The sequence below is a fragment of the Ornithodoros turicata genome, chromosome 3 (genome assembly GCF_037126465.1).
Source record: "Ornithodoros turicata isolate Travis chromosome 3, ASM3712646v1, whole genome shotgun sequence".
NCBI lineage: Eukaryota > Metazoa > Arthropoda > Arachnida > Ixodida > Argasidae > Ornithodoros > Ornithodoros turicata.
In genome coordinates, this window is record NC_088203.1 from 67,758,959 (window position 1) to 68,047,316 (window position 288,358).

The 288,358-nt window shown below is 44.5% G+C and overlaps 2 protein-coding genes and 4 long non-coding RNA genes across 8 annotated transcripts; 3 read left to right on the forward strand and 3 right to left on the reverse strand.

Moving 5' to 3' along the window:
- Nucleotides 1–25,915: 25,915 nt before the first annotated feature.
- On the reverse strand, nt 25,916–33,145 carry LOC135388570 (uncharacterized). 3 transcript variants are annotated; one of them, XR_010421466.1, is made up of 4 exons: nt 33,042–33,145; nt 29,367–30,184; nt 28,420–28,581; nt 27,428–27,964 (listed from the first exon to the last, which is right to left on the reverse strand). It is a non-coding gene; the product is annotated as an uncharacterized LOC135388570 (long non-coding RNA). The 3 variants fall into 3 exon arrangements; XR_010421465.1 differs by lacking the exon at nt 27,428–27,964 and adding an exon at nt 25,916–26,259 and having other exon boundaries at nt 29,367–33,145; XR_010421464.1 differs by having other exon boundaries at nt 29,367–33,145.
- A 108-nt stretch (nt 33,146–33,253) lies between these two features.
- LOC135388569 (small ribosomal subunit protein mS25-like) lies at nt 33,254–33,973 on the forward strand. Its single transcript, XM_064618191.1, has one exon. The coding sequence runs from the start codon at nt 33,402–33,404 to the stop codon at nt 33,918–33,920; it is 519 nt and encodes a 172-aa protein (XP_064474261.1). The 5' UTR covers nt 33,254–33,401; the 3' UTR covers nt 33,921–33,973.
- Nucleotides 33,974–37,468: 3,495 nt separating this feature from the next.
- LOC135388572 (uncharacterized) lies at nt 37,469–42,870 on the forward strand. Its single transcript, XR_010421467.1, has 2 exons — nt 37,469–38,416; nt 39,214–42,870. It is a non-coding gene; the product is annotated as an uncharacterized LOC135388572 (long non-coding RNA).
- Nucleotides 41,744–220,825, reverse strand: LOC135388571 (nucleolar pre-ribosomal-associated protein 1-like). The gene is made up of 35 exons (XM_064618192.1): nt 220,546–220,825; nt 218,155–218,300; nt 216,138–216,428; nt 215,575–215,671; nt 201,349–201,431; nt 193,157–193,339; nt 188,739–188,857; nt 183,540–183,735; nt 159,861–159,995; nt 158,035–158,205; nt 149,904–150,012; nt 148,160–148,398; nt 136,140–136,232; nt 131,426–131,648; nt 131,280–131,343; nt 129,817–129,878; nt 129,551–129,714; nt 125,524–125,751; nt 121,341–121,571; nt 119,861–120,278; nt 111,205–111,537; nt 109,907–110,136; nt 107,687–107,775; nt 104,686–104,864; nt 100,836–100,946; nt 87,522–87,585; nt 83,390–83,552; nt 76,303–76,387; nt 62,967–63,239; nt 60,390–60,496; nt 60,182–60,325; nt 60,010–60,116; nt 49,209–49,544; nt 44,572–45,152; nt 41,744–41,898 (listed from the first exon to the last, which is right to left on the reverse strand). The coding sequence occupies exons 1-35, from the start codon at nt 220,700–220,702 to the stop codon at nt 41,780–41,782; spliced, it is 6,330 nt and encodes a 2,109-aa protein (XP_064474262.1). The 5' UTR covers nt 220,703–220,825; the 3' UTR covers nt 41,744–41,779.
- A 2,028-nt stretch (nt 220,826–222,853) lies between these two features.
- LOC135387248 (uncharacterized) lies at nt 222,854–225,167 on the reverse strand. Its single transcript, XR_010420978.1, has 3 exons — nt 225,018–225,167; nt 224,381–224,441; nt 222,854–223,996 (listed from the first exon to the last, which is right to left on the reverse strand). It is a non-coding gene; the product is annotated as an uncharacterized LOC135387248 (long non-coding RNA).
- A 521-nt stretch (nt 225,168–225,688) lies between these two features.
- Nucleotides 225,689–231,567, forward strand: LOC135387249 (uncharacterized). The gene is made up of 3 exons (XR_010420979.1): nt 225,689–227,551; nt 230,936–230,994; nt 231,086–231,567. It is a non-coding gene; the product is annotated as an uncharacterized LOC135387249 (long non-coding RNA).
- The last annotated feature ends 56,791 nt before the right edge of the window (nt 231,568–288,358 follow it).

The following is a 288,358-nucleotide window of genomic DNA, read 5'->3' on the forward strand; positions in this document are numbered from 1 at the left end:
CCAGAGTGACACACACTTATAACATTGTGACATCAGTGCAGTGGCATAAGCTCTAATGTAGTGCCCCACGAAAATGAACAAGGGGCAGTGGTTTATCCAGAATCCCAAGCACGAGAGGGGTGTTGGAAAAAATTGTGGGGGGAGGTCATCATTATAGTTACGTCATTACAGCTTAACATATCATTAGAGACGTATCTGAAGCTGAAATCGCAAGGGCACCCCCTGTAGCGGGTGCATAGGCAAAAAAGTTAGGGGGTGTAGGGGGGTCTGGATAAAGCACTGATGAGGGGGACTCCTCCACCCCATGTCAAGCCTCATAAACCGCCTCCTGAAATATTTTCCTGGCTATGCAGCTGCATCATTATGACGTAATTGTCATTGTTGTCCATAATCCTTGAATATGTTTTGAATATATGGAAAAAAAGTCTGCTTGACAGCGTATGTCTTATGGTCATCATCAAACAAAAGCAGATGTCATTTTGTTCAGTGCCTTATGTACTTTTTTTAAATTTCAGGTGGACGTAAATTGTAGAAGGCAGCTAGTGGGGGAGAAGATCATGGTCATAGGTCATGTGGCTCCTGGAGCTCCCAGTGGGCTCCGTTGTGGAGTACTTTTCAGAACACACACGCACACAGTTTGCTCACAGAACCAACGAGTAGGATGATGCTTGAATCCTGAGAGAAAATGGCGTAACACATACAAATATCGTGTGACACATATGACAAAAACATTTTTCACGAGGGATGCATGAAACACTGTCGCAATATTGTGTGCATGAACCATTGTGTGTGACACAAGCCGTGGGGGCACACCGCCTCGGACACATTTTGGACAATATGGTGGATGCTTCTTTTTTCTTTTTGGCCGTTATGAGACATCTTCGGCCGTAATGAGACTACCTTCGGCCGTATTGGGACTTTGGCCGTAACGAGACACTTGGGGGTTAAAGGATTTTACCCCGCGATGTTACCCCCCGACGTTACCCCGCGGATATGGTCGGCGATAAGTACTGAGTCATGATCCAATTTCTGTCTCTCTCTCTATTTTTTTTCTTCTTTTTCTGTTTTCGTGGAACGAATTGACGGATTTTGACGGCTCCTGTGTTCGCTTGTTTTTGCTTTTAATAAACGTTTCATGATCGTCGTCCTTGAGCGATGCCCGCGTTCGTTTGTTTGTTTTTGCTTTCAACGTTTCATGATGGCTTGATTCATTGCCTGTTAGGCGCGGACTTCGAATGGCGCGTTTGCGGCGTCCTTGAGCGATGCACGAGTTTTGAACACGCGTTGTTAGAGTGATCTTGATAAGACGTCCGCGGAATCGTTGCACCCGTGTTTGGGTGATAGTAGGGCGTTCTTTGGCGTGTGTGTGTGTGCCTTCCCTTTTATTGAGCATGTCATGCGATTCGTGTGCGATGCGCTGTGGACCGGGACACGGCCGGTGAGAGGTATACCTCGTTTTTGTTTCTTTGTCGTTTCGCGGGACAATGCGTCATTATGGACTGTTTCCCTCTGCGTTTTTTTTTTTTTTCTGTTTCATACCCCCTTTTTGGCTTCACTGCGTCATGCGACACGTGTTGCTACGAAAGGAATTTGATGAGATGCCATGTCTGTGCCGTTTTTGTGCGTTGTTTAGATAATGCCGACAGGACACTCTGGTTCTTTTCCCCCTTTTACTGAACATGATGCCACACATGTTGTTACAGAAGGACTTTGACGAGACGCCCAGGCCGTTTTTGTGTGTATGTTTGGTAATGCTAGCTAATGACGAAAGAAGACTACTTTTTTGATGGTTTCTTTCATTAAACTTTTGGTGGCACCGCACCGCTGTCAATCGACTGGGCGCGCATCATCTTTCTACGTGAAACCAGGAGACGAATGCAACTGACCACAGCAGGCTGCGAAATTAATGCACATGACACTTATTGCAAGGAACTGCATGGACAGGCTTTTGTTGGCGATGACAACAGTACATGTGGTCGAGGGCGGTCCTCTGAAACCCGTGCCGTAATCCCTCGGTAGTGGAGTACACTGTTTTTTTTAGATATGCTGTAGCATATCATGATGCGGGTAACATATCATTACGGCCGAAGTCTCATTACGGCCGAAAGTCTCATTACGGCCGAAAATCCTTTAATCCCCAAGTGTCTCGTTACGGGCAAAGGCTCAATACGGCCAAAAAGAAGCATCCACCATATTAGCTCTGTATATACTATGCTTCCCAAAATGTGTCCGAGGCGGTGTGCCCCCAAGGCTTGTGTCACACACAATGGTTCATGCACACAATATTGGGACAGTGTTTCATGCATCCCTCGTGAAAAATGTTTTTATTGTCATATGTGTCACACGATATTTGTATGTGTTACGCCATTTTCCCTCAGTATTCAAGCAACATCCTACTCGTTGGTTCTGTGAGCAAACCGTGTGTGTGTGTGTTCCGAAAAGTACTCCACAAGGGACCCCACTGGGAGCTCCAAGAGCCACATGACCTATGACCATGATCTTCTCCCCCACTAGCTTCCTTCTACAATTTACGTCCACCTGAAATTTAAAAAAAGTACATAAGGCACTGAACAAAATGACATATGCTCTTGTTTGATGATGACCATAAGACATATGCTGTCAATCAGACTTTTTTCCATATATTCAAAACATATTCAAGAATTATGGACAACAATGACAATTACGTCATAATGATGCAGCTGCATAGCCAGGAAGATATTTCAGGAGATGTTTTATGAGGCTTGACATGGGGTGGAGGAGTCCCCCTCGTCAGTGCTTTATCCAGACCCCCCTAACTTTTTTGCCTGTGCACGCCCTACAGGGGGTGCCCTTGCGATTTCAGCTTCAGATACGTCTGTAATGATATGTTAAGCTGTAATGACGTAACTATAATGATGACCTCCTCCCACAATTTTTTCCAACACCCCTCTCGTGCTTGGTATTCTGGATAAACCACTGCCCCTTGTTCATTTTCGTGGGGCACTACATTAGAGCTTATGCCACTGCACTGATGTCACAATGTTATAAGTGTGTGTCACTCTGGGCATTCGGAATTCCTCTAAGCTACAATATGTAAATTCAGAATATCCGAAGGGTAAGCATCAGATGTTACCTGCAGGCTTCATGCTGAAACGCGTGTACGTAAAACACTTCGGCCGTGGTCGGCGACGTCGTTAGTGTAATCATACACGCAAGACAATTGCGGGCACATGGAGTAGTGGCAGCAACCTGAAAACGATACATTTTCTTGTTATATATGAGTAATCAAAAATATACATTCCCACATGTTTCGTTTTGTCGTTTGTAGGAAGCGCTAGTAAGGGAACAGCACTTGGTTGGTCACATGCAAGCCACAATGCGAGAGGTGCCGATATTTCGATTACGCGATCGAAAATTAAAAGTCTAGTACCATGCACACTTCCCCATGCAACTACTTCCCCAGCATCGTGAGACATGACACCCATGACATGACACCATGTATTCACGTATAGTGTAATGTGAAATGATATGCAGGAATGAAAAAGATGACAACATACCTGTAATCCAGTATCCCATAAGTTTGATTCGATTTTCTGGCAGCTACCATGAAGAGCAAATGCACGATTCACAAGTTTCGTTTCGCCATTTTCATTGCTCTTAATTTCGCAAGCGTCAAGCAATCCCACGTGACCTTCTTTGGATCAGTGAAAAGTGAAAATTACTCGCGTCATGAACATATATGTTCATCTCAGCGCAAATCACGTTTTGCATGCTATAGAAGGAGGGGGGATCAATACTCTTCCTTTCGTGTTTTGATATCTTATTGTTTTGCTACTCTCACTTTGGAGTTCAGATGGTGTCTAGCAACTTTGGGTACCTCGTTTCTTGTGTGAGCGAGTGGTTGCTGTTTACCATGGAGGAAGGAAACACAGGAGCGGCCCTTCCAACTTTTTGCCATCGGGACGGGCGTGCCAGCTTCGCACTGAATTCTGGGATGCTCCTGTCTACCATGTGACCGCTCACGTGACCCCCAAGAGCATGCGCAGACCAGCTGTCACAGCAGACGACGGGAGTCGTGATTGTCTTGCAGTTCAGATAACTGCATTGTGATGGACGCCGCATGTCCAGCTTTATTTGTGTGTGTTCGGAGGTTTACTCTTGGTTTACCCTTCTACTACAAGACCGGTCAGGGTCTGCAGGACAACCACGTAGGACTAGAAACATCATTCGTGGCAGCGATGTTTGCATGGCGACGTGGCTACGTTTCGTCTGTTTGATGCTGAAGTGGTAAAGCATGCCAGTAATCAAATTTGTACAACGATGGAGCAAATCAATTGAATCAGCAGCTGTAGCACAGCGGCAGCTTGCAAAGGAACGATTCAAGATGACTCTCTCACAGGCAGGGGTACAAAACAACCGGTCAGGTACGTGCTTACGGATGAAACGTATTCCCGTGCAGTGCTGTTTTCTGTTGAACCACAGCCGCAACCGCGGTAAGAACACGTTAACACTACGTTGTTTTTGCAGTGGTGTTCACATTTTAAGAGTAAATGACTTTGGAAAGGCATAAAAGCACGAAAAGCAGCGCTAGCAACAAAGCGTTTCCAAACCGAAACTTTAGAGAGAATCACGTGGTTGACAGGAAGTAATGGCGGTTTTGACAGGAGCGACCGCCAGAGGGGTCCCACGGAAATCTGGTCGAAACGGCCGCTCCTGTGTTTCCTTCCTCCATGCTGTTTACGACGTGTTCATATATCGATTTGTAGTGCTGTAATGTGCAAATTAGCGGACTTTATAGCGGCTCTTTATTTTCCGTCGTTGTCTTTCGAGCAGCGCCTGTTGTTCCGGTAAAAATCGAGTTGAATGAATCGCCACAGCCCCAACGTATATCGCGCAGTGTTGACCAAGACCAAGTGTAGCAGGAATTCTGGTGAGTAATGCTTTCGTAGATTGGTCTGGCTTAGTAGTGTGCTGTCCACACAAAGTTGGATTCTCATACGAGTAATTTAAATGAATCAAAACAGCCGAAGTGCCTCTAATAGATGTAACTCGGTATCTGTTCGTAGGTTTGCGCCGTTTCTGGTTGGTTGCGCGTTTAGGAACAACAAATTTATTCGAAGACGATAAGATACCGACAATGCATCACCGTACAGCAGCATTTACTCGTATCATTGTGAGCCATATTTCATTTGTTAAAATTTGTCGTCGTATTTCTTCAAAAATAAAACCGCAAGTCGGCGTATTTGAATTGATCTCCTTGAACTGTTTGTCGAACGTCTGCAAATATTGTACTTATGTGCCTTCGCGCACCATACTAGGCACAAAAGCATATCTGATTAGAATAAATACTTCAAGAGGAAGTCATTCAAATACATTGTTATTTATAGCTGATTTTCCATTCCAGGCATGGTATGTGGCTGCACGGAGGATTCCGAAAAAGAAAAACACCAACATGGCTAATAGGATGTTGCTGCCCAGGGAGTCCTGGCCGAAGAGGTGAGCTGTTAAGATCATCATAAGGTTCTGTTGTGAAGTGAGAAATTTTGTAGTAGTGCACGAATTAACATTCGTGCACTACTTTTATAAAAAAGAAACCAGAAGTGGAAAGTTATGCATGCATCATTTCATGAATTGTAATGTATCACTATTTGATATTCACATGTTTCCATTAAGGGAATGAACTAATGAACCTATATTCACATCATGGTCATGCTCTGTGTTTACCTGGAAGTCACATTTTTAAGGCTTGTCATTCTTTTGTCTAGATGAAGATTTATGTTAACCTTGTATGAAATAACAGACACGTACCAACACATGTGCAGCTTGTGCACATTAAAACCAGCCATGTAGAGACAAATGCTTGTTTTTTTTTTAATATTCTAACCTATTCATGGTTGCACTTCGCTTCTTGCAGGTTTACTCATTCCAGAAGCAAGAATTGTACCATTGTAAGGCGAGAAGGAAATAAACTGACATCGACTGAGATAGGTGTTCCGTCTTGGCCAGTGACTGTAGGATGGCTCCAAAAGCGTCACAACAAAGCCAATATTCATCTAGCTCTCTACAGGTAGCTAACTCCACATAGTAGCCTGCCTCACAGCAACATCAACACTACCTTGTGGGAGTACACATTACACAATATGTTGCATTGTGCTGTGGTATGATAACATACCGTTTGTCTCGCAGTATGTGTATATAAATATGATAAGGGCCCTAAGGGCACAGTGCATGGCTTACACCCTGCTGAATATATATCCATACCTGGCTGCGACATTGCATATCAATGCAGGTTACAATACACATTTTCACATTTGGCCGTTATGAGACATCTTCGGCCGTAATGAGACTGCCTTCGGCCGTATTGAGACTTTGGCCGTAATGAGACACTTGGGGATTAAAGGATTATCGGCCGTATTGAGACTTTCGGCCGTAATGAGATACAATCCATGATGCGTGCTCATGCAAAATGACATCCGACTGTCACTTTATAGGATTAATGGTTCCGGGACATTTCATCGAACGTCGTTTGATCGAACGCGGGACATTTGGTCGAAAGCCATTTGATCGAAACGGCAGCGGTCGTTTGATCGATTTTTTTTATTGGTTCGCTTGTAGGGTTGATGTAACAAAAAACAATAAGAAAAACAAAAGAAAGCGTCAGTCCTAGATTCTGTTATCCTAAGGAATATTTAACTCTGTGTAATACGCTTGCCCATAAACACATTCCTCATCCTAACACACTTCTTCGCATCCAGAAAGCGGTCTAAGGGCCTGGGTTGTTCACCCTCTCCCGTTCGACAACTTGATAGGTTTTTCCTCTCTGACAGATAGTGACTAAAAATGGCATACATGCATTTCACCCCTAGTCCCCCAACACTTTGTCAAATAATAATTGATGTCAATTGTCAAATAATAAACAACTTTGACAAATAAATAAATAAATGACGTGAACGTTTTATTCGCGTCGAACGTGGACAAATTTTAACAATGTATTATTAATGTTTGTAGTCAATAACTGACATTGTATAGGAGAAAGAAGTTTCAGTTTATTTACTTTGCGCCAATGTGCAAGTTAATCTAAATTTGGTTCTTGCAACATACATGGAACCGAAGAAGTCCCTCGAAACCCAGACAATATAAGCCGGGGAGCTGATCTTTGTACTTTGTCTACTTTTTCCTTCTTTTTCTTTTTCTTTTTTTTAATTGCGTGCATGTCCCAGACTGCAGATGCATACTCTAACCAATGTTGAACTAAGGTTTTATATGGCTGTTAATTTAATATCATTATTTTGTACCATGACGAAACTTCCTTCTTAGCATCCACAGACTTCGAGTGGCTTTCGCGCACATATGACTATCCCATTTCAGATGGTTCCCTTTAAATTTGTCGCCAGCAATGAAAAGGGTGCCGAGAAGAGGCACAGACTATCGGCTGCTCGCAACCTGAGGCCATTTGCTTCAATATGTATCCTACGGTTCGCCGGATTCTTCCGCATTGTTCTATTCAGCTGTGCTGTTCGTGAACGACAAAGGTCTGCAAATAACCAGAGGTCTCCCCTGTTTAGTTAAACAAAAAAGCAAGAAAAGAAAAGAAGCAGAGGACACTGATTGCCTGCTTCCGTATGCTCGAGTCAAAAGTTACAGAAAATAGGTGCTAAGAACACGCTGCGAGCTTTGAACTCCCTTCGAACAAATGTCTATCGATGAAACGGCTTTCGACCAAGCGGCGTTCGAACAAATGGGCGGACACCGGAGTGGTTATAGGAATGGCCCGATATGGATCACGCGTCGCATGCCGATATCCCGGAAGCCGAACCCCCAGCTGTTTTATAACCACCGGCTGAGCGCCGATATCACGATGTTGGAAATCAGTGCTTTGTCGGCGGATAAGAGAGTGACAGAGGACGAAGTATCAGAGATAAAACGTGAAATTTCATTCAGTTAACTTCCCCGCGCCCAAACAGCTTTGAGATCATGTATCAGCGTCAGCCACAGCTATATATAGGTTGGCACACTGCTAACGCATGTGCTTTGCTACATTCAGCATATGATTGCGCGATTGTTGCGAACATTTGCATTGTTGCGATTGCGAAGAACTGCAGAACACGCCGTCGCCAAGAATCTAAAGCGCCGATAAACTGATTCTAACATAACAACAACAATAATAACGTCTAAAATACCAGCAGACTAATTCTAAACTGACCTAACATGTAGTATATAGTATAATAGTATAGTAATATAGTATAATAATAATAATAATACCTTTATTAATCCACAGACCGACCGCTGTGGCGTCGCTCATGATCTCAGCTGTCTCGCGACGTAAACCCCCAATTATTATTATATTATTAACCTTTATTAATGTGCCCAAGAACAGCCGAAGGTTGGCGCACGCGGACAATGCAGTATTTACAAATATATACACACGCACATATATATATATACATACATATACAGATTAGGCGAAACATAACATATTCAGGAAGAGGAGCGTAACGGGAAGATATTAGTGATAGATGATATAGCGATAGATATATAGTGATACATACAATACAGACATGAAGATGTACAGTACATACTAAAAGGAGAAAAAACTGTACAACTTCGTGTGTTACTGAGTGAACGCAAGAGGAGAGTTTTAAAAACGTTTGAATGGGAGGTAAAGATATCAACAGAGGGGTGAATTGCGTTTGTCATTTGTTGAATACGTACGATCGGATTTGCAGGCATATGGTGGGATTAGTACAATATATTTGTGTGTCGGGTTACATTGACAGGTACGGCAATATGAAGCTGATGTAATAAAGAATGTGTATCGAGAAAACTGTGTAAGATCTTATAACAGAGCATAATATCATGAAAACGGCGTCGCGTTGAGAGTGGTTGAAGGTTAAGAAATGACATTATCTCAGTATAGACATACATTCTAACGTGAGGGCTTTTTCTTAAGAATACGCTATGTACAACGTGTAGAAATTTCTTCTGGACAGATTCAATCCGTGACGAGTCAGTGCAGGAAAGAGAGTTCCACACTGGGGACGCGTATTCCAGTCGCGGTAAAATTAAGGAACGATACAGGTGAAGAAATACAGAGTGTGTGGAAAAGATTTTGCATGTATATGTGAGCAAGCCAAGAATGTTGAGAGCTGAAGACCGTACGTAAGAGACATGATCATGAAAACGTAGCTGAGAGTCGAAAATGACCCCCAAATCCTTCAGTACATCGACACGCTTGATGGCATCGGAACACATGTATGTATTGCATATTATGTTAGTTTTTCTTTAGTAAGTCACATGTTTCGTCTTCAATGGATTAATAGTCATCCCATTTTTAGAGCACCATTCAATTACAGAAGAAACGTCAGTTTGTAGCTTATGAACGTCATTTGGGTCGTGGATAACTTTAAATATCTTCACGTCATCGGCGTACTGAAGAACATGAGAATGACGAATATGCCCAGCTAAGTCATTAATAAATACGTTGAAAAGGAGCGGCCCCAGAATTGAGCCTTGAGGAACACCTGAAGGGGGAAAGTAAGGAGAAGAAAAGGCACTGTGCACCTTTACGACACAGCATCTGTTACTCAGAAACGAAAGGAAGAAAGCAATGAGGGCGTTTCCGAGACCAGTCATATAGTAATAGTAATAATAATAGTAGTAATAATAATATAGTAAGTATATAGTAATAGGATAGTATAATAGTGCATATCCCTCTTGTATCAAGAAGCGTAGCAATGTATATATCACTCCTCATAGATTGTAAGTAGAGGCGCTGTCCATGTACTGACCGTTCCACGTCGCATTAAATTTTCCTACAACAGTAAACATCTAAAATGGTGGCAAATTGATTCTAACGGTGAGCAGTTGTCCGACGGGCAATTGTCTGGTGAACAACTGGCGTTCCATGAAACGGCATTCGATAAAAGTGCGTCGATGAGACGTCGTTCGACGAACCGGCGTTCGATGAAATGGGCGGACACCCGATATGCTTGCATTGCTTTTCTCAGTGCGCCGTGGTACGCAAGAGGCAAATAGGCGCATCCCAAACTAACGAAATCATAACAGACATCAGTCCAGCGTCCTTACGGTCCCGTACGTACATCAAGTGTACTACAGGAACTCACGGCAACAGGACGTCGGAGGGAGTTATAAAGTTTGAGATAGGACGAGCTCAAAAAGAACACAACTAGGCATGTGCTATACTTGAGCATACAATGGAACCAAGAATTCGTTCTATTCTTTCCTCTTAAGCCGTTCTGACCTCTTATCTTTGCACAACGAACTTTTTGTCACTGAACTTTGTGTTGTGAAGTCCGTCTTTGTGATTATTCTCTTACAAGGAGAAAAGAGGGGTCAAAACGCCAAAAATGGTGGGTGGTTTACGCGGAACCGGCGCTTTCTTTGTTTCAGTATCTCTTCAGCTTCTAGACCTTGGCAGCGTAGCGAATTGTAGTCCATCGTTTCAGGTCTGAACTGGTGACTTGCAATGGCGTATATGCCCGCAATGTTCTTGAACATTTCGGCCCACACAGTCGAAAGAAAGGAATGTCAGGCCATTAGGTAGCGTATTACACAGAGTTAAATATTCCTTAAGATAACAGTATCTAGGACTGACGCATTCTTTTGTTTTTCTTCTTGTTTTTTGTTACATCAACGCTACAAGCGAACCAATAAAAAATCGATCAAACGACCGCTGCCGTTTCGATCAAATGTCACGCGTTCGATCAAACGGCTTTCGACCAAGCGACGTTCGACGAAATGTCCCGGAATCATTAATCCTATAAAATGACAGTCGGATGTCATTTTGCATGAGCACGCATCATGATATGCTACAGCATATAAAAACAACAGTGTACCCACTACCGAGGGATTACGGCACGGGTTTCAGAGGACCGCCCTCGACCACATGTACTGTTGTCATCGCCAACAAAAGCCTGTCCATGCAGTTCCTTGCAATAAGTGTCATGTGCATTAGTTTTGCAGACTGCTGTGGTCAGTTGCATGCGTCTCCTGGTTTCACATAGAAAGATGATGCGCGCCCAGTCGATTGACAGCGGTACGGTGCCACCAAACGTTTAATGAAATAAACCATCAAAAAAGTAGTTTATTTCGTCATTAGTTAGCATTACCAAACATACACAAATAAACGGCCTGGGCGTACCGTCAAAGTCCTTCTGTAACAACATGTGTGGCATCAAGTTTTAATAAAAGGGGGAAAACAACCACCCAGGCAGCAAAATGTACTGAAAGTCGGGTGCAATAGGGGTGGACGGGTAGGTGGAAGGCCTTGAACAGACTCGTGAAACTAAGGAACATCGATAAGACACATACCGTCCACCCGTATTGTACTCGACTTTCAGTACATTGTGCTGCATTGGCAGATTCTTCTGTTGGCATTATCTAAACAAACGCACAAAACATAAACAAACACACGCACAAAAACGGCACGGGCATGGCATCTCATCAAATTCCTTTCGTAACAACACGTGTCACATGACGCAGTGAAGACAAAAAAAAAAAAACCGCAGAGGGAAACAGTCCATAATGACGCATTGTCCCGCGAAACGACAAATAAACAAAAACAGGGTATACGTCTCACCGGCCGTATCCCGGTTCACAGCGCATCGCACACGAATCGCATGACATGCTCAATAAAAGGGAAGGCACACACACACACGCCAAAGAACGCCCTACTATCACCCAAACACGGGTGCAACGATTCCGAGGGCGTCTTATCAAGATCACTCTAACAACACGTGTTCCATATATTTAATAAAACAAACATACGCGGGCATCGCTCAAGGACGACGATCATGAAACGTTTATTAAAAGCAAAAACAAGCGAACACAGGAGCCGTCAAAATCCGTCAATTCATTCCACGAAAACAGAAAAAGAAGAAAAAAAGAAAGAAAGACAGAAATGGGATCATGACTCAGTACTTATCGCCGACCATTTTCGTGGTCTCAAGGAATGCGCGTCCCTAGGTTCACATAGAGTCACTGTACCCGGGGGAAGAGTAGAGAGTTTTAGCAGACCGTTGTTAACGTGGCTTGCGTCGAACCGTATCAACCGGATCCAATCAGTGGATAAGATTCTGAGTCACGCGCGACTACGATTGGTTCCGATAGACACGATAACCTCAACGGTATACTAAAACTCTCTAGTATCGCATTCGCTTTCCCCGTGCCGCCGCCTTGCACATTCGCCGAGGCGCGTCACGTGGTGCGTTTTCCTCCTCTTTGCTTCCTACCTCCCGTGGGTCTACGGGGAACGCAATAGCTGGGACGCATGTGCACGTACGTTCGTGTGCCGCTCTTGCGTTTTTTTGTACGTGAAAAGGATCTCAGAGAGCTGAGGAACTACGAACAACCATGTCTGGATGTTGTGTTGCAACGGGACAGAGTCAGGCAAAGCATTTTTCTGCATTCCGACGGGAAAAAGTGACGAGACGCGTAGATTGGCACAGAATCGGCCGGAAGAACTTCGCGCCTACGAATAACACACACTTGAGCGAGGTAAATTTCGTGGCGTGTTTATTTTTCATTGCAGAACCTTTACACACAGTATTGAATAACAGTTCAACTGTGCGAAGAACAGCCGGGCGTATCAAAGTAGTGCTTGTTGGATCTTCCCATTGCGTTCCCTGTTCTGCGGTGCTAACAAAACGCCACTATCAGGACCACTTCACACGCGATGACTTCGAGGACAAGGAGATTCGAAAGAAGAAGTTGAAGTGGACGGCAGTCCGAAGCAGTTTTGCATACCGGACACCTACGAGGCTGAGGAAGGCTCCTATCCCACGTTCTTCGCACGCAGAGTTCTCCGAGGAGTCACCAAAAGACTTGCACACTGAAGTTGATGACACCCTAGTGTAAGATCAAGGGGCAGTGGAGGATGGTAATGCGTCGAAATATATGTAGATATGCACCGTATCAGGTACTCTTATGAAAACTATTCCTAAATATTCAGCTGTAATTGTGAGTGAATCAACTTTGCAGAGGAGGACAACACCGTCACAAATTTCTGTGACCAGAGCATCGAGGAATATGCACAGGACATACCTGCAGACAAGCCATGTGATGGTCCCCTCGGCGAGATCGAGAAACGAGCAAAGGCTGAGACGGAATGTAGTGACTTGAAGCTCATGGTCTACTCCTCATGGAAGATCAACTGCTTGCATTGGAGCGGGGAACTGGAAGAACAATCCACAGCACTTTACATGCGCGTGAAAAAGCGTTGGCATGCACATAGCCATTGAACGCGTGAAATAGCAATTTAATTGCGAAGAGATGAGAATAAAACCGGTGGAGGTTATTTATGTCAACCTGAAGCTGCACACACGAGCACTATAGTTTTATGTCCACAAAACTCGACGGTGCCTTTTAGAGGCGAACACGCGCCAATATAGTTCGTCTGTTAGCTACAGAATACAACAAACGATACTGTACGTAGTGACGCTTGTGCCCTCTTTCATTAAGTATTAGCCAAGTCCCACCACAGGAAGTCACAAAATTCTTGGTGCACAGCCGCGACATCAACGCGATGTAACACTGACTACAGCTATCCTAACACGCGACCCGCGGCGACTTGGAAGCAATATCAGGCTCCAACAGCTCCCCATAGAGCCCATAGTTTGAGATAATTCACACAACACTGGGCACACGACCAATGAAATTGCGACGTGGTGGATATTATGCACAACCAGTCGGCCAATCAGGAGCTTCCATGTCTGGCTGGCTTTTCGGTCGGTCCTGGCTACCATCGACTTCTACTGGATTTCAGGCCTGCCGCCGTTACTTGGTATTCAAAATAACTAAAGCGATTTTGGGGTAAAATAAAGATTTATTTGATACAAAGCACTAATTCAAAGATCTGATACATGGGTGCACTGTGCGTACAAAGCCCACTGCGTTGCTGACACACTGGGACAAAGTTCGAACATGAAGCAGAACGAACACACCGTTCAGCTCCTAATACCGAGCCAGTCTCATGAGTGCGTACCATTTCAAGATGAGCATCTTCTTTCGCTGCCTGCGGTGCATCCATCACAGCGAAGCGAAAAGCGTTTGTGTGGCACGTAATCCTGTCTTTGTTGATAGTCCTCGAAGTCCAACTGCGCTCGAACTTGTTCTTCACGCTCCAACTCATGAAGCGTTCCGGTACCGCAGTTGACAAATTGTTCGTAGGATAACAGTTGTGTCCAGAAACAGCAAACACGCGTAGGCTCACAAGGACGAATTAATAAACCCGCGAACATATTTCTGCAAACTGTTCTGTCGATTGACACCACCGAACACAGGAGGACGACATGCCGGCCATGCTATTTCGAAACTATGCTGAAACGGCCGAGACGCTGTACGCACATGCGCGCTACAAAATGCTATTTCAAAACGTTCTCGACCAATCGGAGCGCGCGCACAGTCTAGGCCAATGGGCTTGCAACATGGTGTATGGGCGCAGTGGTACATACTCTACAGCCGCGTCCGCGGGTACCTGAGGAGGACTGGCAATATGGCTGCCGGAGCAGACGACGCGGAGCGATTGCGGTACTCTTCCCCCGGTACAGTGACTCTATGAGCGGCCGTCGGCTGAGTGCCATCTGGGGGCAGAGGTTCGAACGTAGACGGGGACGTGCTTTTGGGGATGCTACATCCACTGGGTCGTTCCATCTACCACGGCCCTGAGTTGGCCCGTGAGATGGAGCTGCTCGATCTGTGAACTTAGAGTATGACCTAGAGTCGCTCGCGCGCCCTCCGGGTGGGCGGGGCGCGCGAAGGAGAAGGAAAATCTCAGGCCAGCTCTCTAGAGAATAGTCGAAACACATCTTATACACCTTAGGCTCCTTCACCCAGCAATATAATAATTATAGTTCTTTTTAGAATAGTTTTTAATCTTTTCAATTTTTAAAAGATACAGGGACTGTAAACCCTGTTTTAAACTGATGTTTTAACACTTGTCCAATGCATTTATTAAACGTATTTATTTTTAACTAGTTGCATCCAAACCGATGTTCTGATGTATTATGACCTTTGTTGTCGATGCAGCATAAAAATTGGAATAATCATCATCAATACAGGTTACTTCACAGCTGCCTCGACATACTCAAGAAATGGGTGCAGAACCTGCGTAATGCCCAGAAACTTTGATTACCACAGGGCCTCCAGAAAGTAAAATCATATGTGTCACATGGGAAGTGTATTCACAGTATATAATACCTTGTATTAACTGCTGTAGATCTATGCTGCCTCTACAGTACACTCTCAGAAATTAAAACTTGTCAGGGAACTGTGATCATTGTTTCAGTTAATAGGCATGCACATATATGCTATAAGTAGAAAATTCTTGAGAATGCACTTCTCTGGCTACTGATGTTGCTTACATCTACTGTTGATCACATTCATTTATCACATATTATATTCTTATATATTATTATTGTTATATATGTTATTATATTATCACATATTTGATCACATTAAATTTAAAAATCAGCATATATGAGAAAATATGAGGAGGGAAGTTGCTATTCATTGCTCATTCCAACCTAAAATTGAGTGCTACAAATTTAGAGAGTGTACCTGTCCATTGTCATACCTAAAATATATATTGTCATTGTAGGAAGGTCACAAAACAATAAATGTAGTCTTTTGCGACCTACCTGCACATTCATTGTATCCCGAAACGCATAAGTGCAAGAAATAAATGTTGAACTTGAAAAATGTATACTCTCTTTACTCATCATCAGTGGTCTTCTTTACAAAAGCATATCGTGTTAGACTTTTTTGTTTACGTTTCACAGACGGGGTACACGAGGGCCAAAATGACAAAATCACAAATGTTTCAAGCTCCAAATCGTCCTGTTGCAATTTGCAGACCATACGTGTGTAGTGCAACAGGGCCCTTGCACATCAAAATGTAAGATGGCAGTCACAGTTAACGCAAAGTGTTTCCTATGAGAGACTTCGATGCTGAACAAAATTATGCAAACTGCGGAAGGTGCCATAGAAGATCTTCAGAAAGCGTGTGGTCTCTCAACGGTGCTACGACGCTCCCTTTTAGATGAGGATGATACTGATTGCAGTTTCAGATGTGCAGCTGCATTTTTTCGAACATGCTCCACATAACAAGCATGACAAAGTCAGCACCCCCCTAAGCAGCTTTGCTCAATCTGCAGTTGTATTCAGCAAAAGCATGTGAGTACTCGAGAAGGACATTCAGTTTGGCACAACCGCGCCGCAAATAATCAGAAGAAATGAAGGAAGAAACAAACAAACATAGAAGGGCTGTACTTCAAAAAGAGATAAGTCCTGTGTCTCAAGGAGGTGTTACACCACTTTCTAATTAACTTAATTGATTAAGCTTGCGTCACTACCTGGCGTGATCTAATTGCGTGAAGTAATTACTTGGGCTGCTTCGGTGTGTCCATATTTGTGAGGCAAGGCACCGCTGTCGTTCACTAAAAGACTCTTTCTGCGGCGATGCTTGATATAAATCATACTAAACGCATACACGGCTAAAACAACGGCTGTGATTCTACAGAACGATCTCTTTCTGCCTGCGAGTATATCTTTCCCGGACCGTTCGTTATGGAGCAATTTTTGTCCAGAACGCAGCACGGGATATTATATACATGGTTGTTGTTAACCTCACATCGTTTCTTATTGAAATATTGGCTGGGAAACGTGCTGTAGTACAATCCCCAGCGCTGCACTGCAGTGACGGTCTAGTTTCGGAATGCAAAACATAACGTAATTAAGAATCGAACGGCAGGACACCCGTGAAACACTGTTAGGATACATCAGTATACTGGCACCTTACAAAATTGTGTGATGACAAACAACGATCAACGCCTGCAGCGCAATAAATACTCACAATCTCCGTTGCCTCCCATTGTTTTCTATGGGCACACACAGCGCTTTAGGGCCTCCCAACATGGCGGCCCGAATGCACGGCTCTCTCCCACAAGCCCCTCTCTCATGCGTGATCCAGATATGGCTGTTCACATCATGGAGGAAGGAAACACAGGAGCGGCCCTTCCAACTTTTTGCCATTGGGACGAGCGTGCCGGCCTTCGCATTGCATTCTGGGATGCTCCTGTTTACCATGTGACCGCTCACGTGACCCCAAGAGCATGCGCAGGCCAGCTGTCTAAGCAGACGACGAGAGTAGTGATTCTCTTGCAGTTGCATTGTGATGAACGCCGCACGTCCAGTTTTATTTGTGTGTGTTTACTCTTGGTTTTTCCTTCTACTACGAGACCGGTCACGGTCTGTAGGACAAGCACGCAGTACTAGAAACATCATCCGTGGCAGCGACGTTTGTGTAACGACGTCGCTACCTTTTTTGTGTCGTTGCTGAAGTGGTAAAGCGTGCACAACAATGCACAACTTGCACAACAATGGAGGAAATCAAATGAATCTGCAACTGTAGCACAGCGCCAGCTTGCAAACGAACGATGCAAGATGACTATCACAGACAGAGGTACGAAACAACCGATCAAGTACGTACTGACGAATGAAACGTTACTCCCATGACAAAGCCGCTTTCTGTTGAACGACAGCCGCAGCCGTGGTCAGAACACGTTAACGTAACGTTGTCTCCGCAATGGTGCTCACATTTTGAGAATAAATGACGTTCGAAATGCGTAAAAGCACGGAAAGCAGCCCGAGCAACAAAGCGTTGCCAAACCGAAACCTTAGAGAGAATCACGTGGTGGACAGGAAGTAATGGCGGATTTGACAGGAGCGACTGCCAAGGGGTCCCACGGAAATCTGTTCGAAACGGCCGCTCCTGTGTTTCCTTCCTCCATGGTTCACATACCCTATCACGTGAGGGCGCCGTAAACAGGGGTGGCATCCAATGTATTCCTCCGTAGACGAAAGCGTGCTGGGCGAACGCAATGCATCCTGGACAGGTCCTGGTCGCACGTCACAGCAAACGTCAAGGCGCACGTGACCTTAAAGATGGCGGCGCCCGTGATCGGCGGCCAAACCGTTTGTAAACAATGCGGTTGTTGTTTCTGGACGACGTTTTGGATGTTTTTCGGTCACGGTAATTGTTTTTATCCGATACTCTTGCAGTAAACCGCGCAGTTTTGCATACAAAGCCTCGTATTGTTGACTTCCAAAGATGTGATGACGACTTACCGAACCGATGCCATGTACTTAAACTAAGGAGAAATGGGCTACCATGTTGCGGAAGAAGCACCGCATAGTTTACGCTGGCAAAATACGGTAATCTCTTGGTGTTATGACGGCGAAAATATGTCGGTAAGTGGCAAAACGACATATAAACAAAGTCACATGACCTGAAAATGACGTTTCTATGACGTGCGACCAGGACAAGATGGCAGTTTTGCCAAAAGCACCCGCTTGAGGGTAGTTACAACAATGGCGGGTTTGTGTCACCCCTGGCCGTAAACGACAGCGCAATGGCGCAAGCAGCACGTGGTAGCCACCTGTCGGCAGGCCCATCGTCCCGACCCGACTTCATCCTTCGCTCAGCACACCATTCATTCTAGCCCGCCATAATCCAGACGTGGCATGGCACCCTGCTTCCGGTCGGCGTCCCTTACTCTCGTCACAAGGACCGGGGTCGTCCGATATCGAAATTGCAAAATTCCCATATCGGACCCCCCTCCTGGGAACAAGGCTAACCGGACGTCGCGCGTCGCTAGTAATAAATTGCCCTGTAATGTGCAAATTCTGTAGTGAGGTTAGGTTATAGCGTCCTCGATAAACTTGCTCCGGAATTGTCCCGAAACCACAGTGGTGCGTGGCGCTCTACACTGGCGGTGCCCTGGGTGGAGGCATTATCGAACATGAAACTGCACTGCACTGGTGGATCTAATGGATACTAGCATGCGCCACCTAGAGATCTGTGCTCGTTGTGGCTCGTAGGCTGCGCGACCCGTAGCGAGAGGCACCTGGCGAGCGGCACCGATCGAATGCCATGCTGACGATAGAGGTGTGCGCCGTGGGCATTTTTTTCGGCGGCGGCGTAGGGCAGGTTGAAGGCCCGGCGGCGGCGGCGTCAGCGGCGTCACGCCGATGCTGTCATATCGGCGTGCGCCCCGTGGGCTGTCAATATGTTCTCTTCTCCAACGGGGACGCACGAACACCTCAGAATGAGGGTATTTTCTCCATCATAGACACCGCGACGGTGGCAGTATTTACTGTACCTTGCACCAAACAAGTGCGTCAGCACTGAATAGTATTATGAAAGAAACCCGAACACACAAAGGAACATTAGGAGAAGTAAAGCACTTCAAGAAGGTCGTCGCCCAAGAACTTCGACTGGGCGCGTTAAGCGCTGGAGGGAACAACATAGCTAGATAATCAGAACGACGAGCCATCGCTTTAATGGCAACAACACATAACAGTTATAGCGAGTGCCGAACGTCCAAAGGACGGCGACGCGTGAAAGCTCTGTCCATTGATCCAGTGGCTTTTTTTTTTTTTTTTGATTCCGTGCCACTACATCCAACGTGCCATTACATCCAACGCGCCGGTACATCCAAAAACGAGCCGTTACGTCCAACATGTTGTCACATCCATTGTGCCGTTACATCCAACGAGACGTTACATCCATTTTTGGCCACTACATCCACGGGTCATTACATCCAACGAGCCAGTACATCCAACGAGTCATCACATCCATCGGGCCAGTACGTCCAACGAGCCATTACATCCACGGACACAGAATACTCGGTCAATGTCCTCGTCGCTGTTCTGTGCTTGTTACGCAGCGCCTTCCATCGACCATCTCAAACGCGGTTCATTCCAACATCGCTGTTCCGTACTTTTTTGTCGCACCTGCGTCAGTGGCCAGGAAGTCTTGAGGTCGTTAATTCCTTAGTTGTTTTTGAAACTTAGGAAACTTAGTTGTTTTTGTTGATGAGTGGTCCCCGTGCGAATGTCGCGGTTCTGCGCTTTATTGCCAATGATCTCCTTCACCTATATGAGATAGCGTCCTGGGTGTGAATCACGTGGTTTGAATACCAGATAGGGTTGGGTAGGTGCACACACCTGGTCACCTGAATCCGGGAAAAACCACGGGTTGTCCCAGAAACGGGCTATTGTTGCTGCCTGGACGATTCCACGGAGAAGAATTCCTCTGATAGAGAGACTCCACCCCGGACAGCGAAATGATCGTCTTGTACGGAGATAGCGACTTGGAAGCGCTTTTGTCGGCCGAGTAAGTGTTTTGGACGGAAACTTTAAGCGTAACTCACCAGAATTCACGAATCCCGTTGTACACCCTTCATGTGTCGATACGAGGAGAGTGTCACCCTGTGGTGTTTGCTATCACCAGGCGACGTGACACAGCCGCCCATGAATAAACCCTTGGTGTAATTCGTGACACACTCCTACACCGTTTTAGTCACTTGGGAACACTACAAAGCTCAGGTTACTGGCACTTCGAAGTTGCAGCTATGAATGCAGCAATGACAGTGTTCAGCGCTGTACGTGTGAATCAGCCGATAAAAATACTAAGTGCCTGCGGCTTTCATTATGCGACGGCGATAATAGCGATAGCTTTGCTTGAGAACCGTCTGCAGGACAATGAAGAAGTACGAGAGTGGTTCAGGGTGGTAAGGCACCTGCCCTTCCAGATCATTAAAGACACGTTCATGCATAATTCATTTAGTTATGTATTTTATTTTCAATGTCTGCCACATGTTGCAGCCACACGTTGTGGACGTGAGGCTGGCGCTTGAGCAGAGCTCCCATCGTGACGGGCCATCTTATGCTTGCAAAAGCTTTATTGTATGTGCGTGTTTCTTTCCTTTTTCTTTGACACTGTCTGCGGTTAGCTTGTACTTGTCTACGTTTCAAGTTCGTTCGGGAAAGAGTGGGGTGGAAATGAAAGCCACAATTTCATAAACTTTTCGCATCGAATTTGGTCCGAATTTGGAAGATGTCCGCGCGTCCATTGACAGCGAGACCGGGAGAAAAGAAACGATGGGCGGAACTAATACTATTGGCCAGGTACCGAAACGCAGTATTGATGGATATTCATGCACTATGCATTGTGGATGAATGTACATCGCCACTGACCAGCAACCAGGAGGGCAGGGATATGTTTATTGAAAAAGAAGCGAGGAAAGGTTAGTCAGGCATAGGCGGACTTGCTATCCCTTCCATCAAAAGAAAACGAAAAAGAAATAAAGCAAAGAAACACACACACAACAATCGCTTGCGGGTTGTGGTCGTCTTGAACACAGGCGGGTCACCGGTTCACTCCGGTAGCAGGCCATATCCTCCAAACTCCCATTTCCACCGACGTCCCAAATCAACCAAAAGCTCGTTTCCTCCGAAAAAATGTTCGGAGGTTCTGGGCTTTCGGTTGATATGAGCAAGCGGCTGGCAGTGCCCCACATCATCCAAATACTCTTTTCATCCGAGCGCCCAGAACCACCGAAAGCGGAACACTTGAAAGGACACGCTTCCCCAATTTCCAGGGAGACGAGGAAGGGTGAACGGTTCCAAAGTGTGCGCCCAAAGAGCCCAGGGAGCATGTGCCGAAACAGGTCACAATGACCTCATCCTTTACTTTTCTTTTATGTTTTCTGTTAATATAGTTCATTGCCATCCTTTGAGGTACGCTTTCTCGAATGCGTGGCATGAACTTGTTGGTGACCTGCACATGTCCCTTTGAATGCGTCTCGCACCGTGTGGTAATTTGGCATACAAATGATGGAGCACAAAACATATCTGTCTGAAGCCCGAAGAACCCTGTAGATCTGGGCCAGTGTTCTTGTTGACCTGTGGAAGGAGCTCACAAAGTCCTGGGAAGATTTGCAAACGGGTACACCAAGATCTTACGTGATCTTGGAGCGCCGAAGCCCGCCTCTATTAGCAATCGCTTCAATCTTGACCTGGCCATGCTGCATACATCCCGCCACTGGGTGTGTGATGGCACATTCTCGTACAAGCCAGCAGAATTCCGTCAGCTGTACTGCGTGCACAGTTTTGTGCGAGGTGAAGCTGTCCCGCTAGTGGTGGGCTTCTTCCTGACAAGACGGCCGAGACGTACAGAATTTTCTTTGCGGCCGTGAAAGACGCCCTGGAGAGGAGGTAACAGCACACTTTTCACGCAGAGAGCTGTGAATTCTTGATTCAGTTTAAATTATAATACGGACTATTCAGATTAGTCCTGCCCATTCCATTTTGTTGTCCTATAGAGCACTGCAAGTGATGATTTCTGATCGCAGGCACGGCACAGTCGGAGCGATTGCGGATGGCACGGGACACTCGATTTTGAGGAGGGCGCCATGGCGGCGTTCCGATATGTGTTCCCCACTGCCACGACAAAGGGGTGTCTGTTTCATTTGGGCCAGTGCCTTCAGCAAAAAATTGGTGAACTGGGTCTTAAGGTATCTACTTGTTCAGTCTCTCGTGCGCCACAAATGTCTTTAAAAAAATTCTTGGAGTGATAGATAATGATATATTTGGTTGTACAAGTTTTATGGAATCTATGTGCGGGCATAACTCTCCTTTCTACTTCGTCTGTTATTGCATCTAGCCACTGTACTGCGGGAGTGGACAGTTCGCTACTGAAGAGTTCGACGATGCCCGTGCATGGCTGAGGAGATGCGCAGCCCTCAGCATTCTCCCTCCGCAGCTCGTTCAGTATCACTGGGCAATTTGTCTTGCCCCATCGAGACCCATGCTTTCAAGTCTCAGAATGGAAAGCTCCTTCGCGCTCTTCGCTGAATATTTCCAGCGGTAGTGGATCACGAACGTCGATCTGTGGAGCTTCTTTGGGGACAGAGACACATCCGTACGAACAATCATGCGGAGGGTTGGCTTAATTCCCTGCGTCTGAAGTTCCACAGCCAGCCGCGCATGTCGCTTTCGAAATTCTTGGTAGAGTTTCAGTCGAACATTCACAATACAAATCAAGTACGTTTCATTCAAAATGTTTCGTATTACCGAGAACGTGAACTGTAAAATGGTGTACTTTGTTGTAAAGTTGCTGTAAATGTATGCCGTGAAGAACCAGCAGAATACATGTGTGCCCATGCAGTTGGTACGCACGTAAATATTTATTGCTTTGGTACTGTGCTTTCAGATTCGTATTCGACAACTGGTAAACGGGGTTCAGCCAAACCAACGGTATAGAACATTCGAGGCGAACAACATTGCCATCGAGGAGGTCCGTACTTCGTTCTCCTGGATGTACGACCTCTACAGCTCCGGAAGGATGGCACTGGAGCCACCGTTCGTCAGCCTCACGGACCAAATGTCGCACACCATTAACACCTATTTGCAGCATGTGTCGCGTCTACTGGGGCACAATTGAAGACAAGTTCTTTAGGACATCAAAAATGACCCTTGCTGAGACCTTTTGGACGTCCTTGCCCAAATAAACTTATTTGATTTTATCATTGCTGTGTCGTTATGGGAAGTTTCCCTATAATGAGCACGAATGAAGCGCATTCCAGGAAGCAGACGTACATTCAGAAAACACGCTATTAACCGGCTTAGAAAAGCTTGCAAGCAGTAGGACTGCATGAAACCAACATATAGTCTGAACTGTCAATCTCCTCAGGAGACGCATGAGGTTTGTCTGTTTTTTCACCGTCCCGCTATGTGTTCCAGCCACAGAACATACCATCTCCTTTCTCTGTTCCTCATGACGCGGACCTTCATGAGCTTCCGAAGATAGCGCTTGTCGCGTCAGCAACCAACATGCATACGAATAAAATTCATTTTCAAGATCACTCTGTTGGGATCACTTCTTGGACACGACCTCATTTATACGTATTTCCTTTCCAAGCTTCACTTCTGAGCTTTAACGAATACAAATGACATGACAGGTACCCACCTCACACCGAGTATCGCGTCGTTTCCACCCACCCACGCTCAGGCTTCTTTAATGTGGGTTTTGTACACCAGTTCTCATTTTTATATCCGTCATATCTGTTACATCTCCAGGGAGAATTAACAACAACAACTTTATTTTCGACCTTGGGGAGTGGGGAGTTTCATCGCCCCAGGCGATACTCTACCCCATTGCTGGATGGAATGGGGGGAATAAAATAACGAGCCCCTTCACAATAACGATCGAAGTCCGATGGTGTCCAGAAATGTCAGAAGAGCTTTGAGCGCAGAGCGTTGCTGGGCTGGATTGGGCCAGGGACCAAGGACCAGGGAGAATTATTAAACACACACACACACAAAGCTATAGAATGTCAGCAGACCGCCTACATTACGGTACAGAATGGACATTTCGGGCACCGGATGAGCAGCAGCCAGGGACCCACGTGACGACAAGGGTCACGTGACCCTCTCTGGTCAGTTGTAGCCTTGCAGGGAGTACATCGGATTGCCGCACACTTGAGAGCCGTGTACCCTTCGTCCTCTCCCTCAAAAACGGGAAAGGCGTGTCCTTTCAAGTATCCCGCTTTCGGTGGTTATGGGCGCTCGGATGAAAATAACATTTGGGGGATGTGGGTCACTGCGACCCGCGTGCTCATATCAACTGAAAACCCAAAACCTCCGAACATTTTTTCGGAGGAAATGAGCTTTTGGTTGATTTGGGACGTCGGTGAAAATGGGCATTTGGAGGATATGAGGCCTAACCGTTCACTCCTGCTATTCCTAATCCGGGCCTCTCCTTTCGTCGACCTTCTTAGCTCCCATCGCCCCCATGGCGACGCAGCTTTTTTGGCCGTTACGTCCATCGTGTCGTTACATCCATTGTGTCATTACATCCATCATGCTGTTACGTCCAACGCGTCGTTACATCCATCGTGCCATTACGTCCATCGATGGATGTAACGACACGATGGATGTAACAGCTCGTTGGATGTACTGGCCCCGTACCCTTTTTTTTTGGGGGGGGGGAAACCATATAAATATGCGAACGTTAGCAAACGATATGACATAAGGCGCACCCACAACGTCATTGAACAGTATTTTGCAGAGGCTGTAGTTATCATGAATAAATACTGTAAAATCAATTAATTTCGCAGCCCTAAATTTTCGCGAATCGAGTAGGGATATATTCGCAACAACTAAATTTCGCCCGCTCCTCGAGTTCCTCGAATTTTCTCGATTCGCAAAATTCGCGAAAATTAAGGTCTCGCGAAATTAAAGAGTTTTACAGTATAAACTTGTCCAGAACGAGTGGGTTGAGTCTGCCATGCTTCGCGCGCATTAGAAGCCCCGCAATTCCGCGATTGAAAACACCCTCTCTGACTGGGTGCTTTTCGCCGGCACACACAAAATGCACTATCTGCTACGCACTTTTCGAGCGCAGAAAGAGCGACGGTCAATCCACGTGAGAAGACCTAGTGCTTTGGAGCGATCGAGCTGATTGGTGTAGGCGCTAATCTGTTGGCCAGATAGATCGCTTTCCAATCCAGATAAGGCGAAGCTCGCGTCATTTCTGCGCTCGGAAATTGCGTACTTCTTGTTTCGGCTCATTTGCATAGCGACACTCAGCGTCGGATATTTCAACACACGTGCGCGTTTAAGAATTTTTTAAACATAGAATGGCTTTCAACGATGAATATCTTCCGGTCTGCTATCCCGTTTTTACGCGAAATCCCTTAATTAAAAAATTAATGTATTTGAGGTAATTAATGATCTTATAGTTACATACTTTCTTCGAGATAATATTCGCCTGACCAACTCAAAAGCGGCATCGATTTCGTTCCGCTATTTTTTAAACAAAAATTATGTGACGAATAAAAAACAAAACACCCTGTATATGGATAATGACCCGTGCTATGGTGTTGGTGGATGACTGACAAACAACCTGCAAGAATTGAATGACAAGTTTTCCTGGAGTTGTGCCTCCAGGGTCGGCTATGAAACAAAACTCTAAAGCATAAACAGCATATCAGGAGATGAAATTGTTACTGCTAAAAACATCACAATGAAGCCTGGAACCTAAGACAAAAGAAAAACAAACAAAATATTTGGTATGGGAAATATTCGTTTATAGAAAGTGGATCAAAATGGGCACATTACAAAGCCACGCCGATTTTTCAACATCGGCGGCGGCGGCGACGGCGCGCCGACAGTTTTGGTACGGCGGCGACGGCGAGGCCCCGACATCCGGCGGCGGCGCCTCGGCGCGGACCTGCCCCTCGTGAGACCTGCCCCCCGTGAGAGACTCCGCTCGGTCTATTGCGCATGCTCCAACCCGCCCTCCAACTCTCTCTCCTTCCGCTTGTATGGACCCATGTGGTCTGCACGCCAACCAAAAAAGAGAAGGAGAAAATCCACGTGTGCCGCTGGCGGGCAATTTGCTTTCGGTTTCTCGGTCTGAAATGGAGAAACCAGCTACGGATGAATGTCCGTACTGCGATCGGTGTTTCAGTAAGTTGTACAACTTGAAACGACATGTGTTGAGTGTCCATAAGGTAAATTACTCTCCACAACTGAAAAATAACTTCATGTGCTGTCACTGCACGGCCGGGTATCGCTTTTACGAGGACTTGGTAGCGCACCATGAAACGATCCACAGCTTCGCTGCGAAATATGAGTCGCGGAAATTTACCTCGATGGAAGGTAGGTCTCTAATCTCATCCCCTACGTATAAAGAAGGGACAATTTGCTAAGCCAGAGGCGCTGGCAGAGCAGAAGTTCCACATTGCAATTCATGCGGCCTTCTGCAGCACTTCTTTGCCGCGCTTATTTCAAGCAGACTCGCGCTACGCTGTTGTGAAAGCAAACATAGGGAACCTACGTCGAGGAGATATTATTTGTTGGTTTGTTTTTCAGAATATGTGAAACAAAATTCGAGAAAGTTTTGTTTTGGACAGGATTGTCAACCTTGCCTTATACATGTACACACTTGTACTAGGTTATGTGTTTGGATGGTCATATATTATGGTCTATACAACTTTAAAATCTCTAGGACAGGAAAAGTGGTTGGAAGAAAGGTTCTATATTTGTCTAAAAACATAATTTGGAAATGTATATGATAGTGATTAGAGTGAAAATTTTATACAAAGCACTTTGAAAGACATACCCCCACCTGAGTCTTCAGACACTGCTTATCTGAGCTCATTTCACTATCCCACATTCAAAGCATAAGTATGTAACATCACATCATTGAAATATCACCTGGCTGATAGTGTTGCACATACTAATTGTGAAAGGCACATCACATACATTTCAGCTTTCAGTACAAATGCTTGATTCGACATTCCGTACAAGAGCACAAATGTGGATGGTAATTAGTGGCACGCCTCAACAATATACTTAAATTCAGAATGATTTCAACAGAATTCAAAGCGTGGAAGGAAGAAGTGGAGAAGGCCACACACACCAAGTTCTCAGCCTCAACCGGATCAAGAACAATTGCTGGTGGTGTCAAGAAATGGTACTTGCGGTGTCACCGGTCAGGCACTTATGTTCCAAGGGGTACATATTTGCAACATATAGCTATGACTATATATATATATACATATACACACAGACACACATATATATTGAAAAGTTGTATTTTATTCCAATTCATTAATTGTCCCTTACAGGCACAGGTGCAAGACAGTTGAAGTCCCAAGGCAGTGTTAAAACTGGTGGGACATGTCTAGCACACATGACAGTCTGCAAGGATGGTACAGAAGTGAGAGTGAATTACCAGAGTTCACACCTGGGGCACAATTTTGAGTTGTGCCACACTACTTTGTCTACAACTGAAAAGGCGGGTATTGCAGGTAACAAAATGTACAATCAGTATTATAACATATACCAAGAGACAACCATATGAAAACTTATGATTTACATGCACAATATTGAGAACTACTTTTTAGTATCCATTGCTAATTAAGTTTTCACTATGAAGATGTTACCTAGTGACCCTTGCAGGCACATAACACACAAAAATAGGTGGTTTCAGCCTTTGTTGCATGTACTATAAAGTATAACCTTTTTTTCAGCAAAACTGCAAGAAGGCGTGACCATGGACGCTGTCTTGGATGGCATACGCAACAACCTCGATGGAACCCTTGACCGCATACACCTGGCGACACGACAAGATCTCCACAATATAATGAGAGATTTCAAAATCACCTACAATGAAAAGCTTCATGACAATGATTACATCAGTGTCAGACTATGGGTCGAGAGAATGAAAATGGAGTGTCAGGATCCGATTCCCTTTTTCAAACATCAAGATCAACAAGATGACCCTAGTGTCCTAAATCGAACACAGGGTGAGCTGCTTGATGAAAAAGATTTCCTGCTTGTCATTATGATGCCACCACAAGAGCAACTCCTAAAGGCCCTTGGCACTGACAGACTATGCATTGACGGCACTCATGGGACTACAGGTATTGATAAGCTGCAAGCTCTACACAAGGGCTGAAAGAAACGTTGCCCCTTTCTACAATACACCAGCCCACTGGAACACTTCTAATTCGTTCTTCGACACCCTTTATATGAGCAGCTTAACTGAAGTTGCAAAGGGATTCTCACCCTGTGTCTGTCATCCCCATAGGTTTCGACTTTGAACTTGTGACGCTCCTATGTGTTGACGAGTTTGGCAGCAGGTTTCCTTGCGCTTTCTGCATCACAAGTCGCACAGACTATGTAGCCATGAAGATCTTCTTTGGTGCCATAAAAGAAAGAACTGGAATCCTGCACGTAAATACCTTCATGAGTGATGATGCACCAGCGTTTTACAATGCCTGGAAAGACACCATGGGAAGGGCTGACCGGCAACTACTATGCACATGGCATGTGGATAAAAACTGGAGAGAAAACATCAGAAAGCATGTAAAAGGCAAAGAAGCACAGGAGTTCACATACAAGGTAAGAACAGGTTACATGATACTAGTGGCATGTAGCATCGCACAGCAGCAATAGCTTATGCTAATCACATTCAGTTAGCTTTTTGAAGACCTGATAGCTTTTGAAACACACGTTCTTCCAGAGACCGTAATCATCGTATTTTGAAGTACTATAATGTATTCATGTTGGTTTCTCTCTGGGATTACCCGCAGGCTTTGCAGACACTAATGGACGAAGCAGATGAATGCAGGTTCCAAGAGCTGTTGAAAGCCTTTCTTGAAGAGTGTGCAACTCAGCCGGCAATGGAACTCTTTTTAAAGTACTTTACGCGCCACTATGCTGGACGAACAAATGTCTGGGCAGCTTGCTACCGCATAGGGGCCGGGATAAACACAAACATGCGGCTTGAGGCACTGCATAGGGTTCTCAAGTATTGCTACCTTCAAGGGAAGCACAATAAGAGGGTAGATAGGCTCATATCAGCTCTCTTGAGACTTATGAAAAACAAGCTGTTTGATCACTTGATCAAGTTTTCTAAGAATGTGCCCGGGGCACAAGTAAAGGAAATCGCCAAACGGCATGAAGCTGGTGTTCACATTCCGCAAGAACACATATGTAATGTTGGCACATACCAATGGTCAGTGAAGTCACAGTCTTCTGAGGGTGTGTCGTACACTGTGACACAGGAGCCAAACACTGACTGTACTTCATCGACATGCAGCTTCAGGTGTCCAAAATGTGTCATATGTGTCCACAACTTCACTTGCACATGTATCGACAACACAGTGAGGCTTGGTCTTTGCAAGCATATCCACGCAGTTGCTGCCACTCTGATGAACGCTGGACACCTGAAAGAAACTGTACTGCAACTGGATGAACAGGTACGATATTGTGTGCATTATACGCTTTTACAAGGGTGTTGTGCATGCATGATTTCATTCACATGATTATATGCGACACTGGCACCTAATTGTGTATCTGACTATGTTGGTAATCAGTCATTGTGCTAAAATTTCTAAAAACATGAAAAAAGGTGACAGGTGCACACAAGCGTGATTGTGTTTGCATGAGTATAATATCTTCTTGCACTTTCAGCACTTTTAGTACAATGACTACTACAATGAGTATTTGATATCAATACCTCTTCATAAAATCTTATCTTTTTGCGTGCCTCATCATGCTTTGTGCCACAGCAGTAGTATTGGATTCACTACCTTGCAGTGATGTTTGTTTCATCTTTCCTCTTTGCAGGTATGCAACAGTGAAAGCCTCATGGAGTCACTAGTCACTGTTGATGTTATACAGGGCAATGGTAATGATAGTGACAACGATAGTGAAGACAAAAGCCATATCCTAATGGCTGGGGCCTTATTTCATCAGCTTCAATCCACAGTAGTAGATGCAGCAACAAAGGAAACAGTCAAGTCTACATTGCGTCCACTCCTTGAATCTGTAGCATCATGCAGTTCGACTACTTCAGTACCTCTGCAAAGACAAGCTCCAAACAAAAAAATAACACCCCAGCCACGGTTCACAAGCAACAGGAAGAAAACCTCCAGAGTGTCAGCAACACACATGGCAAAGCCAACACATGAAAGTAGAAATGAAGTAGCATCTTTACTGCTGAACCACGGAGAAGTGCACCACACTGGGTTTGACCACACATACTTTAAATAGACAATGCCAGGGGCCACCCAAGTTTTTAACCCGTGCATTTTGTCATGTACTGTGAGTTTATTTTTGTAGTTCCTGTTTGAAGCAGGATGTGACCTGCTAGTTCCAAAAAATTGAAGTGTGAGTACATGTATTGTTATTTCTCTCTTACTGTCTTCTTTTGGCAAATGATTTCTTCCAAAGCACTTCACTTTTGAGCATTTCATGAACAGAAAAGTGGAACACATAACAGCATCCTGTTTTCATGGATGAGCTTAGGTATACTATATGCCACCCATGAACTGGTGATGGGCACAGCTAGTTTGTGAACACTCAACATAATCAATAGGGCCCGGGACTTTATGCGCCAAGAATCTTGCATGAATATAGCATGCAGAATATAGCATGAAATGTCTAAATATGCAGATATATTATGTTGCCGGGAATGTTCCTCCAGGAGCTTTCTTGTAACTGGGAACTGTAAATACGTAAATTGTCTAAGAGTGTTATACAAATGGAAATGCATGTTCCTTATTCGCATTTGGGGAGTATACGTTTAGATGTGCCTACTCAGGTATTATTCGTTGGCCATTATCATATGCCATTATTGCCACCATACTTGGGATTTTCAACAGTGCAACACACATACATATGCATTTCTACATGGGATGAGTTAAGAATCTAGTGAAGAAAGCAATATACCACAAAAATGTGTGGTATGTAGCTGGATGTTATTCGGGCGGACTAGCTAGCTACCTACACCTTGCGCAGACAACTCTTCACTGTCCCATTCATTGGCTTCAGTAATGGCACCCTGCTTTTAGAATTTTCTTCTGGGTGCTAGTGGTGCCATCTGAACCCACAGATTACATAGCAAAATGCAGCCTAAAAGCAGTGTAGCAGCCAGACATGTGCGTAACGTGTTACTTGTAATCAATAACTTTTTTGAGTAATCAGTTACTTTAATGTCAAAGTAATTTTTTGAGTAATCAATTACTTTTCTGAGTAATCGATTACTCAGTAATTGATTACTTTTCCGGCAGCGATTACCTTATCTTTCAGATGCTCTGCCCAAAGTCATGCCCCTCTTGCTGTCAGCCCTTGTTGGGACGTTCAACTATAGCACGCAGAGGCCATTGTAATAACGTTCTGGAATTTCAGGGTCTCTCTCCCTAATCTCTTCCTACACACCTGTGTGGTGGAACCTGAAGCTTTGGAGGTTTAGTGAGTCATTGTGAAGTTCCCTGCATTGCTCTTCCAGAATAGAGTCAATGTCTTCCCTGGTGATAAATACAGCGGACGTCCAGATCTACTTGTCCTACATTTTTCTTTTTCGTATTATTTCAGCTGCTCCGCTGTTTAACCTGTTTTCTCTCTCTCTCTTTCCTTCTTCTCTGAGGCACAGAAAGGCAGGTTTAATGTGTGTGAATGCAAAGTAACGGCCGTAGTAACGCGCTACTTTTCTACTCGTTACCCAATTACATTTGGAGCCGAGTAACTGGTAACGGTAATCAATTACCTTTTTTGTAGAAGTAACGGTAATCAATTATTTTTCCGAGTAACAGGCACAAGTCTGGTAGCAGCTTAGATGTCTAACTGGAACGTGGGTTTTCGGCCGATGACCTCTCTTTTGAACTAACGTGAATAGTGGCAAAACAAAGTTGCAGTTGCAAAGATATTGTGGCACAACAAAGGAAATGTTAAAAACTGATTCAAATGGCACAGAAAGATTACATAATATTCAGCCAAATGGCACGGAAATATGACATTTGCAACCAAATGATGCCGAAATATGACACCATATGCAACAGTCATACAATACGGTGACCAGGAACTAACATGGCGAAATATGCGCCCATATGACACATGAAACATTGCAGATTTTATGTTGTGGTTGGTAATGCATGGAGAAATGCTATGATATCCTTTTGAACGCATTCTTAAAATATGCATTTTGCATGAGCTTCTGGGCCCTAATGATCAATATGTTGATGTTTGTTACATATGTAGCTCGTAGCTCATGTGGAACAATTTCTGAGTGTATTGTCATAAGCTAAAACACTGTAAACAATTATATTGCACTATAGGAACAATTATAAACAAGAAACAACTATGATTCACATATTATATCCATGATCAATTACTGAAACAAGGCTGGGCCATTGCCCCCAAACAAACAAACTATGATTCCTTTTTATTTCTGTCTACGTCCTCTGTTCCCCCCCTGGAAAACATCCTGGCCATGCACCTCTCCTATTCTGTCTTCTCGAACACGTTTTTCTACGCCGTCTTGGTTCTCATAAACATTTGAGACACGCCTGTCGTTTGTGTGTTTGGCAACAGTAAAAAACGTGTCACTTTTACGTTCACAGCATGAAATAACAAGAGAATATTACATTTCAATTGAAAGTTTTGTCATAGTCGGCTCCAATGACAACCCAGAGCGAATTACCTGGCGACAGAGGCACTTCCTTTCATACATTTGTCGTAGGAAAACAGCAATACACCACACAGCCCGCAACCGCACAGGCCACAGCTGCTCACAACGCGGCTACACCAACGACCTAACAGCATAACACAACACAAAACTAGGTGCAAAAACTGTGACACAGACATGTAGACACAAACATAAGAAGCTCTAAGACACAGACTACCTTGCACTTTCGTACCCATACGAAACATAACCACATAACAATGAAAGATGGAAGTCACAGAAAAGGACCTATGTTGTTCCAGCCTCAGAACATCAGATCTCTTAACTCACGTAACAACCATAACAGCCACCGTTCGCTATGTCGATTTTTTTTTTTTTTTTGGTATCACGTGACCATCAAGCGGAAGGAGAGAGAGTTGAAGGCGGGTTGGCGCATGCGCAATAGACCGAGCGGAGTCTCTCACGAGGGGCAGGATTTCTTTGGCTCGTGCTTTTTCGCACCGTTGCTAGAGCTTCGAGAATCGTGATCAAGAAGTTTCGTTAATTCATCGTGTAGGCGTCATATGATCCAGCAGTTAACATGCCTTTTATGCGTGGACCATCTCCGATTCGTCGGACACTTCAATACTTGGAGAAAGGTCGTCTTGTTTTCAAAGACAGAGTGAAAATCATGAGCCTCAATTATAACACAGCGGGAAGAGCGCGAGAACGACACGAAGGTATGAAGGAGTTTGTCTACTGGTACCTACCACAAGTCCAGTATAGGAACCCTGATCTCCAAGTTGTCATCTTCAAAAACATCACACCCACGCCATTCGCTAGGTTTTGGTTAGACGACGGGAAGGAAGTCATCATGGACGTAGATAGCAAAGACAAGGACCAAATCCTGCAGCAGATGCTTAAAATTCTGGGAAAATCGAAAGAACACCTGGAGAAAGAAGCACTGTTGCGCGAGAAGAAAGACACTCCGGCAAACTTTGGAGCCAATTACGCCAAGTTTTGTATCTGTGAAGTGCCAGGTCAGGTTCCCTGCTCTGGTATAGTGCCTCTTCCAAAACACATGCGTGGGAAGTACAGAAATGCCGAGTCAGTCGAGTAGCCTCAAGTCACACATCAATAAACTAGTTGTCTATATTATAATGCTCCTATCCACATATCTTTCTTATGTGATCGATGGATTGGGATTTCTTTCTTGTTTCAACAGCCGCCCTTTACATGCACTACTAGCTCGAATTAGCGCCATTTAATTCCATAACGAATATACTGAGTTACTATATGAGGCATCATGAAGCTCGAAAACCGCGCAACTTCGCCCACAAGAAATTATATTGCAAACAGAATTGGTGGTATCAAAACAGCGTCCCTGCCCAGAGTTGTTTATGAGGTGAATCGCTCATAATACTAATTTTTAAAAAAAGTGAAACAGAAATATGTTTTGGTGAAGCCTGGACCTCAAAGGAAAGTGTCAATCTGTTGAGCTAATTTGCTACCTCTTGCTGAACAAAGCTGTGTGTGCCATTGGGCATGCTCCTTTCTAGGAGCCATGTACAGTGTCGCGCAGCACTTGCCTTGAAGAGCGGAGCGCATATCATCGGGTGCTGATAGACAGCTGGAAACGAGATTGGGATGACCCACAATCCCCCTTGAAGGGAGGGTTGGTATGACTATACAGGGTGTCCCAGAAAACATGTCATTGCATTATAATAAAAAAACTACACCACCTAGAATCATGCGGTCAACGGCATTTGTTTTTACTAGGTTTTTGCCACGCTCTGATGTGAATGTCATGTAACGTAAGTTTAATTATCTAAATTTTTGCGAGTTGAAGTAAAAAATTTGCCAAGTAAAGGTCACGTTTTTACCCCACCAATGTGAAGAGCGTGTCTAATTTACTCAAATTCATGATAATTGACAGGGATATTCAGGGGCTATCCAACCAGAAAAAATAGCTGAAGATCATGCTCTACGGAGCTAGCGCACGACAAATTTTTGAGTGCAATCCTTTTCAGTCAGACGAAAAGAGGTTGGAAACCCAGCCCACACCTGCATCACAAAAAGAGATAACACAGGTATGGCTTATCGCGTCCAACTTTCGCTGGGATCGCACTTTCCCTCTCCCAATTTCAAGAACTGTCACTTTTCCAATATCACTCTGTGGGCCGGGTTTGGAACCTCCTTTCGTCGGACTGAGAGCGATTGCGCTCAAAAAGTCGTCGCGCGTTATGGTCCAGGGCTACAAAAAGCATGATGTTCAGCTATCTTTTCCAATGGGATAGCTCGTGAATTCACTGTCAATTATCATGACCTTGAGTGAATTTGGCACGCTCTTCATATTGGTGGGGTAAAAAAGTGACCTTTACTTGGCAAATTACAGAGTTCAGTTTGCAAAAATTTATTTAATTAAACTTAGGTTACATGACATGCACATCAGGAGGTGGCAAAAACCTAGTAAGAACAAATGCCATTGACCGCATGATTCTAGGTGGCATAGTTTTTTAATTATAATTCAATGACATGTTTTCTAGGACACCCTGTATATGACATGTACGATTTCCCGATGCAACTTCACCACCAGACGTCCACAATCCGGCGACCAAAGTACATGTACATCATGAAATATGTTGACAATTTCCTCCTGTTCCATTTTGAGGATGTACCAATGTGATCCTTCTGACAATTTGAAGTACCTTTCTCACTACGACGTACATAGTATGATGTGCTGCCTAATACTGTTACATGTCCTGTCTCTGTGGTTGCGAAGTGTGTTAGTGGTGAGCAAACCACTAGGCTGAACTCCTTTTTGTATGGCCAATTATTCTGTGTGACACTGGCAGCATGACAAATATAATACCACAGGGTTTCTCAGGATACTCCTGCACTGTAAAAATGCCGCTGGCACTGGAGACATCAAAAGTCTGGTCAATGTTGTGTGGAGTGTTTGAGAATCATGACTAGAATTTTAGGGCTCCAGTTCATTTATATGAATTAAGAAAAGCTAAAAACTGCTGTATTCTATAGAGCAGTGGTTTTCAACTGGGGTTCCGTGGACGTAGTACTGTAGTGTGAAACTTAAGGTCCGCCTTGGTATCTGGTTGTGGCTGACATTTCATTGTTGTCGTTGAGATTGCCATTGACGGACCAGGGTACTGCAGCAGGTGCTTATTGTATGGAGTAGAGCCAGCAGCTATCGTCACAATCGGCTGTCTCTCCACACCTCGTTGGTTTTTTATGTCTTTTCTCTTGTGTGCCACGAGCATTGCAAGCCAGAGCTACTTCGGAGAAATTTCAGAGCTAGTCTACTGCATACGTTGGACTTGGGATTTATAAGCATCAGTGTAATCCACAAATCATCTGCGGGGAGTACTGTCAAATAGACCAGTGAATCTGGCAACGCTCAAGTAACATGTTATGACAGAACAATAAATAATTTATAATTAACCATTTAAATAGGAAATTAAACAAAGTACATAATTTGCCACTTGTGCAACATCTAGTTCGCCTTATCCACTTCTGCACTCTTCATTCTTGCAGTGCTTTTGTTGAAGTCGTGCTGGCACAATTACAGGTTGAATGATGTAAGTTGAAAAATGTATGCACAAAAGTATGGTGGTGATATGTGTGACCACATTATCGTGCATTGCTTTACTGGGTTACTATTCCAGAGCAGTCAAAATCCATGACGAAAACCCGAAACTGGAAAAACAGACGACACAACACAAAGTCTCAATAATCTCAATAAGTCTCAAAATCCACTTCTGGTCAGATAAACAGTCTCAAACGCAAGCTTGGAAGCCTTCTGACACGCAATTCCTAACTCTGTTTACAAACTACAGTGCAGATTTGGAAATTATAATCTGTTGTGCAGCTTCCTGCATAGAACATTTTATATGTTGATAAGAAATGGATAAGTTATGTGCATTGGCAAACCATGAATATTTTTACGCAGTATTCTAACTGGCAATAGCACTGGTGCTTATTGCTGGCATTTCTGTGGAGAAGAGTACGAGACACAAAACTTGTGGATTGTTTCTTGTGTCTTACACATGATGCAAGGCTTCAACAAACCTGACCACTTGCTTTACATTTCACTTTTTTGTATGTGCACGTTGTACTGCATTGCAAATTATATGACTACTCACTGCTCGTGCATATGGCTGGAGTGCTTTCAGGGAAAGCAAGATCAGAAGACATCACCAGAATGCCAATTTAGGGTCATTCTAATTTAAATATTTGGGCCTTTCTAGCAAATTTGAGTGCGGATAATTTTTTCTGAACCCCCGGGATGCTCACTTTGCACCTGCTAAGTGTAAAGTAATTGTATTTGAGCTAAAAGCTTCACCAATTAACTGCTGATAACTAAAAGTGTGCTGAGCTTTAAAGCAGGGTGTCGAACCGAACCCGAACCGAAAACCGTACCCGAACCGTTATTTTTGCCGGAACCGAACCCGAACCCGAACCGAAATTTTCATGACACTGTTGAACCCGAACCGGAGCAGAACCGTAAAAAATAATAGCGGTAACCGGTTCGCAACAAAACGGTTCGGACATAAAAGAAGTCAGCATAAGAGTTCCTCTCTATCCCCGAACGAAGACACATTGGTATCATCATCACGCGCCTATATCATAAATTTCAGAAATGTTCACCTAGCAGTCAGACGACGACGTATAGTAAGTATACTTTCAGCGTCTTTTTAATATGTTGAAGCGCAGTTGTCCTTGTGAGTGCCGCGGCTAGCGCCCCACGCACGCGGTGCGGCGTCTACTCTTCAGAGACCAGGTGCCACGCGGACGAATGAAACACGAATGGAGTAGGCCAGTTATATAGCTCTACAGGACGAATATGTGATCAAATAAGCGCCCAAGATTTCCCTTTACACGTGAGCAGCACAAATTAAACAAGTCAGAAACATGAGAAGTGGAGAAGGAGCGTACGCAGAACGGTGCCTGTTTGATTGGTCGTGCTTTGAAAAGTAAATGTGGTTCTGCTTATTGGTAGCGCAGTTGTGTCGTCGTGACACATTGCCGTTGTGTTGTGGATTAACAAGTACACTGCTGTGAGCTCGGACAGAGTAAGGCTTGCAGGCTTATTTTCGACATGCTTCCCCAGGCGGAAATTTGAACTGGAATCCCAAGTGGATCCACTTGACTACCGAAGCGGTTTGAAGTGGACTGAACTGGTCCCACTTCAGAGTCAAGTGTTTCCAGTAGGGAACCACTAAGCATGCTTAGTGGTTCCCAACTGGTTCCTTTCCAGCCCCAAGTGGATACCACGTAGGAGTGAAGTGGTTCCATTTTGCCAGCAAGTAGACTTGACAATGTCCACTTTAATCCAATATGGTTACACTTTGGTGATAAAGCGAAAACTAAAGTGGGTTAGACGGGCCCACTGAAACCACTTTGACAACAACAATCTTGGAGAAAGTGGGAGCATCACTGTCTGGTGGCATCGCCATCGCTAGCGACAGAGTCAAAAGGAGACCATCCAATCCGATCCAATCCCTGTCGTTCAGTTGAACCGTTGTGTTTTGCGGGAGTGAACGGGAACGCTACATTGAATTTTATGGACTACTGGATCCGATCACAAGTAATTACAAGGTAAGGAGACTACTTTTGTTGTTGTGGCAATCAACATGCATTTTGTAGACCTGGTAAGGCCATTTCATTCGAGCTTGAGAGTGAGTAGAACGTTGTTGTGTTGTGTGGTAATGACAAGATCTAGACCGCAAAGACTACATAATCCAAGGTGCGTATTGAAACGAATATGTTGCGATATAAACCTGATGAAAAGGTGAATGAAGGATAACATGCATGCTTTACTATCGGCAGTTTAATGATGCGAGCCGCCACTTTCGATCATCGATAAGGAGTGCAGGCTTTTACTGGACCTAGTTAGCTTTGCGAGTTTTGTATTAGTCTTGGTTATGTGCTTTGAATCTGTGGTATTACAGCTGTTTTATTGTAGTGCACTTTTTTTTTTTTTCATCTGCATTGCTTCCCGTCCCTGTTTATCAACAGATTTTATCGCGTATATTTTTGTGCGTCGGTTCATCCCGAATTCCTTGTAACAAACAGAGATAAGTCATGGTTGGATAGGAGCGCAACCTTTTATGTTCACTTTTGGTGATTAAACTGTTAGCAGTCCAGCGTGCGTGTTGTCCTCGTTCATGTCTTTTCATCGCTTGTTTATATCTCTAATACCATGTACGAACTTCATATATCATTCTGTAAAATAAGCTACATTGTCCCTGATAATGTAACAATCAACCAAAGTAATGCCAGTTTTGAATTTTATAGTGGGCTGAGATGAGTGAATGGCCTTTTGCATAAATGCTAGGTTAGCGAGCATTGAGTTGTGAATAAATATTCTTTAACTGCCCTTTTTACCTCGACAGGAAGCCTAAGGTACTCTGGGCTGGCCTGAACAAGAAAATGGTTGCCAAAAGGAAGACAGATGTCTCGAGAGCAGTTAACCAGATGTGTGAGCTTCATTATTTGGTGTGCCAAGTTTGTTAAACTTTGTAATGTTTCAAGTTTTGCTGCATTCTTGTTTCCTTTGACACCATAAGTTCCTCCTCTGTTGGCAACAAATAAAAGTGTGCCCTGTGTTGGCATGCAATGCCCATTACTAAGGATAGGTGAAAATTTTGTCCAAAGCTCGTAGACTCAAAACTTACACTTCAAACTTTACTGCAATTGAAGTAAATTGAATGCGAGACTTCGCAAGGATTTGAGAAAAATTAGGTGAGCATCATACGGATACCGAGCACGAACCGCCCCTCGATACCGAATACAATGCTCGCATTCATTTTGCACGTGTAATTAGTTTCTAAATTATGACAATTGCAAACCGAAACAGAAATGCGAAGAGCAGAAAACAGAGCTCCATACTACGGCGGTTCGTCCGGAGGAGGATACCGTGACGTCACCCAGCATTGTTGTCTACTTCAAAACTTGCATTCTCCCTTGCCAGATGATGTCAGCAGCGTGTTGCTTTCAGTGCCCTCTCGCTTAACAGAGGCGAAGCACTTGCTTCATAATAAATTTGTTTGAATAAAATCTGTGTATGTCATACACATGTTCCTGACATCCCAAACGTTATGGCTATACCATAATCTTTGTGGTGATTTTGTTGTGGAATCCTACTTTCAAAATAAATGTCTATCCAACAAAATATAGATGTGCACACAGCAATTGATACACTTTTATAGGTTGCCACCATGTACTCTTTGCTTGAAAGATTTGTGGTGACATGTCGTGTTATTTTGATGGACATTTTTTATAGCTTCACGCACAAACTGTATTGCGCACTATACTCATATTCAAGTTAAGAAGAGAAAGGAAATCTAGTCCGTCAGCTCTCCAAATATGAGTGCGCCACGGATAGAAACGCTGGACACAGTGAGGTCACGCTCCCTGCTTGCGCCAGATAATATAATCCATCATACTCGCTACACTGCAGTGTTTCTCCTGGCACACTATTGCTTTTCATTATCTCCAACGGTGTATGTTGTTGACAGACTAGATTCCCTTTCCTTCTTATGTTGAACACTGCTGTAGAGTGTGGAGGGAGACAGTTCTTTTCTACTTTTTTATGTGTCATTCTTGGTGAGATTAAGCCCTTGGAATACATGTACCCGTCGGGCTCTGACATCAGAGCTCCGGTCACTGCTGTCTTTTAGCATGTGACTTCTCTCACGCTTCCTCATTGGCAGAAATGCTTACCGTGAGTCATTTGCAACTGGGACCTGTCCGAATAGCGAACATCTGTCAGGTACATGGTACCATGGCAGCTCTGCCTGTTGGCTTTTGTGTGAACTACCGCCTTTTAAATTAGAGCGTAGTAGTGAATATCAAAACTTCACAAGCTTCAATATTCTTGATGTCATTTTTCTGTGTCTATTGCTCCCTTTGCTGTGAAACTTGGAATACTGGATGACATCAGTGCAAATAAGTGAATAAGTGCATTTGACATTTTTCCGTGACAGCTTGAAATGAATTGTTGCAGTTCATTTAGTATCTGTTTCTGTCTTTGTACTCCAGTGCTGTTTTACATTGCTTCAAAACCAGCTGAGAGTGTAAAAAGGAGAAATAAAAGTGCAATGCAGTTAAATAGGCGTCTGTGGCTGACTGTAAGTGGGCTACGGAAGTGGAACCACCTGCAAGTGGTTCCCCCAAGTGGAACCACTTGCAAGTGGTTCCCCAGAGTGGGAAAGGTTTCATAAACCACTTGCAAGTGGTTTCTCAAAGTGGAACCACTTGCAAGTGGTTTTCCCTAAAGTGGATATTCCCAAAGTGGTTCTCCAAAGTGGGAAAGGTTTCATAAACCACTTGCAAGTGGTTCCACTTGCAGAAAATTTCCGCCTGGGTCAGTACGGTTTCAGATCGATTCACGCTGCGAAGGCAGTGTGCCGGCAAGTACTGTCGTCTATGTTACGCTGTCCATCTTATTAGGCTTCCTTTAAGTGTATCTTGCTGGCACTGTGCGTGTGAAAAAAGATATTTTGGGAACAGAAAGTAGCAGGACTACACCGCTTCAACAGCGTGAACTCTAGTTGCAATAAGTGTTCATCCATTTCTCATTTCTCTCACTAAAGGGCTACCTCACCGCTAGAGACGTCAATGCAGACAACAGCAGTAAGCTATTAGCCACGCATTTCCTGATAAAAACAGTTTTATGGAACATATATAACGGAAGCGTTGAACCGGTTCGCGGACCGGTTCGGGGCTGCGAACCGGTTTGCGAACCGGTTCGATTTCTGGCCTGGCCGAACCGGAACTGAACCGGAACGAAATCAAAACAACGCGAACCCGAACCCGAACCGAACCCGTATTTTTTGCGGTTCGACACCCTGCTTTAAAGCAACAAAACTGAAAATGAATGGAAAATTATACCCCAGAAAGCCAACAAAGAACAGTGCAGTATAAAGTATGTACCAATATTTTATTCTCTGCAAGTAATTATATTGCTTGTTCCACATTTACACAGGTATTTACATACATGCCAAATAAGTGTGGCTTGGCTTTCTTCAGCAGCAGCTCTTGTAACAGCACTGTGGTAGCTAAGGCCCTCTGTTTATCTAGAAAAATAAATGTGAAAGAATACTCGATCAGGTGTACACTTCAAAAGAGCATTGCAGTCCCCTTCCATCTGTTTTGCCACTCTGTGTATTGTTTACTTTTCAGACTTTACGTGTAACTCAAATTAGCACAGTCATGAGACATTATTTGGCAAAATTTTTTAATTGGTCATTTCTAATAGGTGACTTGATGAACTAAGCAGGGTTTGGGCAATCCTAAATGTCAATTCCTCTAAACTAATTCACTACTCGGCTGCTAATGTTGAATACAGTCAATGTTATAGGGGTCTTTTCATTCTCAGATTTCTTCATGATATGATGCAGCATTAGCAAATGTAGGCTCTGATGCAAGTCATAGTAGTCATTCTGCCAACGAACACTTCACTAACCTCACGGAAATTTGTAGTGAGGTGCGGCAACAAAATTCGTTCTATAATAAACACATAGGGAAGCAGATTTGGCGTTACAAACGTATGACATGCTTCCGGCCCTGAGTTCCCTCTTCGCAATAGTATGTGGTCACATTACAATATTTTGCAACACTTCACTTGCTTGTCGTTCACACGGTTTTTGAGCCTGCGAAGGAATATTGATATAGCATTCCTACGCGAAACAGCATTTTCCATGCTACAACACTTTGCAGTAAAGAGTGCAATACACCAAGTTTTTGTTGCATTCCAAGATGTGCGTAGTGGTGAGTTATTGTGGTTGAACTAGTACTTTTGCGGCAGTTATACAGTAATTATACTGGAAAACCATTCAATTTCATAACACATGCACAGGGCACATATTTGCAGCCACTAAATTTCACAAAGTATAGATTCTGAAGTTTGTGGCTTGGTTGCCTTACTTTGTGACATGCCTTAAATAGCCATTGTTATATTTAATTAAGGCATATTGCATATGTTTGCGGGGTAAAGCAGTTGAAATGCTTTCTAGCAACCAAGTGTGGAAATACAGTTTCTGATTCTATCACTCTTTTGGAAGTGTGAGTTTTTTCTCGACATTTTTGCATGCCCTTAAAATTCACAAAAGTTGGGGGTGCACAAACAATAAGAGTTCTACATGAAGTACAAAACCTTGTGTGATGACATTCTTCATTTCTCTGCGTAATTACGTTCAATGCAACTACTGGCATTTAAGAGGGTTTGTGGCATTTTGGCCCAACTGTACACTTACTGGGCTAATTATCTTGATTTCAAAATCTGATGTCAGGCAGCAGCATGTTACACAGATGAGGCTGTAATTACTTCTGAATAGCCACAGGTCACGTGTGAAACATAAATAAATTGGTGTCCTGCCTCAGCTCCGCCATGAACGCCCTTTAGCTTCTTTGCTGGAGTGTGTATGTCTCGCCTGGGGAAGTAGTGCTGCCAAAATTTTGAACTTAGGACACCCTTTTTGTTCCTGGGCTGCAGGCATTATTCAGGTCTGAACTTTTTAAAGGCAACCTTCCAGACATCAAATCAAAATTCCCCGCCGGCACTGCTAAAGTACATGTAGGAGGGGCGCTGTCCCTTACTCGGGCGAAGGACACGCAATTAACTTGGGCTAACATTCTTTTAAACTAAACACAGTACTGCCTGTGTTGGTCCCGCAGCACTTGCAATTTTGTAAAGCAGGCTTCACCTCGTGCAGGGAAGCATCAGCTGAAGCCCACTTTTGGTTTTGGTGTTGTTCACACTTTGGAATAGTCGAATGTACAGAAAATCGAACATTGGATATTCAATTCATGAATCGAATACTTCGAGCGATTGATATTGGATTCGAATATTCACACACGCCTACTTTGCTGTGCCTTCTTTTTTCCCCTATACTTGCTACTACATAACATGTTTGTTATTATGACGTTAATGCCACACTCAATCATATTAGTCTTATATGTTAAATCGTGATGAACGTGATTCCCTTGCCACAGTTTGTACGGATAATGTGAGAAACTTCACAAGGGCATTCGAGCACGCACGTGGATGTTTTAGGGTAATATCTCTTGACTTAGAACTGGCTCTGTGCACGCTACTGCTACGGGAAATATAAATATAAAAATATTAAGGCAAAGTAACTGTTACAACTCGATACTGTAAGCAATATCCAGTGACGACAGTTCAATAGGTGAACACATTTATACAGAATGGACTGTTTAGGAATATATTAGGAATTTAGAGATATTTGAAGCGATAGTATTGGTTTGAAAACAAGTTACTGTGAAGGTATACTCCCAAAATTCAAGGACCCCTAAGGGCTTATCTTTCAGGTTCAAGAGTTTTTAAGGGCTTTGAGGCCCTGTGCAAACCCTGCTTCACACACCTCTGTTAAATTTGATTGCAAAAGTTTTGAAACCTGCAATCTTCCAATGGAAAGTTGATGATCTTGCACTGGTAACAGAAGAATAGGGTACCAACAACAAAAAGTCATTGTTATGGTGTTCTGTCCACTTGTTAGTGTAGCAAATATTATTCATGTGATTCATATTTATGCACACAGTTGTTCTGAAGATCTTTCGCTTTTCAAACTCTAGCTCATGTTAGGCTATCAAGGAAGAGCCCCGCATATTAAGATTGGTATGTCTGATAGGCTCAAGAATAAAGCTCTGAAGACCAAAACTGGAATAAAATGGGAAGAATCATAAGCACAGAGGCAGACATATGAAGAGAGCAACCCTTTGCATATTACCTGTGAGTGACTTTTTCTTCAGCGATCGCATGGCTTTCTGGTACTTTGGCTTCAGTTCCTCATTCAAAGTTTCTTCGACTGCTTGATTCAACAACACGTGCAGAACAGCTATAATGCTCGCATCCTTCTCAGAAGCACAGCCACCACCACAACAGAGCACATCTCTAGCCATATCCACAATCCTGTTAAGGCGCTTGCAATCTGAGACAAGTGCATGGGCAAAATTGTCACTTTTTAGCCACAAGGACACCCACTTCAACACACCGTCGCTGGTTCCTTGTTTACTGTACTCCAGTGCCACATCCAATGTCCGTATCCACAAATCTTGAGAGCCAGCACACACAGGCAGCCAGTGCTCACACACTTGTATAATGCCTTCTACCAGAGGGTTTAGCCTCTCAGACTTGTCACATTTGGAAAAGTGTTCCCAGATCTCCAGTATGCTCAAGATTAGTTGTGTGCCTGGTCGGAAGACGTCCTCTGTTGCAGATAGACCCATGGAATTTCTGGTGTGAATGTATGTGAAGGCATCACCCATGTCTTGTATGTAGTGGGTCACTGTCGTGAGGTCTGAGCAGTTCCTGAAAATTAGAAAACAAAGTTAAGGAGCTTTCTAATAACTAAGGCCCCTGGTTTTCTACTGTGGGAAACTCAAAATTCTGCATCACCGACTTGCAAATTCCGCGATTTTGTGCGCCAAGGTGTTAACGGCTGCTTGAAACGGAACACACTTCATTTTCTTGGATAATATGGAAACAAAAAAATATTTTATAAATTTACAGATTCAAAGCACTGTTATGGCACAGCATTACATGATATCTTGTGTTCTCCTCTGACAGCTACGTCATCTCTCACCTACAATCATTTTATACCAGCTGAAAGATCTTTCAGCATCTACAGAGTTTATAGCACACTCATTCCGTTCCAAAACCCAATAACTGTATTTACTTGCACAATTTGCACACTTTTTCTCCAAAACAAGTCTGAAAAGTTGGGGGTGCTCAAATCAGGGTGTCGAACTGCAAAAAATATGGGTTTGAGTTGCTTGGATTTCGTTCCAGTTCAGTTCCAGCTTGGCAGTGCAAAACTGGTTCGCAGCCCTGAACCGGTTCACGAACCAGTTCAATGCTTCCGTTTTATATCTCCCATAAGACTGCTTTTATCAAGAAACGCATGGCTAATAGCTTATTGCTGTTGTCTGCATTGACGTTTTTCGTGGCCAGGTACTCCGTTTAGCAAGAAGGAGAAGTGGATGAACACTTGCAAAAAGCGTTCACACTGATCAAGCGGTGTAGTCCTGCTACTATCTGTTCTCTAATTAGCTTTTTTTCACACGAACAGCGCCAGCAAGATACACTTAAAGGAAGCCAAATGTGATAGACAGCATTTTACATAGACGACGATACTGAGCCGGCACACTGCATTCTCCATGTGAATCTATGTGAAACCATACTGAAGCATGTCGAAAATAAGTTTGCCAGCCTTGCTCTGTTCGAGCTCATAGCAGTGTACCAGTTAATCCACAACACAAAGGCAATGTGTCACAACACAACTGCACTACCAATAAGCAAGACTATATTTATTTTTCAAACCACCACCAATCATACAGGCATTGTTGTGTGTATGCTCCTTCTCCACTTCTCGTGTTTCTGGCTTGTTGAATATTGACTCACGTGTAAAGAGAAATGTTGGGCGTATTCGTCCTATAGAGCTACACAACTGGTCTACTCCGATGGTGATGGTGATGAAGAAAAAAATGGGGATGTGAGTTTTGACGAAGTCAAACTGGCTACCCCAGTACGTTACTCGGTGGACGATGGCAGGCCACTCCCCTTTCAGAAAATAGACCAGCTGCTACCAGAGGACGGCCACGTCGTCTGCTTGGAAACCCAGCGTTTGACAAGCATACGCATGGCACCTCATCTATGAAGAGCAGACACCGCAGCGCGTGCGTGGGGTTCTATCCGCAGTGCTCACAAGGACAACTGCCCTTCAATGTGTTAAAAGGACGCAGAAAGCATACTTACTATACGTCCTCGTTTGACTGATAGGTGAAAATTTGCTAAATCCATTTTATGGAGACCAATGTGTCCTTGTTTGGGGATTGAGACACTTGAACTCTTATGCTGACTTTTTATGTCCGAACCGTTTTGTTGCGAATCGGTTACCAATATTGTTCTTTCCAGTTCTGTTCTGGTTCGGGTTGAACAGTGTCATGAAAATTTCGGTTTGGGTTCGGGTTCTGTTCAACACCCTGTCACAAATGGACCTTTTTCACAATGCTCCTGCACATGCTCTGTGTCCCTGACAGTGCCGAAGGGGATTCCCTAGACATTCAACATATGGTGCCAATATGGCAGCTGCTGTGCTTTGGTGCGCGCCGATCATGTTTCGCTGGACACTCCCCTTTCCACCCAACGTCACTCCTCCTCCTCCTCTGTATTCGTCCGAGCATCTCACTTTCGTTTCGTTTTTCGCGCCATGATGGCTGAACAACGCACATGGAAGTCCCTGACTCTGGAGCAGAAGGTGGCACTTATCAAAGGCCTGGTAGCAAGTTCATCAAGCCATTAGCATGAACTGTTTCATTTATGCGGGTTTCTTGTCTTCCATCACCGTACCGGAGCCAGCAGACTAGTTCAGTGGCTGTGATGAATTGTGCAACGAGGTGATGCACCTCGCATGTTTTGGGGAGAGCGACTTAGAGGACTTGTACATCGAGGACTATGCGCTTTACGACGATGTTCCAGTAGCGGTGAACTGAGTGATACAGAAATCGTCGAGAGTGCCCGCGGTAGTGACGGCCCGGAGGAGCGTCTCATGCGTTGCATTGAAGTGCTTGAAGATGCTTTCTTGTTCACAGACGCGAATGCCAAGCAGATAGCTATTACAGAGTTATTCAGTCTCAGATGATGTTAAAAAATAAATGCTTCGGAATTGTTTACGAGCCCTATTGCTGTAGGAACGCTTTTTTTTTTTTTTACGTTTCATAACATAGCGCATTGTGGTAACATCGTGGCAACGTAATTTTCGCTGCTCGCTTAACTCGAAACCCCGCTTATCTCGAAATTTTTTCCAGTTTTTACGACTTCCAGTTATCGGGGGTTTACTGTACCTAAATACTGCACAGCCGCCGACAGTCGGGTGGCAAAATGTCAAGACGTTGCTGGAAGACACCGCTAATCGCACCTGACAACCGAAAGCATGCTATGTCTGTTAACTTTGTCACATTCTGCTGTAAGAGTTGTCATAGCTGGAGCTTGAAATTTTAGGGTTTACCCAATTCTTCCCCGAATTTGCACCTCGAATGGAAGGTTGACGCTTTAGGGTGAAACTCGATTTTTACCCGGCAAATTGCTCTCACTGGGATGTCTGTAGGAATGCACCAACTTACTTGTTTGGCAGCAAATGCAGTTACATCACTGTTTGCACCAAACCACTACAGTTAGTTTGAGTAACTGGGCCCGATTTCTCCCGGAATTTAGCACACTGGAAGTTTTTCACCCAAATTCGCAAGAATTTAGTGCACATGTACCCGATTTTTACCCCCCATGCAATGTACATATTGTCTAAGGCATTATTAAATGGAAATAACAACATGCTGCAGAATGAAAGATAAGGGGAGCTATTCAGTATTTCAGACAACTGGATACAGAGAATATTGTACAGTAAATCTCGGTTATAACAGCCCCACTTATAACGAATCTTCGGTTATAACGAATGCCTCACGAACGACCGTCAAAATTTGTATTGAGTCTATGGAAATTGCCCCCGCCTATTATGAACGAATTGCCGGGGAGCCTTCGGTTACTGCGACCGAAAGAGCTCCCTCAACCACTGGAGAAGGCGAGCGCGCGACGTCAGACGCCCGCGGGTTTGTCAGGCGCCGCTTGCACGTGACCTCGCTTTGCAGCCAATGCGCTGTCACCATCAGCGCGCGCTGCACGTGCACCCGTTTGGCCGATGATTAAGGCGTCATGGATGCAGGTGAAGCGGGAAACTTTGCGAAACTGCTTCAGAAAAGCTGAATTTGTTCATCAGGCACTGGCTACAGACGCCGATCGTGAGGTGGACTTTGGTGTGCGTGATACCGACACAGAACTTTGGGACAGAGCAACGGCTGCGAATCTGACTGACGGCTGTCAGTCTTTCGAGGAGTTCGCGACAGCAGATGACGATGCACAGGCCGTCGCGGACTTCAGTGATTCGGACATCATTGCCGACGTGCGCCCGCCGCCAAACGAACTTTCCAATGACGATGATGATGACACAGTGTCTTCCCCTCCTTACATTTTAACTACAGCGGAGGCACTCAAGTACGTTGCTTCGCTCCGCGATTTTGTGTACGCGAAGGCGCTCGCCGCGGCCCACCTGGACCACCTTGATGACTTAGAAAACGCCGTGATCTCCGCAACTGTGTATAAACAGGCGCCATTAACGATGTATTTTCAATGAACGGCATACATGACTCATGTTTCTTACACTGCTGGCCTTTTGGATCAAATTTTTTGTCCATTCCATTTATAGCGAACTTCGGATATAATGAACGGGTTGCGCGCGACCGTCGAGTTCGTTATAACCGAGATTTACTGTATTGTAGATTGTTCTTGTGTGTAACTTGGAGAAAGGATACCCACCTGACATACTTGCACATGTCACAGAGTGCCAGGAGAAATTCAAAGGGGAAGTGCTCATAGAACCTCCGCTTGGGAGGAACCTTCACAACATCAGCAGAAGGGTTGCTGTAAGCTGCTGGTACAGTATGTAGAAAAGATGTATCCTCTACATCATGTCCTCTAAGAACGTCAGTCTTCACTTGGTGCTCTGGAGCCAACAGAGAAATGGCTTCATGCTCCTTTTTCAGGGCAGCAACCATCTTGTCCATGTATGTGAGTATTTCAGCAGAACTTGACCACCAGACTTGATGAACAACGTCAAAGAGAAGCTTGCTCAGGACGGCATCATCCGAACTCCTAAGTTGGAAAAAGAGAAGAAATTGTAAAATAAAGTAACAAGTAGAGGTGTGCAAATATTGAAGTTTTCCAATACTACAAATCAAATACCAATAGATATTTGCAAAATCTAGGGCTGTGCAAATAGTAAAAATGTCAAACACAAATCTTATACAAATTCTGCAAATATTTGACTTGGAATATAGAATCGAATAATGACTTCAAGCAACCCTGTTTACTGCAATGTGCACATACAGCACATAGAACCACATTTTCATAATCACAGAAATACGTAGGGAAGCACCAACACTGAAAGAATGAGGACAAGGTTGCCACTCCCATAAAACGATTTACCGTATTTTCACGCGTATTAGCCGCGGCGTATGCACGTTTTTTTTTCCGTGGACGCTCTGCGGCTTATCCGATGGCTATTTTTCCCTGGTATTTTCCCCATACCCCGGGTCGAACGAAAGGGCCGACAGTGCCTCATGTTTTTCGGAGCAGGACCGCCCGGCCAGTGCACGAACAATACCGAACAGGGGTGGGTCCACATTCGAGTGGACTGACCTTCCGAATACATTCCCCACGCAGCTTTAACAAAAGAGGTGACAGTGATTAATGTCTCCTGGAACACCACTAACTCGTCCATCCACGAAAAACACGCAACAAGGGCACAATCCGATCTTAGTAGAACACTAGAACTGACTTCCTTTGTTATACATTATGCAGACACCCGAATGTGGACCACAGGGTTTATGGCCTTCCCTACGGTCTCCTTTGTCGGCAGACCCACAGGAAGGGTTCAATGCAGCTGACATCGGGATAAAACGTGGTCAGCTAAGCGTCAGTTGTCATTTGACCAGCAGCATTCGTGGACACGGGCACGGCAGTTAGAGGTGAGGCATGGCTCCAACGCGGAGGCACAGCTACGACAGCGGCTTCAAACTAAAAGTCGTCGACGTCGCGGACCAGTACGGGAATAGGGCAGCTGGCATGGAGTAGGGCGTCAACAAGCGTTCTCTATTGATTTTGTTTGTGCATCACTGGTCTAGCGCACAAAGCAGTCGCGTCGTATTACCCGCGGCTTATCTGCAAAAACATTTTCAAAATGTATCTAAAAACGAGTACTGCGGCTTATCTGCGGTGCGGCTAACACGCGTGAAAATACGGTACACTGCTACAGTTTCAGGAATACCCCACCCATTGTAAAGTTCTTCAAGGGCAGACAGTATATATTTGATGACAGAATGTGACTGACTCTAAGAGTCTCAGGGTTTTCACATCATGGGATGACTCTAAGTCTTGTACCACATGTTAGCAGCAACATCTTGAGCTCGATGGTGGATGTAAGAAGCAGGGAAGGGTATCGGTAGTGGTAACGGAAACAGAAACGGTATATTACCGAAATTGGAGATAGTAACGATAACGGAAACGGAAACGCATACCACTGTCCTCCATTACCGGAAACAAACGGAAACGAAAATTATCGTCCAGTATTGAATTCCGGTAATGGCTATTACTGTTGTGCGATGACATTTCAGTGACATTTCATTTTATTTTTGTATTTTGATGACTCCATTCCCTGTAATGCTCTACATACTACTCGGCAGCATGGAAACAAAGCCCAATATTGGATACCGAGGATGCATCACCCGCTGACCTACTCGTGACATTACCTACCCACATGACATCAAGACATAAGACTTACACAACATATACTCCACGCACTCTACTCCACCATAGCACAGGGATGACAGCATATGACTTTTTATTGTTATTTTTTACTTTCTTCATGTGGCTATGGCAGTATTGTTTACTATACTGAGAGCGTTCGCCTATGAATGTGGCATTGGATGAAAGTTACGCCTAACTTGGGTTGCTGGACTCAGAGTGACTGAAGACAGAAGACTGACTGAAGACATGTTCCTACACTTCTTTAAAAATCCTGCAAGATGTGCACATCCCAACGATGTAAAATTACTTGTGTAGCGTGTACGCGTGACATCAAAGCAGCACTTGGGCAAAAATGGGTGCTGACAGAGCAAGACTGGCTGTCCTCCCGCAGCCGTATCATTACCGGAAACGGCAACGGAAACGTAACGGAAACGAAATTAAAAGCTGGTACCAGAGACGGATAATGGAAACGAAAATATAGCAGTAACGAAAATGGAAACGGTAACGAAAATACGTCCGTTATCCTTCCCTGGTAAGAAGGTAGCAGGTCAGATAAAAAAAACTATGGCTTGGTCACGACGTCCATATCACCCGTAATGCTATCGTGTTGGTCCCGTCAGATTAACCTGCCCTCTTACGTGGCGGCAGGTAGTAGAAATGCGTCACATGTCTAAAAAATGATGTCGATGCACCGCTGCTCTCATTAGAGCCATGAACCTCCAGCTTCCATGATGCTAAAAAGACTTACATTGAGCACTATCGTTCCAGCTATCTCTCATGTCAAAGTGTTGTCAAAATCATTGTCAGTCCAACGAAAGGAGGTCGCAAACCCAGCCCACAGAGTGATAGTAAAAAGAGCGACAGTTGCTGAAATTGGGAAAAGGAAGGCATGATCCCAGCGGAAGCCGGATGTCATAAGCCATGCCTAAGGCCCTTCTTTTTCTGCTGCGGCAAATCCTGAATTCCGCAGCAGGGAACTATGAATTCTGCATTTTTCTGCGGTAAAAGGCAAATTGCCCTAATTCAGACAGAAAATGCTCTCTGTTAGCTCTTAGTGTAGTGACTTAGCATAACGAGATACATTGTACTTTCTTCTGAGAGGGAGTGACGTTTGTCACTGACTATCAAGTTGTACTTGCTAAGTGACCTCTCTGCATATACAACGTTTACTGTCACACAGAGGTACTTGACGGTTATGAAGACCAACGCAGGGGTCAGCGTTTGAATTCCACTCCAGAATCCCACAGAGTTGAGGGTTAGAGAGAGGAGTTTGAGAGTTATTCCAGCACACAGGTGGGGCCTTATCTGGTGAGTGCAAAGGCAGTTAATCTCGCCCATAAACTGAGCTAAGCATGCGGTTTCTGCAAGATTCTGTGCAAAACCTCATATTCTGCGACAGACCCACAATTCTGCGAATTTTTGCAGAATCACAGAATTGCAGAAAAGGAAGTGCCTTAGCCATGCCTGTGCTATCTCTTTCTACTATCACTCTGTGGGCTGGGTTTGCCACTTCCTTTCATCGGACTGACAAAGACTGCACTCAGGAAGTCATTAAGCGCTATGCTCTTGGTGCCCTGAAAAGCATGATGTTCGGCTATTTTTTCCTATGGGATAGCTCCCAATCCCATAGCACTGCACTAACTGTTGCATAGGAACTGCACTAACTGTTGTTACAAATGATAGCAAGACACCACAAGACGCACATTGCCTCAAGCCCAACCTGCACAGTGCAATTTTGCTCGCAACTTGCACGCGTCTGCACGACAAAGTTTTCAGGCGCACACAGGAAAGAAGCGCTGAATACGAACGTCGCGAAAAATCTTACGCACAGCCATACAGCATCGTCGAAGATCGCAGTTTTACTGAATGAGGCTGTTCCAAACTATGTGTTACCATCAAGAACAATGGGCTCACGAGTGAGAACACAGTGAAACCGTGCAGTTTCTCACCTACACGACAAATGCAGAAGGCATTGCCAGTGCAAGAAGAGAGCACTTGCTATATTCGTTTTCCTTCTGAGGTGTGCTCATCGGTAAACCATCCTATATTCTGCACAACCCACAATATCCCTGTCAATTATCATGAATTTGAGTCAATTCGGCACGCTCTTCAAATTGGTGGTGTAAAAAAGTGGTCTTTACTTGGCAAATTTCCGAGTTTGGTTCGCAAAAATTTACATAATAAAACTTACGTTACCGACATTCACATCAGGAGGTGGCAAAAACCTAGTAAGAAGAAATGCCGTTGATCGCATGATTCTAGGTGGCGTAGTTTTTTTATTATAATTCAATGACACGTTCTCTGGGACACCCTGTATATGGATTTCTCACATAAAATTTCAGCCATCTATTGCGTGTGTTTCGCTAGTGGAGGCTGATTACCAAAAGCAGATCTGGACAACGCGCATCCTGCCGGACTGGCGAGAAGCTGTCGGGAAATCATTAGTGGACACCGTCACAAGCACGAAACTCACTGCTACAGTGCGTTCCCATTAGGAATGCGTTGCATGGGTTTAGTGCGTAAGGCTCGTGAATTTGGGAAATCTTCAATAAAGACATTAGACTTATTTGACAGCCACAAATATAAAATCATCAAGTCAAATCAAATACAAATGCTGAAAATATTCTATTCGTATTCCAGATCCGTATTCGCACAGCACAAAACGTTGGCCTTCTAATAACAAATCGAATATCAGATCATAGGGTGAAGGTACTAATAGCATATTAACTTGCAACAATTAAGTCGACCGAACACCTTTCCACTCTTTCAGTTTTATTTCTCTGTGCCTGTGCACATCTTCAGCTGGAAGATGCAGGAGTGTTATATTATGGATCCTGTTTGACAGTGCTGCTGTGAACTCCGCTGCGTGCGTTCTGTATTGCCTGAGTTGCTGAAGAGAGCAAGTTGTACATCGCTGCTGTGTGCTTGACGACGCCTCCAACTCCATCACACACATTTTTGCCGTGACCCGGAGCCGAAAAAATCCATCTCTTGGCGGTGGCATTACGACTCATCTCAAAGTACTGGAACCTGTTTTTAAAATGAGCGGTTGCCCCATCGGGAGACGTATACTGTGCTCCCATACAGAGGGCCATGGTCTTCCATGTGCTGTTCGATGGTCGACAAACAAAGGAGGGCTGCCGCGCAATCATGTCGGGTGTCGTCGGATATCACGGCGTAACAGCGAGCTCCAGAGGATGCAGTCACTACGCACGTGAAGAGTGAAATTTGGTTTTTATGCCAATGGTAACTTTTGTAATGTTCCTTCTCGAAGGAATCCAATACTCCAAACTGTGACCTCTTCTTTCTTGTTCGTGACCCCACCCTCTCGTCTTCCTCGTTGGCACCTTACAACTTTGAATCTCTTTCGGCAGAATGATCGTCCAGTTTTCGGAAAAGTCAAAATGAAGCACGACATGGCCAGACCTCACAGCACATTTCTCCCGCTGAATCTTCCTCACATAATCGTGATTAGTACCATGAAAGTACCGACCCAGCGCTGCAAAACAGCGAGGAATTCGCTCACTGATACTGTCCGTCTTAGCAGTCCTCCGCGCTCCCATGTAGCAAACAGGATCTCCTCATCGTCGGGGATACTAAAACTTTCTGGTGTCAGGGCTTCCGAACCGGGACACTGGTCACAGTCTCCTGAGAGGCATGCTTCAGAGTTGATGTCGCAGACGCACATATTGATGATCTCCTGTAACGTCAGCGCTTTCTCGCTGTTGTTTATGGCCGCTGTCGTCATTAATTCAAAGTTTGCGCAATATGTACGCACGGATTCTTCCCTGCAGGGACTTACACTGACCCATATCGGTCGACTTGAGTAGAATTTGCTTAGGCTGAGCTCCACATCAGGATATTTTGTTTTAAATTTCCGATAGAACAGGTCATATAACGTTTTGCTTTAGTCGTCTTCTGTCCCCCTTCCTTTACTTGTACGACGTCTCTTGCTCTTGGGCTCTGAACGAAGCAGTTGAGCTCATCCACAGTGTAGAAGCTCATCGCTGCTAGCAAGTCCTCTTCCTTCAGGTGACCTCTTTCGTAGGGGTCAGGTGTTGCCCACATATGCTTCTCTACAACCAGTCTCTTCGACTTGCGAATCATATACCGTGTTGCTTCTGGAATGACTTGCTGTATGTCCCACTCTGACATGAAGGAAGGAAGCAGGGTGAGAATCTGGCAGCGTACTAGCTGTGACTTGCTTTCTCGTAGGCTGTTCTGATGTTCCGAAGCAGCTCCTCACTCAGCCTATTGCTGGAACTTGACGTCCCAGGAAGCGAAACGTCAAAAGCCCTCTCGATCTGTCGGCGCAGATATGCACAACGCGGCCTCTTTACTGCGGATCTTTGGTATCAGGGTACAAAAGAGCACCTGCTCCTTTCTCACGAGAGCATTGTGATGACATCCGACGCAATGGCTCTGAGTATACAGATGCACTGGGATTACCAGTCTCGTTTTTCTCACCAAGAACAAGGGAAGATTGCTCCGTGGTCCTCTTCATGGGCCTGTCCTTAGGATTGCAAACGGTAATCGCTCGTTTGTGATTATGCATAACGAGGTTTTTGCGTCACAGGCTGTCTTGGTCGTTAATGTTTTCTTGAGTATACGTCTGGAAAATATAGCTGTCGCTTTGTATGCCGTTATATCGGCTATACCGGCTATCGGCTATATATGCGGCTCTGAATCTGCGAGTTCCTATGTCTCGAGTTGTAGAGGATATTTTTGTTGTTCTTCGATAAGAATGATTTTTATAAGATTAATTTCCTGAAGATTAATGACTTTCTTCTTCAAATGAGAAACTTTTGTGTACCGAGCCACGCTTTCACTTAAGGTTAAGCCGGTTAAGTGCTTCACGTATTTCCATCTGCTTTTTCTCGAGATACGGCGTTGAAGGCTTTTTACATTTCCTCACTGGTGTCACGTCGATCCCTTGTCTTTATATGAGCTCGTTAATTTCTCCAATAGTTTCGTCGGGCGTCGCGAAAGGCACATCATCACCGTTGCTTCCAGACGACACTGACGTTGTCACTTCCTCTGATTGCATCAAAGTCTTTAGGTGAACAAAACAGTTCCTGCAGATCATGTTCGATTCGCATGCATTCGCTGTCCTCTCGGCACCAAGATCAGATTTCAGGGCTTTCATACCGATGCTAGACACATATCGGAAGTCCTTTGTACGTTGAACTTTCTTCTTGTGTCAATGGCAATAGTCTGCACAGTAAACACGTTCACTACTGCGCACCGAACTCATTCTTTTCAGAAGAAGGTACGACGAATCACGACATCATGCGATGAAAACAACTCCCATACACAAGATGAACTAAAGATGCGGAGCGTAGGTGACAAGGTTGTGCTGTTGTCCGAGCAGTGCAGGTAAGGGGGAATGAATTGGAAGTACACATACACTTTTTGTGTCAAAATTGTCATTTCGGTCATGTGAACACGTGATATAGGGCTGCAAAGGCGTGGGTTGAAGGACTGGTGCATATTCCCACAGCCTTGACGTCGACAGCTGTCGAAGTGCAAGGTCACCCAGGAAGTGTCCAAACGCTTTTTCGGAGACACAAGTGAGATTAGCAGTGGTCGTGGCGACGCATAGGAACACAGTTGACTGTGCTTGAATGCGGCGGCTTCATGAGTAGTTGCGGCTTTTGTGTAGCTACATTCTGCGCAATTCATACGTAGGCGGTTTTAGCGCGGCACCGCGTATTTACCCTGTGCATGGACCCTGTTCATATAAGCCACAATACGAAGCGCACCGTGAAATTGTTCACGTTGCCTCCTAAAATTATTTTACAGATATCAACCGCTTTCGGTCAGTACGCGCACGAATTCAGCGCTGAGGGGTTCCCGGCACACGACCCCATAGGGCGTGTACCCTGCGTTCATTTAAAAATCGCCGCGTGAAGCACGATCAAGAACAAATCACAATTTTTTGTGGGTGTGCGGGGAAAGGATTTCTGCTTAACATATAAAAAAATCGAGGCATGTTTTTGGTGGGGTCTTTGGGTCAGAAGCGTGCTAAATCTGCCATATTTATGAAACCTGTGTTCAGGGCAATATGGATGAAATGATAATGATTTTGATACCAACAGAAAGAGCTTTTAACGGGGAACACAATGGTCTGTGTTATATGGCTGTGCGACAAGTGGGCTGCGCAGCAGAAGGCTTTAAAATGAAGCCATTTTAACGCTCTCACCCAAGTTTGGCATTTTTTCAAATAGTGGCTCTTTGCGCCAAAAAAAATAAGAAGCCATCAATCCATTGTCCGCCTGCCAGAGGATAAGCAGAAAAAAAAAAAAAAAATGCTGTGCGGCCCATCGCTGCCGCTTGGGAAGCGCTCAAAGTAGGCCGAAACGACCAGGCGCCAATACACCGCATTTCTTTCTTCTCCTCTCCCTCGAGAACGGTTGTAATACGGAATTTTCTTTTATCGTCTTTTTTCATCATTTGCGATGTGGTAACACATATTTTTTTTTACAGTGAGATCGGCGATGTCGAGGTTCCACGCTTGGCTGATTTTCGGTGGAATCACCCGGGAGACATTGTCAGTGCAAGAAGAGAGCACTTGCTACATTCGTTTTCCTTCTGAGGTGTGCTCATCAATAAACCATCCTATATTCTGAACATCCCACACTGCCCTTTACTTCTATTCTGTCTGTTTCACCAGTACTTACAACACCAACACAGGTGTTAGCAGTCCACGAAAGATTTTTGAAGTGCAAGTCGTTTTTACGGTTTTCAGCTTGCCTCTTGAGAGCAGCACATTGTTTCATTGTCAAAATAATTTGACTGTACATGAGCATATAGGCAGGTATGCATTATGATAAGCCAATACAGTACAGCCTTCCTCTTCAATGATACATATTCCTTAATAGCACTTTTCTCTCCCGGGGCATTTTTCTAAGGATCAGCAAAACACAACTGTGACCATGCTAGTTTTCAGGGCTCAACTGTTACTCTTAGAAGCCTTTATCCTATGACGGCATATTCGATATTCGAAGGACAATTTTGCAGATATTCGTATTCGATTCATATTCAAAAATTTCAATATTCACGCACCTGTAGTATTAATGCATTGGCTGAACACAAGTCATACATGTTTATCTCCACATGTACAGTCAAACTATTTTTACAATGAAGCAATGTGTTGCAATGAACCAAACAAGAAACTGTAAAAGGAACTTGCACTTCGAAAATTGCTCATGCATTTCACATTTGGGACACTGAACACAAGTGCTGGTAAAATAGACAGACAGAATGGAGGTAGAGAGCAATGACACGTTCATAATGTGGGATGGTTTATCAATGAGCACATCTCAGCTGACAAATTATCAAAAAAGGAAACAAAGGTAGCAAGTGCTCCCTTCTTGCATTGGCAATGTCTTCCGCACTTGTATAGGCAAGAAACTGTCATTCGTGAAAACATTATTCCGGATGGGGATGCATAATTCGAAACTGCCTCCTTAATTGGCACTGTAAAACTGTAGTCCTCGATGGTGCAATATATCTGTGCTTATCACACGCGATCACTTCCATGACGTTCGTGTTCAGCCACTTGATTCGCTTCATCTAAAGGCATATACATCATGCTATCAGCTGCTAATAACAGTGAATGCAGTTCCAAAAGATTTTGCAGCGTTGTCGCCATTGTAATTGTTCTTTAGCCTGCGTCCGCAGCTCCAGCATAATGCCGAGACTAAAGAAACTTGGAAGAAATATTGTCACATCTCACTTCCCGGTTATCACTGTGATTTTTCTGTCGACTCAGCGTTAACGACCAGCATAGCTCCCGTGGCATAGTGGTCAGGAAGACCGCTTTCCACGCTGAGGCTGGTTCGAATCCCCGCACTGGCTGTGCTGTCTGGGGTTTTCCGTAGGTTTCCTGGCAGACTATCCAGACAAATGTCAGCACAGCTGCCCCTGAAGTGGGCCCAGGACGAACCCCCTGTTCCCCACACCTTCTTGCTGTCCTCGTCAGTACGCAGCCACAGTTGCTTCGCTGCGCTCACATGGAACTAAAAAAAACTGGCCTATGACCGACGTTCAGACATGGACAGATGGAGAGAGGACAGCAGGAAGGAGTGGGGGACAAGGGGGTTAGTATGCATCCTGGGAGCACTTGAGAGGGAGCGAGACACGGGCTAGGCACTCGGCCGGGCTGTGCATGCGGTGGACGGAGGTGTTCACTGCAGTTTTGAGACCTCATGCGCTGTTTGTTGCTCCGAGTTTGTTGACAATCAAGTGAAGCCGTGACTATGTTGGAGAACAGACAAGCCCTCACAGAAAGTGGACCTCAGCTTCGCGTTTCGCTTGCTATTGAAAGGGCAAACTTATCAAGGCTGTACACAATACTTATCAAGGCTGTACACAATTGCGTACTGGTTTCAGTTAGCAAACGCATCACTAACTTCAAAAGCTCCACCCGAGACTTTGCAGCCATTATATTATGCGTGTTCGTCGCTGCTACTGCCACATAGAAATTAAGTGCGCACCCTGAAGCAGCTTGGTAGTAAACTGGTATGATATTCAAACAAGTTTGAATATTCGAAAAATTAGAATATCAGAGTTTCAAATACAAATATGAAGAAAAATCAGAAATATTAGATTCGTATTCGAAATTTCAAATATTTGCACGCCTCTAGTAACAAGTGCCCTTAAAGAAAGTCAACATTAAGTCTCGCAGTACATGCTTGCACGAGAGGAGCACAAAACATGTATAAGCATGAAATAAGCTCAGAAGGCCTTGCAAGCATAGTTCGATGCTCACACACATTTAAAATTATTTTAAAAAGGGGGTTTCCTATACCGTGCCAATGCAGCTGACACCCATCCAAGCAGGCCTTGCTCTCTGCAAAGTGTGCGAGCAGCTTTAGGAATTTTTACAGCAGCAAGAAATATTTTCAGCACCAGCTCCTGTGGGAAATGAAAGGAAGTGGATAAAACATGGTAAGTTCTCTCAGTCATGAATGTGAAGAGACCTTTGACTGTTTGGTGCAGGTGGAAGCCATAAAATAGGCTTTGAAAATGCCCAGGACATATCGGTTGCAGCAAATGTGGAAGTCTAGACTAGATCGCAGGTTGCTGGCAACCATTTCCAGGAACCAAGAGCGACGGAAGCGATGCTGAAAATTGGTGGAAACAGCCAATTATATTTTATGACATCCTGGTTTGACTATGAAGGCTTACCTTGATACTTTGATTGAAAAACATTCTGTAGAAATCGGGAACATTGTTGATGTTGATGACAGGCTTTGCCAGGAGAAAGTTTAGAACTGGGTTGAAAGCATCGTGAGCTGGAACACGTGGTAATAAAGAAACCATTTGTACATACAGTCACGTGATCCCACAACTCACATTCACCTTAACCAAGCATTTATCTTTTCCATAAATTACTGTATTTATGTCACACGATCAACACAACCCTTTTACCTAAAAATGTAGCGGCATAGAAGGCTGCATTATTCGTGGAAGGAAAAAAATTAAAACCAAACACTCAATGCACACTCAACTACTCCCGAAATATCTGAACCACTGAGTCAGCACGCGTTTTCCTGACAGTGATCTTTCGTACCAAGTTGTCATGACAACTTTTGCTTATCTAAAGACTTTATGCAATAATACTATGAGGCATCATGCCGAAATACATCTATTCAGGAATGGTCTAGCCATGGCTTCCTTGCTTTCTAATTTTCTAAATGTCACTTTCGGCACTCAAACTGCCAATTAGGGATTACAAGGACAAGGGGTGGAGACCCAGCTGCAATGATCGCCACTTTTTCTTTCATCGTCAGCGTCTTACACTTCACCTGCAGGCTGTCTCCACAGCCCACAGGCAAGAAGTGGACTTCGAGGCAAGAAAAGAAAGCAAGCCAAAATGCGGTTCGCAAAATCCGTAACGGCAGCACAGGTCGGATGCTGGGTGGCAAGGAAGCATGAGGAGCAAGGAGGTTGCGCCACGTGATTGATGGATGGGAAAGAGAAGTAAGCAAGCGCATGGTTTTCATGGCAGGTGGTCTTTGCGTGTGTTGGAAGCCGACGGTAGATGATGAAATTAGGTGAAGTACAGCCGTTGTGCATCTCTCATTTATGTAAAATGACAGAAGCTCTCTTTTTTCGTTTTACACCAGATATCACCCGATTTTACCCTGTTTTAGGGCTCTTGAAATAGCGCCAGACTTTCAAAATTTCAAAATGATTTTCAAAAAACACGAAAACACAAGGCCCTACTCATACAAGAGCAGATGAAGTGTGCTTGCATTCATTCTTATTCCTGCAAAATGAATTGTGCCAGTTCTGCATGAGTGTCCTGTGCATAATAGAGAACCTAGAAAGCACTCTCGCTAATTGCAAGGTGATTTCTAACTACACTTGAGTTTGGATTAAGCTGTAGTTTTCATATAATGGTCTAGTGCTTGCCACAATCTTGCACAGGTTCAAAGATGGTCCATTGTCATTGATTAACAAAGTAGGATGAGGTAAGCTACTAGTTAGGATACACATGAAAACGACATTTAATTGAGTCTAATGAATAAGATGAGAAACTGTCCTGTCTGTTACCCATCTCATTCCTTAAACTCAAGGAAATGATGGATTTTTCATTATCCTTGATCATGTACCATTGCCAGTAACGTAGGCAGAGCTCCAAGGTAAGGGGGGTCTCGATACGAAGACACGCTGCTCTCTCTCACTGTCCTTCCCCCTACTGCTGATACTGAGTGTACACAAACATCCCCTGTGCATAGAGATGTAAGGTGAAAATAACCCCCTCCCCCTCGGATTTGAACGATTTGCGTGTGTCTGCCCGTGACAGGTAAGGCAGAGCTGTTCATGGATAGAGTTTGGTCATTCTTTGATCTTTTGCTGCCTTGTGGGTGGAGCCCATTTTGACGTCAGATTCATTGCTGCGCCACCCAAAAAGCCTTTATCCAGGCGTAATCTGTCCACAATCCGCTTGTCAGTCATCTGGGCGCGCCATTTTGATGCTGTTCGCCATCTGGTCGACAGGTGCTTTGTCTACAGAGATCGCCAGCTTATGACCCACATCTTCTTGTGACATGGGGGGCTTTATTGTCAAACTGAAAGAGTTCAAGGACGAAGGGCTTTCGAAGGGCAAAGTACGCACGTATCTTCCCTCCTTACATTGTAAACAAAGCTCAGCCTCAAAATGGTGTCGGCTGACGACGGGCAACAATAGAGCCGTCGGGGGAGGTCGTTCAGATGTGACGTTGCATGACGCCCTTCAAGTTGGGCTCCTCCCAATGGTTGAACTCTCTCTGAGGTAGGGGAGGCCAGTGGAGGCCCCCCCTGTGGCTATGCCACTCACCCTGGGTATTGTTACGATTGGGACTGTTTTCTCGCAATGGCACCCAGACACAGCCAGCGTAACCTGATCGGCTCGTGGTGGAATCGTACGACTTGAGTGCCCCGGGAGTGATGAAGAGGATGAGACCGGAGTTCACGGGAGAATTGCTCGAACGAGCTCAAACGGCAGGACATCAACCATGAATTGTATATTTGTGTTTTTCTTGTTCATCTGTATATAAGCGAGATGCTGTAGGACCTCGCGCCTTTTGTTCGTCCACGCTATGTAGAAAAAACGTTCTTCTACAATTGGACCGGGCCCTGCCTTCTCCTTTTTGCTTGAGAGGTGACACGCACGAGAATCACAACAGTATATGTAGCAACGGCACAAACTAAGCTTATATCTCACCATGGCACAAATACACACAAAAGAGTAATTGAAAAGAAAATTTGTAGGCTGACCTGGGCTGTGAATGGCCTGAACAGCTTTGGCCAGGTACCCTGCCAAGAGACAGGGCAGACGAGCACTGGTTACAGTTAGTGCATTGCGTAGGCTCTGCAGAACACAAAGCCAGAAGGTGCTGTTGCTGTAGCGAGATCCTTCGAGATGTTGATAAAAAAGACACAGGACATTATAGCCGAGAGCTCGCACTTGGAATACCTCGCTGCACAGCGAATGCAGCACGTAGGCCAAGAACCGCAATTCCACAAACTGACGGCACTGTAAAAGTGAACCTGAAAGCAATTGCAAAACAGACAATAAGATATCTCTAAAAAGAGTGTAAGCTTGGGCTGGTTGGTACTGCATATAAACTAAAATCAGCTAAAAATACTGAAATTAAATTATTACATATTAATTGAATGGCACTCTGCAATAACGATGTCAACTAATTTACGCTGCTTTCAAGAGAAATGTTTTAATCGGTAAATACAGACCCGCTTTACATATGTATGAACAAATTTTGGTGTGCTGCATTAGAAAATCCATGCAGAAACTCCAGTTTCAGAAAAGCTGTAGTGCCTTGTGGCATTCACAGGCAGCGCCTACGCAATGGGAGACGACAAAATAATAGCAGATAATTGTAAATTCCTTGAAGGTCCCTACGGCACTGTATTGTATTGGTACAGTGAACTCACAGAGCAACTTCTCATCAGAGTCCTTTCCTAATGATTCCGACAGTCACCAGATTCCAAAAAACTGTTCACGAACACTGCAGTGCTGCAGTAAGATGTACCCCATCGATTGTAAGGTTAGACTGGAGCAGTTGCCGACCAACCCGCAACCGAGTCCAGGAGTGCTGGTGAAAAAAGCTAACGATGGGCTTAAGCTTCTGAGATACACCGTAATGCATCATGAAACAGGGAATTTGTTTCTATATATCTGGCCACTATCAATATTTGACATGAGTCAGAAATGGTGGACAAAGTGTAGGTTAAATAAACTCTTCACGAAAATACCATCCCTACACATGCAGCATACTAAAACATGGTGGAATGTATTGTGCGTACACATATCGAATAAATGCATCACTTCTCATGAATGCATTCAAAAACTACGCCACCTAGAATCATGCGGTGAACGGCATTTCTTCTTACTAGGTTTTTGCCACCTCCTGATGTGAATGTCATGTAACGTAAGTTTAAATACGTAAATCTTTGCGAAATGAACTCGGAAATTTGCCAAGTAAATGCCACATTTTTACCCCACTAATATAAAGAGCATGCCGGATTTACTGAAATTCAGGATATTCAGGTGCTATCGCTTCGGAAAAAATAGTTGAACATTATGCTTTTCGGAGCACCAGAGCATAATGCACGACGGCTTTTTGAGCACAATCGCTGTCAGTCCGACGAAAGGAGGTTGCAAACTCAGCCCACAGAGAGATAGTAGAAAAAGTGACAGTTCCTGAAATTGGGAGAGGGAAGGCATGATCCCAGCGGAAGGCGGAAGAGATAAGCTGTGCCTGTCTTATCTCTTTCTACGATACCAGTGTGGGCTGGGTTTCTAACCTCCTTTCGTCGGACTGACACGATTGTGCAAAAAAATTTGTTGCGCACTATCCTCTGGGAGCTCCATAAGCATGATGTTTGGCTATTTTTTTCCGATGGGATAGCTCCTTAATATCCCCGTCAATTATTATTAATTTGGGCAAAATTCGTACAGTGCATGGTGCGAACATTGACGTAGTCGTGCACCTAGTATAGAGCATGTTTACCTATATAGTATAGAGTATGTTTTTCCTGACTAAACACGGTGGATTTCCTGACCATAGCCAAGGTTTCTGTGTATAGAGATATCTAGTATAGAGCCCGTCTTATACAGGGTGTCTACCAAATAATACTTTCCAAATTCCCTGACTATTACATGTTTTTCCTGACTAAACACGGTAGGTTCCCTGACCATAGCCAAGATTTCTGTGTACCTGTAACTGCAATCATGTGAATAAGACTAGCTGCATTGTCAAGCATGAACTAAAGAGTTCCAGGCAACGGCCAGGGTGACAATGTGGAAACGTAATTTCACACAACATGTGTGGGGCACGGATCTGTAGTGGACAGTTTCAACATGACGCGTCCGTCATGCAGTCCGTCATGTCAGTGAGTTGCGAACAAACTCTGAACATTTGGGTGGGGTCTACAGTTTGGTGAAATGATGTTTAAATATCGAAATTTTGTTGGCGTTGAGCTGAACACCGCTGCTCACTGTGCCGCACTGCACACACAGCCAAAACCCAACGCGTTTTTTCAGTTCCGATTTGCGGTAGTCAGCAATATGTATAATAGAATCATGGTCGTGTGCGATGACGACGATAATCAGAGAGTAGGACGTGACAATATTTCAATATAGATTCCCCAACTCCGGCGCTGTGCGACCGCATGTTAAACGAGCCAACTAGGATGACAATAACGCTGCAAAGTCATCTGAAGCTGCACTTACTGTTGTTGCATTTGACACCAAGACGCAATTTTTTAGCGATTTTGCTTGCGACTGCGACCAAGTTTTGAGGCATCCACGCAGATTTTTGCCGTCAAATGAAATAATTGTTGAACCCGAATGTTGCAGAACCAATCACGCGTGATAAGCACAGTCATACAACATCGTCGAGAATCGCTGTTTTACTGCGCTAACGAATGAGAATGTTCCACACTATGCATTACCGTCAGGTACGATGGTCTCATGCGTGACGTCACCCGTGAGAGCACAGTGAAGTGTCTCGCCTACACGACAAATGTGGAAAGCAGTGAAAGTAGAGAACACTCGTTACCTTCATTTTTTTTCTGAGATGTGCTCATCAGTAAACCATCCCACATTCTGACCATTTCATTGCCCTTTACTCCCATTCTGTCTTTTTCACCAGCACTTACAGTGCTAACACAGGTGTTCACTGTTCATGAGAGATATTTGAAGTGCAATTGTTTTTACAGTTTTCATGCCTCATGAGAACAGCACATTGTTTCATTGTAAAAATAATTTGAACGTACATGTACATACAGGTATGTATGTCTTACGCTAAGCCAATACATTAGTAATACATATTCCTTATTAGCACTTTTCAAGTGCGTGTCCTGGGACATTTTTCTAAGGATCAGCAAAACACAACTAGACCATGCTAGCCTTCGGAGCTTAATTGTTACTCTTAGAAGCCTTTATCTTATGACGTGATATTCGATTCAATATTCGAAGGACACTTTTGCAGGTATTTATATTCCATTCGTATTCGAAAATTTCAATATTCGCACACCTCTACCTATTAGCAGTGCCCTTCTTCAAGGGCGACTCTCCCAGTCACTAATGACGAAACTGTTCCATGACTGTTCCAGCTCAAGTAGAACAGGAAGGTGCTCTACAAAATGGAATTGATGCAGTGCCTTTCACCTCTGACATGTGGGCCTCATGGGGGAGCAATTGCTACATAAGCTTAACTGTCAAATTGTCGATCAAGATTTTGAAGTCAAAAGGTACAGCTTACACACATCTGCTTTCTACGGAAGACACACCCTGTGCAAATAGCACTGGTCCTTCGGGACATGGTGAGAACTAGAAAATACAGGTGGATAATTTTCTTGCCTACGTTATGACCGACAACGTTTTGTACTTCTGATCAGGGCGGTTGTCCGAGATTTCCTGTGGACGAAGAGGGCATGCTTTGGCAAAGGGCAGGGGCACATTCCTGGCAGCGCGTGAGCACCGTAGCATCGTGGCGCCACTCACTGCAAAAACACGGGTGGCGCTAAGATGCTGTGGTGCTCACGCACTGCCAGGAACGTGCCCAGGGGACCCACTGCTTTTAGATTTCGTTGAGCAACAGCAGTAGAGCAGCCCTATGCTGCTGCAGCTGCTGCGACGCTTGAGGTGTCTCATAGCCTCACTTTTGATTAGCGATAGCAGTGACGTAGAAGGCCCAAAATATGTTGGCAACAGTGGTATTTACGTTCCGAAGAGGTACGCAGCAGGTAGGCCTATAAGTATGCACATGTAGGCATATGTAGTCCCGGGCCATGGGAATGGTAAAACGAGTTTGTATGTGAGATTTATTGTGCATTTGTAGCTTAGAAGTGAGCTTGAAAGGATTACGACTATGGTCTATTACCTCACTCAAGCAGTCAAACAGTCAGTTTCGTGATGTTCAGTTTTCGTGTGACCTTCCCCACTGCTACACATAGCAGCCTTCACTAAGGGGATGTGGGGGTGTGTGTTCCGCACTGAACCAGTAGTCTCTTTTTCTCTCTTTCCCTGCGATGCCATGAGGAGCCCTCCGCGAGCATGTGATTTTTTTTTTCTGCCTGTGGTATGTATTGCATACCAGAAAGGGATCTGTTATGGGGGGAGTGACGCAAAGAGCTCCCGCACCAGGTGACGTGTACAGTGATGGAAGTGCCTCAAAGCATTCTGGCGCAGGAAAAATCGAGTTTTGGGGAAGCATGGAGCAGCTTTGCGATCCACCGTCGGAGGGCCCTGGGCATGTATGGTTACTGATTTATGATGTGGAATGAGCGCTTCCCCCGTTAATTTCAGTTTCATTGTGTCTTGGACAATTTTCCACTCAATCTAGAGGCGCGAGATCGGGGACCCACGCGCCTATCCTGCTTCCGAGGAGTCGGTGCATAGCGGGCGTGAACTGCGTGTCCACATACGCAATGTGTTTCATTGTCTAAGAACCTAGCGATCCTCAAAGGCAGCAAGTTACAGTGATCGTCAACAATAGGTATAAAGTTCTAAACAATATCTTTAGACACACGCCGATCTACCGTTAGGAATCGAAAAGCGGTCTTAGTGTGGAGATTACCTTGTGCCTCTCGGCTTGGACAGCGATGACATAGAAGCAAAACGCAAGCTAATTGGTGTATACTTGACGATGGCAACATGTCCCTGAGTTTGGGGAAAACACAAGAGATAACACAAGACAAACAGCACAGTCGTTGGAGCATCAACGTGACAATGCATGTATGCATCCCAAAACTGCTAGGCTAGGGCTAGACTAGACCTAGCTTGCATCGGCTTCGGCAGATTAGCAAGCTAATAAGTCGCTGTGACAGCCCCCTCTCACGTTTAAATTTGGTCAAACGCTGGTTCGCCTTGTTCACTTCGGGTCTCGTTTTCCCGTGACGTGCGCAACCTCAGTGGACTGCGAAGTAGTTGCCTGTTCCGCAATTTGGCGCAACTTTATTGCAAATGTAGCAAAAACACCCGCTATGACGCAGGATCGCGCAGCACTTCCATCACTGCGTGTACCCTAGTGATGCCACTCTTAGTATGCAGACTATTCGATGGGATTTTGTCATAAATATTACTTCGTTGTGTGCATTCAGCGTTTTGATTGTACTGCAACTGTCAAATGCATGCATTGATTAAACAAAGCTGTCTAAGGTAAAAATATAATAGCGAGCCTCCTCCTCCTTGTCATCACTGGTTTCTGCCTGTTTTCGCATGGCAATGAGTTCATTAGTACCTGACTTTTTATTTACAACACACAATCTCGTTAGACGTCGAGCCACAAAAGAAGAGAAAGCAAACGAAGTGTGGCTTTCATGCAGTATGGACGTGGAAGTGAATTGCTTCGAGGTTATCGAATGCTTACCTGTACATGTCAGCTACACAACTGCAATACAACATATGTATTACGCAGGTTTGGCCAAACACTTTATTTGTTGCATAGTAAACTGAACTGTGCCAAGATAGTGCACTTTATACGGTAACGATGATCGAGCACTCGCTGCAAGCACAGAGGATGTGCTTTCATATCTTGTTATGTAAACACCGCAAACCTTCAGAACTAATAGAGTATTAAAGCCGTCACTCACCCTCATGCTAATCCTAAATACTGTAGGACAAAAACAATACTCTACATTGGCTCACGAGACCAGCTGCACAACAGCAGAACAACTAAAATTGTGAATTCGAAGCAGCAGGGGATTTTGGTGCTCCGCTGCTGTTGCTCAAATTGAAGTACTGGGATCCTGGCTGGTCATGTACTCACACACTAGAGTGCCACTCCTGTCGTTTCAAACTGATTTTTGTTTCCAATGTTTTTGCTGTATTTCAAAAGATGCGTAGAGCTTACAGTGCGATTGTGTTGCCGAAGCAATGTTGCGTGTGCTACAATGACGAAATGTAGCAGTTACATTGCTGATGCGGTGTTTGGCAAGCACATTTAATGCAATGCTGCAATAGCATTGCTCACAAAACACTACATAAGCAAAATAATCTAAACGTTAACGCAATGTTGCACATGTGCAACATTGCTCTTGCAACAGAATCACAATGTTAGCTCTGTGTATCCTTTGAAATACAGCAGACACATTGGTGCAATGACAGTGCTTTAACGTTTAGATTATTTTGCTTATACAGTGTTTTGTGAGCAATGCTATTGCAACATTGCATTAAATGTGCTTGCCAAACACCGCATCAGCAATGTAACTGCGACATTTCTTCATTGTAGCACACGCAACATTGCTTCGGCAACACAATCACACTGTTAGCTCTACGCATATTTTGAAATACAGCAAAAACATTGGAAACAAAGATGGTGGTATGGTACATGGTACATTGAGGAATGTCACAGTTACAATGTATAATACAGGCAACGTCTGAAACATAGTAGCAACACTGAAACAAACATATTGCTGCAATGTTGCACTTTTTACATGCAAGATTGCCGAGGCACTTCAGTGTTTCAGTAACACAATGTTTGCACCATCTTGTTCTATCTGTGATTCCCACCAATAAATGATGAAATGAAATCTTCGGAACTTCCCGTGACGTTCACCCGTCTTTTAGCAGTTTGTTTTTGACAAACGTGCTCAACTGATGCGGGAACATTTCATGCACATATGGAATGTTACCACAATGCTTCTCGTTCAATGTTGGTGCTGCATTTCAGATGTTGCATTTGAGAAACATTACGATTACGTTGCAGAGGCAATATTTCACTTGGTGCAGGGAGAGAACGCACAGTGAGGTTGTTGATGCAATGCTATTGAAGCGATATGGTAGCAACGCTAGGGCAACAACAGACCTTCAGTAGGAACTGTAAACTACATAAAAAAAAGTAACTGCAGGCGATATACTGAAGAAACAAGAAAATATAAGATGTCTGAGAATGTTTAGTGTGACCATTATGGGCAGAACTAATATAGACCGTGAGAGACATTATATTCTGGGACAACGCTGCAGATTCACTATGGGAGACGACTATGGACGAAAGGATCGAGACGAGGACAACTCAAAGGAAATTAATCTAACCCAGAAATTGAAATTCATTACAACCAATTGTTACGCACATGCGAATGCGTACTTGGACCCTCGACATGGCGTTCTCTCATGGCGTCAGTGCGACCGGAGACCTTGAGCCCACACGTGGCATAGTGGTTAGAATGATCGCTTTTCACGCCAAGACTGGGAGGTAACACAGGTTTGAATCCTGGCTGTGCTGTCTGCGGTGTTCCCAGGGTTTCCCGGCCCTGAAGTCGGCCCAGGACGATTACTGAATATGCAAGCTACTGTGCTACATAGCACATATATCACCAAGACAACACTGCAGTGCTCCTCCAATTTTGCTTTTGTAACGTTGCTACAATGTAAAATAACTGGTCATCAGCAATATTTCATCAACATTGCAATGTCACAGTTTTGCAATGTTGTTTCCATAACACTGTTGCAGTATAACGATGGCGGTCATTAGCAACATAACATCAATGTTGTATGACAATATTGGTGCAAAGTCACTGCAACAATTTGTGTTGACTGGGTAGTGTAGTGGTTTCAGCAAGCACGTGCAGTCAATGTGCCAGTTATTGGGCCTGTTATTAGATTTTTAAGGTGTTGCTGATATAATACAATTCCTGATACAGTCGAACCTCGTTAATTCGAAATCGCTTAATTCGAAATTCCGGGTAATTCGAACTTATACATGGGTCCCGTCCAACACCTATGTATTTCAATGGCAAAAAACTCCCGACAATTCGAACTGGTGAACGGACACAACGTCTAATTCGAACCGATATTTTCCCACATGGCCGGCCCCATCTCCAACTCCAACCACCTCCTGAACGCTGACCCTGACCCGCAAGCGCGGCCCATGATGCATCAACCCTTTTTCCACGTGTTCCAGAGGCATTGACCTCCTTACGGCAGCCGAACTGAAAGGCAGGGGACGCGCAATCGGCATAACCTCCTTGGGCTCCCTCCTTCCCTCTTTCTCTGTTCGCTCCTCCTCGCCTTGCCACCACCGTCGACTCCGCAGATTGTGCCCACAGTGCACGCCAGCGGCAGTCGGTTCCTTTCGTGCATGACTTTGCGGACGTGAAAATTTTTTTGCCATCGCACCTTTTCGTCACTGTCACTGGCACCATGGTGAAAAGGGGGAACTACTCGTCGGCAAAAGACCTGGAGACCAAGGTACAAATTCTGCGAGAGGTGGAACGCGGCGTGATATCTAAGACCAAAATCGCGAAGAAGTTCAAGGTCATATGACGTGGATTTCCTGGGAGCGGTCCATATTCTGGCAAGCTCGTGGAAGACCGTGAAACCCGAAACTACCGCCAAATGCTTTCGAAAGTTTGGCGTACCCTTGGAGGACACTGCGAGCGTGGAACAAATTTCTTCCGATTACGACAACCGCCTGCTTGGTGAAGCTTGTTTCAACGTGCCGGAGGAAGTTACCTTCGAAAGTTACGTCAATGCGGACGAGGGCGAGGACACATGTAGACCGTTGACTGACGCTGAAATCATCAAGTCTGTGCGCTCCGACCGGACTGAGCCTGAAGACCCTGCTACAGACAGTGATGATGAATTGGGTGAACAAACCAGTGAGCTGGTGCCGATACTGAGTGCATCGGAAGTAGCATCGGCACTAGATGTGACACGGCGCTACTTTTCCAGCGAGGACGCCGCGGACGCCACTCTCGAACTTTTACAGAAGCTGAAAACCATGTTCACTGAATCGCGTTTCAGGAAGAGCGTGCAGACGCAGATAACAATTACTTCGTGATGTAAAGGTATGTTATCTCTTCTGTGAATAAATGCCGATTTTATGGCTTTGGGGATTTAATGTGAACTGTGCTGCATGATAGAACATCTAGGAACGTAAGCGAAGAGCACACTCGCAAGGCTTAGCCTTGCAGGCTGCAACGTGTCTGATGTGATTTGCGCTCACCCCGCACTTACTGCCTTCAGTTCAGTGGGCCTCCCGCTAGTTCGAACTCCGCTTTATTCGAACAAAAGTACGGTTCCCGTGGAGTTCGAATTAACGAGGTTCGACTGTACTATAGCAAATCTATGCTTGGTACTGACCAGTTTACTACAAAGTGGGCTCTACTGTACCGCACTTTGAGAGGGAACATTTCTAGAACAAATCGAATTGGATCCAAATTATTCCTTTCAATTTCGAATTGAATTTGAATCTCAATATGAATCATTTTAATATCTCACTTTGGAAAGTGGCTAGTTCCATCTCAAATCGAACAATCCGGTACACTTGATGTCTCGAATGAACAGCAAAAAAATATATGTTGAAGCCATCGGTGAGTTAGGAGAAATAAACGCTTTCGGAATTCTCTGCCTCTCAGAAGACGATGTCATTGCGTGCAGGTTTGAGCGTTCCGTACAAGGCTATTTATTGTTGCATTGTAGTAATTTCTTGATCTGGCTTTAGACCACCTAGGGCACAATAGGCTCCTGGATTGGCAGTGCTCTGTCAGTTTCTGTTTGTCTAGAAAAAAATATCAAAGTTGACTCAAAGCGCCATATTCACTGCAACTTTGTGGGTGATGTAAAAAACGGATAAAATCGAGCTTTATGCCGTTTAATTTGTCATTCATGGGGCTATCGAATTATATATAAATTTTTACTCTACTCTGTCAGGAACGTGAGCGACACCTCTTTAAGTAGCACCATACCACTGAAAAATGACGAATTTCGGAAGCCTTTATCTAAAAAACCCCACCAAAAACTTGCCTCGAAAATTTTATATGTTGTAGGTAGTCCATTAGACTATGCACAGCAGAAAAATAAAAATTCGGACTTGATCAGTAGGCGCACTGTGAATTTTTTGCCACCCCCATACGCGGAGCGCATTCAAGCGCTGGCTCCGTGTTCCGCGTGTTGCAAAATCAAATTTTCCAAAGGGACTTCCAACTTCTGTCTTCACATGAAAGTAATTGCTACAGTTTGAAGCCGTTCTGAGCGTTTATGTTCATAACAGTGTTGTAATCGCTGAATGTAGATTGTAAAGCAACCAGATGCGCTCGCATTTTTTGCGGGATATCACATATGGATTGCAAGTGCCGGGAGCTCGTGAAGAACAGAATGCTTTAGAATACTTTTGTGTCTTTATAAGAGGTATATTTGTTCACGGTGATCATATCGGAGCATATTTACAGTACACAGAATAAAAACAACTTGACAGCGAAGAAGACAAGGTAAGAAGGCAACGTAATATGCAGAGCATCCTGGATGGATGAGAGTGCACGTGTCATGAACTGCTTTAGGCTGTTGTGGGCCTTAACGTTACTTTTGATGGCAGATTCTTGTCAAATTTTCTTGATAGGCTCTTCTTACGTTACATGCTAACTCGCTGCAAACCTGGCAGTTACACCTGGATGTTCCTGGCAAGGCAACACCGAAAGCAGTCTCCAGTTTACGGCCTTTCTGTCCATTTCTTCACGTATTTCGAAGTGTTCGCCCTGTGCACATGCCTCCACCGACTTCCTTCTTTACTTCAGCGGTGTGGCGTTAATGGCTTCAGATGATATATACTCAAAGATTTCTTCGACCACGTCGGGCTAGTGCACAAATGGCTCACCCTGTGAGCTTCCTTCAAATGTGGGCGACATTGCTGCTTGCTGTGATTCAGCCACTTTGCTGCGAAGTAGTTGAAGCAGCATCTGCACAGCTAGGCCATTTCTGCCTTCGGTTTGATCCGCTGGAACCACATCCTTTATGGCAGCTACGCCGATCTTCGAAGCAAAGACAAAGTTCTTTACCCGAAACGCTTCTTTTGTGTGTGTGAGGCGGTAGTCAGCGCAATACACACAGTCAGCCCTGTACAACGAAGAGGCCACTGAGGTAGGCGTGATGCCAGGACGACACAGTACAGTAATGCAGATGTCTTCACATACTCTGTATAAGGGCACTCCGTGCACTTCTGTAGTCGAGGATGATGCAAAACTTTGTGCAAGGTGTCTTCCAAGAGTTAATCCCACTAGGATCGCAGCATGTCGAACTGAAGAACATATTGGACAGCGACGCCAGTCGGGCTGTTTCGGCAAGGTTCCCAAAAGGCACCATGAATTAGCCTAAACATATTCCCCCTCCCCTTGAATGTGTACGTAAGGCGCTACACAACGACACTTTCCTCTGTGCGATTTCTGCCATCCGGGGTCATGAAGCCGTAGGAAAGGAAATGTTTTAAAGAATGCTGCAAGTCACTGCGTCCTCCTGAGATAATCTGTACAGTAAATATGCTTGTTTATAATCACCCTGAACAGATATCTGTTACAAAGATGTAAAAGCATTCTGTTCTTCACGGGCTCCCAACACTTCCAATGCATGTGTGACATCCCGCAAAAAAGTGCTAGCACATCTGGTTCCTCCACAATCTACATTCAGCGATTACAACACTGTTATGAACATAAACGCTCAGAACGGCTTCAAACTGTAGCAATTACTTTCATGTGAAGAGAGAAGTTGAAAGTCCCTTTGGAAAATTCGATTTTGCAACACGCGGGACACGAGACACCGCTTGAATGCGCTCCGCGTATAGGGGTGGCAAAAAATTCACAGTGCGCCTACCGATCAGGTCAGACTTTTGATTTTTCTTCTGTGCATAGTCAAAGGGACTACCTACAACATATAAAATTTTCGAGGCAAGTTTTCGGTGGGGTTTTTTTGATAAAGGCTTCCGAAATTGGTCATTTTTCGGTGGTATGGTGCTACTTAAAGAGGTATCGCTTAGGTACCTGACAAAGTAGAGTAACAAATTATATATAATTCGATAGCCCCATGAATGACAAATTAAACGGCATAAAGCTCGATCTTATCCGTCTTTTACATCGCCCGCAAAGTTGCAGTGAATATGGCGCTTTTCGGCGCTTTGATTCAACTTTGATATTTTTTTGCAGACAAACAAAAACTGACACAGCACTGCCAACCCAAGAGCCTATTGTGCCCTAGGTGGTCTAAAGCCACATCAAAAAATTACTACGATGCAACAACAGCCTTGTAGGGAACGCTCAAACCTGCGCGCGACAATATTGTCTTCTGAGAGGCAGTTTTTTCCTCCTCTCCTATTTCCCGAACCGCGCAGTGCAGAGAATTCCGAAAGTGTTTAATTCTCCTAACTCACCGATGGCTTCAACATATATTTTTTCCCCGTTCATTCGAGACATCAAGTGTACCGGATTGTTCGATTTGAGATGGAACTAGCCAAGTGTCATAGGTTTGTTCCCATTAGGAGAACTACTGCTCCTGATGGGTGAGCCTTCAGTTTTTTAATCAGGATAAAATATCATAACTTCATAAGAAAAAGAAGCCCCTCCACTTCGGGCACTAGAACACACGTTACGTCACTGAGATGTGCATTTTCTAGTTTGTGTACATTTGAACTTCCTGTAGTTTTTACAAATCGCAAATATTTCCCGTTATGACTGTGCACAGCTCTGGAAGTTGTGCATACATTTATCAGGACCTCTAATGTACAATGTACAGTGGGGCCTACAATGTAAGCATTGAAAACCTACCAATTACTTGTGGGAATGTGTTATGCATGTATGTGCCTACAAACATATTATAAGCACAACTAGAAGTTGTCACACAGAAAAGCTAGGCTTTTTTTTTATGTAGCAGGTATACTGTCGTATTTACTTGCATACTTTTCACACTTTGCTCCCCCAAAAAGTCGGAAAAGGATGCGCAAATTGTCCAGGAACATCCGTAACGATATTCAAATGATGCAAAATTCCTAAATTTTAGTATACCGGTCATATACTCTCTCTGTAGAACCGGTACTACCGGTATGTTATCAATGCATTGCACAAGCGCAAAAAAAGTACTTGCCTACTGCACAACCGGCGACGGTCGGAAGGCAAAGTACAATCTCGTCCACAATGCAGACATAAAATTGGGCCAATGAGGGTGCTTCACTGCATTTCAGTAATATTCAAAAAATATTCTTCAACTGCGAATACTATTCAAAGAGCTTTGCTTATTCGATTTGAATTACTTTCAAATATTCGCGCAGCTCTTCTCTTTAAGCCTAAAAAAACCTTCAAACATAAGTGAATCGAATGGTCTGTATACCTGGTGAGAGGAGATTGTAGAGCAGGGGGAGCACAAATCTTGGGTCATACACAGATTTGTCGGCAGCATCTTCGTGTGGTATGGGCTAAAACAGAAACAACATGATGTCAATCTTTAGGGACCTTCACACAAATCTGACAAAGTAAAAGGCAAAAGTACTGAGATGTACCGAGAGTGACCCCTGTGCACAGCACAAAATGGCAGACATGTGAAGACACACCAAAGCACCCAGCAGATATGGCCCTCCATGACATTCCATCATCATCAATCAGAATTCCCCTACAGTGCCCTGTGTGTTGTCAGCCTAACAGAGCTTCTGGCTATAAGCACAGTTAAAAGGTGCCTGACCTGTGAAGACTTCCAAGCAATAGGAGAGTTCTTATGTATGCGAAGGCAGTTTCACTTCAAAAATTTATCTGACTGCTTGTGCTCATTTTATGTTCAATAGAAGAATTTTGCTTCCTGGCATTTATAAGTTTAAGCACAATAAGGCATCTCACTGCACAGCAAAATCCATGTACATATCACGATATACCTCGTGCAAAAATCATTTTTATTTTGACTGTCAAAATATGCTTTGCTTCTACGGGAAAAGAACCTACTTCTAAAAATGAAGCTCACCATGCGCAGTAAGCACCTTTACAGTGATGCTGCATGCACTACCACTTCTAGCCTCTTTTAAGCACTTCCTAAAGTAATGGCGGTGAAAAGCTTAAAAAGTTGCTGCATTAACAATGCTGTAGACGAAATCAAAGACGACCAGGTATGGGTTCCGAAACAGACAAAGAACTGAATTCAGACTGATGAACTGATCTTCTTTTTAGGTTTTGTGTATCTTTTTTGTACAATATATCATTACATGTTCAGTTTTCCTTAATGATGTATGCAGCGTACCAGTGGGTATTTTTGCTTTAGTTTTCTCTTCAGAAAATGAGGTTGACATATGCATGGCATTGAACTATAATCCAGTTTATATGGTGTTCCCCGAAAAGGATTCTTGCTGTTGATGCAGGCTAGTCTTACCCGGGGAACTGTTGCTGTTAGTTATGACCTGACCTCCAAAACACAACCTTCTGAGCATGATGTGTGACATGTAATTGACCTTAAAGATGGAAATAGCAGCCAAATTAGTTTAACCTTCTTATACCCCTGTCAGACGGGCACACTTACAGCCTTAACGGTTACGGTCTTAAGTGCATACGGTCATTAAATTCTTGCCAGACAGTCAGTCATATGGCCTTTGCGACAAAACTGAGATGTAAGGGCAATGGAGCTCCCGCAAGAAAGTTTAAGGCGTTCCCCCAAAACTGTCGAAGTCTCGTTACCAAACACCACGAATAAGATGGCGCAGATTTCCTTCAATTCGAAATAAAATGTTTTTATGAGATGTAATGTTCTGCAAACTTTTTTTCGTGCTCAACACCTTGAGTTTTTCTGGTGAATATTTGCACTTTGCTTCTCATTACATCTCGTCAGTTAGTACTGATACCCCTGAACCACTGCACTCCGTGTAGTCTGCACCCAAAACTGTGCGCGCACAACGAAGCATCAAAACTGCTTCAAAACAAATATCGTTTGCTGTTTTTCAAATTGGCCAAGTGCAAACCAAACGTTGTTTCCGAGTACTCACAAAGAGAACGAATGTAATTTAACTACATTTCATTCAACGTTTGCAGATTTGTTTATCGGTGTAGACATCACCAGCAAAACGCCTTCATGGATACCGTCTGGCAGCCTCCCAGGGTTTAAGGCCATATTTCAGCTACTGTGCCTTTTGTTAATGGCCGTATGTGTGCCCGTCTGACAGAGGTATTAGAGCGAACACGTGTACTACGCATTACCGGTTACTGCTGACTTTTATATTATTTTGGTTGGTCACGGTTTATTCCTAGGAGAATTCTATTTTTACAGCAAACTTAGCTTTTCTCTAGAATTATCAGTTAAAACGAAGTGACTTGGCTTTGCCTCCCGAAGAACTGATGCCATGAAAAGCTGAAGAACTGATGCCATCATAAATAGCAAACAATGTCCTTTATCCAGAACCTGTTCAGGGGATTAGTTTCTAGGTCAAGAAAGGGAAGAGTGTGAGCCCAGCATCCAAGCGACAACTCCATTGACTGTGCATTCCCACCTCTTCAGTCTCACTTTTACTCTCGGCGAGCAGTCTCCCAGTGACCCTCATCCTCAGCCTTGCTGACCTCTCCACCCGCCATCCCATTGCATTCTTCTTAACCACCATGTGCTTCCTTCATTTTGCCTTTCCATTGCGTCTCCAAACTTCCCAATGCCAAGGAAACGAAAACCGTTACCCCTGGACATGAATACGCATATTTTGTGAGAGGTAGTCAGTGGCATGAGAAACAAGGACGACACAGAGAAGCATAGAATCCTGTGGAAACCCTTTCAACAATCGTTAAAGCTTGAGAGAATACTGAAGACAGTTTCCAGGGGCAAGCAATCGCGAAATGTTGCGAACGTGCTTCTTTCCAGACTTTGAAGAGACTCTGGTCGCATGGTTTAAAAACATGCGAGCAAGGAACCTGCACATATCATGTGCACTCTTGCAAAAAAAATTGAAATCGACAGACTTTGCTTTGCTTCTTGGCTACAAGGAAGAAGATTTCAGTGGGTGTGTTAAGTTGGCGCCCAAGCGTGCAAGTCTTTCATAGCTGCTCGCTTAACCCATTCGCTTCCGAAGCCGGCGATCCAACGGCCTCCAGAAAAGCGCTTGTTTTAAAGGAACGCCAATAGATCATGACACTGTCAATGCTTCCCTCACTTGGTTAGTTTTTTAAACAACAGATGGCAACGGTAATCCAGTATTTGAGGTGGCAATTTGTGCGGGAGCATGTTTTTTTGTATGAGAACATGTGATAGCCGTGAAGCAGGGGTCTCACCAGTGATGAAACACTGCAACGGTTATTCAAGAGCGAAAATTATGAGGACTGTGATGATCCAGAATTTACAAAAGATGACGAATTCGAGTATAAGGATGAGGATAGAGCAAGTGAGGTGTCTCATACTGACATCTGAGTGATGTCTGTGACTCGGATTCTGATGCACCAAGGTAGGTTGCTTCTTCTACCTGTGCGCTTTAAGTTATATCACACGAAGAAGGTCCTTTAAGTGCCTCACATAAGCCTAAGTGTGGGGAGCAAAATAAAGAAAAATTATTCTCCTGCGTCTTTTGTAGCGGATGTTATGCTCTTCATTTTTTTGTACCTGCGCAGGAAATTCGTTAAGAATCAAGCGCAGGATGCTGCGCGCGTTGGGGTGACCGATCGGCGGAAGCAAAGGGGTTAATGAGACATATGTACCATCAGCGCACACCAGAGTGTTAGACAACAACGTTTTTCACGCTTGAGCACTTGATTTGGCGTGACGTGTTTCCTGACGAGCGCACAATCCACTGGGAGCAAGGAGCTGGTAGAAAGTACTTCAAAAGTCCAAATTAGTTCTAATGCAATGCTTGGAAGCAAAATAGAGACATACTGCTACGTTACCATATTCCCACATTATGGGACACTACTACAGTATATTTTTAAAATTGCCATCATGTTTTCTTATTAATGGGCAACTTCCATACAGATGTTGGCGGTTATTCACGGGTCATGCCTACATCATGCAGTCATTTTAAAGAGACCATGTAAGGATATTTGACAAGAATACGATCATTTTCAATTTGTTCCTCTGCACCAAAGCATTCATCCTGTGAAATATGAAGTTGAAAATTTTGAAATAGCGAAAATATTCGATACGGTCTGTAGTAACCACGGCCGTGAGCGGCTGCTGCCACGACCCGCCTACAAGGCGAACTGCCTGTGACGTCAATCACAGCGAATGCTGCCGATTTGCGAAAGGTCTTTTGCGAGCAAATACGCCTTATTCATAAGTGCCGCCATCTCGTGGCGGTGGCTGGCGACGGCGCCATGTTTAAGTATTCGGGCGGCCGCGCTATGTGCAATTTTGTGTAACGGGACCAGCTGGAAAGTTGGGAAACTTGCGATGAACTGAATCTCACGTCGAACTGCGGAATTTTGGGGACTCTGTCGCTTTTGTACATATGAATACTCAACTACATGCCCGAACTTTACAGCAGAGTGTCCTGATGCGGTGTGTTACGCAGCTAGCCCTAGTTTTGGCTCATTTGCATAGTGAAATTCGACAATTTATATCTCAAAGTATGTTCGCTTCACAGAGCATTTAATAAGGACAGTGGATTTAAATAATGACTGGCTCAAACTCTGCTATCTCGCATTTCCCAGAAAACATCTATTTAATAAGTTCATTAATGAATTTTAGCTAATTAGTCATCCAGTAGTTGCACATGCCATCGTACAGGATGTTCGCCAGGTCGCATAACCCCCCCCCCCACCCTGCTAAAACGGCATCTATTTTGCTCAGCTAGTTTTTTTAATAAATATTCTGTAAGGCCCTTCCTTCTCTGCTATTCCGCGATTCTGCAAAAATTAGCAGAATTGTGTGTCTGCCGCGGAATATGAGGTTTTGCGCAGAATTTTGCAGAAACCGCGTGCTTAACTCAGTTTATGCGTGAGATGAACGGACTTTGCTCGCACCAGGTTGGCTTGTGTTACAGCGTAGACGAGGCAACCGGAAAAAGCCGTGGTATAGCCCCATCTGTGTGCTGGAACAACCCTCTAACATATTGGGATTCTGGAGTGGAATGCAAACGCTGACCCCTGCTTTGGTGTCCATAGCTGTCAAGTACCTCTGTGTGACAGTAAACTCTGTACATGCAGAGAGGTCTCTTAGCAAGTACAACTTGATACTAGTCAGTGACAAACGTCACTCCCTCTCAGAACAAAGTACAATGTATCTTGTTATGCTAAGTCACAACAGTTTTTGGTGTTGACTGTGTTCCTCCATGCTAAGAGCTAACAGAGAGTATTTTCTGTCTGAACTAGGGCAATTTGCCTTTTACCATGGAAAAATGCAGAAATCATAGTTCCCTGCCGTGGAATTCAGGATTTGCCGCAGCAGAAAGAAGGGCCTTAATATTCTGTAACGAATAAAAAAAAACCCTGTATATATGTATATATAGGGCATGACTTTTTCGGGTCATACTTTTCAGCAAAATCGCAGGGGAAATATCAGGTTATATTTTGCTTCAATCATTTGGGTGCAATCGGTTTGAACTGAACCTGATTAAATTCTAGTGAAACCGGATTGGATCAGGCATAAGTCTTTGGTTTGCTCGACATAGTAAACACAACACACCAGCAGACACAGAGTATCAATATTTAGTTCCTGCATCTAAGAGGCAGCAGGGTCTCTGTTTTGACAGTTTGTATGAGCATATTTATGCATTTACAGTGAACTTTCAATAAGTCAGACACTGCTTAAGTAGAAATTTAGGCTTAAGTCGAACACCCCATTATGTCCCATGTACCTGCAGTATACCCGTAATGTAAAAAGTATCTACTTAAGTCGAACTTGTAAAACTTGAAATATGGGTTATCCTGAACAGTTATTTCACCCCAAGAAACATTTTTCATACTCAAAACTCGAAATTTCTGCAAAATCGTCAAAAACGCAAATGCAGCCACCATATTGACTGAAGAGGACAAGTGGATCGACTCGTTGCCAACACAATTTCATCCAAAGCTGAAGCCAAGCCAGAGAGATGAACGCGTTGAGGGACACACAAGAACGCTGGAGACGCAGCGAAGTTGGAAGTTACTTCAGATGACAATTTGGATGTGTGTGCTGAAGAATCTTTTGATGACCTATTATCTGATGAACTTTGTTACACTCAGGATGAAGAGTAGATGCATAAGCCATCGGAGTATGAAAGAAAAAAACCTCAGTTCAGGGAGTTTGTTCTGCCCTTGATGTTTTGCAAAACTATGTCGAGTTGGAGGATGAAAATAGGGAAATTTTGCAGTCCTTACAAAGGGTTCAGAGATTTGTAAGTCGAGTTATGTACACAAAGCAAACGAAAAGACCAGATTACTTCCAAAGCTGTGAAAGTACTGCCACATCCAGCACTGATTTGCATTAAATGTACATACTTTGTGATGAACTAAAGCTTAAAAATAAAGTTTACGTACTGCAAAGCAATTTATTAATCAATTGTTGTCTTACTGGGCACTGCGACATTTTTTGGGGCAATTTTCAACTAAACTTGAGGCAGGTTCGATAAGTCAAAACTCCCCTTAAGTCAAACTAAGATACAACCCGGATAGTGTGTTTGAGTTATCGAGAGTTCACTTACAACACAGTTACCAAAGTTTTGTGTTAGTTGTGATGACTTCGGACCCCCCTGGTCCAGCAGTTTTCGGGGAAGTACCAGATAAACCCTGTTTTTTTCCTTTTCTGATATGAATCGGGAGGTAAATGTCGGGCATAATTAGGGTTCTTCGTTTTCGGGTTAAACCCGATTTTTCACGATAGTTCCCCCCCCGAACAAGTTTTCAAGGATTCAGGTAAAACCCGATATCTACCCGAAATCCTTGCGGTCCTTCAACTTGTTGCTCTCGGTAAACCGTCGCAAAAGTGAATCATAATATCACCAAATGGAGCTACTTGTGACAAGCATTCGTACTCCTTTTACGATCCCCTCCTGCAGGCGTCGAGGACAAGCTTTTCTGGAGCTCGGGCAAGTGTTTGAATACTGCGGTCATTCATTGCCCCAGTTCCGAGCGCAAATATAAAGACTCTTTTTTCTCGTCCTAGTGTCACAGCAGTGATATGTTTCATATGCCCTTTGTTTACCCGAAAACTCCCCGGTGACATATCAACCATAGATCATAGCACCTGATTTCTCCCCGAATTCTCGTGTGTATATAGCACCCAATTTTTCACTCCCGAATTTGAAAAATCATAAAACCCGAAAATGAAGAACCCTAGGCATAATCAGGTATAACCCTAAAAATTCAGACCATATATATATATATATATACATCGTCTGCATTGTGGGCATCACATTCCAGCATGCGTTTTTGTATTTTTCAGTTACAATGAAAATAGGATATACCGTAATGAACAAATTCGCAACTCCCGTGCGACTTTGCGATAACGAGGTTCGAGGTTCGACGAGTACATCTCTTTGCAATATGTCACTAACCTGTAGGTCCAGATCAAGAGGAAACCTAAGCAAGGATGAAGCCATTATGCCATCATTGAATAGCCCTAGGATTTCTTCTGTCTTTGGTTGCTTCAACAAGCTTCTGGAAGATTTCTTGTAAACAGAGTAGAATGATGCTGCAGATGGCCCCCACATGTATGGCCTGCGATGAAGCACACAAGAAACTGGTTAATGAGCAGGAGACGCAAATTCAAAATACAAATGTAGAGCCTCCGTGTTTTGCTTGTCATTCTAAGCTGTATGCTGCTCCACGTTACATGACAAATGGTTAGAGATGAAAGAAGCTGTCTTTCGTTGAGCTGCATTTCGTGATCTAATGCAAACCATGCAAGTTCCAGCATTCGATTCAGTGGAGGCGCAGCCAACCATTCAATTTAAAAATGAGTCACTGGAAGTTTATGAAAATGCCGCACCCTTCCCGACGTCCATGCAATGTTTCATACAACAAGAACACTCCAGTTCTGGGAAGTTGGGTAAATATACAGCCTTGTGTGTTGGGCTTAGACCCGGTAAAACCTGTTTTACCCCACCCATCCCCGATTTCCATCATTGTCAATTGGAGTAAAGCCCAATAATCACTGAAAACAAACTTGGCAAAGTGCCAGTTCAGCCACTGTTATGGACACCAGAGAACACTAGGCACTGCACGTACAGTATGGCTGTTCCACATTTTATGTTCATCTAAAATGCGAGATGCTCTCTGTCTCTCACTTTTTTTCCCCACCAGAAAATCTGCTTTACCACCCGATATTGCCCATGTTTTACCCTGTTTAATTCTACTGTTTTATAGCTCCTGAGACATTTTACCTCACAAACATAAAAGATTTCTAAAAAACATAAAACCTGAAAACACAAGGCCATAGATTAGAGCACTGCACGGGCCTAATTTTCAGGCCCGTGCCTGGCCTAGGCCCGGCTGCTGCGGCCCGCACCCGGCCAGACGTCTTCTATAGATTTACAGCCTAAGTCCAGCCCGAGCCCGACTCTGCCGGCCCAGGCCCAGCAAAGAACCCGACTGTTTCCATGCTCAGGCCCGGTCCGAGCCCGTCTCTACTACTATATGTTCTCGAGGCACAAAGGCGTATATAGTATAGTATATATATCGTCGTCTTTTGCCTCTTGTCAGTCCCGTCAAACAATAGGAGGTAGGGCCAAATATTACTGTGTCGCGAATCTGTGCAGTGCAATATGTTCGCGTAGCATCATTTGATCTGTGGAAGGCACACAAGCATACGGCTTTCAAAGTGGTGACAGAATCTGTCGTCTGTGTTTTATCCAGTGCGCAAGTTGATACAACTGCGTGAAGGTTTGCACACAGATATTTCAGTAACTTCATCAGACTGTATAGCACTTCTGTTCAATAAAATGGACATCAAGCTTCGTGAGCTCTGTTGTTTTGCATTATGGAGACGACTACATGTCGTCTGTACCTATCTCAGTACGGTATCTCGTCGCTGTCTCTTAGCGGTTGAACGGCGGTGACACGGAACGCAAATAAGATAGACGGAAGGTTACAACTGGCACGTGAAGTTGAAAAACGAATGGATGTCATTAGGCCAATAATTTTCAATTTGACAACAAATGCAGCGAAAGACATGTATCAGTCCATTACAAAGCAACTATAGCTACATGCGAGTGGCAGATCAAGATCAAGGCAGAGCAGCCATTCTTAAATTGAGAACCCATTTGAGCGTGGTAGTTACCTGTCTCAAAATCGGAGAACGCTACACGAGAACGTGCTAAGGCGCGATCTCATCTTTGCTCTCAAATTTGCTTTATGCAACCGGCTCAGACGCTGAGTATGAGCTTGAAGTGGAACTCAGGTGTGAGATCAATCTCAAACCGCTTTATGCAAACGGTCCCAGAAGTGGGACAATTCTGCCAAAGAACAAGCATCATATCATTGGATTCGTCGCGCAGGAGTGCACAAGCTATTGCATATGTATAGCAAGTCATGTCCAATACACACTTTGTTCGTTGCCCAAAGTCGAGCAGCCGAGCACTGTGAACGAATTCATGTAGTGTACTTGTAAATCATCTGGGGTAATATTTTTTTATTGTGTGTTGCTGGTGCTGCATATTTTGTATTGCGTCATGTTTACTGCACCCACCAATCAAGTCTTGTAACTCTCATTCTACCTTGTACCTGCATAAATATTTTGTTACTTTATCCCATACTGTTGTTCTCATTTATTTCCAAATTCCAAACAAATGCCACAAAACAGCTAATACAGCAACATCTATAAAATATCCCTTTGTTGTGCCCTCATCATCCCTGCAGATATCAGACATCCCAGGTACACAAAACACAGGAGTAAAAACCGGGACTAGTGCACCCAAAAAGGGAAAAAGTGGGAGAACAATACTTAGGGTGCTTGACGTTTCAAGCGGACACTCCTCATCAGAAAAAGGGGAACAGAAAGGTTGTGTCAGAGGATGTTAAACATACTGCCCAGCATACTAGGCTAGGGCTGGGCAGTTTTTTTCGTGATTTCCTTCAAAACTTGGATGCCATGTACAAAGACTTGCCTTATCATATGAAGGTCAAATGGTTCAGCAAGGGAAAAGTATTTCAACATTTCTTTGATTTTCGAAATGAAATCAAAGAATTTCTTAACAACAAGGGGAAAGAATGCCCTGAAATGCCTTTTACTCACACTATCATGTCGTTGGTAAAGAATATAATAAATCACTTGTCAATGTTCCACATTCGGTATGCTACGCTCACGCTTTTCAAATCAATTTACAAGTTCACATGACGCTGTTGACAGCGAGATGAACTTAAGACGCAGTACGGCACCGCTAGCGCTGCCGCCCGCAATGCTGTGATGATGATGACGATCCAGAGGATTACATTTTTGGTGTTGCAATACGCCATTACTCCTATTGCACAATATATTTCACTACAGTTGAAGTTCTCAATAAGAAACGCCGATTTAATGAAATCCTCTGTTCAACGAAGAATTTCCGTCGCACGTACGCGTCCCCATAGATGCCAATGCATTTTTGCGCTCGATTTAAAGAAATACATTCGTTTGGTCTCCTCTATGTAATGAAGTTTCTGGGCAAGGAAAGCCTTCTGCTCGTGTCTTTCCCCTTCTACACGAAGATGAGGAGGAGGAGAAAGCTTCCCCCTCGGTTGCCCTCATGAGAGTTTTCGTTGGTTACTGCGGTTGTCACGTGCTGTAGGCACGAGCATGTAGACATGTGCATCGCCGTCGCTGGTAATTTTCAGTACACCGACACCGTTTCGAAACCGGCGCGAGGGCCTCTTCGCACTTGTTTTTCGGACAAGAAAACGCGCACTGCTGGCCTCTCGCGAGATCTAATTTGCTTCTGTTGGTGCCGATAACAGTAGGTTGCAGTTTTATGCCGATTTTTTTTTACTTGTTTTTGTTTGCACCGCTGATGCTAACGGTGGTAAAATGGGCATGACGCTGACGCCGTTCAAAGTTCCATCGGCGTGGATGCGCGAACGTCTACATGATGTGCACCCTTTCTCGTTCTTTTCGATATTCTACAACGGTGTACTCGCGTTCCTTCCGGATGTCATGAGTGCAAGTGAGCCAATTAAGAAACGTCGATACGTGAGCCTGCAGGAGAAAACAGTAGAGATCATCCGGAGTTACGAATGCTCAGAGCGATATTGTGCATAAATTACGTATTACCTAACGTCATGTGATGAATAAAGCGTGATATTTTGTGCCCTTCATAGCTTGATACCTGTTTTATGATAAATGGCGTTTTGCGGTACGCGCGGCACAGGTAGTGGCAGCGGCCATCTTTGTCTCACTTCGAGTGTTCCATTTAACTATTTCTCTATTTAACGAAACAAAGAGCCAGCATTTACAAATTCGTTATATAGAGGTTCAACTGTATATGCAAATTTTTGTGGCTGCCTCGGTCTCGTCCACAATGTCGCCGTGAAAGTGTGCCCACGAATGCTACACTATGTTTCAGATATATTTGAAAAATATTCACAAACTGAGAATACTGTTCAAAGAGAATTAACGATTCGATTCAAACAAAAGTTTCAAATATTTGCGCAGCTCTATTAATAACCCTAGAGCTCAAGTAACATTATTCATACTCAAGCTGCTATTAGCCTCACCTGAACATGGTCATGTCCACTCCACTTTCTTCATACAGGTAGAGAAGATATAAAACCTTTTGATCTGCAAAAAGAATGTGGCGATTACACTTCAGGACGTTTATGACGTGCAGGAATACATTTCAATTTTAGAAATAATTAGCAAAGAAGTCAAATGTTGTTTACAATCATCAATGACTTATCGTTTCTGATCTCTTACCACTGAACAACTATTCCAAAGTTAACATTTAAGAGGATAGGTGGGCATGGGCCGCTATGGACGTAGCACAGTAGTGACTACATACACTTCTTCCAAGCCTACTGATGTCCCATCACGAGCCCCTTGACTCGTACTAGCCTAGTTGTTGCAAACTTACATACCAACTTCACTCAGTTGGTGTACTTGGAAAGAGTACAAAGGATTTTAGATCTCTAGTGCATGCTACAAGTCAGCTACGGTCATTGTTGTGATCAGGGGTTTCAGGTCAAAGCCCTGAATCACCAATGAGAAAGTAACCAATTTCACCTGTGTGCAGCAAATTCTCTAGCCAGTGCTGTGCAGGCACCATGTCATAAGGAAGGATTTTTACAAATTACAAAGGTAATTTTACCATGGATGCGGAACTATCATTCGGACTAGAATGTGCACGTTACGTGATGAAGAACGAGCAGAAAGATCTTTGGTTGACTTCTTCAAGCACACAACGTCTTCAGAAAGAATGACACGACCAGAGGCATGGGCATATTAATATGCTTTAGTTTCCATGCAAGATATTACTATAAAGGAAATAGTATGGCTAGCCACTGAGTGGCCACCTTGTGGCCTCAAATCAAAGAGTAAAGTGATGATAATTTGTATAATAATGGGAGCTAATGATACAATGTGTATGTATGTAAATGGATATACGAACGAATATACTGTACAATTAGTGATATCATAATGAAAATGCAATGCAGAAAAAAAGGATTAATGCAAGCAAGCAGACATCTGAGATATGCAGGCAGAACAACATTAAGTTGTAGCAGTACAACGATCATGAGCTACACCACAGTGCTGGGTTCCGTGGAATAATTACACACATCCAAGTGTTTCCTGACGAGTACTAAAGACCCAACACACAAATGGAAAGTAATCCAGAGGACCTCACACCGAATGAGAATATGCCCATCATGAAAGAAAGAGGGTTGAAGACACTGTACCTCCGCATGAAATGCAGTGTTGCAGTGAAAACTACTATATTTGACCGCATATACTGTGACGTTTTTCACCTTGAAGATGAGACCTTAAAAATAGGGTCGTATTTTTGTGGGTTCATACGAGAGACTTTCCTTAATTATGACTTCCAATATATATATTTTTTTGCTTAATTCGAAGGTCCCATCAAATGCGCATTAGTTTCTATTGATAAAAAAGTTTGTTATTTCAAACGTGAAAGCAGTCCACACAGTATAATTCGACGGATGCGTATGCGAACCAGACACCCGCATCGCACCACACAGAGCAACAGAAAAGTTTGCCCGAAAGCTCAGGTGGCAGATGGCGACTGAACAGTACCGATAATACTAGGGCTGTGCGAATAGTGATTTTTGGGTTTGAATTGAATACGAATTGAACAGTAAAATCTTCTAATAGTAGCGAATTGAATAATGCCGAATACCACACAAAAATGTGTGCTTATTGCTGAATAGCAAGCAAAAGCTTGCATTGAAACCTGGTGCTCAGGTGTAGCTTGTGAGAGTGACTGCGAACTATATACACATATTTCATTGATGAATGCGTTTGTGCTAGAATTGTCCTGAAAATTGTAATTCCAGACATAAAGTAGCTGGCTGTGTGATTAAATCCCTCTCTCTATGGCATCATTGCAGGTCCAGCCAAAGCTCAAAATAATTAAACTAACTTAAACATCCCTGCCAACATTTGCTAAAATATTTCTCAAACGTGGCAATTTTCAGTGATCCCTCAAATCGCACTTTTAAACCATGCCTGCAACCCCGCGGCACTGGCAGAAGTGTAAACTAGGCTTCGCCTGATGCTCGGAGACATCAGGCGAAGCCAACTTGCAGGATATCGTCAAGTCCGCTGTAAAAGCTGTAAAGTAAGCTTCACCTAACACTCAGCAGCATGAGGTGAAGCCACCTTGCAAAATATATTTGAGGCGCAGAATTGTAAAGTAGGCTTCGCCAAACGCTTAGAGGCATGAGTTGAAGCCAGCTTGCGGAATTTCGGATATATTCGAGTATTCGATGAAATGTTATTCGGTTCGAATACGAATAGCGCGGTACCGTTATTCGGTACGAATATCGAATATTTCGAATATTCGCACACCCCTAGATAATACCAACTTGGTGGCGGTTCTGGCGTTTTAGACCACCAACTGAATGTTTACATTGCATCACACCAAAATGACAAATGGATACATCATAATGACAAAATATCCCATCTACCAATGAAGATAACTTCAGGATTTTTTTTCAAGTTGTCTCACTAGAAACCCTATTTATTGTCTGGAATAGCATTGTGGAACGTGCAATACAAGTGTTGAACTTAATAATCACATAATGGCGCTATTATAACCATCCCAGCACTGCTCTAGCTTCTGTTGTGCACACATCCGCAATTAATAAACATATCCCCCATACTGCTCCACATACTGCATACTGCTCCACTCGCAGTTGGTAGGCCTTCTCAATGTGATTGTGTAGCCTCCATTTCATACAGTTTCATTTTTCAAGCATTGGATATAATTTGTGTGTTTGACCACCTTGATCCGCTGATTCTCTTACTGCTACCTTGTAAGCAAAAGCTTCCGCTACTACAGAATATGTGTATGATATGTGTCCCGGTGAGGTGTATTTCTACACAAGTCGAAGCTCCCCTCGTGTTGATTAGACAAAGAAATGCGCGAAAGTATAGTTCCTGCAATATATTTGCTTTGAGAACTGGATGCGCTGGATGCAAACTGGAGTGCCAATTTGGAGGAAGGAATACAGGGACCATACAGGGGAATACGGGGCACATTTATGGACATTTTAATAATTACAAACAGTGCAAGGGTGAACCTCATTACTTTTTCACTATTGTCATGATGATGGAATCTTTCATATCACAAAGGGAAATTTTTGGACTTTAGTGCCCCTTTCCAGGAAACAGTGCAGCCTTTGAAAAGACTTTCGACACATGAAATGATGCAGTTTACATGCTGAACCTTTCAATGGCCAAGTAGGATTCTTGAACTAGATTTAGACAATCAGGACTACCTGACATTGTATACTACCTGTATATTGATTTATTCTAAATTTTCAAATTCCTGTTATGACCAAACACAAAGAGACAAGGGGAGACATTGGGCTTTATTATAGAGCTGTGCGAATAGCAAAATTTCCATTGCAAGTTTACAAATATTTCACTTACACTGCGAATCGAATCCGAATAATTTCTTCGGATGGTAAATCGAATTTAAATAATGAGAAAAGGCCAAATCCAAATAATTTCAAATAACTCATGGTGAAATATTTTTTTGGTGTTGTGCTCATTAGATGATGTTCTGCTCCAAACATGTGAGCCTTTTGAACCAGCATAACATATCATGAGAGAAGGGTCCCTCTGTGTTTTGTATGGTAGACTGCATTAGTGGGATGAACAGCATTGAGAGTTAGTCAATATGTTCCATGCAGCCTGCTTTGTGTGCATCTCCTTATTTGTATGTTCACATTGCAAATTTCGTGTACTTTTTTTAGAAACTACACGTATTTCCATCTGTTACAGAATATAACTCTCAAAGTTGGGAGTATGTTTACTAGAACCTGCAATGCCCAGGGTATAGTGTTGACCATGAGCTCACAAAATTTGTAGACCTTAGCGACAGAATTTTGTAAACCGTGTAAAGCGGGCTTCACCTAACGCTAGAAAGTAATGAGGTGAAGCTGACTTGCAGAATGAAGTCGCACACCATAAGATAAGAACAATGGTGGTAACATAAAGTGGGCTCCACCTAACTCTTGGATGTTTTGAGGCGAAGCCCACTTGCAGAATGGCGATAATGCTGCCTCGCTTCAGTACTATTAAAAAAAGATTCAAAAATTTCGAATACTGAAAACAGGTTGCGGATAGCATTCGAATAGCATCAGATATTGCATAGATATATGTACTTGAAATTTCAAATATTCACAAAGCTGTACTTTATTACTCAAAGCGATAATATGCACAACCAACGTGTTTTTACCTAATGACCTTATTCACAAAAAGCACCGATATTTCGAACAGAGACTGTTCTTCTTCTGGGCATGATTCTCATCATTGGTATGGTATTTAAAGGGTTAGGTATGACATGTTAAAGGTTCATGGGAATTGTGGGTCAACAGCCCGGGGGAAGAAAGGGTCCGTTCAGGCTTTTACAGCCGAAGTGAATGGCCACATTGTTAGAGTGTGGATGGGATTATGTGAATGAAGTAATCTTTGCTCCAGACCGGTTACAGAAATGCGAGGTTCATGAACAAGGGGAAGAAACGGGACAATAGGCAGGAACTGGCGAGCATTCCGAAAGATAAGGAGGTTAATGGTTACGTGGGGAAATTTTCAGAGCAAGCAAAGTGTTTTTTTTTTCTATTTTGTAACATATATACACTATTTGTAATACACAGTTGTGGCATGCAATAAAGTGAGTAAACAGTAGTGGCCATGCAGAACATAACAATGTTGATAGATGATAAAGGGGATAGAATAGGAGAGAAAAGGTCTGGGCATATCTTATTTGTGAAGTGTTTCCAGGATGCTTTGTGATTTGTTGATATCGAACAGGTGAAGGGTGTTGAACTTGTATATGACATAAGACTCCCTGTCACATCTGTCACGTGTGGATCTGAACCCGGTTTCTAGAATATATAGTTTAATGCTGTTAAAATTGTGACCAGGCACGTTAAGGTGTTCGGCAACTGCTTTGGGGAGTTTGTTGGAGGTGTCGGTTCTGTGGCCGGTAAGACAGTTGTTCATTTGTTGGCCGGTTTACCAATGTCTTGCATAAATCAGTCGCCGCATTCAATGCAGTACATGACATTGGAGCTTGTGCATCTGACTGAGTGGTTAACAGAGTGGATGTAATAGCTCGCAGTGCTTTCGATGGAGTTAGCCTGTTGAACGTGCTTGCATGTTTTGCAGCGTGGGAGGTTGCAGAGGCGTGTTCCATTGTACTGGGTGTTCGTTTTGCTGATTTTGGTGTTGACCAAGGAGTCTGCTAGGTTTTTTACACGTCGGTATGTTACCTTAGATGGGTGAATATACTCCTAAGTCTGTCATTGCTTTCGAGGAGGGGCTAGAGTTTCCGTAGAATGGCTTTGATGTTTGGAAGTGCATTGGAATATCTTGTGATCAAGTTTATTTGGCTCATGTCAGGATCTTTTCTGTGTTCCAGAATCTCGTTTCGACCCAGTGTGAGTGCCTTGTGACAGAATTCGGTTAGAAGGAAGCCTGGGTAGTCTCTTTGGGCAAGTGCGCTGTAGAGTTCGTCGAGTTTCTCAGCATAATCTCTGTCGGTTTAACAAACTCTGTGCAGTCATACACTTTGCCAATTAGGAATTCTGTAGCGCCCTTGGTGGCCAGGATAAAAAGAAAGGACGAAGAATAAACGAGCGCGCCCCAGTTGATTCCTGGCAGCCGCTCAGCACGGACTTTTGTTCTGTCCCGCTAGTTCTACAAATTTGGTGACCCGTCCAGCTCCTTACGACTAAGGAGCTTGGTGACCGCCGTCCGTCGCAGCTCCTGCATCGGATGAGACAGCTCCTGGGTGATAGATCAGACGACCACTCCGCGATCCTCCGCGAGGTCTTCCTCAACCGACTTCCGCAAGATGTACGACTCATCTTGGCTGGAAACGACGATGTTGCCTTAGACCGTTTGGCCGACCTTGCTGGCCGCATCACAGATTATGCTTCAGCCGGCGTGGCAACAGTGCGTTCCCCTACCACCGCGCCGCCTCCAGCGACTAGCGAACTGGAAGGTGCCATCGCCCGTTTGGCGGGAGAGATGGAAAAAATGTTGACGCAACTGGCTGATCTGCAAGCAAGTCTTCACGGCCAAACTCGCAGGCCCCGATCGAGCAGTCGCCGACGCCCCCGCGCATCGTCGCAGCAGCGTACCCAGAGCCCCCAGTATTGCTGGCATCATCGACACTTCCGACCCCGTTCCACGCGTTGCCAAGCCAGGAAAACCCTACGGGCGGTCGGTAATGGCGGTAACCGACCAAGGCCCCCGACCTGCCTGCCTTCTGTATGTCAGGGATCGAATCGGGAACCAGTTTCCTTGTGGACACTGGAGCACAAGTCAGCGTTATACCCGCAAAACCTTCCGACAAGAAAGTTCGTCCGGGTCTCACGCCAGCACTGCAAGCTGCAAACAGGTCCACCATCAACACACACGGTCTACGTTCCCTCACTCTCGATATCGGCTTACGCAGGAGGTTCAGGTGGCTCTTCGTGGTTGCAGACGTGGAGCATCTGATTCTTGGGGCGGATTTCTTACCTTTCCACAATCTCGACATCAGCATAAGGCAGCGCCGCCTGCGGGACAATATCACGAACCTCGTTACCGTCGCTTCCGTCTCTAGAGCACAGTCTGCTGGTATTTGCACATTTATACCAACTTCACGCTACGAGAAGATCTTGGCGTCATTCCCGGAACTCGTGAAGCCATGCAACCTTTCCGCACCAGTGAAACACAATGTCACTCACCGCGTCGAGACAACAGGTCCACCGGTAACGCCACGCTTCCGACGTCTTTCCGGCGAACGCCTGGCCATAGCTCGTCGTGAATTTGAGCACATGCTGGCCCTGGGAATTATACGACCGTCCGCCAGTAATTGGGCTTCGCCACTAAATATGGTTCCGAAGAAGGAGGCCAACGACTGGAGGCCATGTGGTGACTACAGAGCCCTGAATGCGAGCACAATCCCCGATCAATATCCTCTACCACACCTAAGTCCACCTTTTCCAAGGTGGACTTAGTTAAAGCCTACCATCAGATCCCGACGGAGGCTGAGCATATCCCGAAGACTGCCATCACAACTCCCTTCGGATTGTTTGAGTATGTCCGAATGCCATTTGGCCTGCGGAACTCTGCTCAAACTTTCCAGCGTTTCATCAATGAAGTAACCCGCGGACTGGACTTTGTGGTAGCCTACATTGACGACCTCCTTGTCTTCAGCTCATCCCCCGAGCAGCACAAACACCATTTACGCCAACTCTTCAGTCGACTCCAAGAAAATAGCCTTGTTGTCAATGCACAAAAGTGCACATTCGGAGTGTCGGAACTCGAATTCCTCGGCCATCACATGTCCGCCGCAGGTATCTGCCCTCTGAACCACAAGGTCAAAGCCGTCACAGACTTTCCCAGACCCACTACTGTTCGGCAACTCCGCCACTTCCTCGGCTTTATCAACTTCCACCGCCGTTTTATCGCCAATTGCGCAGACATCCTTGGGCCTCTCACGGACTTGCTCAGAGCAAAAGTAAAGCCATCGGCAGCCATTCCCTGGTCGGAGACTGCGGACGCTGCTTTTGCAACTGTCAAACAGGCGCTCGCCTACATTTCGGAGTTCACAACCGATATCCGGCATGTCCATGGTGTCGATAACAACGCCGCGGATGCTTTATCTAGAATCGATAACATCACCGTGCCTTGCCCGATAAGCCTCGAAGACATCGCCGCAGCCCAACTGGATGATTTCGAGGTCCACGAGCTCCAAGCTGCTCCTCAGACCTCGCTTACTCTTCGTCTTGTCCCCATACCGTCGACGACGATGTCTGTGCTTTGTGACACAACCACTGGCACAAACTGTCCATTTATTCCTGTCGCACTCCGCAGGAAGATCTTCGACACTGCTCATAATCTGGCCCAGCCTGGTGTCCGCGCTTCTCAAAGCTTCTCACGGCACGATACGTTTGGCCAGGCATCCATAAGGACTACAGCGATGGGTCAAAACCTGCGCCTCCTGCCAGCGCTCGAAAGTTGGGCGACACACGAAAATCCAGCTGCCTCCATCTTCCTCCCGCCGCGAGCCCGATTCGACCACGTCCATGTTGATATAGTCGGCCCCCTACCCACATCCCACGGTTACAAGTACATCCTGACTTGTGTGGACCAGTATACAAGGTGGCCTGAGGCTGTTCCCTTAGCAGATATCTCAGCCCAAACCGTCGCCGAAGCCTTCGTGACCACATGGGTAGCACGGTTCGGCTGTCCATCCACTGTCACAACGGACCGGGGTCCACAGTTCTGTTGTGCCCTCTTCTCAGCCCTCACCAGCCTCCTCGGAGCGCACCATATCCAGACAACCGCCTACCACCCAGCGGCGAATGGTTTGGTCGAGCTCCTGCACCGCCAGTTGAAAGTAGCCCTCACTGCGCAACCCTCCCGATTACGCTGGGCCCAACATCTTCCTTTTGCGCTGCTCGGTATGCAGGTCGCTGTCAAGTAGGATCTCCGGTGCGCACCAGCAGAGCTCATCTATGGTTCCCCTCTGCGCCTTCCTGGAGACTTCCTCACCACAAGCGCCGATCAACCGCATCCGTCTCACAGTGACTACGTTCGGGACCTAAAGGTGTTATTCCGACACGTCACTCCCGTCCCACCTCGCATGCCCACACGTCGCACAGTCTTCGTTAGCCAGGACCTAAGCACGGCGACGCATGTTTTCGTCAGAAACGACCGTGCGAAGCCCTCGCTCCTCCGTCAGTGAGAAGATAATACCCGCGATCCAACCGTCACGTGGTCGACCAGGGCATCAAGAGCCCCTCAACGTTTGCAAGTTGATTCGACAAAAACGACTTATACTGAGCAGCCATTCAAAAATATAAAGCACGCCTCGTTGCGGTCGGTGCTAGTCAAGTCCATGGCATCGATTACTACGGAACGTACTCGCCAGTAGTCAAGTTGACAAGCTTACGATTCCTACTTGCTCTTGCTAATGAAGAAAGCATGCACCTGCGTCAACTCGACGTCAAGACGGCATACAGTAAACCCTCGTTATATCGAAGTCGCTTTATTCAAAGTACGGTGAAATCCCTGTGCATTTACATGTATTTACAACCAGATTATTCGAAGTGTGAGGAGATCTAACTCCGTATATTACGAAGCGCACACCCGACGGTAGGCTGCTGGTCGCCACCCAAAACATTCCCGAAAGCCGCATTACCCTTTTTTTCTTTATTTTCTCCAAATACAATCACTCACGCAACCTCTTTTCCTTCTGTACAGCGAAGAGTGGGAAAGTAGGACGCACGAGGACGGTTCGCTGACATGGGTGGGAGAAAGGGGAGAGAGAGGGACCGGTCATGAGGCTTGAGATGATTCACCGTTCTCTCGTGGATGGTTGTTTTGCGAGGTTCATTTGCTATGTGTTGGTCTTTTACGCACGATAGCTCCGCGGAAGTGTTTAAAAAGGTTTTTGTCGTGCACGTGTTGTGGCTCAGTCAGTTGAAGAAGTTGAATTTCAAGACGATGAGGAATCTGAGAGCCTGTACAGAAGAGTGCACGATTTTGTAGGACAAGAAGTGGAAAATGATTTTGATACTTTCGCGCGGGCGGACGCAAACGTTCCTGTTGTCAGCCCTGTGACGAACGCCGAAATTGTGGATATTATCGTCAGTCGTCGGGACGTCGACGATGGAACTTCAGACGACGAGTCAGAAGAACCCCGTGAAATACCTACGGCGGCGGAAACACGGAATATTTTGCGTCTGATTCGCAACAAGGTAGAATGCAGCGGCGGTGATAATGAACTGATGACGTGCCTGCGGAAACTCGAAGAACATCTCCTCGCCGGCAGTGGGGCTACACGCCAAACCCAAGTGACTGCGTTTTTTGCGCGTCAATAAAATATTGTCGCGATGACATCGCATTTTCACGTTTTCTTGGGTCTGGATTTACTGTTTTTGAAGTGTCTCCGCTTTTATCGAAATACCGCTTATACCGAATTTTTTTGTGGTCCCGTCGACTTCGATATAACGAGGGTTTACGGTATCTCCATGGTGTCCTCGAAGAGGAGGTCTACATGGAACAGCCGCCCGGAAACACAATGCACCCAGACAAAGTCTGTAAACTGCACAAATCCATCTATGGCTTGAAACAATCCGGCAGAACGTGGTTCCAGACATTAGACAAGACTCTGCAAGGCCTCAGTTCCAGACAACTCTAATCAGATAGATGCGCCTACGTCCTGGAAAACGCGAATGATAAGATCCTCCTGAGAGTTTACGTCGACGCTATGCTTATGGCCGCAACTAGTCAGCATGCGTCGATCAAGGCAATCGATGACCTCGGGAAAGAGATAGACCTGAAAGACTTAGGAGAGCTGAAATATATTCTAGGCATTGAAGTTAACCACGAAAAGTGTAACCGCTGCATAAAGCTACATCAGCGGAAGTATATCGACGAAATCCTGAAGAAATTCGGAATGGCTTCATGCAAGGAAGTTGGAACGCCGATAGTAAAGGGCCTGGGAACAAAACAAGAACACGACGTGGATAAAGATGGGGTTCACGATGCAAACACGCAGCAACAGCGCAGTCCGAGAAACATTCCGTACCAAAACATTATCGGAAGTTTAATGTATCTAGCCCAAGCAACGAGACCTGACATCGCTTTTGCTACTAGTTATCTCAGCCAATTTAACAACAACTTCACCGAATCACATTGGCAAATGGCTAAACGAGTGCTGCGTTATTTCAGTGGAACGAGAAACACCGGGATCACGTATCGTGCTTCTGGTTCTCAAATCACGGATTACATGGATGCAAGCTGGAACGAGGACGAAACCGGCAAATCCAGGAGCGCCTACGTGTACATAATGTCAGAAGGCGCCATCTCCTAGAAATCAACCAGGCAACATCCAATGGCTCTCTCAACTTGCGAATCCGAATATGTTGCCCTGACAGAAGCGGTGAAGGAGGGCAAATGGTTGAAATCTTTCATGGATGAACTCGGTTTCCGACAGTATTGCACTGGGAAGGTGCAACTCTACTGCGATAATCAATCGGCAATTAAGCTAATTGATAATCCCATCCATCATCAATGGTCTAAACATATCCAACTGCGCTACCTGTGCGCGAGAAACGAAGTCGAGAACAAAGAGTTCAAGGTGTCTTACATGCCAACTGAACACATGATAGCGGACTCATTGACCAAACCTGTTTCCAAGGACAAGAACTCCTTCTGCGCAAGAGGCTTCGGCCTTGGCGTTACTTAGTGTCAACACATGCTTATCACCAGCTGGCTTGGGAGGGAGTTTGTTGCCGTTCTCGCCAGCTGATGTCCGACAACACAGGCTGTCTTCGACTTCTTCTCTAGTCTAAAAGGAAGGGCGAAGAATAAACGAGCTCCTCCCATTTGATTCGTGGCAGCCGCTCAGCACGGACCCTTGTTCTGTCCCGCTAGTTCTACAATTCCAACCTTACAGTGGCGCTGGTGGTGCCACTACGAACTAAATGTCCTTGTCTCACTATACATTCCTGCAAAATATCTTTGCTCTACGCAACGCGAAAGCTAGAGAAAAGTAATTTTTAGTTTTGAGAACCGTGACGTCATGTTAGGCTCCGATGGAGCGCCCGGCTGTCATCTGGCAACGTTGTTGACCTTGGCATCTTCTAGGGGGCTCACTTTTTGCACTCCGTAAGCGGAGCCCCACATGACATACCCTCCGACCTTCAAGAAAACACAAGGAGGGAGAAGACATCTCTCCCATTTTCGCCTCTTTTGGATCAGCGTCACGTGACTTCTCCACCACGTGACCCTCCCCGGACGCCAGCGTCGTGGCTAGGAGAAGAGTGCACTTTCCAGATCATGACATCACCGCAATTTGTGAGCTTACGATTACGTCACCCGCTCCTGGTGTCATCTAAACTCGTGGAGGATCAGTAGATCTTCAAAAATTGACAGAAATGCACAGCGATCGCAAACAGGGTTCAAATTTCGTGTATAGAATCCTTGAGGCCCCTTCTTTTCGTGGACTAAATAAAATAAACGCTGTTTTCCCGAGTCCGGAGTGGCACTTTAAAGTGAAGGTATTGTTGTTTGTCAGTTGGCTTTTTGTACAGGGTTGTGGTGAGGTTGCCGTTGTCTAGCAATATTGTGGTGTCGAGAAAGTTGATGCAAGAAAAGTTGAAAGTCAATGAAAGTTGTATGCAGTGTTGAGTAGATCTACGGCCGTAGAAGCCTGAATGGACCCTTTCTTCCCCCAGGCTGTTGGCCCACAATTCGCATGAACCTTTAACATGTCATACCTAACCCTTTAGATACCATGCCAATGACGAGAACGGTGCCCAGAAGAAGAACAGTCTCTGTTCGAAATATCGGCGGCTCTCGTCCTGAGGCAATTCCCTTCATACTTCCCTAAAGGTTCGCTGGATTTCTACCCATCATTTATGCTAGACCTACATGGATTTTGGATTTGGTTGTTTTGACAAAGTAGTGGTCCCTGTCCCTGCTTTCACGTTCTCCCTGGCAAACGAGCGCATGTCCATTAGTGTAGGCTGCTGTTTTTGTTCACTGTTAGCCTTTTCTGCACTTGACTTCAGGTTTAGGAGCCCTTGGAATGCAACATGTTCGCAGAAACGGTCGTATGGTTTTCTGTCTGGTTCCGGTGAGTTCTCAATCATGCAGTACTTGCAACAAAGCAACACAGTTCCCACCGAAGCAGATGAAGTCGAAGGAGTTGGAGGTTTCACTTTTTAGGCGAGACTACTTCAAAATCCGGATATTCTGAAGTATTCCCAGTTTTCGGCAGACATGTTTTGACATGCTTTTTCATACATCCTTTGCTATGAGCGTCCAAGTAATACCTGCTTGCCAAATTGGGTTTCCACTCCTCTACATTCACCAGCATCCAGAAAGTAATGCCTTCGAGCCGCCGTTCGCTGTGCTGCTCTCTCTGTTCGCTTTTTCTAAACAATCTTGCACAGCTGCAGCCAGCAGACTTCATCAACAGATGGTGATGAATTCCGATATAATTTTGTCCCTTCGTCCCAAAGTACCACTTCACGGGTACAGTCAAACTCCTTTATAGCGAACACCTTTTTAACGAAAATACCACTACAGCGAATTTTTTTGCGGCCCCGCTGGAGCCTTATATGTCCAATAATGGACATCCTTTTTAACGAAAATACCTTTACTGCGAATTTTTTTTGCTGTCCCCTGAGTTTCGTTGTAAAGGAGTTCGACTGTATTAACTAGCGAGCCTCAATTCGGGGTGCAGATTCAAGGAATAATCAATTTAAACCCAAAAACTTGAGGCTCTACATGTGATGGTGGAAGAAGATTATTGGAAGACAAAAACAGAAACTCACCAACAATAGATAGGGTTGCACCATAAGCACTCAGATATAATGGAACATGGTCCACGCTGCAGATACTCTTCTCACGTTTAACTAAGGTTGTCATCAGTTCGAGTAGGCTACCTGTCAAATGAAGTCAAGACAAAGGAAGCAAGAATTACCCTCCTGCGACATTTGCAAAGTAAAACATTATTGGCTTAAATATATGGTCCTGCTTGCAGTTTGCACTTAGAATTACAGTGCGTACCGTATTCCCCCGCATTAACCGGCATGCCGGGTAATTCGGAGAAATCCAGGTTCTGCCGCTCCCAAATTTGGTATTTTTTGGCATGCCGCAAAATTCGGGGAACAAAAAAAAATAATAATAAAAAAATAAAAGGAAAAACGGAGCTGTTCGTACTGGTAACGACTAATATTTATTTCATCTTTGACTGTGTTCAAGAACTTTCCCCTGGTCTTGCATGACGTTTCTGACATGGCACTCAGTCGTCATCGCTTTCCGTGCCGCTGTCTGTGTCCGTGAGGCCGAATGGGTCGTCTGCCTGAAGAGATGGCATACCTGTACATATCAATTCCCGCAAGGAGCTGTGAAGCACGTCCTGGTCTTGGCTTCCAACCAATCCACATTGGACAAAGGATTGCTTGATGAGATCGTGGGATACCGTATCCCATGCTTCCTTTACCCATTGCGTGACGGTCATGTAGGAAGTGCTTCGTCGCTTCCCAGTTTTTGTGAACTCTGCAGCCCCATTGCACAGCCAATCTTCCCAACACTTCCTCATGGCCGCCTTGAATGGCTTGTTCCACACAACGTCCGCTGGCTGGAGAAGAGGTGTCAGGCCTCCTGGAATGACTGACAGTGACGTATTGTAGTGCTGTTTGAAGCTTGTCTTCGTAGTATTCTTCAGATGTGCTGGCGCACTATCCATCATGAGGCCAGTCTTGGGCTTAAAAGAGGCTCCCGGACGTGCACCCCAAACTTTCTGTTTGTAAGTGTTCATAAGTTCTGCTGTCATGCTGCCCTTCATAGCAACAGTCACCACAACTTCATTTGGGAAATCATATTTTGGGACGTACTTGAGCCCTTTAAAAATTATCATAGGCTTTAGCTTTTCTTCCATCTGTCATTGCACTCAGGACAACTGTGTATCTCAGCTTCTCTTTTCCAGTAGTTTTACATCTCACTTGCTTGACTACCTTGAAATCGAATGTCCTGTTTATTTATTTATTTATTTATTATACCCTCAAGGCCCGTTGGGCATTACAGAGGGGAGTGGGAAATGAAAAAAGAAAATACAAAACAGTAATAAATAACAGTGAACAAAGGTCAGTAAATCAAGATGCTAAATTAAAATGTAACAAATTGATGAAGAAGTGTATAATACAAGAGCCAGTGAGTTGGGAGAGTTTATATTAAGGTGCACAGGTTGATATGACACTAAGTGGTGTTACTGTGAGTCAAAAAAAGAACATATAGCAGAGTGAAATCGGGAGTGATCGCGAATGTGTATGATGTCATTAGGAAGTGTATGATGTCACTGTTCTGTGGCAGATCGAACCAAAGAGGAGTCTCATCCATGTTCCCTATGCACGATGGTGGTAAACCACCAACAACACTGTTGTTGAAGTCAAAAAAGCTGCGGCACAACAGACTTGCGTTTTCCGGAACTTTCTGGCCTACGGTTGTGACCGTCCTGCACACAACGTCGTATATGGCCAAGAAGCGGTCCAGCCACCCGTTTGATGCTTGGAAGTCCTGTGACTGACCATCGCCGTTCTCGAGTATTTCTTGGGCACGGGATTTTATCGTGCAAGCAGAAACCGGAAAGCCGTTCTTACATTGGAGTGTTATCCATGCTGAAAGTTCCTGCTCCATATCAGGAAACTTGGCCTGTTTCTTCTTCCTCTCCTCACTTGAAGGAACGCTTCTTCGCTTTCGAATGCAGATGTCACTAAGTGAGGCGCATGAGCGAAGTTGGTCCTTGCTTTTCATCCAGACTTGGAGGCACTGACGAGGAATTCCATGGGCCCTTGCCGTAGCACTGATATTCTCGTTGAGCTCTTCCAGTGTCTTGAGGACGTTCAACTTAAAGGCAATAGAATAACTGCGGCTGCGGGAACGGCCACGGTGCCGTTCTCGTGCCGCCTCGTTGTTTCCTGGCCCTTCCATGTCCCGTTGACCAACACCAGAGGTGTGTGCTGCGTCCATCTCCGTCAAATTTGAGGAGAACACTAACGAACTGCTACACTGCGTCCCGGCGCCGTTCAGGTATAAACTGATCTCCCCATTCTTTTAGGTCACCCTGATGACCTCATGAGAAAGGAGTGTGTGCCTGTATTACTCACAGGCAGCTTCCACTCTGGCTAATCCCTCTTGTGTGTGTGCCCTTGCTTGATGGCATTATATTATTCAAAGGCTATTTTGTCCGGTTTGATCCCAAAATGGAAGTTAGTCTGAGTTTTTACATGCTCTTTGCCACGAAAAAAGATGTCACGGATTTTCCGGCATGCCGCATAATACGGGGTTTAGCGGCATGCTGGCCTCCCCCGGTCTTTCCCAGCATGCCGGTTGATGCGGGGGAATACGGTACTTCTGCAACAAAACCCTGCTGCTACTGAGGAAATGTTACGGGAAGAGCATCAGGACAAAAGTTGCTCATATTTCGAATACAGAAGTCGACTCGTTCGATACTTTGGACTCCCACGGAGAACCGTGACTTTTCCACATGAGTAATACAGTTTCAATTCCATTCTTTAGGACAAGTCAAAGTCTAAAGGCCCGATTTTCCGGACTAAAACTCTTGCGGACAAGCACCAATAGGACGAAAACTACAAGACCGCCATTTTCCTTTTTCGACTGTGCGTTTGGATTGGTAATTGAAATCCTAAGAAAAACTGCACTAAAACTTCCGAACATTACCTCTAGGTGACGCCACAGTGGTGGCGAGATCTGGGCGAGACTTCAACGGACGTTTCACCTCACATCTAGGAGACATCCTATGATGTCTCCCGGATGGGAGACGAAACGTCTGTTGAAGTAAATGGCTAGCTTGTTATGTGAAGACAGTGTAATTTCATTTCTAGTTCATTATGTTTAGTCCTGGCTTTTTGAAATATCTTTGCATCCGTGTGGAAGGTGTCTACTAATAAAAAAGCATGATAACAGTTATAATATAAGAATATTACAGTTAACTAAACTCAGAGCATTGGGTAACATAGTAAGTCCGTATCTTGCTTCTTCGAAGGTCGTCCTGCCAGTGCTCAACAGGAAGTACGTCATGGAAAATCTCAAGCACCCAGGCACTCGTCATGTGTTTCCATGCACCCATTTGAAACGGGAGCGCGAAAAGTGGCACGGAGTCTCACACTCTCAGGTGCACGAGTGGCGCTTGTATCGCGTTAAGTGAGTGGTGTCTGAAACACTCGTGCTTCGAGACGCCTACTTAACGCATTCAATATTGCCAATGTGTACACTGAACATGGGACGCTGGTACAAATCCAAGTGGATATCATCACACGCATGTCCAGAAAGGTCACCGTCAAGTCCAGAAAATCGGTCAGCTACTGTATAGAGACTTTTGTTCCCTGGATTTGGAAGAACAGTCTCTGCTCAAAATAATGACAGCTCTCATCCTGAGGCTCTTCCTTAACATAACTCTTTCCAATATGTTATTCACAATTATATCCCAGTTCTCCTCTCAAGTGAAGAGAGCAAACACCTTCAGCCAAATATGCAATTTTTGTACAGCGGCATTCATTGTGCCATTTTTACTTGACAAATTTTGCAAAGACCTTACTCAAAGAAAGCATCAATGCTCTACACCAGAAAAGTGCATACACAATGTACACTGCAAGATCTAACCTCTTGCTTCCTGTGCTTCAACATCCATGTCCAGCATTATTGAAAGAAACTTCGAATGGCCGAGGATCATCATGTAGATGTTAGCAGCACTCGGGTGAGTTGTGACACCAGTGTCCATGTAGACTGTCTCACAGGCTGCTGAAATGAGCTTGAATACCACAGCTCCCATTGAGAAGGACCTGTTGAACCAAGTAATGATCATATTGCCTTTCAAGCAGTGAGCGACTCAGTCAATCCCAACTGTCTAAGTTATAAAAAGTCATTAACAATTCACTAGGTCCAGAAGCAATTTACTTTAATTCAGAATTTTCTCCCCAAATAAGGTAGCCTCAAGCTGGGCCATTTCAGACAAAGCCGGACAGAGGTGTAGCTCAACCCTCTTAGATTTCACTGAAAAAAAAAATTGTGGGCATTCCCTTAGGGGTGCGTATGTAGGATATAAACTTTTTTTCTCAAGATTTTATGTTCTTGAACACTGGGGGAGCATCAAACTTGGCCTATATACATAGAAAAGCGTTGTCTGTTTCGCACGTCCCTCTGACACGTACAGACATCAATTCTGTGCTTTCTTTGCCAGGTGTTAGAGAAGAAGGGCGGATCTAGCTTCCTGAAAGGCAAATGGAACGAGAACAAATCTTGTGACGTGGTGAGAGTTCAAGAGTGGAGCACGTTTTGGGCCAAGTTTACTACTAATGTTCGGCAAGTTAGCATTCTCGCAGGAGTCTCAGTTTATTTATGCTCCTAAACTACTGTGTGGAGATTAGCTTCATGCAAAAATATCACGCTGATTTGTACTCATGGTTTAACTAAGCGTTCGAGAATAATGACCATTCGTAAAAAATGACACTATTCGGATACTATTTTCCCATACCTGAGGTGGTCTATGAAGTGAAAGAGCTTACAGACCAGATGTGAATGCGCAGACGATCTTTTCTCGCTGAAGAAAAAATACACATGTAGAGTTTCGAAATGTTGCGAAAGAGGGTGTCTTTCACAAAGGAACATTTTTTTACACCCTAGACAACCTCAACTACTGAATGAGCTGCAGCTGAATATGATGACGCATTTTTTTATACCTGTATTTTTTTGTGTAAGAACAAATACATTTGTAGACTGAAAATGGAAATGGAGAGGGTGCCTTTTCACAGGAGAGGGTCACAAAGGCATCACTTTTCACTTCCTAGACGACCTTAAATAGCGAATGAGCTGTAGCGGAGTATGGTTAGAAAAAAATACACCTGTAGATTTTAAATATATTATAGGAGAGGATCTGTTCCACAAATGGCACGATTTCTTTCACTTTCTACACAACCTCATGTATGTGAAAACAGTATCTAAAAAGTGTCATTTTTTACGAACGGTTGATATTCTCGAACACTTAATTAAACAATGAATACAGATCAGCTTGATACTTTTGCGTGAAGCTAATCTCCATACAGTAGTTTATGAGCATCAATAACCTGGGGCTACTGCGAGAAAGCTAACTTGTCAAAAACTAATCGTAAACTTGGCCCGAAACACGCTCCGTTCTTGAGCCCTCACCGCGTCACCAGATTTGTTCTCGTTCCATATGCCTTTCGGGAAGCTAGATCCACCCTTTCTCTGTAACAACAGGTAAAGAAAGCACAGAAATGTCATCTGTATGTGTCAGAGAGACGCACACAGAGAGACGCCGTTTGGGCCAAGTTCGGGGTGGCCCCATTGTTTAAGAAAACAAAATCTTGAGAAGAAAGTTTCTATCCTACATACACACCCCCTAAGGGAATGTACAAAATTTTTTACACCTCTCACTGGTTTTTCCTGAAATGACACAGCTAATAAAACTCTCAGTAGGTTCTTCCAAAACTCTACAGGCCTCACAGAGGGAGCGAGGGCCTCTGCGTACAAAAATATATACTAAAAATTTGCAATACTTTGGGCTACCTGAAAACACATTAAACAAATACAGTATTACTGCACATTTCTTAGCATGTAAGGACAAGACAGGATGTATGTAAAAATCTGTATTTTTCAGCATCTCAAGAAATGGGAGAACCAACAACACAGTGTTCCCCCAAATGATCTGGGAATGCCAGACTATTGTTTGGAGATAGCTGAGAAATTCCAACTACAAATCATTATCCTTGGTTAAACGACACCAACATGGAGGTATGCAGGAACAGTGACATGGTGCCCCGCCGCTCTATCGGGAATTCCCCATGAACTCTGCTTGGAACCCATTTCCAAAGTTTCTTTTCTTTCCGTTGCGTTCTGCGATTTGGCAGAATTACAATCGCTATACTACAGGCACCAAGCACTGCTTGAGGGTACACGCGAAGTTATGTCATCGCATCCAAAGAGAAGAGCTGAGAGAAATTGACGAGCTGTCAGAACTTTGTGAGAATATCAGTGCAACAATATGTTTTTCTCCATTCATCATCCATGTATCCAGAGCTGGATGAAGCAACAAGACAAGCTCAAGAGAGGCACCTGGTGTGAATCGCAGGTGTTTAAAATATGGCACCGCCCCAGTAAGACTTAGCTGAACTAGTATTTTCTACAGCATCAGCTTCTGCACAAGCTGAGGTATGTCAATTCTACCACGTTACCCAATGTAGCACACACACAAAAAAACTAAAACATTTTTAAAGCAATAACAAATAAATTCTTAAAGCAAGGCAGCATTTTTGAAGGACAAACCAACGCTTGAAGGTGCAGCTTCAGTCCTAGTTGTGGACGGTACTGAAATGTGCACATGACAGATCTACTACAAAGCCTAGAGACAGGTTGAGAGATGAGTATTTCTGAGAGCATCCTAACACACATATTTTCAAAGCATGATTTATGTATCGGCTATGTCAGAAAATAAATATAGCAAAATTACACCAAAATTTTGATTGGAGAATATAACCCACTATAGTTACCCCCAATTTTATTGAATAATATAACAAAAAAATCAAGCCCTTCTTATATGATGCACATAACCAGGCTTATGGTATAGCCCTGTTGCAAATTCACTTACTTGAAAGCAGACTTGAGCAGACTCACAATGCACTGCTGCCAGAAGTTGTCACGACAGGCAGCCCGTACAAAGCTCTTTTCATTAAATTGCTAGTAAAGAGAAGGAAAAAGATCTGTTGATCACATGCTCAGATACAGTGAGATTTCACATGCAGGAGTGACAAAAGAACTCAACTAACCACATTTCTGCCAGCAATGAAAGCTGAATTCAGACAATGCTGACTAAGGTTAAAACAAATGTTTAACAGTAATGGTATGTTTTTCTTCTTTTTTTTTTTTTTTTTTTTGTAGCTCAGGACTTTTGAAATCTGGGGCAGAATTTTTTTCTCTTTCAAGACCACTGAACTTTAACAACATTTTGGAATTATCACTTTCAATCAGAATATGTTTAGCAGGTTTAGTCAATTTATGGAGTATATATAGGGACAGTTAATCCTTATTTTGTTGTATCATCCAAAATGAGGATTTAGTTATTCATGCCTATGTTGCTGCATAGTTAGGAATAACTAGCAGTACAGCCATAGTTGCAAGCACATCTATGAGCAGGTTATCCAATAATTGTTCTTCAATACTACTGTACGATTCTTGCAGTTTTCAAGCATTAACGTGGAAAGATAGAGAGAGGTGGATGAGCCTGACACACTCTCTTGATTTATATCTTGGAAGAGGCTACTGTATCTCTCAACAAGTAGCCAATTCAGATCGCACAATTCTTTTGGGACAGTCTCAGTTCAAATAAAAGAGTTCCACATATGTCATTGGCACAAGCACTGCTTCAAAGTGTGAACCAAATGCAGTTGGTTGGTATGTCACTAGCAAAGTGAAACAAAGAGGACCATTTTTCTTTGTAGTACTGGGAACAATAATTAGTACTTGACAACAAAAAAACTGAGCAGATTCATTGCAGGAATCAAAAATGCGAATCACAGAAAAAGAGTCAGTACAGTCGAGCCCATTTATAACAATATTGATGGGAATACAAAAGTCAAATCATTAATATCAGAGCAGCATTACACATGAACTTCACGAAATCGCCAGTCGGGATCACATAAATAAAGTAGAATGGTACAGGTAGAATGCACCTAACATGCACTTTTGTTGGGAGCATGAAGGCATTTTATCTACTTCTAGATTGACGCAGCATTGTGTCAAGAGCTTTCTGAAGGACAACATAACCACCTGTATCTGTACCTGTACCATGTGAGGCTCCGCACATCTTAAGATCGACAACTTTGTCCATTGCTCATCATCCAGAGTAATCTTTGTTTACTCTACCCGAACTGCGTTGTCAAGTAGAACTTACATTTTGGACGGCATTGTACTTCTCAATGAGGTTTTACACCGGCACAAAATCTGTCAGAACGCTTCCCGGAGCCGTAGACACCATCATAGCTAGGGCCTGACTTTTTAGGGTTAAACCCGTATCCGCGCGATATTTACCCCCCGAACGAAATGTGTAAAAGTCGGGTTTAACCCGAATCTACCTGAAAACATAAGGGTCGCGTGGCACACTCATAAGCGTGCATTAAAATAAAGTTTGATAACATTGCTAAACATCAGTTCCATGTTAAGACAAATTTTTATTAAACAAAAAAAAATCACCCGAATTCCTGACGACAGAATATGCCGTAACAGGATTTAACCCGAATACACCCGAATTTTCGAATGAAAAATATCACCCGATATTTACCCACCGAATTTGGCCAAAAGTAAAACCCGAAAAAGTCAGGCCCTAATCATAGCACACAGCAACTCCGAAAAAGTTGAGGGCTACAGAAAGATGTAGAGAGGGTGCTACCTCCTCTACTTCTTGCGAGTGCCTTCAAAGTCACGCACTCTGCAATGCACACATCTAATCGCCATCACTTATGCGTGCTAAAACACACAGTGTTCTCATTTCAATACTCAATTGAGGGGCTACGGCTGTTTTCAACGAAAAAATGGAATCTTACTCAATTTTTGTGTGTTTTACTGGCCTTAGGGAGAACTCTGATCACTATACATGAGCAAACACTTTCATGATGATAGCTATATATCGAGGTCTTGTTGACATGTACTTCAATGGCTGAGCAGATGGGAAGCAGCAATTTGATCATAATACCGGGGTTTTTGTTATAAAGATGATCACAATAAACGTGCTTGACTGTATCAGAAAGCAAAGTTCATAACTGCAATGTACAGAGATAGAAACAATCTTGGACCATTTGAGATCTTTTCGTACCTTGAATACAATCACAGAACGTTCCAACTCCTCAAAACCGCATGCAGCTGGTTCTTCATCTTGTGCTGCTTTGCAAACACTGGCAAGAAGATGCTGAAGAATAGAGTCCAGTAAGGACTCTTTGAAATCAGGTGTTGCTCCCTCAGATATCCTGTTCAGAAGAACCAGCCGAAGCAGATTGTTTGTTGTGTCTCCCACCATGTCCAACAGTTTCTGAATGTCCTTTTTATCTGCAATAAAGACAAAACTACACTGAAGGGGCACTAAAGTGAAAAATGGAGGTCATGGCTGCAGTGAACATTGCGCGGCTGATCTTCAGCTTCGAGGAAGGCCAAGACGAAGCACTACAGCACGTGCGTAAACTTGAACAAAGCTTGACCGTGCTTAGTTTTAACGGTCAAAGACAAAAAACGTCACTGATTGATTTCTTCCACAAATAATTTTTTGGCTGTCCCTATCCACTCATGGCCTCGCGTGTCCGTTTCTTTGTCTCTCATTAGTTAGAACTCCGTTTCATTCAAACTTTTTTCACAGCCCCACAGGATCTGAATTAACAAGCTTTTACAATGAAAGATGAAAGTCACTGAAAAGGTTAGCCAGCTGTAGGGATCGAACCCACATCTTCTGGATTGCCTTTTACAGTATTTCCAAAAGTTCATCCCATCACATTGCTACTTCACACGGTGTCCAAGAGACACCATTACAAGCAACACACTTCCCATCTAGGTGCTGCTCTTCTTATCTTCTTTATAGCATCCACATGTAACTCAAGCACAGGCAGCATCATCTCGTGGGGAATTTTGGCCCATGGAGGACAATGAAGGTACACCATGCACACCTAGAGCTGAGCTTGCTCAGTATTTCCCTGGTTCCCAATAGGATCAGCGAAAGCAGATGAAGTGGAAATCTACCTCAACATTACACAAGTCGACATACAGACCACTCTTTGAAGTTCTGGACGGGTGCAGACAGCAGTTTCACGTTGGCCTACTTAAGGAACTGTAGGATGCACCCACGATGAAACAAGTACAGTATATAGCGGAGAGAAAGCATTTTGAGCCATTATGTTGATGAGTGTGGACAGAAACTAAGCCTCACAGCACGGCTCGTCTACAAACATGTACAGTACTGAAAGGCTCTATAAGCGGGGGAGCAAGACACAAACTGGTCACTGAGATTTTTGTGAAAAAAGGTATAGAGAGAGATTAGAGAGAAATTATAGAGAGCAAGACAAGGGGTACATGAAACAAACTCAAACAGATGAGCTCAGTGCAATGAACACACAAACTAAATCTTACCTAACAGTTTGAAATTTAGCAAAGAAGTAGCGGTGTCTGCAATCGGCTGTACCACATTGTAAGGGAGTGGCTCTTCAACAGTACTCAGACGCTTGCAAAGCTTGAGGAATTGCTTCACCACCCAGGCAGACACAGCTGGATCCACCTGTTCCAGTGTCTTGGCTATGGCAGCTAGCAGTGCACCTAACCCCTGAGGAGAAGCATTGGGATGCAAACGAATCTCCTGGCAGGAGATCATTCCATGAAACAGAAGCCTATGGGCAGGACTGTGTTCCATGATGAAACTGAGCAGCTCCAAAAAAGATATGGATGAAGCAAGTTGTTCTATGCAATCTGTAACAAAAACAATAGAACACATTGAAAGCGCTAGGAAACACACACCCTAAGCTCTAGCCCTGGTAAACAGAAGTGATAAACTGTTGATGTGAATTCTGCACACCAGCCATATTGGGCTTTCAGTAAACAAGCCCATTCAATATCCTAGAAATATCTTTGTTGGAGTTCTTTTAAGACACATGCTGTGATAGACCAATCTGATAAAACTATCGTATGTTTGTTGGTTTAGCCCTTCATATGTATATTTCAATATGGGCTGTTGTCCTGTTACTAAGATTTAAGTGAGCACTGGAACAGTGGCACTACACCACGAGTTCCCAAACCTGCACCTCAGACCATCATATTTATTACTGAATTGCAGTGATCCAAGCATTATAAGTTGGGCCTTGTATTTTAAAGCTAAAACTGCTAAAGCCTGTTTTTACCCCGCAATTTGCATCATCGTTACTTGGGGTAAAACCCGAAAACCCCTGAAAGCTAGCTTGGCAATGTGCCAGTTGAGCCACTGGAGAGCACCAAGCACTGCATATTCTGCATGACTGTTCCACATCCTGTATTCATCCAAAATGTGAGAGGCTCTCTTTTCTATTTTTGACCTGAAAATTTCTTTTTCCAACCATTTTGGCCCGCCTCCCCATTCATCACCTTAAAACAGAGTTGTTGTTGTTGTTGTTTAAATTTTTGCCTCCCCATTTTCAAAAAACACAGAAACTGAAAATACAAGGCCATAATCATAAGCAGTCTTTGGACAATTAAGTGCACAGAGCCATGAAAACATTCACTGTGTTGTCTCATGTAGTGTTTTTGAATGTGGCACACAAGCATCATCCAGAATACTGATTCAACTGAAAGAAAAAATATCTATTTTTCACAATGTATCTACTAGGTCCTAATGAGACAGGTAAAAGTGAGTGAAAAAGTGAGTGATCAGGAAAAAAAACTAATAAGTTACAATCTACTAATACATGCATTAACAATAACAATAATAACTAGTGCATGCATAAATAATAGAAGGTGTGTACCAATGACCTCTCCTTTTCTTCCTTAAGATCATCGTTTATTTAATTTGATATTCGGGATATCAGCTCAATTTCTTGTTATTTTGTACACAATGCATTGTAGTATTCTGTCATGGTTGTGTTAGTTTTAAAGGTCTATTCTTATGTCAAATAGTGTTCCATATTTTGCACTAAATAGATGGATGATCTTGTTCATTTGCTGCATGCCGTCACGACGATCATGTTAAAGGGGTAATGCCCTTGTCAAGCAGCCTCGTGCTGCTTTTTGGCTTCCCCCTGATTGTGTTTTTTCTGTGGAAGTGGCAATAAAGCATCGTTTATTGTTATCATTAAATAATTCATATTCATGTATATTTTATGTGTATATTTTTGACATCGAATAAAAATGTGCTCTGCTAGCGTTTTTAACTACCAATCCCTATGTGATATTGTAAATGCTGCAAGGTGCATTGTATGCCATTCTACAGTACAGGACGTGGGACAGCTCCTCCTGTTTACCATGATGTGCATGGCATAGGAATATAACTAACTTACAGAAAATGTCATACTGCTATAATGTGCTGTGAGTGTGTGATTAGTTGAAAGGCTTGAGAGTATTTGACAGCCCTTGACCAGACTGCATAGGACAGAAAGAAGGAGAAGGGGAATTCCAGTCCATTATGCACACATATGTGTCCCTCTCTAGTGTTGTTCTCACATCTCTACTTTGATTATACTTTTCTCTAGTGATGTTGTGTGATGAGCTTATAAACTGACTGACACTGCTGTATAGCACACTTTGGAGAACAATTAGCAAAGAGGATGCAGACTCCCAAAAAAGTGTAAGAGGCCAGGGGAAAAAGGGAGTGGCCAACAGAGATTGATCAGCCGAGACACGGTGCTGCACCACCTGCAAACACGCCAGTGTTATATTGGGGTTTTCGTTGTAACGCAAACCTAGGTTGTCAACACTGTATCTTCTGACACCATCTAACGGCGAGGCTACAAAACCAGACCCTAGAAAGGCAACAGGCAGAGATGGGCTGCAGAATGAATTCCTGAAGTCACTCCAACCTAAGGCACTAGAACAACTACGGCAGAGCCTCAACAAAATAATCTCCACTGGTCTTATCGCACAGACGTGGAAAGAGGCAACCATAAGGCTAATCTACAAGGGCGAGAACAAACCTAGAGAAGAACTCCTACAGACCCAAACATAGATGGCATCATCCTTTTCGGAGGGTCAAAGGAGGAACTCACTGAGGACCTATGACAAGTGCTAAGGAAGACCTCGGCGGCAGGTCTACAACTGGATAACAAATGCATATTTGAAGTAAACAAACTGATGTTTTTGGGTCACACGATTTCTTTGGACGGTACATCCACTGATGTCAAACGTGGATGCCATTATGCGGGCACCAGCACCAACATGTGCGACAGCACTACACTCGTTCTTGGGGCTCTGTGGTTACTATGCAAAGGTTGTTTCTAAAGGTGTGCGAATATTCAACATTTCGAATATAAATCGAACATTTGCAATATTCAATACGTATCTGTATTCAAAAATTTCATATATTCGTAAAAGTTTGAATATTAAATTTTTTAAAAATATCAGTGCATCTTTTTTCAACATTGTTGCGGGCTAAGCGTTAGAATTTGTACATTGCACTAACAGCGACGAACGTGTAGTAGAACAGCTGCAAAGCAACAAGCGGAGCCTTCCGGGTACGCTCATCTGCGAATGCGCCGGCGTCGCTTCACGCTCGGTAACCACAGCCGAAAGTAGTACGCAGTTGTGTGCAGCTGCCATTTTAAAGTTCGCCCACGCCAAACGCGACACCACGGTACGCATGCACCGTCAACACAGTCGGGCCCTTGGTGGACTGCCAATGAACTCTGAACATTTGTGTCAAGCCTAGTTCGGTGAAATTCCGGTTTTGATTCGTGGTAGTTAACTATATACAGGGTATTTCACGAAAATCCCCTGACTGAATAATTTGACAATGGTGCCACCTATTGGGAAACTTTTTTCTGTTAGCATCCTAGATGCGCCGCCCACAAACTGACTGCTCAGTTTCTCATTTGCATGTCCTCGTTAATTAAATAAACATCCTGACTTTTTTGTTTTACTTCGCTGGGTCTTGATACGTAGCAGTGGTCTCTCCGAGACAGTGCCAAACCAGTAAAAACATAGCTTTACTTTTACTTACTTCAAACATATTTTTAGTGACTTTTTCGAGTAATTAACTAGTTTTGGTTTACAAATTTCTAGCGTGCAGCAGTGCAGGAATGCGCTCTTTTGCTAAACTATCCTGCTCTTAAATTTGTGTTCATCTGCTTGCATTGGTGGCGGGGGAGCCGCAAGATAAGGAACAGCCACGAGCGAGGGTTTGATATGGCTTCTCGTTTTCTACTAAACTCGTAAACAGGATTGTGGTCGTGTCATTTGATGGGCCACACAGTGCGCCTTTATCGTCATAATGACAACCACTTGCCAAAGGCGATAAAGATATTTCGCGCAAGACAAATGTAGGTTGCTATTAACGTGGGTAGCATTGCCACTGGATGAGGCCTTTTGTAGCGAAATACGCAATCCATAATCATTGCATTAAAGTGTACTATCTCTAGATGGATGGCTAGGCAGAAATAATTTATTTTTATAAAACCACAAACAGTTTTATCGCCATTGGCAAGCGATTGTCATTATGGCGATAAAGGCACACTGTCTGGCCCATACAATGACAAAACCGCAATCCTGTTTACGAGTTTAGTAGAAAACAAGAAGCCATATCAAACTGTCGCTCGTGGCTGTTCCTTATCTTGCTGCTCCCCCGCCACCAATGCAAGCAGGTGAACACAAATTTGAGCGCAGGATAGCTTAGAAAGAGCCCATTTCTCCACTGCTGCACGCAAGAAATTTGTAAACCGAAACCAGTTAATTACTCGAAAAAACCACTAATAGTCTAAGCTATTTTTTACTGGTTTGGCACTGTCTCAGAGTGACCATTGCTACGGCACAGGTACGAAGACCTGGCAAAGTAAAACAAAAAGTCGGGTTGTTTATTCAATTAACGAGCGCATGCAAATGAGAAACTGAACAGCCAGTTTGTGGCCAGCGCATCAAGGATGCTAACCGAAAAAAAGTTTCCCAATAGGTGGCGCCGTTTCCAAATTATTCAGCCGGGGGATTTTCATGAAACACTCTGTATAATAGAAACATATCTGCGTGCGATGACAGCGATAATCGAGGGCGAGACGTGACGACATAGCTTCTCGAACTCTGGCGCTGTGCGACCCTATGTTAAAAGTGCCAACAAGGACGACAATAGCGCTGCAAAGTCATTGAAACTGCACTAACTCTTGTTACAGATGATAGCAAGACACATATAGCATAAAGCCCGAACTGCATGAAGCGATTTTGCTTGCGACTGGCGAGTTTTTTCTTAGGCCCGCGCGCAGATGTTTGCTGTGAAATGAAAGAAGGGCTGAACACAAATGCGTGCAGAAACAACCACGCATGATGAGCACAGCCATATAACATCGTCGGGGATGACAGTTTTACTGCGCTAATCAATGAGGCTGTTCCAAACTATGCATTACCGTCTGGAAACACAACTGCAATGTAACACAAGCCTGGAGTATTGTTTCTCTTCAGGTGTCAATGTGTACACTGCGGCCTCTGTGTCGGCACCGATTACTACGCTTTCTTTCCAGTTTTCTGACAGGTATATGTCAACGGGCTTCAATGCCACACCGGACTTGTCTCAGTAAGCAACTGTACACAAAAAAAAACGATGCAGGATCATTTTTTCTAGCTTTTCCATTTGGGAGGAAAGCATGTGCAGCAGAAGCTCAGTCCAGCAGAACAGAGTCGGAAATCCCACAAAAACGTTCGCACAACTGCGCAGAAGAAGCACCTTGTCCATGAACTTCTTGTCATTCGATGACTGTATCAGATGATTTTATAGCACACCAGATAGAGACCTGCTGTCAGACAGTAATACTGCTTTCAGCACTGGAAACTGCTGGATCAAGAGCTGGACCAAGTGTCAGCCAGCACGAAATCATGTGGTGAAGAAAGATGATTTAAGGTACACCAAATCCATTCTGACTAAACTTCAAACATTCACTCTGTGATGCTGAGTTCTCAAAGTAGTGATAACAATTAAGAAGAGTAGTTTCCACATGGTTAGACGCGGCAAGTCCACGACTGAAAGCATTATACGCCTTATGCAAAGAGCAAGAAGAGCAAGATTCAGTTGTTCTTGGTGTTCAAGCCGCTTCAGGGTGAAACAGGTACAGGTCTCGACAAAAGTGTACGGAACACATGAGCGGTGTTCTTTCTCCTCTGTGCGACACCCCAGAGGCAAGTGAAAGCGGGCTTGTTCACTCGTTCAGAGGGGTGGAGGAGAGCGCTGGCAGCGACACCAATTCAAATTTGAGCACATACAAGCCATACGGAAACCACCCCAGTGTGTCGCTACCAGCGCACTTGCTTACCCCTCTGAAAGAGTCAACGAGCCCTTTTAGGTTCGCTGGTAGAGTGTTGCACAGAGGAGAAAATTCACCGCTCGCGTGTTCCGTAAACTTTTGTTGAGACCTGTATAACGCCCGACTATCCTTTCCCAGATCGGTCTGGCTTCTTCCTCCTCACTCCCTCTTGCGCCAACCTCCTCGGCACGTGACCCAGCTTACAAGAGGAGGAGGAAGAGCACGGCTTTCCTAGGTGAGTCTAGAGATGCGAAGCCCCGGAAAAAAAAAATTGGGGGGAAAAACCAGTTTCTTTCGGGTTTTTTCCTTGTCTCCGGAAAAATAGCCCAAAATTTCCAGGTGACAAAATTCAAAAACGTAAATTTTTGTGCCTTTGATGCATTCCAACCCGCCAACAGTGCCTTAGGTGCCTCTAATCCGCCAGCAACCACCAAGTTAGTGCTCCGTCTGGCCGCTCCAAACAATCGCCATTGCATTTACATAATGTCAGAGTTTTGGTCGGAGTGGACAGGTTGTTCTAATTACCTATCGCTGAGTAGACAGCAGTCTCATGGGATGCTCTGCTCTGCATTTATGCCTACTACTAAAGCTTCTAGCTCATTGTATGCTGTGGTTTGGCGGCAATGCATCGACTCAGCAGTAACCACATTTGTTTCCATTTTTTCGGAAAAAGCCCCGAAAGAAACCGTTTTCTTTTCGAGCAATTCAAAATTTCCGGAAATTTTGCATCATTTGCAGTTTTGCATCGTTGCATTTTGCAAATTTTGCTAGGTGAGTTATCCTAGCAGAAGGTGACAAGGTTCCCTAGACGGGATAATGGGAGAGGTTTATGTCCCTCTGCGAAATGTAACGGCCACCCCCTTAGATAGAGCTACATGAAACTTCTGGGGTTCTGTTTTGGGGTGACTGTGCTTTGCTGTCTCGGCACGGGGTGACCTTAAAACTCTGCAGAAAGTGAGTGCCGCGTGCTGTTTCCACGTGTGGTCCTTATCCTTATTGTTGGCAATTGTTGTTCTTTAGTTTTCTCTTTGGAGTAGCTGTCAGCTGCCACAGAATGCAGGTAATTTTATTGGTTGCCTGTTGTGGGCTCTCTTTTCATTTTTGTTCTCGGACTTTTAAAGACATTCAAGATCTTTCAGAGGCGCTCGGAATTTAATGACTTGGCATTCAGATGAAGGTGAAACCATTGTCCACAAGAAAACATTTACTAAAACAAAAACAAAAAAATAAAGAGAAAGAAATTGTGAATATGAAGCTTTATTAATTTCTTTAACACGTGATCGCAAAATTTACGGTTCCCTGTAATCAGCAGCACTGAGTCGCAGGTTGATGTTGCCTATAATAAGAAGGGAGATGTATGATAGTGGTAAAAAGGGGGGGCAGAATTTTGAATTGAGACGCCCATTGGCCCGTTGACAGACTTCTGCCTTCTTTATAAGTGAAGAACTGCCTTATCCACCACCTGGGCAGAACTTCCTCTATCGGGTAAGGCTTGACTTCTTTCACAATGGACAAGCCCGGTAAACAGAAAGTGCTTTCACTGGAGGACAAGCAAAATATCTTGGACGTGATAGAGAAAGGTGAAAGGAAGAAGGACGTCGCTAACAGATATGGCATACTCCAGAGTTTGCTCTCGACGGTGAAGGGCTGCATTCATGCTGCGTTAAAAGAACAAACAAATCCATCGTGAAAGAAGTAGTTGGAAGCCCTCCAGAAGATTATGAGGAAGCCAATGGCGTGGAAGATGTGTGTGAGGTTCCGAGCGCCCGCGACATGCTGCCCTGAGGCGCTGTGCTGTGTGACACTTGTTGAAAATAAAGTACAAACGAAGCTCATGGACTACTTCAACGGAAATAAACATGGTACATATAAGTGCCTACTCGTGTCTAGAGCTAAGTTTCTGCACACTAGGTGGCCATTTTCGATGTAACAAAATTTCAGTTTAACGAAGTAAATAGCGGATTTTATTGACTTAGTTATATAAAGGTTTAACTGATTTGTGATGCACATACACTTCCCCACAGAGGTCAAGACACTTTGGTGCTTTATTTAATGAACTGTCATGGTTCGGCATGTTCTATGTAGCGAAGTCTGCACACACTAAAAGCCTGAAACTCTGTTCCAGCGCCACATGTGCTGCTCCCCAAGTGAGGGAAGAGTAGCACTGCACCCGATAAGAGGGAGGGCGGGGTAACGTCAATGTCACAATAGTCTTATTGGCTATTAATGCTGTATGTAGAAAGATGCAATCGGCAAATCGGGAATTCATCCTATTACTTTTGCTATGGAAGCCACGCGGTTTCTCTCCAGTCACTTTTGTATTTCAGTCTGTTTCCTGTGGTGTTTTGTGATCAGTGCAGTCCGAAAAGAAAAGCTTTGTCAGTTCATGAGAAACTTGCAATGTCACGTCAAAGGGAGTAAAGATGTCACTAGACGCGACTTACGGATGTTCTGTGCTTGGACAGCTGAGGCAAAACTTATGTGTGGCGATGACATTTGTACTCAATAAAACTTGTGTTACATTCAAGAATAAGAGTGCCTTTTGTATTTCCTACGCCAGTCTTACGACAAAACGACATAGCCTAGAATGTACTTGGACAGTTTTTCTCGGCATGCTCGGTTTAGTGAGTTACTCTATTTATCGCACAAAAGTGTGGTGATTTTCAGTTTCATCAAAAATATTGAACTGTATTTCAAAAGATTCAAAACATCAAATTTTTAAATATTGGGCAGCACATTGCAAATCCTTGCAAGCAATAACCAGCAACTAAGGAATGACCTAGAGCTCCATTTCCTGGTGTCTACCAAGGAAGAGAAAAGATTAGCCTTACCGGGTTCCACGGCAGCACAATAACTGGGGTGAGACATGAACAGATGCAGGACGGCGTTCCCAAATTCATCTTTGTCCATGTTGACATCTTCCTCGTCCAACATAAGCTTCATAGCAACAGCCTTATTGATAGCTGCAGCTGACAAGTATGCATGTGTCTGCTCCCGTCTAGGAGACCTTGCACTCAGTTCTGTCATCAGCATTTTTGTGGCATCTAAGGAGAGATCTCCAGGCAGTGCCAGCATATCTTCCAATAGCACAACTATGTCATGTTCACTGAACATTGTGGCAAATGCTCTCACAATGTTACTCCAAAGGTTACAAAAGGCTGCCCCTCCGGATGAAATGGAAAGCACAGTTTTGTCCTTCAACAGGCAGAGAGGATCCGTGATCGCTGCTAAGGCAGTTGAAGTGCACCTCTGAAATAAACGGCACCTCTGATTAAGACAAGCTGCAGTATGATGAATATACAAACAAATGGGTACAACAAGTGGGAGGGTCAGTGATGGAAGTGCCTCAAAGCATTATGGCGCAAACTATTGGCGCAGAAAAAAATCGAGTTTTGGCGCAGCATGGTGCAGCTTCGCAATCCTCCGTCGAAGGGCGCAGGGCGTGTATGGTTACTAATTTATGATGTGGAATGAGCGTTTTCCACGTTAATTTCAGTTTCGTTGTGTCTTGGGCAAGTTTCCATTCAACTTCAAGGCGTGATATCGGGGACTCACAAGCCTAACCTGCTTCCGAGGAGTCTGTGCATAGCGGGGGTAAACTGCATGTCCACGTACACATTGTGTTTCGTTGCCTAAGAGCCTAGCGATCCTCAAAGGTAGCAAGTTACAGTAACCATCAAAAATTGGTTTAACCGATATCTGTACAGACATGCCGAGCTACCCTTAGGGATCGAAAATCAGTCTTAGCATGGAGATCACCTCGTGCCTCTCAGTTGGATAGCGATGAACATAGAAGCAAAATGCAAGCTAATTGGTGTATACTTGACGTTGGCAACATTTCCTTGAACTTGGACTAAACACAAAAAATAACATAAAACGAACAGCACAGTCATTGGAGTGTCAACGTGACCGTGCACATGTGCGTCCTGAAACTGCTTGGCTAGGGCTAGACTAGGCCTAGCTGGAGCAGCTGCGACGGCTCCCTCTCACGTTTAAATTTGGTCAAACACTGGTTCGCCTTGTTTACTTCAGGTTTCGTTTTCTCGTGACATGCACGACCTTGCCTGCTCCACGCTTTGGCACAAAATTGGTGCAAATGCAGCAAAGCACTCTCTATGGCACAAGATGGTGCAGCACCCCATGATTGGCGCAGTTTGGCACAAATGGCGCAGCACTTTCATCACTGGAGGGTGCAAATATCACAATCCCCTGTTCATCATTCAAGGAAGAACGTTAACCCCACAAGCAACAGTTGCAGCAGGAATTACACCTCGTGTCTTTCAAAAGCTACAAATAGGTTTTCGTACGTACTCGACGAGCAAGCAGTACTGTGTCCAGAATGAGCTGTGTGTATTCCAGAGTAGAAGACTGGTATGCTGTGTCCAGGGCCCCTACATTGAGGTACCAGGTGAGTGTCGTCTCATGGCGAAGCAAGAGGTTTAGGAGATGCAAGATGTCCTGGCTGGGTATATCACTCGCGTCGAAGCTGGATTCTAGGATAGCTTTAAGCAATCCTAAATATTCTGGCATCAAGGACAATAGCTGAAAATAGTAAATTCTAAATCATCAAAAATACACATTAAAACAGTAAAACTGCATGGCTCTCTTATATTATCACTAACATCGGTCCACACAATCTTGGGAATTATCACCCAAATTGTGTGTAACAGAGCATAGTTCCCGTGTAGCATAAACTGTGACTGATGCATTTCAACATTTAATAATATCCATACCTGCCGACTTGAGGACATCCAAATTAGTGAGATTTCAAAAAGCGGGGTTGGGGGGGGGGGGGGGGTAGGAGAAAGCCGATGTTGGGTGGCTTTTATTTGCATATGTAACAGGAGCACACTTCCCCCAGCAGGCTCATCGGGCACAAGTTTTTCAGCACCAGACTTTGCCCTCTCCAAGAAACTCTCTGGGTGTCAAGCTGTGACAAGGCTCGGACACAAAACCATGTCTCTGTTCTCTTTGCAATTCTGAACTGCCCTCACATTCAACACTGCCTGTTCAGCACTGCCTTGGTAATGTGTCTGAAATTCGAAAGTCCATCTGGTCTTCCCAGGAGAGCTTAAACATAATAGTTGTTGAACAAGTTAGTTAACGAGTCATTAAAAAAGTAGCTTGCATAATACCATCACTCACAGTTGTACATCGCTGTGGTCAGTTCAGCTCGCATATATCATGAGTAGAGCCTGAAGTTTTCGGGAAATATTTTTTTCGAAATTTGGGGGGTAAAAATCGGGTAAATAAACGTGTGCACTAAATTCATGCGAATTCGGGTGGAAAAACTTCCAGTACGCTAAATTTGGGGAGAAATCGGGCTCAGCTACTCACACTAACCGTAGTGGTTTGATACAAACGGTGATGTAACTGCATTTGCTGCTAAACAATTAAGTTAGTGCCTTCTACAGATGTCCCAGTGAGGGCAGGTTGCCGGGTAAAAATCGGGTTTCACCCTAAATAGGCAACCTTCAATTCAGGGTGCAAATTCGGGGAAGAATCGGGTAAAACCCTAAAACTTCAGGCTCTAATCATGAGCTCTTGTGCGCGGTTTCCCATTTCACCAACTGCAATAGACTTAGTTCAAAGCACAATCCTCCCCCCGTGTTTCTAACTCCCGACGCTGCAAAGCGGTCCACCCTCAACGCGGAATGCTGGTGTCGCAACCGTGAACTGTGCAGAACACATGGTGCCCTTCCTGGACTCGATCACGCGTCCCAATTCATCCGTGTATTGCTTCAGAAACACGTGTTACTTGTTGCGCTTACACTGAGCCATGATGTGCAATACGAGAGGTCGAAAGCGTGCATTGGCACCTTTGTCGCCTGAAAACATGGACGAAATGCCCGGAAACTAGAAGTACTAGAACCATAACCAGAACCCTTGAACTCTGTAACACAGAGGATCCGGGAAGCGGCACCGATGCCGATGGCAATTGGGCTGGTATAGGATTGACGTTTTCGTCTGTGCGCCCAGAGAAAAAGCAGGTGTTTGAGATATAGAGGGGGAAACTGCATTTCCCGGGAGATTTGCTTCTCGGTCGTACAATCGTACAAACCGGTCTGAATCCGGGAATCTCCCGGATGAATCGGGGGAGTTGGCAGGTATGAATATTAGCACCCTCAGTGTTCATTACGTGCAAGCAATACTGTAGCTGAATTATACAATTCTTGTCACAGTCAAATGTACAACAATAGCTCAGCTGGCAGTTATACAAGTATGCACTCCTGTTCACTCATTTACGATCTCAATATCAGCCCCAAGATCAAATCTCAATATGACATGCCGATGGCATAATTTTAGTTACAGTCAATCTCTGTGAAAACTGCCCCATTCCAAAGAAACTTTGGTTAAATAAATGAGCAAGGCACGACCGTCTAAGTTTGCATTAGTACTATGGAATTCCTGAAAAATTCTGGTACAACGAATGACTAGCCACACTAACTCAGGCCATTTGTTACCATAGTTCTCCTTTTTGACAACAGAAACGTACGATACCAGAAGTGTGCACAGTCGGTGTGGTCTGTCTAGCTTTGAGTTGTGACCAATCGCATGGTAGCACACTCTCCGCTTTTCACACGTGCAACACTCAGTCATTCTTTCAACATTGTGGAAACTAATCCATGCTCGCGGCTCATCCATGGGAAAGCAAAAGTGTATACGCAAGTGGCCATCAGCAATGAGCTCTCAAAACGTATGTATGATGTATGTATGTATGTATGTATGATGTACGCATACATGTATGTCCCAGTGCAATGATTAAGGGCCCTGGTTTTCGGCTGCGGCAAATTGAAAATTCTGCAGCACTGACTTGTAAATTCCGCAAGTTTTTGCGGCAGGTAGTCGACGGCTGCTCGAAATGGGAAACACTTTATTTTTGTTGGATAATGTGGGGACAACAATATTTGATAAAATTAGATTGAAAGCACTGTTGTGGTGCAGCATTACATATGGTACAAGATATATTGTGTTCTCCTCCGACAAAGACAAAGGTCTGTTACCTGCAATCATTTTATACCTGCTGAAAGATCTTTCAGCATCTACAGAGTTTGTAGGAACTTTATAGGAAGGTTATAAAGGAGCTTACAATACATGCCCTGTGGAAGTTACAGGGCGCCCTTTTTGTTTCTGGGCTGTAGGCATTATTTAAGTCTTTAAAGGCAGACATCAAATTAAAATCCCCCACTGCTGCTGCTAAACTGCACACGGGAGGAACGCAGCCCCTTCCTCATGCGAAATATGCACAATAAACTTGGGTTGACGTTATCTTAAGCTAAACTTAAGCCTGTCTCTGCTAGTCCTGCAGCTAGGGCAGTTTCGTAAAGCAGGCTTCACCTCTTGCAGGGAAGCTACAGGTGAAAGCTACAGCTAACAGGAAAGCTACAGGAAATTTGTGTGACCAGTATACAGTCGAGCCCGTTTATAACAATATTGACGGTAACACGAAAACTGATCGTTATATCAGAGTATCGTTAAGAACGAGCTTTCGAGAACTTGCCGCTCGGGTTCGCGTACACGAAGTAGATCGCCACAAGTAGAACGCCGCTGAACATGCGCGTTTGTTGCGAGCGCAAAAGCATTTAATCTAGCTCTAAATTGACGCAGCTGTGTGTCGAAAGCTTTTGATTACATAACCGCCGATATCGCGTTAGGCGCCCCACCGTTTGAGATCGACGTCCTCGTCCATTGCTCGTCATCCGATGCCGTAGTTATCACTGTTTTCACAGTCGGGACTGCGTGGTCCATCAGAATGCGCCTCCGCCACAGATAATCCGTTGACGTGTGTTTGGGTGGCAACACGCAACTGTCTGCCTACACGTTTTCGAAGCCGTGGCACTTCACAACGCGGTTTTACACCAGTACGAAACCCGTAGAGCGCATGCAACTTCGGGTCGAGCCACGCGTCTTTCCTCGTCAAAAAGCATCTCGGAACCACGGACGCCATCGTAGCAAGCAGGCAGCAAAACAAGAAAAAAAGCTTGAAGACGAGAGAATGATGTATGTTTGCACCTGTGGCTTGGGGCTTCGGGACTGAATGAACAAATACGACAGTTTAGAACAGACTTCCAGACGCTTGCGGCGCCCCTGAATCCCTCTGTGTGCGTCACGTTTTGAAAGAGTGAGGGATGGGCCGAGTGGATAGCTTGCACTCAATTCTAATGCGCATGCAGTTTTAGGCTCAATTTTTCTTTAAAAAATGTGCTTGTTAGAATTGGTAAATATTCTAACTCTTCTAATTCTCTACTGGTTCTCTAATTCTCTGCTGGTATTTCATGGTAATTGAATTAGGTTTCTTGTGTTCTATTTCTTTCGCCTTTATGGATATGTATGCATTCAGGATGCAACTCCCCCTTTATGTAATACCCTCCTCAAGGGTCTATAAAGTAAATAAATTAAATGAATATGAAATGATACTCCAGTAGTGCTATGCACAAATAAAATGTCACTCCAGATTTATCAGACTATAGTATGTATGAAGCAGTGCACTTACCTCTTCATGATCAAAAAGGGTCTTCACATAGAACAGTATCTGACAAAACAGGCTGCTCTTTCTGGGTGCGTCCTTCACAGCAGACATTATGCCATCCATGTCAACCTCACTGCTCATAGACTTCCTCTTTCGTTTCTTGCTTGCAGCAACAATCTGCCTTATGAAATAGCTTCCCAATTTAGGCACCAAGGGGTCATAAAATGCATTGGGCTCAAGCAGAGCAGGATCCTGAAACAAACATTACTTGATGGTAACATTTCCCAGAGTCTCAGGAGATATGCACAAAGGACAGACAGGTGATGAGACAAGCCTCAAAAGGCAAGTCTTGTCTCATCTGTTTGTATAATATCCCACTATAACATATCAGAACAATCTTGTTTGAAGGGAGTCTCAAGGCTGCTTTTAGAGTTTGTCCACAAAAGCAATCATGTAGATTAAAGGGGTCACTCTCGTCTGCCATACAGAATTGTGAGGACAAAAATGCTGGTAAGCAAAACAACAGCACTTCATGATTCAGTCACAGAATGACGTCATTCAGTGATAAGAATTCTTAATAGTTGAAGAAAAGGGCAATGTATTCCACAATGAAAAGTTGATCAGATGGGTTTGTAGTGTGGCCAGTGGCATAGCAGAACTATGAAATCTGCTTCACAAGCATAGTAAACTGCTAAATTACCATGCAGAAAACTACATCCTAAAATCATGACAGTACAACCATTCAACTGCACAAAGAACACCTGCAAGAGTGCATATTGTAAGTAGAGAGGTTACTTTTCAAATTTGATCCTTTTACTTCTCACAAATAGGAAAACAAATTCAATGCCATAGCAGGTGTGGTACAGTTGTCGACCAATTTTCTCGGATGTCGTTTTTACAGACGTGCTCGATTATTCAGACATCGTCACAGGACAGCCCCAGACCTCATAGAGTTATGTACACCAGTGCCCAAAATTTCGGCGCAAAATCACTTCTTTAGGTTCATATTAATGAGTCAGCTGTAGATCCCCTATGTTTTCTAACTAGCACATCGCAAAAATGCTAGCTAAAAGTTTTCTAAAGATAACAGTCGGAACATTATTAGCTCATGCTTTGTCACTAGAAAGTGCAATACGTCCAGCATTACGATCTAAATTTGTAATATACTTGATGAGTGCTTTAAAATAATTTGCACAAGAATACTTTACTTTAAGTACATTTGTAGTATGGTACTTTGTATTGTACTAAAGTACAACAGGTGCTAGGTACTTCAAGTATAATTTTGAGGTACTTTGCCCATCACTGGCTGTTGTCTCGAGGGTACAGCTCAAGGGTCAGGGGCCCTATTCCGAGCCGCTGTAGAGCGGCAGCGACGGTGTCGATAGAGGAGTATCGGTAGAAGATGATAACGAGCAACGGGAACGACAGCTGCACCTTTTGGCATTCCCATGTAGCTTTTAATGACAGTGCGCTTGGTTTGTTGACTGTCGTTAGAGGTTAAGACGTCTGGGAACGAGATGTCGCACTCTGAGCCAATAGTGTAGCAGGAGGAGAATCACGCGGAATGTCTTATTTTGGGAGCAGACGACAACGATGCATTGACGATGGAGAAGTCTCGCACGTCTCGCTCAACGCACAAATAATATCAAATTGTGTTGCTGTTCGTGATAGAGCACGGCGGTTTAGTCACAGACTTTTTGCGGACGACCTACACGCAATTAGAATCAGTGGGCACATTAAATTCCCAGAGAAGGAGCTGTCAGGACAGTGAACAAGTGGAGAAGTGTAAGCTTTAGGCAGACCTTTATGTATTGTTTGATATGTATGATAGTGGAGAATTGTCTCTGTGGCAAAGTGGTTTCAATAAAGACGTTTCATCTGATACAAACCCGTTTCGCCTGATCTAAACACCGGCGCCAACCGTGATTGTGTTTAGCCACGCGAAGTAACTTGCAGCCGTCTTGAGAGCTCTTGCTCCGCTTAACGACAGTATCATCCACCATATCGACAGGGTGGGCGCTGTCGTTCCCGTGAGCAACGCCGTCGCTCTCTAAACGCTTTAACGCGTTGAGCGACACCGTCGCTCACGGGCAACGCGTTTAGAGCACAGAGAATACCAAATTCTCTTCGATAGCGTTACGCAGGGTGTCTACCAAACTGCAGCCTTCAAATTCCCTGACTTTTCCAGGTTTTCACTGACTATTTCAAGCGAATTCCCTGACAAAAACAAAAGGGAACTTACTTTTCTGCGTCAGAGCTTGTCATACTGGTGAACTGCTACTCGCAGTAACGTTGCTGCGGCATCGCCTCTCGACCACCGGTCGGCACTCGCAATTCGCCACGCATCATCACGGCACTTGTCTGCGATTTTCCCTGACTTCAGCTGCTTTTTTGCCAAATTCCCTGACAATTCACTGTTTTCCAGGTTGGTAGACACCCTGGTTACGTTGCGTCACATACCACGTGTTCTCGCTCCCGAACGACACGTTCGCGCTACTGACATAGATCGGAATAGGCCCACAGGAACCTTTGCGATCCTAACGGCCACATTCCCCCCCAACGTCGATTTTTTTCCAGAGGCCACAGAACACATTTGAAACCATTTCAAAGCAAGTCTAAATTACCCTGCCGTAATTATTAAGTGTTGGAACAAGCTGAAAATTCCTTTAAGTATTACTTGAAAGCATAATATACTGAAAGCTTGCATTTTCCATGGCTTGTTGCATTAACAAAGTTATGGCAAAAGTGTATGTACAACAAACGCCTTTCGTTAACTTTATTAAGAGCGGGAAAGGCAACACGCGCTTCTGCCTGGGGAATTTGCTTGTCATGCCCCACCCTCTGCCAAGTCAGCCCAGTCTTGCATAACCTCTCCTTAGGCCCATAACCAACAACAACTCGTGCACCATAAGCACCACCCTTCTTTGTCGCGCGCTTGGTCTGCGCTGGACGGCGACAGCAGCGCAACTGGGTCACATGCGGCCCGTGGGCTCCTGACCCCTGGTATAGATAAAAACTGCGTCCAGTTCCACTTTCTTGTTATGGTCACAGCCGCCCCCCTTCTATCCTTTGCTTTCAGTACAAATACTTTTGGTGTTCCCTGATGCAAGCATTGTGATCTTGGCCTGCAATAAAGAAGTGATTTCGGTCTGAAACGATTTAAAAATGTCGCCAGTTGCTTTTCTGCTGTTTCCTTGGTGATTTGCGTAACGAAGGCAACCCTGCCGAGTTCTGACATTCATTTGGCAACTGTACTTATCATTTCCATGAGCTTAGAAGTCATCAAACATAATGAACAATACTAATTATTAACTGGTGTTAAATGTCTGTTACGTTTTCTTCATGAACAAGGCACGGCATCCAGTGTGCAGAACATTTACAGCTCACAAGTGCAAACTCAACAAACACAGGCTTTCACAGTGCCTCTGTTGTATGTATATGCTGCTACACGTGCATAGATGCAGTCACATTGTGGAACACAACCCAAAACAAGTTCTCGTCTCCACTGGTGTATGGGACATGTACATTACCGTATTTACTTGCCTACTGGACACAGTCACATACTGAACGCATCCCAACTTGAGTGCCGAAATGTTGGTATTTTTTTGCTCCCCGCACATTAAACGCACCCAGACTTTAGTAGCACAGCTAAAACGTCTCGCGCAGCGCCAGCCAGCATATTGCGCTGGTACAGCTGCTAGTAACATGCAGTGAATGATATGGAGCGCCAGAGTGCTGAATGACAAATGTGATGGATATTGAGGAGTCCATGCTTGATAGCACAGAAGGCAATTTGATGTGGAAGATTGCCGCAGATATCTCCGAATAAATCGCGATGATGACACAGAATCGCGACGTTTGATTCTGGGGAGATCACTGTGAATATCTCGGAATAAAACAGGAGTTACGTTTCGGGTTCCAATTCCCCCCCGTACTGAATGTACCCTCTCAATAGCACAATGTTCTTTGGGTAAAGAAATGTGCATCTTATATGCAAGTAAATATGGTAATATGCTAAACCAAAAGAAATGTGCTACATGCATATACAAACCTTTGTAGTATGCTTCTCTCCCCCTTCAGACAATATTTCTATGTAACACCGGATGGATGAAGGTAACTGGGAAGCACTGTTCTCCAAGAACATGCACAGTGCTCCAGGCTGCTGCTGAATGTGCAAGATCTCTACAACCACTGCGTCAATGTATTGCCTGCAGACTGCATCAAAGAATAGTGAGAAAGAGATGCGACACATGTGAGCCATGTTTGTCTAGTGTAACGCCACATGCAAAGTAAATGCCTGAACAATATGACACATACCAGGCTCTGATAGAGATTGGAAGGATTCCAGTATGGCTGGAAGCAGAGGACTGAAGTATCTCCTGAAGCATAAATAATACAGTGAAAAAGTACACCAATGGCAACATAGTCATGCCATTAAAGCAGATTCACAAATTCTCACAGAAAGAAAACGTCAGATAAATTCTACATTTGCTGTACATTGTGGCCACATGTAAAGCCAATACCATTGCAATCAATGCATCCCAATATGTCATTGCACACTGTGACATGAAGGAGTGCACAAAATGCAATCATCCCAAGTTCTGCAGCTCTAACTGCACAGATGCAGCCATCTAAGAGTTAACAGAATCGCAATTTAGTAAATATAGTTTCTAGTAATACTACAGTCGGAGGTTCAATCCTTACATATCACAGCATATCACGCCAAACAAGTTTTGTGTAATTTCAAAGTTTTCAGTGTTGTGCAGGAAATGACATTACATTGGCATCATCACACTTTGAAAAAGGAGCCATCAAGAGGAATGGACTGCTGAGTACAACAGCACTGGTTATGAGGACTGCAACACAATGTAATGCATGCAAGACTGCAATGGTGAAAATGCGCTTGGATGTCGCATTGCAGGTTTGTACTTTGATGAGATATGATACACAAGCCTTATAACAATAAGATAAGAAAAATTAGTGAATCAGGTTGTGGCTGCAGTGCTTTTAGTGCATGGCTGCAAAAGCATGTTTGTTGGCTTTACAAATGACCGTCTATAAGGCTGACAGCAACCTGGGTAATTTGTTTCTGTTTAGCTTCTACTAGCTTCTGTTTCCATTCCATTCAATGTTTGTCCCACAAGGTGCCAACTGCATGAATGCATTGTTTTTGAGGGAATTAAGTTTTATTATGTTTGGAAAATTAGTAGCGAAATTTTGTCAAATATTTTAAAATCAAATATGATTCAAAAGGCTTCTCAAACAACCAAGTATTCATTTTCATTTTTCAAAATTTTAAATAATGAATAATCTAGTCAAAACCACAATAAACTACATTTACGGTAGGTTGTAAAACAATTGCAGTGCATATCCCCTAGCTGTTTTCAAGAATACTTAGTGAGTTCCAGTTTGGAATGCAACAATGGACCTTTTTCAGACTCACATATCCTAGAGGCTCTCTACCAAACCACCCTTGGTGTGCCAGCAGACCCACGTGGGCAGCATAAAGGACCAAAACTGGTCTTCAAGTGGAGCAGACTAGTTAGTTCAATACAAAGATAACCTTGTCTGGCGCTCCAAGGTCGCGCATAGATAGTTGTGAAAAAGGTCAATTGAAAATTTTAAATGCGTTCTCATTTTGTTAATCGATTTGAGAGGATCATCAAATAATGCATAACTTAAATAAATCTTCAAAATTTCAAACAACTGTTATCCAGTTTTTAATATTATGAGAACGTCCCAGTACACAGTATCACGAAACAAGCTTTGCTGAAACTCACCCACAATCAGATATGTCCAACTCCTGTGTATTAACCCTACATTCAGTGTTGCTTCGAAGAACATCTGATGATAAAGCAAAAAAAATGTGATTCACAATTAACAGTTACAGTAGTGCATAATGATTCAATCAATTAAATATGCATACCCCAAAGGTCAACACTGCTCTGTCTCTCAAGTGCATTGGACTCTGTTATGCACTGCATTACTTCATCATTGTACGTGTTGGGGTCATTCAAGAGAAGCTGCACAGCTGTAATGATAAGATTCACCAGTGCTGTATGCTGCCCAAGTTGGGCTAGACAAACTTTCTCAATCCATATGTTCATCTCTTCACCATAAGGCTCCAAGACGCTCATCTTGCATAGGATCTATGTATGAAAGGAAACACAAGTTAGTCGAAGAACAACAAAAGAAAATGCAAGGAAGCTGGTCTAGTTGTTGGTAACATTTCCCTCTGAGTCTGGGGAGATATACACAAAGGGCAGATACCATTTGTGTCTATCTCTCAGAGAAATGTTACCAACAAGATGTTAGTCAGTCCAACGTCAACTTTCTCTGCGCTGAAATGACAGTAGGATATCCTCATTCATATCAGTAAAAGTTCTTTAGCAGGAATTTTAGTTCAGTAAACTATAAATTAAGTCTGAGATCAAATGCACTATAAACTGTAACGTCATAAGCAATATTTGCAATACTCTTGGTTCTACTAATAGTGTGGTTAGTCATTCCATAGTTTGTTTACTTCAAGGCAGTCTACCAATGGGAGGTCACATGCTTTTGACGTCACATCTAGCTTCTTCGTCACGCTGGCAGTGGTCAGGACACCGCGGTTGCCTTTTTCAGGTATGGTTCTTAGTTAATATTCAGCCGTACTAGTTACTGGTCCTAGACTCAATCCAACGGTGCATTTTCAACTATCTACAAACTATTGGTACCTGAGGAAGCGTGGACCTCCACGCGAAAGCTTGTACAAATTAAACTTAAACAAAAATCTTCAGTGTCGGTTTCTGTATTTTGTTTATGTGATCTACAGGACTTGGCTCCCGTCTTCATATACGATTATCTACAAACTAACGAGAATTTGCCATCACAGACACCTGCTTGCCATGATTATGCCAGCCGCAGGTTGGTAGAATTATCCGGACTGACAGTACTTGAAACTTCAATAAGATTTTTCAGTTTGCCATGAGCCAAACCTAAATACAATTGTCAACTGACTTTTCAGATGACACAGTTGGCACTACCCCACTTCTGAAGGAACAGTATACATAGGGCATTGTGTTTTCAGGTTTCATGTTTCTTTACAATCAAGGGGTAAAAATCATGTTTTCTTTCAGGAACCGTAAAACAGGGTAATATTGGGCATTATCAGGTGATAGAGCAGTTTCCGGCTTTGGTGGCTGAATTGGCACTTTGCCAACTCAGTTTTCTGGGTTTTGGGGGAGTGACGATTATGCAAATCAGGAGGTAAAAACAGGTTTTACCAGGTTCAACATTAAAACACAAGGTCCTAATTATCAGAGATGAGGAGAGTGGAGAGTGCAGTTAAAGCTGTAGTCCGGTACATTGACAATGACATTGAAACGTGTCCAGACTAGTCTGACGGTGAGATCGTTGCCTCCATCACCAGTAGGCAGTCGTCCGCTGCAAGTGACGATGATGACGACAGCAACAACAATGACAGGGTCGAAGATGTGGAAGGTCCAACGGCTGTCGAAGCTGCACAAGCCTTGGATGTACTGCGGCAGTTTGCCAAAAAAGGGAACTTCTCGAACAACGCACCAGTAAGGTTGGTGCTTTTGAAGCCGCGATCATTGCTGCAAGGTCGCCTCAGCATCAAGCGAAAATAACAGACTTTCTTATTGAAAAGTGAATAAAATGGCGATGTCTACCCTCATTCTGTGGAACACGTTCCATTAGGCAGGGACGTGGATTTGTATATTGAGTTTTCGGTTAAGCCGTAATACTGCTTAGTTCGTCGTTTTTCTGCATCTCCGCCAGGTACACATTGACGAGGTTTCACTGTACCAAACACTTTTTACTTCTTTACCTTTCTATAATGAGTTCAGATCTTGGATCTCACAATGGGCAGTGGAAAATGTTTTATAATAGTTTTGATATACGAAAAGTATACACATTTTTGATATGGCGAAAGAAGCGTGCCTTTATGTACTTCTTTAGGGAGGCATTTGATTATGCTGATCTCGCAATAAGGTTTTTCAACGCCGTACAAAGCAGGCATTGAAAGTTTAGGTCCCACGAGTTGTCTCCTACACATTTCATAGAACTGCACCAAGATGTAATCTTAGTACACAGTGCCTTCTGTCATTATAAATAGACAGCTTGTCGCTATGATGAACATCAACTGGGTCTCCTAATGTACAGCCAAAATATAATTTTATTTATCTATACATACTGCAGCCTTGTTAAGGCTATGGCTGGAGCAGGCTCGCATAGTACAGAAAATCCTTCGTGGGAAGCGTCCTGTTAGCACCACAAATTGAATTCCAATAAACATATTGTGCGTGGGAAAAACTATATTTAAAGTGGAGGTGTGCAAATATTGAAATTTTCGGATATGAATCGAATACGAATATCTGCTAAATTATCCTTCAAATATCGAATATCACGTCATAGGATAAAGGCTTCTAAGAGTTGATTAAGTTTATTAAGTGAAAGGTTAATTAAGATAAGAGTTAATTAAGTCAATTAAGCCCCCAAAACAAGCATTGTCAAAGTTGTGTTCTGCTGATCCTTAGAAAAATGTTCCAAGTGCTAATAAAGAATATGTAATAATGTATTGGCTTTGCAGAGGGCATACAAGTCTATAGGCCGTATTCCCAAAGTTCCCGCAAGTTTGCCCTCAATGGTACCTTGGTTATGGGTGCCCTGAGGGGGAACATGCCCTTAGGGGAGCGTTCATTTCTCAAACGTAAACATGGCCCTGAATGATGGATGGTTGTGGTAGAGTGATACCATAGTAGTTATTCCCTGACTATACTCGGCGCTTGGGCAAAGTCCCTATGGCTAACTTCAGTGGCGTGTGGTCATAACCCAGCTTCTTCACGGGCTGGGACCTAGCCTGCATAACAGAAGTACTGGGTGGTCTAGGTCCGTCCGATGCTTATAGCAGCTTCCTGTGACGGGATATTCGATTCGATATTCGAAGGACAATTTTTCAGATATTTGCGTTCAATTCGTAGTAAAAAATTTCAATATTTGCACAATTCTAGTTAAGCTAAAAATTACAGAAAAAAGTACCTTAGTTACAGTAGTAAGGTACTTGTAACAAGTTACCTTCAAAACTGCTAATATACATAGGGCCTTGTGTTTTCGGGTTTTATGTATGTTTGTTTTTAAATCAGGGGGGAAATTTGGTTTTATGTCAGGAACGGTTTGACAGGGTAAAATGGGGCAACATCAGGTGGAAAAGCACATTTTCGGATGGAAATAAAAAGAAAGATGTTCTCGCATTTTAGATGAACAGAAGACGTGGGACAACTGTGCAATATGTACAGTGCTTAGCAGCCTCCAGTGCCCATATCGGCGGCTGAATTGGCACTTTGCCAACTTAGCTTTGGGGGGGTTTCTGGGGAGTGCAGATTATGCAAATCGGGAGGTAACAACAAGTTTTACCTGGTTTATGCTTAAAACACAAGGTTCTAATTATACATCATATTATATTTGCAGAATGCAGTCTGTAGGACGAAATGTGCTGAAATGGAATAATCTAGCATGCTGCATTGTAGAATTTCCAATTAGCCACATTAGACACATGTAATGAAGAATGAACAGAATGAACCAAGCAAACTGTTACATGTTCACTGCCTAATGTGATTAAGAAAGTCACAAGCAAAGTACAAGCAAGATCAAACTTTGCAACTTTTCAGTTGCCAGCATTCCACAGTGTCACCAAATGTTTCTGTGCTTGATAGTGTAACTGAGGTATAACTAATGTGACCAGATGTCTTGATTTAGGTGGGAGAATCCTGCCTTTTGCAGTCATGGCCCCACTGTCCCACAAGCCTACTTGGGGACGGTGTTCTGTCCCTGCATTTGGCTGTACAAAACAAGAGTTTTCTACTCCCACGTTGCCTTCTTCCGGCTCCCATCTTTCCACGATCAAGCCAATGGAATGTTATGATGCACTTGCTATGACAGTACTTTGTGGGGGGAAAAAGATCACCTGCGCACGCTTTGTTCATCAAGCTACTTCTGTGGGAGGAGAATTGTCTTAATATAGTGATCAGCCATCGCAACGCTGACACCAATGCGGGCACTGGAGAACGCTAAGCATTGGACACTCAGCACAGTTGTTACACATCTTCCATCAATCTAAAATGCGAGAAGCACTTCTTTTTTTTTTCTACCGAAGAATCTACTTTTGAACGCAATATCACCCGATTTCACCTTGTTTTACTACTGTTGAAATGAAACCCATTTTTTAGCCCCAGATTTTCAAAAAACATAAAACCTGAAAACACAAGGCTGCAAGTATGAGGACACAGTAAACAGAATAGACTCTGGTCAAAGTGCGCTCTCTGCAGTTTCGAAAATTGCAAACTGTATGATGGTTAACCTCCACACCGCAAATGAAATACAAAAGACAAAATACAGACTCGTGCCCGAGACTCATGCACACCTATTACATCGGCCTCGTTAATGTTCAGCTAGACACACTTCAAAAGTTACAAAGGAACATCAATTGAAATACAGGGAAACATAACAGCATTGGGAACTGGCAAAGTGAGATGTATTTGTTTTGCTGACCCCCCCCCCCCCCCCTGTCCAGCCTCGGGGTCGGAGGAATATAGTCACATTAGGTATAACTGATGTTGTTCTGTTCTGTGCCAACTTACTTGCATAACCAGTGATGATGCACGTTTTCTTTTCGTTTCATCTGTACCTTGGGCAAGCAGTGTAAGGAGGTGGTGAAAGACAGATCTTTCACTCTGGAAACAAAGAAAGAAGAATGTGTGCAACAAATAGCACGCAAGATCTGAAGCATCTACATAACATTGTTCCACTAATGTTGAATGTTGCAGCAGTATGCAACAGCAGTGTAAGCAAAGTTGCAACAGCAATGTATCAGCATCCCACTAACAATGAAAGTTTTCCCAGCTATCACGTTTGACTGCAAAGACTCCAGTGTCAGTGTTGGTTTGAAGCCACCAAAGGATGTAGTATCCTTTCCTGCAAGTTCTTTGATTACAGCTGTCTCAGATATCTGTACCTGGATGGGTAGAAATCCAGTGAACCGGTAGGGAAGTATGGAGGGAATTGCCTCAGGATGAGAGCCGCCGATATTTCGAACAGAGACTGTTCTTCTTCTGGGCCCAGAAGAAGAATACATATCTGCACTTGGGCTCTCAAGCATATGAAGCATTCAAACTGTGTGTCAGTTTAAATGGTTCACGAGCGGTGTATCTTCTGCTTATGGTTCAAGTGTAAATGGTTCATGAGCGATAGTTTCTGTCAGAGACAAAGAGCCGCATGTTGAACATAGTAATGCACCAGCACCATGGCCAAAATGGGTCACTGTGCTCCCATCAGTGTCACTCGTATTCCCACCTGATTCAGTTACAAGGTTAGATACCAAAAGCTGTTCCGTACATCAGTACATACAGTAAATCTCAGTTATAACAGCCCCACTTATAACGAATCTTCGGTTATAACGAATGCCTCACGAACGACCGTCAAAATTTGTATTGAGTCTATGGAAATTGCCCCCGCCTAGTATGAACGAATTGCCGGGGAGCCTTCGGTTACTGCGACCGAAAGAGCTCCCTCGACCACTGGAGAAGGCGAGCGCGCGACGTCAGACGCCCGCGGATTTGTCAGGCGCCGCTTGCACGTGACCTCGCTTTGCAGCCAATGCGCTGTCACCATCAGCGCGCCCTGCACGTGCACCCGTTTGACCGATGATTAAGGCGTCATAGATGCAGGTGAAGCGGGAAACTTTGCAAAACTGCTTCAGAAAAGCTGGATTTGTTCATCAGGCACTGGCTACAGACGCCGATCGTGAAGTGGACTTTGGTGTGCGTGATACCGACACAGAACTTCGGGACAGAGCAACGGCTGCGAATCTGACTGACGGCTGTCAGTCTTTCGAGGAGTTCGCGACAGCAGATGACGACGCACAGGCCGTTGCGGACTTCAGTGATTCGGACATCATTGCCGACGTGCGCCCGCCCGCAAACGAACTTTCCGATGACGGTGATGATGACACAGTGTCTTCCCCTCCTTACATTTTAACTACAGCGGAGGCACTCAAGTACGTTGCTTCGCTCCGCGATTTTGTGTACGCGAAGGCGCTCGCCGCGGCCCACCTGGACCACCTTGATGACTTAGAAAACGCCGTGATCTCCGCAACTGTGTATAAACAGGCGCCATTAACGATGTATTTTCAATGAACGGCATACATGACTCATGTTTCTTACACTGCTGGCCTTCTGGATCAAATTTTTTGTCCATTCCATTTATAGCGAACTTCGGATATAATGAACGGGTTGCGCGCAACCGTCGAGTTCGTTATAACCGAGATTTACCATATGCCACGGCCAATATATGCAGAGTCTGTGAACACATAATTTTCAATTGCAGCTTGACCTCAATAACATGAGCAAAATCTTAAATTTGTGCACGCACAAAATGGCTGATGCCTTTTTGACACTGAGATGTGTAAAAGTGCATCCTTCACAGTGTTGCTGTGCCCTATCAATATTACAATTTCTTAGGGGTGTGCGAATATTCGAATTCTCGAATTCGAATCGAATATCAAACGCTCGAATTATTCGATTCGCGAATCGAATATCCAATATTCGATTTTTCGAATATTCGACTATTCCACGAATATGAACCACACAACCCGAAAGTGGGCTTCACCTGATGCTTCCGTGCATGCGGTGAAGCCTGCTTTACAAAATTTCCCTTGCTGCAGGACGGTGTTTAGTTTAAGATAACGTTATCCAAAGTTACTTTTGTAGACATTGTGGAAGGGGTGACACCCCTCCCACATGCAGTTTAGCGGTGCCTACGAGGGACTTTGATTTGATGCCTGTGAGGTTGCCTTTAAAAAGTTAGAACTCTTGAATAATGACTACAGCCCACGAACAAGAAGGGTGTCTTAAAGCTGTCCTTTACGTCTAAAATTTTGAGTAGTGCAACTTCCTAGGGCGAGTGCAAAGAAACTAAAAGGTGTTCATGGCAAAGCTGAGGCAGGATGCCAATTTGTTTGTTTCACAAATGGCCTGTGGTTGTCTGAAAACAACTACCTCTGCTAAAAAGCCTCATCCGTATAATATGCTACTGCCTGGTATAAAATTTTGAAATGAAGGTAACCACTCCAGTACTCCAGTTAAGTGTAAGCTCACCTGAAAAGCAGGAAGCACCCTCATGTAAAATTAAAGAGTATGGGCTTTACACAGAAGAACTGCATGTCTCTCTTGTGACAGTTAATGCCAGAAAAATTACACTAAAGCCATAGGCTACAAAATGGAAACTTTTAGTGCGAAAGTCACATATTGTAAATTTTGCACGAATATTCGATATTCGATTCGGTATTCGGAATTTTTTTCCCCACTCAATTCGATATTCGATTCGACTTAAAATATTCGGATTCGCACGCCCCTACAATCTCTTGAGGTGAGCACTGGTGGATGATGTTTGCATGGTACTAAGGATGTCATTTTCCTTCTTATTCTGATTCCCAAGGTAAGTGACACCTTTGAGTGTTATTATGTGGTGGAATTAACTTTGAACCGTAGAATGCTGCATCGTATTTGAGACATGCAATGTTGGGCACGTCAAACAAACAGTCTTTCATGGTTGCAGTTTCCCAAAGCTACCGTGGGATGATTGCTGAACGCTCATCGGGTACTACGGACCCAAGCATTCCACATCACGTCTTCAGCTTCCTCAAGGCAACAAACATACCAAGAACAAGAAATGTAGTACAACCATAAAACGGTTGATGTACATGTCTCGAGACCCCTATGTTGCCTTGCTTAACTACGTGTACCCGAATCCCTGGCCCTCGGGCATCACCCAACACTAATTCTTACACGATGGCGTCTGCGAAGTAGAATTACTGCTCTGCTTAAACATAAAAAAAAAAAAAAAAGATTGACAGCACCGACACAAAAAAGGACAGATCCTCAGGGCTTAGGATCTGTGTGTCTGTCCTTTTTTGTGTCCATGCATCCAGTTCTTTCTTCTCTTTTTTTTTTTTTTGTGTCACGGAACTGTGGCGGCCCGGTGACGACGATGACGACGTGCCTCTGCTGCCACGCACTACGACGCTGGCACAGCAGTTCTACCGGCACCGTCCTAGCGTGAGGCCACGCACATCTGCCCGCTGGGACATTCCATCATCGCCGGTCAGGACTCATGTAGGGGAAGACCATCGTCCTCTACAGAACTTTACAGCTTGCCTGCACCCTACCCCTTCTCTCATTGCTACTTAAGGGAGGATCTGGGTCTTTAAATGGCAAAAAATTGCCAAGAAGTTGGTTTTTCAAATACACTTTTATTGCAAAGTTTGTTGTCTGAACTACCAACTAACGGAGTATTTTGTAGAAATCCGATCGCAAAATATTAATAGAAGCAATATATCTGTGTCTGGTTGACTCTATCACGTCCTGGATTTCCCCTAACTTCAAGCTCCTCCAGATTCCTAAAGACTAAAGAAGTCAAATACTGCACATCAGGAAGGGCAGAAGTTGAAGACAAGGCTGACTAACAGACATTGCATGAGCCAGGGGTCTGACGATTGCCCTGGACAGCTGTGATTTCAGGAACCAGCAATAAAACATTTGAGTGCAGATTTCTCAGTTTGCGTTTTTGAGTCAATCACTCCTGCTATTTTTCATCTCTCTCAGCCTGTACTTGACTGATTCTGAAAAGATTGGTACCATTATGTTCATGAATAAATTTTCTAGGGAGTGACGCTATTTTTATCCTTGAGTGTTTTGTGTGTGATTAGTTCAGCCCTCACAAAACCATCACGAATTTTTATGACAATTTTTTTTGCAGTCTCTGATAGTACAAAACGACATACCCCAAAACATTTCTTCAGAGATCTCAATGTGGCGGGTGCTTGTCACAACAGCTGTGCGGTTCCACACTAAACAATCCAATGACCCTGTTCAGCCCTCACAAACCCATCACAAATATTTACGAAATTTTTTCTGGCAGTTCCTGACAGTGCGAAACGACATACCCCGAAGCGTTTCTCCACAGATCTCAATGTGGCGGGTGCTTGTCACAACAGCTGAACGGTTCCATGCTAAACGATCCAACGGCCCTGTTCGGCCCTCACAAAACCATCACAAATTTTTATGATTTTTTTTTGCAGTTCCTGACAGTGCGGAATTACATACCCCGAAACGTTTCTCCCCAGATCTCAATGTGGCGGGTGTTTGTCACAACAGCTGAGCGGTTCCACGCTAAACGATCCAACAGCCCTCACTAAAACCATCACAAATTTCAACGAAAATTTTTTGGCAGTTCCTGATAATGCGAAACGACATATCCCGAAACGTTTCGCCCCAGATCTCAATGTGGTGGGTGCTTGTCACAACAGCAGAGCGGTTCAATGCAAAACGATCCAACGGGCCTGTTAGGCCCTCACAAACCCACAACGAATTTTCACGAAATTTTTTCTGGCAGTGCGAAACGACATACCCCGAAACGTTTCTTCCCAGATCTCGTCGATGTGGCGGGTGTGGGTGTGCACAGTGCCGACAACGGAAATTGGGGATTAGCGGTGACAGCCAGGTCTAAGTAATACTTTTTGTCACGTGAGCTAAAGCCCTGCGCGGATGAGCTTTTTGACATCCGCAACCGACCCACATACGCGCACAACACATCCGCAACGGCAAACAACTTCGACATCCGCATCCGACCTGCAAAGTTGAGCATGTCATCCGCATCTGACCCAATAAATCCAAGTCTCCCACGGCTAGCCGTGTACGTTAAGGAAAACATACGCGTGTTACCAGGATACACTAATTCAGCGACAGTGCAGTGTCCCAATACAAAAATAACAAGAACTTCGCAAATCTCTTTTGCTACTTCCAAGACTTCTGCCTTGAGGCCACGTGGAACTTTTTTGCTACTTCGCATGGAAAGGGGACGTGCGATAGCGTCAGGGGTACTGTTAAGCACCTTACATCCAAAGCAAGTCTACAGCGACCATATGAGGGACAGATACTGACCGCAAAGGATTTATTCGCTTGGGTGCATGGCAACATGCAATCTGTGCACCTGTTCTGGGTACCAAAAGTAGATATTGCCAAGCAAAAGGAGCTCGCACAGCGTTATGGCCGAGCTACTGCTGTACCCGGAACAAGGAAGTACCACAGCTTTATAATGATAATTGGGGGTTTACGCCGCGAGACAACTCAGGCAGCTTTATACCCGTGAGTGTTGGCCACTCAGATATCTTTCGGCCACGCCATGAAGCGATTTTGTGTCCTCAAGGTATAGATGGACAGCTACTGTGCGTGTTAAAAGCCATTGGATAGTTCTTTACCAGTGCTGTACATGCAGTGTACCTGCTGTAAACTGACTCTGACTATAATTTTTTTTCTTTCTTGTATATGAAAAAACACACAAAGAGATTTTTTTATATGTCGTACAGGAAAGCGCGTTCTATAAAAGTGCATTGGTTTCAGACGTCTCTTCTGACCTCTTCATTGCATGTTTTACGTTCGATTGTAGCGAATTTTGAAAAAAAGCGCAAACTTTGCCTATTTTTCCTGCAATGACTACGAAACTGACGTGCCTTGCGATTTTTCCCGTTGAAGTATTGCATGGGACATTGGAACAAAAAATATCCATTAAAGTTTAATGGCTCGATTTTCCTACGAAAAAATCGTGAAATAAGAGGAAAATTGCACAACTTCCGGCCCGTGTACACCAGCACCATTTACAGCGTAACGACCGGGATTGGCAACATTGTGTAGAGCATGGTTCCCTCTATACACAAAAGAAAATCGCACACTTCCAGGTGCTTTTTATGAGCTGCAGCTGCCATTCACTCCAGGCACGATTTTCGCCAGCGCTGCGACATTCGCGCATGTGTAGCACCCGCCACATTGAGATCTGGGAAGAAATGTTTCGTGGTATGTTGTTTTGCACTATTAGGATGTCTATCATGTGGCAGAGGCTGTCGACATACAGACTCTGTGTATCCACACGAGCGACATTCCTCAGAACAATACAGCAGAAGATGCGTAAGACGTCGTAGCTACGAGGGTTAAAAATTGGGCGGTTCGGTAGATCATGATTAAAAGCGCTAAAACCCCAGTGCCGGGGAGCTAAAATAACAAAGTGCAATGTGTCTGTGTTTGTTATTTTAGCTCCAGTGCACTGGGGTTTTAGCGCCTTTAAAGGTACTGTAAAGCAGTAGACAAGCATGATATGCCGGTCATGTGACTAGAGACTTTGTTGCTTCTAAATACCACATGCGGAACCGTACGACCGACAACGCGCTATAAATATTTTTAATTTGCCATGAAAGATGCGGCGTAGTGGAGCGGTGCGACGCCTGGTGCGAAACAACCCCCTGTACAGTCGGCAACACTGAAAATTGGTATTACACACTATTACATCGACACTTCGTTATTTTGTTAACCATATTATTAGTTTTCCTGTTTACCTATGCATTCTGAAACACCTGTTAACAGTTTAACCTGTTAGCCCCTGTTTTTGCGAAGTAACCCAGAGCTGGCCGCTGTTCGATGGAGGCTCTCCCTACTTCTCTGCTGCGCCTGCGCGCTCCTTCTGTTCGTGGCCTCTTTCGAACGAACAAACTCCCTTTGTGAACCTCTGTGAACAAACAGGTCCCGATGCTGTCTGGCTTCCAGAATGTCTCACACATTTTTTCAACGGCGGGAGCATTTCATTTCAGTTTTCAGTTCGCTTATCCGTTTATCCTCAAATGTGGATCGTTGTGTGGATTGCAGGGGCGGATTTTATGGTGGATTGTGGTGGATTGTTATGTCGGGCCCAGTGTTATACGTACGCAATGTGGTTGCCGCCGTATGTGTCAGGAGTACGGATTCATTTCGAATACCTAGTACAGTGTTGCCCGTAATCTTTAATTGTAATTTTCTAATTAATTGTACCGTCGATTGGAATGAAACTTGCGCAGTTTTTGTCCTGGTGGCTTGGACTATCGAATAGCCACAGTAAATGACATTTGATCGGTGCTGCTTTACAGTACCTTTAATCACGTCATAGCTGTCTGCTGTCATGTGAGCGCGAGCGCTCAACGTCGTGTCTTCACAAAGGGTGCTAACTTTGGGGAATATCCTGCGACACAGCCACTAGATATCCCGTAGCAGACAGAAAAAGATGCTGACAGTATTGTCTGCTAACCACGACTGGGTAGTGTTCCTACTGACTGGTTAATGTTTCCGGGTGTCGATTCAATGTGCCAAAAATAAATAAGCAGTCACTGCCTTAGGTTTGTCGCAAGCTCAATGATTAAGGCCCTTCGTTTTCCGCGATTCCGGGGATCCGCGAAATTTCGTGGAATTCGGAATTAATCGCGGAATCCTTCGTTTGGCGCAGAGTTTCACGGAATCCTTTATTTTTAAGGGTGTGTGGATATTAGAGTTCTCGAATTCGAATCGAATATGAATCACTCGAAGTATCCCATTCGCGAATTGAAATACCCAATATTCGGGTTTCCGGGTAATTTGACTATTCGCCGAATACGAACGACACCTCCCGAAAAAGGGCTTCACCTGACGCTTCCCTGCATGAGGTGAAGCCGCCCCTACAAAATTGAAGCCTGCTTTACGAAATTGTTTATGCTGCAGGACAAAACAGACAGATTGTAGTTTAGCTTAGGATAACATTAGCCCAAGTTTATTGTGTATACTTCACCTGAGGAAGCGGCAGCGTCCCTCCTTAATGCAGTTTAGCCATAGCAGTGGCAGATTTTGATTTCATATCTGGGAGGTTGCCTTCAGGTTAAGACTTTTAAATAGGGGTGTGCGAATATCCCAGTTCTCGAATTCGAATCGAATATCAAACGCTCGAACTATTCGATTCGCGAATCGAATATCCAATATTCATTTTTCGAATATTCGACTATTCCACGAATATGAACACACAACCCGAAAGTGGGCTTCACCTGATGCTTCCGTGCATGAGGTGAAGCCTCCTTTAAGAAATTGCCCTTGCTGCAGGACCAACACAGGCGGGACAGTGTTTAGTTTAAGATAAAGTTATCCAAAGTTAGTTTTGTAGACATCGTTTGTGGAAGGGGTGGCGCCCCTCCCACATGTAGTTTAGCGGTGTCGATGAGGGAGTTTGATTTGATGTCTGTGAGGTTGCCTTTAAAAATTTAGGACTCTCGAATAATGACTACAGCCCAGAAACAAAAAGGATGTCTTAAAGATGTCCTTTACGTCTAAAATTTCAGTAATGCAACTTCCTAGGGCGAATGCAAAAAACTAAAGGGTGTTCATGGCAAAGCTGAGGCAGGATGCCAATTCGTTTGTTTCACAAATGGCCTGTGGTTGTCTGAAACAACTACAGCCTCATCTGTATAACATGCTACTGCCTGACATAAAATTTTGAAATGAAGATAATCACTCCAGTACTGCAGTAAGTGTAGGCTCATCTGAAAAGCAGGAATCACTCTCATGTAAAATTAAAGAGTAGGGGCTTAAACAGAAGAATTGCATGTCTCTCTTGTGACAGTTAATGCCAGAAAAATTACACTAAAGCCCTGAGCTACAAAATGGAAACTTTTCGTGCGAAAGTCACATATTGTAAATTTTGCACGAATATTCGATATTCGATTCGGTATACGGAATTTTTCACTCCATTCGATTCGATATTCGATTCAACTTAAAATATTCGGATTCGCACACCCCTACTAAAAATGTAACTTCCCCAGGGCATGTATTGTAAACTCCTTCCCATAAAGTTCCTATGAACTCTGTAGATGCTGAAAGATCTTTCAGCAGGTATAAAATGACTTCAGGCGACAGACCCGCATCAGATGAGAACAGAAGATATCATGTATGTAATGACAGTGCTTTGAATCTGCAATTTTATAACATATTTTTTGTTCCCACATTATCCAAGAAAATAAAGTGACACCCATATCATGCAGCTATTGACTGCTCACCACGGAAAATCGCGGAATTTACAAGTCAGTGGCGTGGAATTTTGAATTTGTCGCAGCAGGAAACAGAGGGCCTTATAATGATATTTGCATTTCTGAAATCAATGACGTGGTCTTTCACCTGACAGTGTTCAGCTAAGTTCCTTTGCTCCATGTCACACTTCCTGACATTGTTTTTGTGTTGTTGTAATCTTTGTGGGACTTTCCCCCATGTAAGCGGCATCGCGTTGCGCACATGGAATCTTCTAGATGACGCCTTGGGCTTTCTCTTTGGGCGAGCAATCCTTAGGTAATGGTATGAAATGTTTGAGTGTTGATACTGGTTTGTGACTGATGGAAATCCCTTCTTGTGATAAAATATGAGAGGGGGATAGCTGGTGTTGCCATAATGTTGCCCAGGGTGGTTGCAACGATGGCCCAGCAGCTAGCTGTCTCGCAAGTGTTCGCCATTTCATTCGGTTGCTTCCGCTTTCCCCATGGTGCCATGTAAGTGTCATGTCAAGTACCATGTCATTCGTCAAGTTCACACCACCGCAGCCACAAACACAGACAAAAGGCACACACAAAACAGGACGAACTGCAACTCACGACTACTTTACTGTTCAATACACATACACTCTTAAATACCAGAGTAGGTACCCGTTCCCCTAAGCATCCGACCTATTTTTTGAAATAGCACAATTCCTCCCGTATGAGGGCGATAGAGGGAGTGCTGACACATTTTCCCCCTTTTTCCTCAATCAGAAATGCTTCATATATCTCTCGATCCTGCTGTAATCGGAAATTAATTTCTATTGAAGTTTTATCAAAGGCAGGCGAGTATCCACATCTATCACAATGGAATGCCAAGTGACCCGACGGTGGCATCCCTTTCAACAACGTCACGTGCTCACGTAACCTAGTATTGATATACCTGCCCGTCTGGCCGATGGACACTCTTCCACAGGATAACGGACTATAAACCACACACTGGCGACAATCAACCCACCTGTTTTTGTGTTTGGTGATACACACCTGTCTTTTTTGTCGCTTGTTAACCTTAGGGCAAAGACTATACAACTTGCAAGGGGCTGAGATCATTATGTCGGTTTATTACGGGAACATTATGTCTGACACCTACTTTCTTTATGTTATGTGCAAGTCCGTGAAAATAGGGAATTGAGACCGGTCTACCTTCCACCCGGTTCCTACCAAGTTTCGGTAAGCCCTCCAAGCCAAGTGGCAATAGCCCTCTTAACAATCTTGGAGTGCGCCGAATCGTACGGTAGTACCATCTTTTTTTATCTAGGGTGGAAAGCCCAACAAATATGGTCGTGTCCCACACTTATTGCTATTGGCACTTCAGGCCTGGGGGCTGCCTTGGAAAAGTCCTGTCAACATACAATTCAGGGGAGTTTCGAGTCTCAGCTAGAAAAAATGCGGGTTGGGGGTTATCCTGAGTATCTACTCATCTCTGTGGCAGAATGCCTTGTTCGCAAGTGTAAGGGCTTACCGAAACTTGGTAGGAACCGGGTGGAAGGTAGACCGGTCTCAATTCCCTATTTTCACGGACTTGCACATAACATAAAGAAAGTAGGTGTCAGACATAATGTTCCTGTTGTGATCTCAGCCCCTTGCAAGTTGTATAGTCTTTGCAATAAGGTTAACAAGCGACAAAAAAGACAGGTGTGTAACACCAAACACAAAAACAGGTGGGTTGATTGCCGCCAGTGTGTGGTTTATAGTATTCCGTTATCTTGTGGAAGAGTGTCCATCGGCCAGACGGGCAGGTGTATCAATACTAGGTTACGTGAGCACGCGACGTTGTTGAAAGGGATGCCACCGTCGGGTCACTTGGCATTCCATTGTGATAGATGTGGATACTCGCCTGCCTTTGATAAAACTTCAATAGAAATTAATCTCCGATCACAGCAGGATCGAGAGATATATGAAGCATTTCTGATTGAGGAAAAAGGGGGAAAAATGTGTCAGCGCTCCCTCTATCGCCCTCATACAGGAGGAATTGTGCTATCTCAAAAAATAGGTCTGGTATTTAAGAGTGTATGTGTATTGAACAGTAAAGTAGTCGTGAGTTGCAGTTCGTGCTGTTTTGTGTGTGCCTTTTGTCTGTGTTTGTGGCTGCGGCGGTGTGAACTTGTCATGTACCGACTTCCCCAACTTCGGACCCTCAATGTCATTCGTCCTTGCATTTCCCTATAGGTCCTGGGAGCCTTGCGGCAGTGCGAGTGAATGAATCATTACGAAATGGCACAGCCCAAGCAGTACAGAGTGGTCACACTTAAACGGAAGTTTTCTACATCAAGCATCCGTCATGACGTTTTTCGATAACAAGTGATTTTGAGTTTTCATGATTGCTCTTTTTTTTTTTTTTTTCAGTGGTCACCTTGTGTAATTGCAACTCTGTTACAAAAGTAAATTTGCTGAAATGTGTAAATTTTGCAATGTATGATCGCTACAATTAAATTTTTTGAATTTCACTTATCTTGAGACTCTGCTTATCTCAGATGTTCCTCCGGCTTTATGACTTCCAGTTAACTGAGGTTTAATGTGTCTAAAGGAGGCCTGTGCTCTCTCGTTTATCATTGCAGAATGATTCACTTGAAGGAATTGAGTTTTTTATGTTTTTTTGCAATGCATATTCAGGTACTGTTAATAAAGTAATAATAACGTCCTTTTTCCAAGTCAATGCCATACATAATACTCTTGCTCTTCACTCAAATGTTGCCTTACTTGTGCAAAGAGGGACTCTAAGGTGGGTGCAGCATTTACAACAAGTTGAATAGCCCTTAGCTGGAGATTCTCCGACACATCACGCTGCAATGCATCCGTGCTAGTCTGGAACAGCTGGCACAGCAGCTCCCAGTTTAGATATTCTTCTCCACTGTCAGTGCAGGTCTTTTGACTGAACACAACCCAGTACAGCTCCAGTACCTGTAGGATTGCCAAGCAGTACTTGCCTCTCACATATACTGGAATGGAAAAAAAATACATAGCTCTTATCAACACATAGACTTTTATAATGTGACAAAATACCAGTAACACGACTATGACAGCAAAATGCAAGAAAGCTACTGTACAGCATGCCGGTGTCCAGTGCAACCTTCAGACAGGACAGGAATAGGATTTGAAAGGGTGACCGTGGGCATCAGGGGCAGCGGAACGTTTTGAGTTCGGGGGGGAAGAGCCCCTGGTCGGTGCCTCACTCCCCCCCCCAATGACCCTGAGATATTTTGAATTAGCCCACTTGAGCCCTTTTCCACCTGGTGGTAATGACGATTTTGCGCCACCTATAGGAATATCAGGGGGGGGCAATGTACCCTTGTTCCCCCTCGTTCCGCCGCTCCTGGTGGGCATGGACGATTTCATTGCTCCCCAGGAGTTTCGCTGTGTGCAATTTATGTCAGAGCCCTGAACAGCTGATTAGCTCTGAACCAATCAGTGAGCACGGACAGTGTAGCGTCACTGCAAGATCATAGGCTGGTACTACTCTCCACCACCATTGTGCACGGCCGCTTTTTGCAGCATACTTTAAATTCAATTTCGGCAATAATTATGACTACATGGGGTGAATTACTTCTCTAGGTGCATTTTACTGACTTACTTAACAGTTTCGTAGAAAGATGATGACTAGGGTTTTTTCTGGCGCAGCGACTACAAGTTTTGTAGAAAGAAAACAGGGTGTTAAAAATGACTTCTGTGCTGTTTTAAAGGAGCACTCAAGTGGCCCCCCATTTTTTTTTTTTTTTCAGTGCAAAGTGTTCGCCAACGAATAAAATGAGCTCCTGCAAAAGAACGATGAGCGCATGTGACCTACTGAGCGAGCGCTAGGGCTCTGTTCCATGCATTTCTGAAAAATCCTTCCCTTGGAGAAGAGATAACATCATGATGTATGCTACTCCCCTCATGTGACGAGTGACATGCAGCGGCACAGCTCAAGCATGTATAAGTGGCGCGCGAGATGTGAAGAAAAAACAAAGAAACAAGGCATGTAGCCTTCAATACGCCATGCGAGAATCGTATCGGCCGTCTGCAGCTGCTTTCTCCGACTGTTTTTGTAAATATGATTGCACAGCTCTAACGCACTGCAGAGCGAAAATATTTTGCACGGTGACTCCTGGTGAACAGCTTGACAGATGAGGCAGGATTTCGGGCAACATTAAATGTCACCTCATTGCTCCTTTAAGTGGATTTCTCCTCGATCCTGCCATTTGTATGACCTTGCCCTTACACTGTATGTCACCTTCGTTTCACTACAGTCCTCGCTTGTTACTGTCAATTTTACAACTAACCCTGCAGCTTAGTTATGATTCACTTTTGCTTTCGCACAAAATATATTTCCCATTTCTGCCACTAATTTGTCGCACTGCAAACAATGAATACAATACGTTGGCAGTGACTGGGTTTGACCAATGCAAGCAACTCTGAGCACAATATATAGGGTTAAGACCACAGTTCCCAACAAGTATTCACTTACTCAGTGGATTTTCTTCTTCAGTGACAGTAGTTAAAACCTGCCTTCCTGATTCTGCCTTCGTGACAATAGCTAGGTACTTCGACACAAGGTCCGAGGCTGGTGGAACATTCTGAAATTTATTAAATTTCATTAAATTTCACATATGTAACAAACTGATTATTATGCATCAAACACACTGTCATTAATTGCACCCCACTGAGAACTTCCAAAAACAGAATCAAGTTGACCCAAAAGGATGTGGTGGTTCGGTATTGTCCCTAGCTGTTCCTGGAAATTTTTGTTCAGATCCAGACGCTGAAGCCCAGATAAATGAAAACAATTTGCATGGACTGAATTCTGTCCACATCTTTCCTATGTGGACAGCACAGTATCCATATAAGTGAGATAAATGGGCATCGACTGTATCTACCACAAAAGTTGACATTGATTACACATTAAATGATAAGTTCTGCGTAGAAGTGTACAAACCGTTTACAAAGACTACTGACAGCCAGAAAAAATTATACTACTACTTTTTCCCTTTTAATTACTAAAATTTTCCCCCAAAATACAAGGTTAGATACTGATCTGGACTACTAAGCACAGGTTGCTAAAAGGACAAATTTGATGGCCCCAATAATGAGAACAGCCCAGATAAAAAAATCAGAAAACACAAATAAGATTGCCAGTTTTGACGGCATATATCAATGCTTTTGTTGGTTCTTCTTAGGTGTTGGAACCTAAGGTAAAGCCCCTAGGATTCTGCTGAGGAAAGTCATTTTTTCTGCTAACTCTGCCAAGAAATCTGTGTGTGTCCGCAAACAAAAAACGCAAAATCTGCACTTTATTTCCGCGACCATCATTAAAGAAAGAAAGCACATGTAACTCTGTTTATTTTCATTTTTACATAATACACAAAACTATGAAATGCAGTCAACCCCCGTTTATCAGGGCTTCACTTATCCGGATCCCGCTGTCCAGACAAAAATCGTGGGGCAGCTTCCAGATCCCGACAAGGATTTCCCGGAACTGCTATATTAAAGTACCCAACAACCTGCCTCACTTATCCGGTCTTGGGTCAGAGTCAGTGTGCAATATACATTTTCACCAGCGGGGGCGACAACCTTGAGGGTACAGCAGTGCTGTGTATGCCAAAGGGAGTCTAGCCATTAGGCGGAGCCTAAAGAAGAGGCTCGATCTGTCAATGAAATTGATCGTTTTTGATTGGCTGCGGTTTCGTATGCGGGCCGCCATGACACCAAAATTTACCAGAAAATGGCGGCGTAGCTTAGAACGGTGAAGCAAGGATTTCATGACAAAACTTTTTCTACTTCAATTTTATACCGTAAGTGTACATTCTGTTGCAATTATCTTGCAAATCACCTTTAAATTACTCTCCAGTGTCGATGTTTACGTGAAAACAATATATTTCGTCGTCCTTGTTAGGCCTAGTAAAGACAGCGATCGGGAGCAAATACTAGCAAGTAAAACGCAATGGATGGCCAAAAATTTGGATTTGATGACTTCATATACACAGGTTTGCCCATTCTTGATTCAATCTTTTGTTTTATAGTTAAAATATGTATAATACCGTCAGTCCATTCCAACAATCGGTTCTGCTGGCCAATCACTTCTGCTAGCGAGCACTTCTGCTGTTCTGTGTTTTCCCGATGTGCCCTCTCCATCCAGATGGCGGCGATAAAAGTGGACGCAAATCCATTATGTTGGTAGGTCGTCAGGGAGTATACTACTCAATCTAATCTAATCCAATCCAGTTTCCCGAAAGTGTTGGCACCCAATGAATACAGGTAACATATAGCTTGGATAGCCTGTGACTAACAGCGAACTGTATTTTGGCTCGTGATTGGTCAGAAAGCTCAAAGAGTGGGTGGAGCTTCAGGCAGGTCCCATTAATGGCCAGACTCCCTTTGGCATACACGGCACTGGGGTAGAGTGAACCACTCCATACTATGCTTCAACGATTTCCCTCTTTCCCACTGTACCCATGTGGGGTGATGACCAATCCAGTCACGTGAAGCTGCAGAATAAGGAAGGACCTTCAGTTCGAAAGTAGGAAAGTAAGTTAAAAAGCTCGCCAACAGATTTTGGGTACCTAGATGTGGACGGCTGTGATGAAACGAGTGCCACCATTTCTGATGAAGATGTCGTTGATATTGTCATTTGCAATTACGACAACTGTAAATCAGATGACAACACTGAAGAAGTACGTGTGGTGACAGTCTAAGAGGCACAATATGTGCTCAGAGCTGCTCTGGTGTTTTATGAACAAATGGCAATGTTCCTGAAGTTAATGCCATAACTAAGAGCTTAGGAGAGCTTGGTGCTTTAGTAATCTTGCACAAATGAGTATGGACTGTTTCACATGCATAACGAAATAAATATGGGCCTCGTGGACAGCTCAAAATATCGTGTTTCACATGTCCGGAAGCCCTGCTAACCGGATATTTCCATTGGGAACAGTCATTTTTCACGATGATGGCAAAGTTCACAAATGACCACGATGGCGAGAACATGTAATCGTGTTGCTTCTTTTTAACTACAGTCGCCGACTGATTTTTCAGACTCCAAAAATTCAAACTTTCCAATATTTAGGACAAAAGTTGTGGCTTTATCAGACGTCCCATTGAGCCAATGCACGAGGGGTGTTCAAGTCAAACCAGGACTTTCTGTCTCCTGAGTTTCTTTTTCGTCATTTTCACCCGCGACAGGCCTCCGTGTTCACCACGTGGTGGTCCAAAGTTTATGCAAAACAGAAGACACGTGCTGGACAAGATGGCCGACAACGAGGTGAGCGCGCACATCGAACAGCGAATTGTCATGAAGTTTCTCGTGAATGAAGGCGTAAAGTCATCTGAAATTCACAGAAGACTTCAGGCTCAGTATGGCCACGATACATTTAGCCGCAGCAAAGTGTTAGAGTGGTGCAAACGTTTCCGAGACGGCCATAGATCAGTGCAGAATGATCCAGGCTGGGGCTCTTCGGGCCACTGAAGGCGTTCCTTGGGGGCCGCCACGTCAGCTGGAACAACGAGCTCAAGAATGCGGTTCGATCATGGCTGCTACGCACCAGTAAGGATTTCTACGCTGCAGGCATCCAAGCCCACGAGAAAAACGCTGGGACAAGCGCATTAGTGCAGCTGGAGATTACGTTGAAAAATAAAACTAATTTCTTGCCTGTAAGTTCATTTTAGTTTTGCGAAAAATAAAAATCACGGTTTGACTTGAACACCACTCGTATTTTGACGTCCGAAAATTTGGATTGTTTTTTGCAGGCACGGTTTGATTTTACGTACATATTCGCCTCAGTCTTTTTTTTTTCTTCTTTTCTTCTTTCCCTTTGCCTTTGCTGACGGCGCGCGCGAAGGGGGAGTTTATGCGCGCGCACCACTGATGAGGTCATGCACACACGCCACAAGCACCCGTAAACAAGCTATTGTTGGAGACAAGTGAAACCACGAAATGATGTCTGCACCTTCAAGTGATTCTGAGGGTGTCTCGATCGACTTCGTGGATACTGACGAATGCGATGAAGAGGAAAGCATGTCAGCGGCGGAGACACCCACTGAGACCGCGACTGATTCTTCAACAATGACGGCAGTACTGTTAACGTCGTCTTTGGCGTCGACGATGGCGATACGTTTAGAGTTCTTGCCTCCGAATAGAAGAAGTGCCCTGCAGCCCATGCACCAAAGAATCATAAAAAATCTCAAGGTTCTCTACCGGTCCTGCCTGCTTTCGCGTGTTGTGCTGTGCTATGAAAAAGAAAGCAACTACTATAACGTTACGTTTGTCGCCGTGCTTCATATTCTCGCCGACTCGTGGGAAGCAGTGAAAGGGAGTACTATAGCGAACAGTTTTCCTCACGCCAGATTTTGCAAGGACAGTACGCAAGTATGGAGCACAAGCATCGTTGGTATCGCCGTTGGCAACGACGGATCGGCACACGGCCGGGCATTGGTAGAGGACCTCCGAAGCTCAGGTATGACAATACCTGCAAGTGTAACATGTGGACGATTGTGCAGAATTTCGTGCCAAAATGACTGATGGGCAAATCGTTTCACAAGTCCTCGACCTGCCAGCGGAAGGCTCTGACGATGATGAGGACGACGATTATTAGGACGAGAGAGCTATTTCTACTCCTTCAACGGCAGCAATACTTGTGGCCGTCGATACGCTTGGCAATTTTGTGCATTCGAAATAGCATTGCCAATGTATTGCGATTCTTCTAAGTCATAATTGTAGCCACTATCGGGCGGATCTATGACGCATTATCATTGCTCTCGTCAACTGCAATTGAGAAGACGCGTCATTTCAGGACATTGCATTTCGCAGGGCCGCAGCCATTTCACTGATGATGGCAGTTGTCTTCGCCCATCCACACCTATAGCGCTTCGCTCAGTCACTTTTTGGGAACCTCTTCCGGAACAGCGGTCACACGTGGTCGCTTACGCTCCGCGACTGGTTGGCTCAACCAGAAAACCTGTGAAAAGGCAGTTAGCACGTATCAGGAACACTTGCAGGTATTTCTCCAGTTTGGAGACCGCTATCGGAGGAAACGAAACTACTGTACGAGACGGGACTGACAATAGCACGTCTTCTCGAGAAACACGGACACAATAAAACACGCCATCTGCCACCACCTCCAGCCATGGATGGTCGCGCCACAAAACACGTGTTCCGGTCTGACTAGCTCTTCAGGAATACGTTTGCACAGCTCTCAAAGGAAAATGAGAGAAGAAAAGCAAAAGGCCCCAATTTTCCGGGAGATTGGAGGGCGCGTCCGTACAATCAGGAGACTGAAAGAAATTCGGGAGTCTCCCAGATTATCCGGGAGAGTTGGCAGGTATGCATGTAAATCTACCCGCTGGTTACGGAGAAAAAACTCCAGATATGCGCCATACAGAATGCATGTGGGGAGAGGGAGCTGGTATGCCCTCTTAAAGGGTTAAGTGAAAATCTGCTGCACAGGGTCAACAGAGCCGCCCTTCCTTGTTTTTGAGGTTGGTAACTCGCAATGACAGGCAATCTTGACACAAAGGGAGTCGAACCTCATCAACCAATCATCAGGGCTAGTAGATAACCCACCTGAGCGCATGTACTATTGGAACAACTTTATGCCAGAGAAATCGTCACCACATGCACGCAACACACTATTTTTTTCTTACTAATTCACCTCTGCTAGTGCGTGCAACTTTTTAGGTGATAGTACCGGTTATCTGAAGGATTTGTATTTTTGTGATGGGTTTCCGATAACTGAAGTACATCATGTCAGATCCTTTTGGGGGCACTGGACTAAGGGCAGTGACCCGGTCAAATATGCAAAGGTTTATGTTACATGTGATCCTAGATACTACTTGCACGACATTTGTGTTGCTCAAAAGCTTTTAATACAGAGCAAAAAAAAATGTGGTCACTGCCCTTGAAGGGGTTGTGACACTTTGATCGATGTGGTTCATTGCAACATGCACACTAGAGAATTGAGGGGAAAAAGAATTACTTTTCTCAGTGTCATACTTGGCAAGATATAAACCCTAAACACACGTAGTCGCCAAACTCTGACATCAGATCTCCAGCTATTCCCAGTGGTAGCCTTAAGCATGTGACCTGTATCGCACTTCCTCACTGGCGGAGACACCTGCTGTGACGACGAAGCCATATCGATTTCAGAATTTGCAGTGTCGGTTTTCTACGCATCTATTCCCCTCTGCTGTAAAACTTGGAATGCAGGTTCACAATGATGCAAATACAGCAGCCGACCAATTTTCCGAACTTAGTTGTGACCTGAACAAAGGCCGAATAATACAGCAGTCTGAAAAATCTTACATCTTCTAAATGAAGCTTTATTTCACCTCAACGGCACTAAGGAAGTCTGCAATTGTGCATTGCCGCTAGTGGCACCTGCGTGTGATGATATTCGCTCGCATTTGCGCAAGGCCACGTGTTTGTCGTACCGACAGCACGTCAAAAGCTGGTGACAGCGTGCCCAAACAAACTTAACAAGCATGCATCCAGAAACCCAAAAATGCCGCTGCAGAAAGCCGCGATGCGTGCTTGCCAATGCCGTAGCATCACCTAGCACTATGGTTCTTAAGTTTTAGAACAGTCTGCCCTAGGATTCCAATTATCAATCTAATCCAGTGCACAATTCAAAACAAGTTTCAAAGTTGCCACCGTAGTGCCCAAAATACTCTCATTGGTGCTTGTCTGCTAGCGTTTTAAGTCTGGAAAATCATGCTTTCAGATTTCAACCTGACCGGAAAAATGGTAGCAAAAATGTATTAATCCTATTGTGAAGGTTATGGTTCCCGGTGAGAGTCTGATGTAATCAACGAGTCTGAATGATCGGCACCTGAAAAGTCATCGGGTACTACAGTAAACCCTCGTGAATGCGATCTCGCTTATCTCGAAATATTGGTTATCTCGAATTTATTTTGCGTCCCGATCCTTGTCCCAATGCTTCCTGTGTATATGGGCCCTTGTAAGTCTAAGCTTTTTTTTGCCGAAGTACGGATATCTCGAAATTCCATCACTGGTAGGTCACCATACCTACGGCTGATAACGTGCATTCTTCAGTCCTCCAGGCTAGGTCAAGGTCAAAGCCCTTTCAGTCCTAGTTACTCACTCTCATCCTTGCAACATGCCTCTAGCTGTGGCAGGCAGACCGCACTCCACTTTCCACTCAACGTCACTCCTCCTCCTCATCTGCATTCGCCTGAGCGTCTCAGTTTCGTTTCGTTCTTCGCGGCGTGATGGCTAAACAACACACATGCAAGTCCCTGACTTTGGAGTGGAGGGTGGCACTTATCAAAGGCCTGGCAGTAAGTTCATCAAGCCATTATCGTGAACTGTTTCGTTCATGCGGGTTTCTGGTCTTCCATCGCCGTACCGGAGCCATCAGACGAGTTCAGTGGGTGTGATGAATAGTGCAACGACGTGATGCGCCTCGCATGTTGTGGGGAGAGTGTTGTTAAAACTTGAAGTTAACGCTCAATTCTTTTTTGTAAACGTGGTGAATGTTTCAGTACCAATAACTCCCGTGTGTGAAGCACAGTTAAGCGTTACATTTAAGTTAAGGGACCGAGGATCTCGGTTCAAGTGTTAATCGGTGTTGGTAAAACCGGGCCTTAGAGAACTTGAACATTGAGGACTATGCGCTTTACGACAGCGATGTTCCAGTAAGCGGTGAACTGAGTGACACTGAAATCATCGAGAGTGCCCTCGGTAGTGACATGCCGGGAGGAGCATCTCATGCGTTGCATTGAAGTGCTTGAAGTTGCTTTCTTGCTCCCAGATGCGAACGCCAAGCAGATTGCTATTAGGGAGTTATTCCCTCTCAGATGATTTTAAAAAATAAATGGCTTCGGAATTGTTTACGAGCCCTATTACTGTAGGAACGCTTTTTTTTTTTTACGTTTCATAACATAGTACATTGTGGTAAAATCGTGGCAACGTAATTTTCGTTGTTCGCTTAACTCGGAACCCTGCTTATCTCGAAGGTTTTTCCGGTTTTTACGACTTCGAGTTATCGGGGGTTTACTGTATAAGCGCATTTTACATTTATTCGGAATAACTGGAGACGAGGTGTTCAAAATCATTTATTGCACTTTCTTTTGCCAGGAAATTCTTTTAGATTACAATATCCTTTGGTAACCATAAAAAAGATAGAAAGCAATCGAGCTGGTGGGAGATATCCATAATGAAAGCCCGAGGCTAGGTGCGTCCTTTTTATTTATTTTCCCTTAGTCTTGGGTTTTCATTATGGATATCTTTTGGATTGCGACTACACTTGCATCGCACATACTCCATGCATTGAACTGGATTCTGAACTGGTCTCAGCTTTTGTGTACCAGTCTGAGCCAATCTAACTGTCTTCCAGAGAAGAACAGGAACTGAACCTTTACTCTATGTCTGAACCTGAACCGAACCAACAAACTTTTTGGTTTGACCCTGCAGCAAAAACTGGTCCTCAAGATGAGAAGTGACAAACACAAAATATGCTTGCTGCTACTATTTTGAGGTATAAGTTTGTTAACTGATGCTTTCTTGTGAAACGGGATAACAGGAATAACAATGGTTCTTCACTGATGAAAGTCCAGATGAAACCAACAAGACATAATAATTCATTTCTTACCTTCCGGACTGCAGTGGTAAGTGCTGATTCAAACTTCTCTCTGGCCCCTGGCTTTGCCAAGGGAGCAAAGGCGTTACTCCTTACCAGACGAAGTGCTGAGCATATCTTATCCAGCGATGCTAGCAGTAGCTTCATATAACTGAGGTGCACACCCAACCCAGAGCTGCTGTCCTATTGTTGGAACACAACAAGTACCACAATAAATCCAATGTGCCACAGAAAGAAATATGATACTGTAAAGAAAATGAAGAAAAAGAAAACAATACTGTAAACAGTTTCAATACAATGCATTTCCTAAGATTCAATTCAATATTCATTTCAATAACTTGGAACACACATGGCCCCCCCATATTTCTAAATCTACGTTCCCTCCACAAGTCAAATGTCAGCTTCTTGGTGGGTGTAAGAGCATTCTTTTCTTTTTGCTTCTTTTAATTCTGAAGTAAGGTATTTCAAACTTGCAGAATGCCATGAGTAAGGCCCTTCCTTTTCTGCGATTCCGCGATTCTGCAAAAATTTGCAGAATTGTGTGTCTGCCGCGGAATATGAGGTTTTGCGCAGAATTTTGCAGAAACCGCGTGCTTAACTCAGTTTATGCGCGAGATGAACGGACTTTGCTCGCACCGGGTCGGCTTGCGTTACAGCGTAGATGTGGCAGCCGGAAAAAGCCGTGGTATAGCCCCATCTGCGTGCTGGAACACCCCTCCAACACGTTGGGATTCTGGAGTGGAATGCAAACGCTGACCCCTGCTTTGGTGTCTATAGCTGTCAAGTACCTCTGTGTGACAGTAAACTCTGTACATGCAGAGAGGTCACTTAGCAAGCACAACTTGACAGTCAGTGACAAATGTCACTCCCTTTCAGAAGAAAGTACAATGTACCTTGTTATGCTAAGTCACAACAGTTTTTGGAGTTGTAACTGCATTCCTCCACGCTAAGAGCTAACAGAGAGTATTTTCTGTCTGAACTAGGGCAATCTTCCTTTTACCACGGAAAAATGCAGAAACCATAGTTCCCTGCCGCGGAATTCAGGATTTGCCGCAGCAGAAAAAGAAGGGCCTTAGAGATATCAATATACAGGACGCCTGCTCTGGATACAAGAATGCTTAGCTCAAACCATGATGTTTTTCCATCATTCATAGAAACTCAAAGACAAAATGCTCCCTGCCCAGTGGAAACTTTGTAACATGTATAAAGAAATATGAGAATTTTAATGAAACTAAATCACAATGAACCCCAATTCTGAAGTAATGTCCAGAGTAATGAAAGGACATGTTGATGAAGAATCAACACTCACAGAAGCCACTTACTGGTTACAAACAACAACAGAAGAATATCAAATGGAGGGGAAGCTAAAGTTAGCCGGCGTTCACACGGGGCAACTTTTCCCAGCAACTCGAAGCAACTCAAACCAACGTCTTTTGAGCAATTTCGAGTCCGCGTTCACACGCAGCAACTCTGTAGCTCCGCCCACAAGCAACCTTATGGCGACCGGACAATGTGGGTTCGAATCGAACTGGTGGAATCTTTCCTTTAGCTGCTGTTTATCAAATTTCAGTCAGTTTTATTACTCCAATAGATCATTATTGACGAAGTCTCTTAATTCCAACTTCTGTATAATTCTGAAAACAACCCTTGTGCACATTCTTGTAGCAAACATACTTTTAAAAGGAGAAATATATTGAGAAGAACATAACATGTTTTTTTCTTTTTGCAAATTTTATTGCAACACTCCTGTATTGTGCTCCTGGACTGTATTTCACATCATCTGTGCTGAGCATTGATACTTTTGGTGATTAGAACAAAGGAGCTAAAATGAAACCCACCTGCATACACTGTGCCTCACTGATACAGGGTAAGAAGTCGAGGGCAGACAAAGTCATCATGGCTTCACACATTTCTGTTGGAGATTTGTCTGCCATGTTTTGCAGGCATAATGCTATGTCTTGATTGACCACAACCTGTAAAAGATCAATGTTCAACTTTCACTAACTTGTCCCCACATTAAATGTAGGAATAAGTAATGATGTCATACAATCATAATGAGAGACCAACAATACTGTTGCATTGTTGCTGCAGTATTGTTGTATAATGTCTGTGTACCACACAGTGAAAGAGTGAGAGTGAATGCAATGTGTGTGGTGCAAAAGGAGCGAGGGGACTTTCCTGTTTTGGGGTAGAAACCTTGTATGGTTCCCAATAAATTTTTCAGATATTTTATTTTTCAGACAACACCACTGGCATCATCCAATGCTCCACAAAACCAATGTGTATTTACTTCCATTATTTCTTATCATATCTTCAAAAGACAGCTCGATACTTTGTGAATGCACATATCCTAGCAACCAAAGAGCCACAACAAGCAGTGTATTTCAGCTCCCAAAATTTCAAGCAACTCCAAGGCTAGTTGTGCCAACAGTGTGCAGTATCAGCATCCGGAAGTGGCCCACACACTTAAATGTTGTCGTCCACTCCCACGAATGTCGTCGAACCTGAAACGTGCTTTCGCAACATCTTCGGGAATGGCTCTCTTGATGCCGATCGACAGTGCCTTGTATCTGCTATGTGTTGACATAGCTAGCCGGCGTTGCTGGCTCTGTTCACTAAACTGAAAGCACCGACAGATTCCGCATAAAAGCCCGATGAAACGTGAAACAAAAAACAGAGAAAGAAATGAGAAAGAAATGAGAAAGAACAAGTTTCCGCTTCACCTGGGACGATGTGGCACGCTTGCCAGTGTGCTGATGCAATACCAGCACGCACTTGGCGGTCTAAAAACTGTGTCACCGTCACCAAGTGGCTATTATCGATACTGTTCAGCCACCACCTGCCACTGGAGCTTTAGGGCAAACTTTTCTATTGGTATGTGCAGTGCAACATGGACACATTGGTCAAATTATACGATGTGGACTGCTTTCACGTTCAAAATAACACTTTTTTATCAATACAAACATATGGGACAGGACCTCGAAACTCGATCGAATTAAGTAAAAAAATGAATTATCAGAAGTTGTATTAACGGAAGTCTACTCTAGTGCACTTTTACTATCCTTCAATGTGTTATTTGTGGGATTCATACATTTCCTTCAGTATAAGTCATACCCTGTGACAATTTTTCGTGACATGGCCTTTCCCGGCACAACTTGAGCTGGAACGAGTTTAGAATGTAAATGCTTTAGGGACAGTCATCTATGCTGCATATCTTGGTGGTTACCTGGTTCAGCAAAAATTCATTTTCGCCAGGTTGCAGTCACTCAGTGGAACTTGCTCTTAATTTTGCAGGTGGAATGGGACACGAAAAAGGACCTTCAAAATTTAGCCTTCGAAAACACCAAGGGGTTGGTCTTACCTTTTTCTCCATTCTCAGCGAAAAAACTAAAAACACTGGTATGAGTTGAGTGTGGTAAGAGTAGGGCCTGAGGTTTTTGGGAAATATTTTCGTAAAATTTGGGGGGGTAAAAATTCGGCGGAAAACAGCAGCACCCAATTTCGGTGAATTCGGATGTAAAATTTCTGGAATGGTATACAGTCGCCAACTGATTTTTCGGACTTCTAGGAGCCACGACATCAGTCTGAATTTTTAGTGAATTGCATAAATCCACTTTATCTCAAAAACCTTCACCCAAAACATTCAAAGTAACTTACAAAAAGAACCTTTCCATGGCTGCTTTGCTGCACGAACACCAACAACGTATTTCAGCAAGTACATCATCAATTGGTGCGTTAAGTAGGCACCCCGGAGTACGAGTGTTTCAGACTCCACTCATTTAACATGACAGAAGCGCTACTCGCGCACCCGGGTGTGTAAGACTTCAAGCAGATTTTCGCACTCTGTCGAGTTTCATTTCGGTGCACGAAAGCACAAGACAAGCGCCCGGGTGCTTGAGATTTCCCGTGACGTACTTCCTGTTGAGCGCTGTCATGACGGCCTCCGAAGCGTGGGCTCGGAAGCAAAATATGGGCTTACTATGTTATCTGATGCATCCTTTTCAAGAAACTAATATTTTTACAACTGTCATCATGCTTTTCTATTAGTGGACTTCCTCCACACTGATATCGGCAGTTATTCGTCTGAACATGTGGTGTCCAACATGGCCAAAAACTGCTGTCATCTTGTAAAGAGGTATGTGAAAAGCATTCCCACAAAATATTTCTGCACAAAGTTGTTCCACCGTGGCGCAATTCATTCGCAAAATATCGCTGTCGCGGTGACAGGTCGGAGCACTCCAACTGCGCATCTGCGCACCACACCTCCTCTAGTGTGACGTTTGTGGTAGAGAGCCCCCTCATTCGCTGGGAGAAAAAAATGTCCGCTATGAACTTTGCGAGCTGTTTCTTGTTGACTGCTATTCATTATACGATTTATATCACGTTTTCTGAAAAACATAGCATATATGCAGCCCGACAAAATAGTATCGCAATCACAAGAGTAATACGAGGGGTGTTAAAAAAAAAAGACAGAGCTTTTGCTCTGAAGCTTTTATTTGGTGTCCTGCGTCAGCCTAAACACTGTCGCCCTCAAAGTACTCCCCTGTGCTGCGAATGCACCATTCCCAGAGTTTCTTCCACTGCTGGTACTCTTCGTGGAACGCACTTTCTGCTATGGTGCGTAGATCCCTCGTCGCATTTCCTTGAATTTCCTGTATCGTCTGAAAGCGACGTCCTTTCAATGTTGTCTTCAGTTCTGGAGCCAAGTCAGGCGAATAGGGAGGGTGAGGTACGACTGATGCGTTGTGTTTGGCCAAATAATTACGGACCAAGAGTGACAAATGTGCCAGACCGTTGTCGTGGTGCAAGAGCCATGCTTGTTCCTTCCACAGTAATGGCCTCTTCCTGCACACAAGCATCTCGCAGACGTGCTAAAACTTCTTTGTAAAGCTCCTTGGTAACCATTTGACCATGTTGTACGAATTCGTCATGAACAATGCCATTGCAGTCAAAGAAAGCAATCAACATCACCTTCAACAAGGACTTTGGGGTGTGTGCAGTCCACTGAGTGTGACTCAACAACAAATGGTCACAGGGAATTCAAATGAACAGCAGTCTGTTGCATACGAATACCGGTAGTCATGCACAGTGTGCGAGCGCCCTCTGTATTTTGGAGGCCACACCGTTTGAGAAGTTCGGTCCTTTTTTTGAACACGCCTCGTATCCGTGGCTTCTGTGCAGTCCTTCGTCACATGTCTACAACTGGGGAGCAAGGTACGTGCCAGGTCGGTGTTCAAAGCGAGAATACTTCCGTTGCTGTAGGGTGTCTCTCCGACCTATTTGCTAATTCTCAGTCACGGCAAAGTCTGTTTGATCTGTCATGTTCCCACACCAGCAAAGTGTGTGGCCGTATAGCTCACCAGCAGGGAGTTCAGGGTTGCGTGAATGAGAAAGGTAACGCTTGACTGTCACATGCACAAGGTTCCGCCGAATGTGCCAGGGAGAAGCAAGACGCTTGCTTTAATTTAACATTTGGATACCAAGCCTGACACAAACCTTCGAATGTGCGGTCTGTACTTCAGCGAGAGCACTGTGGCGGCGCGTGGACGACGATGATGACGTGCCTCTGCTGCCACGCGCTACGGCGCTGGCACAGCGGTTCTACCGGCACTGTCCTAGCGTGAGGCCACGCACATCTGCCCGCTGGGACATTCCATCATCGCCGGTCAGGACTCACGTAGAAGAAGACCATCGTCCTCTACATTTGGTGACCCGAACATCGAACACCATGTTCGGCGTAATTCGGCCATGCAACATCCTAAATTTTTCGGCAAACCAGCAGCAAACCACCCTCGAGCAAGCAAGGCGCACCGGGACCACCGGCACCGTCCTAGCGTGAGGCCACGCACATCTGCCCGCTGGGACATTCCATCATCGCCGGTCAGGACTCATGTAGAGGTACACCACCTCCTCTACAGCATTATCAATCACTGCCGAGCATTTTTGTCGTATCTCAACGATGGAACAGCAGCAGATATTCCCCCGCTCGGTCAGCATGGCGATGCAGCTGCCGCATGTACATTTAGCAAATGCATCCCCTTACAGTAGCATTCATATGTCAATGGCTAGAGCAGTTGTCACATCCCGGTGGCATCACCAAAGACATTTCCTGGGAGAACTGGGGTGTCACTGTACAACACACAGTGAGATTCGTGTTGCACTAGTCATCCTTCTCATAGTGTCAGAAGTCCCAAAACATTGAGGTCGTTGACAGCCTTCGAATCCTTCATTTCGGACATCAGGTAATCAAACAGCATCAATCGTCTCGGAAGCCGTAGCAGACACTCCGGACTAAGTGGTGTTGCTCAGCGAAGGTGGCCACCGCAGCCTTGATCATGTGACCCCAAGTGCTCGTAAGAGACGAGCCTCTCCTACACACGTCACGTTTTGACACGCGTCCAAGCGCTTGTCACGTGTCTATCCTGAAGGTGTTGAGGGTGTCTCGCACACGGGAGACTTGGTGGGCTTTTGTAGGCGTCGCAAAGTCGTTACGCTTGTACCAGTTGTGGGAAAACAGTTTTTGGGCGCTTAACATTCCATAGCGAACAAAAACAGAAATACAGTTGTGTGCCTCTAGACTGCTCCTTTAAAAGAGTACACAGGGCCATCGAAAAAAATTTTCAGATTAAGACATCTGATGGAAGTATGTGTGTCATTTTACCGAATAATGCGAAAGGTTTTGTTGCGTGCAATTTGTTCCCCAGAGAAAAACTCACATAAACATGGCTCCGTGCGTTCACCCTTAACTCGCTACTCCGGGTATAACCAGGAGGAGAAGGTATGATACCACATCTTCGATGACGTTTGAGGGGGAACTCGTTCTGGTTCACTGGTCAGTGGGGGTCAGCGCCCTGTCCCTTTGTTGCCGTAAACCAGTTTTGCCAGTTCCCCCAGAGAATTGGGGATAGAAGGAGCGGCCGAATCATGACCGAGCCAGGAGCGATGCTTTTTCAGAGCCCCAAACAGCCAAGTAGCAGACGACAGCTAAGTAGCAGACAATGTTGCTCTGAACCAATCAGCGAGCGCAGACTCTGTAGCGTCAGCGCGAGGTCGCAAGCAGATCACAGGTTGGCACTGCTGTCCACCACCGTTGCACACAGTCGCTTTTTGCGGCGTACTTTAAATTGAATTTCTGCGATAATTATGACTCTGTGGTGTGAATTACTTCTCATGGTGCATCTTACTGGCCTACTTAACAGTTTTATAGGAAGAAAACAGGGTGTACAGCAAGCAGCGTAGTGCTCCAAAGTTGCCTTTTGCTGTTTAGTGGCCACTCTGGATGTGTCATACCCCAGATTTGAGTGCGTCAAAAGAGGGGCGCCTACTTAACGGATCCACTGAAGTCACCACAGCAAGGATTGCCCCTGTGGACGGGGGTACATCAACGATATCCTCATTACTGCCACTGTTTGTAGTTGTCTGTGCCAAAGACGACGTTGATGCTAATGTTGCTGAAGTTATCTTAGTATCGATCGTTGATCAACTTGTGTCTTTGCTTCTACTGGACGCACCTATTGTAGTAACATCATTGACATCCTCACTTGAAGTTGAGGTTGACATTTCAGCATTTCTGATGCTCAAAGATACTTTAGTCAAAGACACGCATATTAAAAGATAAGTCATTGCAACACATCTGAAGTGGAGCATTCAGTTTTGATCGCGCACAAATAGGCTCCCCCCCCCCACACCCACACGGTGTACCTATACGCATGTGCCATTTCGGGAGTGGCGAATGGCCTTCGTGTCATAAAAGTAGTATGAAATTACAAAATATTGGGCTCAGGAGTACATGTTTGTGATGTATTTCTGGTCCTCGGGAGATGGTAAGTCCCAAACACCATGGAGGTTTGAAATGAGGTGAGTACGAATAAGCAACCATGTCTTCCGGGAATGGTTCGAAGTATTGGACATGGAAATACATTGGTTCTATGGGGCGTTTGATGGTGCCAACAGTTTTATCAGAAAAATTGGAAAGTGACTGTAATACAGGTAAAAATCTAGTGATTACGCTGCTATACATATCATAAATGTAAAAAGAAAACTGCTTGAAAGCTAAGCAATAGTACTGTCTGCTACAAAACGTGGAGTGTTCTAAAAGGCATGGTAACTCAAACTTGCAAACAGCACTTCAATCCACTTGTTTACAAAAAGCATTGCATTCATCTTAAGGGGGGACGTGGGGATAAACAAAAACTTTGTTTCTTAATAGATTATGATGAAAGCACAGATGTTGATAATGCTCTCAAAATGATGAAAGATGAAAGTCACTGAAAAGGTTAGCCAGCTGTAGGACTCAAACCCACATCTTCTGGATTGCCGGTCCAGGGCTCTACCAATTGAGCTAAGCAAACACGCCTTCTCAGAAGTGCTGCAGAACACTCAGAACACGCCTCAGAACATCAGTTCTCTCATGTTCACTCTCAAAATGAATTAACCAAAGAATTATAATGAATTTTTCTTTTACTATTTTTTTATCCTTGCATTTTGTCAAGTGCTTGCAGAGTTCGAAAAATGTGATAGAAGACCACTTGAACATGGAGTGTATTCCCAAATGTATGGTTGAGGTCATGCCATTCATAGTTTTTTTCAATTTCTACCACAACAATTTTTGGTTTTCATTTTTGCAACGGATGCATCTGGCATAGAAACATATGACGATAGCATAAATTATAAATTGATTTACTTGAAAAAAAAAAAAGAATGTCATAACCTCTAGGCAGGTTCAGTGACTGTAGGAAAACAAACCGTATAAAAACGGACCGAGTGGTTGTGGAGATATCAATTTCACAAGCAGAGGAGGTAGAGCAAAAAGTTGTTCTGAGAAAATGAAGTGCAAAGTTTCACACTATTCTTACATAAGAAGGCTCCAGCGCTATAGTCTTTTGCGCCTTTTGTGCACAGGTTCTCTTGCCCTTCTGGCTCTTTGTTTAATGCACTTTGGCTGCTTTTGTCTTTGACCAAAAGTCAGTCAAGGCGGTAGACCCTTGTCCAATGCTTTTAATGGCTTGGATAGCCAGCTGAGGTTCACTTCATACAAGAGAGTTGAACCAAACCCGATCCGAAAACCATTAGTATTAGCCGAACCGTAACTGAACTGAACTGAACTGAACTGAACCAAAACTGTTGCCGCTATCTTGGAGCTGAACTGTTAAAAAAAATTTTGGTAACCGGTTCAAATAATGGTTCACGCCTACACAAATTACTGACTGTAAGGGAAATGCTATGTAAAGTGTGACTCATGTTTTCCCACGACTTCACATGCCACACTTTAAGAAAAAGGAGCTCAAAGTTCACAAAAGTAGCATAACAAAGAACGATGCACAGTACACAAAAGTTCACAGTTTACAACAGCAGTATCCAAAGGAATGTCACAAAGGATGATGTTTAACAAATTTACTCTGTGAAAGTAAATTTTGTCATTTCCGGTCATTAGAAGAGCTGTGCGAATATTCGAAATTTCGAACACGAAACGAATACCTGATGCTATTCGAATGTAACTCACATCCTATTTTCAGTATTTGAAATTTTCAAATCTGGTATTTTTCGAATAGTACTGAAGCAAGGTGTCGCTATCGCCAATTTGCAAGTGGGCTTCGCCTCATTACATGCAATAGTTAGGTAGTTCTAGTTAAGTCGTTACGGAAGAAAATAATTGTACTGTATGTGTGTCTTTTTCTTTTTGTAAGGGTTCCAGGACATTTGATCGAACGTCGTTTGGTCGAAAGAAAGAAAAAAAAAAGACACACACACACACAGTACAATTATTTTCTCCCGTAACTACTTACAAAAAGACAAAAAAAAAGAAAGGAAGAAACACACAGTACAGTTATTTCAAATGATTTATTTCTGTGCGAGGATTAGAACAAGCAGCAACATTTCTTTGCTTTTTACATACTTCCGTAACTACTTATAAAACCGAAACACCACACACACAGTGCAATTATTTTATTCCGTAGCTACTTACAAAAAAGGAAACGACACGCACACAGTACAATTATTTAATGATTTATTTAAGTGCGAGGAGTAGAACAAAAGCAGCAACATTCCTTTCCTTTTTCGTGAGCTGAGGCAATGTTCACGCATAAGAGCGGAGCGAAATGTTGAACTGACCAAAAACTTGGTAATGACACGTCTATAAAGCATAATCGTCAAGACTACGTAGTATCGCCGGGTCATCGGAATTTAGGTTACTGTGACCACACGTGCCCTTACCGAGCGCCAATGTTGCGAGAGCAGAGGCTGCGGGTCAGCTTGAAGGTCGTAGCCCTACCGGAAGAAGCAGACGACAGCGGCTCACATATCCCGAGCCGAGCACTACCGGTGCGCCATCTGTTAGGTAAGAGCAGAGGCCGCAGCGCTCCGCCTTCAGAGTCCTCCTATTGGCGCGCATTTTGGAGGCGGAGCCTCCCTCGCTCTTGGTCAGCAAAGTCAAGGATAGCCGCTATTCACAACGGAAATTTTGCTATTCGCACAGCTCTAGTCATTAGTATGCACAGTGAGCACATGTGTCAGACGTGTGAATCAATTTATTTTAGCTAAACGTTGTTTTAGTTAATTTACAATACCAAATAACTCGGGGTCAGGCATGAAAATCATTAGAAATCGAAGGTAGACAGGAGACGGATGAAACTCGAGCCATCGACTTTACCCTTTTTGTGAATGGGCACGACTTTAGCTAACTTCCATTCCTTGGGCAGCACACCGTGTTCACAGGACAAGTGGAAGATCTGATATAAATAATGCGCCACCCATTCTGCGTACCTTATCAAAAAGCTATTATGAATACAATCAGGTTCACATGCTTTCTTACGGTTCAAGTTAAAGGGACGGTCTCGTACCCCCTGCCCCTTTCATAAAGTGCACCATTCGATTGCCCTTTGTTGAAAATGGAATACTGCTAATTTACCCGACAAAATACGCCGCAGTTATTAAATAACCGAATTAAATTGATAAATATTGCAGAGCACGCCGCGATCTATGTTGGCAACAATAAGAACGGCCACGTCGCCCTGCGGGTAAGTCTGCGATAGGATACAGAAATCGTCTGCTTTTGTGCGTGCTAGTGCATCGGCGTGAGCAGACGACTTCCAGAAGTTACTGACCACCGCGGCAACTCTCGTACATTTTGTTTCAGTTCTCGGATAAAAAACGCGCATTCTAAGTAGTGGCAAGCATGGTGGTTCAGAACAACTATGTTAATCCTCAGAAACAAGCTAAAAGTCGCAGAACAACCCCATCCACAATCACAAATCTGAAGTCGCTGGCCATCGGCGCGCGCGGTTGCATTACAGCTCCGACCAAAAATATATTACGCCCGCTCCATTACACTCCCCGTTGTACACTGATCATGCTTCGAAATGAAATGTCGCTGACGACGTACATGGAGAAGGAGTACGTGTTTATTTAAAAACCGCATTAAATACTCGCGGAAAGAAAACACGTGACTTAGCTTCCACGTATCCGATTGTGCGCCACATTATGGGAGACCCCACAGTCAATGCTTGGACTACATTCTCCGCTCGCGGAGGTATATGCCTGAGTGTCCCCATTTCGAGAGCAAAGGGGATTACTCAACCCAAGGTGCTTCTGCAAGTTACAATTACCATGACAACGACGACGCACCCGCAGGCCGACGTCATACGTGACGTATGCATGAGAGAAGCGCAGCTTTCGTCGTCTGCTCCTACGGCACGTTTCGACAAATTCCTCGAAAACGACTTGGTTATTCCGAATGAAACTTTGACGGTTGTATGTGTACAGTACTTGTGAAACTAGTTTTGGCTAAGTTTCGGAATCGCCCCGGCTGTACGAGACCGTCCCTTTAAGCAACAGGATAAAAATTCCCGTGTATGTTATCTGCAAATCGGATAATGGTATAAGGTCCTCGTAACTCGAGAATATCGGAAGTATACCATCGTCTGATGTAAAAACAGACTGAAAATATTCGTTGAAACGATCTAAAGCGCCATTATTCATAACGCTTTTTTGGATACTTTTACTCATGTGCAGTACATGACGCCAGAAGGTAGCTGGGGCGTCAGAAATAAAATTCTGTAGTGATGTATTGTAAAAATGGCATTTTGCTTCTCTTAGCTTCTTCCTTAACAGTGTTCGTAAGGCTGTTATTTCTGGAGCGACTAATGCTCTGGAAGATGTGTTGCACAGCCATCTTAGTTTTCACTTTATATGTATAATTTCACAGGTTACCCAGGGAGTGTGAACCTTGTGGACCTTTTTACGCTTCAGTATGTGCTTGTCAATACAGTGTCTAACAACCGTCCTAAAATAATTCCATATTTTATCAATGTCTCCGTCAAAGCATTCTGCCATGTTCAAGAATTCGTCATATTTTACTGCTAATTGGTTAATTACTGCAATATCATCTGCGCGCGAGTAATCATGATAAAAGGACACACGCCCTGGTTCTCGCGACAAAGTCTTCAATGGAACTAATTCTACAACAACAATTTTATGGTCTGAAACACCTTCTTCGACTCAACACCGTGATAGGCCTTGGTTCAACCTTCTAGTTACAAACACCAAATCCAGAACAGAGGAACGCATTTCAGATATTCTATTTGGAGTACCCATAAGCTGAACAGGGTCAACTCATAAACAACATATAAACAAACTCATAAACATGTTATTGTTGGAGACAAGAAGTGAAACCATGAAATGATGTCCGCGCCTTCACATGATACTGAGGGCGTCTCGATCGACTTCGCGGATACTGACGAATGCGATGCGAGCATGTCGGCAGCACAGGCGCCCGCTGAGACCGAGACTGATCCTTCAATGGTGACGGCAGTATCGTCAACATCGTCTTTGGTGTCGACTATGTCAGAAGGATCCACAGGAAAGCGTTCGTGGGGCAAGTAGTCGACTATGACTTAGCAGCAAATAGTGAAAGCCGTACGGATGGTTGAAAGTGGAAGAAAGTTCATGCACGAGAAGAGGAGTGTTATCATGTTCATCGATAACTGCGCAGCACACGACACAGGACAGAACCTCCACGCGATACGTTTGGAGTTCTTGCCTCCGAATACAACAAGTGTCCAGCAGACTAAGGAATCATAAAAATCTCAAGGTTATCTAACGGTCCCACTTGCTCTCGCGTGTTGTGCTGTGCTAAAAAAACGAAACTACCGCAATTTCACGCGTATAAGCCGCACCGCAGATAAGCCGCAGGACGCGTTTTTAGGGACGTTTTGAAAATTTTCTGGCAGATAAGCCGCACCCGCAGATAAGCCCCGTGGAATATGAGACGACTGATTTGTGCGACAAAGGAGACCATAGAGAAGGCCATAAACCCTGTGGTCCATACTCCGGGATCGGCACAGTGTACAACAGAGGAGGTCAGTTCTAGAGTTCTACCAAGATCGGATTATGCCCTTGTTGGGTGTTTTTCATGGACTGATGGGTCAGTGGTCTTCCAGAAGATGTGAATCACTGTCACCACTTTCCTTAAAGCTGCTTGGGGGAATGCACCAGGAAGATCAATCTACTCGAATGTGGACCCGTCCCTGTTACGCACTGTTCGTGCATCGGCAGGGCAGTGCTGTTCCAGAGACACTATCGGCCCTTTCGTTAAAATTGGCGTATGGGAAAAATAGCTGGAAAAAATAGTAATCAGATAAGCCGCCCCGGTGGATAAGCCGCAGAGCGCCCGTGAGAAAAAAAATCGCACATAAGCCGCGGCTAATAAGCGTGAAAATACGGTAACTATGACGTTAGGCTTGTCGCCGTGCTTCATATTCTTGCAGACTTGTGGGAACCAGTGAAAGGGAGTACTATAGCAAACAGTTTTCGTCACGCCAGATTTTGCAAGGACAGTACGCAAATACGGAGTACAAGCACCATTTGTATCGCCATCGGCGGACGGACGGGCAACGGAAGAGGACTTCGGAAGCTCAGGTATGAATACCTGCAAGTGTAATGTTTGAAACGTACGCCGAAGTAGATGAATGTGCAGAATTTGTGCTGGGTTGAAATGACTGATCGTTTCAAAATCGTTTCACAAGTCCTCCGCCTGCCAGCGGAAGGCTCCGACGATGACAACGATGACGGGAGTGCTGTTGGTACTCCTTCAACATTGATACCAAGACCTACTAAATAGAGAGAAGACCTAACCACTACGCGCTCCTCCCCGGCCGCCCTGGCAGTACGTAATTCCGACGCTGCCGCGAGGAGTGGTGCTGCTAAACCACTGTCCTCCATGCACGCGTGTAGCCTGCCCATCACTCGCCGTGGGCGTGTTTACTTCCGACTTTGCCATGCTGCTGTCGTTATCAGCACTTGTTAAGGAGTTGTAATTGTTAGTTTCGCGTGTGTTAGGCTGTTACGTGTCATTTGGTGAACTGTTCACATGGTCTACTGTTGCGTGCCCATCTGCAAGTCTGACGGGAACAAGGTTCGAGATGAAAAAGTTTCGTTTCACGAGTTCCCGTCGTCCGGGCTTCGTGACGCGTGGATTAAGGCTATTTCAAGGTCTGGTGAGTAGCATGCTTCTGCTTTTCTGAAATACAGCCCCTTCTCCCAAGTGATTGCGAGCGCCTTTCTAACGATAAGGAATCTTATTACACATAGGCCGCAATAACGAGCTGTGGCGACCAAACGACCGATCCCAGGTGTGCTCGCGGCACTTTATGCCCGAGGACTACAAGGAAGGGCTGAAGATAAGAAAGCTCAAGCCAACAGCCGTGCCTTCAGTTTTTCCACAGTACCCAAGCTACAAGCAGCCCTGCCCAAAGAAACCACGAAAAGCCCCAAAACAAAGGGCAGAGAATACTGGGGGACCAGCAGAACGGCAAAAGTAATGTTCGCACGCTTCTGCACCGTATTTGTTTAACGCTTAATAAACTTTTATGCAGGCGCTCCTCAGGTGCCCCCAAGAGACAGCCTCTCCAAGAAGCAGATGAAAACAGGGACCCCACTTTCAATCGGCTGCCCCTGATAGAGGTGGAGTGTGACCCAGCAGAAGGGAACTGTACTGGCGAAATCAGCAATCCAGCACTAGCGGCTACAACGAGACCACGTCGACAGATATCATCACAAACCAACCTCACAACAAAGAAGCTCAACCAGATGCTGACAAAGATAGACACCTTGGCATGAAGGTGCCGGAAGCTGAAGACAAGGCTCCGTGAAGTTCGTTTAAAACTAGCATCACTCGCCAAGAGAGACGAAGAATCTAACAGGACCTTGAAGGAGAACAACGTGGCATTGCTCCTGGTAAGAATGTCATTGCATGAGCAGCATGAGATCTGTTGCAGTGTGCAATAATTTCTTCTCACAACGTTTCTTGTACTTGCCAGGAAATGGCAAGAGATGGTGACCCCGGTGCACTTTTCCTCAAAGAGCAACTGAAACACATGAAGTCCAAGAGACCACGTTGGAAAGAGGAAACCTTGCGCCTCTGCATCCTGTGGTATGCGAAGTCCCCGTCTACATACTATTGCCTAATAAGAGGTTCAAAGCTCCTGAAGCTCCCAAGCCGTTCCAGGCTGAAAAGGTACTTGGGCTCGTGCACTGGCAGGGTTGTGACATCCAGCATGTGCAGTTATCTATTACCAGTTATGACCAATAATTGGTGCTTGCAGGCACGCTTTGGATCTCTCATCTTGGACGAGATGTCTATCCAGCAAGGGACATTTTATCAACGTCAGGCTGATGAAGTCCACGGGCTGGTATCAGTTGACGCGTCTGGCTCTGCAGGCAATGGCAAGAAAGAAGTTGCTACTCATTTGCTCTGCTTCATGTTTGTGGGACTCTCTACACATTACAGGTGTGCTGACGGAGCTATTCTCGTCATGGACACGATTTCATCTCGTAATACTTATGTTTCAGGATACCCGTTGGGTACTTTTTTACAAGAGCTCTAACAGGCGCAAAGCTGCATGAGATTGCAATGAAAGTTCTCCAGAGCGTGGAACAGGCAGGCTTCAGGGCACTACGCATTGTTGCTGACAACCATCCTACAAACACTAAACTCTTCTCTATACTGTCTGGTGGACCAGTCTGTCCTATTATTCAGTACGTCCTTTCGCAGAGTCCATTAGAAAAGTGGTTGTGTTGCAAAACTTCCGTCTTCTCTGCAGGCACCCACTCGATGAAGAACGACACTTATTTTTGTCGTTTGACTATTGTCACATCCTGAAGAATATAAGGTCCCAGTTCCTGGCAGCCAACCGATTGTTCTGCAACAATGGAGAGTTCATTGACCCAAAGTACTTGAGGGCACTTCTGGAACTCCAGGAGAAGCAGGTTGGGTTTAAGCTGGTTTAAGGCCTGACTCGGAAGCATCTCTTTCCTACGAACTTCGAGAAGATGAACGTGAAACGAGCTGTAGACGTGTTCAAGCCGGAGGTGAGATATATATTGCATTTAATACTCGGGGCAAGTATGGAACTTGTGATTTGTTTGATCCAGGTCACAGCTGTGCTGAAATACCTACGAGATCATGGATCAGAAATTGGGGTACCTGGGTTCGAGGGCAGCCTGCCAACCATAGAATTCCTGGAGATGGTCTTCAAGTGGTTTACGCTCCACAACATAAAAAGCACCACGTTCCACGTCTTCAGTCGTGATCCAACAAGGATGCCATTTTATTGTGCAAATGACGAGCGGTTCGTGTTTTCATCAATTAGGTACTTCCCTTTCCTTTCACATCAGCTAACATTCAGATGTTTTGTTTTAGGCTGTCATGGCTCGAAGAAACGTTCCTCGAGTACATTGATCACTGGAAAGAAACTGCACCAGCCAAGGCAGCCTTCTTGTCCCCTGCAACCTACAAAGCCTTGGGGGTTACAACGAAGGCAACAGTGTTGTGCACTCGCCACCTGCTTACTCGCGGCTTCAAATATGTTTTAACATTTAAGTAATCGATAGAAGAGACAGGGCGCTGACAAGCTGGTTCATGATCAAGGAGGTGAACCCGAGACAGGGATGAAGAGACGACACAAACAAATTCTCAAATTTTGTTCAAACAACAAATTTTGAGAATTTGTTTGTGTCGTCTCTTCATCCCTGTCTCGGGTTCACCTCCTTGAACATTTAAGTACTCATCAGATGAGGTAGAATCTTTGTTTCCTGCAGTGCGACAACTGAACGGGTCAAACAACCAGACAGACACATAAGCTGCCCTTTCCGCACTACAGAAAATTGTAGCAACAGGCCTCCTAAAGCCTTCTGTGAATGCCAATGTCCAAAACACTGACATTCAAATGACTGGGCTTCTCAAGAGCAGCTCAGCTGCCACCCTTCAGTGTTCTCCACCAAAGACAGAAGAACTTTTGCAGCCGTACTTTAATGATCTTCAAAAGAAGCCAAGTAAGAGGAGAGATGCAATAATTTTGTGCACGCATTCTGAATGTTGTTGCTTCTGCAGTGCCAGCACCACCCGGGCTAAAAGCATCCACAATATCGCTTATTGGCGGCTACCTGGTCAAGGCTGTGGAAAACAGAATGAAGTGCGCGGGTTGCTTGGTTCGGCTCAAGAGTGAAGCAAGCGACGGACCGACCGTTGCAATTATCAACAACCTCGATCGCGGTGGACTATCATACCCCAGTTTAGAGTTTGTGGGCTTCTTACTTAAGCTTGAAGAAGCAGCAAGTACTGTGAGAAGCACGCTGTTGCAAATGCAAAAACCGCTGAACTGGTTTGTTAACAGACTCGCTCCTGTTGTAATTGAAAATCCACTGTTCGCATGCAGCAGCGATAGCAGTGTAGCACATAAAACAGAGTTGGCAAAGCTTGTCCTAAAAAAGTTCGGAAGGCCATATCTGACTAACATAACAGTCGATATAGCAGCAGAGAATACAAAGAAAAAAGTGCAGAACAAACCTCTCTCTCGAAGTTGTAAATTGATGTGGGTTGTTGAGCATGTAGTCTCTTGTGAATAGAATTTTCATACTCTGAGCTTGTTTGGTCTGTTATTGATTTACCATGTTTCGTCTTATTATGCGGAACTAGCTCTACGGGTACGAACTGGGAAGTCACATGCGTGTCATCGGACCGCTAATTAGTTATCGCACGGAATCCACCGCCGTATTTATTTACCACAAAAAGAACTAGGTTAACCATCGCAGCATATTTACGTCTAAATATAGACAAAACATCCGATTTCGTTGCTGCGAATGCTTGTTTAACGAGCTGAATTATGCTGATGTATCGGGCATTGAGCGCGATTTCATGGACAGTCCATAAACAACTGCTTAAACGCATAATATGGTACTGGCCGCAGAGAAAACGACTTACAATCGTAAGAGAGTCACATACCGTGTTGTACCGTACAGTACAATGCAAATATTTGAAGCAAAAGAGTCTTAAACCAGCGTTATCTCGGGACCATCGTGTAGTCCACCGCCCAAAAGAACAGAGGGCTTTGCATGCCCCCTCGCGGGAGCATCGCAAACAAAAGTTTCAGTGCGTTTTTTGGGGCGGGAGCGCGGAGTGGTTAGGTCTTCTCTCTATTTAGTAGGTCTTGGTCGATACGCTCGGAAGTGTCTACCGTGACAACATGACATTAGCCGAAATACGTGGCGACGCCATTTCCCGCATATGCACAGCAGAGCAGATACGCATTGATAGCTTTTTTTATGACTCTGAGTTTTCTCTAATAAAAATCATTTTGGGAGAGATTTGTGCCATTGACTGAAAATTCGGACTGCTCGATACTTTGAACCAATTTTGTGGCTTTTAGAAGTAAAAAAAATCGGTCGGCAACTGTATATCACTTTTTCCGATATCAAATCAACTGCAATATAGCATATGCTGAAGGGTGCTCCTTAGGAGGGCATTAGCAAACTCCTAAGGCAATGTCTTAATTAACTTTCAATAATTAACTTTTTAATTATAAAAGCTAGGAAGTTGTCCCAATGAGGACATCTGGTCCCTTCGGTCACCTGATACCGGAGCCGTTTTCAGAACAAAAATCTGTTCGATAGATCGTCCGCAAAAAAATTCGTGAAGGGACACCATTTTTTCTTAACTTTATTCATTGCGCATCTCTAGAGACGCGTGTTTCCTCCACCCTCAATGTGAGAGGGGGGAAGAGCACACATCGCCTCTTGCATCCCAGAAAAAGATTAAAAGAAAACAGAAAATGCTACCCATGATAAGGACAGTTCCGATTGAGTCACCTGATACATTTGTTTTTGTTTTGTTTCCACAAGTTAAAAGCTCATCTTCGACGCATGAGGTGGCACTGTGCTCCTTCACCCTGTCATATTGGGGGCGAAGGAAAGATGCACAATGAACAAAATTGTGTTCCTTCACAAATTTTTTGTGGGCGATCTATCGAACGGATTTTTGTTCTGAAAACGGCTCCGGTATCAGGTGACCGAAAAGATCAGATGTCCTCATTGGGACAACTTCGTAGCTTGTATAATTAAAAAGTTAATTATTAAAACTTAATTAAGACATTGCATTAGGAGTCTGCTAATGTCCTCCTAAGGAGCGTCCTTCAGCGTATGCTATATTGCAATTGATTTGATCTCAGAAAAAGTTATATATATATATTTTTTAAAAATATGTTCGCATTTAGCTGGGACACCCAGTATATATCGGTGAGGGCGGCAACTGCAATCTCAAAAGCACCATCTTTGTGACTACAGTAAAACCCGCGCACAACGATCACTTGCGCAATGCTATACCCCGTAGAACGATCGTTTTTACTTTTACCGTCAAGATATACATTGTCTCTATGGAGAATGGACCGCAGATAACGATAAAGTTCGCCGTACTGAGTGCTCGTACAGCGATATTTGAAGCCCTCCCACTCATAGACCAACTTTGGCAGCGCGCTGTCCGGCATTACACCCTTCTGCGAATTGACCTTTTTCACGTACGCGTCGTATCCTAGCGGTTCTCTAACGAACCATGCTCGGCGCGCGTCAAAATAAATCTACGTGGGTAGCACAAAGGATCCAGAGAGGGGCCGACAAGCTCGCGCCATTCGTGCGGTCTCCCCACTGGTCCCCACTTCTGTCGTCCTCATACTGCGCCATCTAGTGAAGACGGAGATGATCCTCTCCAGCGCCTCAAGGTCATACGCATGCGCATAGGCCATTGTGAAAAAGGTCCATTGTAGCACGCTCCGATGCACGATGTTCCCTCGTACCTTCTTGGTACAGAAGTCCCGCAGCCAAACGGGAATTCTGCTCCCGCTTCCTGCTTTGATGCATCCTCTGTCGACGATGGCGTCCGAGCGGAAGAAACAAAAAGCGATAAACTTGAATGTTAAGTTAGCGATCATCGAGGATTATCACCGTGGAACACAGTGGTGTCCATCGTGCGAAAGTCAGCCTATGGTAAGCTACGGCCTAGCGCAGGTATGAAGTGCAACATCAACAGAGAGCGTGCGTACAAAAAAGTTGAAGACGCATCCGTAAGCGCACTTAATGCTGTCGACGTTCTCAAGAGTTTTATCCTGGAGTGCATCTGCCTGCTCATTACGTCGCGCACCTCGACAAAGTTGAACGTGACGTTGTGCATATCTACAACAGCAACCAAAAGCAATCATAGCAAACAAGCTACTTTGGCAAATATTGGCATTTCTGCCATCTCTCGTTAGTGTCGCTCGCGGGATAATGTATAGCACGTGACTTCCGTAAGATGGCGCTGACGTATGTCAGCACTCCTGTAGCAATATCCCTCCCATAACGATTAAATTAGTGATAACCCATGATATCATTATACTGTGCAGGTTTCACTGTTCTCACAAATATTCAAAGTGTCACAAAAACATGTGCACCCTAAAGTTTTCAACAGAGCGGGACTGAACAATAAGTGATCCCCTGGCTCGGAACACATGAAGAACATCTACGCTGCCTTCTACACTCTTAATTCACATGTGATGGTGTTGCTGATTTTGTGCAGATGGTGGTCTTTGGTGGTTCATAAGCAGAGAGCATCACTGTTTAGTATGCTCGGATCAAATCAATACGCAGATGAAAGTGACATGTTATAGCGGTGCTAGAGCAAATTAAAAAAATCGAAGTGATGTTCGAGATTTGCAACAAAAGCATGGCGTATGCTTTTAACTTGCAATTATAATGTATGTCAAATAATGGTATGGCCCCTGTTCCCAGCTCCTCAGATGAAATAATATTATCATCCTAGTTGCCATTCAAACCTGATCATGGTAGGAGAACGTCTGATTTAAAGTAGCACAGAAGTCATTTTTAGCACCCTGTCTTCTTCCTATAAAACTGTTAAGTAGGCCAGTAAGATGCACCATGAGAAGTAATTCACACCACAGAGTCATAATTATCGCAGAAATTGAATTTAAAGTAAGCCGCAAAAAGCAAACGTGCGCAACGGTGGTGGAGGGCAGTGCCAACCTGTGATCTGCTTGCGACCTCACGCTGACGCTACAAAGTCTGCGCTCGCTGATTGGTTCAGAGCAACGCTGTCTGCTACTTGGCTGTTTGGGGCTCTGAAAAAGCATCGCTCCTAGCTCAGTCATGATTCGGCCCGTCCTTCTATCCCCAATTCTCGGGGGGAACTGGCAAAACTAGTTTACGGCAACGAAGGGACAGGGCGCTGACACCCCGACCAGCGAACTGGAACACGTGGACCCTGTAACGTCATCTGTGACGTGGCACCATACCTTCTCCTCCTCATTATACCTGGAGTGGCGAGTTAAGGGTGAACATGCAAAGCTATGTTTATGAGAGTTTTTTTCTAGGAAACAAATTGCACACATCAAAACCTTTCATGCTATGCGGTAAATTGACACATACAGTTTCATCAGACTTTTTAATCCGAAAATTCTTTTGGATGGTCCTCTGTACTCATTTAATAACGGACGTTCCTCATCATTCGTATACTTCATGTTACACCAGCCCAAAATCCCGCCATGAGTACACCACTCTCCTGTCCTGGCCCACCATGGAAAATTGAATTCAAGAGTAAAAGACTTTTACTCTTGTGTTTTGTGTACCTGGCCATCCTTTTTATCGTTCTGAAAATTAAATTCCACCACAGAAAGCTAGGTCCACCCCAGTCCACCATAGAAAATTAAATATAACAAATATGTTGTAGTGCGATACATGTACCACAGGCAATTTCGCCATTCCGATGGAATGTTACTGAACTGTTTCGAATAAACTGGCTTGGACTGCTATAGCTGCCTTCCGGAGCTGAACCGGAACTGAACCCTTATGATCGAACCCGAACCTGAACCGATAACATTTACGGTTCGACTCTCTGCTTCATACAGTCTGCCCCCTCTTTCCGTGGTAATAACCACTAATCTGCAAATGTGCTGCAATTCTCGAAGTCCAGGATCATCTTCACTGCTTATGCCAGCCTGGTTCCCAGAACTAGGGGGATTCCCGGTTTCGAACACTTGGGACATAGCGTCTTACTGAGTATTGAGTTCAACATTGTGACTTGACAAAGCAGATACTCGTCGGGGTTCTGCTGTTCTTCAGGGTTGAGGTCATGGGCGTACTGTGCCGGAGGTAAGAGAGGCCATGCCCCCCCCGAGCTCCAAGGTCACTTGTGAAATTTGTATGCACTTCAGTCATTGGTCATCATGATTAATTCTCAGATGTCATAATATGAACCTCTGAACACCCCCCCCCCCTCCAGCCTGTAGCAGCATATCTCTCCAGTTAAAGAGGAGGAGGAGGGGGTTGCAAGTTCCCCCCCCATTCTCACACACACCTAGAAGCTACTTGCCACCCCCTCGAAAAAATCCTGGGAATGCCCATGGTTGAGATCCTGACCAGTTAGCGTCATTTTAGGCTCAGTGGCAGACACAGAAGCTAACGACGCTTGTACTGCTGTGGCGCACTCACATGTACCCTCTGGCGACACAAACGATGGCTCCAAACGAACTTGGACGGTGTGACCTGTGCTCGTGAATGGTACAGGTTCTAGAACATTCGGGAAGAAGTACTTGGTCGTGCTTCGACGACATCACCACAGCAAAACACGCCAACAAAGCACTCACTTTCAGATTCCGTCGCAAAAGTATTTTTCTGCTTATTTGTAATTGGCAGCTTCCGCTTGTGGCTACCGAAATGGTGGTTCTATAGTACTTTCATTTAAAAACTTGTTTGTCCATTTAAGAATCGTCCAAGTCCAAAAACAAGAAATGGAAACATAAAGTTGCAATCTCAATCCCATCCTGAGAAAGAGCTGACGATTTGGCGGCAGAGGAGCCAGCGGCCAATTTCAACACAGACAGAGATCACGTCGCACGGGTTTCTCGCTTCGGGACCCTATAACTTTCCCTCTCCATCAGAGTGCTGCTCACTGGAGAAGTTCGGATGCATGGAAACTTTGAAAAGAACTAAAAGTACTTTCGAATGGTGCAAAGATGGCGTCGCTCGGTGATATCAATCCTGAGATACGACTGTTTGAAAAATTACGATTTCTTCGTCATTTTCGCGATATTGCTAGCTACCATGGCTCAGAAAAAACGAATTTTTGGGGTACTTTGGGGCAGATTTAAACAAAAATACTTTAGGATCAGATAGAAGATAAATTTTTCTCACCTAAAATATTTCTAGAAAGTCTTTTTTTTTTTCATTTTTCGTCAGTTGATCCATGCGCCCCCCTTAAGAGTGTCGGAGCTCGTCCGTTACCTTTCAGACCTGCACATAGCGTTGCTTGTTGAAGGACCTTCCTACATCACAGCTACCTATATCTCTGGTAAATTTTCCTAATACTGTTCATATATAGTAGCCGACAGAGTTTTCGGATGCTGATAATTTGGACTTATTCAATACTCCGGACTCCCATAGGGAATGGTGACCTTCGCCATAGGATTGATACATTTTGACTGTTGACTGTTTTTCCTGACCGATCCAACTCCAAAGGCTAGATACTCCGGACCAAAACACTTGAAAAGAAGCCCCAACACCACTTCTTTCGGCACTGTGGAAGCAACTTCGAAAACCGCCATTTTGGATTGTGCACTTGGATTGGATTGGTAATTGGAATCCTAGGCGAGACTGCTCTGAAACTTCCGAACTATACCTCTAGGTGAAGCTACAGCGCCGCTGTCGCACTATCACTTTCGAGTCGAGAGTGTTCCTGTTCCAGAACACCCGAGTTCCTGTTTCTATTTGTGCGCGCTGTCGCTGTTCATCAGCTTTTGACGCCATGGGTACGTCTGTTTGGTAAATTGTGCAGTCGGAAAGTGAGCCAGACTTTGCAGACGATCGCCCTGACCGTCCACAACTGTCCACAACCATCGACCGCTGGCATGGTGAAAGTGTTGTCGCTATTGTCAAATAGTTAAATATGTGCGACGAACCTATGACACTCACACAAATGCATGCGGATTTCATGATACGCAGGTGCCAGATGCGGCTGGGCACAATTATAGACTTCTTTGGTGCAGCTGTAGTAAAATAATGTTGAATTTGGCGATAGTTGGGTTTTTCAGACTTATGTATTATTCTGACTTTTTTCCAGTTACCCTCAAGTCCGAAAAATCTGTTGGCTACTGTACTTCCAGCACGGATTAAGGTATTACTTTGCTTTATGTGACGCTGTTGCAAGACTTCACGTGAGAAACATCAACAAAATACACAGATTTCGCTTTCGTTTCCACTCTGAAGTAGGAGCAAAGAGCGTCAGAGTTCTGATACACTCAGTGATTCATCAACCATCATGTTTACTTTTGCTAGTGATGTTTACCTTTTTTCTTACTGAGTTGTCTTGGTACGAGCTGGGTGGCCGCCATCTTTTGTTTCATCTTCCGCTGGCTTTTGAAACGCCAGGTTTTGTAACGTAATGCTGAGGCTGTGCCTTTCCACGTTACCCAGATCAATGATCTTTCCCCCTCAAGGTTGCGGGTTGTAACCTGGCCAAGGACGCAAGTAACTTGGTGGTAAGGTACAAGTTACTTTGACGTCTTCAACGAGGGACGTTAAATATGGTGTGCCGTATGTTGAGATTTCAGCGCACGTTGTAGAACTGTGGGCTGTGTGGCTAAAATTAATCCACAAACCAAGCACTGAGCTCATGATTAAAGCCCCTAGCTTTCTGCGGTGAAAAAACCAACATTTCCGCGAAGTGCGATTTACAAATCCGTGGGATTCTGTGGGAAGGGAAAACAAGAAAAAAAAATGTAGCACCATTCTCTCAATATCGTCTACCGACTCATCCCGCACAATTTTTCAGCCTTTCGTAACTTTTCAGTGGGCAAAGAAAATTAGACTCAGCTCTGACACATTCTCTCCGGGCGTTCCTGTCATTAAATTTTCTTTCATCGCGGCAGGTTGAGCCGTGTAAGTGCCAGCAGTATCAGTCACGACCATCAGCTTTAACCCGTGAAAATGTCGCAGACTGATTGAAATCCTTACATATATCAAATATTCCACAAAAAACACACGATTCTGCAGGAAACAGCAGGTTCCACAAGACATCGTCAATTCCGCAAAATTTTGTGGAATCATGGAAAGCTGTGGGCTCTACTCATGATCACAGCTGTCTCGCGACGTAATGCAACAAATTATTTTAAATGATATGTCCTGCAAAATTTAGAAGTACTTGCCTGTTGGAGTACCGCAATCATCTTCTCTGTGGTTTGCGCATGCGCATTAGACAGAAGAGGCATCCACGTGTGGAGATAGTAAGTGATCTGTTCAGGGCATGCACACATTATCTGCACTATGAACTCTTCTCCACGTGTAGACTCATACAGCTTGGATGTACTCTGAAGCAATTTTGTGATGGTGGGGTTCACATTTCTGCAAACAAATTCAACACAACCAACTTAACAATCCTATAAGGCACACACACAAAAAGATGGCAGAGCAATGCCCAGATGTAATTCTTTTAGATGTTGTCAACCGTTTCTCTCGATAACTCAATTATGCACAAGTCCCTCGGTTTTCCGTGAAATCTTGCAGAATTCGGAATTAATCGCGGAATCCTTCGTATAGCACATAATTTCATGGAACCCCTCATTTTTAAGAATGTGCGAACATTCGAGTCCTCGAATTCGAATCAAATATTCAAATCACTCGAAGTATTCGATTCGCGATTCGAATACCCAATATTCGGGTTTCCGTATATGTATTCGACTATTCGCTGAATACAAACGACGCCTCCCGAAAGTGGGCTTCACCTGGCGCTTCCCTGTATGAGGAGAAGCCAGCTTTACAAAATTGTCCATGCTGCAGGACAGACAGACAGATTCTAGTTTAGGTTAAGATAACGTTAGCCCAAGTTTATTGTGCATACTTCACCTGAGGAAGGGGCGGCGTCCCTCCCATGTGCAGTTTAGTGGTGGCAGTGGGAGATTTTGAATTGACGTCAGAGGGGTTGCCTTCAAAAAGTTAACTCCTAAATAATGCCTACAGCCCAGGAACAAAAAAAAGGGTGTGCTAAAGATGTAACTTCCCCAGGGTATGTATTGTAAACTCCTTCCTATAAAGTTCCTATAAACTCTGCAGATGCTGAAAGATCATTCAGCAGGTATAAAGTGGTTGCAGGCGACAGATCATATCAGAGGAGAACACAAGATATCATGCATGCAACGCTGAGCCACAACAGTACTTTGAATCTGTAATATTATAAAACATTTTTGGTTCCCACGTTATCCAAGAAAATAAAGTGTTTTCTGTTTCAAGCAGCTGTTGACTGCTCACCGCGGAAAATCGCGGAATGTACAACGGTGCCGCAGAATTTTGAATTTGCCACAGCAGAAAACCGGGGAACTTATGCTTCATCAATTTAAAAAAGAGTTGCACATAAAGTGGTTCCACACACACACACATGTGTGTTGTTTTGAGAGTTTCACAGCCCTAGCTCTAGAGGAGACTAGGGGGAGGGGGGGCTAAAAATCAGGTTTTATTTAAGGAGCTATAAAACAGGGTAAAGTCGGGGGATAACAGGTGGAAAATAAAAAGGAGCACTTCTCACATTTTAGATGAACACAAGGTGTGGAATAGTTATGCAGAATGTACAGTGCTAAGCATCTTGAAATGTCCATATTGGTGGCTGGATTGGCACTTTGCCAAGTTAGTTTTCGGGGGTTTATAGGCTTGGCCCTAAATCGCGAGGCCCTATTATAAACTGGCTCAACTGTATTTCTCTTCTACAGTAAAACATTGTTCTAACGTTCCCGTTTATGTAGTTTTGGTGTAACAGTAGTTGAGCCAAGTTCTGGAGTGGGTTGCCATTAAGCCTAATGCATTTTATGTCTGCTTAAACCACAGCCGTTTTTCCCATAACTATCGGTTAATCCGTAGCTGTTCTGTTTCCGTACCCCTCAAACGCTACAAATGCCGGCCTTTCGGTGCCCTCGCTCGGCAGTTCAGCGCTCTCAAGATTAAAAATAATGCTGCGGATTAACAAGGGAGATTCCACAGGGCCAACAAGGGGGTGACTCATGACCATGGAGCGTGGGGTACAGCATGTGGTCTGCCTGGCCTCCTGCAGTCCAGTCAATGAGACCACGACCCCCCCGCCCTCCGGCACAAGAAAGGGGAAAGAAAGTGGAAACCTATCAGAGCTGTAGAACACGCTTCACCTCCGCTGTTTTCTGCGAGCCTCCTAAGAACCGCAAGCTACGCCATGCCAAGGCAACTGATAAAGCACAGAGTTTTAACTGTGATGGAACAAGGAGCAAAGAAAGCAGCGCCAGCTCGTGGGAGAGATTCTCGCTGTGAGGTTGGTCTACTGACAAGCAAGGCTTGCAGAGTTCTCTAATTCTGTAAGTTAAAGCGTTGTTGTTGTGTCTTTTCTTTCAAAAAATGCTGTTTGAGTTGTGTTCTTCTTTCTTAGAACAGAGGTAGGTGCTTATGCCGTATTTTTGGATATGTCGTAGTACCACTTAAAACTAGGGCTGTGCGAGTATCAAAATTTGGATTGCGAATAACTTCCGAATAGTTTAAATCTAGTGCGAATCGAATACGAGTAGTGAGATTAGGAATTCGAATATTTTTGAATAAATTCCGAATACTTTCGAATAGGAATGTACAGAAGTGATTTACATGCACCTATTGTTTATTTAATATTTAATGTTCATAATTAGCAAATATCAGCACATAGTTCACGAAACAGGCTGGAATTCTGCCCAGCTCGCAGCAGGATGCAATAGAGACTGTTCACAATCACAAGTTCAAGTTATCGTGAAGGAATGTGAGCTGTTGAACGTGACTAGGGAGCAAAGATGCTCTTTGTGGCGTTGCAACATTTCCTGCCACAGAGAATGCTCTCTCACTTGAGGCCGAGGTGGCAGGTATACCAAGATACTTGCGTGCTAGTTTCCTCAGAATGGGAAATTTGTGCTGGCCTACCTCATTCCACCACTTGCACGGGTCGATGCCTCTAGTTATCGCACCTTCAGTAATGTATAAATGAAATTTGCTGGATGGATCAAACTTGTTGTGTCGTGTTTCAACCACCCTGTCGAAGGCTGACCACAAAGAGCATGCTGCTGCAGTTTCCGTGCGCTCGAACTCAAGTTCCATATTTGTGGCAACATGTTGGCCCATTTCCTCCAAGACAACTGACTTGAGCCACTCCTCTCGAGCAGAGTCCTCATGGAACACCACCAAATTATATCTTGGGTCGCAAAACATGGACACACGCATCCTTGTCCATGTCGAAGTCTGGAAAGCGAGTTCTTAGGCTCTTCTCAACATTGGCAGCAAAAGCGCAGCCGTCGGCAGTCATTTTAGTTCTGCAGGTTGTTCTCAGAGATTGTATGATGCAGTATAGGGTAGGGACCTGACAAGACAGTGTTGGGTACTTCTCACCTTCTGCCTCATTTGTGGCCTGAGCAAGAAGTTTTAGAACCTGGGCGTAGTCCGCAGCTAGTCGCCACTCAGCTCCAGTAAAGCAGTCCACTATGCACTCACTGTTAGCCATGCCCACTGTCACAGGCTCCCTGAGTTCCAAATGCCTACTCAGCATGTTGTATTCACTGTTCCATCTGGTTTCAACGTCTTGGATTAGATGCAGTGGCGTGTTCCCAGTTTTCTCCTGGTAGTTATCCAGGCGCTCTTGAGCCTGCGGGCTATGTTTATAATGGCCCACGATGGCTCGCGCTTTGCGGAGGAGGGTTCCAAGCACCGGAATTTGCTCTTTCTCTGTCTGAATAGCCAGTTGAAGCGAGAGAGCGAAGCATGGTCTCTCGATCCACGGTAGCTCCCGTGCGGCTGCCCTGAAGTTTCGAGCGTTATCTGTCACGATGTACACGGGGAATTCATGGACTGGTATATTCCAGCACTGCACCAAGTTGTCGAGGACTTCTGCTATTTGTGCAGCGGTATGGCGTCCCGAGAACAGCGATGTGTCGAGGCTGTACCTCTTGACAGTGAAGTTCGCGTCGGTGAAATGACATGTGAGGCTTATACTATAACTATCGTTGGCCTGCGACGTCCACATGTCGGACGCAAACGACATCGACTCAACTCCATCTCCAAGAGCATCATCCAGTTCTGCTTGAACCTTAGTCCTTGTCTCATGGTACAGTCTTGGAATCAGTGTCCGCGAAAGCGTTGTTCGCGAAGGAGGCTCATAATGAGGCACAACCTCAGCTAACAACTCTTGGAACCAGCGATCTTGGACGATGCTGTATGGTAGGAAGTCCAAGGCGATCATGCGTGCGATTTTCACGTCCAGTGCGTCTTTCCTACACTGTGGTACCTGTTCCTCTCTCAGAAAAGAGTCAACTCTTCGCTGTTCAGTTTTCTTGGCTTCAGTCCGCTTCTGGAACTCTTTGTACAGCAAGACATGCCGCTTGAGAGGTTAACAAGACTGCTCGTAGTCCCCGTGGGTGTTTGGATGGGTGCAGAACACTTCTTACATGTAGCGGAAACGGCAGAACTTCGTTTAAAGTATTCCCACACAGCGCTTCGGTTTGCTCTCTTGCAAGTTCCTTCGTCTCCATCTGCGTCCTCACTTGGGTTCTGCATGCTTGCGTCCATTGTCTTGCTACGATCGAATCGCCAAGCGCACTTTCGATCTTGTCACCGCATCGCATCACATGCGTCACATGCTTTCAACTTCTCTTGAAGAGAAGGAAAGTTGCAGGGAAAGGGGGGCGCGCACGTAGAGCATGTGGTTGCGGGTTGCGTTCCTTGCTTGTATCTCCCGAAACAAGCAAAGCCAGGCCAAACGCAAGTGCGCTGCACACAAAGTGGACTCTTTCAAATCGTCGTGCGTTTGTCAGCAGTCACTGTTTTTATGCGTTTGTGTTGCGCGTGTGCTGTGCTCTGTTGTGTTTTGTTTCTGGCTATGGCACGCGTGTAGTGCCCGCCTCGATAGTGAAGGGTATTGGCGTCCCTAAAAGTAAGCCTTCACTGCGTTCACTCTGTACTCCACGCCATGAAATACTCGATAATTATTCGAAAATTATTCAAAAACTATTTGCAAATTATTCGAAAGTTTCGAGTAGTAAATTTCGGATGCGAATAGCAACCGAATAGCGCGAGCTATTCGATTCGTATTCGAAAATCCGAGTATTCGCACAGGCCTACTTTAAACATTAGTTTTTCCGTGGCCCCGTCAGGTACAGTTTACCAGTTTTTTTACTGTAACACAATCAGGCCACAAACAACCTCCATCATACATCTGCTCATGACTGGACAAGAAGCTACACATTTCCTGAAGATTACTACAAGAACAAGAAACAAAGGAACTAACATTGCTAAAAGCAGGTGGTTTTCTTTCAATAGCTTTACATTAACTCTGAGGTGTGAATTCCTCTTAATCTATCTCAATGCAGTAAGAGGCTTACTTTGTCAACCCCAATGATGTGTCTCGAAATGAAATTCCGATCTTGTGCGAACAGCAGACTTCCTGCAGAAACTCAAGGGCGGCAGCTTGAACAGATTCAATATCCTCTTGTGATACTTGCTGTAAGCAGAACATAATTCTGTGTCATAGTAGGACAATACAGTATTCTATACTTCCTTCATATTTTCACACTCCCCTCTGATTGTACTTAGTTCAGAATATTGTGATTAATCACAATGTTCTGAATACATTACGTGCAGTTTCAGTTCACTTCCCACCCGTTGATGAATAATCATGGTACAAGTAGAAACTGAACCGAAACTGTACTCTAGCAATGTGTGTAAAGAAGCAAGTAAGAAATTTTACTTGCTGGTGATGTACGTGACTAATAGGGCATAAGTACAACCGAGTTAAGAGAAACATTCAGGTGCAATATTTTGGGTAATTTCTTAGACAAATAATGCTATGTCCTGGACTGCATGACAATCGAAAGTACTGCATAGCAACAATGCTGTTCCATGGCTAGAGTTGCGACTTTTCCTTCCTAATTTTTCAGGAATTGAGGGTTCTGGTAGGTGCCTCCCGATTTCTGCCAAATGAAAACACTGAAAAGTCAGAACCCTATCCATGGCCAATACCACGCTAAACTAGCAAAAATTCATCTTGATGTGTTGTCCTGTGCTCGTGTGGCCAAGCAGCCACATGAGCACAGCACGAACACAGGGTCGAGAACCGATGGTCTATTCTGTACCCACAATGGTTGGTCCACTCATGTCTGTGTTCCAGTTTCTGTCCTCCTGACAGCCTTCATGAAACACTGCACAGTGATTTCTTGGAATTTTTCTAGTTTTCTTAGTTATTCATTACATTCCTGTGTTTGGAGGGGACAGGAGCAGTGTTTCTGCAAAGCCATTGGTGGTTGTGAGCCAGCTAGAACTTTAGGCTGTATACGACCACCATGAGTTCTCCGCCTGCTATGAAGGTTCGTCTGCGTCAATGCGTTTTTCAAAGTGAGTAGCAATCCAATCCGGTTGTGCCAATCCAATCCAATGTAGCGTTGTTGATAGCAATTTCTAACATCAATAATCCAGCCGCATACAGCAACACATGTTTCTTCGTATTATCTTGAGCGAGCACACACTCACTCTCTCTCTGTGCTCCTTCACTCCCTCACTTTCTCTTGCCCGCACCTTTCCCTCTACTACCACCTCCTCTCCTTGCGAAAGGTGGCAACCCAAATTGCACCTAGTGATCAGAAAAATCTGCCAGAGACTGCATATGAATGGTGGTATGCCATTTCTGGTCCAGCTCGTGTAGTCTTTGGGACACACGTGGTATCTCAGTACAACCTCCAGTACCAAAGCGAGGTATGCACTGAAATGCATGTGCAGGCAGTGTAAAAATAAATACTAGTGGTGTGCGAATATTCGAGTACTCGAATTCGAATCGAATATTCAATATTTGATTTTTCGAATATTCGACTATTCCACGAATATGAACGACACAACCCGACGGTGGGCTTCACCTGATGCGTCCCTGCATGAGGTGAAACCTGCTTTAAGGAATCACCAGGGCTGCAGGACACAAGGCACAACACAGGCGGACCATTGTTGTTTAGCGTGAGCCGTAACTTTAGCCCAACTTAATTGTGTGTACTTCGCCTGAGGAAGGGGCGATGTCCCCCCCTCCCCACGTGCACGTCAGCGGTGCCAGCGGGGAATTTTGATTGCCTGGGTCGATCTGCGAGGTTGCCTCAAAAAAGCCTGCAGCCCAGGAACAAAAGGGTGCCTTAAAGTAGCACAGAAGTCATTTTAACACCCTGTTTTCTTCCTATAAAACTGTTAAGTAGGCCAGTAAGATGCACCATGCGAAGTAATTCACACCACAGAGTCATAAGTATCGCAGAAATTGAATTTAAAATACGCCGCAAAAAGCGACCATGCGCAACAGTGGTGAAGAGCAGTACTAGCCTGTGACCTGCCTGGAACCTCGCGCTGACGCTATACGGAGAATGCTCGCTGATTGGTCTAGAGAAATGTTGTCTGCTACTCCGCTGTCGTCTGTTACTCGGCTGTCCGGGGTTCTGAAAAAGCCTTTCTCCTGGCTGGGTAATGATTCGGCCGCTCTTTCTATCCCTAATTCTCCGGGAGAATTGGCAAAAGTGGTTTACGGCGGCAAAGGGAAAAGGCGCTGACCCACACTGACTGGCGAACCAGAACGAGTTCTCCTTATAACGTCATCGGTGACGTGGCATCATACCTCCTCATCCTCGTTATACCTGGAGTGGCGAGTTAAGGGTGAACGCGTGGAGCCATGTTTATGTGAGTTTATTTCTGGCAAACAAATTGCATACAACAAAAACTTTAATGCTATTTGGTAAAATGACACAGACACTTTCATCAGACGTCTTAATCTGAAATTTTTTTGGATGGCCCTCTGTACTCCTTTAAAGACATCCCTTACGTTCAAAACTTTAGCAATGCAACATCCCCAGGTGAGGCATACACACTAAAGCAAAGAAGCTAAAGGATGTTCATGGCAAAGCTGCGGCAGGACACCAATTTGTTTGTCCCACATCTCATCTGTGTAACATGCCACTGTGTGGCATCAAGTTGTGAACCCAAGATAATTGGCCCCGGAGGTGTACACTCAGCTCAAAGGCCAGAAACATTAGCATGTAAATTAAAGAGTAGGGGTCTTGCTTGTGACAGATAATGGCAGAAAAAATACACTAAGTCCACAGGCTACAAATTGCAAACTTTTCGTGCAAATGGCATGTATTGTAAATGTATGAACATTCTATATTCGATTCAGTATTCTGCATTCCCCACTTTGATTCGACTTCAAATACTCGGATTCGCACACCACTAGTAATTAGGAAAATGTGTACAACAGAATTTTTGCTGCACAAAAGCATGCTAATACCATCCACGTGATGAGCAAATCAGTGATGCCACTACAATTGGCCCAAAAAGTTTGAAGCAATTTTTGAAGCATCGAAATATGCATTTTGGAGCACTTTGGTGTACGGAAATATGTGCTTTAGAGCACTTTCGAGCAGCCAAAGATAAATTCTTGGAGTATTTTGGTAGCAATATTACCAAGCCTTTCGTAACCTAAAACATCACCATTTCTCTTCCAGCAGGCATATGCGGTAGGTGGGCACACTTGGTGTTTCAAATAAAATCATGTGTGATTACACATGGAGATAATTCTCCGTAGCACAGAAACACACATGTATATATCATAAGCGGAAAGATTGCTACGGACAACGTTACGCGAGACAAAATTTTGCGTCAGCATGTGCCTGCGTTGGGTTACAATGCTTACCTTATCAGTGCAGAAAAATAAGCTCACATAAGAACAGACAGCAAGCTAGAAATGCATCGTGTGAATTTCCCAATTTTCTGGTAGAACGAAGCCACATACGATCAATACATGTGACCTCGTGGTTGCAAGAAAATAATGTGCACCACATTTGCAGAAGGAATGCTTCATTCTATGTACCGGAACGAGCGACTTTTACAGCGAGCCTTAGCAAGGAAGAGGACTCGAAATACTATAGCAGAAGCTTTGATCATGTCATCCCAAAATGTGTCTAGTTCCTCCAAGTTGTCTCACGCAATGTCATAAGGAATTTTAACAAATTTGTGCAGTGATTTCTGCGTTATGCTATAACAGCTTTTAATACCCTTTGTTTTCTGCACTGGCCCTTGCAACCCTACACACGAGACACGTCTTCACTGCGGCACCCCTTTGGTTTTACATAAATTTGTTTGTCGAAGTTTCCACATCCACAAAATATCAGCTGGTTCTGTGATTTGCTGGTTCTGTTTGCAGCGACATTGGATCCCCTAGCGGGTTCTGGAGTGAATTTATTTACACACTTTTTCTTTGAAATAGCCCTACACATGCAAAATAGCCTTAAATTTTGTGCTTTGAGTCCAAATTATCATAATTATTACATTTCCATATGCCAGCATGCACATATGTTTTCGTTTTCTTTTGTTTATTAAGTCCACCATGCCACCATCTTGGAAGTGAGAGCGAGAATATCAAGAGATCACAGGTATCTGTCAGACTGTGATTTCACGCTGAGACCGCCCACATTTCATGGTTTGACTGAGTGGTTTGTTAGCTTGGGATAGTCGCGCAAGAAGCGAGAACGAGGAAGTGTAATATTCTCACGATGTCGTTTATCAAAATAGCTTCTTCAACTTGTTTTTCTGGTGCTCTACGACTGCCGTCTGTAATCTGCAATTCGTGGCCACTTGTTTTGGAGCAGCTGGGCACTATTTTGAGGATTTTATCAGGATGGCGCAGGAAATCTTGCCTGGTGCAAAATGGCAAATTTGGCGTAGGAGTTGAATCACTGGCAAATGTGATGAAAGACCAATAAATGGACTGCTGACCACTTACGAGTACAGCTCTTTTCTCTTCATCATCATCATCTGATGGTTCTTTGCAAAATTTTTTCGCTCTTGGATGGATATACAGCTCCCTGGGTCCCGTCCAACTCAAAAGATAAAGCACATGTTGCAGAGTTCCTTCATTAAAAAGGTGCATCTTCGTGGTCTTTGTAAATGCCATGTTTCTCACCACCTGAAAATCACAAAAGGACTGTTGATTGTTCACCATCATTTATAGCTCTGAGAGAAAAAAAGGAAATCACAAAAAACACATAGGTGTGTGTGTGGTGACACTGGCTTGGCAAATTTCGGAGAAAATTAAATTTCTCACGATCAAAATCTGATTATAGGGCTTCTATGTAATGGCAAAAGTTCATCAAAGGTAAACACCACTGATCCTACAATTTTCAGACAAGTTGATTTTTTTAAATATATCATATAAATGTACTATATAAAAATGCGGTATATTTCAAATTGTAGTCAACATGGTGTGCCCGTCCCAAAAGGATGTTAATACTAGCTGTTCTAAATTTGAAGCTGTAGCGAGCCATACTGTATAACAAGTGTGGCATTACGCACTGCCAGATTATGTCTGTTTGAATGCGAGACCTTTTGACTTATGCCCCTTGACTTGACTTATGCGCTGAGCCATGTTTTTACGTAAAACAGAATGAATTTTGAATTTACACCGCTACAAGTACAACACAGAATCAGGTTTAAAGTAAACCTGTATCCTACCTGTCAATTTATAATTTTTTTTTCTGGCTCAAATATCAGTTAGTTGGTGTTTGAGGTAAGAGGTGGTACTGCTAAACAGCTTCTTATTTCAAATGCAAGTGCCAATAAACACGGCGATGGCCCGCAGGGGTCTGGTTTGGCACACTTTCAGTTTCACATTGCTTCTGTTTCTGTGATGGCATTACGCAGTTTTGTAAACTGTTTGACACTTGCAGTCCGGAACACGAAAAACAAAATCTAAGAGGCGCAACACACAAGTTCAAGCTTGCAATGGCAACAAGTAGAATTGGTTTATCATAATCATAAAATAAAGTTGATGTTGTTTGGAATTGGATTGAACAAGGTGTGAAGAATTTGCACAAAAGCATACTTGAAGACCACCAACTTTGTCATAAAGCAACAGCTAGAGGTGTCCAATGAGCATCAAGAGAACATTCAGACAATAATTTATATTGACAAGCTCTGCACTGTCATTTCTCTGCTTATGTGGTTCCAAGAAGAAAACACAAGGTAATCTATTTTATGGGTGCAATGTATGCAGGACCATGTTACTGCATGCTAGACTGAGTTATGCCACAGTAAATATATTCTTGTGGATTCTTGCAACCCTCAAATGTTTATTCATCTGTATGTTTGTTTTCATGTGCTTTCTTTGTTACAGTGTTACCCGTTTACTGAGCACTTAGTTTTGTTTTTCATACCAAAAAGGAAGACAGAACATCAAGTTATTTCACTAGATTTCACATGGTTTTTGGTTCTCTTAAGACAGCACTGAATTTTTCGCACCTGAATTTTGAGGAAATACGAGGGGCGTTCAAGTCAAACCGGGACTTACTTTCTCCTGAGTGTACAAATGGCTCGCGCTACTTCTTTTTCGTCATTTTCACACGCGAAAGGCCTCCGCGTTCGCCACGTGGTGGTCCAAAGTTTGTGCAAAGCAAAAGACACGTGCTGGACAAGATGGCCGACAACGAGGTGAGCACGAACATCGAACAGCGAACTGTCATGAAGTTTCTCGTGAATGAAGGCGTAAAGTCATCTGAAATTCACAGAAGACTTCAGGCTCAGTATGGCCACGATACACTTAGCCGCAGCAAAGCGTTTGAGTGGTGGAAACGGTTGCGAGACGGCCGTACATCAGTGCAGGACGATCCCGGCCGGGGCGGCTCAGAGTCCGTCTGCGTGTAAGGTCATGGCCACGGTTTTCTGGGACAAGGCTGGCGTTGTTCATGTTGATTTTCTGCCCAGTGGTACAACCATCAATAGTGCACATTACTGCCAGGTTCTCAGGGATGTGCATAAGGCGCTGAAGCAAAAGCGGCCGGGCCTCATCACCAAAGGAGTCCTCCTCCTATACACGACAATGCACGCCCGCATACCGCGCATCTTAAGCCATGCACCTTACAAGAACTTGGCTGGGAGGAGCTGCAACATCCCCCTTACAGTCCAGACCTTGCCCCCAACGATTTCCATCAGGCCTCCATAGCTCCCCGCATTTGCGGCTGTAGAAAAATAAAATCACGTCACAGTCACGTGGTATTACATCGTCAGGCATCATGACGGACGCCCATTGGCCAAAGGAGGATGCGCGCTCTGGGATTGGTTGATAAAATTTCGAAATATCTGACAGCTCACTTTTCGCGGGCAGTCTGGGCAGTCGGCCAGGCGGGCAGCTCCAAGCAAGGTCGCTGCGTCTCCGCGGCTCGCCGATGTCGGTTGACTACAACGACCAAAGAGGAAGTGTACGCGCGGGTTTGTTCGCGAGCTATAGTGACTCTGGCAATGTACTGATCTCCGATAAAGTGTCAACCTACGGGCAATCTTGCCGGGTCGGAACTGGAATGCTTGGTGAGCTGACGCCTGAGGAACACTTTCGAACGCTGTCGCATTTTCAAATACAGTGACTAAGAAGAGAGTGTTCGTAACGACAAAAGTATTTCCCGTGACTGTGTGACCTACGGTGCATCGCCAGAATGAGAAGAAGATGCTCATCTGTGAAACGCACGCACTCGTGGACTTCGCTCGCCTCCAGAAGTAGACTGTATGTGTGCTTTGCAAGTTCGAACTTGGTTTGGTTGCTGTCTATTCAAGGAACGAAACGTCCTGTACGCATGGTGAATATATGAGTCAAACATTTGAGTTTATACGTTGCATCAATAAATATGTATTTCGCCTATCAAAAATGTCTTAGTTATTTTGGAATAACGGGCGCCAGGTATGAAAACCAGTAGAAGTCAATGGCAGCCAGGGCCGGCCGAAAGCCGAGCCAAACTGAGAGGTTGCTGATTGGTTGGCTGCTAGGCATCACGACACATTTTCATTGGTCGTATGTCCAGTGTTGCCTGAATTATCTCAAACTATGGGCTCTATGGGGAGCTGTGGGCGCCTGGATTTCCATCTCTTCAGGACACTGAAGGCGTTTCTTTGGGGCCATCACTTCAGCTGCGACGACGAGGTCAAGAATGCGGTCCGATCATGGCTGCTACGCGCCGGTAAGGATTTCTACGCTGCTGGCATCCAAGCCCTCGTGAAACGCTGGGACAAGCGCATTAATGCAGCTGGAGATTACGTTGAAAAATAAGACTAATTTCTCGCCTGTAAGTTCATTTAACTTTTGCGAAAAATGAAAAGTCCCGGTTTGACTTGAACACCCCTTGTATATTGGGGAGACAGGGAGGAAGGTACAAACACGGATACAGGAACACCAGAGAGATATCGAATCTGCATTATAAAAAAAAACAATCAGAATGGTGGGAACACACACATACAACTGGTCACGATCTAAACTTAGATACACATGCAATTTTAGCCCGTAAAACCAGGTGGGGAGTACACAAGCAATTAGAGTCTTGGTGTATCAATCTTGGTGAAACGCTGCGATATGATATGATGTTGAGGTTGAATGAAGGGCTATGACATGATGTGATGGATTTGAAGTTGAAGTCAGTATGATGGGTTTTGAGGTTGAAGTCAATGCGATGGGTTTTGAAGGTGGAGTCATTGTGCATTATGAGTCAATGTGTGTCATTGTGATACTTCTTGCAAATTTTAGCCAATTTACTTTGCGAATAACTGATACAGCAAGCGACTGCGAACACATGAAGAAACACAAGAAAGGATAAAGAAAAACAAAGATCGTGAAACATAGCACGATAAGGGTTTGCCAACATTGTGTATAACATTTTCCTGTGACGTTAAGTGAGGGCAGAGATATCGACGTCACAGTCACTCTTTTGGCCATCACTTTCTGTTTCCAAAGGACAACCGAGGTGAAACACTTAGGTCTATAGAACGCGCTGAGATTACTTTAGTGTTTCATCAGTGGATGAGCAGATACCGGGTCAAACCCTGTTTTTTCAGATTTGAATCGGGAGGTAAATATTGGGCATAATCGGGTATAACTAAGGCCCCTGGTTTTCTGCTGAGGCAAATTCAAAATTCTGCAGCACCAACTTGCAAATTCCACGATTTTCCGCGGCAAGGAGTCAATGGCTGCTTGAAGCAGGAAACAATGTTTGCGTGGATAATGTGGGTACAAAACATATTTTATAAATTTCAAGAGTGATGAAATTTGGGCTTGTTGGTATGAGACCATATTGCTGTTGAGCGCTAAAAAGACGAAGACATGTCTTAGTCTTTTTAGCGCTCAGCAGCTTTTTAGCAGCATTATAAACTTCAGCATTGCATCATATCTTGTGTTCTCCTCTAACAGCAAATGCTGTTGTCGGCTACAACCATTTTATTCCTGCTGAAAGATATTGCAAAGTTTATAAGAATTGACAAATACTTGATTGGAATAGACGCTAAATTCGGAACAAGCACCCTAATTCTGTTCCAAAATTCAATTACTGTATTTACTCGCATAATTTGTGCACTTTTTCTCCCTAAAAAAAGTCGGAAAATTTAGGGGTGCGCAGACTGCGCGGAAACGTTCGCTACAACATTCAAACGACGCAAAATTTCAAAATTTTAGTATGTGGGTCATATAGGCTCTCGATAGAGCCAATATTGATGTTATCACTGCATTGCGCAAGCGTGAAAGAAGCACCCAAATACCGCGCAACCGCCAACGGCTGGGAGGCAAAACAGCGTCCCACTACCGCTCATATACCGGTGAAATATGCCGTGACGCTGCTGGAAGACACCGCTAGTCTATTCTTAACAACCGAAAGCATGCTATGTTCGCAAACTTTGTCACGTTGTGCTGTAAGATTTGTCCAGCATTTCTTTCTGCGTTTCATAGTTCGAGTTACAGTATCGTCCAACGCGTCAGTGTACCACCACTCGAAAGTGCACGCAAGTCTAACAAAAGCACCGCAATATAACTTCGGTAGCACTCACGGTGTTGCGAAAAGCAATCGTTACGGTCACCGAGACACGCATGCAGGATATCCGCACGCGAAAACGCGGGTGTGCGCAAATTACGCTACGCGCTTTTTTGTTTTCTTGTCATTTTTAGTGCCAAACTAAAAAAATATGCGATGGCGCAAAATACACGAGTAAATATGGCGAAGGGTCCGGGTACCTTGGAGCAGTTGGATGCGTGCGCTCTTATCTGACTCGACTTCGCGTGAGCGTGCAATACTTCTCCGGCAACGCTGCACGTCGTAGCGACTGTCCACATCGTGCCAATCGCGTCATTCGACCCAATCAGGTTTTAGCGGAATTCCATGCCAAACGCAGAGAAATTTCGAGCAAAGTGAGTGATCCCGCGAAATTCCGTGCCAAACGAAAGATTTCGCGGTTGATTCCAGGACTACTGGTGTCGTCTGCTATGAGTCAAAGCAACGGTGTAGGCGAGTTGGTACATACTAACACAAACAACAGCGCAGAGACAGGGCGTGAGTAGACATATAACGAAGCTATTCTTCGAAGCTCTTCAAATTCATAATAGAGGTGATAACAGTGTGAGCATGCCTTCTATTAACCTCCTTTACCATCAGATTCGGTATGTCAACCACTAACTTGTTTTCATTCCTACCCAATAAACCGCAGATGTTAGCGCTTCATTTGTCTGCTCACGTCCTGTCTCTTGTGCTGTTGTTTGTGTCTGCAATGAGCATCATGCCTTTTCCCACTCAGATGAGTCACAAGATATTCCATAGCAGACGACATGACCAATGGTGTTGTCTGCTATGCTTCTGCTCCAACTCCCAATTTCTCGGCACTGTGAGAATGCTCAACATAAGATGCAGCAGAACTTGTCAGTAACTTTTTACTTTTCCTTCCACTACATGTCTGTAGAAAACTGTACGGGGATGTCCCTTGTGTGAATATATGTGTGGTTATAGTGCTTAAAAACACCATGGATTAATTCAGATGGCACCTGGACTAAATCAGATGGCACTTGGACTAAAATGGGCGGGAAGCCTGTAGTACAGGCATTGTAATTTTGAACAAATGAGTTTCATTTAATAGAATTTATTTATTCAGTGCAATTTATTGTACAGTAGACTTCCGATTATTCGTTTGTTCACTTAATTCCATAGAGTTAGAAGGTCCCACCAAATGCCCATGTTTCTATTGATAAAAGTTTGTTTTCTGGAACATGAAAGGAGTCCACAATGTATAATTCGACCAATGCATCCTTCTACTAGGCACTTGCATCACACTGTACATAGCAACAGAAAAGATCGCCCTAAAGCTCCGGTGGCAGATGGTGACTGACGGGTACCAACAATATCCATTTGGTGGCAGTAACAGAGTTATTAGATCGCCGATTCCATGGTGGCATTGCATCAGTATAGCCAATGGCAAGCCTGCCACATTATCCCAGGCGAGGATATTTTTCCAGTGCTGCTGTTTTACGTTTTACTGGGCTTTCAGACAGAATCTTTCAGCACTTTTGGTTTTGTTGACAGGGCTTTGTTTCTGCAAGTGTGGTTTCGTCCTCTCTACCTATCCAGTTAAGCCTCCACCAGCAGCAGCCGACGGTACAAATCCTTTCGAGCTGGACCTAACCCTATCCGAAAAAGAGTCAGACGTACAACGTGCCCTTGGTGATGTTAGGTTCAATGACTTTGTGAATGTGGACGGCAGCTTTGAAGCATGTGGGCTCCTCATGGATGCTGATATTCTGAACAACGTCTCCTGCCGCACGGAAGACGGCGCAAGCGAAACTGAGGACGATTTTGCTGAGAGTACCCAGTCTGAGCAACCACGTGTGGCAAACGTTGAAACCGAGCTCAATGCCCTGGACCCCTATTCGTCTCATGAAGACAGCCCCAAAAAGGTGTTCCATCACATCAACGCTCTACATGGCATGTTCTCAGATGCACGTTTCAAGCGCAAGCGACAGCAGACGATCAGATTATTTTTGCTAACAAAAGTGACATTGACCTGGTTCATTTCTCCCCCTATTGTTTAGTTCGACCTTGGGGTAATTCAATCAAATTTTGCATTCCCTCAGAATCGAATTAAGGGAAGTTTACTATAGCCCTCACACTACTGCACCACATCATTAGACATTGACATCAAGTTTGCCAAACAAGTATTCGGCTCCGCAGGAGCGTTGCAGAGACAATTTTGGATGCCCCAGTAAAGGCTCTGACTTCTTGGTGTGTGACAAGCTGCACGGAGCAACCACAGAGAATATCCTCCACAAAATATCCCTCGAACATGCCTCTACCTGCGTTCACTGCGAGACAGTGATATTAATGACATGTACAGTAAGATGCTGAAGTTCACTGTTAGAGGAATTGTGTGCAAACCATGTTCAAGACATGTGGTTATTTCACTGTGCTACAACATCATGTGCAGGATAGTTCTGACAAAGGAAAGAGAATTCTGCCATGATACGACTAGACAAACAAGCGAAAAGGAACACATTTTCTAACTGCCTACCACATTCGAGCTGTGTGATAACCATTCAGTTCTCACTCAACAGAACATACCCAATCACCAATTCGCATGGAATGCATGTTCTTAGAAGGCAGGCATGATCGCCAAAGAGCTATGCAAAAGAGCTACATACAAACGCATAATTAAGAGCATACGCATTGAAAAACACTGCAAATTAATGTGAGGGAACTGAGAAAAAAGCTGCACAAATGCTGAAACGATGCAACCGAAGATGATGCAACAAGCAAGATGAGGGTTAATGAGACTGGGAGTCATCGCCATAACTCAGATATCATGCAGTCTTGTTACAAAGGACATTTCTACAAAATCTCCTCTTTGCATGAAAACCTATTTGGTTAGAAATATATTTACAAATATGCCATTGTACACCAATACAAAAGGTCACCTTTGTTCAGTATTTAATGCTGCTTGTTCAGTATGTGTCTTTTTAATCATACATATGTAAGCATTTAGGTAATTGGAACTACCAGATTCTGATGACTAAAGTTCCACTTTCTAGTTTACTCCCACGTAGATTACGTAGTTTTAAATTAATGAAACCACCAGTGATGAAGGAAGCAGTGTGCACGTATTCCTTTGTTATGTTGAGCACGCTTTGCTTACCTTAGCTCTAAGGGTCAGCAGGAAATTGCAGATAAATGGGGCTCTGTCAAAGGTTAACCCTAAGAAGATAGTATTGAGCAGACCTGGAAATGAAAAATTGATATCACACTCACATATCGCAGGACACAACATACTTCAATATTTTGTACACTGTGTCACCCTTTATATACGAGAGCACAAAAACAAGAGACTGGTGTACCAAAATAAAAGGAGAAAGACGAAATGGTTAACATAACATTTCGAGTGTACAGCTCTTCCTCAGATGGGAAAACACGAAGTCCCATTCAGTCTTTTTTCATCTCAGGAAAAGCTGTGTGCTCAAAATGTTATTTTTGCCTGTTTTTTTCTGTCCCCCATCCCTTTATACCCTGTATAGCACGCAGCTTACAGATCGCTCACGTCGCACGTGGCATTAGTGTTGGGTTGCAAACTCAATAATCAAAGAAGAAAAGAAGACACACCATACACACTTTTTAGTCATCTCCAGCAGTGGTCAGCAAGACTGGGAGCAATACATCAAGCACATCTCTATGTACCATGACACTATGTTCATGATCTATATCACTTTTTGTCAGCGCGCAGCTTTATGGTGTAAAATGAGACAGTCAGAATTCAAGGATTAAGGTCACTTGCATGCACTCGGGAACGCCATCACCCTGCATGTTATGCAAGGTAACTGGCAGTCCTATGCAGAAATGTATCGATGTATAGCACACACTCATAAATCCTCCAACCTCCATATAATGAACGTCGATCTAACGAAATCGTCTATTTAGCGTTTAATTTTTTCCCATTTCCCCATAGACGCCAATGCATTTCTGCGCTCGATTAAATGAAGTGTTTTTGTTCGAAACGCTCTATTTAACAAATCCCGTAGGCAGCAGGCAGCAGACACCCGAAACCCTATCTTCGTGGCGTCGCACGTGCTGGAGAGAGCCGATTGAGAATGAGTCCTGCCCCTAAGGAGACGTCATTGTCATGTGAAATGATGTAATTCGCTGATCAAGCATTCACACAGGCATTTTTGTTGTGGGAACTACGCAATCGGTACGCTGTTACATTTGTTCTTCTATTTTGTGTTTCCTCTGTTAGGTCTGGTCTGTGCAACGGCAGAAGCTGTGATATTTTTAGTTTGCAACATATTATCCAATGACCTGATTTCACCAGTACTCACCTACATAATTAACATGTGCTTTTCTTGTGCTGTTTCTCCATGTAATATGGAAAGTTTATGAAGGTTTAGAAAGAAACGAAGGTTACTGTTCTTTTTAAAAGTGGTGATCCAAATGCGCTTGGCAATTATCATCCGATTTCACTATTGACTATGTTTTGAAAAGATTCTTGAGAAGACTATGTTTTTACAATTAGAGAGCTATTTTACCAAATTTTTGGTCGTAACAAACTTGCAGTATGGTTTCCGTAGCGGTCAATCGACAGAACTTGCACTATTAAAGATGAAATAAATTATTCTCAACGATTGTGAAAATAAAATGCTAAGACTAGGAGTACTGTAAAAGGCATCGATTTCACGTGGAACATATTTTCGCATTTTGGAGGGGGCCATTGTTGACGCAGGAACTGAAAGTTCCAAAAAACGCAAGCTCATGTTTCTCGGTGACGTCAGTGTATCTACTTCGCGAGTACTTAAATTTGTGGCGCTGGTGGAAAACGCGAAAAATCATTCCGCACGAAAAAACAAACAAGCAAAAAACACTTTTACAGTATTTATAGATTTTACGTAAGCTTTTGATTCCATCAACCATGGACTACTGCTACGGAAATTGTATAATTATGGCATACGCGGTACACTCCTTTCTCTTATTAAGTCTTATCTAGGTTTCAGACTACAGTCCGTTGAGACAGAAAGGCACTTTCCTCTCCTCTTAGTATACGTTCGGGTGTGCCGCAAGGCAGCACACTTGGGGCCCCTGCTGTTCAACCTATACATAAACGATATTGTGGAAATTACATCTGATGCTCATTTTGTCATACACGTGTAGGATATAAGTCTTTTTTTCTCCGGTAAAAATGCTAATGATGCAACGCTTAGAGAAAATGCAGCACTTTCTAACCTACACGGCTGGTCCCCGAACAATTCTCTAAAAATTAATAGCAAAAAAATCAAATGCGTATTGTTTAGACCAAAGAACAAGACCATTGACTTGAGTGTTCCAACACTTACCAGTGATGCAGAAATGGAACTCACAACGAATGTTAAGGTACTAAGCGTACACTTCTCACAAGATATGACTTGAGATACTCATGTCAACGAGCTATCCATGACGCTTGCACAAGCTTCAGGAATTTTTCAAAAAATACTAATCACTTCTAAAAGCCCAACTTAATGTCAGATTGTACAATGCACTGTTTTTCTCTCACTTGTGCTATGGGCTTTTGGTGTGGGGCTGTGTGGGGAACGGCGACGATGGGAAATCTAAACAATCTCTTTTTAATGCAAAGAAGGGTCATCCGTGCTAACTGCAATCAATCATTTTTAGCACATACACAACCCCTTTTCCAGAAATTAACTATTATTCCAGTTTTGCACCTGTATGAGTACAGGCTTATTACAAAGTTAAAATTTTTAAATACTTCATTAGTTCAGGTACCTCATAGTACTTCACACTTAGGCAAAAACATTGTAAATCACCAGACACGAGCTACAGAGTTCGGATAGTTCCACGATGTTGAACCTCATACGGAACACACATGTTTCGGTATCAACTCCCAGTCACACTAAACAAATACAAATATCACTTTGAATACTTAGAAGTTAACAGGGCCAATAAAAAATATCTTCGCATGTACTGGTTTCAGCACATTTTTGGCAGTATGAGTGAAACTGACTACCTATTGCAGTAAATACTCCCACAGTTTCGTGCTCTTGTATACTTTTGTTTCTGCATTTGTTCCCAAAGTTTTCTTTTCTTCTTTTTTTGAAACTTTTGTAGTTGGCATGTTAAACTTGCTTGTTGAACTTTTTATCTTTTCATTTGATAGTGTGCATATAACTTTCGTAGTTTAGTGTTTGAGCTGAAATTGAATTGAAAACATTTCTTGAGTGCTTTGTTCTCCACAAAGTTCCCGTCATTTCTCTTTTTGTAACCATTATTAGTATCTTTTTATTTGATAGTGTGTACACAATTATCGCAGTTTTATGTTCTTCAGCACTTTGTATTGGCGTAATGTTTCCCAACGTTTCGTTTTTTTGCAACTGTCTGTCATTTGTTCGCTTCCTATCACTTGTAGTGGATATAACCACTAGTAATGGATATAACCACTGCTCCTATTTTGCGTGTCTAGTGATTGCTTGTCATTGCTGTGTACATTACGTCCCCCGGATGTTTTCAAGCTGCTGATTGGCAGCTTTTTGTCCAGGGTTACCGCCGTGGTTCTAGCTGGAAATAATGAATGGATAACAAAAATTTTTTAAATGATGTTATCCACGACTTACGAACATCCTGTGCTCGCCATGTCGGAAAGTACGAGGACAGTGCCGGTGGTGTGTCGACGTCCAAGCCGTGCAAGCTTCGAGGAGGAAGAAGGATATGAAGGTTGCCATAATCAACTAGCTCATGAGAAGAAGCAAGAATTGTGACCTGGTGAAGAAGTATGGATTGTCCAAGTCGACGATTACAACTATTGCGAAGGACAAAGAGAATATCGTTGCGGCAGCCAGCCTGAACGGGAACAAGAGCAGAAAGCGTCTCCGAGGAGCAGTCTACAAAGATGTGGAGGACACTGTGCTGAAGTGGCTACTAGATGCTCGTGCGAGGAACATATCGATAAGCGCTTCTCAAAGTGCAAGCTGAAAAATTCGCATTTCTGTTGGGGTGTCTGGAGTTCAAGCCGGGAGATGAATGGCTGCACCGCTTCAAGGCAAGTCACGGTGTGGCTTGCAAGACTATCGTAGGGGAGGCGGCGTCTGTGAACAACACCGATGCTGACTGCTGGCTTGAGGAAGACATTGACATTGTTCAGCAGTACAGTGCCTGGGACATCTACAACACGGACGAGACCGGGCTGTTCTTTCAAATGTTGCCTTCCATCACATACACGGTGAAAGGTGACAAATGCGTGGGTGAGAAGAACAGCAAACTCCGAGTCATTGAGTCACCGTGTTGATGTGTTGCAATATGGACGGAACTGACCGTCGTCTAGCATTCATGGTGAGACAATCCAAAAAGCCACACGGATTCGGTACATACGTACCTGTGCGATAACGACACAACACAAAAGCGTTGATGACACGTGAGTTGTTTTGTGAGCAGCTGGTGGAGTTTGACCGTGATGTCGAATGCCAGGGAAGAAAGATTCTGCTTCTTCTGGACAACTGCACAGCCTATCACGTGAAGCCACCACTCGAAGCAGTCACGCCGCTTCATGTCAGTTAAGTAGTAGTCCATGCTTTTTGTCACATATGGCAAACTTCGGTTACAACAGATGTGTTTCGTGTGACGATCGAGTTCGTTATAAACGAGATTCACTGCATAGAGGTTCAACTTAAAACACACTGTCTATTTTTTCGAGTATAACACTTTTTATTTTTTCATGTATAACACACGTGTTATACAGAGAAAATTATGGTACACCAGTCCCTTCCCCAACAACACCGAATATCCGATGGATGTACTATTAATGTCATAATGCCTGTGGTCGGATTGTCTGTCTGCTGGATATTCCTCCGATATTCGGCGTCGATGAAGAAGATAAAGCACGGAAATGATATCCTCAGGATATGCAGAAACGGACATATGCGATGATCTATGCCCTTGTATTGTGTGTACCAGACAGCCTATTGGAATTTCACGCATCAGTTATGTAGCATAATTAGCACGGTTATGAGCTCTACGGCTATGTAGCATGTACACTGTCTGTATCAAAACATTGTTCCCCAGCAAGAGTGTTCGTATGACAAAAAATTCTGGCAACTGAGTCGTGAGCAAATCTATACATATTGTTACGAAGTGGGAGAGGAGGACGAAACTCACGCTCATTCATTCTCGCTCATTCTGTAAATAAACCTCTGCATACCGCTTGCACAGCTGTACGTTTCCTCTTCACAATATGTCTTTCTTCTGTACGGTAAACGTTCGAGATATTCAATATTTTGGATGAAATAGCATTTTCTTTGATCATGAACCAAGTCATAAGACATGCATGCATGCATGACACATCATCACACTAGGACATGCAATTTCATGTAGTAAAATGCTGTTCACTATCTAATCTTTCAAGTAACTATAATATCTAAGTCTTGAGTAGTAACTAAGTTACTTTTAACTTGTAACTGTAACTAGTTACTTTTGGGGGTAACTAGTTACATTTCCAGAGAAGTAGCTTTTAACTGTAACTAGTTACTATTTCTGTGGATGTAACTGCAAAATGTAACTAGTTACTCGAATAAATGACGATCCTTTTCTTTTCTTTACCCTACCTTCCCCTACTTCCCCGTAACAGTGTCTTCCTTCCTTTTATCCATAATCGGTATGTGCCCCGTGCCTTGGGCTCTTGACCGAGCAGGGAATTCCAGCTTTGCAAACAGAAATTAGTTTAAGTTAGTGACCCTCAACGGTCGGAGTGAGTCCTATGTGAGTAATAGTGTCACTGCCCTAGCACGCGATCCTGCCTCCTGTGGATATGGAAAAGGGAATGATTATGCACAAAGAGAAACTTTCCGGTAAGCTCACTTGCGCTTCCACCAATGCAATGGCTAATCCTGCTCCGGTTGCTGCTATCGAAAGCTTCCGCGTGTGGCCGCTCTATCAAGCAACCTTCGAGTTTTTATCACGGAAGGAGGAGAATAATTTAATTGTAAAGTGCAAGCTATGGAATAAGACATACTCGGCAAACAGGACGTCAACTTCAAACCTGAAAAAGCATCTTGAGGCGAGTTCCTTGTTCTTGTGTATGCCTCTCTCTCTACATGCTACGAAACGCATGCATGTCACCGTGCTTTTCCACCGCGATAGGCCAGGTCGCATGCACATGTCGTATTTTTCTGTGTGGGATAACCGCGTATTAACTTATACTGCTTCTGGTTAAGTGCAAGACAACTTTCATCGCACTTCAGTAAATGTAAATAAATGTATGGTTTTAACAATTGTATCACCCTCTCATGGACATTTTTATAAAAAGTAACTATAATGTAACAAAGTTACTCTCTCTCAGTAACAGTAACTAGTTACCCGACCAAGAAAGTAACTATAACTGTAACCTAGTTACTATTTTTGGCAGATAAACCGTAACTGTAATAGATAGGGTGTCTGTGCGCGCTGAGGTGTTGTCACGGAGCAGCAGAATTTTTTTACTCACTCACCACGCTTTCATTAAAAATCTTATGGAGTCAAGAGAGCACTGGAATTTAGAGCATGCTTTATTTATTCTTGTTTGTCATACAGGCTCTGCAGTGGTTATCAGCTTTGACTGTCGACTGCTATGTTATAAGCACACCAATTTCAGTGTATCAGGGCTCACGATGGCATGTGCACCATGAGGACAGTTTATATATTATGGTGCAGAGATGGTGTCAGGGACGGGATGGCACTGGAACGCACATGTCACTATCGTGACATCTCAAACAACATTAAGACAAGCACATCACAGTTCTGTCTTCAGAAGGCACAGTGATTTCATGGAGAGCAATATGCTGAAACAAATCTTGTTTTGTGATACACAATGCTCTTCATAGTTATTATGGTAGTGTTAAAGTCGCAAGTACTTGGCTTGAGCATTATGTCATGCCATCAATGGTGTTTTAACGACCTTGTTGTGTGTTGATCTGTTTTCTTAGCCTTGGTCATAACTAGAGCGTGAAGTTTTTGGGAAATATTCTTTTCCTAAATTCAAGGGTAAAAATCCGGTATATAAGCATGTGCTCTAAATTCATGCAAATTCGGTGAAAAAACTTCCAGTAAGCTAAATTCAGGGAGAAATCGGGCTCAGTTACTCAAACTAACTGTACTGGTTTGGTACAAACGGTGATGTAACTGCATCTGCTGCCAAACAAGTTAGTACGCATTCCTAGAGACGTCTCAGAGAGTGCAATTTGCCAGGTAAAAATCGGGTTTCACCCTAATAAGGCAACCTTCAATTCGGGGTGCAAATTTGGGGAAGAATCAGGTTAAATCTTTAAAACTTCAGGCTCTAGTCATAACTGGTGAACGCTGTGAACGTGAAAGTCATAACGCTGAACTCAACCCAAGCCCTGAACTCATGGACATGCTGAATGATATGATAACTGCTGAGCAAGAAACAGCAAAGACAGAGGACACCAGGGAGTAAGAGCAGAGGATACACTAGCTGATTGGCTATTGCGTTTGGTTGTTAGCTGACTCACTAGCCGTAGGCAGGAAAGGGAAGTCTGCGAACAACGTGACTTTCAGGGGTCCACAGAGTGACTGAGTATCGTGGAGAACTTTACAAACTGGCGGTGTCTAACAGGGGAACAGTTACGAATTCCAGTCATTCTGATAATGGCACGTAAATAGACAAAATACAAAAACATTGTGAAGTCCACGAAGGAGGTAATCAGAATAAAATTCAACTGCCTCTTCTCCTGTTCTTATGTACGAGGGGCCTTCAAGTCAAACCGGGACTTTCTGCCTCCTGAGTGTACAAATGGCTCGCGCTACTTCTTTTTCGTCATTTTCACCCACGACAGGCCTCCGCGTTCACCACGTGGTGGTCCAAAGTTTGTGCAAAACAGAAGACACGTGCTGGACAAGATGGCCGACAACAAGCTGAGCGCGCACATCGAACAGCGAATTGCAATGAAGTTTCTCGTGAATGAAGGCATAAAGTCATCTGAAATTCACAGAAGACTTCAGGCACAGTATGGCCACGATACACTTAGCCGCAGCAAAGCATTTAACTGGTGCAAACAGTTCCGACACGGCCGTACATCGGTGCAGGACGATCCAGGCCGGGTCGGCTCAGAGCCCAGTGTCAGAGTTCCTGAGAACATCCAACTTGTGGAGCGCCTGATCCTCAAGGACCGACGGATAACATGTCTCGAACTGGCTCGAAAGACGGACCTTTCTGTGGGAACATTGAACACTATCATTCATGAACACCTCCAGTTTCGGAAAGTTAGTGCCCGTTGGGTCCCGAGGCAGCTCTCCGTGTTTGACAGGCAGAGAAGACTGGAAATCACCCAAGAGCTAAGGTACCGTTTCGACACTGAAGGACAGCCCTTCCTTGATCGGATCATCACGTGCGATAAAACGTAGGTGCACCATTTCACTCCTGAGTCTAAACGCGCATCAAAACAGTGGAAGCATCCGGGCTCGCCAGCTCCCAAGAAGTTCCGAAGCACCCCGTCTGCAGGTAAGGTCATGGCCACGGTTTTCTGGGACAAGGTCGGTGTTGTTCATGTTGACTTTCTGCCCAGCGATACCACCATCAATGGTGCATATTACTGCCAGGTTCTCAGGGACGTGCATAAGGCGCTGAAGCAAAAGCGGCTGGGCCTTATCACCAAAGGACTCCTCCTCCTACAGGACAATGCACGCCCGCATACCGCGCATCTCACAACACGCACCTTACAGGAACTTTGCTGGGAGTTGCTGCCACATCCCCCTTACAGTCCAGACCTCACCCCCAGAGATTTCCATCTCTTCAGGCCACTGAAGGCGTTCCTTGGGGGTCACCACTTCAGCTGCGACGACGAGGTCAAGAATGCGGTCCGATCGTGGCTGCTACGCGTCGGTAAGGATTTCTACACTGCTGGCATCCAAGCCCTCGTGAAACGCTGGGACAAGTGCATTAGTGCAGCTGGAGATTACGTTGAAAAATAAAACTAATTTCTCGCCTGTAAGCTCATTTTACTTTTGCGAAAAATGAAAAGTTCCGGTTTGACTTCAGCACCCCTCGTTGTTGTAATCTGTCTTATATTCTGTGTTTTACGATTTTGTAGGGCTGTGCGAGTATCAAAATTTGGATTGCGAATAGCTTCCGAATAGTTGAAATCTATTGCCAATCGTATACGAGTAGTGAGATTAGGAATTCGAATATTTTTGAATAAATTCTGAATACTTTCGAATAGGAATGTACAGAAGTGATTTACATGCACCTCTTGTTTATTTAATATTTAATGTTCATAACTAGCAAATATCAGCACAAACATAGTTCACAAAACAGGCTGAAATTCTGCCCAGCTCGCAGCAGGTTGCAATAGAGACTGTTCACAATCACAAGTTATTATGAAAGAATGTGAGCTGTTGAATGTGACTAGGGAGCAAAGATGCTCTTCGTGGCGTTGCAACATTTCCTGCCACAGAGAATGCTCTCTCACTTGAGGCCGAGGTGGCAGGTATACCAAGATACTTGCGTGCTAGTTTCCCTAGAATGGGAAATTTGTGTTGGCCTACCTCATTCCACCACTTGCACGGGTCGCTGCCTCTAGTTACCACACCTTCAGTACTGTATAAATGAAATTCGCTGGTTGGATCAAACTTGTTGTGTCGTGTTTCAACCACCCTGTCAAAGGCTGACCACAAAGAGCATGCTGCTGCAGTTTCCGTGCGCTCGACCTCAAGTTCCATATTTGTGGCAACATGTTGGCCCATTTCCTCCAAGACAACTGACTTGAGCCACTCCTCTCGAGCAGAGTCCTCATGGAACACCACCAATTTATATCTTGGGTTGCAAAACAAGGCCACACACGCATCCTTGTCCATGTCGTAGTCTGGAAAGCGAGTTCTTAGGCTCTTCTCAACATTGGCAGCAAAAGCGCAGCCATCGGCAGTCATTTTAGTTCTGCAGGTTGTTCTCAGATATTGTATGATGCAGTATAGGTAGGGCCTGACTTTTTAGGGTTAAACCCGTATCCGCCCGATATTTACCCCCCGAACGAAATCTGTAAAATTCGGGTTTAACCCAAATCTACCCGAAAACATCCGGGTCGCGTGGCACACTCATAAGCGTGCATTAAAGTAAAGTTTGATAACATTGCTAAACATTAGTTCCATGTTGAGACAAATTTTTATTAAACAAAAAAAAAATCACCCGAATGGACCTGAATTCCTGACGACAGAATATGCCATAACGGGATTTAACCCGAATACACCCGAATTTTCAAATGAAAAATATCACCCGATATTTACCCCCCGAATTTGGCCAAAAATAAAACCCGAAAAAGTCAGGCCCTAAGTATAGGGTAGGGACCTGACAAGACAGTGTTGGGTACTTCTCACCTTCTGCCTCATTTGTGGCCTCAGCTAACAATTCTTGGAACCCGCGATCTTGGACGATGACGTATGGTTGGAAGTCCAAGGCGATCATGCGTGCGATTTTCACGTCCAGTGTGTCTTTCCGACACCGCGGTACCTGTCCCTTTCTCAGAAAAGAGTCAACTCTTCGCTGTTCAGTTTTCTTGGCTTCAGTCCGCTTCTGGAACTCTTTGTATAGCAACACGTGCCGCTTGAGATGGTTAACAAGACTGCTCGTAGTCCCCGTGGGTGTTTGGATGGGTGCAGAACACTTCTTACATGTAGCGGAAACGGCCGAACTTCGTTTAAAGTATTCCCACACAGCGCTTCGGTTTGCTCTCTTGCGAGTTCCTTCGTCTCCATCTGCGTCCTCACATGGGTTCTGCACGCTCTTGCTGCAGTTTACTACTACTACTCAGTTTACTACTGCAGTTTACTGCAGTTACTACTACTACTACTGCAGTTTACTAGTGTACTCACCGAACGCACTTTCGATCTTGTCATCACATCACATCACATGTGTCGCGTGCTTCTTTCAACTTCTCTTGGAGAGGAGGAAAGTTGCAGGGAATGGGGCGCGCGAACGTAGAGCACGTGGTTGCTGGCTGCGTTCCTTGCTTGTGTCCCCAGCCGAAAAAAAGGAAATGGTCCAGTTGGAATTTCTAATTGGTTCGCTCTCTTCACTTCAGTTTGAAACCGAAACTTTGATGCTGTCATCGTCATCACCCCAGAATCTGTTTGAACAAGTTTCCGTTGGCGTTGGTCGCGTCGATTGTGCAGCTCCGTGAATGAAGCGTTTCGTCTGGTTTTTCAAAGAACGCGAACATAATTGTATCTGTGTTGTGAGCTGCTGTGTTATGCGTAGAATTTTCTCTTCGCACCCGTGCACCAGCCGAGTTACGAGAAAGGACAAGCGGCCCGTGTATGACAGTTGTGAACTTCCTGAACTCTCAAATCCGAACTAAAATGGGTGATAGTAACTCGATAGATATGTATGTTCATCTGAACCTCCCTTATGACGTGTCATCGCCTTGCGCCAGATAGCTAATAGCTTTTTAATAAAAACCTGTTGTATTGTTTTCGTGTGGAAATGACCATTGTAAAGTACTTTGTTCTGAGAAGTTCTAGTCAACAAGACTAGTCCGAACGTACAATAAACAACAAATTGTTACCTCCTGCTTATGTTCGTGTGTGATATTCTCTGATGAAACCGTAGCTGTAGCCCTATGTGGCAGACCTGGCAGGGCTACTTGTTTCCAATTGGAGACCCTACTGAGTCCACCTGGACCATTTGGATTGAGTTGGTTAGCTAGTATGGGATCAATTGGTAAGCCTGAGCTTGCCAGTTCTTTGTAATGGGGGGACCAATTGATTTCAACTGGTTTCAGTCCAATGGGTGACAAAAACACAACTGGAATTCCAATTGATTTGAGTGGGAAGATGTCCAACTGGACCAATTCCTTTTTTTTTACTGGGTCTCCCTCGACAACAACTGGAGCGCAGCCAAAGCCTAGCCAAGTCTAGCATCTAGCCAAGGCTGAGACGACCGAAACAAGCAAAGCCCAAAGTCAGGCCAAACACAAGTGCGCACAAAGTGGACTGTCTTTCAAATCGTCGTGCGTCTGTCAGCGTGTTTGTGCGCCTGTGTTGCACGCGTGCTGTGCTCTGTGCTGCGTTTTGTTTCTGGCTATGGCACGTGTGTAGTGCCCGCCCCGATAGGGAAGGGTAATAGCGTCCCTAAAAGTAAGCCTCCACTGTGTTCACTCTGTACTCCACGCCATGAAATACTCGATAATTATTCGAAAACTACAGTAAACCCTCATTAACTCGAACTCACTTATCTCGAAATATCGGTGATCTGGAATTTTTTTGCCGTTCCGATCCTTGTCCCAATGCTACCATGTATTTGGGCCCTTTTATGTCGAAGCTTTTTTTTGCCCCAGTACGGATATCTCGAAATTCCATCACCGGTAGGTCACCGTACCTACGGCTGATAACGTGCATTCCTCGGTCCCCCAGGCTAGGTCAAGGTCAAAGCCTTTCAGTCCTTGCACGGTCCGTGGTTCTAGGTACTCACGCGCCGCTAGCTGTGGCAAGCAGACCACACTCCCCTTTCCACTCAACGTCACTCCTCCTCCTCCTCCTCTGCATTTGTCCGAGCGTCTCAGCCTCTCAGTTTCGTTTTGTTCTTCGCGGCGTGATGGCTGAACAGCGCACATCCAAGTTCCTGACTTTGGAGTGGAAGGTGGCACTTATCAAAGGCCTGGCAGAAAGCTCATCAAGCCATTGTTGTGAACTGTTTCGTTCATGCGGGTTTCTGGTCTTCCACCGCCGTACCGGAGCCAGCAGACGAGTTCGGTGGCTGTGTTGAATTGTGCAACGACGTGATGCGCCTCGCACGTTATGGGGAGAGTGACTTAGAGGACTATGTGCTTTACGACAGCGATGTTCCAGTAAGTAGTGAAATGAGTGACACTGAAACCGTCGAGAGTGCCCACGGTAGTAACATGCCGGGAAGAGCGTCTCATGCGTTGCATTCATGTGCTTGAAGATGCTTTCTTGTTCCCAGACGCGAATGTCAAGCAGATTGCTATTACAGAGTTATTCCCTCTCAGATGATGTTAAAACAAAATGGCTCTGGAATTGTGTAAGAGCCCTATTACTGTAGGAACGCTTCTTTCTTTACGTTTCATAACATAGTGCATTGTGGTAACATCGTGGCAACGTAATATTTGCTGTTCGCTTAACTTGAAACCCCGCTTATCTCGAAATTTTTCCGTGTTTTTACGACTTCGAGTTATCGGTGGTTTACTGTATTCGAAAATTATACGAAAACTATTCGAAAGTTTCGAGTAGTAAATTTCGGATGCGAATAGCAACCGTATTCGGCAAACCGTATATAGCAAACATTCGTATTCGAAAATCTGAGTACAGTCAACCCTCGATTTATGAACACCCTTCGTTTCTAGAAAAATCGTTCATAAATCGAGGTGCAAGGTGCACGGAAGAGAAATGGACTGAAACACGACAGGAAATGCACTAGATTACGTCTATTTTTTTTAAATACTCCGTAATTGTGCTCTGCACCATACATTCGGTTGTATTTATCCTTTTCAGAAGAGACGATAGAAGTCTGGCATTTGACTTGTCCGCCTGGTCCTTGAAGTACCGTATCGCACCATGCTGAGAGACCTGTCACAGCTCCGAACAGTGCTGCTGGTTATCTTCACTATCACTATGATCACTCTCGGCACCATCATTTGCCAACTGCACTAAAGCACCATCATCCAGCGGCTCACTTCACACCTTCATTCTTTGTTCATCTTTACTGACGTGATCCCTGTACATCCCCGTTCATAAATGGAGGTCAGAACACGTGTTTTTGCGGTTCGTTCCCTGAAAATCCGTTCACAGTTCGGATATCGAGGGTTCATAAACCGAGGGAGAAATACATGGAAAAAGTTTAGTTCCTTGTGGCACCGATCATACACCGAGGGAATTCGTAAATCGAGGGTTCATAAAACGAGGTTTGACTGTATTCGCACAGCCCTACAATTTTGTTGTACATTTGTCATTCACTCTTTCCTGCTTGTTTGTACATTCCACTGCGTGGTTACGTTTTTGTTTTTTTTCACCAGATGAAGTGCAGATTCTGCACACATGTTTGTCATTAAAACTAGATGTTCCGATTTTTCATAATTTTATTCTGACCACATTCTGAAAGAACCTCAATTCTGGATTGTCTGGAGATGTTGTACACAAACAGAGCCTGCTACCAAATAGCATTTCTGTGCACGAGCTATTGAAGAAATTTTGAATTGTTTTAGACTTAGGAATGTTTTCTCCCTGCGAGGAAAATTAGAACGCATAAGCAGAACCCCAGAATCACGACGGAAATTAGTCACCTGAAGAGAACATGTAGACATTGCTACAAGCAAAGAGAGAAGACTGATAAGAGAAGGTAGCAAATTACCTAGAGTGGACATTATAGACACATATGACAGGTGAGAGTTACCTTTTGTTTCTAGGATCTGCCGCACAACAGTGTTTCTTCCAGTGGCAAAGATAGAGAGAAGCAGATATACAGCACATGTCCTGATATCCTCTGGATCCTGTTAGGACACAATGAAATTCAAATGAGCATACAAAGAAAATACACACAAGCGTTACAAGAGGTATGAGTGCTGAACTGTATGGATGACACAAATATAACCAGTGCTCAGAGCCCTGTTGAGTACACATCCTGCAGTGTGATCCAGTCAATTTCGCTTAAAAGAGTGTGTCTTTAAATGAACTTATGGATAGAAAAAGAAATTTAGCAGAAAATGTAATTAACTATGCACTGGTAAGTCAATTTTGTGTCTTCTCCACAGATATAAGGTTTTGGATTCATTGGACTCACTCCACATGATAGTGGAAGTTGTCACCACTGAAAATGATTATTATGTATTTCATACAAGAACATCCCCACTGCACTGATCTAGAATTTGAAGATCATGGAGTACAATACTCTAGAATATGACTACTTACATCTCTAATGCAGTAAAGTTTGCTTAGAGCACAAGTTTATAGCCTTACCTTGACATTGCGCCAATGTAGCAGAACACGGAAATGTGATGAGTCAAAGTGGACCACTTGGGTCACCAGACGTGCCCCTTCAGGACCTAGCACGGCAAGTGCTGTGAGCATGCGTAGGGCAGCTCTGACATGGTTAAATTTGGACCGGGACATTGTTAGAGACTGTTCCAGATGATGCTTGCTCTGCAGTAGGGGTTGCTGCAGTGAGCTCACTACACTTGTGGAAAGATGAGGACTCTCTTCTGCAACATGGTGTAGCAGCAACTCCAGACAACGGTACACACGTGCAACCTACAGAGAGTGCACACAGCAAAGGGACACTGCAGTAATAACTTTAAAATTACAGGCATCATACATAGAGGTACGAAACATACATCCACTGTCTGCCTTTCTTTTGACGCCTTTATAAAATCGAGGTTGATATACGTAGACTGAACAATGCTATAGGATTCCAAGCAAGGTAATAGACAATGGTCTTCCCTTAAACTCGCCTTGTAACACGAAAATGTGAGATGCTCCTGCTAGTGTGAGCACAACTGACATGACCCTATGCCTTTGCTGTAATATAGATGGGGTGACCACAAAATACTGAGATAGGACTATGGAGAAATAAAGTGACCTGTCCACAAGGGGGTACATACATACACATATCTCATGTCCTTCCTTATTCTTCGTCTCGGGGGTTTCGCTATCATGGATATTTATCACCAGCTCTTGCTACTTAAACATCCTTTCAAAGTGACCAACTTAACAGAGAAGGCTGTAATGCGTTCCCAAACTGTCCTGAAGAAAAGTTCCCTTTAACTAATAGTAGTTTCACATAAGGGTGATGATATAGATAATGTTTATTAACTCCAGGAAAACACACCTACAAACAAGCATAGAAATGACTGCCCAGGGATGCCTTCAGACTGTATGAAAGTTAAAATGCCAAAATGGCCTGCTCAGAGCTCATGCAATTGCAGATCTCACCCCCGGTTGCACCAACGACGCTCTAAGCAGAACAAAGTTTTCAGAGCTAGTTACCTCCGTTGCAGTTTCAGAGCATTGCATCAAACGTGCTCAACACTAGCGCCGCCTTCAAACTCGTGTCAAACCTCCACTCAGTGGAACTGTCCTCGTCGGTGGTTCATCACATGGAGCCGGAGTAACGCTGTCAGCCCAAGTCGAAGCAACCTTACTTCGTAATTTTTTATTATCACCCGTGATTTTGCATTACGTACACTTTCAGAAGTTGTGTTTTATGTGGTGTCATTCCCCTTGCCTGTGAAATAGTTTAGCTGCACACGTGCAGATCATTCCAGTAAGTCCCGCTGTGTTGTGTTGTTTCCGTGCAATAAATACTTCTTATTACCATGCATACATGCATTTATTATTTATTGAACCACAGTTGGCATCGCTGCTTTCTTTTTTGTACCGCATATCCATCTGGCTGACATTTGAAATGTTGTTATACACGACAAAATGTAACAGACGTCGTCTGCTAAGTGAGATGCGAAGTGGTCATATGACCTTAAAAAAACAAAAGCACATGACCCCCACCCAAGATGAACAAAGATCCCTAGAATTCCCTAGCCTTAACTTCGTTTTGCAAAGTGACGGCTTAAGTGAGCGTGAGGCTTGGTGCAATGCACAGTTAAGGGCTTCCCTATACTGAACGTGTTTTGAGGGAACTCAAGTGCTAAGCCAGTCTTGCAAGAGCGGCGTCTTAAGCCGAGATTGGTGCAACCGGCGATTAAGGGCTCATGTTGTCTAAAATGCAGCCAATAGTGGCATTCCATTGCACTCTTAAGATGTGTCAGAGAGAGATGCATTTGCAAAAAAGCAGTGTGGCTGCGTTCCCTTTTCTAGTTTGTAAAGATGATAACACAAGAGTTTTAGTACGCCCAGTACTGAGGGGCTGGGCTTTCGTGTATGTTGCATTTCATGAGTGCAAAATGATTTCGGAGCTCTGTTCCAACATAATCAATTCAATGATTGCCATGCTCCCAGCACAGGTTACTACAGATGAACAAACCGCATAAGTTGTTGATTTCTGTTTCCTGATGAGGTTAGCCAGTGAATGTAGGTCGCCCTCTGTACGCGCCAAAAACTGCTGGGCTACGTCATCAGTTGTGGCTCCACTTGCAAACAGCTCAGCAGCGTGCGTGAATTTCTCCAGTTCTGTAATAGAAAATATCTTACTGTCACTCATCTCTTTCGCGAGTTTGTGCGAAAAAATATTTTCTGAAAGGCTTCACAGATCTAAAAAGAGACATGAATCAATGCTATCAGAGGTTCCTGTATAGAAGTATTGATCACAGGCTGTATGTGCCATAGAAGAATAGTTTTGCTGTCATGCGCAAAAATACCGCAGGGAATGAGTGCTGCACAAGTGAACTGCTATTTCTATGGCCCGTGTAAGGGCCTAATAAAACTGCACCAAGTGTAAGCACTCCAAAGCATATTTTATTAGTCCAGAAGTCCAAAAATATTTCAAATGACAGCACAGAAAGATGAGAGCAAAGCTGCGTGATGAAGAAATAAATCTATGTCAAAATTTAGAAGGAAGGAAAATATGAACAAATTTTGTACGGATGGCTCAAGTTTGCAGACCTACAGGGTATTAATTACAGGTATTAATGCTCATTTATGACAACAATCCCGGAGAGTTCCATATAAATCCCTATGTGGGAAAAACTAATATGTGTACTGTACCTCTATCCCAAGAAAATGTGTGAAATTGTTAATTTATGATTATAGTAATGCTCTAACCCATATATCACCTGCAGAAAGTGTACAGTTTATAGAAATGCTATTGGGTCAAACAATGCAACTGCTATTCAGTTTGACATCACAATGTTTTGTCCAAACAACTTAAAATAATACTTAAAAATAGCCCAAGCACCAGGGAAGTACATTCTTTACTGGACGTCTAAAATAGTACGTCTCGTCATTCTTCCTTGAACTGGATCTCTGATACATAACATGGGGTATCATGAGAGGATAGAGAGGTAGCAAGCGACCTGGTGGTATAGATCTATAACTTAAAAACCCGAGACTAGGGGACAAAAAAAACGACAACACAGACAAGGTCTCAATAGGCGATTTCAGATATTGCCCTTGTGCTCCGCACGGGTGCCCTCCGTCGCCCAAGTCACGCGCATCGCGCAATGCATTGTGGGAAATGGTTTGCATTCGTGCTTGCCTGCCTGTTGCTCGAAGGAAGGAGGGAAAACCGAAACCATTTGCGCTCTTCTTCTCCTGTCTGACTCATGAAAACTAAATCCCAAGGTGCAGTGGGGCATTCGCAATACGGCGCTCTCTGGCGAGCCATGCACCCAATTTCTGAAATCGTCTATTGTCAAGGTCTCACCTTGTCTGTGTTGTCTTTTTTTGTCCCCTAGTCTTGGGTTTTTAAGTTATGGATGGGGTATAACGTTTCGATTTCCCGTTATTGAACCTGATTTTGGCACAAACCGTGTACATTCATGTATGGAGGACATAGGAGGTGACGATGATAATTGGAGGTTTTTGGCTCAAAAGCGACACATAGGAGGCTCCAGAAATGTATGAAAAGCATGTAACAGTCTACTTATTACGACTACACCAGAGTAATTATGCACTGAATGCCATGTATAAGGGAGACTTTTAAAGGCAGTAGAGTAAAACTATGTCCTGTTACATGTGATTACTTACAACTAAATTCCTTTTATACTCGTCATAGAAAGTGAATTGCTTACTTACTTAAGTACTTAAGTGAAAGTGATTACTATTTAAGATTTAATTTTACATTATGTTCAATAAGTTCAGTTTCACTTTGTTGTATTTCGATAAAAGACATCGGAACATACGAAAGCTTATTCCACATTTTTACTCAAAGCTGAATTTGAGGCTAAAATACGCAGAAGCGCTAAACTACCTAAGCCGGAAGGGACAACATTTATTTTTTTGTTTCCGTGTTAGCGGCGCGAAGCAACTGTGAATATGAGCGGCGTACAGGCGTGGACAGAGGACAGCAGGAAGGAATGGGGGGACAGGGGGGGGGGGGGGGGGGGTCCAAAAAGAGCGCGGAAGCGCGTCGTAACCAAAACATAACCAAACACTTATCTCAAGTTCCCGGACTTTCTAAAATCCCCCTCAAAGCTAATGTAGAAGGGTGTAAGTCAAGAGAGAATTTTTGTCTAGCTGAGTTTCCATTCAAAATGACAGCTAATATAGTTAGTAATGCGTTTCCTGGCACTGCAACGTCCCACATGTTAACAGATTTAATTACGCTGAGTAAGGTTAAAGCGCAGGCCTGCTGATGATAAACACACAAGAGTCGTTTAACGATGAGCATCCATTGTCTCAGCTTGTTAGTGATTCGATAAGCACCCCATGACATTTGATGTTCTTCAAGTCAAAAAGCAAGGAAAGCAAGAAATACCATTAATCGCATTTTCTTCAGATTCCAGGGAAGCAATAAACTTGACCATGCAAAATGGTCCGGATTCGTCAAATTTTGCAGATTTGTCCACTGGAGCACCGGTATCACTGGCTTCATCTTTACTGACAGAGTCAGACACCTTCCGTTTGCGATTCATTTCGCGCCGATGCCAGAATGGAAAGTTTCTCAAACGTTACGGAAACACAAACACACATGGATAACACACGTGCACGCAAGAACCACAACCAACGTGTTTGAAACAAGGTGGTTACAGTGTTGCCGAAGCAGCCAGCAGGAAATTCGCTAGACAAGTAGCAGTAGTTACGTCCTATCGCTTTTGTATCAGGGTGGGCTTTGGCATTTCTCCTTCACTTCTGGGACGAAAAATAAACGATAAAAACTAAAAGAGGATGAAAGAATATCAGAGATGAAAGAAGAGGTTCATTTCTCTTCTTGCTCTCACTGCTTTCACTCCTTGTTCAGGCCCACCTGGGTTCAGGTCTTCAGGTTCGCCTAAACCTTTTCACATCAGGTCGGGCTCTACAAGTGGTGCCTCAGGCGAGCAAAACAATATTAGAAGAAAATGTATACAATAGGTTCCGCGAGGAACCGATGAGAGATTATGAAATGTTCGTTTCTATGGGGTGTGGTACTCTCGCTAGGTGGCACAGTTCTTCGTTGTCCCTGGCACTATGTACAAAGCAAGGCTGGATCGCGCATGGGAGAGGGGCTCGTGGGGGAGAGGCGTGCCTTCGGGCCGCCATGTTGGTGGGCCCTAAAGTGCTGTGTGCGCCCATAGAAAACAATGGGAGGCAACAGAGATTGTGAGTATTTATTGCGCTGCAAGCATTTGTCGTTGTTTTTCATCACACAATTTTGTAAGGTGCCAGTATACTGATGTATCCTAACAGTGTTTCACAGGTGTCCTGCCGTTCGATTCTTAATTACGTTATGTTTTGCATTCCGAAACTAGACCGTCACTGCAGTGCAGCGCTGGGGATTGTACTACAGCACGTTTCCCAGCCAATATTTCAATAAGAAACGACTTGAGGTTAACAACAACCATGTATATAATATCCCGTACTGCGTTCTGGACAAAAATTGTTCCATAAAGAACGGTCCGGGAAGAGATATACTCGCATGGCAGAAAGGATCGTTCTGTAGAATCACAGCCGTTGTTTTAGCCGTGTATGCGTTTAGTATGATTTATATCAAGCATCGCCTTAGCACGAGCCTCTTAGTAAACGACAGCGGTGCTTTGCCTCGCAAATATGGACACACCGAAGCAGCCCAAATAATTACTTCACGCAATTAGATCACACTCTTTAGGACAGTTAATCAGGTATAGTGATGTAAGCTTAATCAATTAAGTTACTTAGAAAGTGGTAACACCTCCTTGAGACACAGGACTTATCTCTTTTTGAAGTACAGCCCTTCTATGTTTGTTTGCTTCTTCCTTTATTTGTTCTGATTATTTGCAGGCGCGGTTGTGCCAAACTGAATGTCCTTCTCCAGCGCTCATATGCTTTTGTTGGATACAACTGCAGCGTGAGAAAAGTTTGTCATGCTTGTTTTGTGGAGCATGTTCGAAAAAATGCAACAGGACTATTTGGAGCTTGAAACAGTTGTGATTTTGTCATCTTGGCCCTCGTGTACCCAGTCTGTGAAACGCAAACAAAAAAGTCTAACACGATATGCTTTTGTAATGAAGATCACTGATGATGAGTAAAGAGAATATACGAGTTCAAGTTTATTCAATATTTTATATCATTCATTATATTATTCAACGTCTTATGTCAAGTTTATACAACATCAAGTTTATTCAAGTTCAAGATTTATTTCTTGCACTTATGCGTTTCAGGATACAATGAACGTGCAGGGAGGTCGCAAAAGGCTACATTTATTGTTTTGTGACCTTGCTACAATGGCAATATATATTTTAGGAATGACAATGATCAGGTACGCTCTCTAAATTTGTAGCACTCAATTTTAGGTTGGAATGAGCAATGAATAGCAACTTCCATCCTGATATTTTCTCATATATGCTAAATTTTAAATTTAATGTGATTGAATATGTGATAATATAACAATAATATATAAGAATATAATATGTGATAAATGAATGTGATCAACAGTAGATGTAAACAACATGAGTAGCCAGAGAAGCAGGAGGAGCACGTTGCAAAAAATGCAGCTGCACATCTGAAACTCCAATCATTATCATCGTCATCTAAAAGGGAGTGTGGTAGCACTGCCGTGAAACCAGGTACGATTTCTGAAGATCTTCTATGACACTTTCCGCAGTTTGCACACTTTTCTGCAGCGTCAGACTCTCTCATAGGAGTTACTTTTCAGTAACGGTGACTCCCATCTTACATTTTAATGTGCGAGGGCTCTCTTGCACTACACATGTACGGTTTCCAAACTGCAACATGACGATTTGGAGCTTGAAACTCGAGCCCTGGTGTACCGTCTATGAAATGATACCAACTGAATCATGTCTGAAACGTGATATTTAATGGAAGATGGCTTTCTTGGTTGTGCGTTCTGCGTGACAAAGATGTAACACGATATGCTTTTGTAAAGAAGATAAGTGATGTTATGCTCTATGAATGAAGAGAATATACATTTTTCAAGTTCAACATTTATTCTGGCATATACGCATTTCAAGATACAATGAATGTGCAGGGAAGTGACAAAACAATACATTTATTGTTTTGTGACCTCCCTGCAATGACAATATATATCTCAGGAATGACAATGTACACGTACACTATGCAAATTTGTTGCACCCAATTTTCATACATGCTGAATTTTAAATTTTTGTTTTGCTGCCTATGTGTTCAGTGTATTACAAATTGCTTAATGCAAACAACACTTTGTTAATTTCAAGCTTTTTGCTCCCATCTAAGATATTCCTATCCTGGAGGAACTGCCACTTCGACACCATAAAATATTCAGTAGGTTTCACTCTGGCAGGCCCTGCCACTGCAAATTTCCTGAATTGAAACCCTTCAAACTGTGTCATAATCTTAAATACGTCAATATTTCTGCAAGTAGTTGACATGCTCGATGACACTCCTCCTGCAGCTAAGGCAACTAAAAAAAAGAGTTCCAAGAGGCCGAAGGTAAACCTACAGCTGCACGAGTGTGATCAACAGTAGTGCATTCTCAATAAATAATTTTCTTCTTATAGCGTACATATGCATGCCTATTAACTGGAACAATTATCACAGTTCCCTGACAAGTTTTAATTTCTGAGAGTGTACTGTAGAGGCTGCTTAGATCAACAACAGTTCATACAAGGCATTATATACTGTGAATGCCTTTAAAAATCCCATGTGACACATGTGCCTTTACTTTATGGAGGTGCTGTGGTAGTCAAAGTTTGTGGGCATTACGCAGGCTCTGCACCCATTTCTTGAGTATGTTGAGGCAGCTGTGAAGTAACCTGCATTGATGATGATTATTCCAATTTTTATGGTGCATCGACAACAAAAGAAATAATACATCAGAACATTGATTTGGGTGCAACCAGTTAAAAATGAATATGTTGTTTAATAAATGCATTGGACAAATGTTAAAACATCAGTTTAAAACATGGTTTACAATCCCTGTATCTTCTAAAAATTAAAAAGATTAAAAACTATTCTAAGAAGAAGTACAATCTCTAATTATTTTATTGCTGGGTGAAGGAGCCCAAAGTCTAAGGTGTGTTTCTGATGTGAACATGTAAGAAAATATGCAGAACTGAGAGAGGCTAACCACAGTGCGTGCACTGAGGTTGTTCCTTTCTGTAAAGTAGAAACCAGTGGATGAGGAACGTGGTACTTACCTGTACACCCAGCCGTATCACACTGCACAGATTATTCACTGGGTAGCCCTCATGACAAAACCTGTATTGAGAGACCACTTTTGCCTTAAAAACTGCTACAAATAGCACGACACGCTACCAATTATTACTATCGTAACAAGCTGACGATACAGCTCAGACACAAAGGCGTTATTCAAGTCGCGCCACACCACCGTTACGTAGGATTCTTTGTCACAAATCAAACCAAGGCACAAAACAATACCAATACATGAAAAAAGGTGACAATCGTGGTCTCATTATGACGTAATACCGAACTTGTGCGTGAAGGTAATTCAAAGAAATGAATGTGGCACTTGGCCACTTGCTTCCGCAGAGAACACCGTGTACCATGCTAGCAATGCATGCAAAAAAGCGCTCGAGTGCTCGCACATATATTGATGACAACACTACCTGTGTAGTGTAACGTGTTCTTTCAAGCATATTATGCACTCAAACTGTATTTGCCGCCGGGTATAATGCAAGTGTGCTCGATTGAACGTCGGAAGAGCGATCAAGCAACCTGCATCCAGTGCTCGTTTTGGGCAAAAAAACACTTAATAATGGTCAACTAAATATACAGAATGGACGCCTATTTATTCCTCGATAAAGAGTGACTCACCTGTATAAATTTAGGCCCTGTAACCTTGCCAGTACGGTTGGTACGACCGTAATTGCAAGAAGTTGCCATGATCGCTGCGGCGACTGTTGTGGGTACAGTAAGATGGCGGCCGGTTTCTTCACGCTCGCGCTCCCTATCCGCCATCCAGCCTTTTACAATCGAGATCAGTGGTCCCTGGTCGGCTTGACACATGCGTCTAGCCGGTCTAGCCGCATATTTCCAATGCGCAGGCGCACTATGCGTCATCGAGCAGACGATTCTCTCCTCTCCCGGTCTACACAATGGTCCACACCTATTTTCCTCCCTTCTACGTTGAAGAGGCCCATGCCTCCACGCGTGTTTCTGGTGTATTTTGCCTGACGGTGCCCTAAAGACAATTCCTGATGAGAGTTACTCATAGTCATAACGCTATCGACTGATAACCGGTGAAATGATATAGCCGAAGTGTATCGGGGTTAACCATGTGATAGAGTGTGATCTGTTGATTTTGTTTGCTGATAAGAAGCCATGAGGGTTGACAATGAGCGATAAAGGAAATCTTTTTACCCTGTAACGGCTGACAAGACCATTGGTGCAAAAGATGTGCCGATCGTGACTGTCAACCTGTGTGCCCAAAGTGAGGGAGGGTGGTTTGCAACTTCCTGTCAAAATGACGTAAGGGAAGTTGCAATGTCACGTGGATTTACTCTTCCGGTCCGAAGTTCTGCTGGAGTCTTATAGAGTAAGTGCGATTTTAAACCTAAAATAAGCTAATGTTACGGGCGTAAACGCACTAATTCTGCGGAAAATGGACATATAATGTATCGCATACCCTTGGATCCTGCGCCTTTGGAAAAATGTCAACGTAAGCGAAAATTGAACTAAGGGGTGTAGGCACTTGTCACCAAATGTCGTGCTGTGTACTTATCATGTTGAATTGTGCGTGGCTGTGATAAGATTATCAACTCATAATGTGAATAGAATATTACTAAAGCCACAGCTTCTTCCCAGACTAAAAGAAAACGATTACATGCGTACTATCGTCAGAGTGCCGAAGATTGCACCGTAAAATACTGCCTGCACATTTTGTTGCGCCATATCTGAAATGTTGTCTGTTATCTTTGTTATTTGAAGCGTCAAATTGACCGCACTGTAACAGAACATTTCCCGTAGCAAAAGATTGCGATTTTGAAGCGCACGCCGAACGAAACCGAAACATGCACGACGTGTCACGAAATATTATCTTTGTCGCAAGAAAAGCACGTGCGAAGTATTCGTTACAGTACCTTACTTCTTTGGTGTGCAGGCATTCCCAGGAAAACTCATCTTGGTTGTCTTTTAAGCCAGATGGTAGAAGTTTTGCTTTGCTCCAATTGAGCGCAATTTCGGACCGGAAGTTCGAAGACTCAGCATGCGTAGCGCCACTTCTCAACTTGAAAACCACCCATATATCTGCTCTACGTACCGCACAACCATTCTTACTTTTCGGCACACAGCCTAAATGTGAATGCCGAAGAGATAGTATAAGTATGATAGCAAGACGCTCTTCCTTTCGTTATCAGGCTGGAAAGGAAGGTAATTATAAGCCGCCAAATGCAAAAATTAGAGTATATAATTATAGTATAGTACTATAGTGGTGAATGCATGCATGGGCAGGTAATTGGTCTATGCATGCTCAGGGAAGCTGCGCTCACAGCCGTGTGAGAAACGGAATAGATTTTAATACGAAGTAGAGCACTGCACGGGCTAACTCGAAAACCCGAGGCCGGCCCAGTCTTCCTTTTTGCGGGGCTGGGCTCAGGTATGGCCATTATGGGCCCGGTTCGGGAACGGACCTGAACCTTGTCGGCCGTAGGTCAGTCTGGAGTTTCCTATGTTACCCTTATGTTAAGTACACCCAGTCAAATTTTACAGCCTGATACACTGGGCCGGGTATCCTATAAATTTCTTGGGCTTGGGCCGGGTCAGGTATGCAGCCGTCAAGCCGGGCCCGGGCAAACATCCTCGTAGACTACCTTCGTCCGCTGCAAATAAAGGGGAAACCATGCAGGACAAGACAGAGCACTAACAGAGCCGTAACGCTTTTAGTTCATGCATGCTTATGATTTTACAGTGCACGTACCTTCTTCGTCCTTGAACTTTAGTTCTTCAACGTGTGGCTGAAATCCATGGTAGGTTACATGGTGGGTCGAAAGGTCCTCACGAAACGAGAAATTGGCGCCGGAGCATTGGAGGGGGGGGGGGGGGTCATACCAAAATTTTTGCGAAACGTCTGAACGACGCCGTGCACGTTCTTCAAATGAACTTTGCACTGAACGCTTTGGAGCAGAAGGCACAAGTGCGGTCATCGGTACTCTGCCCCCGAACTCTCTCATCGTGCAGCGATGCCATTCCAATCACACACCCTTTGGGCACCGGCAGGGAAAATGCGGCAGAGACACGCGTGGACAACGCATGGACCACGGTGGACGATGGACGTCTTTGGCTCTCTAGGTCACGCTGGCGCGAACTCAAGAGAAGGAACGGAGAAGAAAGGAGATGGACAGCATACCTGGGTAAATTACTTTTAAAATGTAATTAAATTACATTACTCATTACTCTAGTTAGAATTTAATTAAAATACATTGCTCATTACTGCAACTGAAATGTAATGAAATTACATTACAATTACTTCGCCATTATTGGCATGCATGTTCCCGAGTTTTGTGGAAGGCACAAGGGACAAAAACACAAAAGTTGACGAAACTTGCCTTCCGCGAAATTCGGGGAAATGTATGCTGACAATGTAACAACAGTTAGCTTGTACTCTTCTATTTGTCTCTTCTACATGTCAGGCTAGTGTGCCACGTATGACGTATCGTTCCACAATGTAGAGGCGAAGGTGACACAAAGTATCACGACAAGAGGAAGATTGTCTGGAGGATGGGGCCCGCAAACAATGATTCTCTAAGGCTACAAACCGTTGACCTGAAGAACGTTTGTTTGTGGGTGCCCTAACTAACGCAACTGGCTCGTGGAAGGGAACACACGTTCCCCGTGCCGATTGAGTGCGTTACCGTTCATAGTGGGCGTTGGGATTCTTTTAAGTCACCGGTCCCCAACTCTCTGCCAAGTGCAAACACAGAACACACACTCGATTCTTTTGTAAAAAGTAATGAGTAATGTCATTAAAATTACTTGCCAAATGCAATTAAATTACATTACAAATTACATAATGTAAAAAGTAATGCATTACATTACAAATTACCAGAAAAAGTAATTCATTACTGTAATTTCATTACAGTAATGACATTACTACCCAGGTATGATGGAGAGTGGAAGAGGAGAGTCGTCTGCTCGAACGCGCATAGTGCGCCTGCGCATTGGCATCCAATTGGAGTGCGGAATAAATCTGCGGCTAGACGCATGTGGCTTGACTTGGCCACAGGAGGGCCACGGTGTTGCCACACGTAAAAAAAAAAATTATCTGTAGATCCGAGTCCGAAAAATCTGTAGATCGAGCTAAAAATCTGTAGCCACTCAAAACTCAGTTTCTTGAACGTTTTGCCTTCAAATCTGGAATATCTGCCTGGGTCTCTATATTAGTGGAAGAGCAAGGGCTTATTTTGTTCCACTGTTGAAGACAACAGCCGGAATTTATTGCTGCGGTGCTCTGGCATTACGCGTTGGAACTTTCGGTTTCGGTTTGCTATGTCCCGTTTTTTATGATTGTAGCAGACTTAGGTGTCCGCTACAATCACAATAAAAAAACGTGTCACTGCCCGTAGACTTTAATACTTTGACACGTGTATTCACATCAGGGTGTCGAACCGAAACGTTTTTCGTTCCTGTTTTCGTTCCGGTTCTATCATAAACGGTCCGGTACCGGTTCTGCTCCGGAGCAAAAAAATAACGGTTCGTACTGGTTTTGAACCGGTTCCGCTTCTGGTGGGCATATTCATTCCCAGAAAAAAAAATGTTGCAAAATGTAAACCCCTTTATTTCGCACACATGGTATTTAATATTAATAGGCCGCTGTGAAATTGGTGGCTCCTGGTTCCTGTAGGTGACAGTCTGTTCAAATAGGCTTTCCTCTTTCTTGAAGCCCATGATACAGACGGACTTGTTTGTCGTGATGTCATAGGTAAAGTACTTTCTTGCTGGATTGGTGCGATCGCGTCCCATCCGAATGTCTGTTGCTGCTTCCTAGCCAGCAAGCACCACCGCACGAGTACGACGCAAATCGATGAGCACCTTCACTTACAAACGCGCTCGACGGCTCCGTTTTCTTTTCTTCGTGTCCTGTCCACAAAAGAAGCGCCACTTCGTACGCGCTTGCCCTCGCGGATACGTAAATGTATTCAACTTCCAACTTCGCTGTTCTCAAACAAGGGACGCGTTGCGCGACATTACCGATAGAGCATTACGCTACGAGAACATTACGCAGCCCCCTTGGGTCGTGTTTAGTTCAGGAGGGTTTGGGCGGATGAAATTAAAACGAACGCTACGGCACATTGGTAGAGAGTCACAACCGGTCACATGTACATGTAAGTCTATATGCGCGAACGATAAAAGGTTACCAAGGGGTCATAGTATACCGTCATACATTCCACCGTAACCGTAACCCTCGTAAAGTATCCGTGACATGACTTCAGAACACACGACGTCAGTTTCATTCGCTCATTCGTAGTCCAAACCGGAGAAGCTTTTTCTTGGACCGAAAACCGTTCAATAAATTTTTCGGTTTCCCTCCTGAGCGAAAAAAACGTATACGGTTTCGATTCCGTTCCGGTTCGCACCAAAATAGCGGTTTTTTTTCGGTTTTCGGTTCGCTCCGACACCCTGATTCACATAAGCTATGCCGCTCCAATACATGAATAACGCATCGCCGTGTAGCAGAAACATTTCTCTCGCTCGTTCCACCATCACAGCGAGCGAGGATCACAATGGACCACACAAACAATAAAGCTCAATATATTATTTCCACAGACATAATGAAAGCGTACATGCATGACGTGAACAATAAATGTTGTGGTTTCACATCAAAGCCAGTCAAGTCTGCGAGGCAAACCGGTAACGCGCACACAAACACTCAAGAAAACTGATTTTGCGTTGAGGCTCGCCAATAGTTCAGTCGCTATAGACGTCCTTCTCCTCCGGCGAGCCCCGCCGGTTTTGTGATCGACGAATCAAATCCTTGTCAACGGCGAAGGCGAAGGAGCTTGACCCTGTAGCATGCGTTTCGTGTGCAGGAGGCCAGTCATGGTGGTCGTTGAGAGGCTGTTTCTTTTCTTCGTTTTCATCAAAATAACGCCGGAAAATATTCTAAAAAATAGTCGGTAACACACTCACTCTCGCGTTCTGCTGACATTTTTCATCGTGGTCGTTTTGTGAACTGATGCGAAACACTAGCTGTTGAGTGATCCATTCGTTGGAGCAAAAAATCATGAGATTTCAAGAGATCTCTGTAGATCTGTAGATTTTTCAAAAAGTAGGTAGATCTCATGATAAATCTGTAGGTGTGACAACACTGGGGCCACTGCGAGAGTTTCGCGGCCGCGCGAAGTGTGTCGCCACGGTAGTATCGATTGGGGCGCCATCACTTCGCAAGACTTCTTCATCACGAAAACAAAACCCGACTTAATAGGTGTACTTCTTCTACGACAACCGAACAAAGTGCGAGCCTACGTTTCTTTGAGTAAACTTCTTCTCTTCGATTTAGAATGTGTGTGTCACATGGTCACATTCCTTCAACCGCCAGCAAGCAATCCAAAACTATGGGCGCGAGCTTTGAACCGTTGACTGTTGAGTGGCAGCAATGGAAGGCGGAAGCTGTTGCGTTAGTGTGCGCTTTGTATCAACCTGTATTTTTCGAAGTAAGCAACCGTAGCAATATTATGAGTTATGATGAATGTGTCTGGGTGGGTGCGTGAACAGTTATGCGAGTTTGTTTTGCGCAGATGTAATAGACACCAGTTCCGGATACACAGCTAAATATACGCCAAGCAAAATCGCACTGGTAAGAATAAGAATACTCGTATCTCTGCGAAGGTGGTTAGTACGTGCGGAAACCGTAATTGCAGGATTCACATTTGATCGATTATTTTCAGGTCCTTCGAGGTGCAGAGCACCGAAACTGCGACTATTCTCTAGAGAGCGGGCTTGAGATCTTCCCCCTCCCTCGGGCGCCCCGCCCACACGGAGCGCGCCAATGGGAGGACGCGTGGGTGGTGTCGGCTGAGTGCCATCTGAGGGCAGTGGTTGGAACGTAGACTGGGACTTGCTTTTGGCGATGCTACATCCACTGGGTCATTCCATCCACCACGGCCCTGAGTTGGCCCGTGAGATGGCGCTGCGCGATCTGTGAACCCAGAGCCGCATAATAAAAGGGAGTCTGGCCATTGGGAGGAGTCACAAAAAGAGGCTCGACCTGTCAATCACAGTTTCGCTCCTCTGATTGGTTTGCTTTTTACCAAGGGGGTCGCCATGACACCATACTGCCACCCAAAATGGCGACGAAAACAAACACAGTGAAGCGGGGATTTCGTGACAAAAAATTTTCACAGACTAACCTGATTTTACGCTGCAAATGTACATCCTAATATAAATTTCTCAGAAATCGGTTTCAACTTATGCTCATCCATCAATATCTAACTGAAAATAACACGTTTTGTCGCCGGTGTTAGGCCTAGTGAACACGGCGTTCGCGGCGATCACAACGAAATCATAACAAAAACGGCGCTGTGCTGTACAATCTTATTTTTAACAGCTGGATTTCATGGATATAAACATTCTTGCCTCTTATATTCCAACTATTCATGTAGATTTGTTTAAAAATCATACCGACAACAGAATGTGTCCCAGCAGGTGGTTCTGCCGGCAGCGGTACAACGACGGAAGCAGACGACAATTCCCGAAGTGCCTTACGCTCCCTAGGTGGCGCTTATGAAATTTGCACCAACAATCCACTAGTTTTGTAGAGTGCGAGAAGTATCCATTTCAATCCCTTCCAATCCACTTGCCACCCAAAATGGCGCTGGCCATGTTGGATAGGGGGGCAAATAGTGAGGATAGGCTGATTGATAGCGCCCCATATTTCAAGACTTCATTGGTCGGAAAGCTGAAAAAGTGGGTGCAGCTTCAGGTATAGGCATGACCCATTAATGGCCAGACTCCCTTTTAATATACGGCTCTGTGTGAACCCAGTGCCGTGTATGCCAAAGGGAGTCTGGCCATTAATGGGACCTGCCTATACCTGAGGCTCCACCCACTTTTTGAAGTATCTAGCCAATCACAGGTCGAAATACAGTTGTCTATTGTTACATCCATCCAGTACTTATACCTCACCCTTATTTACTGGGGGCTACCATTTTTGAGAAAATTGATGGATTTGGATTGAAACGGATATCACTGGTGACAGACCAAAACGACGGATTTTGCGCCCACTTTTATCAACGCCATCTGCACGGAGAGAGGCATGTTGGGAAGGCTCAGAAATGCAGAAATGGTTGCTGGCAGAAGTGATTGGCCAGGATGGCGGTACAACCGCTTCTTCGTAGCAGGCGACAGCCACTATGAAGTTTTATATCACGTAATGTAAGTACATTGAATCAAAAAGGAGCAAAGATGTATGTATAAATCAAATGCAATTATATAATGCAATATCATACGTATAAGGGTCGTCCTTCTTGCTATTTTCCTGGTATCACGATCTTAACTAGGCCTAACGTTAGCGACGAAACATCCCATTTTCACGTAAATAATGATGGCGGAGCGAAAGTTGAAGCTGATTTTGCAGATGCGTACATGAAGATATATACTCACAGTATGAAATTAAAGTAGTCTGCGAAAATTTTTTGTCACGAAATCTCCGCTTCGCCGTTCCAAGCACCATCCTCCATCTTGGAGAAAATTTGGTGTCATGGCAGCCCCCATGGAAAACGGTAACCAATTACATGCGCCTAAGTTTGATTGACAGGTCGAGGCTTTTTTAGGCTCCTCCTAATGGCCAGACTCCCTTTGGCATACACGGCACTGTGTGAACCTAGAGCCGTGTATGCCAAATGGAGTCTGGCCATTAATGGAACATGCCTATACCTGGAGCTCCACCCACTTTTTGAGCTCTCTGGCCAATCACGAGCCAAAATACAGTTCGCTATTAACCCCAGGCTATCCAAGCTATATATTACCTGTATTAACTGGGTGCCGACATTTTCGGGAAACTGGATTGAATTAGATTGAATAGGATATTCCTTGACGACCTAGCAACATAATGGATTTTGCGTCCACTTTTAACGGCGCCATCTGGATGGTGAGGGGCACGCCGGGAAGACGCAGAATAGCAGAAGGCAGAAGTAGCAGAAGTGCTTGCTATCAGAACTGATTGGCCGGCAGAACCGCTAGTTGGAACAGACTGCCGGTATTATACGTATTTTAACTATGAAACATAACAAGACTGAACCAAGAACGGGCAAAGGTGTGTATATGAATAAAAGTATGTCATAAAATGAACATTTTTGGCCATTTGTAGCCTGCTGTAGCTGTCGTTACTAGGCCTAACAAGGACGACGAAACATATTAGTTTCAGGTAAACATCGACACTGGAGCGTAATTTAAAGGTGATTTGAAAGATAATTGCAACAGAATGTACACTTACGGAATAAAATTGACGTAATTTGTGAAAAAAAAAATTGTCATGAAATCCTCGCTTCGCCGTTCCAAGCTACGCCGCCATTTTCGGGAAAACTTTGGTGTCATGGCGGCCCGCATAGAAAACAGCAGCCAATGAAAAACGCTCAATTTGATTGACAGGTCGAGCCCCTTTTTTAGGCTCCTCCTAATGGCCAGACTCCCTTTGGCATACACGGCACTGTGTGAACATAGGGATGCGCGTTCCTTGGGACCGCGAAAATGGTCGGCATAAGTCAGAATTCATTCAACATGACAGGTCATTTTCTGCAAAGCCATCATTCAAAGCATCACATCACCGTCATAAACAATCACATCACGAGCCCGTAACTCAACTTTAACTTCAGAATTCATCACTTCATAACCCATCATTCAACTTCAACTTCAGAATTCATCGCATCATAACCCATCATTCAACTTCAACTTCAGAACCCATCACATCACATCACATCATTCAACTTCAGAACCCATCATCGACTTCAACTTCAGAAACCATCACCGACTTCAGAGCCCGTCATCAGAATTCAACTTCAGATCCCATCGCGGTTTTGAAGTTGTATTCCTATGATGGGTTCTGAAGTCGGTGGTGGATTTTGAAGTTGAAATTTGTGATGGGGCTTTGAAGTTGAATACCTACGAAGGCCTACGTTGGTGTGCCCGGCTGCCCGCTGCTGGAGGGTTACGACGTTGGCGTCTTCTTCGCCCCTGTTAGCGTGGAGTTCCTGGTAGTGACGGCGAAAGCGTAAGCGGAGGAGGGTATGCTGTTTGGAGGGTGCGGTAGCCTTGCTCTGGGTTGGGCTTGGAAGCAGGGTGCACCAAGAAAGGAGGAAAGGGAGGGATGCAACGTTTGACCTCCGCTGTCGCATGTGAACGGCGGCGGGAGGTATGTTGCTTACGCGGTGGGGTTGTTGCACAATGTTGCGCCCGTCGTTGACAACTAAGTGAGCGCATAGCACATTGTAGGTTGATGTGGCTTCGTACGACATCCTTGCCTGCCGGCACATTGAACGTTAATAATGACTTCGTACAACCGCCGTGTCTGCCGGTACATTGCACATTCATGTGGCTTTCGTACACCTGGCTTTTCCGCCGTGCCATTTTTCACTCGTGACGTGGGGGTATTAGCTTCGGCATCGGAATACATCGTGGCCTGCCACTGAGTATTGCATGAGTTCTTGTGACATGATGCTTACTGACACTGGAAATAGCTGTCATGAACGAATTCAGCGACCTGTGATCACCTTCGGTGGACATAAGCTTTTACTCTAATTCTCTCATGCAATACACCACTGCAGTGGTTTATCTGGAATCCTAAACGGAGGGCGTGGTCATTATTACAGCTACGGGATAACAGCTTTACACGTATAATTACCGACATGTTATTACAGCTGAAACACAAAGCCCCCTTTTTTGCAGGGGGTGTCGCCACACTTTTTTCTTTGGGGTGGGGGTGTCACAGGGATATAGGAGGGTCTGGATAAATCACTGACACCAAAAACTGAGAATCTGTCCTCGGAAAAGTGTAACCCATTGTATTCTTTTTCCTCCGAGGAGGGTATATACGGACGAACACTAAGTGAATTCTTAACGACCGAAGCATTTGGACACATGTAATACGTACAGAATGTGAGGCGCAAATTGAAGTGAAGACTGCAAGGAGCCCGGAAGACCACCAACTTACAATCCGTGAAACAGTTTCTTTTCGTCTCTCACAATCTGTGAATAAATATGTGTCGACACAGTTTAACACAATTCCCACTCTTACCTGTTGTTATTTGATGTTTGAAACAACCTCTCATCATAATCACTTGACTGTAGTGTTAGTCACTTTTTGAGGTAACTTCGCAAAAGTATCATGAGCAAAGTTAGAAATTTCTATTTCGCTTCACGTCCAAACAGGCAGAACGCACAACGCGAGCTTCTTTCTTTTTGTTTTGCTGGTGAAAAATCCGACGACAGTGACCCCGCCTCTTGCACGTGCGCGGCGCAAGCAGCCTGTCTCCTCCGCCTTGTTGCAGCGCGATGTACTGGATGTACGCTACCACAATTCCGACGTGCTTCTGACTTAGGTCGCAGCAGAGCGTTCGTTTGGAGTTCGTGGAGTGCATTTTTTAACGGGGAAGGTGATAAGGCCACTGGCAAGTTTCTATGAAATGTGCGTGGAAAATGGGAACTCGCAGAACTTGGAATTCCATTCTCACTTTGTGTACAATTGACAAGGTATATTCGGAACTCCGCTCCCAACTTAATTTCGGCATGGTAGCAAGAACTTTCATTTCTCACTTAATTTCATTTTGAGAACTTGAAGGTTGTAACTTCATTACATATTTAGCTTAATGACGTACCTCGTATAACTACCAACTTTTGGGTGGTAATTAACTTCCCCACCTCTGCTGAAATGTACTTTATTTGCGATGAATATCTAAGAAATAGCAGCTGCGTGCTCTGATGGAACACTTGTGTCCGATGGGTGCCACATGCATGCGGAACACATAATTCCCCAAAACATGACCTATGCACCTCAGATAAATAAGAGACCTATAGTGACCTCTGTGTACTACATGTAAAATAAAAGACGTCCACAAAAACAATGCCAGCCTGATCTTGTCCTATTTGGATCCCAGTCACACATAGGAAAAATAAGCAATCTAAGAAGACACAAAATAAGCCTAATAAAACACACTTCGTTAGCACGACAGCAATCTACTGTCGTCTAGTAAAACGCGCGTACGCGACGGAAGGCGGAGGCTCAAATCCAAACCCATCCAATATACATATATACGCACATTATAGCTGTAGGCGAGTAAATGAGTCAAACAGAACAACCGCAAAGTGCAGACCGCGCGACCGCAGAACGCAAAATCGCATCTCATTCTAATCTACCGCTCACATTCGCAACATAGAGTTGCCTGCGGCTACATGACATTTCCCTCCGCGCAACACTACGCGAGAGCGTAACGCGTTCCAAACACTTTTCCTCCCTGCGACCGCCGATATACAACGAGGGGGGGGGGGGGGGGGCGGAGGAAGTCCGCCAGGCATCTGCAGTGTCAGACCCATACGCCCACACCAGACACTAAACGCGAAGCGTTTATGTTCGCTCGGTGCACTCCAATACATAATTTGCCCTTCATTCCGCACGCGTTCGCACAAGTAACAGTCACGACACGTGAACATCAGAGATCGACTAAACATTGTCGGCTTCAAAACCTATCCGTCATCTTCAAAATCCATCGCGCAGACTTCATGGCCAAGGCCATCATGAATGAATTCGCCGACCTATGATGGTCGGCGATAAGTACTCAGTCATGATCCCATTTCTGTCTCCCTCTCTCTCTCTCTCTTTTCTTTCCTGTTTTCGTGAAATGAATTGACGGATTTTGACGGCTCCTGTGTTCCCTTGTTTTTGCTTTTAATAAATGTTTCATGATCGGCGTCCTTGAGCGATGCCCGCGTTTGTTTGTTTGATTTTGCGTTTAATGAACGTTTTATGATTGCTTGATTCATTACCTGTTGTTGCGCGCGGACTATGAACATATCTGTGGCAAGTTTTCGGTGTCCTTGAGCGATGACCGCGTTTGTTTGTTTGATCGTTTGTTTTTGCTTTTAATGAACGTTTTATGATGGCTTGATTCATTGCCTGTTAGGCGCGGACTTTGAATGGTGCGTTGGCGGCGTCCTTGGGCGATGCCCGCGTTTTTGTTTGTTTTATTAAATATATGGAGCACGCGTTGTTAGAGTGATCTTGATAAGACGGCCGCGGAATCGTTGCACCCGTGTTTGGGTGATAGTAGGGCGTTCTTTTGCGTGTGTGTGTGTGCCATTCCTTTTATTGAGCATGTCATGCGATTCGTGTGCGATACGCTGTGGACCGGGACACGGGCGGTGAGAGGTATACCCCGTTTATGTTTCTTTGTCGTTTCGCGGGACAATACGTCATTATGGACTGTTTCCCTCTGCGTTTTTTTCCTCTATTTCATACCCCCTTTTTGTCTTCACTGCGTCATGCGACACGTGTTGCTACGAAAGGAATTTGATGAGATGCCATGCCCGTGCCGTTTTTGTGCGTATGTTTAGATAATGCCGACAGGACACTCTGGTTCTTTTTCCCCTTTTACTGAGCATGATGCCACACATGTTGTTACAGAAGGACTTTGACGAGACGCCCAGGCCGTTTTTGTGTGTTGGTAATGCTAGCTAATGACGAAAGAAGACTACTTTTTTGATGGTTTCTTTCATTAAACTTTTGTTGGCAGATAATGCCGACAGAAGAATCTGCCAATGCAGCACAATGTACTGAAAGTCGAGTGCAATACGGGTGGACGGTATGTGTCTTATCGATATTCCTTAGTTTCACGAGTCTGTTCAAGGCCTTCCACCTACCCGTCCACCCCTATTGCACCCGACTTTCAGTACATTTTGCTGCTTGGTTCTTTTCCCCCTTTTACTGAACATGATGCCACACATGTTGTTACAGAAGGACTTTGACGGTACGCCCAGGCCGTTTATTTGTGTATGTTTGGTAATGCTAACTAATGACGAAAGAAGACTACTTTTTTTATGGTTTATTTCACTAAACGTTTGGTGGCACCGTACCGCTGTCAATCGACTGGGCGCGCATCATCTTTCTATGTGAAACCAGGAGACGCATGCAACTGACCACAGCAGGCTGCAAAACTAATGCACATGACACTTATTGCAAGGAACTGCATGGACAGGCTTTTGTTGGCGATGACAACAGTACATGTGGTCGAGGGCGGTCCTCTGAAACCCGTGCCGTAATCCCTCGGTAGTGGGTACACTGTTGTTTTTATATGCTGTAGCATATCATGATGCGTGCTCATGCAAAATGACATCCGACTGTCATTTTATAGGATTAATGATTCCGGGACATTTCGTCGAACGTCGCTTGGTCGAAAGCCGTTTGATCGAACGCGTGACATTTGATCGAAAGCCATTTGATCGAAACGGCAGCGGTCGTTTGATCGATTTTTTATTGGTTCGCTTGTAGCGTTGATGTAACAAAAAACAAGAAGAAAAACAAAAGAATGCGTCAGTCCTAGATGCTGTTATCTTAAGGAATATTTAACTCTGTGTAATACGCTACCTAATGGCCTGACATTCCTTTCTTTCGACTGTGTGGGCCGAAATGTTCAAGAATATTGCGGGCATATACGCCATTGCAAGTCACCAGTTCAGACCTGAAACGATGGACTACAATTCGCTACGCTGCCAAGGTCTAGAAGCTGAAGAGATACTGAAACAAAGAAAGCGCCGGTTCCGCGTAAACCACCCACCATTTTTGGCGTTTTGACCCCTCTTTTCTCCTTGTAAGAGAATAATCACAAATACGGACTTCACAACACAAAGTTCAGTGACAAAAAGTTCGTTGTGCAAAGATAAGAGGTCAGAACGGCTTAAAGGAGCTAGGAAAGCACTTTAATCACTAGCATTTTTTTGAACCAAGTGGTTAATAAGCACATTAAAATGCACCATGCGCAGTAATACTATCAACAGGTGCATAAATATCGCAGAATTCGATTTTGAAAATCGCGATCGTGCGCAACGGTGGCAATACCCGGAACGAGCCGTCGAGCCGCTTGCGTCATTTTGACGTCAGAAAGGTGGATCCCCTGATTGGTTTCGAAGAACGTCGTCTGCTATTTTTCACTCGGAACCCCGCTGCAACGGTGGAAGAAGTTTCTTTTGCTTTTTCTTTGTTTATCAGATACAGTAAACGAAGACTGGTCTACAGACACTGTTCAAGGTTAGACCGTGAGATTGTAGAGTCCTCCTCATTGAACTCCCCGAGCGAAGTCAACCAAAAATCGGTCAACCTCTTCCCGCTTGACCTTGCTTTCCCTAAAGCGACCTTCCGGAGTAGGTGGATTATAAAAATAAACTTCAGGTGCCAGTTGAACGCTATTCTGTCCGTGTCTGTGTTTTGTATGCTGTTCGTTATCGTGGTGACTGTTTCTTGTTGTGTTGTTGGTGGCAATACGTATAAACACAGTGCGGCACTAAGCGCTGCTTCACTTCACGCCTCGAAATGATCGCTGCATGGCTATGACCACTAATTCCGTCCGCTATGTCATTATATCAATATACGCTATATCACTGTGAAAAAATGAAAAAAATGGCTGGGAAGCAAGCGAGCTGGTGAAGATGATGCATAATGTAAAAACACCGAGACTAGGGAACACGAAGAGACAGACACAACACGAAGTCTCAGCGAAGAACGAACTCTCTTCTGCGAAGACTCTGGTTCTTTTCCCCCTTTTACTGAACATGATGCCACACATGTTGTTACAGAAGGACTTTGACGAGACGCCCAGGCCGTTTTTGTGCGTATGTTTGGTAATGCTGGCTAATGACGAAAGAGGACCACTTTTTTGGTGGTTTCTTTCATTAAACTTTTGGTGGCACCGTACCACTGTCAATCGACTGGGCACTCAAATCGGACAACAACGATACTCTTTGCTGGACGAGAACCCTTCCAAGAGTGCTGCGTACAAGTTCAGCAGCGGTTTTTGTGACAGTCTAACCCAAGATACGTCGACCTCTCGACACGAGTCCACTTGTTTTAGGTACAGGCACCCATTTTAAGACCTTCCATTGCAGGGCCAGGGCAATGGCCTCACATTCCTTTCTTTCAAGAACATTGCGGGCATATACGCCATTGCAAGTCAGCAGCTCAGACCGGAAACGATGGACTACAATTCGCTACGCTGCCAAGGTCTAGAAGCTGAAGAGATGGTGAAACAAAGAAAGCGCCGGTTCCGCGTAAACCACCCACCATTTTCGGCGTTTTGACCCCTCTTCTCTCCTTGTAGGAGAATAATCCGCATTCACTGAGCTACTCAAAGACGGATTTCACAACACAAAGTTCAGTGACAAAAAGTTCGTTGGGCAAAGATAAGAGGTCAGAACGGCTTAAAAGGAAAAAGGAGAACGAATTCTTGGTTCCATTGTATCCTCAAGTATAGCACATGCCTAGTTGTGTTCTTTCTCAGCTCGTTCTATCTCAAACTTTATAACTCCCTCCGATGTTTTCTGCAAAAAATCGAAGTCATAAGGTATAAGTGTTTGTCTTTATATCTGTTGCCGTGAGTTCCTGTAGTACACTTGATGTACGTGCTGGACCGTAAGGACGCTGGACTGATGTATGTTATGATTTCTTTAGCTTGAGATGCGCCTATTTGCCTAAGGACTCTTGCGTAAGTAGTATAGATTAATACTGTATAAGAACCGTGCTGAACAACGACATCCTTTTTCTAATCCAAGGTGGCCGATTCTAATCCAATTCTAAGCCAAAATCCAGTTCTAAGCCAACACAATCCACTTGTAGTTCAACACAAGCCAAATCCAAAGCCATCTGATTGGCTGCCATTAGCCCCGCCCAGTTCACGCTGAATGGCCCGTGCTAAGCCTACTGATCATTGATTGGTTGACTGTAGCTCCGCCCCTTTATGCTAATTACTCGGCTCTGCCCACTTCACGCTGATTGGTGCATGCGTGTCGCTGAGCACAGCTCCGCCCCTTTATGCTGATTAACTGGCTCCGCTGATTGGTCCATTCGAAGCCTACTGATCACTCTCCACATTTTCCGGACTTTCTAAGCCCTCTGATTGGCCGTCCCCAATTTAAGCCTACCGATTGGCCCGTTCTAAGCGCACTGATTGACTGACTAAGCCCGCTGAACATAGCCTTCGTTAGCGCCCGCCAGATGGCACGCTCGGCAGCGACCCCACTGCGGCTTTATCTCAGATGTTCAAGCTTACCTTGTGGTGTGCAACTTTCCGTCCACTTCATGCTGATTGGTCCATTCTAGGCCTACTGATTCAGACCTCTAAAACAAAGCCTACTGATCACCCTCCCAGCGTTCTGATTGGCCGCCCCCAATGTAAGCCTGCCGATTGGTCCGTTCTAAGCCCACTGACACCGGATGGCGCAACTCTTTACTCGCTCCGCCCACTTCACGCTGATTGGTCCATTCTAAGCCTACCGATGGCTGGGCCTGATTGGTCCACGCTAAGCCTACTGAACGGTGATTGGCTAACCTGAATTTATCACCCCTAAGCCAGGCAGCAGCTTCAGACAAGACACACGACAATTCTTGATTTCAACCTTTATTTGATGCAACAGCCTCCTGGTCCAGCTGTGGGTAGGTTCAGCTGCATCAGAGAGATCATTGGTCCATAATTCTATGTGGACATCTCTCACGCTCATTGCTTACTCAGCTCCCTCGGTAGATTCCAACTGTTATTGGTTCATCTAACTGCAACTGGTCTGCTCGTTAGTCCATCTGAGTGCAAGTGGCCGCTCACCCAGCACCTTATTGGTCCTAGTTGGTCACAGCTCCCTCATAGGCTCCAACTCCGATTGGTCCATCTAACAGCAAGTGGTCACCCACCCACTGCTATTGATCCATTGAACTGCAAGCCACTCATTGGTCACTCACACTCATCTCTAGATGAGATAAATTTAACTGTGGGAGATTGTAACTTTTACCATAAGGTAAGTTTAGCGGGGGTCATACACTGGTAGGCTCCAACTGCTATTGGCCAGTGCTAACCGCATGCCTCCACCCTGCTGCTCATTAGTTCACAACGTTTCTGCGCGCGCTCTGACGGCGCCGAAGAAGGATCCCTACACATTTAATAGAAATTATGCTATTGGTCCAGCTGCGTCATAGGGGACGGCTTTGGTTCTGCTGTGACTGGCCCTGATTGGTCCATGCTACTTACCTCGTGGCGCGTACCTCCATGCGTACTTACCTTCTGGAGTGCCGGTCCAGGGCTCTACCAATTGAGCTAAGCTAACATGCCTTCTCAGCGACTTCCAGCCTCAGAACATCAGTTCTCTCAAGTTATGATATGGCACGCGCGTCATTTGTATAAAGGGGAGCGGGATCGTTTGATCGCGCAGAACAATTTACGTTGTTGTAGAACATCGCCTGATGCGCTGGAAACACCATGCAGAACCCGCCTGGGAACCCAAAACTACTTCTTTTACTAATAGCCAGAACTTTGAGCATGATGAAACGCGCACGCACCGTGATGTGTGAAGCGGTGTTCTTCTTTCCATAATCCTCTCACTTGTTTGATTGCGCAGAACGTTTGGGATATGATATAAAATTGCTTTAAGAAAGTGTGGTAACCTCTACACAAACTATACTCGCTTAGGCGATGAATAAGCAATATCTTTTTATAACCTTCCTATTCATATTCAGCTAGAACTATGTAATCTCACTGTTCAGTTGTTCAGTGTATTACTTGTTACCTTGTATGCCACTCCTTCTATGACATTTTTAATGTCAGAAGTATTCTTAACAAATAAATACATGCTAGAGTGTTATCTATATAGCTTCTCCATCACACAACACAGAATTTCCCCTCCTAAAAACAGGAAATACATTTATTTTATTGATGCTTACATACGAGACGCGCGCACTTTCGCTGGTCACTTTTTCTTCGAGTGAGTAAAGATGATTTCGCCCGATCCATCCATGAGTCTCTTCTCTAGTTTCAGATCCGGTAATTCACGCATTTTTTGCAACTCTTCATCTGTGAATCGCTTAAAACGCGTTTATCGCTTTCCATCAGCAGTTCCACCTACACCGCCTCCGCATGTCGACCTTGCGTAAGTCCAACACGTCCAGCTTTTCGTTCTCCGGAACAATGTTCCCATCACCAGGTTTATCCGACTCTTCGAAAACAGACAACTTCTCAGTTTCTACGCACACCGAATGAACTGAAAATGAGAACAACTGTTACCCCCTCATCGTGAAGACAATATAGTGAGACGTACCTTCCTCGTCGTGCGCTTGACCCAGAGTCGACTGACAGACGGAACTCAAATGCGCCCTTGGAGGGTGGTGCGATTTTGTTTACACAATCACGCCCGCGCGCGCGCGCGAAGGACATTTGGAACTTCTTGGAAACTGCATAAAACTGCATCCCTTTGTTTTTGGTTAGAGAAAGCTTGTTTTGGCAATGAGCAGGTGGTGACGTGGGCTCATAGGGATATTTTTTTCTCCGCATAGCGTTGTGTGATCACTGCTTACTTTTGGTTAATACGCGCGGCCTCGGAAAACATGATTTACGAGGTGACCCAGTTTCTCGGAGAAGGCCTATTTACATCACCTTGACGCAACATTTTTTCCGCTAGGGTCCGCCGCAGAGTACTCAGTTTGGCCAGGACGGGTGGAAGTGCGTTTTGATATTAAACAGATGGCTCGAACACCGGCTCGTCTTCAAGGTGACCCGATTTCTCGGACTTGTAACCTTGCGGAAACGAGCGAGCATTGATATAAAACAGATGGTCCCAACCGGAGGGGTATATTACGCGCCTGTGTTTCGGCTATCTAGTTTTCCGTGCGGCTGGCACGGTAAGTGGTCGACGTGTGGGTGCCTGGAAGGTGCGCGATATTTTGGTGTGTCGGCGCATGTTGTGAGGTGTGCGAGGGCAGGCTGAAATCGTGTCAGCTGTCCACGCGCCCGTGTTTCCCTACCCTGCTGTAGCGCGTCGCGCGACAAGAATCTACGTGCGTCATATGGGTGCGATGAGGTAAGCCAATTTTGTTTTTATGAGATGGACTTGTTCATATTGCGACGATCTTAATATTTCTAATATTGGTGCTTCCAGTATAGAGAAGGAACGCCGAGGTGCGACTGCACGGGATGTTCGGGGAGAGAGCAATCTGAAATTGTGTTTCTTCATACTCAGCTTTTTTTAATAAGCATTTGTATAAGCATACGTATAGCATACAATAAGCATTTGTATAAGCAAGTATAAGCATAAGCAAACAACTTGTTTAATAAGCATTGGAGCGTCAATCACGACATAGCATCACTGTGCTTTGTGCTCGATTTAATTGCTATCTTATGTTGAAGTGCACCTCTAAAATTGCAATATGTGTAAACACGGGCTGGATAAAGTCGCGTGAGCTGTCCACGCGCTGCGTGTTTCAGATATTGCTGCATGGTGCTCGTGAATCTATGTGCCAGTCTGCGAAGGTGAGCGCATTTTTTTCCGAGATGAACTCGTTCATAGTGGGACGTTGTGTCCTGAACTTATATTTCTAAGGGTACTTCCAGTTGTGCTCTGCGTACGAGCTGTGTCGTGTGAAATATACGCTGGCTATGTTTGAACATAATATTCTGAGGGGAGCAATGTGAAATTGTGTTTCTTCATACTCAGCTTGGGTTGAGTCTTCTTTTTTTTAAGCTTGAGTACGTGCGAAGCTTCACTGCATAGCATTGTTTAATAAGCGTTGGAGCGTCAGTGCGTCTTGAGCTTCACCACATAGCGCCACTATGCTATTGTCATTCTGCTCAATTTATTTAATTTCGTGTGTTGAATGCGCGCTGTCTAAAATAAAAACAGACCCAATCTCTATAGGGTTTATTGATCATTCAAGTTGTTTTTCTCTCAAACCAGCTTCTCTGCACAGCATCAACTATCGATGTTTTCTCGATCATGTGCTTCTTCCTGCTCATTTCGAACGCGTGCTGGCTTTCTGTGATTAGCATCATGATGAGTTTTTTGCACTTTGTTTAATACACATTGATTTTTTTGTGGTTCTGTCACAAAATTCGTTCTCAAGAATCAACGCGCTCCATTGCATCATTTGCCATTCTGCTTGATTGAAACAATTTTTAGGTTGAACTGCAAAGCCACACACATCCTAAACGATCGTAAGGTTGTTCTCAGGGGTGGGCTTGACCTAACGCACGCTTGCAACCAGGTGAAGGCAACTTTACTCGTGTAGAGTGTGTTTTGAGATGTGTACCCTGAAAAAATTTTTTTTACGATTTCCAACTGTGGCTATGTGAACAGCGGGAGGCGGCGGCATGTAAGCTGTTCAGCCTTCTAACGCTGGCTCTCTAGAAGTATGAACCAGTTGGATCGAAATGAGTCACCAATGCAATGGCTCAACGCCAATGGCGTAGCCACGGGGGGGCTAGGGGGGGCTCGAGCCCCCCCTACCTTCCACGGACCGACCCACACAAATCGTGCAAATCCGAGAACATAATATATGTGGCGATGGGGGGGGGGGGGGAGAGAGAAGTGACGATCGCGAAAGTTCTTGCAGTTCATGGCGTCTATCTAAGAAGCACTCTTGAATGGTTTTCAAAGTATGAGCTTTTCAAAATACTTCCAATCTCGTGACACCACCTCATTGGTCACGACAGCCTATACATGTAATCGTACAGTGAACGTCTAAAACAACTATTTTCGTTCCTTTTTTTAATCCTCAGTTTGCAGTGTGCACAAGTATGTGTGTGTTGTCGACACAGGATTAGCGATCAGCGGGGGGGCGAGTTTTCGTATCGAGCCCCCCCCTACCTTAGAGGTCTGGCTACGCCACTGCTCAACGCAGCTGTCCATCTTTGCGAAGACAAGCGGCGCCATCTCTTGTATGTGTAGGGCCGCCGTCAGAGCATGTGAAAAAGTTTCATTGTGAGCCAGTGAGCAGCCGCGGATGGCGGCATGGGCCGATAGCAGTTGGAGCCTACCAGCCCCAGGCTAAATCTATCTTATGGTAAAAGTTTCAATATCCCACAGTTAAACTTATACTACCTCATCTAAGATTAGAGGGAGTAGCAGTTGGGTCTAGCGATGAGTGGAAGTGCAGTACGAGCCTGTTAGGAAGCTCTAGACATAAGTGACCAATGAGAGGCTTGTAGTCAGATGGGCCAATTAGCAGACCACTTGCAGTTAGATGAACCGATAGGAGTTGGTGTCTATCGAGGGAGATGAGTGACCAATGAGCGCAAGAGATGACTGGGATCTCTCTGATGCAGCTGAACCAACCCACAGCTGGACCAGGAGGCTGTTGTACCAAATAAAGGTTGAAATCAACAATTGTCGTGTGCCTTGTCTGAAGCTGCTGCATTGTGGTTTAGGAGCGATAGGCTAGACAATCACTGTTCAGTAGGCTTAGCGTGGACCAATCAGGGCCAGACATCGGTGGACTTCGGTGTGAAGGGACAATCAGTAGGCTTAGCGTGGTCTGGCATAGAAGTCAGTAGGCTTAGAATGGACCAATCAACGCGAAGTGGGTGGAGCCAGTAAAGAGTTGCGCCACGAGGTAAGTAGCGTGGACCAATCAGGGCCAGCCACAGCAGAACCAAGCCGTGCCCTATGACGCAGCTGGACCAATAGCATAATTTCTATTAAATGTGTAGGGAACCTTCTTCGGCGCCATCAGAGCACGCGCAGAAACGTTGTGAACCAATGAGCATCAGGGTGGAGGCATGCGGTTAGCACGGGCCAATAGCAGTTAGAGCCTACCAGTGTATGACCCCCGCTAAAGTTATCTTATGGTAAAAGTTACAATCTCCCACAGTTAAATTTATCTTGTCTAGAGATGAGTGTGAATGACCAATGAGTGGCTTGCAGTTCAATGGATCAATAGCAGTGGGTGAGTGACCACTTGCTGTTAGATGGACCAATCGGAGCTGGAGCCTATGAGGGAGCTGTGACCAACTAGAACCAATAAGGAGCTGGGTGAGCGGCCACTTGCAGTCAGATGGACTAACGAGCAGACCAGTTGCAGTTAGATGAACCAATAACAGTTGGAATCTACCGAGGGAGCTGAGTAAGCAATGAGCGTGAGAGATGTCCACATAGAATTATGGACCCATGATCTCTCTGATGCAGCTGAACCTACCCATAGCTGGACCAGGAGGCTGTTGTACCAAATTAAGGTTGAAATCAAGAATTGTCGTGTGTTTTGTCTGAAGCTGCTGCCTGGCTTAGGAGCGACAAATTCAGGTAAGCCAATCACCGTTCAGTAGGCTTTGCGTGGACCAATCAGGGCCAGCCATTGGTTGGCTTAGAATGGGCCAATCAGCGTGAAGTGGGCGGAGCCAGTAAAGGGTTGCACCATCCGGTGTCAGTGGGCTTAGAACGGGCCAATCGGTAGGCTTAAATTGGGGACGGCCAATCAGAGGGCTTAGAAAATCTGGAAAACGTGGAGAGTGATCAGTAGGCTTCGAATGGACCAATCAGCGGAGCCAGTTAATCAGCATAAAGGGGCGGAGCTGTGCTCAGCGATACGCACGCACCAATCAGTGTGAAGTGGGCAGAGCCGAGTAATTAGCATAAAGGGGCAGTCAACCAATCAATGATCAGTAGACTTGGCGTGGACCAATCAACGTGAAGTGGGCGGGGCTAATGGCAGCCAATCAGATGGCTTTGGATTTGGCTTGTGTTGGATTACAAGTTGATTGTGTTGGCTTAGAACTGGATTTTGGCTTAGAATTGGATTAGAATCGGCCATATTGGATTAGAAAAAGGATGTCGTTGTTCAGCACGGTTCTTATACAGTATTAATCTGTACTACTTGCGTACCACGGCGCACTGAGAAAAGCAATGCAAGCATATCGGGTGTCCGCCCATTTAATCGAACACCGGTTCGTCGAACGACGTTTCATCGACGACATTTTATCGACTGCCGTTTCATGGAACGCTACCGGACAGTTGCTCACCAGACGATTGCCCGTCGCACAACTGCTCACCGTTAGAATTAGTTTGCCACCATTTTAGATGTTAGGTCAGATTAGAATTAGTCTGCTGGCATTTTAGACGTTAGGCAGTGGCGTATCTAGAGCTACCTGCGCCCATGGCAACATGGTTAACATGATGTCATTGGGGATGCGTTTTCGTGTGGTCCGCATTAGGTTTCACGCTACAACCTCTCAAATGGCGGGTGCTTTAGATCATTTATGAATGTGCCAGGTTGAGTGCCCGACGTGGCACATTCACACCCGACCACATAATGGCGCCCCTGTTCACCTGGCGCCCATGGCACCTGTCCACACCTGCCACACCCTAGATACGCCACTGACGTTAGGTCATGTTAGAATTATAGTGTGGGTATTATAGACGTTAGAATTGGCATATCAGCATTTTAGACGTTATTATTGTTACGTTAGAATCAGTTTATCGGCACTTTAGGTTCTTGGCGAAGGCGTGTTTTGCAGTTCTTCGGAATCGCAACAATGCAAATACTCGCAACAATCGCGCAATCATAGCATGAATGTAGCAAAGCACATGCGTTAGCTGTGTGCCAACCTATATATACCTGTGGTTGACGCTGATACATGATCCCAAAGCTGACTGCGCGCGGGCAAGTTAACTCAATTAAATTTCACGGTTTATATCTGATGCTTCGTCCTCTGTCACTCACTTATCCGCCGACAAAGAACTGATTTCCAACATCGTGATATCGGCGTTAAGCCGGTGGTTATAAAACGGTTGGGGGGTTCGGCTTACGGGATATCGGCATGCGACGTGTGATCCATATCAGGCCATTCCGTATATTCACTCCGGTGTCCGCCCATTTGTTCGAACGCCGTTTGATTGAAAGCCGGTTGGTCGACGCCGTTTGTTCGAAAGACATTTGTTCGAAAGGAGTTCAAAGCTCGCAGCGTGTCCTTAGCACCACTTTTCTGTAACTTCTGACTCGAGCATACGGAAGCAGGCAATCAGTGTCCTCTGCTTCCTGATTTTTTAAAACTAAACAGGGGAGACCTCTGGTTTATTTGCAGACCTTTGTCATTCAAGAACAGCACAGCTGAATAGAACAATGCGGAAGAATCCGGCGAACCGTAGGACACATATTGAAGCAAATGGCCTCAGGTTGCGAGCAGCCGATAGTCTGTGCCTCTTCTGGGCACCCTTTTCATTGCTGGCGACAAATTTAAAGGGAACCATCTGAAATGGGATAGTCATATGTGCGTGAAAGCCACTCGAAGTCTGTGGATGATAAGAAGGGAGTTTCGTCATGGTACAAAATAATGACATTAAGTTAACAGCCATATAAAACGTTAGTTCAACCTTGGTTAGAGTATGCATCTGCAGTCTGGGATCCCTACACATGCACGCAATAAAAAAAAAGAAGAAGAAGGAAAAAGTAGACAAAGTACAAAAATCAGCTCCCCGGCTTATATTGTCTGGGTTTCGAGGAACTTCTTCGGTTCCATGTAGGTATGTTGCAAGCACCATATTTAGATTCACTTCCACATAGGTGCAAAGTAAATAAACTAAAACTGTTCTTTCTCCTATACAATGTCAGTTATTGACTACAAACATTAATAATACATTGTTAAATTTTGTCCACGTTCGACGCGAATAAACCATTCAAGAATGTCATTTATTTATTTATTTGTCAAAGTTGTTTATTATTTGACAATTGACGTCAATTATTAGTTGACAAAGTGTTGGGGGACTAGGGGTGAAAGGCATGTATGCCATGTTTAGTCACTATCTGTCAGAGAGGAAAAACCTATCAAGTTGTCGAACGGGAAAGGGTGAACAACCCAGGCCCTTGGACCGCTTTCTGGATGCGAAGAAGTGGGTTAGGGTGAGGAATGTGTTTATGGGCAAGCGTATTACACAGAGTTAAATATTCCTTAGGATAACAGCATCCAGGACTGACGCTTTCTTTTGTTTTTCTTCTTGCTTTTTGTTACATCAACGCTACAAGCGAACCAATAAAAAAAATCGATCAAACGACCGCTGCCGTTTCGATCAAACGGAGTTCGATCCATTGGCATTCGACCAAATGTCCATGCATATAAAAACAACAGTGTACTCCACTACCGAGGCATTACGGCACGGGTTTCAGAGGACCGCCCTCGACCACATGTACTGTTGCCGGAAGCCTATCAGAAGACCGAAAATCATAAGGCCGAACTATCAGAAGGCCGAAAAATCATAACGTTGAACTATCACAAGGCCGAAAGCCAAAAGGCCGGAACGTCATCACGCCGAACTGTCAGAAGGCCGAAAGTCAAAAGACCGAAAATCAGAAGGCCAAAGAGACAGAAGACCCAGAATGGGGCTGTTCTTGTCATAAGATTATAAAAAGTTTCCTGACTCTTGTATCAGAAATCGAATAATTGGAATGCGTAGCATTTGATGCTCAGAAATAGACTGGCTAGAGAGAAAAAAAAAATCTACAGCATGTTTACTACCAAAAGAAAGTGCCTCGTGGGTGAATACCCACGAGGCACTTGTACCACCCACTGAAGTGCAACCACTGAAGTGTACCACCCACTTGTAGTGAATAACTTGTACCACCCACTAAATGAATTGTAGAGGAGATGGTGTTTCTTTACATTTGGTGACCCGAACGTGATTTGAACAAGCAACCGTCTGAATCGTTTGCTATACAGAAATAACTTAAACCCAGTTAATGACCAATGAATTTATCCCTACATAGGATATCTATGACAAGATCTGCAGGATTTTTTTTTAATTTTTGCTTCGCCTGCAACTTTCTGTACCGTTCTATTTCAAGAACTGTATAATGACCACACTTGTCCCCTGACACAGGAGCACAGTATATGATTTCTTCCAGAATAGTCATCAGTTGTCCCAGGTCATTCACTCGGCTACTCACCCTACTTATGGAAAGGCCGAACAATTAGGCGCGCTTTTGAGTCAGAACTGATGATAGGGAAGTGGTTTTAGGAATGACCGAGGTTGAAGCCATTGTTGAAAATGGGATGAGAATGGGAAATGTAATCCCGCAGAGCTCCTAATTTTTCATTTTAATTTATTGCCATTGTGTAAAATAAACACATACAATAAGACAGTTGTTCATCTGTATAGTTTTCCTTTTTGCTTTCCCCTAAGTGATCGAAAGTACGTTATTAACGCGAAGTTCGGTGAAATAATTTATTTGCTGTATTAATTCACAACACGCCTATCCTACTTAATTTGCAGAGCTAATTTTTTTATCGCAGTTGGAATAAAAGTTTTCGTATCCTGGGTTCCTGATATTTCGGCCTTTCGATAATTTGGTTTTATGAATTTTCGGCCTTCTGATTTTTCGGCCTTTTGATTTTCGGCCTTCTGATAATTCCGCCTTATGAGTTTCGGCCTTGTGATTGCCACCCACTGTGGTCATCGCCAACAAAAGCCTGTTCATGCAGTTCCTTGCAACAAATGTCATCTGCATTAATTTCGCAGCCTGCTGTGGTCAGTTGATTGCGTCTCCTGGTTTCACATAGAAAGATGATGCGCGCCCAGTCGATTGACAGCGGTACGGTGCCACCAAAAGTTTAATGAAAGAAACCACCAAAAAAGTAGTCTTCTTTCGTCATTAGCCAGCATTGCCAAACATACGCACAAAAACGGCCTAGGCGTCTCGTCAAAGTCCTTCTGTAACAACATGTGCGGCATCATGTTCAGTAAAAGGGGAAGAAGAAAGAGTCTTCTGTCGGCATTATCTAAACACACGCACAAAAACGGCACGGGCATGGCATCTCATCGAATTCCTTTCCTAACAACACGTGTCAAATGACGCAGTGAAGACAAAAAGGGAGTATGAAACAGACAACAAAAAAAATAAAAAAAAAACGCAGAGGGAAACAGTCCATAATGACGCATTGTCCCGCGAAACGACAAAGAAACATAAACGGGGTATACCTCTCACCGCCCGTGTCCCGGTCCACAGCGCATCGAACATGAATCGCATGACATGCTCAATAAAAGGGAAGGCACACATACACACACGCCAAAGAACGCCCTACTATCACCCAAACACGGGCGCAACGATTCCGCGGCCGTCTTATCAAGGTCACTCTAACAACGCCTGACTAGGCAGCTGAGTAGACCCATTTGCTTGTCACTATTGGAACAGGCTTGCCTAGACGAGGCGCCACCCAAGAAATGCGTACGGCGCAAGCGCAGCAGGTATTAGCGTTTCCCGCTGTCAGCCATCCCGGCTGTCAGATGGTCAGCGTATAACTTAACTGCATCGACGCGCATTAGGCGGTAACCGACTGGATTGGCGAGATTTGGAACGAGACTTAACATAGCGGCACTTCCGGTTAGACTGCTAGGCAGTCGACTAACCAGGGTACTGGAACGCCCCCTTATAGAGCGTACAGGAAACCCGTCCGGTAGATATCGAACTCGTCTGCTCGTCGAACACGTAGATGTACACGAAGATTTTGTTTTTTCTCTCCCACAGGGTAATGTCTTCGTAAGTGACTGGGAAGCAGGGTGGCCAGTACGTTACGCGCGTCTCCGGGTTCCGCGGATTCATATATTTGTGATACTGACATAATGGTTTGCATTCCTCTTCAACGGATGCAAGAGTGCCAGCACGCTATACTTGAAACACTCGTTTTCATGATTCGGCGGTAGCTTGACGTTTGTGAGAGTCTTTCGTTTTCTTTTTAGCAGCTCGGGAAGCTCGATCGTGCACCCAATCCGCTTCGGTCTCAAACGCGTTAGTTTTAAGTCGACACATTGAACGTCGTTCGAGGTGAAACCAGATCCGTCTCTCGTAATAGTTTTCTACGCGTTGCGAGGATTCTGCGATGGCAGCATTTATCGCGCCTTCGATTTCCTGGTGATTATGCATCACTCTCATGTGAAGGTTCACGTGAAGGACATGAGAAGTCAACCCGTCAGCTCCGTCCTTCACCATGACCGCCTTCGAGGACAGACAAAATTTGAAAGGTATAGGATAAGCTTCCAGGACGCGCGCGATTACTGGAGCTATGCTCGGTGTCGTGTGAAGACGATTATGTTGACTTGACGCAGATTAGTCTGCGCGTGTGGTGTGATGTTTTGGGGCAATAAAAGACTTAACGTGTTCTCTCTCGGAGACGGTCGCTTTCTTCTGCGCTCCCGTCCTGGCGGTCACACCTCGACCACAACATGGTGGCAGCGGTGGGATAGCTGGTCAAGGCGACGCGTGTCCTTCTTCGCCGCTGTACGATCGAGCGACGCTGCAATGACGTCCTAAGGACTCACAGAAGCTGCCTGCGCATCGACAACCGGCCCGCTGGCACCGCCTTCGGTCTTCAACCCGTTTGTGGTGGAACCTCCTGGGAAGTTTGACTTTAGGCGGCCAGAAGGGTGGAAGCGATGGGTCACACGATGGGAACGCTACCGAGTGATATCCGGACTCCAGAAGCAGGACGCTTCAACTCAGATCAACACGTTTCTCTACGCGATGGGCAGCGGAGCAGAGGACGTGCTCATTTCGTTGCGTCTGATCGAGGAAGCGGCCTACGTGATACTGAAGGCGGCCCTCGACAAGTACTTCGTCCCGAGCAAGAACGTCATATACGAGCGCGCGCGCTTCAACCTTCGATCCCGGATGGAACACGAAACGGTCGAAGAGTTCGTGAAGGAGCTTCACAGTCTGGCCAGAGTTCTGCGATTTCGGTCCATTGAAGGACGAATTGATCCGAGACAGAATTGTTGTCGGCCTGCGAGACCGGGCGTTGAGCGAACGTCTGCAACTCGACGCGAGTCTCACCTTGGAGAAAGCCGTGAGCATGGCCCGGAACTCCGAAACCGCCAAGGGACAACAGAGTCTCATTCGCGGAACTGGCACAACCTCGGAAACCGTCGTGGAGACTTTGACTGCAGTGAAATCTGGAGCGACAAAGGGGAGCCGTCTCCGCACTGAGCCACGTACTGGGTACCCGGAAGTACAATCTGCACCTTGCAAGTGGTGCGGTTCACGACATTTTCATCAAAGGACTGACTGTCCGGCTCAAGGGAAAACTTGTAATCTCTGCAAGAAATTAGGGCACTTCGCCTCGGTATGCAAGTCAGCATCTCCGTCAGGTCCGGAACTCGTCGGCGATAGCAAGGCAAAGCACGACGAGCTGTTGAAGAGGTTTTCCTTGGTGACATCCGAAACCCATCGTCGTCTGATGCATGGTACATCATAGCCAAAGTTGATGGTAAACCTGTGAAGTTCAAGGTCGACACTGGCGCGGACGTTACGGCTGTGCCGCCCACTGCGCTTTCTAGGCAAGCCCGCAACGCCATTACTCAGCCTCTTAAATCGCTCTACGGTCCTGGAAGGGCGGAGATAAATACCCTTGGGCAAGTAGAAGCTCAAGTCGACTGGAACGGGAAGACTACGACCCAGGAGATCTTTCTCGTTCAGGGTCTCCAGCATGCTTTGTTGGGCCGTATCCTGCCATAAAAGCATTGGATGTGCTTCCGCAGCTACTCTCGCTTAACCACGATGTCGGACTGAACGCAGTCCCATCGGAGTTTCAGTGCCTATTCGGGTCTCTGGGGCGAATGAAGGCTACGTACATCATCCGACTAAAGCCAGAAGCAAGACCACACGCCGTCACACATCCACGGCGTGTCGCACTGCCACTGTTACCGGGCGTTCAAGCCGAGTTGCACCGGATGGAAGAGCTTGGTGTCATCAAGAAGGTTGAACACGCTACGGAATGGTGCGCGCCAATGGTTGTCGTCAGAAAGAAGAACGGAAGCCTGCGCCTCTGCGTAGATTACGGCGAACTAAACGCACAGGTTGTCCGCGAGCGCATCTTTATGGCGACGGTTGAAGAGAACCTCAACAACGTCACACAGACAAAAGTTTTCAGCAAGCTCCACTGCAACGCTGGCTACTGGCAAGCACCCCTCTCCCCAGAAAGCTGCGAACTGGCGACGTTTATAATGCCACTGGGAAGATACCAGTTTTTGCGTCTTCCATTTGGCATTGCAACTGCTCCTGAGTGTTTTCAACGCGAGATGCTCCGGATCCTGCAAGGACTCGAAGGCACAGTGTGCCACATGGACGACGTTCTAATATTCGGGCAGAACGAAGACGTGCACGACAAGCGACTGCGCGCTGTGCTACGTACGGTAAAGGATGCCGGCGTGACTCTCAACGAGGAAAAGTGTCAATTCAAAAGATCCAGAACCCACTTCCTTGGGCACATACTTGACGCTAACGGTATCTCGGATGACCCGGACAAGACCGAAGCGATTCGGAAGATGCCAGCACCGCAGTCGGTTAGCGAGCTGCGCTCATTTTTCGGCATGCTCAACCACCTTGCAAAGTTTCTTCCTCACATGGCCGAAAAGACGAAAGCCCTCCGCGATCTTCTGGCGTCAGATGCTGCGTGGTACTGGGGCCCTCAGCAACAGGAAGCCTTCGAGAAGATGAAAGAAGAGCTCGCCAGCACCCCTGTTCTCACGCACTACTCCCCATTGCGGCCACATACGCTGTCAGTAGACGCGTCGTCGTATGGTCTCGGAGCGATACTTCTACAGGAAGAGTCGGATGGCGAACGTCATCCATTTGCGTACGCTTCCAGAGCACTGACTACGACCGAGCAGCGTTACGCGCAAGTGGAAAAGGAGGCCTTGGCGGTAACGTGGGCTTGTGAGAAATTTCGTATGTACGTGCTGGGCCTCCCTTTTCAAGTACAAACGGACCACAAGCCTCTGGTACCGATCCTGACTTCTAAAGAGGCTAGATGACCTCACTCCTCGTCTGCAAAGACTGCGAATGCGCACCTTGGAGTACGACTTCTGCTCCGTCACATATGTATCCGGCAAGGAGTTGTACACTGCCGACGTGCTGTTCAGAAATCCGGTTCCCGACGTCAACGGCAATAATGACATGTTGGAGTCGGCTGTCTAGGACTTCGAGGTCCTCTACCGTAAACCTGGTGCCAGCTTCCACGCAACATGCTTTCGCGCATCAGAAACGCTTTGCGGGTAGATCAAACATTTTGCCGAGTAATGGAGTACTGCGAAACACAATGGCCTCCTGCCAACACCCTCCCAGCCGATCTGCGTAAGTACGCCAGCCTCTCCGGGGAGCTCTCCGTCGCCAGAGGTCTGCTCCTACGCGGATCTCGTCTGGTCGTGCCCCAGTTCTTCGTAATGAAATCCTGGAAAGGTTGCACACAGGACATCAGGGAATTACGAGGTGCCGGGCGAGGGCTCGGGAGTCAGCATGGTGGCCAGGAATCAGCCCTGAACTACAGGACTACATACGCCGATGCCCGACTTGCCAGGAGCATCGAATCCCGGGGATGGAACCACTAATGCAGTCGACGCTACCGCAACGACCGTGGGAGACGATAGGCATGGACTTATTCTACGCCAATGGACGAAGCTACTTGGTAGTCGTCGACTATTTTTCAAAGTTTTTTTAGCTGAGCAGACTCAAGATCACAACGAGCGCAAACGTAATTGCGAAGATTCGGCCTATGTTCGCACGGTCTGGCGTGCCTGACGTTGTTCGGTCGGATAACGGCCCTCAATTCGTGTCAGGAGAATGTCAGCGGTTTCTGTCGACGCAAGGAATCAAGCACGTCACGTCGAGCCCGCATTTTCCGCAAAGCAATGGACAGGCCGAACGCACGGTCCAGACGGCGAAGGCCCTGTTGAAAAAGGAACCGGACGTTAACAGCGCCCTCCTAGCACACCGGACGACACCCGGAAGCTGTGGGTACACGCCAGCCGAACTCCTGATGGGAAGACGACTCCAATCGAACGTCCCTGTGAACCCGAAATCCCTCATCCCTTCGTGGCCATATCTCCACACATACCGAAGACGGTATCGGAAACAACAGGTCGCAAGGGCAACTGTGTATAACTCGCGACACCGGGTGGCGGAGCGTCCAGAGCTGCGGAGCGGTACAAGGGTACGCATCCTGGCGGGCGCCGGAGCACATGGGATGACTCTTCGACAAGCAGGAACCCAGAGGTCGTATGTTGTGGGAACGGAGGGTGGCCCCACAAGGCGAACTAGAGGCACCTACAGGAGTCGTTTTCAACCGCAGCCGGACAGAAACAGCCGACAACAGTCGGCAAACCTCCAACAGCGCCAACACAACAGGACCAAGGCGTGGTCAAGAAACGGTCTGGCCGAGTGGTTAAGAAGCCAGACAGATACGGCTATTGTACATAGTGAACGAATCAGACTTTCAGACTGAAAGGGGAAGGTGTCGTGTGAAGAGGACGACGTTCAGTCTGCGCGTGTGGTGTGATGTTTTGGGGCAATAAAGGGCTTAACGTGTTCTCTCTCGGAGACGGTCGCTTTCTTCTGCGCTCCCGTCCTGGTGGACACACCTCGACCACGACACTCGGTAGATAGAGTCGCAAATCGTCGACGTTGTCGTCGTGCGGGGAGCAGACAAGCGTGTACCTAGTAGCCGTCCCGTCGAATGCCTCGTCTGTGACAAAGAAAGGAAGGAATCGTATCTCCGTGATGGAAGGATGATTCTGTACGACGTGTTCTCTCAATTCTGCGATTCTACGACCCTCGACGGGGTCCTCTTCCCTTCGAAATTCTGGGCTTGCATCTGGTGATTCATCTCTAGCCCTACTAGACAGAGGCATGAAAGCCGCATACGACTGATCTCCTTCCCACATGAGCAGCTCGTCTGCATTGTCGCGCCCATCTAGGGGTTCGTCGTCGTCGTCCGTTTCACTCATTACGAAAGCTGGACTGCTAACTCTGTTGTCGTCGTCTGAAAGGACGACTGGGCTGTTACCGAGATTCTCTATTCTAGCTTCGTGCTCTCTTTCTACGGCCACGAGCATGGCATCGATGGGGTAGAACTGACATACGAGACAGCGTGGCACTGCGGTCAAACAAAATCAGTACGAGATTCCCCCTCACGAAACAATGTTCACTTTTCCCTCCAGTTGAGCAACGCTTGAGATTGATGATGAGAGAGGATGGGATGAGTCCCTGTGTGTTCAGTGTCATGCGGTGACAACGGCTATTAAATCCTGAAAAACAATGTCATACATAGAATACACTCTCACAGCAGAGACGGTCAACTTACATTTTGCTCCACGAAACGCCTCGCGTCGTGGATGGAGGCCCCTCATGGGCTTTCGATCAATCGACGTAGAACCAGCGCACCTTTTAATTCTCATTCACACATGCGTTTCAAAAAGCGGCGCCGCCGAGAGGGGCCTGTCACACATAGCCGAGCCAAGGGGATGAAACTCGCGGGTTCCTTTGCGGACTAAAGTGAGGCGCTGCGAGCCTTTCGCGTCATCAAACGTCATGAAACGTCAAAATTTTTACGTGGAAGCGCGAGTTCTCTACCGAGAGCATCCCATTGGCTCCTGCGGCCGCTCCCCTGGTATGCGAGCGCTCATTGGTCGGTTTGAAATTATAACCTTTCCGTGGCGCGGGAAAGCGGGCACCGCCGTGTCTGGGGTGCCGGAGCAGTTCGCGCCGTAAAGTTTCGAAATATGGTGCAGCAGGGACGCACGCAAAGCATCTTTGCCGGTACCGCTTTGGATGGCTTTTAGTGCCCGTCGATACCGACTCTGCAAAACTCGAATCCTCTTGGATACTTCTGCAAGTAAATTCAGTGATAGATAAGTGGAAGGCGCAGGTCTGCTTCGCTTGCTTGGCGCGACAACGATTCAAGGAGGATCAATACTGTGTTTTTCCACTCGATGGCAGGTAAGTCAGTTCCTATTCCATTCTGCGGCTTAGCGTAGCATAGCATAGCACCGCACCTGTGGCATATACTCAGCATTTCGGCCGGTAGAATTTTTAGTTTTCACGTTTTCTGATCCCTGTTCTGGTCTTTCTTGCTCAGGTATCAACTAGGTACTGCTCAACTCATATCTGCTTCAGAAAAGCATCGGCATGGACGCAATAGAATGGATATGCCACTCTGAGTGGTTGGAACATCATCTTTTGGCTTAGCAGCTGCACAGGTTCCTTTGTGACGGGTCAGCCTTGACATGTGACACTATACAAGCAGCAAAGGGATATGGACATGTTTCCTGTTATGCTGGATTTGTGAATGTGTGTGCCTGTGCAGTGAATTCACTGATCTACTGTGAAGTCTTTCACTTGAGACATCAGCTAACAGTGAATGTGAAGTTGCTTCGACATATTACTCGAACTTCAGAAACAATGTTCATGTCAAGTTCGTGTTTGGCGCAGATACAGAAGACTGCATATGTGTGATTTGGAAATACCAATCCCGAAAAATAAAGCACCTTGTGCAACAGAACGAGCCAACGCTTCCGCGTTTTATTTATTTCACTGGATGCGAACGAAAATCCAGAACCGCCAAAGCGGGGAGAGAACAGAGGGGAAAGGGAAAGAGAACCCCTCGGCAGCGTCGCTTTACGTCACGCGTCACCCATGGAGACAAAATAAAACAAAGCAAAAAACTACTCTACCGAGGCCCAACGATTGGCCCGACGTCTGAGGTCACGTGAGTTTTTCCCGACAATAGAAATATACTACACGTTCATTCCCCTGGCCGAGCCGCCATCCTGAAAACGCGCTTCGTTGTTGTTGCTACGTCAAGATCGTACCGACACTTCCAGCTCTCTTCCTCAAAATTTACATTGTGAAGCATGTAATCCATTTTAGAACTCTCGTGAAGCATTTCTGCTGGAATCATCAATCGTTGGAACGACAAACGCGACACAATAGCAGAGAAAGAAAGGCAGAAGGAGCGAGGCACATGTTTACATACCGACGACCAACACACGGTTACACACAAGCCGTATTTATTTTCGTCGATTCCGTGGGTTGCGCAAATTCCCAGCTCATCGTTGACAGCTCAGACACCAAACAACTATTGGTGACAAGGAATTTACTCACGCGGAAGCACCAAACACATACACACGCACAAATGACAAGATCCCAGCGCGGTATCGGGAGGCCCGTCATTGCCCGCCGGCGCCAAAAGGAAGCCCCCTCCGCCCCTCCGATTGGCTGGATGAAAAGCGTTCGCGTTTCTGCCCTCCGAAGCTGCCGTGCATACCATACTATGCGGGAAACTCATCTTCCCCACGCCAGGCCTGGCATACTGACGGACGTCCTCTTCCCTGAAGAGTCTTGTGCGGAACGACTTTCAAAAACTCGCGGCCTCGTGCGCTTTCTTCAAGAAACGGGCCTAGCGGAGAGACCACTCTAGTGCACCTCTCACCTACAGTGTGCTTCCGTCCCATCAGTATCAGTCATCCTGCCTCTACATCACTTTGAAGTCCTCAACTCCCCTCTCCCACTTTCTTTTTTTTTGGCTATAGTCGTGACGATGCCCACTTGAGTGCGGCCAACAACGGCAAGCTACCTCGACCCCCCCCCCCCCTCCTCCTCCGAAGCTGCAGCTCGGAGCGGTTCTCGAAAAGCGGCTGGAAACGCTCCGCGGCTCGCGTTTCGCGGCGCCGCGAACGCGAAACGCGTTCAAAAAACGCATGTGTGAATCAAGCTTTATAGTCGCTACACCGCTCTCCTCCTCCTCGCATTGCGACGGTGTCGTCTGTACTTTGACCACCCCACCTTCCGTCTTTCGCGCCTTTTTTCTTTGCGATGTCGCATATGACAATGATACCATCCACGTTGAAGAAAACATTACACTAGTGTATAACTAACACTCTGGGTCGACTTGTATATGACGACGAGAATACACAGTGTGGGATTCGAACCCAGCAACCTCCTACACTGGACGCGATACACTAACCACTAATCTAATTCGTGCTGCGTGACGCTCTTCTTATCGCGCGGCTCGTGTCTGAACATGTTCAAACACGTCCAAACAAGTTTAAACACGTTCAATGACGTCATAGAGAGGGAGAGAGGAACTAGTGTGTCCAGGGGCGACTTCGACGGTTCGCTGCCGGTGCCTGAACATGTCCAAACACGTTCAATGACGTCATAGAGAGTGAGAGGAAAAGCTTTACTATAAATATCGAAGCGAACGTTTGATCGTCATTCTCGTGCCATCATGCTCAGCTTGGTAGATCCTCGTAAGTAATACCCATGACGTCATCATTGTCATCAAAATGTTTGAAGAGTTTCGTTTCCAGTTTACAACATTTTGCTGCGCGTGAAGTTGGTTTTTTCCCGCCTCACATATTTCGGGAGATTGGTAGCGCCTGCTTCTTCTGGTGGATTGTGGTCCAAAGGTACGCTTCCTCGTTAATTTTAATACGTTCTATAATCGATCACATTTTTTTCTGAGCAAAAGCATTGGACGAACCGATTGATACGCCCGTTTCTCGGCTGTCGAACGGTACCGTTCGACGTACGTTGCGAAGGACGTCGACTATTGAAGGAAGATGGAGAAGATGGACCATCAGTGTGACTCTGTGACTGAAGAAGATTGTACGTGTACGTGTGTGTGAGTTTGAGATAAAAAAACACGTGTTTCTCACGTTCCTTTCGTGCAGATTACGAAAGGCTACTGACGGGAGATCTACCCCTGGTCCTAGCCTTCAAGCCTCCTCCGAAGACCTTCTTTTTGCGGATCGGCGATCAATTGACCAACTGTCGTTGCGGTGGACTCTGGTCGAGAAACCCCAGCCATTGGTTAGACTCGAGCCTTCGCCCGTATTTGGGCTGTCTTCCCGGCTACGAAACCAAAGCTGGAGCCTAATTCATGTATAACCTCTCCCGATAAATAAAAAAAGGTTGTGTACCCTAGTAGCAGAAAACGTTTAGAAAACTTCGAAAAATGGTGGACAAAACTAGTTTTTTGTCTAGAAAACGTTTCGTTTTTGGTCTACGTACCGTTCCGTAACGTGGGATAACGTGACGCTCGTTTTTCTCTCAAAGATGTCATTGCAGACGTCTTGAAGACGGCTATGCAAGGTATCCAAGACACCTTGTCAAGGTGCATATAAAATGTTTAATAAACGTTTCGAAGAATGATTAAATATAGTGCCCTTTTTGTGCACTTTCTGTTCCCTCTTTGGACAGTAGCATGCATCCTTGATGCATGCTACTGTGCTAAGAGGCAGTGCATACAGGGATGGAGTATCCATTCTGAACAATACTCAGTGAGTTACCTGCTTTCACCCACTGAATACTATTGCAGATCAGACACTTTATAATGTCTGCATCTTGCTGTTGGCCCATGAATTTCTTGATCTGGCTTGTCGCTTTTGGGACCTACCATGAGCACCAATCTGTAAATGAAATAGCACCCATGACTAACGCCTCCTTGTTTATTTACAATACTGCTGAGATGTCAGACGCAATTAGGAGAGCAGGCAGAAGCATGCTATATGATAACACAGCCCTGCTGGAAATAGTCCAATCCAAAATAGACCAGAAATCTCATTCGGTTTAAGTGGATTCACAATTCTCACTGAAGCTGACCAAAATTTCTCATTCCGAATCGACAATTTTGGACAAATATCATATTGAAAGCAACAAGATTTTAGTGTGTTTCAATAAGAAATCAATGTAAATATCAATGTGAACGAAGTGGAACCGCGCTCGGTGGCACCCATTGGAGGCCAGCCTAGTTTCCCATTGGCCAAGTTTAGAGCAGCAATGATTTTCCCATTAAAGTCACATTTAAATTCTCATTGCCGACGCACTTTTTGAATGTGAAGTGACTATTCTGTTGCATCAGAAAGCATGTTTTTGCTGTAAAAATGAATTACACAAAATACCGTTCCTGTGCGTGAACATTTATTCTTACACATAAAAGTACAGAAGATGTGAAAATATTGCAAGTGGCAGATACAACGGCGAAAGTTATTTCTGATGTGTTTGTATAAGAGCGAATATTCACCAAGCGGTTGAAAATCGCTCGCAAGACATATAGTAAACCCCAAGAACAGAAACCTTAATAAGCACTTACATGTTGTGAAAGCATTCTGTCCATCGTCAACGCACAGCGTAAATCCACAATGAGCAAGTTCATGGAGATGTATCCCCGTGTCCAAACACTGCCGACGAAATATATATATATATATATATATATGGCATGACGCTCTTCTGTGTTTCGTAGGAGATTTGTAATGCCGGTCCAGCTTGCTTTTCTTGCTGGAAAATGAAGTCCATTCAGCTTTGTTGAGATTCCGTTTTGACCACCTGCCGACAAATGCCTACGCCCCTATGCCAGCCGCGTCGTACGAGGGAAACCTTCAAGTAATAACGTTTTGAAAGATAATGCAAAAGGTGCTGAAACAGCAGCATGTCAACGTAACTGAACATGAAAATATATTACATACCGTTGCACACAGCGCGTGTGGCAACACACTGACTGCACGGTCCTCCCATCAATTAGTGCCTGCGAGCTGGGGCAAAAACATGCAAAGCGGCGTTGAAAAAAGGGTATGCTTGACAATCCTCGAAATCAAGCATGAATGAAGCCGACTGCTTGCGAGCGACCGCGTACATCATAACGCTCCAAGATTTCGTGAGAGACTGATTAATCCGTTGAACGTTGCTGCTGGTGGTCCCGGTGCTTCTGGGGAACGCGTCCACATACATCCACTGAATCTTGTACGGAATGCATTAAAAATAGGCTACAATAAGAGGTGTAATACCAAGGTAACATAAAACATGTACTTTTGAGGATAATATTTGAAATAACGCGAACTATTTTCAACTCGCACGAGCCGTGTGGTGCGGCACGGAAACGTATTACGACGCGCCCTCTTGGCGATATCGCGGCCGACGGTCTGTTCGCCTCCTCAGTCGATTTATTCGGAATAAAAATTTCATTCAAATTTCACTTGCAATATTTTCGATACGGTTCGTGTCCTGGAATTTCATTTGTTTGAATTGGTTAGAATTACTTCATCCTCAACACGAATGTATAGTGTTGTTCCTAATCATTACTTAATTTGAGAGTGATGATGTACCGTAGGTCAACATTACGCTTGTTCCATTAGCAATTGACTTCTCAATTATTGTAGTGGCGGTAATGCAACATGTTGGGTTGGATCCCATTATATACGGCGAAAGACGGATGCGGCCGTCAGCTGTGATAGCGGTGGGCACCTTGGATAGGGCGCGATCGGAAATGCTAGACGACATAGAAATCATAAGGAAAGACGAAAATATTTACCCTTCGTCTGTCCATGGTACGAATTAACGTGTTCACCGGGGCTCAAGAAGATTCCTTCAAATGATATGTCGAAGAATCCAGGATACCTGCCTAGGCTTCACATTTCTTAGAGTTCGACAAATGTTGGATCTTTCGACAATTGCTACCAACAATCTTCAAACCAGACAGCGTCAAGCGAACACATGCGAGAAAAAAAGTGTGAAATTTGAATTTGCTGTCGAATTTGAGCTTGAAATTTCCGTCTTTAAAACCGGTGTCAAAATACGTCTTTTAGATGCGACACGAAACGTTTTTAGAAACGTCGTAAGTTAGGATAGCTCTTATAGTGGTATTACTAAGCTGTTTGTGAAACGTTATATCAGCACGTCTTATAAACGTACTGTTAATTACGTCTTCCAAATGTCTCGATAACGTCTCGAACGTCTTCTATACCAGTTTAATCAAAATAAAACGTTTTCTACACTTTTGTGCTACTAGGGTATATATACTCTCATTCCGTCTCAGTCATGGCGCCCGAGCAGCGGTTTGCAACCTTTGTGCAAACGCGAATGTATCGGGACTTGCTGCTATCGCTTGCTGCTATTACGCGATTGTATTCATGGTGATAGCTGCGAGGGTGACTTTCGCTCGATTCTCAAGACGATACCCTTACATCTTTTCACTGTCAGTGGGAAGATTGCAAAGAAAATTAAGCGTTTCGTAGATTACAAGCTCGAGCTGTTGGAAAAGCATTGACGAGGAGAGACACTCGACCCGTGTCTCATCAACGCGGGTTTCAACCGACCTATCGTCCGTCGCTACTGGCTTCTCCACACATCCCTCGACGTCACGGTGACCGGCGACGAGCCTCGGGTCAGCACGTTGGAAGATCGTCTCGCAAGCGTCTTGTGTATGTCGTGAAAAAATAGACTATTTTACGAAACGAGTTCGCTCACGAGGAGACGTTCCATTGTTTCGTCATTCTCTTCGAGGTTACAGGAAAACATGAATACACAATTTTTCAAGCTGAAGCGTTTCGACATGCGCGTGGCTACGTAGATACAAAAAAGCCCGCAGTAAGGCGAAAAAGGCGATTGAATACACTTGTCGTTATACTCGTTCACTAGTAAAGTCCTTCGAAGGTTTGCTTCGATGGGGGGAAGTCCGTAGCTGTCGAAAAACACGACAGGCCGTCGTAGTTTTTCAGGTAGAGCACCCAGTACTGGCCGCGCTTTTTTCGCTCTTCCGTATTGATGTTTAAATAGCCGGGCTTGCGTAAGACGTAGGCTTCGTCCGAAGCGCAAATGCCTCTCAGCATGGAGGAAGCGAGGGGATTCAGGGACACGAGTTCCAAGATGTCACTCTCGTACATCTTTTCTATGGGAAGGTGACGGTACGGTCCTTGACGACGCACATGAGCTTGGGATACTCGGAAATCAAGAGGACGGTGACCGCGTGTGGAAGGGCTTTAGCGAAGCGTAATTGCAGGCGAACGTTACCTTTTCGCCACTCGTTCAAATGCGAAGGAGAAGAACACTTGTCCACGTCCAAGTTGAAGTACAGAAGGAACCCGTTCGTTTTAAATCGATCGTAGCTGTAATTGAAATGTTTTTCATTCAGTTCTTGCAAGAAGTTAAAGTAGGGAATTTTGACGAGGTCGTTCTTAAAGTCGTACTCGGCTCCCATTTGATGCCCGTCCACGGAGAGCATCGAATGAGACAGGTCGTAATGGCGGAATTTGTAGGGGTTCGATTGGATGTCGCCGAGGAAGTCGGACGTGGCGAGCAGGGCGACGCATAATTTCGAACACACCCTTTCGGGGTAAACGTTTTCAAAGTGAGCGTCCAAGCTCCCGGCACTCAAACTCTGCACCTTGGTTTCCAATCCGCGTAAGACGTAGATGGCCAGCGTGGTCTGAAGCCGCCGCTCGTATTCCAAAAACAGGGAAGGTGCCAGCGTCACATTTTTCAAGTGTAACGTCATTTCTTTAATGTCAGTAGTAGGGCGCTGTTTCGCACAACGACGTCCTTTTTCTAATTCAATTCCAGAAATTCGTGTTCTAATCCAATTCTAAGTCAAAATCCACTTTTAAGCCAACACAATCCAGTTCTAATCCGACCCAATCCAGTTGGAATCCAACACAAGCCAATTCCAAAGCCATCTGAATGGTCGCCATTAGCTCCGCCCACTTCACGTTGATTGGCCACCACGCTAAGCCTACTGATCACTGATTCGTTGACCGTAGCTCTGCTCCTTTATGCTAATTAGCCGGCTCGGCTCCACCCACTTTACGCTAATTGGCCCACGCTAAGCCTACTGATCGTTGATTGGTTTACCGTAGCTCCACCCCTTTATGCTAATTACTTGGCTCACCCCCACTTCACGCTGATTGGCCCACGCTAAACCTACTGATCCTTGATTGGTTCATCATAGCGCTGCCCCTTTATGCTAATTACTTTGACTCCGCCCACTGTACGCTGATTGGCGCACGCTGAGCCTCTATGCTAATTACCCAGCTACGCTGATTGGTCCGCGCTAAGCCTACTCACCCCGATTGCTCCTCTTCTCCACAGACTTCTAAGCCCCACCCGATTGGCCCGCGCTAAGCCCGCCATAATGGCTAGCGGGTCCTGATTGGCCTACTGAACATAGCCTTCACCAGCGCCCGCCAGATGGTGCGCGGATCGCTCAGCGGTGGCTTCAGATGGTTCTAACCCAGTCGGGTGTCTCTATCTCATACATCCAAACTTACCTCGTGCCACCAGATTGGATTGACTCAGGTGCATCAGCTCCGCGCGATTCCGCTTTCAGGCGTCACACGAGCGAGAGAACTTCGTTGAGATGTGTTGCCACATAATGCGCTCCCGTATCACTGCAAACAAGTTGCGGGACATCATACGCGAAATCTTGGACGAGTACCTGTCGGCTTACAGGGAGCAATCACTGCGCGAGCTTTAGGAACTATGTCAGGAAGAAATAAGAGACCTGGAGACGATCATCAATAGCGCTAGGAGCTATGGATGAAAATAAAGATGCATCACACCTCGCTACACAGCCTGCTCAAGTTATTCCACGATGCGCATGCAGTTGTAGCATCCCGCTCGAATTCTCACCTCCGGCGCGTCCATGTGTGGGAAGACTGTGCTCACGCAGAATATGATGAGACACCCCGAGTTATTTAGCATTCCACCGCAGAAGATACTCTGCGTACGAAAGTATGTAGCCGGCTGGGAAAAGGATTTCGACGGTGTGGAGTTTATGGATAGGATACCTGCAGATTGGGATGAGCGATATCCCACTCTCATAGTTATTGACGATCAAATCACGGAAAAGGGGGTTCTATCGGAGGTAGAGTCGTTGTTTGTACGTGGTAGCCACCATAAGAATGCGTCCGTGATCCTGATCACACAAGCCTTGTTCTATCACAACGCCGCTTTTCGAACGATATCGCTGAACGCCAGTTATATCATATTGTTCCGGAACGCTCGGTCCGTACAACAGATCGAAACCTTCGGACGTCGGGTATTAGGGAAACAGGGGCTCTCCTATTTTCTCGACGCATATAACCAGGCGACGGAGAAGGCGCACGGTTATTTAGTTGTGAATCTTCACTCGCAAACACCTCCCTCTCGTAGCCTGCGAACGGGTATTTTAGCGCACGACCGGCAGTTCCTGTTTACGCCCGCGAAATGACTGCCGATCTTAGAAGACATCTCACGCTCCTCAAAGTATTGGCCGCCAGCAAACCAACGCACCGCGCAGAGTTACTTAAAGAGCTCAGCTGCGACGACATTCGAATCCTTTCGGAAATCTGTCTGAACATTCTACGCGGAAATATCCTACTTTCGACGGAACTTCATAAAAACCTGAAGAAACACAAAAGAATCCTCCACTTCCTAGCTTACAAGTCACTTCATAAGTGCCCCAGGCACTTGAAGAAATATATTAGGCAACAACGAGGTGGTCTCATTCCCGTACTTCCACTGCTCCTCTCAGGGCTATCAAGTCTCGTGGCGGGAGTCGCCGGGCGAGCGATATCCATCGGTCATGGCTCATGGTCATGGAAGATATGGTCGTCCTTCTCGCTTTATAACGCCACAGCTGATGATACCACAAAAAAACGAGTTCTTGGCTTAGCTTGCCCAAAGAACATGCTTTCCAACGGTACCAACATATTTCACGTAAGTTGCCGAGAAGCCGTGTAACCTTTGACTGAAAATGACACTTTTCGGGTGATGAGTGGCACCGTAGCCTTAAACACAGAAAAGAACACGGGAGTGACAATAAAAAGCTTGTTTCAGCACTAGTTCATAAACTGTTCATGCACGGTATGCACGAATGTATTAAGAGTATTCAGAAGAATGTGCGGGAGAAAGAAAATAACGGTACCATTTTTTCCTGTCTTACTATAGCAGTGTGACATGTAATTGCCCGCTGTTTTTGTTCTTGAATAAATCCAAGCATATTTGTGCACTAATGTCATTTGTCCCACACCGATCGAGTTACTGCCAACTTTGGGGTAGCAATTTTAATCAAGCGGGGTAGTCATGTGCTACTACTATGCAATTCACTATGCAATTTATAATTTGTAATGTATTGAATACCTAAATAAAGCACTTATCTACCTAAAAATTCAAAGCAAAAAAAGAAAGAGGAAAATAAAACACCGTGTTCACAAAATATAATACATATATCACTGTCACACCAAAGATGTGTGTTTAAGCGATGGCAAAGCTATATCGCCTGCCTGCGGGACCATTTTTTCCGCCTTGTGCCAGTGGGACCCTTCTTTCCGGGAGCCTTTTTTCCGGGACCCTTTTTTCCGGATCCCCTGGGAACATGTGGGCTGTATGAATGAAAGCCTGAGTTTTTTTTTAACTTTTGACAACACTACGGTACTGTCCTTTTTCTTTTATCTTTTTTAGACACGTAACATGAAAAACGGTTAGGAGCAACTAAGATTTATTTGAACAAGAACTTTCGTGCAAGAGACTGCACTTCTTCAGGTTACAAAACTAAGTGCGACACAAGTATATATAACCCAAGAGAACAGATACAATAAAACAGGTTTCCAGAACCAAGTAAACAGAAAACAACCAGACAGTAATACAATGCATCACGTGAGCAACCGTCACATAAGAATCAGGAAAGAGAAATTGTACGGGTAAATGAGACATTCGGAGAATTGGGGTTCAAAAGATTTGGTGGTGACAAAACGGGGGCACAGGTGGATGTCTAGCCGCGTACGTGGAGAACACAGCTTTTGTTGAACTGCGTGGGAAGGTCCGAGTGACCTTATGGGCTGAAGGGAAAATGGAGCTAAGAATACTAAGAACAGAAGGTGAATGAAGTAGCTTAGCTGGATGATGGGTTGAACAACTGGAGAGGACCGCCATGAACGTTTAGTCCCCGTGGTTTTAGAAGAAAACTTAGAAATGAAGAAGGACTCGCGATTTTTGCGTTTGCAATCGGTGGTGTAGCCAGATTCCAGAATCCGCCTTTTCAAAAAGAGCTGGCGCCACCGCGCGGCTAACCCGCAAACTAAAGTGGTAGGCAAGAGTGTAGCGTGTGAGCATGCTCTCTTCGTATCCACGATGGTCATGGAAGGCTATTTTTGTTCCGATATCAAGACTGCTGAGCCCCAGGAAGCAACATAGACTACTTAGGACACTCACTGTTTCAATACAAGCTGGAGGAATATCGTAAGCAGTTTGCTGTGGCGCAGCAGGGAGCTAATACAGGACTTCTTGCGTGCACCGGATCTGCTACGCGCACGTCAAGCGAAAAAGCGATTTCCACTTACGAAGGGAGGAACACAGTGCAACATTGATGTCAGTAATCTGCGAAATAAGTTTTGTGCAACTTTTTAAAGCACGTCACTTTAAATGCATGACTAGTGACATGACACTTTTTTGCATGATTAGTGAGTTTTAGTGTATCGTACGCTGTCGCCTTTGCGTACGTAAGAGATAGCGTTGGTGGTTGTGAGCACGCGCAAAACATAACGAGAGCTTCCCGCACTGCACAGAACCATAACGCTATCTCCTGCGTACGTAAAGGCGATAGCGTACGATGCACTAAAACTCTCTATTGTTGTTGTGTGCCGGGCGGTTTTCAATCCCCCCCCCCAAAAAAAAGAAGGGGGGACGGAGCACAAGGTAATCAAAGGTGCGTATGTTTAGTGTCAGTAGGCGAGAAAATGTTATTTTGTCTATTTTCACGTGTTGTCGTCTGATTTATCATAATATGTATATGTATCACCACAAAATAAAAGTTAAAGTCCGTACTGCCTTTATGCTGCTGAATTAGTGCTGCTGAGTAGGATACCGCAGCAGTTGAAAAAGCTGCTTCACGCGTAAAATTTGTGTACCAAACCGCGAAACAAAAATGTGCAACAAAGAGTTGCGGCGAAAGTTGAGAATAAGTGTCGTGGGTCTAGAACGCACAGTCCGCGCCCAAAGGCAAAAGAACTAGGATCATGCATAATACAGCCTGCAGGCTCCGGGTTTTCTGGTGTGAGGCACGTTCCCAGACTTAAAAAAAAAGAGCGGGTGACCCTGATCTTCGTACCAGTGCTGTCCGTTGCAGCGCCCTATTGGCACTACATCGAATGCTCCTTCACTTGCCTTCGTGCTTCGCTACACCGGCAAAACAGAGCCGCGAGCTGCCCCGTGCCTACCAGATCGTTTCGGCATTCTGCCGCGCGGTGCGCAGCGGACTTGAGCATGCGCTCTACACATTTTTTGAAAAGGCGGATTGTAATAGACAGGTGTGTACCCATGTCGTGCCCGGGAAGATTGAAATGTATAGCAACGGGAGCGGGGCGATTATTGACAATGTCGGATTTATGACCGTAAAACCTTTGACGCTTGGTATTGGATGTTTCACCAATGTACTGAACATTGCATTTCATACATATTATTAGATAACAAATGTTAAAGGAGTTACAGTGCAATGATTGTTTAATTTGAAAGGTGTAGTTGTTTATGGTACTGGAGACCGAGGTGCAGGTAGAAATAAGATTACAAATTTGGCAGCGTATGCCATTGCAGGGACCCGAACCAGGTGTTGCAGTACGGCGCAAACGCGAAGAAGTAAGGATATTCCGGATATTCCTTGACCTCCGGAATGTGACAATGAGGGCAGAAGGAAATAGTTTTTTAAATTTTTCGTCACTGTGTAGAATGTTAAGATGGCGCTGAAAAATAGTTTTCGTGTTACGAAGGGCTTTGTTGTAGGTGGTCACGAAAGTAATGTTTCTGTGTTCCTCGTTAGGTTGGGTGGAAAGAAGTGCCTCTCTGTCCAGCGAGCATGATTTGGTCAAAGCATTTTCAATTAGATTGCTGGGATAGTTACGCTTCCTGAAATCAGCAGACATTTCGTGAGCGCGTCTGTGAAAATCGTCGGTATTGGAACATATGCGCTTGAGTCGTGTGAATTGCCCAAAAGGAATATTTATTTTCTGGACATTGGGGTGATAACTATTAAAATGAAGATACTGACGTCTGTCGGTTGGTTTCTTATAAAGGTCGGTGACTAGTTTTCCAGACCGAATGGAGACAGTGACATCAAGAAAATTGATTGAAACATTGGAATGGTTGCAGGTGAATTGGATAGTGCTATGCAATGGGTTGAAGTGTTCAAAGGAAGACAACAAGGAAGAGTTGTTACCTGGCCACATAACAAAAATGTCGTCGATGTATCTCAGGAAAATGCTCTCAGCTATGTCATTCGTGCAACCCGCATCCGCACCCGCACATCCCAACGGGTACCGGCATACCCGCAGGTGCACCCGCAGCCCAATGCGCACGCATGTTTCAGTTATGCCACATGATCGTCACAGCACGAAATGATTTATTGATGCTGGGTACACTGTCCTTTAGCGAGCCACTTTTCCAACAGTCAGACGCTGTGGCGACAGTTGACGTGTTTGCCAGCTTACTAACACGAAGTGAACCAGTCGTCGTGTCAAAAGATAGCCAAAATTAGCCCTATGTGGCAAACATGACTGACAATAACAACAACTTTATTTTGAGAGGATGAATGGGAAGTCTCAGCGCCAGGGGCGATACCCTGCCCCATTTTTTATTGCCCACACTACCAACCTTCCCGGTCTCATAATCAGCTGGACTCTCGCCCTCCCTCCTGCCCTCTCTCTCTCAAAGAGTAAGCATAGAACGTGGTGCCAGTAAATGACAAAGCTGTCATCTCGCACACCACGGAAGCACTGGATATGGAACGTCTAGGAAAATAGTTTGGGCGCAATGTTCGCGGTAAATCGGGTCGTACACCAAAAGCCGATAGGCTGGTTTTGTGCCTGCGGGTATCGCGGGTATCGCGTAATCCGCGGAGGCAGTGCGGGTCAACCCGCGCCTTACCCGCAACTCGCGATGACACGTAAATGTGTACCCGCGAAGAGCAACCTTGCGCGTATACCCGCGGGTATACCCGCACCGCACTCATCGTTATCCATCGCTGCGCCATGTACTTGGACAAAATGTCTGCCATTAAACTCAAAGTTATTATACTTTAGGACCAATTCAAGTAGTGGGATGACCGCAGAAGTGTGGAGGATGTCGGAGGGAAAAGAAAGGAGAAAGGATTCCACTGCGTTCAGGCCCTCATCGTGGGGATGTTAGTATACAATGATTTTACGTCCATGGTTACCAGTGTCATATTGGTCAGATCTGAGAACTGGTTGTTAACAGAATTAATTTTAAGGAGAAAATCATTTGTGTCTTTGACGTATGAAGGAAGTAGCGGAGGTACATGTCTTATACAATGGTCTATCAGAAGGGAAATCTTTTCTGTTGGTGTGTGAATGCCTGATATTATAGGTCTGCCAGGGTTATTTTCCTTGTGGACTTTTATAAGGTGATAAAATGAACCAGGATTAACGTTTTTAGACTTGATGAATTCTGCTATGTGGCGTGGAATTAAATTGTCATTAACGAGTAAGGAAATCTTTTTGTTGATTATTTGACAAAACAAGGGTGTAGGATCATTATCAAGAACCCTGTAGAAAGTCGTGTCGTTGAGATGTTTATTGGCCTCATTAATATAGTCGGAAGTGTCCATGACCACAATTCCGCCTCCTTTATCCGCAGGCCTGATCACTATATCATCCTGTGTTTTAAGATTACGTAAAGCAATCCTCTCAGCTTTGGATAAGTTAGGATTTTTAACGCTAATTGACTCACCGACTCGCTTATTGATATCGTTATAGACCGCCTTGATGCAGTTATCGATCATGGGACTAGTTTGTGATGCGTCAGGGGTCCAAATGGAGGGCCTCTTAAAAGGGTTCGTGTTGGTAATTGCGCTGCCATGAAAAATGTATGCAAATGCACCCTCCTACCTAAGCTTTGTAAATGTCGAGTACGTAAATGAGTATGTCGAACTCATCAATAGAAGGTGGGGTGGGGACAAAGCTAAGACCCTTAGACAAAGCACTAATATCAGCTTGATTAGCTCCATTTTCCCTTCAGCGCATAAGGTCACTCGGACCTTCCCACGCAGTTCAACAAAAGCTGTGTTCTCCACGTAGGCGGCTAGACATCCACCTGTGCCGCCGTTTTTTCACCACCAAATCTTTTGAACCCCAATTCTCCGAATGTCTCATTTACCCGTACACTTTCTCTTTCCTGATTCTTATGTTTATGTGACGGTTGCTCACGTGATGCACTGTATTACTGTCTGGTTGTTTTCTGTTTACTTGGTTCTGGGAACCTGTTTTATTGTATCTGTTCTCTTGGGTTGTATATACTTGTGTCGCACTTAGTTTTGTAACCTGAAGAAGTGCAGACTCTTGCACGAAAGTTCTTGTTCAAATAAATCTTAGTTGCTCCTAATCGTTTTTCATGTTACGTGTGTGATTCCCTCTTCGCGGGCTCCTTGACAGTGTTTCTCCTTTTTTTGTTTCCCTTTCCGACGTATCTTTTTTTAGCATAACATCGGGTGTTGTAGTGGGTTATATGCCCACGGTATGCCTAGGTTTTGTTCGAACAACAGCCTGTATGTGGTTTAATGGAAGAGGTTCTCATAGGTGTGAGCTTGGTGCAAGGATCCCTGGAATTGACAGCAGGCTCCAAGGACTGAAATCTGTCTGGGAGATTTCTAGACTAGCACGCTCTGTTAAGGCATGGAAATATTGGAAAGCGTCAGAGTGGCGACTTTTTGTTATTTTTTTCGCCAGTTGTCTGAAAGAGCATCTTACACCAGAAGTACTACAGGAATTGGATTAAGTTCGTACAAATAATGCACGTTCTTCTTGGAGAGACTCACTTCACAGGCTACCTATTGTTCACCATGAACTTTTGTAGTTTTTAGAGGAGTACCAATCCCTATATGGCAAAAAAAAGATGACTCATAATGCGCATCTTTTGCTGCACTTGGTGGACAGCAATTGGGAACCATTGTGGGGATACTCCTTGTTTCCATTCGAGAATATGAATGGAATGCTGCTGAAATTTGTGCAGGGAACACGCCATGTGGGACCACAGATTTGTGAGAAATATGTGTTGTCCCTGCAGCTTCAGGGAGCAAACTGTTTGGTGATGTAATGAAAGCTTTTAGATACCGCAAGCATGTTCAAAACGGCAGAAGAGTACTTCTTCATGGTAAAGGGAAGTTGGAAGGAAATGGTTTGTTGTACAAAAAGATGTCCCTTGGTCCATTTACACTTTGTGTTGAAAAACTAGACAGATCTCGACGAAGCAATTCATATGTAATGATTGGTGACACATTCGGAAGAATTACAAAAAATAGTTGCATCATGTATGAATGACGGGTGTGCACAGATCTGCAAATGCCGTAAACATAATTCTGTTCATATCAGACCATGCAGGGTCAGAAAGAACATACTATCAGTACTCAAAAAGGAAATAGAGTGACACTCGATTTGTGAGGTAGAGCTTGTAGATGAAGTCATCAAAGCAGACCCCTTTCCTTTTGAAGAAGTGCATGTTTTTTTGCGTGGATCAGAAAAACTACATGTGTATTTTACATGAGAACCTTGTCATAGAATGTACGTAAAGTGAACACGGATGCAAGAGTTCCATCATCACTACATTTGTATATACATATTTGTATATATGTACATTTTTACTGTATTATGAATCCATACATTTTGCAGTTCCTCTCTTCTGTAATTGGATCTCTGTATGCAATAAGGGGTAATTGAAGAATCCGAAGCCGGGAAAACAGGCCTGATCGGCTGTCCGTCCTATTGACACACAGGCATTTCCCGTTTGTTACCCTCCTGTACCGGGCCAATTAATTGCAATACGGTCCTAAATTTTCTTTCTCAGGTACACACTGGTATGTAGATAACGCTTCAACAAAAATAGAAAAACGGGATAAGTCTACTAATCCCCTTATTGCATACAGAGGTTCAATTGAAGTACATTATGAGATTAGGAGAGTTTTGTCACCGTGGACTTTTTTATGTATCTTGTGATGTTTTTGAGCGTATCTGTGCCGTCCTAATGTGTATAGCAGTTCAAATGCAATATGTACGTATATGAGAACAATATAAATGTTCATGTCCACAATCACCAGCTTCATATTTCGTCTGTCAGCAACACACACACACATGTTTCGTTGTATGCAGGTACATTTTTATGATACGCTGTTGTCAATTACTCAGATATGTGCTGTAACTACTTTTGTAATAGGCAAACTACAATTTGAGGTAGTAGTTGGTTAAACTACTAGTGTAGCCATATCACGAGCAAACAAGTTAGAACTACTAGAAAGTAATTGTAACTACATTTATAGCCACTGATACTTTGTGCTCGTTTTTTATATCTGTGGTTATTTAGGCATATAAATAGATACATACATAGACAGATAGATGCTTTACTTAAAGTGCACATAACAGCACAAGGACCAGATATATGTTGCACTAACATTTAACAGCGATCAATTTATGGAAAGCACCGTGTCAAGTAGCACGCAGAAACAGCACTTTTATTCAAATAATAGAGAGAAGACATTAGAAAGGTCAACACCTGGGGAAATGCATTGCACGCAATCTGCAACCTAGATGAAGGCGATAAGGTGGAATATACCGGGTAAAAAAGTCAAGCATGCCTGCTATGTCTACAAGAAACATGAATATTTAGAGCGGCAAGGAACCTGCCCGCTAGAAATAATGCAGTTCACAGCCTTGAACAAATACAAGGCGTCCCGCAGTTATCTGCGGCTATAAAGTGCACTAAGACAGAGTTGAGACAAAATATATGCGGAATCATAGTAACACCTACGCTGAAAATATCTCATGTACAATACGGTCAAGGCGCCTTTGTACCTTCTCGATCTCCATCTCATAGCCCTTCGGCAAACAGTTCCAAACCACTGAAGCAAACTCAAGCTTTGACCGTACAGTAGTACAATAGAAATGAATAAAAGAATGGAAACCCTTAAAATGACGTGTCATCTGCTTCAAGACTCCAAGGAGTCTCTTGGCCGCATTTTCACACATACGCACATGACCAGAAAAGGAAAGCCTAAAATCAATATGCACGACCAAATCACGAACAGTTTGCACGCAAGCAATCTCCGCACCATTGACCTCATCTATTATGGGGCCTCATATATTATGTATTATGGGGTCCTTCCTTCGATGCAATGTTACAACCTTAGTCTTCACGGGATTCCAGCACCATGTAACTAGATTATGACTATCACGCTGCAACAATTCACAATTAACTGGATTGGCAGACATTCAAAAAGAAAACCTTCGCATCATCCGTGTATACAGCAGCACCTTTGATCGCTCAAGAGCACAAACAATGTCGTTAATGAAGATCGAAAATAGCAAAGGTCCCAGGTTGGACCCCTGCGGAACACCTGATAAGGGAGCATATGTCTCAGAATAACAATTCATTACCCTAACTCTGGTTTTCCTGAAAAACCCGAGTATGATTTGAACCAGTCGCATAACCTGTCACATAGGCCATACAATGAAAGTTTACGAGGTAACAGGCGACGGTTCTCCCAGACAAAAGCCTTTGATAGGTCAAAAAACACTGTATTGACTTGCCCACATTACATAACATAAGGTGCGCAGAAATTCACATATTCACCAAAGTGTATTTTGATAGATTTACGATCTACAAAACCATGCTGATGCTCGTGCAGTTTTTCCTTAAAGGGTCTCTGACCAGAACCTGGTCAATGTCTTTGTTTGTATGGATAACGAACCTACATGGTGCCTCCAAGTTACAACTGAAACGTTTCGTCTCTGCGGAGCCGCGAACTATTCCAAACAAGGAGCCGAAAAGCGGTTTCGATTTCCGCCCTCAACTCGTGCGATCAGCGCAAAACTCTGTCTATTATGCAGTGGTTTTCCCATGTGTATGTCGTAGAACGCCCGCGACGTTTATTGGTGGAAAGTCCACACCGGAAGTTCGCCTGGTTTTCGCAACTTCCGTATTGCTGGGTGCTTTTTCAATATGGACGTGGGAGCACAGCGGAGTCAACAAGTCAGCTTTTCAGCTACCTTTCATCAGCTGAGAGGGACTTTCTACGTGCAGCAGTGTTTGGAGGCCTTGCTTTTGAAATGTTTAGCCGCGAATCGACTTCACCTTGCAAAGAGGAAGTTCCAACGACAGACTGTTAGATCAGCATCTATGATGGAGCACATGAACAGTTTGTGTAAATATGGTGTTTGACTGCGCCATGTAAAGGGGCCGGAGTGGTACAACGCCGAAAGAAGTCGAGTGCTTATCTGTTCGAGTGCTTATCGAGTGCTGCTCTTAAAGTAGTGTATTTAGAACTCCGAGGGCAGCACGAACCTAGCGCTCATATTCACAAGTAAGAAGAGTGTCTCATGCACAATCATGCTGGTTGGTTTCAATACAGCATAATTATTCTGAACTTTTCGTTATTGCTTGCCACTTACTCAGAAAGAGTGCAGCTGAATTAATGCTCGGCATACTACTAGCTTTCTCTTTGTTCAAAGCTTGCGTGTCTCATACAGGAAATAGATACACTACATACCAACAGTTCGTGAGATGGGTGTTGCACAAACTTAAAAAACAAAAAACAAATCGTTATACCAGTCTGCGCGGTGAACAGGATACGCAAAGCCTTTCACATAGTAACTACTACATGCTTTAAATGCCCAAGATACTAGGTGTAAGTACCCCCTACAGGGGGTGCCCTTGCAATTTCAGCTGTAGACACATGTCGGTAATGATTATAATAATGACACCCCTCCCCCAACTTTTTCAACACCCCTCCATGCTTGGGATTCTGGATAAACCACTCTGCTCATCTCTGGCACAAAGCACCATCTGATCAGCCAGCTCCGCCTGGTAAGAATTACATTGGGCTCTCAATTCCACCACATACAAAAATCCAATCCTGTTCTGACGCATCCTTTTGTCCACCCATTCAGTCAGTATCTCGTAAGTGTTTTTCGAACTCTTACTGTCTGATAGCACCCAAATAGTATTGTTTAAGCACCTCAAGTATTTTAGTGTAGACAGGTAGAAATACCACAAGACACACCACACCTCCTCAGAATAATCAGATATAAATAACACACGTACAATTGGTAGGGACACAATACTCGCCACGCTAGATGTGACATCACTGTATACTAATATCCTACACAACGACGGAATCACAGCCCTCTGCCAATACCCTTTCTACAACAAACACCAGAAAAGACACGGAAACCGTCCTCGCTCTAATGGACTTGGTCCTTAAACTAAACTACTTCGAGTTCAATGGGGAATACTACCTACAAGTGCACGGTACAAGTATGGGCACACCAGTTGCACCCACGTACGCAAATATCTTCATGGGGTTCCTAGAGAACAAACGTCTTAGCGCCCTCGCATTAAAACCCACCATGTACCTGCGATACATTGATGATATATAGTTAAAACATGGGAACACGGGAAACATGAATTTGAAAATTTTGTAGATCTACTGAACACCGCGCATAGCACTATATCACAACACTCAACTCACTCAATCAACTTTCTCGACACCACAATATCACTAGACAACGGCAACCTCACCACAACCCTGTACAAAAAGCTAACTGACAAACAACAATACCTTAACTTCAAGAGTCACCACCCGCGTCACTGTAAGGTTGGAATTCCTAATGGGCAGAGTGTAAGACTACGCAGAATTTGTTCAGACGACACTGATTATGCCGAGAAGTTCGATGAACTCTGCAGCTCACTTGCCCAAAGGGAATATCCAGACTCCCTCATAACCGAATTTTGTCGCAAGGCACTCACACTTGGTCGAAATGAGGCTCTGGAACACCGAAAAGATCCTGACGCGTGCCAAATAAGCTTCATCACAAGATATTCCAACGCACTTCCAAACATCAAAGCCATTCTACGGAAGCACGAGCCCCTCCTCCAAAGCAATGACCGACTTAGCAATATATCCACTCATCCAATACAGGTGACCCCCATACTGACGCGCAAAAAACCTAGCAGACTCCTTGGTCAATGCCAAAATCCGCAAAACGAATACCCAGTACACTGGAACACGCCCCTGCCTCCTCCCGCGCTGCAAAACATGCAAGCACGTTCAACACGCTAACACCATCAAAAGTACCTCGAGCAATTACACCCACCCCGTTAACCACGCATGCTCAAGCTTCAATGTCATATACTGCATTGAATGCGGCAACTGCTCTATGCAATACATTGGTGAAACCGGCCAACAAATGAACAACCGCCTTACCAGACACAGAACCGACACATCCAACAAACTCCCCAAAGCAGTCGCAAAACACTTTAACGTTCCTGGTCACAACTTTGACACCATTAAACTGTATATTCTAGAAACCGGGTTCAGATCCACACGTGACAGACGAGATAGGGAGTCTTAAAGTTCAACGCTCTTCACCCGTTCGGTATCAAAAAATCACAAGGCCCCCCAGGAACACTTCACAAATAAAATATGCTAAGACCTTTCCCTTCTATCCCCTTTATCATCTGTTATGTTCTGCATGGCCACTTCTTTTTGCTTCCTTTATTGCATGCCACAACTTTGTATTACGAATATATATCTTAAAAAAAAAATTATTTGCTCGCTCTGGAATTGTACCCCACGTAACCACTAACCTCCTTACCTTTCGGAATGTTTGCCAATTCCTGTCTATTGTCCCGTTTCGTCCCCGTGTACGTGAACCTGGGTTATGCCTCATATCATCCAAATGCCCATTTCCACCGACGTCCCAAATCAACCAAACGCTCATATCATCCGAAAAAAAGTTCGGAGGTTCTGGGCTTTCGGTTGATCTGGGCACGCGGGTGGCAGTAACCCATATCCCCCAAATGCTCTTTTCATCCGAGCGCCCAGAACCACCTAAAGCGGGATACTTGAAAGGACACGCTTCCCCCCGTTTGTCAGGAAGAGGTAGGAGGGTGAGCGGTTCTTGGGTGTGCGAGAATCCAATGTACTTCCTGCAACTGACTCAGAAGTGAAGTTTGCAAAGGAAAGGTATTATTGATGTCGATCGCGTTCAAGAAGTGATCCGATTCGAATAGGGAAATATTTTCCATGTGAGTGACTGCAGTACAGGCACTGTGTAGGTCATCACAGTGGAAAACCAATAGTAATAAAACGCCCACGGCACAGGTCCCGAAAAAGGTTCCAAAAAGGACCTCCTCCTTTACTTTTCTTTAATGCATTCTGTTAATACAGTACAGACGTTCAGAAAACACTCTATGTTAACCGGCTGAAACAACCCCTAGAAAAAGCTTGCAAGCAATATGAATGCCTGGAACCAACATAACGTCTGAACTGTAAATCTCTTCAGAAGGCACTTGAGGTTTCTGTGTTTTCCGCCGTCCCGCTATATTTTCCAGCCACAGCACATACCATTCCCACAATGTTCTTTTTCCGTGCCTCATGACACGACCTCCATGAGCTTCCGAAGATAGTGCTCCTCCCGTCAGCAACATGCATACGAATAAAATTCATTTTCGAAATATCTCTCTGTTCATATCACTTCTTGAACGCGAGCTCATTTGTACACACCGAGTGTCGTGTCATTTCTACCCACCCAAGCTCAGGTTTCTTTAATATAGATCTCGTGCATCAGCTCTCGTTATTATATCAGTCGCATCTCGCGGATATCCAGATGCTAGATCTCTAAGGAGAATTATTAAGCACAGGAACAAAACAAGCTGTAGAAGTCAGCTGACCGCATACATCACGTTACAGACCATTTCGAGCATCGCATGAGCAGCACCGAGGGACCCACGTGACGGCTAGGGTCACGTGAGCCTCTCTGGTGAGTGACAGGAAGGAGTTACGGCAGAGTTAACTGGAACGCGACTTCGACCGCCGAATCGGGAAGAGAGCCACACAAGCGGCGCTTAGGAGAAATACAGGGAAATAATGTTTCGACTGTCCTACTTATGGCGAATTCGGGCGGTCATTTTATGGCAATAGGGCCTAGCGCTCGCAAATTCTAAGGTCGGCTCCCGAGCTGGATCACGTGACACTTGCCACCCGAACATGAGTGCCAGGGATCTAGCAGTTTTAGGATCAGGATCAGGCTCGCTTCATCCATTTTGAATCAGGGCAGACTTCGTACACTTGGATCAAGCTAGGGGCATCGCGGTCGCCCGTCTTCGGGTTTCGTCGTCTACTAAATTACGTGAACTTTGACGTGCGGGCTAACTGGGGCACTCATCACCGCTGCAGTACGGATTTGACAACACCGGATATAGTTGGGCAACCTGCTGCTCTATCGTTTCGCGACCGCGCGAAAAAAGTTCAAGCTGGCAAATTCTGGGCGCTCCGGTGGTTCTGGGCGCTCGGATGAATACAGCATTTGGGGGATATGGGTCACTGCCACCCGCGTGCCCAGATCAGCCGAAAGCCCAGAACCTCCGAATATTTTTTCGGAGGAAATGAGCTTTTGGTTGATTTGGGACGTCGGTGGAAATGGGAGTTTGGAGGATATGAGCTGCTACCCCCATTTCTGTAACCGGTCTGGAGCCTAGATCACTTCGTTCACATAATCCCCTCCACACTCTAACAAAGCGGCCATTCACTCCGGCCGTAGAAGCCCGTACGGACCCGGGCTATTGACCCACAATTCGCATGAAACTTTAACACGTCACATCTAACCCTTTTAAATACCATGCCAATGATGAGGACGGTGCCCAGAAGAAGAACAGTCTCTGTTCGAAATATCGGCGGCTCCTGTCCTGAGGCTTCTCCCTTCAAGTATTTTAATGATCGTTATGTGGAAGTAAATCAGACTGTTACGCAGGTCATCCTGTGTGTGACCTTCGGTTACTGCTCTCAGTCCTTCAGAAGTGCTCACTACACAAGTTGACTATCGAAGACCTCAAACTTCTCTTTGTGTGCAAAGTGCGCACCCAGTTCGAGTAGGATGTAGACCTTGAGGAACCAAGCTTTGTATCTTGAGTAGTAGGAGGGCGGTCAGAAACTACATGGTGGCGAAACTATAACCTGGACCCCTGGACCCTGCCCCTGAGTACTGCGCCTATTTTTCCCCGCGCGGCGCGTGTGCGGATGGTTTGCCGCGCGCTTATCGGCGGGGGAGGGCTGCGCGTGCGGTCATCGTAGCGTATTTTTCAGCCTGGGCAGACTTCTTTGGCCATACGTGGGCCGACTTCACATATTTTTTCCGATACAACAGGTGAGCGGTTTACATGCAGAGACATGCAAAGGATAGCCATACACAAAAGTACAAGTGAATTTATTAATGCAAATTGTAATGCCAATCAAGTTGAGATATATTTATTAAAGCCAATTGTGCTGGGAATTGTGCCAATTGTGATGCCAATCAGGTGAAGGAGAAAACCCAGCCGAAAAACCTCCACGACCTGTAACATGGGCGGTGCTCGGGTGGAGGGCTGCTGTGGTGGGCGGAGCGTGACCTGAGGGCTGCGTGCGCGCTTACCCTTCAGCCTGGGTCGACTTCTTTTGTCATTTTTCAGCCTGAGCCGACTTGAATCGTAATTTTTTTCAGCTACAACAGGTGTGCAGAAGGCTGTTTACATGCAAAGGATAGCCACACACAAAAGTACAAGTGAAAATATATTTATTAAAATCATTAGAGTCAGGAATTATGTTATGACTCTGCGTGAATGGGAAAAACTTAACCACAAAATCTGCTACAATAGCATTGAATAGGTATGACGAATTAAACACAATATTTTTTATTAGTGTAAGTTTTCAATGAATCAGAAGTGATAACACATTTACAATATTCTTAATCAATACGATTACAATCAAAATTACAAGTTTTATTATAAAAAGTTGTGAGATGTGAGAACCTGATAGATGTAAGTAATTTGGACCATGATATGGAACTAAGTTTAATATTCCAACATGACACAAATTTAATTTCTATTGAAGTTAATAGCGCAGACATAAGGCAACAATTCGAATCAACACATAGCATTAATATAGAACAAATCATCCAACATGTAGGGAAATAATAGCTACACCATATCAAAACGAGAAACGATCCGCATTTAATCAAAGAAGATATTCTTAATCAATATGATTATAAACAAAATTATAAGTTGTGTTATAAAAAGTCTAATATTCCCATATGTGAGAACCATCAGTGCAATAAGTTGTATGTAATTAACTGTGAATAGCAGAGACTCTGGACTACGGAACACGGACGACAAAGAATGACAAGAACACAAGAGGAAATAAAATCTATACCACTACAAAGAAGATATTCCTAATCAAAACAACAGAGTAATCTATCATTCAGAAAATCAGAAGAAAAAATCAAACTCATCAGAAAATAGACATGTTAAAAATGAACTTCACCACATAGCACGCTCCTAGCCAACAAACAGAACTAATGATATGTGCCCTGATTTGTTGAAGACGGGTGCCAATAGATGTATGGAAGACCACGGAACACGAATGACACGAACACAAGAGGAAATAAAATCTATACCACTACAAAGAAGCTATTCCTAATCAAAACAACAGAGTAATCTATCATTCAGAAAATCAGTAGAAAAAATCAAACTCATCAGAAAATAGACATGTTAAAAATGAGGTGGTGGTGGTGATGGTGAAAGAGCTTGCCGTTGTCGGCCAAGATATTCTTAATCAATATGATGACAATCAAATTACATATTGTATTAGAAAAAGTCTAATATTCCTATACGTGAGAACCATCATTGCAATAGCGTGAATATCTGTCATAACATTTCGAGCGCAATAGGGAATCTCAGTTTCATATTCCAACATTACTCAACTTTTAATTTCTTATTAAGTGAACAGCATAGACGTAAGGAAATAACGAGAAACAACACAATCAACAGCTACAATTAATAGCGAGCCAAACCTGCGCACCATCCAACACATAGAGAAATAATAGCTAATCAATCTATCAAAAGGCGAAATAGCACACTATAGCACAGACTTAGCGCTGAAGAACAGAGGAACACGCGGCGACACGTAAACAACAACAGAGGAAAATAATCTATCATTGAACCATCATAAAATCGACCAATATACAATTTTCATTCTAACAAACACTACAAACCTTGATGGAGGGATCCAAGACGTAGAAAATATGCACTGTTTTCACTCTTTTCCTCAAAGCCAGGAGACTTTATGTCTCTCTCTATGTGACCATAGCACCGCGCATGCTTTATCACTCAACGGGTTAGGGGCTATATTACTTCGTCCAGCAAACGGGGCGCTCTAGAGGTCAGATAAGAGAGTTCAAAGGCGATATATTTTATTGTCCAGCGCAAATAGATGTCGATATCACTCGCGGGGGTCACTATCTTTTCGCATCCTTTCCTTGAAACGGAAATCTTTCGTCAAAGTGGTTGTCAAGTCGACTAAGTTTGTAGAGATGCGATATTGTTATTGAACATGTAGAGAAAGTCCAAATTATTAATTGGTAGCAACGATACTCAATCAAAAACAAGAAACAGATTTAATTACATCAATTTTTGTAATATCTTGCAACAGAAATTTCTAATGAACCACACAGAAATATCAAATGTAAAATGCAACTCAGAGTTATGAGGCATTCCCATCTCAGAGGTACTCACTTATGTCAATCGAGTGAACAATTGAAACAAATAGAAGACAATAATTATTTCAGGCAGTAAGTTCACAACTCATAGAATATCAATCGAGTGAATACTTGAAACAAAATCAAAACAACAATTCTCACGACAGGTGGAGATTATAGCATTCTAAACCAGATAATAAAATTTTAATCAATAAAATGAGCATAGATATGCTTTTAATTAAGTGTAGACGCGCACTTGAAAACAGAAGAGACAACTGTTCTACATTGAAAAGATGGACAGATTTTGTACTCTCTACCATAAGTCATGGGAAGATGTGATAAAAAACTGCTTCGAAAAGGAGGAGCCGCGAAATGATTTCATGATCGCTGCATTTCAGTACGTCCTAGACATGGTCGTATTCGGAGATATGGTACAAACTACAGAACTGAAGGTGCAAGAATTTATATGCCGATTCTACAATACTTATAAAAATAACTGCACATCAACGTCGGCCACTGGGATTGATGGCGGAGTTTTTGAGGTTTGTCAACGAATAATTGAAATACACTAGACCAGATGTAATTTTAATCATTGCAATGGGCATTGCGTTCATCAAGAAAGCAGTCGGATCAAATTATCATATACAAGCGGTCTATATCGCACGATTCATTACGGATTTGTTGAAATTACACATATCTGAGATGGAAAGTATATAAAATCTTATCACGTGATATGTTCCACTACCAGGGCAACGCAATTATTTTATTCTACCAGTTAGTGATGTCGAATGAACAGAAGTTCAATATTGTCGTGCAAGGTCTGATGTATTATCACCTGTTGAAACTCAACAAACATATCAATTGTGGTGGAGCCACCAGACGATTTTCATCTAATACTATCTTGTACGCCATTCAAGAATCTTCATACAAAGAAAGGAAACATCAATAAGAGACTGTGCAAGTTCATCGCGACAAAGTGCAAGTTGTTGAAGCAATACAAACACGGCGACAACATAGCGCCCGCGTTAATCAACGCTGAATTCAAGCGCCCAATAATCAGAATAAACTATTTAATGTCTTCGGAATTCATCAATGAAGACAACAAACGAAAACTTCGGAGTTTGAAAGAGAACTGTAATTTATCGAAATAAACAAGTGTATAACTGAAACAATAAACGTAATCTTTGTCATCATTATAATGAATTCTACGCACCACAATGAAAAACACCTTGCATTTAGCATGGCTAGACTGAGAACAGTGATCGCTAAGGAAACGAATATTCCACAATTTGTGTAAGAATTCTCATATGGAATCAGAGCTGACCACCAAATAGGTTTTACTCGACTACACTCTGTACAAGTTCAACACCCGAAGGATAGAATTGCCGGAGAAGGATCGGTCATTGAAATTTAGAGACATGATACATCAGTCTAGGATTACAAAAACGATCACTAATCTCCTGTGTATTTCATGAATTAAATTCCACAGTGCATGTATATTTCTCAATCAGTTGCACTAGCCCAGACGTAGTGAAAGAAGAAGAAAAGGCGTCTTTGACAAGCAACCCGATTGGAGTGCGGAACAAATACATAAATATTTTTGTCAACACAGTTGTCCGTTTGTATGACTGGATAGGAAAAATGGGCCGTTTAAGATATGGCAAAACGGGAAATAAGGCAAGATAACTGACTGCGGCGGGATAACTCAAAGCGTCCGCGACACAGTGTCATCGACTTTTACAATCGCATTCGGGTTCAGTGCCTGGGAGATAATACGAAGCCTTCGCGAAAAGCGAATCTATTATCAGATGCCACAATGCAAACGAAAGATTTTACGAGCATTACGTGCAGGCCAAGTCTACATTTCTAATCACGTAGTCTTCGTAACACACGGCACACAAACGTATATGAAATAATTTCCAAGTGGCAATCAGATTTTGGGAGAAGCGGATCACACAACCGCCATCAGAAGTGTTTAACCAATATACAATGAAGATGAGCGTTATGCATAAACACAATGGAAGGTACGTTATATTAATTATAATAACCAGATCAGCGCAGGTCACACATAAACGTAGATCCAATTCACAAAATATACTCGAGATTTCCCGTAGCCATACAGAAAAAACTATCACATTATTTTAGTGTCACAGCATCCAGGCACTACAAATGGAAAGGCCATACTTTAATTTTATAAGTCTTTAGCTCATAACGTTGTAAACCGCAAATTCCACACTAAAGATCATCTTCTTCTTTACATTTTCAAAGTTAAGGTTGAGTATCCTCGTCAGCTGCTATCACAGACATGCGACTTTAGACAAAGGATCTGCCTCATCCTAATTGTGGAATGACATATCGCAATATTTGAGTTCATTTTTCTAGAAAATACGTGGCTTCTTAAGCATCTTTACTGGTTTTTAGGCTGTGGTTTAGTGCCTAAAAATTCGCTCTCTGGTGATAACGTAACAGTTCTGAAGAGACAAGAGCAGTTTCTACAACATCACAAACTACATCAAGGAGCAAGCAAACCAGTGAACTAAATACGCAGAGCTAGACGCAAAGTCACAAACTTCCGAAAACTCACCACACCGTACATGTTGATACGCCGATGAGTTGAGCTACGCAAAGCTATATGGAACGCACGATATCGTACCCTTGAACTTCTTACGAAAGTAGAGCAATAACGTCTCGACATCTGAATTCGACCCCGTAGAATCTGCCCAGCATTTGTTTACTCTGAGAGTCTGGTGTCGACATTTACCCTTACATTGCCCAGTCCTGTAATGCGAACGAAATGGCCCAGGGAGAACATGGTGGGCTAGTAAACGCCTAAATGACGTCTAAAAAAGAGATATGGAATGTCTATAGAATGTCTAGGCACTAGACCAAATGTTATGTATCCGTCCATTAGACGTCAAATAACACGTCTAACGTTACGCCACCTAGCCATCTAGCCCTAGACATCCGACCTAGCCGAGATTTAGACATTCTTTTGACCTGATGTCTGGAACAGGGTCAGACATTTAACCATGGTGAAGTCTACAGCTAGACCAATTTTATCCCTCCATTCAGGCGACAGCTCTAGG

Bases quoted from the DNA above. Each gene is read 5' to 3' on its own strand.
- LOC135388569 (XM_064618191.1), top strand. From the start codon at position 33,402: ATGCCTTTTATGCGTGGACCATCTCCGATTCGTCGGACACTTCAATAC.
- LOC135388571 (XM_064618192.1), bottom strand. From the start codon at position 220,702: ATGAATCGCAAACGGAAGGTGTCTGACTCTGTCAGTAAAGATGAAGCC. The intron at 131,344-131,425 runs GTATGCATATTT...CTTTATCATCAG, and splicing joins GAGCAGTGTTGACCTTTGGG to ATGTTCTTCGAAGCAACACT. The intron at 129,715-129,816 runs GTATGTGTCATA...TCTTTGATGCAG, and splicing joins CCAATCTCTATCAGAGCCTG to TCTGCAGGCAATACATTGAC.